The sequence below is a fragment of the Urocitellus parryii genome, chromosome 10 (genome assembly GCF_045843805.1).
Source record: "Urocitellus parryii isolate mUroPar1 chromosome 10, mUroPar1.hap1, whole genome shotgun sequence".
NCBI lineage: Eukaryota > Metazoa > Chordata > Mammalia > Rodentia > Sciuridae > Urocitellus > Urocitellus parryii.
Window position 1 is genome coordinate 84,257,296 of NC_135540.1, and position 288,358 is coordinate 84,545,653.

Here is a 288,358-nt window from a genome sequence, read left to right on the forward strand (position 1 = left end):
CCCTTTGTTTCGAGAGCGTCTGAGTTGCTTAGTGCCTTGGCATTGCCAATGCTGGGTTTGAACTTGCGATCCTACTGCCTTGCCTCCCCAGCAGCTGGGATTGTAGGCGTGTGCCACCATGCCCAGCTGAGAATATCCTCAAACCTGTCCCTTGAGTTTGGCTGTGACATCTCTGTACAACATTTCCATAGCAGTAGATGAAAGCTTCAATAGGTCAGTATGTGGTCTGAGTGTTTGCTCCTAGAGTTCCTGGTATGAGCCTGGCCATCAGTAGCTAACAGGGACAATAAAGGAGGATATGGCCTAGAACAGAGATACTTGTCTTTAATGTCAACCAGGCTTGAAATACATTACAATTCTGGATGAATTACCAATGGGAATTTGTGTAAGGAAAGGAAGATCCATGAAAGATCCTCAAAAAAATATCCCAGAAGGAAACATGAATAGGGCCAGAAGGGTTTGGAAGGGAAATAAAGTTTCAGAGGACAGAGACCTAAACGCATGTTAGGGAGGTCAAAGGTTAAGTCTAAGAACCATCATTTTAAACGCAAGTTAGTAAGACTTCCTACATGGAGACTCGATGAGACCGAGTATGAAGGTAGCTCAATCAGGTAAGAACAGTCAAAGGTAAGTCAGCATCATTTTTGTAACAGGTACAGTTCCTCCCCACCCAACCTCCAGGCATATCTGCCAATGTCGGGACATACCCGACTGCCAGCGTAGAAGAGGGGGCTGTGTGCGCTGTGGGCATTTATCAAGATGATACCTGGTGTGCAACTACTCAAAATACAAGAAAGCCCCCAAGGAGGGTTAGCCATCACAAAACATGCAACTCGAAATTCAAGTAGACAAACAGAAGTTGTTGTATGGGTCATCCAAATGGATATTTAAGTCAGATGATGGCAAAACCTATGGAAGATACATTTAGTTGTCTCACTCTTCACTTCGTTTACAGTTCCTTCAGTTCTCAGAAGCAGGGTTTCTAGAACTTCGAGCTCTGGAGTAACCAGATAAGCTGGGCAAGGGTTTTTGCAAGAAATCTGTCTGGTTATTTATTTCACTTGTATTCACCAGAATGAAAGCTTGGGCACTATTGGGTATGGGCTCTAGTCAACATTGACCTGGAGTTCTAAGTGATAGTCATGTGTTGATATGTAGAACTGTGGTTTAGGTAATTGGAGTTTTGATCAGTGTTTGCCCAAAAACTGGCCTACTGGGTCTGAGGACACTTCTAGGAGTTATTATCCTCGAGTATAAAGTTGATATTAACATGCTTGTCATTTGGAATGACCTACCTTCCTACCCAAACATCCTTGGCATGTCAAGTAGGTCATAACAGTAGGTATGGCCAGTTATAAGCCTCTGAAACTACCCTCAAGAGTAAATAAAATCCCCACAGTGAGAGATAGCCAAGTTTAGTATCATGCTAAAGCAAACTGGGTTGGTGGTCCTTTAAGTTGAATTCAACATTCCATGGAGCACACAGTGGAGGATGAGGTATTAGCTTCTATTCCCCGTGGGTCAGGTTCGAGTACTAAACCTTGTCATTTTATGAATGACAAAGGGCCTGAAGTGAGATTGTATATAGGCAGTGTTCAATAGCCTCATTGTCCAAGTCAGCAGCCTCAAAGTGGCAACAAGGGGATCCAGGTAGAGGAATGTGGATGGACACGTCAAGGGTCAATATTAAGTGGAATGTTTTCCATTATACTCGATACCCCTCTGAAAGGATCCAGAGATGAGGAATAACTCCCCCTTTATCCAGCTAAGCCTATAAAGCCATACTGCAGTCTGAGGCTTTTCTCCTCCTTTCTCCTTTCACAGGTATTAACCCTGAAAACTGATACAGAAGTTCCTCCAGTCACGCTAGGACTGCCTACCTTTGAGTGCATTGTCCTCACCTCACCATAGGCCAGGAAATGCAGAACGGAATCCACGAGTTCACATAACTTTCTGAAGCAAGTTTAAGATATTGTAAGCCTGTTCTGATAAGTCTACCACTTCAGTATACTGTGTCTCCCAGTAGTATCTTGCCATTTTAATCTCTCCTCCCTAGACTTGGGTTACTGCCTATGAAGTATTTCACTTCTGCCCTCAGTCTAACCCTTTAGTCCGACATTTCCTTTGAAGGGACCAAAGTCTTTAATACCTCAGATGGGGTCATCTCCTTTTGATGAACCCCCAATTTAGACTAATGTGATGAGCTTGCTTCTGGAAGATGAGTTTAGGATTAAACACAGCATGAGAAAGAGCTCTCTAGTTAGCTTTAGAATGTAACATGTAAAGGTGTCTGATGCCCCAGGATCTTATTTGAAGAAGAGATCCTAAAGATCAGAATTAGGGTCTTACAAAAGAAGGAAACTATCTTAGGTTGGCTTGGCACAGCACATGATGGCTGCCTTCCCATCTGGGAAGAGATGCATATTCCTAGTTTAGCAGATCCTGGAAGTCTAGTTTGTGAACAGTGAACTCAATTCCATGTGCAGTAGGACCTAGTTTAATTCCAGGTCTCTCCAGTCCCACTTGTATATTTGCCTGGAATTCTGGTCCCCCTGCCCTTTGTAACCTGCTAGTGTCACATTATCTGGGGGCATCTGGAACCTTGAAAAGCATTGGCCTGGTCTCCAACTCTCCTGCACACCAGCATAGAGCCTTGGATAGGGGAGCAGTGGCAGTGTGTAGCCAGAGTGCCATAGAAGATAGAGCGAGACCATAGCAAGTCAGAGCCCAAGCTGTGTTTGAAGTACCATTCACTTTACTACTCTCCCCAGCCCTGATTCAGAGCCAGTTTAGAACTAGACCTGAAGCAAGATTATACTGGATTTGCTGCACTAGGGTATAGAACCAAGCTTGGAAGAATCATTTCCCCTGAACTAGACCCAAGTGACTCTTCCCTCCATGAAGCGGAGAAACCCTGCTTAGTGACGCTTACACAAACTCATAGGGCAGATCACTCAGAAGTTGATCCACAGATGCCCTATGAGTTCTTTCCAGTTTTATTAACCTTAACTCCTCCTTTCCTCTTGTATAGGATTGAGGAGATGGGGAGGAAAAACAAAGATCTTAGTATTTCAAAAATATAAGTTCTACTTCGGAAACAATGAGACCACCCTATGACACCAGTTTTGTTTAGGATACAATGCTTTCCAACTCTAAATCCCATTCCAAGGGACCCTTTTGTTGTACTCGATGTACACGGTGGGTGTAAGTAAAATTGACATGTTATCTGTCTGACAAAGCCCTTCTTTCTAGTCTTAAGAAATCTATATGTTTTTCCTTAATTCCCTAACAAGTTTATCTGTCTTAAGCATGTCAAAAGCTGTAGACAACTCTGAAGGTATATACACCAAAAACATGATAGCTGAACAGAAGTCAAACTTCCGTTTGTCCTTGTGATGTTTTTCTTCGAATGTTGCCCATCAAGGCAAGCCAAGGTTGACTTGAAAACTTAGTTCCTTTCATGTTAACAGTTACCACAGGAGTATTCCAGTGCTGACCCTGCCAGTCACGCTACATAACCCACTGTAGTTCTTTAGTGTAACCCTAGTAGAAAAGACTGTCGAGGCCTTTGTATCGACAAGTCATCCTGTATCAGACTACAAGATTGTCGTCTGCCAACACTGCAAGCAGTAGATCTCCCAGTAGACAGTGTTCTCCCTGCCATTCCTGCCTACTTAGGAGTTAAGTATTCCAGCACCATTGAAACTGTGGCCTTGGCCTCAGTCTTTCCCAGCCATCTCTTATTGTTCCCTCTCCAGTAGGTTAGGAGCACCACACAAGGTGGAACTTGTTTAGGCAGTCCTCACCTTCTTTCAGGTGTACCAGCTAGAGTAGGACAGACCCCTTAAGGGCAGTTAGAATTCCACACCTTATGCTCAAGGATGGAGGTAGACAAGGATAGGACCCTGGGAGTTTGGGCCAACTTAGTCTTGACTAATCTTGCAGAATTTACCTTCAAAGTAAAGACCTTCATCCAAGTGATAATTTAGGAAAAAATATGGAAGACATCCAGCATAACTGGTCTTGTTGAGGCAGGCATCGGAAAGGCCTCAGAAGTACGCCGAAGAGGGCTCCCAGTTACAACTCATACCCAGTTTGATCTAAGACCTTTGAGCAAGATATAATTTAAAAAGCGATTCAGTACACCAATGGTGTATATTACTAGTCAAGACAGTTCTTATGTTCCATTTACCTTACCCCTTTTCAAATCCCACCTAAAGAAACTCCAAGTTCAGTCCAGTGAGCCCCAGGGATCAGGATTTAGATAAACCCCATAATTTTACTTTGACTTCCAAAATTCTCAGTATAAGTGTGATGGTTCATCTGGAGCTCAGTGGAAGAGCACTTGCCTAGCATGTGAGGCAATGGATTCAATCCTCACCACACATAAGGCATGCTGTCCACCTATAACAAGGCTTTTGGAAAGTGAGACAACTTGGTAGTAGTTACTAGTTTATGGTCAAAACCAGATTGGTCCTTTACCAGGTGATTTAAGCAGCAAGTGTTGCATATTCAGGGAGAGTCCATAAACAGAATACCATTAAGCAGAGCTTCCTACCCGCCAGCCACAGAACATTGTGTTAACTTGTGACAGATCTCATCCCTGAAGGGTACTGTGCCTCCAGCCATGAGCTGTTTCATCATTCCCAAATCCTTTTGTGTTGTGACAAGTGTTTTCCATGTGGGCCATGACCGAGCATTGTTCTAGAATATCTTGATGCTTAGGACTCAGTTATTCCCACTTCACTAGCAGCATGCTACAAGTATCCCCCTACATCGCAGACTAAATTTCAGTGACTTGAAACAGTCTCCTATTCATCTTCAACAACCATATTGACAAAGGTCTTGTGTCGGGCCAAGAAATAATTCTGGAGTGATAGGACTACTTTCTAGTCCTATGCAAGATATCCTCCATGTTTTGTTTAGTCCCCAAATTCTGTTATTTCTAGTGAAAAAAGGTTTTGTAAAGACTGTCGATAGGCTGTGCTGCCAAGCCTGAGGTTTCAAGTCTTCCATCTTCTAACTTATGTTGTAGTCACTAGATCGTGCAGCTTTCCTAACGAATTTCCTAGAAAAGCTCAGAAAAGACGGCATTTCCAGAATCCTTACATAAGATTTATAAAGCAGTGGCCAGGTTTGTAGTAAAGTGTATCCGTGCCTTGAAAACTGTATCAGAACATTGATCAGGAATCAGGTTGGAGTTCTGTGGAAGAGGCAGCAGGCAGAACCTGTCACTAATCCTTGACAGGGTCACTTGAAATTTGAGGGCATGACACTAGGTGTGGTTATATTTCTAGGATTCCATTACTCGAATACCCAGTGAACTATTAGCAACTTCAGTTCTCCAATTTTAGAGTCCATCATCTCAAATCAGTCCCCTCAAGTGTATAAAATCCTGAGTTCTCCAGTACTATTGATAATCAACTTTGAAAGAAATGAGGTTTTAGATGCACGATTAAGTGGATGATCATACGAATGGGGCCAAGCACATTCTCCCTACAATCCAGACTCCAAAAGCTGCTAGACAATCAACATTAAGATCTTCTAGTTACAGGACTGGGGCTAGAGCTCAGTGGTAGAGTGCTTGCCTAGCACGCGTCAGGCACTGGGTTCAATCCTCAGCACTATCAAGATGTTAACTTTTTGCCTATAACTGCATCTTGTTACATTATAGTCACTGAAAGTTTTAATTACAGGTCTAAGATGACTAGCTGTCTGTAAAGTAAGGATTCATGTTGATAAGACATGGAGTATGTTTTGTTCTAGTTCAGCCCCCAGTTTTTCCCCTTACTACCTCCCTTCCCCTTGTTCTCATCCCTCTGTTTTATAGTTAGTCCTGTGTGTATATGTAACATCAAGTCTTGCTTTCCATCGGAAGAATCATGTATAGAAGTTAGATCTGGAGTTTATCCATCCCAATTATAGGTTTACAAGATAAATAATGAATTGAAGACTTAAACAGAGTGAGGTATTTTGCATAGATGTGTCCCAAGTCTGATGGCTTTAAAGGCTTGCACTGACCAACCTGCCTGTTAAGTTTGAGATGGTTATTAAAACAAGATTTAGCAATGCTACTTACAAGGGATAACGTGGCAGTCTAGTTTCAGTTAAGCTCATTTGTCACATTAGAGTCTAGATAGTTTAAGCACCATGCGAATATTCATTTTGTAACAAGTTTACCTCACTTTAGGAAACTCATTGTATGATATAGTTGCAGGTATCTATGAGTTCAATTAACAGTTTCCTTTGGACTTAAATGTGGTTTCAAATAACGTTTGTAAAAAACATGAGTCTCATGTACTGGTTTATAACCAGTCAGAACCAAATTGGCCCTTCACCAGGTAGTCAGGTGTACTAGTCTGGGCCATGTTAATCTAAATCATTTGATTAAATGAGTCTTAGTTGTCTGATTTTATTCTTCCTGGCAGTAAGCCTGGGTTTTAACTCTTCCAAGAGAGATTTAGGCAAAAAATTTTCCTGACACCGATCAGCCAGAAGCTTCCAGTTCTGAATTTTCTCAATGTCTTCAGAAAAAAATACGGATACGGATGACCTATGAGAGGATTAGAAGAGCCCAAACAATGGGGTGGAGAGGCAAAAAGCAAGGGCCACAGGGAGATGACCTAATGCAGTCTAACCTCAGTCTTACGTTTGTGAGGTTTTGGCCTTTGTTCGGGGTAAGACAGGATCTTGCAGTTTAGAAACATTTGCAGGATATAGCCACCAGTTACAGCTTTAAACACTTCTACCAACAGGGGGCACTTGGTAACCACACAAAAAAACTGAACTGTTAGCTTATGCTAACTCACCTGAAGATTGGGCCGAGTTATTAGATGGACGTTTCAACAGTTAAAGGTGGAACCATTTCTAGTCCAAGTAGTCCGTTTCCTCACAATTTCATAGTCTTCAAGAGCACAGGTGAGGGCTGGTGTTGTAACTCAGTGGTAGAGCACTTGCCTAGCATGTGTGAGGCACCATGTAGGTTATAAGAAAGCACATGTGAGCCCTGACTGCTGAGCTGACTAGAAATTTGGTATCACCTATACCCTGCTTTTCAGGGTAAGTTTACTTATTAGGTCTCTAAAAGTTCTAACATCTTCCAAACTAGTTTAATTTTCTTTAGATGGACACAATACCTTTATGTGGTACTGAAGATGAAACCAAGTGCCTCACATGAGCTACAACTGCAGCCCCTTGAACCAGTTACGAGTTTCCTCACGTTGAGTCCCATTGCTTCAAGGACTATTCTGGAGTCCCTGTGGCTATGGACAGTTGTGAGTATCAGAAGCAGAAGGACTAATTCAGAAAGGGACAGGGGGGTCCAAGTGATTGAAACCCATCTTGGAATACAGCAGCTACTTAGTTGGTGAGGATATACAAAACCAGAATAACTTCCCTTCTACAGCAAGTTAAGGTAGTATAGTCTGCAGATTTTGTTACAAGAAAATGGTGAATGCAGGTGTGGTGGTGCATGCCTATAGCCTCAGCAACTCAGGAGGTCAAGGCAGGAGGATTGCAAGTTTGAGACCAACTTCAACTTAGCGAGACCTTGTGTTGAAAATTTTTGAAAAGGACATGGACATAGCGCAATGGTAAAGTGCCCCTAATTTCAATCCCAGACAGTTCATTTGCCGACTAGGAAAGTGAGTCTTAAGACTACCCCAGTAGTCTTATTTTCTCTCCCTTCAGAAGTTTGGCATCTGGGAGAATACATTGGAAGCTGGTGATGAGTTTAGAGTCCTACACTTACCATAGTTTGATTTGGTCACTCTACCTTTTTAGGACAGGTTTAAATCGTTCTCCCCCCACTTTTATTTGTGCATTAGTTGTGAGAATTTGTTACATGTTCATACACACAGGGTAATCTGTCCAATACTCTCCACAACTTCCCTCCACCTCCCAGTCCTTAGTCCCTTTCCTCCGATCTCCTTTTGGTTTTCATGAGATCCACCTCCCCACAAGCTTTTTAATCACTCTAGCTTCCATACATGGAAGAACCTAGTCCTTGACCCTCATTTTGACTTATTTTGCTTAACATAATGGTCTGATTTCATCCATTTTCCTAAAAAATGGAAGTTTCATTGTATGGCTGAGAATGCCACTATGCATGTATGACACATTGTATTCATCTGTCTGTGAACACCTAGGCTGGTTACATTATTTGGCTACTGTGAACCGCACTGTTATAAACATGTATTTATGTGTATCCTTGTAGTATGATAATCTTTATGATTAATTCCAAGTGTTAGTAGGGCTGGGTTATGTGGTTCCATGTCTAGCCCAAGGAACCTCCATTTGCGATTTCCAGTGGTATAATAAAGATTCTTCGATTCATGTGAGCTGAACTTTGTCAAAGAGTGAAAAAAAGAAGCCGCAAGCTTGTTACTTGGAAAAAGACAAGTTAACAGGGAAAGGTTAACTGCTGCTGCATCAAGATAAAGTGGTCAGAGTTGACATCTGCATGCAGATGAGCAGTCTTAACAGCTGAAATGGGAAGAGCTGAATAAGCAGGAGAGGAAGACGAGTTCCGTGAAAATCGAGTTATTTGGGAGGACAGCACAAGCTGTTAGCCATCTACTTATGATGAACTAGAGTGGAAACGGTTAACAAGGTGTGCCCAGGATGGAGGGGTGTTCCCACAATGATTGCCATCACTTCGATTTAGCTTTGGAAATAAAGCTGAGGTTCAAAACATTCAGCACCTTAAGGCAGATCTTTGACAGACTAGCTTCCATGCACAAACCATCCTCTCCAAAAGCACCTAGGACCAAGTAGTTGAGTGGGTCAGAAACAAAGAGACTTGCTTGAGAAAGCATTCTAGAAGATGGTAAATAACATTTCCAGTTGATCAGGTGACATAACAGAATGCCTCTCTAGAAGTGGCAAGAGCATCTAGAATTTTACCATTAGGGAGAGTTATGACAAGTGCTGTCATGTACCAAGCAGTAGTTTTTTTTAAAAAAAAATATTTTAGTAGGCCAGCTTTGAGAAATCCGTTAGGTGTACTTAAGCCACAGGCCAAAGATAAAGGATGGCGGGGACAGAAAAACATGCTCCAAGTTATGACAGGTCTACTCCACCCATTGTCTTTATTTGGTCACTTGATCTGATGCAAACATGACTAAGCTCGTGACATTTAGTTTGTCATTCTGCCACACCAAAAGTTTCCGTTCATAGAAGCTACATGCTACTCCAGCTGATGTTTGGGTGTGTACCCAGCCAGGCAAGCACATAGGACTGCTACAGGAAGTGATTATTCCCTTAAGATATCTAACTTCCTGCTAAGGTGGGAGTGACATCCATCTGACTAATTCCATTTCAGATGTTTAAGTGATCTCACCCTTGACAATGGAAAAGGCCAAATTGTGGTAACAGTTTGATAGACAAAGTTACTTTGAAACCTACTTTGAAACCAACTAAAATGAATGTTTTCTAGGTTGAGGAGTTAGGAAAGTGGATTCTGGGTTCATTTTTCCTTGTGAAATTAGAAAGTAAATTACTCCTTAACCTTAACTACTTTATGTGAAGCTCTCAGAACATTGATGTGAAGGCTCGGCAGTTACACATTGATAATCTTGTAAAGAATGAGTGTAGATTAGCCCTGACCCCGATTTGCTTTCCATGTAACTTTCACCATGGTCCTACATGAGTAGTGACGTGTATAAGCTAAGAAGTACCTAGGAACACTTGAAGTCAACTAGTATCCACTGGTGTTTAAAGAATGGATTTGAGGAAAAATGCTAACCCAAGATGGAATACACGTAGGGAACGTTGTATGAAGTCACTCAACAGGATGTCAACTAGCAACCAACCTTCCCTTCCATCTTTCCCAATTGGTTTTGCTTTCAACTCCATTTTTAGACTATAAAAATTAACATTTTCCTTCGGTTGGAAAAAATTGGTATGAAGGCAAGAAAGAATACAAGAGCAAGCCGTAACAGAAGAGGACCTATACCAGAGTTAGGTTATTAGAATATCTGCAGTGAATTGACCACAAAGGCAAGTATAGCTGGAAGTGATGGGATAGAGTTGCAAAGAAAGTAAAAACAATGTTTTAAAACAAGCTTTATGCAATGGGGAATTCATTATGAAGTACAATAGGAGAAAAGTACCTCCTTCAGTCTTGAAGGGTCTTTACATGCTGTTCAAAGTTTTAATATTGTATAGATTTGGGCTACTGCAGCAATGCCATAGGCACCCCCATTTAAGTTCACCTGGGAGCTAACTCAAGTTTCACTCCTGTAAGTCACAGGAGTGAGACACATTCTAGGATACCCAATTTCTACAGATAGAAGTGGGTAGAGGATAGCAAGTAACAGCACTTAAGGAAAACTTGGATTCCTCTTGAAGTTGGTTAATATCCTTTTTTTAAACAAGGACATGCCAAGTTAGTGAGTGTAGGCAACTGACCTAGTACCCGTTTTTGCTTATGAACTCTTACTAAAACATTCCATAATATGTGCTCAGTTTTGTAAACAAAGCCCTTTGATTCATGGTTGTAATTTTTTAAACCCCTATTGCAGAAAATGCCTGTCCTGAGACATGTCATTACCCAGTTACCCAAGTCATAGATCCTTGGATGAAGCAAAGTATCAACTGGACTGTTTGATGTAATACTCTGACAGCTTGGAGTCAATACATTTTTCACCTATTAAGTGCTGAAGTAAGTCAGATACCAGTTTCTCCTTGTCCTTTGTTCACTGCTAGGGTTAGGCATTTACATTGAGACTGGCTCCATTTGAACTGGCAGTTACACACAAGTACATATGGTGGGGGTTTGTTCTGAGACCCTTGTACCAAAAGCTCAGGCCTGCTGCAACACTTGGCAATACTGGAGGTTACCCGGGGGCACCGCCACTGAGCTACATCCCCAGCCCTTTAAGACGATTCCAGCTAAGTTGGTGGGAGCAGACTCAAACTTGCTATCATCCTGCCTTAGTCTTCCAGCATTGCTGAGATCACAGGCATTCAGTCCTGATACTCTTTCGAGCAGAGGGAATAGCATTGTGGAGTCGCTGGGCTGCGACCAGTTTGATGGGTGGGCGGGGCTACATTATCTTTGCTGCCCACAAACAGCAGTCACCTGGACTTCCAAATGAAAGATTATGGAGATTCCCGAAAGGTAAGCATCTGAAGTTTTATGGAAGGATTTGAGAATTTAAAAATGGAGACAGCATAACAAAACTCAGGAAAGGAATACTAGTGATTTTCCCCATGGATTAATATGGGACTGCATTTTCCTCTCATTTCCAAGCAAGTAACATTTTGGGTGTGGGGTGCCAGTGCTAAGTTGACCATACCACTGAGCTACATCTAGTCTTTTGGGAGGACAGGGTTTAAGATGCTGAGGGATTTAGATACGAGATATCCTGAAGGCCCAAGTTATTGCAGGACTTCAGGGGTGAAGATGAGTACCATAACTATTTAGCTAATCCTAGTTTGAACAGACTGGGTGGTAACTGCAGGAAGGTGAGGCAGTGCAAAGAAGTAGTGGGTTACTGGAGGCATGTACTGTGCCCCTTCATTTCCTGACCCTGTCCACAAGCCAAACAGCTTTTTCCTTGGTCTCATCTCAGGCCCAAAGCAATGGACTGAATCTCAAGTTGAGAATAACTTGTTTAAGTTTGTCAGATATTTTGGTCAAAGTTAACAGATGCCCAAACCGATCTCAGTTTTCCATCCTTCTGCCTCAGCCTCCAGAGTCACAGGGAATACAGTTGGATGCCACCCATACCCACCTGTAAGTATCATTACCAGTGCCACATTCCATTAGTTAAGATTGTTACTGCCTTGCATTCGTGTTGTCAGGTGGTTTGGTGGTTTATGATTACCAACAGGGACCAGAGCAACTATGCTTCCCCCCCCCGTAAATTGGCTTTTGGAACTTGAAATTCCCACCTCCCAAGCCAGGGCAACTATGTCTCCATCCACTAGGAGTCTTCAGGTGTTGGGCTTCTCCCTCATGAGCTTCTGCTTTCCCAGAAGTCCTTAAGTCCAAGGATGGAGTTTGTGGTTTCCTTCAGCTAGGAGCTCAAGAGACCCCCGTAGGGTGGAAGCAGTGAGCGAGCAGGGGAACTGATGAGGACAAGGGGATGCGAGCTGGTGGCAGGGTGGCAAGGCTGGAGCCCCTCGACCTGGGAGCCAGGCTTCCAGCCCATCACAGCCAGACTTCACTGGTATCCTGTGCCTGACCAGCAAGGCAGGAGGCCCTGGCCACTGCAGAAACAGTCTGAAGAGTTGGTGGGCCCCCAGCCAGAAAGTCCCCAGGAAGAAGAACCAAGTCTCCCAAGAAGCTGAAGTCCTCACCATTCTAAGTGGGGCAGGAACCAAAAGATCAGCACCAGTTGAGAAGTGTCAGAACAGGACCACAGGAGAGCTGGTAACAGTACCTGGGACAGATACCAAGGCCATTCTAGCTGCAGGAGATGACCATAGTCCTGGGAGCTGGCAGGGACAGGATCAAGCCAGCAATGTGTGAAGGCACAGGAAAAGTGAATTTAATGCTAGTCACCGAGAACATCAAGAATCAAGTCAGTGGCATGAGTAGTGAGGCTCAGGAGTTGGTTCAGCCTGGTGGCAGTAACAGATACCTGCCCACCCCCAGAAGCTTTGGGCTTTTGGTGTCAACCAGCAGTACCTCACACACTTGAGGTATAGTCCGTAAGTACAACAACCTCCCTGCTCTACAAGTCCCAAGAGCAACTATTTCTGCTCCTTTGTAGATACACATGACTGGAAGTAATTCTAGACAAAGTGCTTGCCTTTTGGGTGACACCACATTGACATCCCAGTTGATCATCCCCCTTTAAAGATGTATGCCGTCTTTTGGTAGCCTGTGGAATACAGCTGTGCTGATGGCAGTTGGCAGAAGTCCTACATCATTGGCCTTGGTTCAGACAATGGAACCTTAACGTATTGATCTACAGAGATACTACAAAGGCAAAGAAAAGGATGTAAATTTTGGTTCAGTAGCAAAGAGTGTCTTGCTTCAGTCGTTAGATACCTCAAACTAGATAGGAGTGTCCCAACAGCTGGAAAACAGAACTTTAACCATTAAGACACCTTCTTGGAAGTCTTTGGATTGTCTTAAGGAGCACGTTAGTATTCCGTAGCGTCTTATTGCCCCAAGTCTTTCCTCTATTGCTAACCAGCTTACGTTTAACAGACTTGTGACATTAAGTAAAGAAATGACCACGTGTGTAGCTAAAGTGTTAGTTTCACTTTCATTTGAAATGTGTTGTGGGTTTAGTTGCTTTCAGAACTGCCTAGGAAGCTAAAGCCAAGGGATGCTTGTTCTTTGTAAGCTTTGTAGACCAGGAGGCAAACCCCCGAGCAGATGGTTTTACTACACTTAATTGTCACCAAAACAGCCTCTAACATGCCAAGGCTTTGACCTGGTTGAGCTCCGGTGATTCGATTTAAACTTAGGCATTTGGGGGAGAAGGGGTGGTAATTTACCAGGTGACCCGAGTATTTCTCTTTATGCCACCTCTTTAAGCACATGACAGAAAAATCGTGTCTACTCCAATGGGTACAGGTTTAGCTAAAAACTGAAGTGGATTGTGGATCTGTTTACCTTCCAGAGAAATTGGGAATTCTTATTGATCACGTTCATTCTTCAAAATTTGACAGAACTGAAAGTTACAACTAATGGCAGGGCCATTTTAACAGATGGGATTATTTAAGTGTTCTTCTACACTTCATCTTTTAGTCAAGTTTATTTACCTTCCAAGGCTGGAAATTTAGGACCAGTTTTAAGTTTTCCAGAGTTGTGTAAGTCAAAGTTGTTAGGTAGGGTATGTGTATATAAGTTGTGTCAAAGAGCTGCATACCAATTTGCATATGCCAGTGTTGTGTGCTACTTGACAGGCAAAGCCCTCCTACATTTGAAGTTTGTTCTGTGGGCAAGTTTGTAAATTTAGCGCCCTTCAAAGAAATGGAGGATAGTCTTCGTTATTAGGTCACATGGTTAGCCGATCTTGGACCTTGTCTTTCTGAGAATGTTGCTAAAGAAGCCAGTTGGTATTTACAGACTGAGGTGTGTTACTGGTGTAGGGGGGCCAAAACCACTTGGGTTGAACACTTATTAGTAATTTTACTCCTTCAAGCCCTAAGCAAAGCAATATCGACCAGTTCTGCCTATAAAAGGCAACAACTTCAACTGATTTAGGTCCCCCCTCTCCACTAAGATTACAATGGTGTTGATATCCACGTGATTGGGCCAAGTCTACTGCCCGTGATAGTAAGGCCTTCACTTAAGGGTGCCCCCCACCTCAGTTTTATTTGGTCTTTAAGCAGTTTTATGAAAAAGTTGGTTTAGGTTCTGTTCCGATATTGTCTACTGCTGAGAGTTCCTGAGGAAGATACCTCAGCAGAAAACAATTTTGGTCTAAGGATATCCCAGCTCCTGGATGGGCCAGTTGGTATCTTCAAATGAGAGCCAAGCTCTCAAGCAGTCACCTTGCTTCTCTGTCACCTCAGCCCAGAAGGAGCCTGGTGCTTGGCCTTTCATGTTGTTCAGCTTCACAGCTTTGCAGTTCAGAAAAGCAGACACATTCTCTACCTGCAACTGCATGTGCTGGCTCCCAAAACCAGAACTTCCCTTGACAAGATGGCGGGGGAGGACACAGAGCACCTGTTTAACTCCTATTCAGACTGGGTTTTCGCCTTGAAGTACTGTGTAAGCAGTTGTGAAGAGACTTGTCTCCCTACTTTATAGAGACGTAGGAGATGTTTACGTTGTTCCTTGCACACGCATACCAATATCAAGTCCCACTAAGCATTATACGCTAATGGGAGTGCGTAGACTAACAGCACAGAACTGGACAGCACACTTAAACCCAAGTGCAGTAGTAAAAGGCATGCTTCTTAACATGAAGTTGACAGATGTTTAAGAGTGGTAAGGCTCTGGCAAGAGATGAAGATGCTTTCAAGTACTTTGTTGAATCAGTACTGGTGATTGATCTGAGGGCCTCATGCATGTTAGGCAAATACTTTCATCAGTGAGCTACATCCCAGCCCTATGAGATAGGATACAAGTCGCCCAGGCTGGCCTCAACCTTGAGATCCTCCTTCAGCCTCCCAAACAGCCAACATTACAGGTGTGTACCGCTTTACTTTTAAAAGTCCAGTAGCCCAGGTTGACAAATATTCAAAAGATTATTTCTCCGGCTTCCTGTACTGGAGATAACCAGGAATTATTCCAAACATCAAGACATGTGCTATTAAGGAACAGATGGCATAGAAGATTCTAGGTCAAGTTTGTCTGCAATAACCAAATAAGTGTTTGAGGAAGACGGTCACATTGCTGATGTAGACAAAGTGATTGCCTTTATGTCTAATGCTGATAAACTGCAAGTTACAAGTTATTTCAAGATTCTAGTTTCACAATTTTTCTGTATTTGCAGTCAACTGGTAATACTGAAGCTACAACTCTACATGTCACTTTAGACCAGCATCTCCAGAAGGCATATAAAAATTCAGCCCCAAATGTTCAGATGTTCTATCTAATGCTACCACTAGCCATTGAGATTTGTGGTGGGCTAGTCCAAGTTTAGGTGTTTTAACTTTAAAATAAAGTGTGCTGGGGGTTGGAGTTGTGGCTCAATGGTAGAGTGCTCACCTAGCATGCCATGAGGCAACTGGGTTCAATCCTCCGAACCACCTGAGTGGAAGTAAAGATATTGTGTCCACCTAAAGCGAAGTTTAAGTGTACTAGGTTTTAGGGACTTAGGAATCAGGCATTGCAGTTCAGAAGAGCAGACACATTCTCTACCAATTGTTCCATGATCAATTATTTCATCTGTTGGGCTAAAGATGAAATTCTACTTTTGAATGAAGCCACAGACATTGAGACATGTTGCTTGTAGCTCATGTGTTATAGCACTAGAGGGTCCTGTTGACTCCAAAGGGCATATGCAGAGAAACCTCTGACCTGGAAGCCTGTCAAGAGCACCATTTCTGGCAGAAATTGAGGGCTCTTTGGGATGAGAACTCAGTTTCATGGAATTAAGATCACAAGATAACTCAGTTTTTACTATATCCCACTTCCTACCTAGGAGTTCCCAAACCCCAGACCTGAAGTGGTACATCAGCTCCTTTTGGATAGTTCGTTGGGCATGCCCAATTTAGAGGTTATAGGGCATGACTTGCTGACCGCTTCCCGGTCTTGGGGCCGCACGTGTGGCTGGGTTGGGGCCTAGCGATCAGCCAGGAGGCGGTGCTGTGGGTGGTGACGGAAAGAGCCTCCAAAAAGGAGATTTCCCCCAGGGCCCCTCCGGGACCAGTTTGTCAAGATGCTGGTCTGGGAGGGGATGACCACAGACCACAAACTAGCCTGTGCAGGGATGAACGACAGATCTATGGGGAGGTGGATGGTGGCCATTTCCCCTAGATAAACTACAAAAGCTGAAGGAGATAATATCAGAACAATTGACCCCAGGGCATACTAGGCCCTCCCTGAGCCCTTGTAATAGCCCTGTATGTGTCATACAAAAGACCACAGGGAAATGGTGTTACAGGACACAAGAAAGGTTAATGAGCAGATTATTCCTGTTAGTACCCCCTTGCAAGCGCTACCCTAGACCCCCTCCATCCCTCAGGACTTGACTCATTGTCATGGATGTCAATGATTGCTTTTTTTACTATTCCCCTTGATCCACAGGACTGCAAGAAGTTTGCCTTCTCTGTTCCCTCTGTTAAGTTCCAGGGGCTAAAGATATGAGTGGGTGGTGTTACCCCAGGGCATGGCTAACAGTCCAGCTGTCAACATTATGTTTCACAACTCCCGCAACCCCTTCGGAGGCGATTGGACATAGTTCTATGAGTTTACATGGATGACATTATTGGGGCGGTAGATGCCAAAGCGTTAGGCTCCACCTACAAGGTACTCCAGACTCTTACAAAAGAGAGTTACATATGTCTAATGACAAGGTCCAGACCTTACCCCTTTTTAAGAATTCTAGGGTCCGAACTCGAGTTGGACTCTTACCCCTTGAGAGTTACTTTTCCAGTCCTATACCTTGGTGGGATTACAGAAACTGATGGGTGAACTGGTTAAGGCCCTGGCTTCACCTGCCTACAGAAGACCTGCTTCTGCTTTGACTCTAAGAGAAAGTCCCCACAGATGTCATTCACAATGACTCCATCGCATCAGTTGATATTCCAAAAGATTCAGTCAGCCTTAAACGCTACACAGTTGGCTTGCTACAGGCCCCAATGCCCCTGTCTTTGGATCCTCCCCACTTGGAGCTTTCTTTGGCCACCATTACCCAGTTAGGCGAGCCTCTTCAATGGATACACGCGTCTGTGGGAGGGGCCCCTAGGGTATATTCCCAACTTGACCAGTTGGCTGACCTGATAGTTAAGGGTAGGGATAGTTCCCCGACATTATGGGCGGGATCCTGATGTTAGTAGTCCCCTACCAGTTGTTGGACTTTGAGTAAGAAACCATGGTCAGGTATCCAATGCCTTGGAGGGTTTCATGGGAAAGGTGGATTGTCATTACGGTACTTTGAGATGGGTGACATTCTCCATGTTATAATGGACCCCCCAGTACTTTTGTCCCCACCAGACCCCTCACTAAAGTGGTAAATGTCTTTACTGATGGGGGAAAGCGGGATCTGCCACAGCGGTGTATTCTGCCTCTTCCCCTGCCAGTGAAGAAAAAAGTACCCACTATTTTGAGCCAGTTACGGGATCTGCACTATTTAAGGAACTATATGCAGTTGCCCTGACCTTGACCCATCTCCAAGGACCGATGAACTTGTTTTCTGACAGCCTATATGTAATCAACTTGTTAAACTCTAATATCAGCGTATATTAAGTTGGACAAAAACCCCAATTACTCCTGATTGTTCAAGTCCGATCCTTTTGAAAGGGTGGGCTGAGCTCATTTTTCTGCAGCATCTCGCAAGATACTAAGAATTACTCTGAATCTTGAGACAGGGGAACCAAATGACTGATAAACTTAAAGGGTCTGTTGAAACTGGCTACCAATGGGACTACAATAGCTACCGATAAGTCTTGACTCAGAATCTTCATGATCTTCCTTACTGAAACTGGAGAGGGTTACAAAGATTCCCCGATTCCCATAAAAGATTTGAAGAATATCATAAGGACATGTAAATCATGTATGCAGTTTTTACAGGTCCCACCTGCAATCTCCCGGGGTCAACCCCAGGGACCTCAGACCTAATGTCGTCTGGCAAACTGATGTGGCCCACTATACACCTTTTGGAAAGATTTATGTCTAGATACATATTCATCACATGCTTGTCGGGCAACTGCTCAGACAGGCAAAAAAGCTCAACACGCCAAAAGCCATTTCCTACAATGTTTGGGGTATGATTCTCTTTATAGGAAAAAGACCATTCTGGACACTTTGCCTGGTTGTGACTGCACTCTTGTCTCCCTCGTGGCATTCATCGTGGCCACGGGGATGGGAACTGGACTTGCTGGCCTCAGTGCACCCTGTCATCAGCACTACCTGCAATCTCAACTCAACTCCTTGGCTGCGGTGGTTCTCCAAACCTGCTTACCACCCGAGGAGGATGACTACCTCTGTTCCTACAGGAAAAGTGCTGTTTCTACTGGGCTCCTCCAGTTTCTCAAGGATCGAGCCAGAGCTGTTCAACTGATGGTGGTCCGGCAGCAATACGCTGTCTTACAAGATACTGCGAACCCTATGAGTTTGGCCACGGCCCCTACCAGGATGTGCATATGTAAGCTGGGAGCACAAATGTTTCCTTCCTAGGTGATAGCCATCTCCCTTCCTTGATGCTTCCCATTGGGCCTGCAGGCAGGATTGCCTGAAGAGCTATAGTGGTTCTCAAGATCCCCAGAGGGGGACAAACCTGTCATTAAGACAGGCACACTCTCGAGTAAGGCAAACACCTGCTAGTAGAACGAAAAAGGGGGAGATGTAGGGCATTACTTGCTGCCCACTTCCCAGGCTTGGGGCTGCACCTGTGGCTGGGATAGCGCCTGGCGATCAGCCAGGAGACAGTGCTGTGGGTGGTGACGGAAAAGAGACCTCCAGGATAGGTTCAGGACTCTTCCGCCCTCTTGGACAGCTTTTGCCTTCCCTTAGACCATGGGATGGGTGTACACGTGAACTCGCTCCACCCCTGACCTTTATCCCGATTGGCTCCTGTGCAGTATATTAGCCGTGTGTACTTCCTCAGTAAACTAGATCCTGCTTTGACTCCTCTCTGGTGCAACTGATTGTCCTCCAGCGAGGGAGGGCTGGGTGCGGGCACTCGACCTTTGCCTTTCTTGGTTCGTCCTGGTCGGGGTGTGCTTTCCCCGTTTCTCCCATTGGTCAGGAAGGGAGTGGCTAAAAACCCCGACAAGAGGTATCTAGAAAGTCTCTGGACTTCAGAACCTCACAAGTATCAGAAATTGTCCTGATCACTTCCAGACTTCCTCTTTCCCATCCTGAAGTTTGGCCCTGCTTCTACCAGACATTAGGGAAGTGAGACCATGTTCTCACCAGCTAGAGGTCCACTAAAGACTTCTCTCCCTTTACTAGGGTATTCGAGTCTTACCTAGTTACTGTGATCATGTGGCCAGATTAGACAACTTAGATACAGAAGTATGGTAATAGGCCAAAACCTACCCAAACATTGATAATTACTTGGAAGGTTTTAATTCTTAAGCATCTTGAACTAAAGCTGGGCCTTCATTTGCCTTCAAGCTATGACAGGCTTCTAGAGGACAGGGACTACCTTCAGAGTATGCTCAGCACAAGGGTATTAAATAGACATCACTATACCCAGACTAGTCTCAACAAGATCTTTGATAATTTGCTGCCAATCACTTATTCCAGTCAGCCTCATGCCCATGACTTGGTATGTTTTTCTAGGTTGGAAATGGGGGAGAAGGATAATCTGGTCATCCTGGATAGCCTCTAGCCACCACAGCTCTCAAATTTCATAAAGGGATTGAAATATCTGGAGAAAAAAATGCCATCCATTCAAGTTAATCAGGAGTCAGATGCCAGGAAGGGCCATTTTTAATCAAATCATATCTAGTGAGGGATCAGAAGTAATGAAAGCCCAAGGTTTAGTGACCTCGAAGTACTGAATGGAAAGACGTCAAGTCAAAACCTAGGGTGTAGTCAGTCCTACTTAAGCTTTGTTATTAGCCCTAGATATGGTGCTTTCCCATGGGAAGATTTGGAGAAGTGAATACTGTGATCACAGCTGCAGCTTGATGCGTTTCCCTCATTGGGGACCAATTCTCAGAAGCTTTTTTTAAAAAAGGCTAACATTCAGACACCAAGTTCCCCACAATGACCGATTCTTGCGATAGGAGGGTTCTGCATGCAATCTTCCCCAGCAGATCTTAAGGATGACTTAACTTCATCTCAGGAAATCCACTAAGTTCAAAACTCCCGAGTTTTAACATGTAGTAGTGGCTCCTTCCATATAGGAAGATGGAGAAAAAGGTAACTTGATGTGATTATCAGACCCCTAACAACTCTCTCCAGAGTCAATAGCCTCGAGATTCCAGCTGGTTCTAGTGTCACTTAGTTCACTTTTGATCATTTAAATTCCCCTTATCATTTAGGGCTTATCTGTCATCATCCTGACTGTAGTGAACCAATGTTTCCAACTAAATTTTAGGTTTATTATCCCCACACACTACTTGGCACCAAACCCATTTCCTGGCGAAGTAGCCACTGGTCTCTGGCCGAGTTGAGCCCAAAATGGCCTGGGGGACTTACTGGCCACCTGAGGCCTAGTCAGGTTTTGAACTAAGTTGGGTCTAAAAGAAATGGGTTCAGGCTATACCAAGTGTAGTGACAAGATTCATACCAAACTTAAGAGGTAGTCACACAAATGACGCGTCCTCAAGCATGGCCAGATCTCTATTGTTTGAGCAAAACAGCGCAGACTTCCCTGCCTAGAAAGTCTGACTTGAGAAGCTTGCCATTTTGAACCCCTTCTCCCCACCTTACAGTTGTGTTTAGTTGAACCACATGGATTGTGTCCAAAGCCATAGAGCTGGTTCTCCAAGAAGCTATGCAGTAACACAACTACATGGTATTATGGTTTGGAATATGTCCTTCAAAAGCTACGTCAGTGCAGGTGTATTTGGCAAAATTCAATTGTAGGCTGTAACAGTCCAACCTAGTATATAGGAACTGATTGGGACTTAACTGTAGGCAGATGGGGCATGAATGGAGGTGGTCAGTTACTGTAAAAATGCCCTACACAAGGTTCATCTTCCCCATGGCCCCCTTCCTCTCTACTTTCTAGATGCCATGAACAGAGTAGTGCTCCACCACATCCTTCTCCCATGATGTTCTGCCTCACACCTTGGGCAGAGAGCAATTAATTCAGCCTACCATTAACACTCAAGTAGTCAAATACAAACCATCCTGTTCTTGAATAATTTTGGTGACAAAAGCTGACTAGAGCAGGAATTTATTCCAAGAAATGGTGTTGCTATGTCTAACCCAACTAGGTGGTCAGATACTTTAGACCGGGGTTGCAGATGTTTCAAGGTGCCTTACCATAAGCAATGCTAAATGGACAGTTCTGGTGGGAGCTCAGAAGATCAGGATAGGAATGCCAGGAGTAAAAACTGTACAGGAAGTTTGAGAGGAATGAGCATTCAGTTGGAAATTGGGACTACAGGTCACTGTTACATTCTGGCAGATATGCCCTTTACATTTTGCCCGTGTCCCGAGATAGGCTGAATTTAAAGGCTGACTAAATCCAGAGAAAGCGTTTAAGACAAACATTTAGATAGTGGCATGGATATTTCTGGCTGCTTTGCCAGTTTTACTCAATTGGTCTGGAGCAGTTCAAGCTGAAGTTTTAAAAACTAAAGTGCTTAAACCTGGGGCCAAGAAGGTGTGATTACGGATACTGGAGATGTTAAGTACTTGCAGATAAGGTAAAGATGGCTTGAGGGCATCCAGAATTTACGAAGACCACACTCATTGCAGAGGCTCAAAGACGTAGAAGGGAAAATTCCTTTAAGATCACGTGAGCACCAGCTTGTAGAGGGCCCTAGAAGTTTTTCCCCCAACCTGCACAGACATAAAAGCACTCAAAAGATATTGCAGCCATGATTCCAGGGAGCCCAGGTACGAAGCAAGCTGGCAACAGGCCTTGTCCACATGGCACCGAGTTCCAGGATGCTTGAGTTAAGGGAGACTTCCACCCAGACTTACAAGGCAATGGGTAGCCATATAAGAATCTGTGCAGGCTGCCCAGATGGTGAAGCATGATTCGGTTAAAGGTAAAGCTGGAGTGGAGACCAAGAATTCAGATGCCAATCCTGTGGGCTGTGATAAAAGCTATTGCCTACGGAGAGCCAGGCTAAGAGCCCATGTACACTGTAACCAGCAGTGTACAAGGAGCAGAGCTTCCTGAGCCCTTTAGAGATCACACTCCGCCACATATCCGGTGCAAGTGTATGTAATTACAGAACCCAACTGAGTTTATGGTCTTGGTTCGTTCCCATCCTTTTTTCCTGTGGGTCTATTCCTCCCTTGCAGAATGGATGTGTTTAGTCTGGGCCAGTGTGCATTCGCCATTTGTAACTTGCTTATTTTTACAGGGGCTCATCAAGAGTTTGGCCTTGAGTTTCAAGAGACTTGGACTTTGGGCAACAATGAAACTAAAGACTAAGTCCAAACTTCCGACTATTATGGACTAAATGCCCTTTTATATTTCGAGACAGACAAACCTTCAGGGCCAGAGAATATTTCATTTCTGATACGAAGTGGTCTCCAAGAGCTCCTGCATTAGTATAGGAATGTCTGGGGGTGGGATCATTTGTTATGATGTCTGACAGTCATTTAAGGAACTAATGGAAAATGCAGGTGGGTTGGGCATAGCCAGAGATGGTGATCACGGGATGATATGCCCTGAAGTGATTCATCTTAGTACCCACTTTTCTCCCTGCCTCCTTATTCCCAGCTGCTTTAAGTAGAGCAGCACTCCACCACACCCTTCCACCATTATGTTCTGCCTTATCTTGGGCAGAAACAATGGGCTCAGAAGATCGTGGACCTGATCTTGGAACCATGAGCCAAGACAAGCTTTCTATCCTTTAAGTGGTTCTTGAGTGTTTTGGTCAGTGATGAAAAGCTAACACCTGGATAAGGTCATTGACTCGCCTGTAGTTGAGCCCATAATTGGTTAATTGGGTTAGATCGCTCTTCGTTAGTGGATAATAAACTAGCTACATCTGTTGTCTCCACTGTTCTTTGCCCAATAGTCTGCTGGCATATTTGTAGGTAGGCTGGGCATACAGATCCCATTTTGTTTTTGTAGTTTGATAAAACTTACAGAAGTGAGGGACTGGCAAGTCAGCATTATCTACATCTTATACTTAGTCTTAAGTGTGACTCAACTCTTGGAAAAGTAAGAGTAGTGGCTTCTGGAATTCCTAGAAGTGGAAAATTGCTGTCAGAAAAGGTGAGATCTCTATAGGATTTCTCATGAAAACATTAAGAGGCCCGAGAAACATCCCTGCCTCAGAGCTGCATCCTACAGGATCTTCTGCCCCAACACCCCAGTTGCCCTTGTAACCATCAGTTAGCATCCATTTCCAAGTGCTGTAGCTTCAAGCTCTCAGGTGTAGTTTGTCAAGTTGTATAGCGAGTATTTCTAGTCCAGCACTACAAGTCTCCCAATCAGGTTGTCTACATGACAATAGAATCTTTGCTGTTAAGCCTTCTGCTTCCTCCCAGAGAGGGACTCCCCAGTGATGGAAAACGCTGTGTTCCTACCCTTAGAATTTGAAGAATTGTAAGCTTAAGTAAAATGTGTCCAGGCAGTGAGATATCCCTGTTGATAGATGAAAGCAACACTAACTGTAGTAGGCTGCCTAACCTATGATGTTACCATGGTCAGGACATTGACGTCCATCACAATGTTCCTGACAAGCCTCTATCACTTCTTTTGACATGTGAAGTATCTCTCCCTATAAACCCAAGGGATGCTCAAAACTCCTCTCATACTGACTTGAGTAGCCATCAGGTAGGCGTTTTCCTCACTGTCCCACCACACCAAAGAGAAAACCCTGTTCACCTGTCAGGAAAGGTTTTTCAGGTGAATCTGGTAATGACTAGAGAACCTAAAGTGAATACTCTACCTCTATAGCCAGGTTTAAGGTGAGCATCAGTCCACAGGCTTAGTATCAAGTCAGACAACAGCTAGGATTAAAACTAGCTCCGTGGTGAGAGGGTTTAAGAGCCTTGATGACAAAGACCTGAAGTGAGTGTCCACTGTCTTAGTGACATTCCCTTTCCTTGGGGAAGCTTAACCCAGAGAGCTTTGTTTCTTCTGTAGCACTCCACTAAGGAGATCCTGGCTTCCATCTTAGGAAACATGGTATCAGCTGGCTTTCACTCTCCACCATTGCCCACAACAGGCATTTCTTCAACAGATATCAGGATTCTAGCTTAGAAAACCGTTCCTGGATAGCGAAAAGTGTTTACTGACCTTACAAGTTCTAAGCGTGATTCTTTTGAAGTTTAAGTTGTCAGGAGTAGGTTTAGTTTTTTTTTTTTTTTGCTGGAAGTAGAGAAAAGTACTCGGGAAAGCTTTGTAAGAAACACCCAGCTTAAGATTTAGTGTTAAACTTCCCACAAGGCTCAACTTGCTTCACGAACCCTAGTAAAGTTTCTCCACTATTTCATAGAGTCCTACACCTAGTAAGATGACCTCAGGAATTAGCCGTGGCATTTTCTACACCGTGACTGGTTCCTTTCTTTCCAGTTCCTTAGTACATCTGCTCCGTTTCCCTCCCCTCTAGTCTTTGTTCTTCTTTCGCTTCTGAAAGACTAGCCAAAATTCCCCTTAGGACCTACTAGAAGCTCCATTCTTACTACCCCCCACTCCCAGCCATCAAAAAACTTTTTAGTACGTAGGACATCTAATAAAGCTTTAGTCCACATTCTCGCAGAACAACCTACAACCCACACCCACCAGCACAGCAGTGAAGAATACCCCTTCCGTTGGCCTCTCTTTTATACTCAAAGCCCTGCCTTCTTTTTGGGTGTGGACCAATGAGAACGCCTAAGAGTTAATTAGCTCTGCAAATGGTTCCTAACCTACAGCAGGTGAAACCCAGCTTTCAAAGGCCTACTGCCTTTCTCTCTGGGCTTACTGATTTAAGAAGGCATTCCTCCCTCTCCCACTTCTTTTTTGCTACAAGGTGAAAGCTGATGAATTGTTAAGATTATTTTAAAGGAATAACTCAGTCACCTTCAAACAGTGGCTGGCTGAATCAAGCTCCCCTCTACTGTTTAGTCTTAATGTAGAAGATATTTAATGTGCCCCAAGGCATTTCAGAAGGAGAAATATGAATAGCTATTTGCTCAGACACTGGTGTAAGAGCTAAACATCCTGACCCTTGGAAAACACTGATGAACTTTATCGCTCACCTGTGTGTCATGTATTTGTTCTTTCACTTGCCCGTGTTATTGAGGCTAAGGGTTCAGTGCAAGCAAGGAAGGAACCTAGTAAGGTGTGGGGTTTTGTCTGCTTTGCAGACTGCATGCTAGAGATTATAAGAATTCTCAGCATAGACATGATTCTGGAAAGTTAGTTACATCTGTACATTTTGGGGTGAAAAGCATTATTTTACATTAAGACAACAGCAATCTAAACCAACGTAAACAGATGACTTAATGAACAAAGAGAAGAGACCAAACTTCCTTATAAAAGATTTCAAATAATATATGTGCACACTCCCCACTCCTGGGGGTGAAGTTTAATTCTTGATTGTAAGCAAGTCTTAGTGATCTTCCTGCAGGTGAGGTGGGGGAGTAAAGGGAAAATAATTACAGTGAAAAAACCTGGAAACCTACCTTAATCAAGTGATCCAGACTAACAATGCCAGTGGCAAATCATGTTATGTACTCCCTGATATGAAGTGGGGAAAATAGCCCTTCAGTCTTGTAGTATGCGTCCTTAAAATACACAACTCCAATCTAATCATGAGGAAACTGCAGACATAACAAAATTGAGGGACATTTTATAAGATCCTAACTGGTATTCTTCAAAATAGATAACCAAGGTCATGAAAAATAAAAAAAAAAAAAGTGAGAAAATATCCCATAACAGGAGAGACTAAGGAGCCATGAGAACTAAACTTGGTGTATTACCTGAATGTGATCCTGAAACAGGAAAACATATGAATGCAAGAGTGGAAAACTGAAATAAAGTTTGGAGTTCAATTCTACTAAAATGTACAAATGTCTTAGTCTTGACAAATGACCACAGTTATATAAAATGTTAACATTAGGGGAAACTGGATGAAGGGAATATTGATCTCTGCTCTCCTTGCAACTTTTCTGGAAAGCTAAAATTATTCCTAGATGAAGCACTTATTTAAAATAAAAATAAAAATACATTTTAAAATTTGCTCGAAATTAAGATAAAACATGAACCTTCAAAGAAATCTTATGCTTATAGCAGACTGTTTTCAACACTGCCTCCTCTTGTCTTCCTAGAAGCAATTTTCCATTGTTTGGGTAATTTGGAGTAAAAGTTTGAAAAGCTGAAAGTTTAGCTAGATGAATCCCTTGGCTGTTCAGAGGACAGCTGTGAGGGGAAAGGAGCAGAGCCCGAGGACAACTGTAATCAGGCTGGGAGAGGACCATGTCTAAGGCAATAGTTTAATAGATAACTAGGTACAAATTGGCCTGCTTTATTCCTGTGACTGATACCAGGGCTTTCTGGGAATTTTCTGATTCCAGTTGTTCATTTTCTTCTTGAGTTTTCGTATATCTATAGTTTTTCATATATCTTGTCTTCATGTATCTATGGTCCCTCTTCTAGGGAAGTCAGGTGGCATTCACAAAATTGGCAAACGTGCTTGAGAAGAATGTGTTCTAAAAAAAACTTAAAATGAAAAACACCTACAAGAGACTGCTTAAGTAATGGTTACAATCTTGGGCTTTAGAAAAATCTGGGCTTGATTCCCAGTTCTACTACCTACTGGCTGTGTGATCTCCCGCTGGTTGACCTCTCTGGGCTTCATTTTCCTCATCTGTGAAATGGAGACAAAATAAGACTTACTTGTAAGATCACTGTGAGGGTTGATCAAAATTGTTTGAAACGTATCTAGAACATTTCATGGCATTAACACATATGGCACTTACTGTTAACCTAGGTCTGTTCTATGTGCTATACACACTGACTCAATATGACACAACAATCCTATAGTCTCCCTGTTCCTTAGAAGGATGAATAAATGGCCTAAGGCAACACAGCCTAAGTAATGGACCTGGATTCATTCCCAAGCTTACTGGGTCTAGAATCCTTACCTTTAGCAGACTACGTGACATTGCCTCTCCTTCAGAAGGAAAACATCATTTCTTCTGTTACCAGAAAGGGGAAGGAAAAAAAATACAAAATAAAGGAAACCAAAACTAAGGTCCCTTTATAAAAGGGAGAAGGCTAGCCCTATTGTGGAGCTGCAAATGAATAAATAATGCAGGAATGAATTTGAACAATACTAAATATGTGTCCAAGAACCGGCAGTGGTAGCCCTTGCTTCTGTTGGCCCAAAAGTCAGTGAGAACTTTCATCGAAAATCATATAAACATTGTAAAAATATAATTTACCAAGAGCCCCTCCCCTTAGGCTCATCCTCATATTTTCTCAGTTGATCTCCTGAACAGAAAGCTCAAAGACCAGACAATCCAGTTCAAAAGTAGACACAGGACAATCCTCACTGTAGAGGAGCAGGCCAACATTCCACAGTTAGTCAACATTCTTCTAGGCCAAAGAATGGGACACTGGACGAAGCATGAGGCAATGATCTTGGAGGTTCCCACTGCTCCCCAGCCCAAGTAGATGGCACTCACAAAAGTGGGCTCCCAAATTAACCACCCCATCTCTAACCTATTGCTCAGATATTAAAAGTTAGCACAATTTACTACATAGTCTGACCCAGGGATTCTACAAACTTTGGCTCACTTAATTCCCCTTTCAACTCTGAGATATTGATATCCTCATACTGTAAGTGAGAAAAGTTTGGTTCAAAGTGATTAAGCAAAATTCCCCCAAATATACAGCTGGCAAAAGACAGAGTCAAAAGCAAGATTGTCCTGAGTTCCAAGACCCTGCTCTGAAGCAGAAATGGCTGTAGTTGGGATTGTCCTGAAAGTGAGTTTAGAGGTATATAGTGGGCTGGAAGAGCCAGTAATATCTTGTTGTAGCCCTATCATGCTTTTTTTTTTTTTCCACCCAGAGATCCCTGAAACCCATGAAAAGAAAGACAAAATGTTCTTTCAGCCATAGGAGCTATCTTTAGGGACGGAGGCACAGAGAGAAGAGATGTGGGGAAAGCACTCCAATTTTTATTTCAACAACCTTATTTCAATTCTGTTACTTTTTAGCTAAGGCAAACTGCTTCAGATTCTTCATCCATCCATTCGTTTTCTTTCTCTTAGTTTTCCCCAATCAAAACCTGAGTCAGTGGAGAGAGAAATTAGGAGGGAAATAGTCCTTGTGCAAGAAAAAATTCTAGTTCCAGTTTCATAACTCATTCTGAGCTGGACTAATCCCAGAGGTTATTCACTGCATTCTGATGGCTGCCTAGATCCTGCCAGCAAAGAACAAGGCAGCCAAGGGAACAGGTGGTGGAAGGTGGCCTGCCCACCCCAGCACAGCAGGAGGGACTCTCTGTGTTGGTGATCTGCCCTTTGGAAGCTTGGATTTGTTATTGTCTAACTCATTATTTGGATGAGGCTGGTGGTATTACATGTGCATATAATAGAATTTAGTCAATCCTATAATAATATAATATTGAACTCCAGAATGTAGAAGCCTAATTTAGAGAAGATACAGAGCTAGAACTTTCCAGTTCCCTGTCATGGAAATATTTCTATATCCCCGGTTTAAAATGAAAAAGCAGTGGCAGGTTCTGCATTTTAAATGATACCTACAGAGACATTGTCATGGTCCTTCCCCTCTCAGCATCCACTCTGCTCCTGCCCTAGTTTGAGACCTTATTCCTCACCTCTGCCCTCCCATTTGTTTTTGCTACCTTTTAAGGTTATTTTCCACACTGCAGCCAGAGAGATCTTTCTAAAACACAAAATCCTTCCTTGGCTCCCCATTATATAAAAATTAAAGACAAAAGAGGTAACTTCCTGCTGGACTCAGTCTTCCCGCCTTCATTCAAATACCATCTAGGCTCTGGCCCCCTCTGATTGTGCTTCCTTCTAGCATTTTTCCAATGCTATCCCCTCTTCCATTATATCCTCATCTCCTTTTCACCCTCCCTACCCACATGGCTAATTCCCACTTACCAAGGGTCAAAACAAGTTTTGTTTTTGGTTTTGTTTTTGTTTTTTCCAGAAAGCACTTCTCCCTGGGTGCAGTAGTGCACACCTGTAATCCCAACAGCTCAAGAGGCTGAGGCAGGAGAATCAATGAGTCCAAAGCCAGCCTCCACAACTTAGCAAGGCCCTAAGCAACTAAGAGAGACCTGTCTATAAATAAAGGGATGGTGATGTGGCTCAGTGGTTAAGCACCCCTGGGTTTAATCCCCAGGACCAAATTAAAAAAAAAAAAAAAAAGAAAGCACTTCTCTGCCCAGCCCCAGTCTTTGTCCATTTGAGCTGACAAATATTAAAATGACATAATTTTTTTAAAGCACAAAATGCATCTTATAAACAGCAGAACTTTATTTGTGACTGTTACAGTTTGGATAGGAGGAATCTCCTAAAACCTCTTGTAATCATTTCAGAGGTGAAATGATTAGATCATGAGAGCTATGACGTAATCAGTCCATTCTAATTTGAAAGGACTGAATGTATAATAACGTTGGCAGATGGGCCATGGCTAAAGGAGGTGGGTCACTGGTGGCATGCCCTGAAATGGTTCATCTTTCTTGTGGCCCCTACCCTCTTTCTCTCTCTGCTTTCTGGCTGCCATGAATGGAGTGGCACTCCTCCACCATGTTCTCTTACCATGATGTTCTGCCTCACTTTGGGCCCAAAGCAAAGGACTGCACTGAACATGAATTAAACTTCTGGAACTATAAGCCAAAACGAAATTTGTTTCTTGTTGGGTATTTTGGTCAAAGCCATTCAATATTGACTAAAACATTGACAGTTCTGAATGCTAGGAAACCCAAGATCAAGGTGCCATTGGATTTGGTGACTGATAAGGGTCTACTCTCTAGTTCATAGATGTTACCTTCTTGCTGTGTCCTCCTCTGGTGGATGGGACAAGTAAAATCTCTGGGGTCTCTTTTATAAATCACTAATCCCCAAGTAACAATAAATATTGGCAAGGACCTGGGGAAAAGGGTACACTCATACATTGCTGGTGGGACTGCAAATTGGGGCAACTACTCTGGAAAGCAGTATGGAGATTCCTCAGAAAACTTGAAATGGAACCACCATTTGACCCAGTTATCCCACTCCTTGGTATATACCCAGAGGACTTAAAAAAAAAACATATATTACAGTGACACAGCCACATCAGTGTTTATAGCAGCTATATTCACAGTAGCTAAGCTATGGAACCAACCTAAGTACCCTTCAACAAATGAATGTATAAAGAAAATGGTATATATACATAATGAACTATTAGTCAGCCATAAAAAAGAATGGATTTATGACATTTGCCGGAAAATGGATGGATCTGGAGACTATTTTGCAAATCAAAATAAGCCGATTTCAAAAAACCAAAGATCAAATGTTTTCTTTGTGTGGATGCTAACACACAACAAGTGGGGTGGGGGAGAATAGAAGTTTAGTAGATTAGGCAAAGGGGAATGAAGGAAAGGAATGGGATACAGGAATAGGAATGATTGTGGAATGAATCTGACTTAACTTTTCCATGTACATGTAAATAAACCACAGCAAATCTCCACATCATGTATAATCACAAGACTGGGATCCTAATTAGAATAAGATATACTCCATATTTGTTTAAATATTAAAATATACTGTCATGTAAAACTAAAAAGAACAAATAAAAATGTAAGTCACTAAACCCATTCATGAGAGCTCTGCCCTCACCTACCTAATCACCTTCCAGAGGCCCTACCTCCTAATAACATCACCATAGGGGGGTGATGGGACACACACACATTCAGATCATAGGGAGGCCCCAAAGAGTTAGGAATTGCTCTTGTATCCTCTTATTTAGCAAAAATGCACAACACTCCTGTTGTCACCATCTGTTCACTTATCTGTTTCCTGCATCAGCATTGGACTCATGGAAAAGAAAATATTTCATTCATCCTTGTATCCCAGTCCCTGCAACAGTTCCTATCCAAGAAATAGATATCAGTCATGATTTTTGAAGGAATGAAGGAATGAAGGGATGCATGTCTAGGATGCTGTATCTAGAAATAGATGGTAAACTCTGTGTAATTGAAGAGCATTTAATAAAAGGACTATTGATAAAGTTGTGGGCAGGAGGTTAAATCATAAGAAATAACAGTGCTTCTATAGAGCCTGCTATAGCAGGAGCTGTGACCACCCTAGGCCTGTAGGTGTACAGAGAAACAATAGCTCCCAGAATCCAGAGAAGGCCACCGCAGGGGAGGACTAACCAACAGGTGGTATGGCCACTAACAGAGGATATATTCAGCATGTAGTGCTCTGTAGTGCTCTGATCAGAGCTGAAAGAATAAGTATCCTGAACTCACTGTCCTCCCATCTTCCAGTCTCCTGTTACTGCCACACACAGGCCAAACCAAGGAGAAAACAGAGAGGGCAAGAGCATCAATGATACATTCAGTTCCCTGGGGGCACAGAGCAAGGTGGGGAGGAGCAGAGGAGGGGATCTAGAAGAGTAAATGGAAATAATCCAACACAATTTCTAAGAAAAGAATCATTGCATTCTACAGGTGAAGAAGTTCAAGAATATGATCAGAGGGGAAAAAATTTTCTTATCAGCTGGTAAGAGACTTAGTTGTAGGAAGAAAGACTTTGATCAGCCAGTTGTGATAAAAGAGCTTAGGCTGGCATTTAGGTCTTTGCAAAAGAAACATATTTCTCAGGATGATAAAGGTGGAGAGGGCAAGAACAGGTTGGATACATCCTCAGGGCAAGTTGAAGAGTAGGAGGAAGGCTATGGTTGAGAAACGAGAAGAAAGACTTTGGAGAAGAACTCAATCTAGTGGAGATTTTTATATGAGTTTCTAAGCATTCTGTCTATCTCCCAATGACTCTATGACCCCACAGTGAAGATGAAAAAGTGGTGTGGGTGGGTGGAATATACTCGTATGAAGGTACTTCTCATAAAACCTAATGAAGGGATTGAGTTTACCAATATTGGTAAAGGGTTGCCAGAGAAAAGGATCGAAGAAGAAAGACATATTTCTTCATTAAATAAAGTAGAAACTTGGGGTCAGAGGTAAAGCGCCTGACTAAAGGACATATACTAGGAGTGAAAGCAGGACTCCAATCTGTCTATCAGACTCCAACGTTGGGCATTTTCATCTGTCAAACTGCTTCCTTCCATTGTATCTCCAACCCAAAGAGGTGAATGTGTGCATGCTGATTGCCTCCCTGAACATAGAAACGCATATAAATGCAAATTTAATATACTGGCAAGGATTTGTGGAGTACATACTGTGTGCCAAGGGCACGTGCCCCATTTTGTCTCTTCAGAGAAACTCAAGAAAGCTTCTAGTACAATTCCATCTTACGGAAGAGGAAATAGACTAAAGAGATCAAGCCAACTTTCTCACAATTGCATAGTAAATTTGCATTCAGAATTCAAATTTAGGTATCTGTATCTCTAGATAATCTCAAAAGTCATCCTGAATACATTTATTTTTTTAAGCATTTAGAAAGGGAGGATTTGTATCTTTTAAATTGAAGACCTATAATTCAAGGTGTTTTTTTTTTCCAGTTCCAAAACACTATTGATTTTTTTAGTCCCAATTCTTGCCATCTTACATACCACAATAGCTGCTATAGTTGTATTTTTCACATTTTTCTCTTTGAAATGAGACTATCCGTGGCAGCTATGGAATCCCACAGAGCCCCTTCAGGACTGCATATGTTAGAAAAGGTCCCCTTCGATGATCTCAGCAGTCCCTCATCTCTACACTTGATCCTCTCTGCAGGCTAGCTCTAAACCCAGGTGCTCAGGAGAAGAAGAATGGCTTTTTAATAAAGAAATATGAAGCATTATTCTTCTTATTATTTGTGGTTCATGTTCCTCACAGGGATTTCTCAAGCACTTAGATTTTGGTAGCACTTAATTCCACTGTAACTACCTCAAATACGAATTGTGTTCTGTCATTACCTAGAACGTTCTTGATGAGCACTGTGGTCTAAAATGCTGACTTAACATTTTAGACTTTTCCTTAAAGTTCATGGATATCAAAGCATTTGCTAGCATGTTATTACATTTAAGATCATCTGAATCTTGAAAAGGTATTATTATTCCATTTTATAGACACCAACAAATTGTCACCCAGCACAGGAGGTGACTTATTTAAGTCACAAATCAGCGGCAAATCTGGGGCCAATAGCCTGTGTCCCTGCCTCTAGGTGAAATGATTCATATCCTAAAAATACCCTCTCTTCTTTCTCCATATGTCGAAAACCACCCTTACCTACAGGATAATCTATTAGGCTTTTAATGCTATGTGTTGAAGCAAGGAGCCAGCACCAATAGGACCTTATACTTTAGTGGGTGGGGGGAGGCACTTTGCCACTAAGCTATTGAGCTACATTCCCAGGCCTTTTTATTTATTTTGAGATAGTCTCACAAGTTGCCCAAGCTAGCCTCAAACCTGAGATCCTCCTGCCTCCACTTCCTGAGACACTGGGTGTTGAGAGCCACAGCTGAAGGGGCCCCAGCAGACTTTCAGACTGCCAGCTGATGATTGGCTCACAGTGGCCCCAGCAACTTCTAGCTGATTGGCTCCTCTGCGGTGATGCTCATTGGGCTGTTTCCCTGCCTTTCAGACCACGGAGCTGCTCATTGGGGGACTTTTTTGGCTCCGCCCACATGACCCAGCCAATCGGCCTCAAGAGCAGGAGGATTGTGGGAGGTTGAGAGGCTTGTGGGAAGCCAGTGGTGGCAGTTGGGCTCTGAGGGTTTTTCCTGAGGAGCTGTTTTGTTTGGTGGGTGTGGTTCTAAAAATAAAGTTAGTTTCTTTTGTCAAGTGGCTCCTGAATTGTGCCCAGCCAGACTGCGGCAACTGGGGTTACAGAGGTTCAACACCACGTCTGCCAGCAATGACTCTATAACCCTATGGACAAAAAGCCTTGGCTTTGGAGTAAAAAATAGCCAAGTTTAAATTCTATCTCTATCACTAGCTGTGAATAGAGTAAATCCTTTCACATCTGAGAGAGTTTTCTGTAGGATAGTAGACATGCTAGTTGCCTGCCCAGTATTAACTTTCCTTTCTGTCTCCTACCAGAATACTGATTTGGTACAGGATATCAACATGCCCAGCTAGAAATGCCAACTTTCCAGACTCTCTCAGCTGGGTGATGTGGGTGCCCACCTCCCACACCACAGTGTTCTGGGTAATGAGTCATAGCCTCCACAAGTGTATATCCAACCTCCTCCTCTTCCTGCTAGATCCCACTTTTCTTTATTTTTTTTCCCCCAAGACTCAAACACCGATTTTCTTATTTCCATTATGTTATTTCTTGGATGAAATAACTAGCCAACTATTTGTAATAAGAGCTCTTCTTCCTTCATTACCAGCCAAAGACATGTTTCCAAACATGCCCCTCCCTTCAGCACTCCCCAAAGAGCCTATCATATCCAAGTCTAATTTGTAAGCTTGCAGTTTTCATAATATCTGCTTTTCTTAGGAGTAAGTTACACCATCTTCTCTTCCTTCTCTTAGTTCTAGAGATACTCAGCATCATCCCCCATAAAAGGATAAACAAAAAGAAAACCAGGGTAACTTTTCAGATCCACTCTCGTCTCATTTCTCTTGGGTTTCCCAACCAGGAAACTGAATTGATAGACTCCACTGATAAGGCTGTTCTGCTCTCTGCTTCTCATTGGGTCAATGAGGAACCCTGGCAGGAAATAGAGTGAGGGAGGAGTATGAGGTCAGGTTGTGTATTTCCCCCCCCCTCCCTCAGGCAAGCTGTGTTCTCTCAACTGAGGTCACAGATCTTCTCAAGTCTGTCTCTCTCTCTCTCTCTCTCTCTCTCTCTCTCTCTCTCTCTCTAATTTGGAGGTACTGTACCCTACCACTGAGCTACATTCCTAACCTTTCATATTTTTTAAAATTTTGAAACAGGTTCTTACTAAGTTGTAGAGTCTAGCCTTGAACTTGCAATCTTCCTGCCTCAACCTCCCAAATCAGTGGGATCACAACCTGTCTCAAGTCATCTTCTCCACACAACTCTTCTTTTCATCTCGGGGCCTAATTTGGTTAAGCTTTGCGGTTTCTACATCTGGCTTTTACTATCCCTCGAGATTTCCCTACACCCCACCCTGAGCTTTGGAAATAGTCTTTTTATTAAGCCTCTTTGAATTATCCTAATTTGAGTGTGTCACCTGTTTCTCTGAGAACACTGACTGATACAGATTAGAAAACCAAAATTGTCCATTTGTGCGTCTAAGTAGTACTTCTCGAATTTCTCAGAGTCCCCACAATTAAAGGACAGTTACCCAGAATTCCCTCTACTACAGACCAACAATGAATATTCCTCACTCTCTCTCTTGTCTACCCCATACTTTCTTCAACTACATTTAAAACTTACCTATTCTATATCCTTTTCCCATGACTCTGTCTTCTATGTGACAATGAGTGAATATGCCTGCGGGTGCTGATAATTCATGAAAGAAGGCAGACACAATGCTCAATAGTCCCCTGTAAACAAGTCATACCCACTGGTCACCCTTCCAGACAATACTCATTGCCCTCATAGTTGGAATATTCCTTGCTTTTCAACTATAATTAATCAAATGGGACAGGTTCACCTAATACAGGCTCTACTTCATTATTTCACTGCAAGAAAAAAAAAAGAGATGACAGGTTTCAGGCTTTTGATATTTAAAAATTGTTGCTGATGGGACCTATAATCTTATTTTGCCCTGGAGCTTGAAACACTGCAAAACCTCTTTGCTAAGACTAAAAAGTACAAGTTCAGGGAGGACCCAGGTGAATACATGTGGTCACCCTTTTCCAGGTTTTGTCTTTAGCTTTCAGGCCTTAAAACTGCTTTCTCAGTACCCTCAGTGAATATTGATTTCACAAAGACTGATCCATTCTAACCAAAGCATTAAGAAAAGGATATGTAAAGCAGCATGCCAACTTAACTAATTTATAATAAAGCTTATATGAGAATTTATATGTAAGTTATGAGAACCAAGCAATGAACATTGTATTAGTTTATCTGCAAGTAAAAGACAAAAAGAAAAACAATGGATTAAACCATATGAACATTATTTACTGCTTAACGAGATGAGGTAATAGCCTCATCAATGTATCAAGGAATAACATCTTTTGGCATGTTTGCTTGGGACCTCATAGCTGCAAGGTGGCTGCCACTTGAGACAAGGTACTACATTCAAAATCAGAAAACAAATAGCTAAGATATTAGCTATAAGGCTTTGTCTTTTCATCCAGTTAGCTGATCAGAAACCCAATTAACCAGAACTGGGTCATATGAACATTTCAATTGTCCCAGTGATTGGGAAAGTAAATAACTCTCTAGTCACTTTTTTATGGAATAAGATTTGGGAATGGCTCTAGATAGTGTGGCAGCTATGCGTGCATGCTGCACAGATCGCCCTTCAAGAAGGAAGCGCTGCTGAGCAGTGAAGAGTGTGGCTGGTAGTCTTATCTGCCGGGTCTTTGAGATATACTGTGTTCTTCCTGGGTGTCCCCGAGTCAATACTCTACCAGCTGGAAGTTAAGGTCTGGCCATGTCCGGCCAATGTGGGCTCCTCTGTAGGGCATTCTTCCTCCCAGAGCTCCCTGCTGGGTTGACAGAAACTTGTGCAGATCCACACCAGAGTCTGAAGCTCTCCCTGCCCAATTCTGCTTTCTCCTCCTTCTCCTTTCACAGTTGTCTGATCTGCATTATGGTGTGAGGACTTCCCTGTCTGGTTCCGGTTCCTCTCCCTTTGTTGTTCATGGCCATTACATCCCCATAAACCGCTTGTCCTCCTAACTCCATCTCAGCATGTGCTTCCCGGAAGAGCTGAACTGACAGCAAAGGGCAGCATGAACTAATTTGTTCCCTATAAGGAAATCTCCATGGAAATCAAATACCTTATGTGCTAAGAAAACAGAACATCAGAACAAGCTAAGAGAATGAGATCTGACTACTCCAATCCCTTTCCCCTGTAAGAATGTCCCCAATCTGGTGCTCTTTTTTCTTATTTCAGAAAGGCCATCCATGTCTCAGCTTCTGCTGGTGAGCACAGGCAAAGTGGGTCTCAGGCTGACTCATGTTTCCGTTTTCATTCCTGTCCTCCCTGCGGGTGACCTACGCTTTCTTAGCCAGGCTAATTCAGTGGAATATGCTGTAGCCAAGCTCAGTTTTTCCCACCTTGGGGCCTAGAAGACTGTGTTCTTTCTTTGTTCAGGCATTTGCTTATTTTGTATTGCTTTAGGGAAATTTCTCCAAATATCTGGTCCTTTCCACTATGTGTTGTTGACTTGATAATTTCATCTCTCAGGGTTAAGACTTTGAAAATATCATCAGTTCTGGAACATAATGTTCTCTGAGTAAAACTGCATTTGTTTTATTTGTTCATTTAACCTTCATTATTTAAACATCTGTTCTGTGATAGGCCTTCCAGAAGGTGCCGGACATCCAAAAAGGAACGGGACCGAAGTAGTCCCCGAAGAAGCTCACAGAGCTGTTTTTAAATTGAATAAAATAAATCCGAAGAAGTGAGATTGAAGCTAAAAGAGCAGCGAATCACTCGTCAGATCCTTCTTATAACCTGTATGTTTTAAGTTTTCCTTTCTTCGTGAAGCGCAACTTCAGAGATTCTCAAACCAGCATAGCCTCTCTACATGGACCAATATTAAATATGGATGTAGCTTTTGTCTGCCAATGTGTGCTGCTTGTCCCTGCCTGGTGCCACCCTCAGATCTCCTCTCCTGATAGCCGCCTGCCTAAGATGACTTCTCTCCATCAATGCCTGACATATAATGGAGCTGCCTGAATGGTGATTATTTCTGCACAGACACACATTCCCAAGTATGTCTGTATGGAGGTCTGTCCTTGTCATGGTTTCAGAATGTGTATTGCTGAATGCACTCATTCTCATTTATTAATGACTGTCATCCAGTTTCCCACCATAATCATTTAGTTCTCGCCTTCCAAAGTAAAAATTAACAAAGCTCCAAACAGACTTGACTGGATCACAGACTGGATGTAATCTTAAGAAAGATTACAAGTGGAAATAATGACAGTCCTCCAGTCTGACACTTAAGAAACTCTTTCTCAGCAGACCAGAGTCTCAGGTGCTTTAGAAGTTTTTTTTCCTAAGTCTTGAAATGAGAATGGCACAGCTACAATGGACCTTAGACCATCACCGAGCCCAAACTTCTCATTATTTTTCAAAGAGATTAACTTTCTTACAAAGTTAGATAACTACTGCCAGATCTGGGACTAAATCCCAAGATTCCTCCTCCCAGCCCTGGCTCTTTCCAACAGCTGCCACACCCTGGATCTGCCCAGTCTCACTGTCTTCCACAGCAAATTCTGCTCTTTCCATACTTTAATCCCCACCATGTCCCCTTTCTTTCATCCTGTCACCCACAGATTCCTCCCCTTCCCTCCTCCTTCTGAGGGATTTCTTACATTCCAGGCTGTGCTCTGTTTTTCCCCATTTGGGCATCCTTTTTTTTTTTCTCTTTGCCATTTTTAAGGGAAAAAAAGAGATAACTTGTACACATATCTGTCTTTGTATCTTCTACATTCAGTACTTAAAAAAACTTGAGGCATATGAAAATTCTGAACTATCTTTAAAATTGCAATTCTACAAATATACCATAGGTTGAATATCCTTTATCTGAAATGCTTGGGATAGTGCTTGGATTATTTTTATATACATAGTGAGATATCGGATGGGACCCAAATCTAAGCACAAAATTCAACTGTGTTTAATATACATGTTATATACATAGGCTGTTAGTAATTTTCTACAGCATTTTAAATTTGCACATGAAACAGTTTGGTGTGAAATTTTCCACTTTTAGTGTCATGTCAGTACTCAAAAAGTTTTTAGTTTGTGGAACATTTTGGATTCCAGATTTTCCAATTAGGGATGCTCCACCTGTATAAAGCCTACTACAAAGTTCCTAAGACTTAATACTAAAGCACTTCTGGGATGGCAGAAGAGGCTTGAGAATAATTGCATAGGGACCTTGAGGACTTGAAGAGAAGATGTAAAACTTCAGTGTCCTCTCTAGTTTCTATGAATTGATAAAATATAACAAATATCTATTGAGCATAATTGCACGCTCTTGAATATGGTAGGCTATTTGCCCTCTAAGAGGAGACTATCTCCCTGGTTTCAATAATCCAGAAGTAGTGAGAATAAATGACTGAAGGAAATGGATAACTGGGTCTGCTTCCCTATCTGCCATCTCTTTCATGTTTTTCTAATAGCATCGAGAAAATAAAGGAAAGCAGTCTTGAGAGCCTGCCGGGACTGACCCAAGGTGAGAAAATACCCAGTTCTCTTTGTTCTCTTGTCAGCCCATTTCACTTTTTGCTTGAACAACCTTGTCTGTTCCTGGAACTCGGAGACCTGTAAAATGCATATAGAGCCATGTCATTGAACCCCAGTCAGGGCTCTTGCCCTAAGTCCAGGCAGCAGCTGTTAAGCAGCTGCACCATTGTGCTGTAAAACTGCTCAGTGTAGGGTGCAGAGGAAAGAGGAATAAGTGCTCTGAAGCTATGTAAAAAAATACAACCCCCTGTGACAACAGCTGGCAGGTAACATATTTCATGAAGATATTTGTGCATTAGAATAGATGCATCGCGGACGAGGTTTAGAACAGTATTTTAAGGATTTTTCCCCCATAAAAGGTATGCAGTTAGATGTTTATAATAAAAAAATTAATTTATAAAAAGGGAAAAGAAAAAATTAAGGCAACTGGTACAAGACAGGCATGGAGCCCAGTAAATGGACTATCATCCTCACCTCCTTCCCCTGCCTCAGTGCCCCACCCCAAAATGGCATGGAATGTTTCCCTGGAACAACCAAGATGAATGTCTGCTCTTGGGGCCCCAAGTTCAGGCACAGCACCACTTCCTAGAGTTGGCAACTTGACTAGCCTTTGATCTCTTTTCCTTCCTGGGACGTGTCAATCTTGTTCCTCTAATGTGCAAGTCGGTGCAAGAATTCAGGCTAGGTAAGTATAGCTGCAGGCAGGACTTCTTCCAGTGCTACACAGAAAGCTCTTGCCTGCCCCAGCCAGAGGCAGTTGCTGCAATTGCTTACCTGCTGCATCCTATGGGAAGGAGTCTGGGTGTTCTGGTGGCTTAGCCTATGTGTTGCCCAATAATGGGCAAGCTGGAACCTGGTACTTAATGGAAAGCAGGGGACAGATTACTTTCTGAGTCTGGCTTTTTTGGGTATCTATCCTTTTTCTCCCATTCTTTCTAGGGACATTTTCTTCTGAGCCCTTTAGAAATCTAATGACCCCATTGGCTTTACTGAGCCCTCCTCCTCCCCCAGCCCCATTAAAATTCTCTTGCATGAAAGTAAGGAAACTGAAATACATTATTAATGGAGGCATAATTCTATATTCCCCTTTCAGGAGAGCAGATCAACAATATATAAATTTTAGATATGTCTTGGTTAGGCCCAAGAATTTTGCTTCTGGAAATATATCCTAAAGAAGTGATTCATGGGTAAGCAGAAATGTATGTATAAGAATGTTTACTGTTGCTGTGATTAAAAACACTAAAAAAAAAAAAGCATCCATTAGAAGGGGATCAGTTAAACAAATTATCACATAATATATAGTGAAACACTCTGGAGCCATTAAAAATAAGGAAGTCATTCCATATTTACTCACACTGATATGTCCTCCTGATAAATTGTTAAACAAAAAACATAGAAAACATAGGTCATAGAAATTATATAGAATAGGATCCCAGACTTGGATAAAGAAAAATTGATGTGTTTATACTTTCATTAAAAAGATTAAAAATAAATATTCTATTGACAGTAATATCTAAGGAGTAGCACTTTAGGCATTATCAACTTTATATTTTTATAAAGGAGTTATACTGACAGAAAAATATTCTGATGTATTTTGAAAACCTTCCCTTAGGAAAATATACAGGATGTCTTCACACAGACAACTTGCTTTTGTACAGAACTTTGCAGTTTTATTTTCTCCATTAACCTGCTCTGTCTTCACAATCCTGTGGAGTAGGAAAGGTAGATTTTGGTTTTGTCAAAAAAACAAAACAAAACAAAGCCATGCAGTCATGAAAGTGGTGAAGACAGATGTTGTTCAGCAACTACTGACAGTAGTATGAGGCTCTTCCGATTTGTGCAGAGGGGATGGGACCATTTAAAGGGGGAAATGAGGGAATAAGGAGGGAGAGTGAGCAAGGTCTCAAGTGAACGACTACAAAGCACTGCTCAGTGGAAATGTGATTAGGCCAGCTATGTGCTAGCTGGCAATTACCAGAGGTAGGATTTTGTTCTTCCACAGAGACTAGGAGAAAGACAGAAGCCTGCGTTCTTAATGATTACATTTCAAAGGAACGGCTCTAAGGTCCTAGAGAAAGATACTCAGTTGTCTCAAAGGGACAGAAATAATTCACAACTTAAAGCCATTTCTAGTAAATGTTCTAGGAAAGAGGGCTGTAGGCCCTGTAGTCAGGTATGGGCCAAAACAAACAGCAAATTCTTTTCACAGCACTGAGTTTTCCCAGACAGGAACTCGAAAGGGGACTAGATTCTCTCATGGATGCCACCTGAGGCTGCCGAAAGTTATGTTAGATGGGTCCAGTGTGTCAGTGTAGTGGTTTGACTGGAGTGTTTGTGCTGAGAGCTTTTGCCCGTCTCAAGATCACTTTTTCAGATTTAAAAAAACAAAACTAGTTCTCAGAGAAATTGTGTGGTGTAGCACGTTGGAAGTGCACCACATGGCTCTCTCTTCCAGAAAGAGATTTGCCTTGCTACAAGGAGGACAGTAGCTGACAGCCTCCAGCTACAGCACCATCCGACTCCACCTCAGTATTTGAGCCAAAGCCAACCTCTTCCTGGGTAGTCCTCATCCAATGACTGAGTGCTTGGGAGCAGCAGGCTGGCATTTCTGCTCAAAATGGGTATATCTAATGGACAACTTCTGCTCCCAAGCTATCTGACTCTGTTACATCTCTGCATCATAGAGGTTCTCCTGTACTTCTGACTTCGTCTCTGTGTCTGTTTCATGGGAAACCTGAACTAATAAATAAGCCTTGTCCAAAACTACATTCCAGTTAAGAGCTGGTCAAACCTTGCCTCAAACCAAAGTTTCTGAATCTCATGAAAGTGTAAACCCTGTTGGACATATCAGTATTTAACCACACTGCAAGTGTTTAGCTAAAGGAAAAATATGCTACAAGTAGAAAACAGAATGAGCTGGAGGGAAACAAGAATGTGAGGCCATCATCAGGGCCTTCCTTGAATGACTGAGATCACACCATATGGAACTAAAAGTTTCCACCTGGAAGGTTAGAAATAGATGAGAAGCAAAGCCAGGTCACTAACACAGCACCTCATAGATGTTTCTTACATTCCATCTGCCTCCCCTGTTAGATTGTGGGTTTCTCAAGGCTAAGAACTGTGGTTGAATTCCTTTTTGAATTCTCAGGGCTTGGGACAACACTCTACATCATAATAGCTCAATAGTAATTAGACAAATAAGGGAGTCCTATTTTAGCAGGAAGGTAAAGGTAGGGACAAAATTGGGATAATAATCATTATAGCCAATATTTACTGAGTGTCTTATTGGGCATTGTTCCCAAACCATGTATCATCATATTTAATATGCATAAACACTGCCCAGGAAGGCAGTGCTGCCAGTGGTGATGTCCATGAAGTGGACTCTGAGACAAAATTTAGGATGCACAGTGTATATTAGGGAGCACCTTTGAGATTAGCAGCTATGAAAGGAAGGGGAAGGAAGAAAGGCTGGTTAGAGGGAGTAAAGCTACAATGCAGACCTCACAATAGCTGCAGTCACTGGAAGCTCTGAGGCCAAAATGATCTATTTGAATTGTCCTAATTTGGATCCAAGTGACCAGGCCTTATACATCCTCCAGCCTCAACTGGCCATTAGGAGTAGGCATTCCTGGGAGAATATGGTCCAGGGCTGAGATGCTCTCTGCAGCTAAGGCAATCCCCACTCTGCACAGCTGGGGCAGCTTGGCAATGTACTTCAGTTAGCCACTGTTATTAGCCCTTTACACAGACAAAGAAACTGAGACACAAGACACTTTAGTTAACACCCTGCCTGGTTATAGAGTTAGTGGCCAAACCCAGTCTCAAACCCTGACAGTTTGGTGCAGAGCCTATGTTCTCCCTCAGTACACCACCTTCTTGAATAAGGTACACCTAATCCTACCAGTGGGCCAGGGCCTCCCACATGCCCTGTTAATGATTTAAACTCCTGGCTTTGGAGAGGGTGAATCTGTCCCTACATGCATAGAAGTTTAGCTTCACCAAACAAAGAATGGAAAAGACAGTTCAGGCATTATCATCAATGCATAGGAAAGTGTTGACACATGTTCTTTGCCTAGCATTATGCTAGGCACCTTGAAGGATATAAAGGAAGCAGAATATGTAGTCTCTTTTCAGAAGCTTACAGTTTAGGCAAGAGGATGAACCACAGACATGTGAAGTACTTATTGGAAATATCCCAGAGCCTAAATGAGTAAGTGAAAAGTGATTGCTATGTTGGATAATAGTAAAACAGACAAAGGGCAAGCAAACTTTTAACAGTTCTCTATTATTACAAAGTTACACCCCAATTAACACTGACTTTGGGTCTTGGAATCCAGAATAATAATAAACTATAACCCAAGTATAAAAGGAACTAGATGTTAAAGGTTTTAGAAAGGCCCACAGGCCTGAGTACAAAGAGGTTTCCAGGGCAAATTAAAATTCCCAGCCATTGGGGGGTTGGGGTGCAGCTCAGTGGTAGAGCATGCATCTAAGTATGCACAAAACCTTGGATTCTGTCCTGTGTGTATGCCTTGAATTTTTACATTAGTGTTCTAATCTAACTCCTGAGTATGAGACATTTTAACTCTAAATCTTGGCCACTTTTCCTTTACATGGGTGGGAATGCTTAAAAACAGGAGAATAATATGATTTACTTTACGAGTTTTTTTTTAGTAGGATTTTCTTCATACAAATTTCATTATTCATTCAATAACTGAGTACCATCAACTTTTGGGTAGTTAACATTGTGGTTAAGAGCATCGTGTTTGACAGACAGATTTGGATTAAGTTACAACCCTGCCACTTACTCCATCTGTGAGAAGGAACTTAACTTCTGTAATCATTATTTTCTTCATATGTAAAATGGGACTAATAGCAGAAGTTGTCAAACAGCATTGTGGTAAAGATTAAATAATTCATGTAAGGTGCCTGGGTCATAGTAAGTGCTCAGTAACGCTGCTTGTTACCTAAATAAAGCAGCAGGAGTGTGGGCCAGAAATCCTGCTGGGTGTTGAGCATTCAACTAAGGACAAGGGAGACAAACAGCCCCCATATTCAAGTCAGGTGAACAAACAAGGGGGGCGGACAAACAAGGTATTAAAAAAATATAGGGTTTCATGGAAATATGTAGCACTAACAGGTAAAGCCAAGGAGTTACAGAAAGATTATAAGAAAATATCATCACACCTTTTAAAAATTATATTAATTGCTGTGAATCATTGTTTCTACCATTAGACTGTAAATTCCCAGAGGGCAGCAATATTGTGAGTTGTGCTTTGTGCCATACAGCAAGCATAATGTGGTGCCTGGCCCATAAGAAACATTCAGATATCCAACAAATTAAATGAACAAGTGAATAAGGGGGTAGAGAGACTATGTAAGGTAATTTAGTAGGAGTCCACTAGATGAGGGTGACAGGAGTGACCAATAGGAGTGGGCCTTCTTGGGGAGTTCCAGCCAGAGGAAATAGTGTGCATGAACTCACTGAAGTGAATGAAATCAGCCATAAGTGGAAGGAGCTAAAATATAGTGAGGCTGAGAAGGAAACAGAGCCAGCTAGAGGGTCTTTTCATAGTAAGGAGTTTGAACTAGATGCTAAGGAATAGCAAGACATCATTAAAAATTTTCATGAAAGGAAAGCTATCATGTGTTTTTTAAAGTTCATTCTTTATTCTTTTAATATGCCAGTAATTCAAATCCATTTAAAAAAATAGGAAACTACAGATAAGCATAATTTAAAAAACACCTATAATCTCTCCAGAGATAATCACCAATTGACCATAAATAACAAACTCTTGCTGTGTAACAAACCACCCCAAAATCTAGTGACTTTAAAAAAAAAAAAGACTTATTATTTTTGTCTGTAGGCTGATTGGGATCAGCGGGTGATTCCTCTACGATGTATACCACAGGGAGTAGACATTGGTATTCACCTGGGAGCTCAGATCATCCCAGATGGTCTCTCATCCTCAAGACCCACTCTCCATGTCTTCCCAAGAGCCAGAGCTCTTTTGCAACATGGTAGCTGGCTTCCAAGAGGGATTAAAAAGGTAACTGCCATACTCTTAAAACCTAGGTGTAGATATACACTGAATGTCTTCCACCGCACTTTAGTAGGCAAAGCCAATCATAAGGCCAAACTTCAAGGGAAATAGACTCCCCTAATTTGATAAAAAGAGCAGCTTGTATTCCAGCAGCTTGTATTCCAGCAGCTTGTACTGAAGACTCACTTGCTGCCAACTTGGGAAACTACCTATGATATAATATGACTGGCTAAACACAAATGAATATAAATTTTTTATAATTCTGGTACTAAATAATTAGGAAAACTGAGTTCAAAAATTGCAATTGCAACGTACATTGTTTTATCACATATAAAAATCTAAGTGGATTACCTAACTAAATTAATAATTTGCATTTGTGGTGGGGGGATGAGAGGTAAGCAAGACATGCCATATTGGAACATAATGTTAAAATGCTCAAAGAATTGAAGACAAAGGCAGATCTTAGATCGCAAATGGTTAAAATCACCATAAGAAGTGTGCAAACAATGCCTTTGTAATAGTATCAACTCTGAGTGTGACAGGTAATTAAAGCAAATTGTTTGTCTAATCTCAACTTCCTACAGGGAAGAGCAGAAGCAGTGTCAGATGGGTAGAGACCAAGGGCCCTGGCATAATACTTCACCATGCACAACAGAAACGGCAAAGCACACACACCTACTCCAGTCCGTCTTCCACATAGCTGTCAGTTTTCTTAACACAAATTTTTAAGCTATAGGAAATGGTATGGAGAAACAAGCCAAAAACAAGTGTACATTAGAAAGAGACTTATATGTCATAAGATAGGGCCCAATCAGAAAACCTATTAAACAACTTTTCAGGTCAATTTTACATATTTAACAGTATGTACAGGTAGCAATGAAGAGATATGCAATAAGCCTCAAATGAAAAATCACTAACATATTGCAATAACTCTTAGTAAGAAGGCAGGTCTGAACCAGGGACAGAAAAAGAGACCAAGTAAAGAGAGAGAAACAGCATTAAGAAAATCACATAAATGATAAGAGGCTGGTGACCCTTCAGTAAACAGGCAGAAGAGATGAAGATATCACCTTAGTTTCTGACTTGAATAGATAGAACTCTTATTCACTGAGATAGACATACAGGAAGAGCAGGTTTAGGAGTGATCAGAAATTTCCAAGTAGAATGGCAGTTGTAAATAAACAGGTTTGGGAGCTCAGTAAAGAAGTTTAAACATAATATACTTAAAATCAGAAAAGGATACAAATGAAATCATATCCAACTTACTCAGAAGGAACATCTACAAGAAGCAATACAACCCTAGAGGAACTGAAGAGGGTCCTAAGATTTGGAAAGTCACAAATAACTTTTACATCTCAAAGAACCAAAATCTGAATGCAGAATATTTTGTTCATTATGTGCCAAAATTACTCAGAAAATCATCCTCAAGAAGATTCTCCACTGAAGGGTAGGAAAATACAGCTTTATCTCCAAGGAAGAAGTGGTCTTACATGAAAACCATATTCAGCATACTCTGATTTTTAACCAACACAGAAAATGATGTCTACAAAATCAAACTAGATGGGGGAACTTCTACAAAAAAAAAATCACCACTTGTGAAACAACCTGAGACGTAAAGATCCAAACAGCCAGTAGCCAGCAGGACTCCATCCATGCTTATTCACTAAGCAACATTGTAATTAGAATTTGATTTGTCAGAGATTGTACTGACCTGCCAACCTGGGCATTCCGGTTGCCCTTCACCGTAATTTAATAGGCATTCAGGTTAATTCCCAGTCTCTGAGAGCTTACTTTACTATGAATCCACCCCAGAGAGAAGTCAATCCTCAAGTGACAGATTCACTTTGGGTACATTCAAGGCAGAACAAAACTGTGGTAAGGAGCTATTACCCAAAGGACTTTTGGTAGCCAGTTAGAAGGCTGACAGTAGAGGCACTTCAAGCCTCCTCATTGAAATTCAGCAAGTACTTTTACCAAAAGATTAAAAATTAGGATATGATTGCAAACAAAAATTCAATGATATTTTTATTGAATTATAATCTATTATCACTTCAAAAAGATCCACTTCAGAAAACATCCAATGGATGTTGACTTACCAGTAAAAAAGTAAGTCATCCATGTCTGATTATAACACCAAAACATAATAAATTATATTTACATGCAATGACTAGACTATCACACACACAAGGTAAAAAAATACAGTATTTTATGTACAATATTAAAGATTTACATTTTCATATACAGTTTTATAAAGTTAAAAATTCTCTGTACAAAATCTTAGGTGTACAGAGTTTTTATATATCCCCATCCTTACAGCTGGATCACAGCAGATTTGCTTAAAACTATAATACTACAAACACTGGAGTTCTTTTTACTTCATATTAAAATCTTGGCACCCATATACTAACACATTATTTTTGAAATGTGAATTACAAATGAAATAAAATGTGATCATGCAGACTTTTTAATATAAGAAAATGAGATAAAATGTGCTTCTAAATCAACATTTATCAATTCCATAGTTAACCTAGTTCTGTTTAACTTCCTGTACTGCTTTCATACAGGTACATGCAAAACTAGCAGATTATGGATTTTTTAATAACATTAAAATAATACTATAGTCTGACAATACTTAGGCATTAAGGATTCAACTATCTAACAACTCTAGCTTAACAATTATTTCTGCTTTAGCAGAAACCTCAATTAAAGACATTATATACTAAAATTCACAGAAATGTTAACAATTCCTAAGTTTATAGGATCTGCATCAAATAGTACAATGGTCACTTAAAAAGCAACAGAAAATGTTTGACATTTAAGAATACTGTGTAGTCTCTGTTCTGAGAATGAGAGAAGAAAATCTAAGATAAACCATGAAAAGATTAACCATTGTCCCTGCTAAGGAAGCACTTGCACACTCCCAATCTGTTAAATAAAGACACCTGAAGGCTTTATAAAAAAGCTTAAGCAACACTAGTCAACTTTAAAAATCTTCTTGAAAAGTACCAAATTAAAGGTATCAGCACCTTCCTTCCTGTCCCAAATAGCTAAAGACCAACAACAAAAATAAAGTGCCAATGTCTAAAGTATTGTTAATTATTTAAGAGGCACTAACCCATTTGATGGCTTAGGATTTAAATATGAAAATAGGCCAGATCTGATCTGAATAATAAATAGAAGGTAGGTATTCTAGTCCATGTAATTCCTGCCTACATGGGGGCTGGACCAGAAAACCACCTACTCCCCCATTTATTGCTTTAAAACTGGTAGACATATTTTAAACTCTGACACAGAACAATCAGTTAAGATGGAAAACACAGTGTCTGTGCCACTTTGAAATCGAAAAAGAAGGTGCACTCTTGGTCACTGGGTGGAGAACTGCTGAGACTCTCTTCTCCACAACTCATATCTTCACAAGAGTCCTCACTAAAGGGAAAAAGAGACAAAAAGAGTGGATCGTTACTTAAAATACACAGATGCTTTACAGGAAAAAGAACTAAACTGTAGTCTGTCTATATGCTGTAGTCTATATGAATATCTCTAGTCTTAGGACTTTGTATACAAACGTTATTCTTTATAATACAGAGCCGAATTTGACTTGTAAGGATCTCCTAGGGTGAAGTTTATTGTAATCTCATTAGAAAATTTTTAAGAGATTTACACAAATTACTACTTGCCAAACTAATATTCTTATTCCAAATAACAACTCTTGCATTAACTATTTAAAGAATTCTAAGTGTTTTAAATCCAAGAAATGCAAACTAAAGACAACATATGTTCTATTCCATAGTCTATTTAAATGTCCTTCTAGTATCAATAATCATCACTAATCATCTCCAAGTATCAAAGCAAGAAACCAACAAGCTACAAAAATGAAAATTCCAGTCTTTTTATCTCTGTAGCATAAAACAATCAAGTTTATTAAATATTCACTTTACAAAAATGATTAATTCTAAAAAAGAAAATGACATTTGGCAAAACTGAAAAAATATCTGTAGAACTTGGCCCCTTTATTTTCCAGTCACCTACCCCTCAGTCTCTTCCTCATAGCATCATATTAGAAATTCATTTGAACATTAAAAAGCCTAGAATACTGTTATTTGTTTTAACTGATCTATATTTCAAAGAGCAGGAGACAGAGACAAAAACAACCTTTTTTTTTAAGGGGAGGCTTATAAATTATTATTATTTTAATGAAACTGCTGGTTAATTTTTTTCTTCTGAAGAAATTATGCAATAAGAGTAGGACCTTTTTCTGATGCCTTATGTTGCAGTAATCCACAGCTCTTTTTCAATAAAAATTAGTTATAGTGTGTGGAAGTCTAATTAGCCAAGATACCTGCTTACCTTTCACTTTCATCAAAACAACCCCTCTCTGGGATTGTTGGCAACTCGGGAACACTGTAGTAGCTATTGTGGAGGTTCTGAGCTGTGCGCCTTGAAACAATCCAAACTAACTTCTTAAGATCTGGTTTGCAACATTCAGGAGAAGAATATTCAGCTAAACATTTAGATACTAGCTCCCTCCAATAGAAGAACTCGGTGTCATTAATCTGGGAGGAAAAAAAATATATATATATTTTAATGAAGAGGTCATAGCACTGGTTCCCAAACCCTGCGCTTGGAATTATCAGGTAATCAGTTTAAAAAAAAAAAAAAGTGATGGCAGGTTCCATCCCCAAATATTATAATTTGATATAGAGTATAACCTGGGTGTCAAGAGATTTTTAAGTCCCCTAGATAATTTAAATGCGATCAAAATTTGGGAACCAATTTTACAGGAAGAGCACTATAATTTACATAGCATTCAATACATAGAAAGGTTTGCCTACTCTAACACACTGACTTAAAAATACTGTCTTTTAATAAATCAACTATCAAATATATTATACTTTTCTTTCCCCCACAAGTATATTCTTTACTAGTCCCATGCAAAAAAAATTAACATTCCTTTTGTTACATAAACATTGCTATAGAAATCAATGTTGTTTCTATAACAAGACACTGTATAGGTTGCTAATAATATACATTTATATTGTGACACCAGATATAAACTAAAGGAGAAGTTACCAATATGAAAGAAGACCCCCCCCCCAAAAAAAAAAAAAAAAAAACAAAGTTCCTTCACCACTGGGTAATGCCCAGTTTATTTCATGGAATCAATTTTCACTGATGATGCCTCCATATATCACCATTAATAAGTTCAGATGAAAACTGTAAAATTATGATTAAAAAGCCTAGAAGTTACCAACAAAATGTTTCACACCACATGCCCTTCCACCACAAGCAGAAGGTTTTTGTATCATCTTGGCCTCCATTTCCACTAGATTCAGTCACATGTTAAGCCTCCTATAATCTGGCTTCAACCAATCCTTTCTCACTACTCTATTAACATCACCTCTAAGACATCAATGACTTCCTTCAATTTTCATTATACTAAACTTCTCATCAAAATTCAATACTTTTGGCCACCTCCTTCTTAAAAACCTCTTTCCAACCTGACCATGCTCTTACTTGTCTGGATGTACCTCTCTATCTTGCTTGGGTCCTAAGGGGAAAAAAGGGCAATATTGAAAACCCTAGAGCTTCAAAGAAGCTCCCTAAGTTTCTTTAGGTTTCAACTATCACTTCTTCATGGAAAATTCCCAAAGTAAATCTTTTAACCACAATTTATCTTCTGAGTTTTTATTCCAGGCTGCCAAACACATGCATGCCTGGGTATGCAAGCATCAGAAATCATACTTCTTTCATCACAAATTAACTTCTTCCAAGTTTCTTTGAATTATGCCAATATTCTCTCCATTCTAGGTCCAAATCTTGGTCATTCACAATTCCTTGCCTCATTTCCATGCTTGGCTCTGAAAACTATTGCTTGTGTTTGATTTTCTTATTCCTGCAGTGGCTATCACTCAGTCTACCTGCAAGCCTACCCTAAAATGACTTTCCAAACCCATCTTCTAACAGTCTACTAATTTCTTAAATATAAGCTTTTATTGTGCAAACCTTCACTCTTCAAGAATTTCTTAGCACTCACCAGGCTCCTCTCCTGGTCTGCCATATATCTTGGCTAACAACCCCCAAACATTCCTATATTCACTATTATCTGCATTGAAACATGATAATAAACAACAGAATACACTATCTCATGATTTGTTTCCTCAACTAGACTATTAATTTATAAAAACAAACTGTGCTTATTTTTGCCTTACCCCTCTTTTTGACTGCAAAAACACTGGGATGGCCTGCCTAAGAGGCTTAAAAAGAGAATGCTGATGTTAATTTGGTAATGCTACTAATGAAATGATTCAGCCCTACAGATGAGAAGGAATGCCATCCTATTCTATTAATGCACATATTAAGTCTACTTCCTAGTATACATTTTAAAACAATGTGCATGTGGCAATATATACAGCTTTATTAGCCTCTGACATGATACTACAGAAAGGACACCTGCAAGCAAACACAGTGCTAGACTAACTGATCAAACTCCCATCTAGCTTTAATATCCAAAGCTGTATTTATACTTGATATATAAGAAAAAAATGAATATAAAAATTAAGAACCCCATACTATATTACTTAATATTTAAGATACCACAGGGGGAAAAATGAAATATCAGGAAAAAAAAAAACCTTGGACTTAAGATATTTACCTTGGAATGCTTTTTAACAAGCAGGAGAATTTCCAGTAATTCAACGGATTTCAAAGTTTCTACTTCCAAATTGAGAAGGCACAAAGCTAATATAGATGGCTATCAAAAGATAAAAAGAGAAAGAAAAAAGAAAAAAATTAAATTTATTTTTTAAAATTAAAAATAGAAACTATGAGACATGTAAGAAATACTTACTTTTGCTTTGGAAAAGACAAGTCGGCAGTTGCAAGCTTTCAGCTGAGCTTCTAGTTTGTCAAGGCTCAGTATTTCTTTCCTATAAAATACAAATGTCAAAGTCTTAAATTATTTTAAGAACTTCCTATTAAAAGTGCAAGTTGATCTGGGTGTGGTGCTGCATGCCTGTAATCCCAGAGAACTGGAAGGTTGAAGCAGGAGCATCCCAAGTTCAAGGACAGCTTCAGCAATTTAATGAGGCCCTAAGCAACTTAATAAGTCCCCAAAACTCAACAGCACTTAACCACTGAGCCACATCCTCAGAATCAAAAACCAAAAAGAGAACAAGTTGAAAACTGGCACACTAATATTTTACTGTTACAGCAATGCTCAAAGAACAAAACTTTCATTATTAATCCCACTAACCTTTCTGATATATGACAGAGTATAATAGTATGATATAAGTGCAAAAAGTTTAAGGCAGTAGTAGCTTCCAATTCATAGTGCAATTTTTCTGAAATTATTTTTTCCATCCGTTTTATGTCAGAAGCAGTACATTTACACTGACTAATCCGGATTACATCATGAATGGACGGAATATTGCATTCTTCTTCAACTATTCTAGCAGCCAGCAGAAAACAACAGACTCCAATGCAAGATAAATGTTTAGGTTTCACCTGGAAAACAAAAACAAAAGAATTCTTTTAACTGTCACTTTAAGTATAGCAGATACTTAAAAATATATAGTAATCATGCCCCTACTCTTAAAAGAGAACACAATCCAGCTGCTTCTCATATACACTTGCCTTTACCCACAATTATAATCATTTTTACATTTTAGAACTTCTTAGCATTTGTTTTTAGGCCTGGCATGGTGGCACATGCCTGTAATCCCAGTGACTCAGGAGGGAAAGGCAGGAGGATGGCAAGTTCAATGCCAGTCTCAGCAACTTAGCGAGACCCTGTCTGAAAATAACAAAGGGCTGGGATGTAGCTCAGTGGCAGAGTGCCCTGGTTTCAATCTCCATCCCTAGCACCAGTAAAATCAAAATCCAGTTTAAAAAAGTAAATAAATAAGGTTTTTTTGAACACTTAAAATATTTAAATGCAAGGGGAAAAAACACAATGCAGCGAAAAGTTAGATTTCTAGCACTGAGTAATACTCTGTAATCTTTTAAATTTTGTAAATCTAAAATAAAATCTCCCTCAAAAAAATTGAGCTTTTCAACGTTAAAAAAAGAAAACCTGCTATTTCTTCAGATATAAAAACAATACTTTCTACAACTTTTTATGCAAAAAAATCTTTAAGAACTATTCCATACTTCTACATTATTTTACCCAAGAGAAATATTACATCAGTTTGTGCAGCATGTGGGACATGTATAAAAGATGCAATGGACAGATGGCTGTCCTTTTCTTTCCAGTGCCCTGAAAACTGACCTAGCAGCTGAGAGCAATCCTACTGGCAGGAGAATTACCACATTTTTCTAACAGTTGCTAGTGATTGTTAATGACTGTGGCTCACTTTCAAAAGTATCACAGGGAAGGGTGTCTACTTCATTTGTTGTGTTTTGGAATTATAAGCATCTAGGCTCTAATAGAACTGTGGTGAAAATGAAAACTTCTTTTGAGAACTGTATACATATTTATATTGAGTACTGAAAAAAGCCTTCTTTTTGTCACATTTTCCAAGAAAAAGTATTTAAGAGGTACAGCAAAACCTAGTATAAGAAACAATATACACTTAAAGTCTCTTGATCTGGCATTGGCACTAACAATCACAATTCTTATTATAAATGTATATGTATAATAGACTTCTGTTACGTTCACTTAATAAATATTTACTGAACCCTTTGTGCTAGGCTCTGGACATAGAAAAGGTATTAATAGGATGTAATTACAGAAATGATTAAATACCTTCATAAGAGCTAAGAATCTGTCCAAAATATTGACAGCTAGAACAAACGTTTCAGTGCAAGATCCAAAAAAGTTAGTTAAACTCCTTAAATCTTCTACTTTGGCATTTCTCAATCTTGAACACAGAGTATTATCATTCTACAATAAAAAAACAAGAGCCAAAGTTAATTATATTCTTAAAACTATATAAATGATGCACAGATTCAAAGAATAAGGTATCCTTTCCCTTTAACTTTCAACAACACAGAGGGAAAGAGTGGTTAATAAAGCTTCATCAGATGTAAGATGTAAAACACTAATTTAAAAAAACACATCATAAAAGAACTTCAGCAATTCAACATAACCTGAACTTTTGCCACACTCCTGAGGGCAACAGCAAATACAGTATAATTCAGTTCCCTTAGAATAAATGTTTCCTTGCTTGTTTTTGTTTTTCTAAAATCAGCTAAGATTCTATAAATATTTCATAGGCAGAGGGTAGAAAATGAACTGCTCAATTCTCTAAGTCTCACACTCAGAAGAAGCAGGCTGGGGAAACTAACATCTGAACTTCTCTATACTTGGTATTACTTCCTTTCTTGCTAAGAAACAAAAACACGATCCTGTACAGTATTAAGGTTTTTCTTAGTACTCCAGGAAGACCAATTTTGGTCTTTTGCTGGCCTAAGTCTTCATTCAATTGGAGGCGGGATCACCTTCTCCAATCCCCATTAGCTACTTGAGCAAGTCCTCCCTTCTGCAAACTTACCTCTGGGGTAGCCTCAATCAAGCTCAGCCCTTTCTCTCGAGGTTGGAATCTCTGCTCTTGTTCCAGATAGAAACTCAACAATCCAAGGAGCTGAACTCCTTCACGATCTGCCAAGTACTCTGCCCCCAAATCCTTCATCTGTAGCAAAGACACCACATAAGGTTAAATATGTAACTTGGGGGTGCGGGGACCGTGAAGTAAGGCAGAAAAAAAATGATGGCAATACCTCCAACGAGGGGCGCCCCAGCACACCCCTGGAAGGAAATGGTGGTGAGGGGACCAATCTGCCAGAACCTCCCTGACCGCCAAGGAGGTGTGGCAGGGGAAGGGCTTGTGGTCACGTCCGCTGGCCAGCGCTGGGCCAAACCAGCCAGCCCCAGCTGAGGCGCTTCACAAACAGGAAACTGTCTGCGGGTTGGCAGTGTCCCTAGGGTCTGCCTATCTACCCCACCTAAAGCTGTGCATAGAGGATTTCTGTCCAGGGGACTGCACGGGGACTGTAGGGACCAAGCAGGGAGCCGGGGAAGCTCCAGGGTTCTGGAGGTGGGGTATTGCACAATAGGAAGGAGGGGAGAAAAAGTCTCGCGACTGAACAAAGAACCGGAGGGAGGAGACTCTCCAGCCCCGCCCAGCCTGGGGATCCCAGCACCAAAGACCCCCCTCCTTAAAGCCCAGCCTCCAAGATTTCCCTATCCGCTTCCGCAGCGCCAATTACTTAAGTACCCCAAGTGCCGGACACCCCAATCCGAGAGGGGGCGTGGCCCGCTGGGCTGGGGTCGAGATACAGAGCTTCAGTCTGCCCACACCGGAACATCACCAGTGAATCCACTCACCCTCGGGTTCCGCAACTGTGCGGAGCTCTGGGGCTGTCAATCCTGGAAGCACCACCCAAGCAAGTCCCCGTGACAAAAGGAGGTGGGGATGCCGAAGCAGAGAACTGCTTTTAGCCTTGCTGCCCCCTTCATCCACCCCACCAACACTGACTGCCGCAACTCCCAGGGGCTGGAGCAAAGGGCAGGACCCGGGCTGTTCCCGGGGGGATGAAGGGTGGGCAGCAACCAGAAGTCTCTAATCACCCTCCCCCATCCCCACTGCAATCTCTTAGGAACAAAGAAACCCAGAGCAATCCCAGGAGGCCCACTCACCGTGCCAAAGGTGCGCCTCCACGGCCCCTGGCTTTGCACTTCAGAGTGTACCGGGTGCGGTGGGGGCGCCGGACCGTCTCCGTCTCCGAGGTCTGGGACCTGCCGCCTCAGCGGTGCCCCGGGGCCGACATCCCAGCCTTCCCTCCTGCCACGGCAGCCTCGGCCTTACAGCCCTGTCTTCATCCTGCTCCCTCCAGCGCCCACCCAGCTCTGGGCACAACGCTGACCCCTCACTGCCGGTGCCTCTACCTGCACCACCTTAGCCTCAGCGAGGCCCCAGCAAAGCCCTTGTTTTTGTTTTGAGTTTTCGACGCCCCCAAGGGGGCGGGGCACGTGACTCTCCGCGGAGGAATCCTTCACTTCCTCCACAGACTTTGAAAAAGAGTCCCGCCTCTAAGCCACAGTGTCCAGTGTCTCTCTGGGCCTCCACAGCTCTCCTAGGCTGTACCTAGCCAGCCCCCGCCCAGTTACAAAGGCCGTGGGTGGAATCTCGGCATCCGTCTCATTTCACAATTGAAAGGAGGAAAGGGCAGTGAGCTGGATGAGAGGCGGAAGGAGATCATTTCTGGTCGCATCACACCTTTTAAAGGTCCCCGATTTGTTTTGTTTCCCCTGTTTTGAAAAGTCCGCCCAAAGTAGCCGCGTCTCTGATTGGATACGGGTGGGGTGAGCAGAATGCGGAGGACCTGATTCACTTTTGAATCTGGATTGGCTAACTGATTAGTTTTTGTGCCCTCTGATTGGCTCTCGCTGTATCCTGCACCTCTATCTTCCTCCTGGCCTTAGCAACTCTGAGGTATGGGTGCGCATGCTCAGATTAGGTGTCTTCGATGGCATTCAGTTACCTGCCTCGAGGTCTGTGTCTTTTCTCCAGGGCACCTCCACCTGTCCAGGGAGATACACCATGCTAGACAGTCTTTGTGACAACCACTTCTGCCAGGGGGAAGTCTTGTGGGTTTTTTTTCTTTTTTTTAAAGTTTCTTATTTTGTCCAGAGCTATTTTGCAATAACCAATCAAGTTACTGTAACATTTTTAGGGTCTTTAAAATGCCATCATGTTTTGGTATTTATTTAAAATTTTTCTGACCCAGGAGGGGGGAAAAAAAACGGAGATAGATGAACAAGATGGACAAAAAATGGAAAGCTGTTGAAGCTCGGCGATACAGATTGCATTCTTATTCTTTCTACCTTCTGTACCTTGAAGTTTTTCTATAATTAAAAAAAAAAAAGTTCAAAGGAAGTTTTTTTCAATAAAAACTGCACATGATGAGGGCACCTAAACATCTAATCACTATAATAGTATTCCTCCAGAGATTGTGGTTGTGCTGTTGTTTTAATGAAGGCTTCTAGAGCTGCTTGGTCCTCAGTAGCCTATAAAGTACCATTTATTGTCCATTATAATTAGTATAGTTATTAAGGTGGACACCTCTCCCGAGGCGGGGCAAAAAGCAAACCAACTAGGTGCCTTAGGCTGGAGAAACTTTCACACGGAATATGTTCAGGAGATGTAAGAGACAACCCTGGAACATTTATAGTTCCTTTCTGCCTCCTCAATCCTTGTCTCCTGCCAAACTTGAAAACCCGTAAATAGCACATTCATGAGTTCTAATCTAAATAATCAACCCCTGAAAAACAGTTTCTCCTTTCTGCTCCTCTGTATGTTTTCTGTGAATTATTATGTTACTTGTGAAAAATGGGAAGGCACATAACATAGCTTTAACATCAGCTTTCTTCTTTCCAAAGCAGCTAAGGAAATAGGTCCCTTTTTATGTTAACTGCAACTAAAACACTGGAGGAAGGGAGCCCAAAGAATTATCCTTTTATTTGTGGAGGTGTACCCTTGTTGCAATTTTTAGAAAATGATGTAAAACTAGCACACTACTACATAATTTTATTCAATGCTTCTCTAATTATTTAAACCTTATTTAAATTCTTATTTGACATAGTTTTTTTGGCCAGAAATCCATGCTAATAAACTTAAACAGAGACATGAACTAATTTGGAGAATAGATCCAAGATTAGACTATCGATTACATCTCTCATACAGAGAACACAGAGGCTCAGGAAACGGTCCAGAGATAGAAGCAGCTGTACAAAAACATATACCGTGGGAGAAGAGAGAGAGTTTGTGGCCAAAATGTGAAGGACACTGAGGACTTTTTATTTTTTTTGAGTAAGAAGACAAAGGTAGACAAGGAACACAAGATATAAACTGAATGATATGAAATAGGAAATGTAAAATTATGTGATAGACAATTTTTAAAATAACAATTATAAGAAGGAAGGAATCTAGAAATTTCTAGATCCTTTGTTTAGACCATTAAATGGTATAAGTTATGCAAAACATATATTATATTTTATAAATGGTATTTTATGTACCTTTTTTTCCAGGCGGCCTCTTGAATGATGTGAACAGTTCTCTAAGAGTAAAACAAGAAGTTTGTAAATGGTTTTAAATTTCCTGCTCTTTGTATAGCTGGCTTAGCTCAGCACAAGAAAAAGATAATCAAGTTGTCCAACACGGAGCCCTTTATCCTATTAGTCCACTTTTCTCTTTAAAAGTGAAGGAAAACATCATTTTTTAAAAATCGTCCATGAGTTGCATCATCTTTATTTTTTTCCGTCCTTCAACACGCCTCCTATTATTTAACAATGTTAATAATCTGGAGGGAGGGGGAAATTGTATAGGTTTTCTCTAATGATTTTGTTGTTGTTTATATATATTTTTAACTTAGTACATTGAATCGTTTTTTACAAATTAATATCTCTAATGAGGAGGAAAGTTGGGACAGCCTTTCTCCAGACTTTTTTTGTCCTTATCACCTTAGCTTACTTAGTGTTTTAGGCTGTCAGTACTACTTATTAAAAAAACATTCCTCTACTCTAATCAGACTTTACATATTAGCTATTTTTTATCCTTTTCTGAGCAGTTATTAAGAGTGGCTTTCCTGCAGTGTGCAGCAAAATTCCCACAACTTCCTGCAGTGTGCGTCTTTACAAAAATCAGGAAATCAGAAATCTGGCTGCCCCCAAGAAGGATTTTGAAGGAATTTATTTTAAGATACTTGGTCTGATATAGAATAGTGATAGGGATACGGTAGGTTTGGGTGATACTTTGCCCCCCAGTAACCCCATGAAGGCTTGACACAGAGCTGATTGTCCTCAATGACATCTGAAACTGAAACTAGAAGGTGGGAACAAAACAGGAAATAAGCATGGGGCACCCACAGAGAAACAATACCTGCATTCAGCAAATTTGACTTGTGAGGTGTGTCCTTCAAACCAACTCACTCTTAACAGTCTGCCTTGAAAAGAAAATAGGGCGTGCCCAAGGGGCTGCTGCACCCTTCCCTAAATGATTTATATTCAGACATCTCTGAACTGTGCAAGGAATCAAAATTCCCGCAATTTCCTAGATAACATCTTCCTCTTCAGAAATGATGGTCTATGACAGCAGAACCTAGCTTTTAATGCAACAGACATATAACGAATACACAGTAAGTGCTAGGCATGATACTAGGCCTCAGGGATTCAAAAAATAAATAATGAAACAAGGTCCCTAAATGTACCCTTGTTTATAAACACAGTAGGGCAAAAGTGTTCATGGTTGGATCAGAATGACTTTTAAGTTTGAGCTTCCTACTTACCAGAGATAGCACCTTGAATAATTTGCATTGTTCTGAACCTCAGCCTTCTAAGGGAAAGGGAAAAATGGGTAATTATGTCTACTTCATTTGTAACAATTAAGTACAAACCTATGTGAAAGCTTTTTGCTTGTTACCCATCTAAGCTGTTAGGATTTTTCACAACTCTGTGACTTCTGGAAGGGGAGAAAAGAAAGGATTAGCCCTAACTTCAGCAAAGAAATCTGGTGGAAAGCAACCCTAAAAGGAAAGAATCTCAGGATCAGGATTTGTAAAGCTGACATGAGGTTACCCCACCCCCTCTCCACTTTCCTCACTATTTCTGGCTCCCTGTCTAGGCTGTTTTGGGGCTACAAACCAGTTTCTATGACAGAAATTTCCTACTTAGATTTACCCTGCTAGCAAAACCTGCAAGAGACAGGGATGCCTGTGCCAAGGAGAGGAATGGGGAAGGTATTACCCAACCCAGAATGCCCTTTAAAAGTGATTCTAATTTTTCAACCAATAGCCCATGGTTTAATCTGATCCTGGAAAAATGAGACAATTTATACATTAGACAATCAATCCCTTTCCTCAAGTAATCAACTAAATAAATCAGCAAGGCTTCTCATATAGTCTCTTTCCTGACTTTCTGAACATCAATAAATTCTTCTCAAATCTGAAATCCAAAAGCCCAACATTTTTCCACTTAGGTATCTTGTTAATGATAGAAGCACATGGTATCTTTCTGGGAAATTGAATATATGTCTACAGAAATGTTGGTGATAATCACAACACAGTCAAAGTGTGCAGTGGGAATTATCCACACTGTAGAAACCATCTGAATGACCACACCAAGAGGACCAGTTTTTCTTGCCAGCCAGTTTAGCCTCTCCCAGTTCTACCAGCTTGAAGTGAGTTAGCCTTGTGTAAACTCTCTGAAATCCCAGAGCTCTATGCTCATTTGACTCTGTGGCCCCTGCATCGCTTCATTATCCAGAGCTCTTTCTTTTAGACTGAAAGTCAATTGAAAAAATGAAGTAGCTTTGAGGATGTGGAAAGGCCGTAAAGTACAACTGAGAGTACAGATATTCCTGAAATCAGAGCTGTTTATCTCAAAGTATTGGTTCTCTCCTAAAGTATATGTATGTTTTTCTTTTTTCTCTTGTTTTTCTTTTTTTTCTTACAACCTGGCACAAATTTAATTAAACTGTGTGACAATGGCTAAAATCTTTTGTTTTGAAGAGACAGGTTCTCACTATGTTGCCCATGTTAGTCCTGAATTCCCGGGCTCAAGTGATCCTCCTGCCTCAGCCTCCCAAGTAGCTGGAATTACAGGCAGGCCAACTGCACCTGCTTCCAAAGTAAATATAAGTGCCCCAACTACATTCTGGGACATTATATGTTATTTACAAAGTACTTTCTTCTTCTACAACTTGTCCCAAGAATCATAACATAAATCAGATTTATTCTGTCTTTTCTTGACATCACACTGCTGTGTAAAGTTGTCACTTTCAGCAAAGACATCACTTAGGAGATGTCTGTTGAATATATCATCTATTTCCCAGAAGAAGTTTTACATCCGTGAAAGTAAGGATCTCTTATTTTGATCTCAAATGAAAAGGCAGTTGACATTCACAGTGATATGAATAAGGAGTATAAGCTTAAAATTTGCTTTTGTTAACATTTTAAAGTGGTTTCAAAATGAAGGTTCTTTTCAACTTCTAAAGAAATATTGCTTTATAGCAAAAATTCACGTCTGTTTAACTCTATATATTATGTTTTTAACCACATTCTAAAGAAGAAATTGTAGCTACATACAGGAGCAAAACCAGATTTGGGGCAGGGGAAGGGGAGATGAAACTTGACAATTTGAAGGGGTTCTCTCTAGGAAAAAGAGGAGAATTTACAAATACAAAATTAGATATGAAAGCGAATATTTACAATGAGACAAATCAAGACATTATACATTTATAAAAGTATAAAAGCTACAACATTCTGTTGTAGCTCTCTATTGCTGTGCAAAGAATCACAACCTAACTTAGGAGCTTTAAACAACAATAATTCTATCATTATGTCCCATTGTTCTGGGTGTTGGCTGAGCTTAGCCAGGCAGTCCTGGCTCAGGGTCTCCAGTGGCAGGGACCGCAGTCATTTTGTGACTCACTTGCTTATTATCTGGAGTTCATGCTGACTGTGTACTGGGGCCTCGGCTGAGGTTAGTGACGAGAACACTTTCGTACATGGCCTCACCATGTAGTCTTTTCACTTCCTCATGGCATGGTGATGGGGCTTGAAGAAAATCAGGTGAACGCCATTGTCTCCTTTTATAAACTAGTGTCTGTATTAGTTTCCCAATCTTCTATAACAAATTGACCACAAATTTAGTGGCTTAAAGCATCACACATTTACTCTAATAGTTCTAAAAGCCAGATGTTCAAAATGGGCCTCACTGGGTTAAAATCAAGATTCGGGCAGAGCTGCATTTCTTCTGCAGACTCAAAGTGAGAATGCATTTCCTTGCTTTTTCCAGTGTCTGGAGGCCACTTGTACTCCTGGGCTCACAGCCCTCTCCATCTTCAAAGCCAGCATCACAGCTGTTTCCTTTCACTTATGAGGACCTCGGGGGTTACACTGAGCCCATCCAGATAATGCAGAATAATCTGTCTTGGAATCAGTCAATTGATAGTCTTAAGTCTCCCTTGCCACCTAAAATAATGTGTTCACAGGTTGTGGAGTAGGATGTGGATAGTTGGGGGATGTTTTTATTTTGCCTACTACAGTGTCTCTTCATCCACAAAGTCTGCTCAAGGATGGGAGATATTGTGGTGTCCCCCTCTGAAAAATAAAATCTGACACATTCACCAACATCAAAAAGCTGGGAAATGTCATATTTTTATTAATAAATGTTCTGACATGTGACTGTAAAACTTTTTGCCAATGTTTTGCTGCATACTCTCTATTCACCTCTTTATGCATATAACACATTTTAGGGTTGATGTCTGATTTGGGAAAACCTGTGTAAGTTTTTATATATGAGCTACAAAAATTCAGGGCATCAGTAAAAAATGACTATACTCACTTGTTTAGCCTTATCACGTTTTTCCTTATTGCAGAAGCATATTTTGAGTTTTATGTCATCTTTGACTATCAGCATTTTGTATCAAATCATCAAGAAATTTCTATTTTTAATGATCTTATGATTTCTTCATTAAATTAGAGTACTAAACAATCCAGGAGTCTATCCAACATTTCTAAAGTTCTGTCCTTTTAAGGAAGTACTGCTTTCAGAGGGATCTGAAAAAATTTCTTTCTACAATTTGTTTCTTGTCATTTGAGCACATTCTACTGGTTTCATCATGCATTTTTATGACTTTTCTTTCATACACCACTAGTTTATTTAAATTTTCTCTTAGTTATTTGACAAAAAATATTTATGAATGACAAAAGAGAGTACATTTTATTTTACTAACATTTTGCAGTACTGAGGATTGAATCTAGGGTACCCTACCAGTCAGCCACATCCCCAGTCCCTTTTTGTTTATTGAGATAGGGTCTTGTTAAGTTACCCAGGCTGGTCTCTTTTCCTGCCTCAGCCTTCCCTTTTTTTTTTTTTTTTTTTTTTTTTGTGGGTAGCAGGGATTGAACTCGGGGGCACTCGACCACTGAGCCACATCCCCAGCCCTATTTTTTTGTATCTTATTTAGAGACAGGGTCTCACTGAGCTGCTTAGCATCTCGATTTTGTTGAATCTGGCTTTGAACTCACAATCCTCCTGCCTCAGCCTCCCAGGCTGTGCACTACTGCGCCTGACACGTGCCTCAGCCTTCTGAGTCACTGGGATTACAGGCATTTGCCTTGGCACCCAGCGGCACCTTTCCTTTTTATCCAAATTAGGAGTCGGTCATTTCCCAATTGTTTTATTAAAACATCCCAAATTGTGTTTCTAATTCTCAGTTAAAATGGCATGTCCCAAATTCAACTTTCCCTTAGACAGATTCCAAAAATGCTGGTGTACACTCAAATACCTCCAAACACAAGTGAGAACCATTAGAGTAAAATTTGACATGGAGAGAGATAGTAACCTTAACTGACTGCAGATAAAAAAAAACATTTACTTTTTTAAAAACTCACAAAAGAAAGAAAAAGTGAATTCTATTAGGGTTCTCTGAGAATTAGAACCAATAGCACATATTCAAATATCAATATATAGAAAGAGATTTATTATGAGGAATTGGCTCATGCAATTCTGGAGATTAAGATGTCCTTCAGTCTGCTGTCGGCAAGCCAGAGGCCCAAGAAACAACTTTAATTTGAATTAAAATATCCCACAAAGATCCATGTGTTAAAAAGCTTCATCTCTAGCCTGTGGCACTACTGGAAGATAATGGAACCTTTAAGAGGTGGAGCTCAGTAGGAGGAAGTTATGTCAGTGGATGTGTGTCCTTAAAGGGGATATTGGGACCCCAGTCTCTTCCTCTTCTGTTTTCATATGAAATCATGAGGCAAATTGGCTTCCTCAAACCCATGCTCCTGTCATGATGTACTGTGCATCTCTGGCCCAAAGCAACAGGAACAATCAGTCATGCGGACTAAAAACCTCCTAAACTGTGCCAAAATAAACCTCTCCTCTTTTAAAGCTGATTATCTCTGGTGTTTTATTATAGCAACAGAAAGCTATTGTATACTTACAGACCAAGTCTAAAGGCCCAAAAACCAGAAGTGTCAATGTTCATGGAATGAGAAGATGGATGTTATAGCTCAAGCAAAGAATGACTTTTCCCTTCCTCCCCCGTTTTGTTCTATTCAGGCCTTCGGTGAATTGAATGATGCCTCACTACATTGGAGAGGACATACCTTCTTTACTCAGTCTATTGATTCAAATTCTAATTTATTCTGGAAATACCCTCATAGACACACCTATAAATAATGTTTTAACCAGATATCTGGGCATCTCTTAGCTTAGTCAAGTTGACACAAAGTTAACCATCACATAAACCCTCTACCAGGGCCCCTCCTGAGACCTTGGAGAGAGCTTGTATAAGTAAAGGCCCCTAATGTTAAATTTCATTAGCTTCCTAATAAACCCATATGTAGTAATCAATAATTAAGTGTCAAACATTGTGCTAGGTGATTTACATGTATTGACCAATTTTAATGCCCATAACACTCCAAGGGGTAAATACTATAGCACAGATGCAGAGACCCAGAGACCCACAGTTAGAGGTGGAATTAATGCTCATACCCAGACAATCGAACTCTAGCACCCACACTGTTAACCACTATTTTACACAGTGATTCCAGCATCAGGGGGAAGGAAAATAAAACTGATCGGGGCATAAACTTGATACGTTTGGCTATATCAAGTCACTCAAAAAGCTTGTATCAGTAGTTTAGGTTAACCTGTGTCAAGGCAGCTTGGATTGGATGTTTGATTAGAAAATTTAATCAACCAACTATGTACCTACATACTTGTATGTGGTTTTCCTTTATCCTCCCTCACTTCAATATGTAATGAATACAATTTTGAGAAATTTCAGATTAATTTCTACCAAACTAATCTGAAAAGAAACTGTCCCCAGAGATCAGGCCTATAAGGATCGACTGCCCTTGGCCTAGAGTTTTGGCTTAATTTATTTCTAACAAAGGAAGGCTAATTGTTTCAGCACAGACCCACCACTCAACTGGTCAAATGGGTCATATTTTGCACGTGTTTAGGTATTCTCATTGGTCCTGATAAGGACTATTTTGCAGACATTTGGGTTGTTTGCTATCTTGTGACATAGAAGCATTTTCAAATTCTTTATAACAGAAGGTTATAATCAGCAAATAATCTGATTTCCCTGCATTTCTGCTTCTCCTATCATATCCTCATTCAAAGTAGAAGTCAAGGCCCTCTGATAACTCACTGCTGAAAAGACAAAATTTGAGTTTTACAGCCTGCACTGAATCACAGGAGGGTAGATATGGCGAAGGTGGCACAAATAGAGTATATAAAGGCCAGAAGTCACCAATTTATTGTGCTTATTATGTAATGTTCATAAGTTTTTATGATAGACAATAATGTATTATCTCAAGATCTTCTATTTAAATATAACAGATGTGTATTGGCATGAAGGTTAGTACACTTTTTACAATATTCAGGTTTCTATAGCCATGTGTCTTACAAATGCAGCCCCCACTATGTTTAAGTTTTTTTCCTTCTTTTGTTCAGTTTAATTAAACATTAAGTGGGCAGCTACCCTACTCCAGGGACAATGGTGGAAACAGGGATACACAGGGACTGTGCTTAGACTCTGCCTTTAGAGAGATCAGAGCCTAGGGGCTACAAATTGAGTGAACAAATAACAATGCTACTTGGGATCTGTGCAAAGATAGGAGTATTTACAGAGTGTAGCAGCAAAAGAGGAAGATGATAATTTAATCTCTAGAAGGAGAGGGAGATTAGATAAATCTTTAGAAAGGAGATTGTTGGCTGCTTCAAAAAAAAAATGTTTTTACTGTGTGATTTGATCTTCTCCCTTCAATTCAGAATGTTCATGTTTAGGAGTGAGAAGCTTCCTCCCTAAGAACAGACTAATAGCATCTGAGCTACCCAAGAGTATGTGTTACTACAACTTCTACCTTGGGAAGTTCTTTCTTAACATTGGTGCTTCCCAGGTTGTTTGTGAAATCCATGGTCCTAAATAAAGTTACTTCAAGTTATATTTTGTGACCTATTTAGGATAAGTCAATGCATTTTTAGAGAAATGACAGTATGTTGACTTATATTGTGATTTCTCTAAAAATGCATTATTTTTGTTTTAACTATGAAAGTAATACAAGCACATTATGGAAAATGTGGGTGGTGGGAGGAAGTCTTCTGGTCTCTTTTCTGATAAATTTTTCAAAAATTATATTTTGAAAATACATACAAGACAGCATACAGGATGTACACACAATTAAAGGACTACTGATAAAACAAGTAATTGTGTATCCACCAGCCAAGATAATAAATAGAATATAATCTGGAATCTCTAGTGCCATACTTGGATCACATCCCCCACTGTCTCTCCTAAGAGTAGCCTTAGTATCAACCATTCCCTTTCTTCTTAAAATAAATTATTGCTTAGATCCATAACAATTACTTGTCTAATTTTTTAACTTTATGTAAGTGGACTCACACTAAACATACTGTTTTTTTTAAATATATATTTCTGAGCTTCATCTATGTTTCCCCATAGCCATGGCAATTTTTATAGGCATATAATTCCAATATATAAAAATACTCTTCTTTGTTTATCCATTCTACTATGAATAGGCTTTGGGAATCTTTCTAGTTTATTGCCATTTCAAAAAAAAAAAAATGTTGCAATTCATGGTTGTTGTTTTTCCATTTCTTTTTGTACACATCCAAGAGATTTTCTCTGTAGTAAATGCCTAGACCTGGAATTTCTGGGTCTCCAGTTGTGTGCATCTTCAACTTGACTGAATGGCAACAATTGGTTTCCAGAGCAAGTGAATTAGTTTCCACTCTCATCAGCACTCTGTGAGTATCTGCTATACCACATTCTTACCACCAGGGTTTTTTGTTTGTTTGTTTGTTTTGTTTGTTTTTGGTACTGAGGATTGAACCCAGGAGTGCTTCACCACTGAGCTGTATCCCATTCTTTTTATTCTGTATTCAAGTCAAGGTCTTGCTGAATTGCTGAAGCTGGCCTGGAGCTTGCAATCTTCATGTCTCAGCTTCCGTAGTTACAAGATTACAGGTGTGCACCACAGCACCCAGACACACATTACCTATTTTTATAATACTTAAAAACAAGGGCCAGAATGGCTTATGCTTCTGTATCTTCCTCCTTGAATAAAGTTAAGCACAGAGCAGATTCTCAATAAGAATCTTCTGGTTGCTTGATTTTGGGGAAAATGTTCTATAAAGTCAAAGATAACTGTACTTAAACATAAAATAATTATTTACATACATAACTAGGCTAAAGCTTTGCTTTTATTTTTAAATTAATAAACATGTACATAAACATATGTTCAAACACATACATATAAACAGAAACACATGAATGTGTAATGTTTATTAACACAAAAAGTGGGAGAAAGCTGGGTGCGGTGGCACCACTGGGCGCGGTAATCCCAGTGACTTGGGAGGCTGAAGCTGGAGGTTCGAGAGTTCAAAACCAGCCTCAGTGGAAGAGAGGCACTTAGCAACTCAGTGAGATCCTGTCTCTAAATAAAAGACAAAGTAGGGCTGGGGATGTGGCTCAGTGGTCGAGTGCCCCTGAGTTCAATCTCTCGTATCCCCCAGCCAAAAAAATAGGTGGGAGCAAGTAAATAGCACTTTTTTAGTTAAAAGGTATTCTGAAATTTTTTTGCCCCCAGAGACATGTACATTGTGTGTGTGCAGCTGTGCATGTGTGAACAAATATGTGTACCTCCTTAAATATTTGGTTCTGTTAACAAAATCAGTTTTCAGATACGGTGATTTAAACACAGTAATCCACTTCACGGGCTCATTTGGAACCACTGACTAAAGGTTCTGATTGATCAATTTGTGTAGAAATCAAGTTAAACATACATAGTTTAAAATGAGCTTAAATACACACCCAGCTAAGCAGGAATAGAGCTTCAGAGTATTACTTGAAACTTTAAATCCATTTTCTATCTATAACAGATGGTTATCCTCCTACTACCCACCAATTTAAAACCAGCTTTGTTTTAAAATATAAAACTTTTATTCATCTGTCAATACAATTTCAAGGCAAACTTTTGAGACTTTCAAAGCTAAAAAAAATACTATATTCAATTTCAATAACCAGCAAAAGATAAAATTTTAAATTATAGTTCTAAAAATCTGAACATTACACCTTACTAGTAAAATACATAATTTTTTACTAAAATAAAAATTGTTACTAAATACAATGCATTAAAATAATATAAGTACATATTTTATCTTGTAATTTTGAGGGACCCCAGTTAAAAAACATAACGGAATAAGTAGCTGAGAAATAATTATATATCAGTTACGTTCTTCATTTCATTCAGCAAAAATAAAAGTGGTTGGACTCTATGCAGGCCCAAATAATCTGAATAATTGTGAAACCCCATTTTGTTTTGGACTGTACAGTCTTTAGCTTTACAATAAATATACATATGCCTGACCATGGTTGTCTGATAATTAAAAGATACTGAAGCCTTACTTTCCATACTGACCCTGACACCTATTGGCCAAGTGCCCTCTCCAAATCTTCATTCCCACATTTGTAAAAATAGAATAACTCCTGACTACTCATGAGACTGAGAAGATAAAGTGGAAGAATGTCTGTAAATGCAATTCTAAACCATAAAATGCTAAATAGACATAAATTATTATCTTGTGTTTAAATTTCAACTTTATTGTTTAATATAACTTATATGGAAAGCTTGTTAACTTTTTAAAGCCTATTTTCTAACCTAAAAATGGTAGCTTTGTGAAGATTAAATAAGACAATACACAGAGAAAGCTTAAGCATAGTGTAAATGGTATTAAGCATTTGGTAAAGGCAACAAGATTTTCTTAATGTTATTCATTACATTTATCAAGAGAGAAATTGCTATGAGTTGTCCTTTTCAATAATTATAATCAATTCTACCAAACTATCCACATGATCAATGACCTGTGCTTGTGAGAGACCCAGATTGAATAGCATAAGAGCTACAGCAAAGGAACAAAACTTTTCTCTATATAGAGCTAACTGGCCAACATGAAAATGAACCTTGTCCTTATTAGGTAACTGAGTGAACCAATCTGGACACAAATTATATAAACAAATTTCACATATCAAGAATACTGTTGCCAAGTCCAAGGATTGGCATCAGTATAATTTGATGAACAATGCACTCATAAAATGTTTGGATAAGAATTAACATTGCTTGTTTATTTCTTACAAGGACACTGGTGATGACCTATTTCCTTCTCTTTGCTTTTGTTTTTATATTGCCCTGTCCTTGAAAATCTGTGTACTTCCTTATCACCCATTTCTACCACCAAATGGCTTCGGCCATCACTACCCAGCTGTCCTTTTTCCATATTGCTCAAGAGGTGGACAAAGTAGGTCACCATGAAGAAAAAACCATGTGCTTCCTCTCACAGGCTTAATTCACTTTTCCCTACAGCCCTTGAGGTCAAATATCTCCAAGCTGTTTATGACCCAAATTCAGATCTGCCATGTGCCAGGGAAACTAGACAGCTGTGTATAGGACAACTCTGCTTTAAATGATGCTAACTTGGGGCTGGGGTGGTGGCTCAGTGGTAGAGCGCTCGCCTAGCATGTGTGAGGCACCGGGTTCGATTCTCAGCACCACATATAAACAAACAAATAAACAAAGGTCCATCAATAATGAATACAAATATATCTTTAAAAAATAAATATAAGTAAATAAATGATGCTAACTCTTTTTTGTGATTTTATTAAAGAAATAAAAGATGACATTCAATGGAAAAGTATAGAATTTTTATTGTAATATATGACATATATAGAACAATAGTAATGTAATGTAAGTAGTTATTGCTTTTTTTCTCCATTTCCGAGATCACTCTGTGTTCTCAGAAGCCACTGATTCATGGTAACTTCTGATCTTATCCCAACCAGTTGCACAAGAACTAAGAATCAAACACCTGTTTATTTGTTAATACAATTGAGGGAACTCAATCACTGGGTTTTAATGACTCTAAAATATACACATATATTCTGTTTCAGACCAAACAATGTATTTCCTTTCATATACAGGTTTGTTATGATAATCAGTTTAATCTTTGAAAAACCCATGTGATTAATATACTTTGCCTCACTGTTGATGATTTATTGTTCTTGTTCTTGGGAAACAATGTAAACTCTAATAATTTTAAGTTTTAGGGGTTGTAGGTGATGTCAATAAATGACTTAGCATTCCTCTGGGATGCAAGACAATCAATTAAATGCATCTATGTCACATCATATCTTAATATAAGAAGATGATATTAGCATACACTCTATGAATTAATTATAGACTCTAACCACTTTGATATTCCCTGAGTGTTTTGTTCACTGCCCAAAGATATCTTGATGGGGATTTTCTAGGCACAGGACCAGTGTTCAAAATGCAGGTAGTACTCTTGGTTATGTATCAGCTGTCACTCTAACACTTCTGGGAGGGTTTTCTGACACTTTGCAGGAACACTGATTAAGAGAAAACATTCGTTTCAGCTCAATGAATGCTTTTTGAGCGATTACTGTGTGGCAGGTTCCAAGGGCTTTGGGGGTAAAAAAAAAAAAAAAAAAAAGACATGGACCTTCATAGTCTGGTCTAAAAGCAAGCATATAAATAGGTCACTTAAATAAAACATAATAAGTGCTATGCTAGAGTTATGCACAGAGCCATGGGAGTTTGGAGGAGGAGCTAGAATCTTCTTTCCTGAATTTCAGACTCACAATGCAGCAGCCTCTGGGTATCATTAACTTCTCAACGTATTCACGACAACATTCAGAAACCTGTCATATCTAAACAACTGTAGCAGGTGTTTTCTTTGGACTCTAGTTTGTTCTGCCATGTGTGAGAACAGTCCTCAAAGGATAACTAACTGGGTGGACACATAACCCAGCTCTGCCCTCATAAAAGTAGGATAACTCAGAGGTAGGATAATTCTGTTATATGTTCTATACTTATCCTATTGAAATTCTGCCCATTGGGAATCGGGATGGTAAAAATGAGTCAGGCAAAGCCCCTAGAAATTCCTGTCTTTACAGGATTGTAAAGCATAAGCAATACCATATCCCTGATGGAATTTGGAGATTAACTCCACCATCAGATTAACTCCACTTTTCCTGTTTGGCCTAAACAGAAGTCAGATGGATCTTGGATATTAATAGTATATTATTGTAAACTTAAACCAATGACTCCAATTGCAGCTGCTGTTTAGATATAATCTCATTTCTGAAACATAGAAAGAGCCCCTAGCACCTAGTTTGCTACTATTTATCTTTAAATGCTTCTTTTTCCACTACAGTTTGCAAGGACCACCAGAAAGAGTTTGTTATTACCTAATGTAGCCTCAAGACTATGGCGTCTCTCCTGTTTTCTACCTTATAATATGGTCTGCAGAGATTATGAGAACCTTGATAGTCTACATAAAACTCACTGGTCCATTGCATTTGGTAATATTATTTTTGTTACAGTTGATCAGGACCTGGACAAGAAGTAGCAAGTACTTCTAGATCACTTATTAATACATATGAGAAGCAGTAAATAGGAGCTAAACCCGACAAAAATTCAAAGACCCATTACCTAGCTGAAATTCCTGAGAGTCACATGATATGGGACATCTCAAGATCTCTCTTCTATACCTTACAGAATCTACCACTAAAGAAGAGACACTAGGCTGGGTTTGTGGCTCAGTGGTAGAGAGCTTGCCTGACATGTGTGAGGCACTGGATTCAATCCTCAGCACCACATAAATAAGTGGACACAATACCTTTATCTATTTATTTATCTATCTATAACTAAAAATATTTTTAAAGAAGATGAAGAGGCACTAGATGAGCCTTTTAGGAGTATCTGTGTGTGTTGCTTAAATCCAGGGCCTTACACATGCTAATCATGGGACTTAACCTGATTCATGGATAGTTGCTAATAGTTTATCTGGATGTTCAGGGACTTGGTAAAAACAGTTCTGGGAATACTGATAAGAAGAGACCTAGGGAAGAAGTATGTAAATGGTTTTCTCTAAATGGGCCAACAGTGTGAAAACACTTGTATTTCATGTGAATACCCTAGTAATGAGCACCCACTGCATAGGTTTTCAATAATCAAGTAGGAAAATGTCATATTCTGTATATTTCAATCATTTTCTTTCACCAGCCACTGTGGGGCTTATTTGTGGGCCCATGTATTAAGTGTTCAGAGTGGCAAGAATGGAGGTTATTCATATTTAACAAGGTGAACTGACCTTGCTACTATTCCTAATGTGTGCCTGAAGGGCTGGCAGCAGAGACTAACACTAGTTCCATTCCCAGGAGACCAGTCAGCTACCTGGTACAGACTGATTACAGTGGATCCTTGTATTATGGAAAAGGTGGAAATTTGTCCTCACTAAAATGGATATGTATTTTGGATATGGATTTTTTTTCCTGTTTGTGATACTTTTGAGAGTCCATTTGTGAACTTTCAGAATGATTTATTTACCATCATGGCATTCTGTAAACATTGCTCCTAATCAACTAATTTTGTAGCCAGAGCAGTTCCACAGTAGGATCCTTCCCATGGAATTTTACGGTCTTCCCACATCTCCATCACCCAGAAGCAAGGGCTTAATAGAATAGTGGAATAACCTCCTGAACTAGTTTCCAATGCCAGTTAAGGAATGGAGTTCTAGCAGATAAGATGAAATACTCTTTGAATCAGCAACCAATAGATGCTGCCTCTTCTATAACCAAAACATATGGGACTATGAATCAAGGGGGACATGGGAAAGGGTCCCTTCAATATTACACACCTAATGACCACTCACAGAAGTTTTTCTTCCCATATGTCAAAGTTTTAGTTCTGTTGATTGAACTGTCTTGGTTTCCAAGGGCAGAATGTTTTTGCCAAGAGACATAACAATGGCTCCATTGAGTTGAAAGTTGAGATTGACATATGATCCTTTTTTGGCTCTTTATGCTACTGGCTGGAATGATTCCTCCAAATTACAGAAGAAAAATCAAGTTTGTGCTCCACTATGGCAACAGAGAGGGCTATGCCAGGAACGCAGGGGATTCTCTGAAGAGCCTTTTAGTATTTCTATGTACAATAGTGAAATTTAGTGGAAAATTTCAGCAATTAAAAAAAAAAAAAAAAACAAGGAGCTGGGGATGTAGCTCAAGCGGAAGCACGCTCGCCTGGCATGCGTGCGGCCGGGGTTCAATCCTCAGCACCACATACAAAGATGTTGTATCCACCGAGAACTAAAAAATAAATATTAAAAAAAAATTCTCTCTCTCTCTCTCTCTCTTAAAAAAAAAAAAAGTTAATATGCCGATGTTCTAGCATAGAAAGCCTAGATCCCACTGCCAGGCCAAACACACACACACACACACACACACACACACAGAAATCACTTGAGGTCCTACCTGAGGACAAATAAAATATAGAAAGGAAGAAATAAGTTAAAAATATCAATGATGGTCTTGTGGCTGGTTACAAAAATAAAGACTATAGCAGCTTTGTATATTTTCTACCCAGCTTACTATGTACATATTTATATATAGAGAGAAATAGACACGCAAATAAATTATTTTCTTATTATTTGACACAAATTTTGGATATTAACTTTATAATTTAGTCTTATGCAGAAAATTCAGATAAGACTATGGTTGAATTTGAGGGGTAACTGACATGGTCCAGAGAGGGGTAGTATGACTGTCTCCCAAACATTGGATTCAATAATTATTAGCATTTAGTGTCTCCTCACTTTGGGAGAAGGTAAAAATATCTTCATTCATATAAAGGATAATTGAATCTCATTGGGAGAAAAACAGAGTTCTTTTCGTCGGTGGTTAGAAGATTGAATTAGTAGGTAAATGTGGATGCTGAGCAGCCAAGAGGTAGACTGTGTCCATTATTAAGCTATTATCTTTCAGCTGCAAATGTACCCTTCATATTCTGCCTAATGAGTCTGGTTCAGGAACTCTCCAAACCACATTTCTGCTTTGCCAGCTGGCTTCCTGTTAAGCCCTGCTGATAGGGTGTTCTAGAAGGACACTGAAAGTGGGGAGGAGGAGGAAGGGTCTTGTCATATGTTTTCTTTCTGACTGCTTTTTGTGCTTTTGAGCCTGAGCATCATTTCTTCACATTCACAGCACTATTTTTTCCCCTCTTCCATAGCAGCAGTTTAACTCAGTTTGCAATTTTTCTTAAACTTGCAGAACCATCCTCATTTTGTTCTGCTCAGAGGCAACAGCACCAGGATGAGCCTCATCCTCTATCTGAATTTCGGCTTCACAGACCTCTACTGAAGCACCTAAATTTTAATCATTCCAATCTCTTTTCTTTATTGCATCAGTCTCAAAGTGGCAGCTGCTTCCTGCAATGGCTCTTTCCATAGTAACTTGGTATTTTCCCTTTGCCCCTTTGGTTACCTAGTAATAACTTTGTGCCTTGTTAACAGTGCCTCATGTTGAATTCTCAGTGTGATTTCTGTCTCCTGACTGGATGCTAACTGATAGGCCAGGGCCTGACAGAATCCTAGGAAGGTGTCTCTATGTCAGAATTTCTTTCCCACTTACCATTAACAACCCCTGGCATAACAATTATCAGTATCCCCACTAAATAAAGAACTCTATAATAACAGATATAGTTGGAAAATATTCATCTTGTCATTACCTAGAAAATGAATGTTCAAGGAATACTTGTTGAAAAAAATAAAAGAATGATTCAGGATGATTTCCTAGGGGAAGGTAACAGAGGAGAGAGGTAGAAGTGCCCACTGACTAGCCCAATGCCTTACCAACATTTTGATCTCAGGATTCCTTTACAGAGTAAATACATTGGTATGTTTAGTAAATATTTTTTTAAAAGCTCTGATTTGCAGCCTTTCCTGATGTATGCTTTGTAAATACTTCCTCTCTGGACAATTTCAAGCCACCAAATGATGTCATTGAGTGAAGAGCTGAAAAGAGAGATACACCATTGGCTTTCATGAGTCAATAACAGCTCTAGGACTTTGGCTTTTTTTTTTTTTTCAGTACTGGGGATAGAAGCCAGAGCTTTGTACATGCAAGGCAAGCACTCTACCAACTGAGCTAGTTCCCCAACCCCATCACTTCATGCATTTTTGAGATAGTATCTGTCAAATACCCAAATCCAAATAGCCATAGTTTTTTTTTTGTCAACTATTCTGTCAAGAAAAAATGATATTCCATGAAAAAAGAAGCAGCAATTAGTTCAGCTTATATTTCAAATAATTGTATAAGAGTTTTTTTTTAAGACAACCATTGTACTTCTATATATAGCAGAAGTGCTTTATGTATATGTTCTGGAAAAACATGGCTTCAGTGTATGAGAACTGGCCCCAAGGTGCCATGAGAATGAAGAAAGGAAACACAGATCTAGAATTACGTGCAGTGCAATTATTGGAGGACTTATTGACAGAAGCATGGCCCTGGACAACAGCATGATCGGTTGGATCCCTGCAATTTGGGTCACAAGAAGGACAGGTTAGGATAAAAATGATTTCATTCTGGCTGGAATATACCTGGTTTACCTTAAACAGGCATCAAAGAGTCAGGCACATTTCTGGAGCCCAGGTCTGGTTTTAAAGCTCTTCAAACCACTCTAATGATTTTGTCTATTTATAGTTTGTTGGGAAATTATGCAGGAAAAAACCAACCAGGGTTACTCTAGGGCAATCGCAGTGACTACAATTCAAGATGGTTAGAGTTACCTCAAGCTGAACCAATATGGCATACTTCCTTTTTAGGTACAGTATTTAAAAGTGTGTGACCAAGGTCTAGATTTAACAAAGGCAATAATTTAACTTACAAGTGCACTAGTAAGAAAATACAATGGCTCCAATTATGGTGTGGTGCTACTACCTGAGTCATACCCAGATGCCAGCAATTTAAATCACCATTTCTTTACACCACTACTGAAAATGTCCTCACAGTTTAATAGTATTATAAGATTATACCATCTTAGTTCTATCATAATTTTGACCTCATTAACTCCATAAGGGATCTCTACAAACTGCTGCACAAGACAAGTGAAAAAATATCTAGCCATGAGTGGTCTTCTGTGAAGTTTTCATGTATATAAGGACCACCATAGATGTGAAAGATTAGAATTTTTTTTTCCCTTTGAAAGATGTTTCTCCAGGTCACTAGGCTAGATGCAAAAGAAAAAAAAGGGGGGCGGGAAAGGTCTTATTTATTGAGTTATATTAAACCAGTTAATCACATCCACTCACGAGGAGGCAGCTCTAGGCAGCTAATATCTACCATTAGATCATAGGGGATCCTTCATAACATTCGCCATCCCCATGATCACCAAGTCATGACTTTGAGCTGAAGGCATTCAATAAAATACCTCAGAAACCAGGATGTTATGATGAACTTAATGCAAAAGCTTTACTGACACAGATATTAATGAGAGAAATCAAACTCCTTCTCTCCAACATTTTATAGGGGATATACAAAAAGGAATCTGCCAGGTGTAGGTGGTACAGATGCTGGAGGAGAAAAAAAAAACACCCAAAGAAGAAATGGGGTAGTCAGGACTATGATGGTTTATGAGCATAACGATCATTAGAAGCTGCAATTACAAGAAAGGAGAAACAGTAAGGAAAAACAATGAGACACAGAAGACAGGCTAAAGAGGGAATGAGCAGTAGAGGCAGAAGCAGTAAAAGCACAAAGAGGAACCAAATCATCATAATGGGGGAAGGTCAGCAAACTTCTGTTGAATAGTTAACTAGAAAAGCTAAGTCTTAGAGTTGCCATGCCAGCCTCTAGATCTTAGCTGAAATTCCTTTTGTCTATTTATATTCTTCTAAAAATCCCACCTTTTTTTTAAATAACTTGAATGAACCTCATTCCTTGCATCCAGTGGAGCTTAATTAACTCATATTTACTGGGGAAGGCATCCCACTAGGTGCTTCTATATCATTCCAATTTCAAGTTAATATATCTCAATTTAGGTATGCGTACCAATAATGCTTCCAAACATAAGATGCAACAAGAGAAAATAAAGTTGTCATGATTTTTATGTCCCATAAGCCATGTAGAGGCCACAAGCCCAAGGAAACTATGTAGTTGAAAAATTGTTGCTATTGTACTCCTGATTCAAAAAGAGAAAAACAATTGCACTACATACCATTAGAATGATAAGGGGAAAAAATGGTCTGATTGGAAGGAAGTCTTTTAATTGTAGGAAAAACAAATCCAAATGAATCATGTTAATCAAACAAGGAGAAATCAATACAACTACAGGAGAAGCTGATGGAGGCATAAAGATGTGATTTGGCCTCCAAAAGACCGACTCTGTTTTCTTTTATGTTCCTGTTTTTCCTCTCACTGTAACAGCATCTTCTGTCTGTGCACCCCGGCTTACTGTTTCCCTCCCTGTCTGCCTGGCAGAGAAGGACACCCACAGCTCCCCCTTATTGGTCACTGGTATACCTCACAGATTGATTCAATCCTCCTCCTTCCTTTCCTTCTTCCTTCTCTGGTCTTCATCTGCCTCTATTCTAAATCCATGGGGAAAGTGCTCTGATTGGGTCAAATAAGGGACAGGATTAAGAAACCACCTTATTATATAAAATGAAAATGACAGTGGAGTGGTGTGGGGTTGGGTAGTGGTTGAACTTGTCACTTTGGATCACCAGGTGGAAGTAGTTATGCAGGGCATCATCAGTTAGCTGATTCCAAAAGATATCCACTGTAAAGCAGGAACTCTTAATCTCCGTATCTTAGACAAAACAACTCTTAAATGATACCAAATAGATGAGTTACAACTTACAATCGAAAAATAGGACAGTCCATATCCATCTCCTCAATAAAAAGTTTACTGACCCCAGGCAATAATGTCAAAATGTGTTTTGAGAAATCTCTTGCTTTTTAGATCTGTTTACCATTCACTTGATGCTTCTCAGAGCCCACTTCTGTGACCCGGCTTGGGCCTGCCACCCCCACACAATAATCTCCAGTTTTCCAGAACTGTTCCATTCCTTTCCTTTCATTCAAACAAAATCTGTCTTGTTCTCCATGACAACAACTGGAAAAGGAATTTGTGTTGGAGTTTTAATTCTCTGATACTATTAGGAATTCTAAGTAAGATAAATGTTTGCTAGATATCATTTATCATTTTATTTATTTTTGTTTATTTTTGAGTCAGGTCTCACTGTGTTACCCCAGATGGTTTCTCCTGGGCTCAACTGATCTTCTTGTCTCAGCCTCCAGAGCTAGGACTACAGGCACATACCATGGGGCCCAGCATATAATCTTACTTTGGAGGAGGGTTCTGATGATAGCAACAATTTGAGCCAATTAATAAAACAACTACATTAAGTCAGAACATACAGTGACAGACAATCTATCCACAACACAAACCATTTCTCCCAACATGTAACACTGGCCTTCTGTTTTCATTCCAAACTGGCAATCTTGTTTTCTACACCTACTTTGTAACTATTGTTTCTGTGTTTTATTGTAGCCATTATACTGTGTTCTTGGCATAATGAACAATATTATAAACCAGAAGAAAGATATGCAAAATCCTAAGGAGTCTGCATTTGTGCAATGCTTTCCAACAAGAATGAACAAATCCTGAAGAATGAAAAAATTCAAGTTTTAATGAGCTGTAAGGGAATTTTCAAAGATGAAAGTTTTCTAAAATTTGCAGTTTCTATCCTCTTAAAATGCAAATATGTAAACATTCAGTAAGAACATTTTTTTAAAAAAGGAAACATTGCTGTTTACATGAATTTTAATAAGTATTACCCACATGTTCAATTCCCTTTTCATTTAAGGGACTGTAGATTATCCTAGAAACTGACCTACTTAATCAAAAATTCTGTCTGTAACTATGATACAGTAACCAAGATGAGATTATAAATTTTTCTGTGAGACCATCCAGCTCACTGTTCACTGTAAAATCTATACCCAGAAGATCATAAGCTTTGAGTCTCCTTATTTCCCCCACAAAAAAGCAATGTGTCTTAGTGCTTGGACAATGGATTCTGTAACCAGACTTCCTAGTATTAAATCCTTTAGTTAGGAGTTGGAAGGCTTTAGAAAAGTTACGTAAGAGCTCTGTGTCTCAGTTTCCTTGAGGATGATAGTCTATTCATATGGTTATTGGGAACACTGAACAATATTGCAAAACTCTTAGTACAGCAACTGGCCATGCCAAGGATTAGTTATCATTATAACTTTATAACCTCCATTGATTGTTGGTTAATGACCTATCTTCATTGTTAAATGTTCAATCGTCTGGAGGTTTGGGAGGTGAGGTACATTTAGGAGATGACTCTAAGGTTTAATCTTGTCTAATAATTTATTCTATTATATCAATACTCAAGATGGAATATTTGTGATATATCTACATAGGATGAAGAAGAGACTATGGTTGCTTAGAAATGGACCAGCCTGTGATAATAAGAGTGGACAAAAGGAATCACCTCTGCCAATAAGAAAATTTGCTTTGACATTGCTTTTTATCATGCAGTCATAAACTTATTTTTTTTTTTGGAAAGCACAAATAGGAAGCAAAATAGCCAAATCTTGTTAAAGATTTACTAGGTATGATTGATTCTACTATAAGGCTCCCAGTTTCCCTTAAATAGTTTTTATTCTATAATTCTATAAAGAGCAGGGGGAGACTTTTTCTTTTTTTTTTAACTAAAATGGCTTTTGATGACCACACAATTGTGGGAAAGTATTATTACATATACCATTCGTGTGGGCACACACATTTTTACTGTTAAATTATTGTTCCCCAAAGGATATTTCTGAAATATAAAAGAATATTAACTGAAAGATCATTTTGAAAAGCAAAATCCTTCAGTCTTTTTTTTTTTTTAAACTGGGGATTGAACCACCCAGGGGCATTTAACCACTGAGCTACATCCCCAGTCCTTTTTTATTTAGAGTCAGTCTTGTTAAGTTGTATAGGCTGGCTTTGAACTCATAGATCCTCCTGCCTCAGTCTCCCAAGCCTCAATCATTCAGTCTTAAGAAGAAAAAAATAGCCTGTGGGAAAGTTCATTCATGTCAAATGTTTTCCAAAAATGTTGGTCTATTAAAACTCTTATAGAGGATATATTACAAATCCTTCCCCTGGACATTGTCTAAGAGACTGCTCTGTGACCTACAGCAAAACGTGTCTTAGCTGAGTTTTGTAGAAGCATAGCCTGCGGAAGAGGTTCTGTATATGTGCTTAATTAGGAAAAATCAGAGAGGAAAGGAGCACAATAGGAAAGCAAAAATTTGAGCAAGGATATGGTTCCCAGTAAAGGTTGAGCTGAAAGGAAAGTAGTGGAAATGAGTCAGTCCTTGGTCACCCTTGAAGAGGGTCTCAAGAGCCTCCAGAGAGGTGGTTCCACTTAGCTAAGGCCAAGTCTCTGGAGAAAGTCACTGCAATAAGCTGTTTGCCAAGGCACTTAGCAGCAAAAGGATGGCCTCTCTGGCCTACAAAAGGGATCAGAGTTGAGCAACAACAACGTCTACTGCCCTCCTCCTCATTGTTGTTCAGAAGTGATTCTTTAACTTGTTGTAGGGACCTTTATTCTGTGCATTCTTTGTATCCCACTTATCACAGTACCTAGCACTTAAATTATCTATTGAGAGCTGCCTATGGAATTTACAAGGCAATTTCTGAACAGTCATCTAAACTTCAGATTTTACTTTGTACGCTTGCTAGATAGCATTGTAGTTTTCCGTATACCCTGTGTCACCACCCTGCCTGCTAAGTACATTTTATACTCTGCATATTAATCGTAGGAGAGGAAGAAAGTAAGGTCTTGTGGTTGGAGGAGTAGCTTGAAAACCCAGAGATCCTAGTTTTACCTCTCTTACTGGGTGCCCAAGGGAGTCACTGGACCTCTCAAAGCCTGCAGTGTTGGAAAGGAAGGAAATAAATCTCTGGAAGAAGTCCATTTTGCCTCAGATTAACTATACATTTCATACTCTTCTTTTTATATTAAGCATTGTGTGTGAGAGTTAATCTAAAGCATCTTCTTGCTGGAGATAAGAGTCCAGAAGTTCTGATGTTAAAAGAACACATTTCTGGGATCTTAGAATCTTTAATGCTCAGTTAGCTTCATCAAACCTTTTCCTGGGCATAGAGAAACTGGTTGGTGACCACTTTCTTCCTGTCTACAATCATTAAACCGTGCATGTCCCCAGAGTAATGGAGGTTGGGGAAGACTGCTTTAGGTATTAGAAGCCCTATTTTTTTTTTTTTTAGAGGAGTGGAGATTGATTGCCCAAAATATATGATATTAAAACTATAACTGAGGATATTAAATCATGGGGAAGTACAAAGATCTTTTTTTCATAGGATATATAAACCCAAAACTCTAATGGAATTAATAGCCTAACTAAAATTTAGCTCATACATTTTTATCTAAATTATAAATTAATAATGCTTTTAATACCACAAATTATACCACATATTTACCTTATGAATAATCATCTGGCTCCATCAGAGCTGAGGAAAGTTGTACTTGGTGAGAAAAGAGGAGGAGTTTTGTGTGAAGTTGACATTACATGTGTGTGGATTTGCACTCTGGGTACAAACAACTAAATCTGTGAATTGGGAGGAGAACTGGGGCAGGGAGGCAGGGATAAAGAAGCATAGAATACTATGGAAACAAGTAAACAGAAAGTTTGTAGACCTCTAAGGGTAAATCTTATCTAAATTCCCTACATTATTGTCTATTTTTCTCTTAGGAACCAGATAGAAATGAGATTCCCCTCTTTAGAAATTGAGGCTCAAAGATAATATGTTGGCAAGAATATGGAGAAAAGAGAACTCTTGCACACTGTTAGTGGGAATGTCAATTAGTACCAACGTTGTAGAAAATAGTATGGTGGTTCCTCAGAAAATTTTTAAAAAATTCATCACATGATCCAGCAATTCTACTACTAGGTATTAAGCCAAAAGGAATGAGACATCTGTACTCCCCTGTTCATGCAGCATTAGTCACAATCTCTGAAATAATGGAAACAGCCTAAGTGTCCACTGACAAATGAATGGATTAAAAAAATCACACACATATACATAGTGGAATATTGTTCATATTTTTTTTTTAAAAAAAGGAAAATCCTGCCATTTCCAACAAAATGGATGAACTCCTTCCTGTATGATATCATTTACAAATGGGATCTAAAAGGTCTAACTCAGAAACATAGTAGACAGTTGTACAGTATAGGGGAAACATGAAGGGGTTGGTCAAAGGTACAAAGTTTCAGTTATGCAGGATGAATAAGTTCTGAAGATCTAATGTACAGTTTGGTAACTAGAATTAATAGTAATGTGTTATATACTTGAAATGTGCCAAGAGAATAGATCTTAAGGATTTTTACCATACAGCACAATGGATAGACATGCTAATCAGGTTGATTGGGGTAATCATAACATATACCTACATAAATTCATCACATTATATATATAAATTATATACAAATCAATTATATATAACTATATAAATCAATTATATAAAATCATATTTATGTATAATCAATTATATAAATATATATAATTTTTATTTTCAATCACATCTCAATAAAGGGGAAAAAAAGAAATTCATATTTATGGATGAGAACCACACCAGCATTCTCAGTGCAGACATGGGGCCAGATAGAGAATTCTACCATGCCATCTGCCTTACCACAGCAGGGCCTGATGATAAATAGGTTTAAATAGGGGAAAGGAAAGTTGATTTTTGCTGGCTTCCCCCTTCTGAAGCATGGGATTCTTACCTAGTAAGAGTTCTAGTTCCTTTCCATATATCATCCCCACTATCCAAAACCTCTCCTTTCTTAGTCTTTTTTTTTAATGATAGCTTTTTAAGAAATCTTTATTTTATTTATTTTTATGTGGGGCTGAGGATCGAATCCAGGGCCTTTCACATGCTAGGCAAGCGCTCTACCACTGAACCACAACCCCAGCCCCTCCTTTCTTAGTCTCTAACTTGCCTCAGAGCTTATTGCTGGAATAATCCTTAGGAATGGTTATAGAGACACTCAAAAACAACAGGCTGAAGACATTTAGAGGTCATCACTGCTGAACGAATGGGTGCTGGGGAGGAAGGGACCTTGGCAAGAGAAGGAATATGGTAGATACTTAGTAGCATTCATCATGATAGGATTTCCTTTCCTTCCTAAGGAGACAAAGACTCCCTGGAACCTCCCTTAAAGTTAGGTTGGGGCCATGTGATGAGTTCTCTCCAGCGAACTGAGACGAGAAGTGATGTGTGACATTTTCATTCTATGATAGTTAGGGGCACATGTGAATTCTCTCTCTCATCCCTCGCTGCCTCATCCCTGGAAGTCTTGGGTTCCACATAGAGTAGCTGTTAAGATGAAAGCAACCTGGATTCCTACATTACCACTGGGAAGGGAGCTGCCCTGAAAAGTTGCAGCAGGACCAACAGTGGGCTTGCATATGTGAGTTTAATAAGGTTGTAAGGTTTGTTCATCACTGACACAGCAGAGCCTCTCCTGACTGATTCAAGAAAGGATGCAGAGATACAAGGCAGGGCTCCAGGAAATGTCTGATCTCATTGACATTTTTCAGAATCACAAAGAAAGGGACTCCATTCTAGAAAAGGAAAAATAATTTTAAAAAATCTTTCTTGAAAGTAGACTTAAATATCTGTATGCTTTCATATTGTCTTTTACAATAAGAATATATTTATCATGTAATTTTTAAAATTTATAAGTTAGGAAGAAATTCTTTGTAACTTAGAGACTTTGTATAACTTCATAATGATAATTTAAAAACTTCTCCAAATGTTTCCTACATTTTTTAAAAGATTTACTTGGGTTACCAAGTACCCCTTTTAAAAAAATGATTTGCCGAAACAGAGAAAATGGAATGAATTTCTAGACAGGTATGATTTTATTTATTCAAATGCTGGTGGTTAGAACTCTGTCTGCTTCATTTGGCAGGGTGATGTAAAACATCAGCCTGACCTAGCTGGTCAGTTACAGCTTTCTGGATGAGCAATAAGTCCCAAAACTCCTTCAGGAAACCAGGATGGTATATGTTAGTAAGGTGTATTTCCTACAAGCAACCTAAAATGCTTTGTGGCAGGAGGTAGAATACAAAAGAAAGTAAGAGTACTTAATAAGTAAGTTTTACTGACTTGTAAAGCATGTGGGGTGACCACTCTGGTAGGTAAACCACAAGAAATTAGAGAAGTTAGTTTGCATGCATTCGGTGAGACGTTGATTCACTGTACTCTGTGGAAACGATCCTTATCAGAGCTGTTGGTGGCACTAGCAGCTGAAGAAGACAACAAGGATCAGCTCCATAAATTCTACTTCATAACCTTAGCAACACCCTGGAATCAGGGCAATATTCCAGCCAAATCTCCCACATAGAAGTACCTCCAAAGACATTTGTATCTGTCACCAAACACTGAAAATAAGAGACCCAGAAAGACAAGAGAACCTTGAGCTTTTCTCTTCCACTTTCCCCATTCTTCTACCCACCCCCCTTCTGCTGATACTGGGCTGCCTCTTCTTGAAACTATGAAAGCCTCTCTTATCAGCTATTTATTCTCTGTCATTTGATTAACCGCACACCGGGGTAGAAATGAGTTTCTCCCAGTGAATTACTAGACCCAAGAATTTCCCAAGAGTGTGTTTTATGGGCTGGGGATGTGGCTCAAGTGGTAGCGCACTCGCCTACCTACCTAGCATGCACTCGGCCTGCACAAACAAAGATGTTGTGTCTGCCGAAAAACTAAAAAATAAATATTAAAATTCATTCTCTCTCTCTCTCTCAAAAAAAAAAAGTGTTTTATAATTGTGGGGATGGGGATTGCTTGACCCAGTAAAGAGATTTCACACTTTGGTATTTTGGGAGACAGAAGATTCATGAAAAAACACAATCCTTATTAGCAGGTTGGCCCAGAAACTGAATCCGATCAGTTGATCTTGAATCATCAAGAGCATTTTATGCTACTGAGGATAAAGTTCAAAAATCTTAGCTCTTCCATTTTCTCCTCTGACATATAGAAATGATCTGGAAGCTGATGGACTTCTGGAAGGCCATCCTGTGTATTAGCCTATTTTTTTCCTCAGCTTGGACATTGCTTGAATTTCTAGAATACTCTTCTTCTAGCTCCTGGTCCTCCCCAGTCTCCACTCTCTGAGCAGGAGTTTAGGCTCCCCTCCCTATCACCAAATTTTAACACTTCCCCTTCCTCTGGTCTCAAGAAATTGTGTGTGTGTGTGTGTGTGTGTGTGTGTGTGTGTGTGTGTATTACTGTTTTTAGGAAGCATGGTTTTCATTACATAAACTACTCCTTTTGTGAAAATTTGGATGGCTCTAATTTAATAAGAAAAATGCCCTATCTTACTCTAAATATTAGAAAATGAGATTGTTCTTTAAAAATGGTGGGTGTCTTATTTTAGCATCCTTTCATTATTAGAGGTCCTCAGAATTCCCAGAGTCCCCAACAAATGTGTACAAGTGTCATCATACCTTTTTCACATGTGAGAATTCTTTCATTAAGCCTGAGTAATTTTAATAATGTTAAATTAATCTGAAAAAAACAGAAAATGTGACTCACTCAGTACTTAAGCCCAAATCGACACACTTTGATAAAACTAGTATGTTTTCAATTCTCCATCTGTTTCTGTTACATCTTATTACCTCCAAAAATAAATTGAAATTTTTAGAAGTCTTCATAAGATTTCCATTGAGAAAATAAATATCATTGCTTATGTTGCAAGTTTTGAACTAATTTAAGTAACAAACAATTATTTTTTCAAATCTTCTAAGCATTTACTGTTTGGAACTAAAATTCCAAAAATGAGGTAGACTGATTTTTTTTAATTTAAAATATCTTAATATCTACAGGATATAAACACCCTATGATCTATGATCTGTGTTGTCATTTATGTAACCAATACAACAAAAGGCTGTATTATTTTAGTCATATGGAATAATAGATGGAATTTTCAAAAAATCGATTTGGCTTAAATTTATTCCCCTCCAGCATCATACTAATACCCCCAAATATTAACTAGAATGGAGAACAGAAGAAATTTGGTCTTACTGCCTTTATTTTTCTCTTTCAAGTTGTTTGAGTGCCAAAGAACAAAGAAATAGTCAAAAGAAAGATAGCAGTAGGGAAATCAGAAACATAAAAGTTGTAATATATATATGCACAAATTGAATATCCAGTACCTTAATAAATTGGCAAGAACGGTACTCTAGACTATTGTGTAACCAAAGAAATTAATGAGGGGGTGATGCATACGGTTGAAAAAACAAAGTACTTCAGACTATAGCAGACTATATAGCTTAAAAAATAGAAATTTATTTCTCACAGTTCTGGAGGCTGTTGAAAGGGCTGGCTTCTTTTACTTCTTTTTTTTTTAAAATTTTGTTTTAGTTGTAGATGAACACAATACCTTTTTTATTTTTATGTGGTGCTGAGGATCAAACCCGGTGCCTCATGTGTGCAAAGTAAGCACTGTACCACTGAGCCACAACCCCAGCCCCAGGGCTGGCTTCTTTTGAGGCCTCTTACCTAGGCTTGCAGATGGCTGTCTTCTCCATTTTGTTCACATGCTCTTCTCCCTGTTCATCATGTCTCATGTCCTAATTTTTTCTTATCTTATAAAGATACTAGTCATACTGGATTAGGGTGCACCCTAAAAACTTCATTTTACCTTCATTACCTCTTTAAAGAACCTATCTCCAATGCATTTACATTTTTAAAAATTAATTTTTATGTAGTGCTGAGGATTGAACTCAGTGCCTCACACTTGGGAGACAAGTGCTCTACCCTTGAGCTACAGCCCCAGCCCTGCATTTACATTTTGAGGGATACAGCTCAGCCAACAACAGAACCTGTTTCCAACAAGATGGTGAAGTAGATACCCTGCCCAAGCCACCTGCTGAAAACCACCAAAAATTTTTTATAATATGCAAAGCATCTTTTAAAATGCATCAAAGAGCCTCAAAAAAAAAAAAAAGATACATGTATAGGCCAAAAACTAAGTTAAAATGGGAACAAAGGTAAGTAAAGCAAAGCAGTGAAACTGGTTTCATATGAGAGCACTTGTCAAACCCCAGTGAACTTGAGCATCAGATTTTTATTTGTTTGCTTTTTTAATTTTCAGGAAGTAGAAGTAGAGAGCAGGAGGTAAAGCCCAAACCAAACCCAAAGCCTTCCCAAACTAAACGGATAAATATTCAGTAAATATAATATTGCCAAACCATGAGACCAAAGGAAAATTGCCACTTGTGAACCATGGCATTAGGTAGAAGGAAAAAAAAATCTAAGAATTCAGTTACATCACTTTTATTGCTCCCAAACCCTCAAATCTGGAACTTAAAGTACTTTTAGGGTGACTTCATCCACAAATATCTGTCAGAAGTATTCTGATTATTGGTTGCTCAGTAAAAACCTGGGCTCCTTAAACTCTGTATAGCAAAACAATGGCCATAATAATATACTCATAGATTCCGTGAGCCAAGATTTTGGGCAGTGTAAAATAGGGACAGTTAGTCTGTATGCCATGATGTCTTGTGCCCCATCTGATAAGATTTGAAGAGTTGTGAGTTGGTGGAAATGGGATCATCTGAAGGCTGATTCACCCACATGTCTGGGGGTTGATGCTGGCTGTTGGCTAGGATGTCATCCGAGGCCACTGACTCAGATTACCATGGAGCTACATGGTTTCTCACGGCATGGTGGTTGGTTCCAAGTGCAAGGCAACCCAAGAAAAACAAGAAGAAACAATATTGTCATTTTACCTCCCAGCAGTGGAAGTCACACAGAATTACTACCCTGATCATAAGCCCTCCCAGATTCAAAGAACTGGGGCATAGATCCCACTTCTCAATGGGAGAAGTGTCAAAGAAACATCATAAGAAGAGTGTGTGGGATGAGACATATTGTTGTTGCTATGTTTAGAACATACACTATGCTATCCAGAAACCTACAAATTCTTTCTGGAAGAACCCATTTTCAACTCAGGCTTCAAAGCTTTTTCCCCCAGATAAGTTCAAAAGAATGGTATCTCAAGAATCACAAAATACATAAAATTCATAATGGAGAGATAACAAAAACAATCAAGAGAAAAATTAGGTCTCCAAGTTTCAAATGGTATAATTATTAAACCCAGAAAATACAGTAAGGTTAATATGCCTGTATTACATGGTCATCTTCTGTTATGGACCTTCCTCTGGGTTGCAGACTGAGGACTTCCCATATCCTCACATATTGAAAAGAAAGTGAAAGAGCTCTCTGGTGCCCAAGAGGTCTCAACTCTTTTACCTAATCACTTCCCAAGGCCCTATCTTCTAATGCCCATTACCTAGGGGTTAAGGGATTAACACGTAAATTTGAAAGGAAACAAATATTCAGTTCACAATGTAAAGGAATAAAAGAAAGGTTTAAAAACAAGAATTTGTCACTGGGTGTGGAGCTTAATGCCCTGGTTCAATCCACAAAAAAAAAAAAAAAAAAAAAAGGAAAGACTCTAAAAATGACTAGATTGAAAAATAACCTGCTAGAATTTCTAAAAATGAAAAAAAAATATGGATTGAAATTTTAAACTCTGTGGACAAGGTAAATAGCAGAATAGCCAGAACTAAAGAAAAAAACCATAAACTAGAAGATAGATCTGAGTAAATTATATAGAATGCAGCATACAGAGTGAATGTGATAGAAGATATGAAAGGGAGGTTAAAAACATGAAGGATGGGGGCTAGGATTGTGGCTCAGTGGTAGATCGTTTGCTTGGCATATGCAGGGCACTGGGTTCAATCCTCAGCACCACATAAAAATTAAAATAAATAAAATAAAGGTATTGTGTCCAACTACAACTAATATATATATTAAACATGAAGAATAGAGGGAAATTTTATTCAGTGTTCCAAAAAGGAGAGGAAAGGGAACAAATGAAGGAGAGGTAATATTTGAAGGAATATGATAATTCTTATGAACCAATGAAAGATTGCAGTCAACAAGTCCTAGAATTATCCATAAATCCCAAGAAGGATACATATTTAAAGAAATTGACATCTAGACATATCATAGTGAAACTGCAACACCAAAAATGTGGAAAATATATATAAATCTATCCTTCAAAGGAGTGACAATGAGGTTGACAGCAGACATCTCAACAAATATATGAACGCCCTGAGGCTATGAAATAATATATGTGAAGATGTCAACCTAAAATTATACACCTGGAAAAAATATTATTCAATGTCGAGGGTGAGATAAAGACAGTTTCAAAAATAAGAAATTGTATGAAGAGTTTATCACCAATAGATCTCCATGGCGGACATTCCAAAAGATTGAAAGAAAGAGAATGATTTGAGATGGAAAGTCTAAGATGCAAGAATGAATGTTAGTCAAGGAAAGCAGGTGAATCTAAATAAATATTGGCTATACAGAACAATAAATAATATCTTATTGGGTTAAAAATACCCAACAATGATTTTTACATATAAGAGAGGAATAATAAAAGTGCTCCAAAGATTCTTCCATTGTTTGGTGGGGAGTTAAAGACAGTACATGATAAATTTCTAAAATAACAGCAATAGAAAAAATAGAATGGGAAAAATGGCTCAAATAAGCAAAAAGCAGTCATGATAGGAGAAGAAATCCAGCCCAAGCTGCTGCCATGTTGGCTCCTCTCCCCACTTCTCTGTCTGGCTCTGTGTTCTCACTTAGTTCTCTGAATACCTCAGTTTCCTTATTCTTTAACTGCTAGTAGGGTGTGGCCAATAGTAGATGGTGGCAGGAGATCATAGGATGGGAGAGAGAAAGGTAGGTATGTTAGTTCCCCCAGTTTCCCTCCCAGCTGTGCCAGAGTATTTCAGCTATCTCTGGTTAGGACAACAGCTCCTGACAGGCACTACTTTCCCAAGAAACAGCTTTTGCTGGATTCCAGGAATAATGTTCTCCTCTTTGACCTTTTAGAGCTAGGGGCATAAATACCTTTCTTGGTGACCAGTGGCTAGAGCATTTCATCATCTTTCTTTGGTTCCCTAATACTGTCCACTCCACACCTTTCTAAAGAATTCCTTCATTAAACTCTCTTCCATTAACATTTTGAATTGCATTCCCTGTTTATACCCTGGGATCCTGAATCTTTTTTTTTTTTTGAGATATTTATTTTTTTATTATTTTTTTAAATATTTATTTATTTCTTTAGTTATCGGCAGACACAACATCTTTGTTGGTATGTGGTGCTGAGGATCGAACCTGGGGCCGCACGCATGCCAGACGAGCGCGCTACCGCCTGAGCCACATCCCCAGCCCGGGGATCCTGAATCTTATGCATAAACATAAAGATACTAAAAGGTTGAAAATAAAAGATTGAAGAATGTTATATACTGACTGCTATATATTTTGGGAGGTGAGGAGTACCAGGGGTTGAATTCAGGGGCATTCAATCACTGAGCCACATCCCCAGCCCTATTTGGTATTTTATTTAGAGACAGGGTTTCCCTGAGTTGCTTAACAATTCACTGTTGCTGGTCCGGCTTTGAACTAATGATCTCCCTGCCTCAGCTTCTGAGCTATTGGGATTACAGGCATGCACCATGGCAAATGGCAAGTGACTGCTATATTAAAGTAGACTATAAGACGAGGAAAATATATTAGAGATAAAAGAGAGTAAATAATGATGACAAATTCACTTCACTAGTATTCTAAATTACTACCATGGCCTCAAATTCTTTTAACTGTAAAAAAAAAAAAATGAGACAATTACACAAATCTATCAAGCTAATGGAAAGGAAAAAAGATAATAATGATCTACAAATAACTAATTTGTGTGTTTTTTTAAAGTGCACCATATATATGGATAGCTTTATAACAGACCATTTATTTTCCTAATTTTATATTTTCTTAGAGGAATTTCACCCTTAGTTTGCATTTATCTGAGAGGATATTGTCAACAGAAAAAGGCAAGTAGAAATGTAAATGATGGAAAGAGGAAACTAGTAATGGTAAAAAAATTTAATCTTTCTTATATAGTATATTAAGTATTACTGGGGCCAGGCACAGCAGCGCACACCTGTAATCCCAGTGACCTGAGAGGCTGAGGCAAGAGGATAACAAGTTTGAGGCTGGCCTCAGAAGTCTAGCAAGACCATGTCTCAAAAAAAAAAAAAAAAAAAAAAGTAAAAGGTCTGTGGATGTAGCTTAGTAGTAAAGCACCCCTGGGTTCAAACCCCAGTACCAAATAAATAAATAATTATGACTATTAGTATTTTCCTTAGGTTGATATGTTAATGGTACTAGCATTCAAAAATGTAAATGGGCAAAGAAATAGATAAGTTATAATGTAGAAACTAAAAATGACTTGACAAATAGAAAAATGTTCAACATTACTATCAATCAAGAGAGTAGAAAATAATATAGTATTTTCATCTATAAAATTAATAAAAATTCTAGGGTAAAATAAACACTGTATTCTACTGCTGGAAGGAGTAAAAATTAAGATAAGTCACTTAACATTAGATCCAGTAATTCCATTTCTGGGAATCTACCACAGGAAAAATATGAATTAGAGATATAAGACTCAAGTACAAAAAGGGAAAATGGTTGATAATGCATTTCTTTAGAGAAATAAAAATGTTCTTTTCCTTCTCTTCCCTCTTTCCTCCCCTTGCTTACTTCTGCTCAATTCTTCACTTCCCCAGCAATTGAAACCAAAATCTACTAGATTGGGACTCAGCAAGATGGGCAGCCCTGGGTGAAGGATACCTGTCCTCCCCGCCCTAAAGATTCCATCCACCAAAACTCCTTCCATGACCTGGCCTTCCCCTGCCCACCAAAAGGGCCAGCCAAAAGTATCTAATTCTTCCCATGGCCTGATTCTGCTAAGGCTGCATATGAAGCCCAGAACCTCTTGGTGGCCAGCAGCCATTTTAACCCTGAAAACGAGCCACATCAGATATTTGACCAATTGACACCCCCACTACCACCAGCTCTCCCCCCCCCCCCCAGCTGAAGAGCTTGCGGATCTTGCCTCCATCATTTGTGTGCCATGTACTTTCATCCGGAGACAGGTAGTGTAATGATGGCCTTAGGCCTGAGCCTAAGCAACTCCATTTTAAAACTCCAGTTTGAAACCTGCAGTCTCACCAGGCATGCCCAAGGAACCCTCCAATATGGCCCTCAGGCACAAACAAGTCATTTCCCCCAACTCAGAGTGAAGTCTCTGGCATGTTTCCTTGCCCTATTAGGGGAAAAGGCAAGAAAATCTGGGTGGGGACCACCAGACTAGATGCTTTAATCCTAGGGCAAATGATGTCACTGAGAAACCCCACGGCAGCTGATAGGAAATGAAAGGGTGGTCAGACGCCCCAAAACTTAGTATAAATGATGGAGCAAATGAACAGACATTCAGCCTGAAATGCCAGATTCGCTGGAGCCGAATAGATGCAATAGACCTCCAGGAGCCGAATCAGATGCAATCACACAAGAGTCTTTATTGCAAGCTCGAGCCTGGACTCGCAACCCTTTCCGAAGCAGAGGTCCCTGAGGAGTGAGTCCCAACCCTTAGTTCAGTGAGGATTTATAGTTTGAGGAGGGATACTCTATGCATCACACATCACAACATCACACAGCAAATCATTTCATACCACAGGAAAATCAAACAACAACTCTTAACATTGATTAGACATTCACTGGTGGGAACAAGTTGGGTAAGGGTGATTGGTTAGTTCAAGTGGTGGATACATTGGTTTAGGCCTGAGGGGTTGCAAGAGTGTATATGCTAAAGTGCAGGGTTGCCTAATCATGTTAGCAATCACCAAAACTACTGGGAGGGTCACCTGGCATTTCAGACATTTTCCCTATCTCACTCTGAGTAGTTGTTGCTATGGTCTGAATTAGGCCTCAAGCATTTTTTTTTTTTTTTTTTGTCTTTTCAAGAACTTGCATTTGCTGAGTCAAGGATGTCTGGTACAGACAAATGACTCAGCAGAATAGCTTAGTGCCTAGGAACTTGTTTTCCAAGGACAAGGGTCATTCCCCCTCCCTTTGGACTGGCCCTGCTCTGAGGTAGAGGCTGGTTTCTCAAAAATGGAGTCACATCAGTTTCTCAAGCCAGCCGACACTGATGCCCTCATGCTGATGCCCTCATGCTGATGAGGACCTGGACTGACATCCCAATTTTTCTCATTGTTTGCCTCACCCTCTGCATCTTTCTCACTCTCTTGAACTCTACAGCCACATCTTGACCCTGGTGAAACCCACGACCTTTCTCTATGACCCTTCCTCCACCTGCCATCAGCTCCACCCCAGGAGAAACCTGCCTTGGTTCCTGATCTGATCACCACAGTCTGAGTAAAAGTGCATCTGCTGGACTTAGAGCCTAAGGCTTAAGACTTTTGATCTGACACTTGAGCTTAGCACGCAGAGGAAATGTCTATCATGAGCCTGTCATGATTAAGTGTGTTTGCAGTGCTTAGAATTAATCTAGAATTGTTTGCTGTGGATCGATTATGTCTATTGCAGTATCTGGCATTAAGGATTGTCATTTTCTTGATTAAGAAAATGAGATTGATTAAGAAAATGAAATAGAGTGATTAAGAAAAATGTATTGAGTAATTTGAGTGAATAAAGCATTGAAAAGGGCAGAAGTGTGGACATTATTTCTCCCCCTCAACTGCAAAAGTTGTACCTTTTGCCCATCACAACAGGTAGAGGAGAACCATGGCAACCCACACAGGGTGGCAGAGCCTGAGTGGAGTGAAAAGGGCGATCCTGTGGGGAATCCATTCAGCACAGATGTAAGAACCTCCAACAGAAGGAGGAGAGAATTTGTGTGTATATTCAGGGAGTGGGTTGCCCAGAGCAGGAGAGGAAGGCATCTGCAGGGTGAGGAGGTGGTAGCAGTTAGGAGAGCTGGTTACATACAAGGACATTGTTCAAATAAGCACATACATTGAATATAGAGGAAACCAGGTTTCTTACTGCCAGAGAAACAAATTACAATTATAGAAAGGAAGAAAACATAATGAGATATTGACTGAGCATTGGAGATATTAGCATGAACTCAACAACTTTCAATAAATATACAGATAATAACTACAAACAAACATATGTATCTGTGTCCCTTCAGTGGGTATGAAATCAATATCACCCCAGTAGCAATGAGGCCACTAGGGTCCAAATGTGGGTTTCTAAACATTACTACTATTCTCCACTAAAAGGAACAAGGCTCTTTGGAGAAATGGCTGATTCCTAGGCAGGGGCAGGAAGTATACAACGAAGCTGGAATATCTTGTGCCAGAAAGTGACATCAATCATTGACTAAAATCATCTAATTTTATTAAGAATCTTAATAGACACTATTAGTATCTTCATTTTGCAAGTGAGGGAACAGAGGCTTAGAGAGTTCTGAGATTATTAGTTATTAAGGAGCTGGAAAATGTACTTAGACCTGGGCTACTCCAAAACTCATGTGCTAAACCACCATGCAATACAACCTTGCAATATTGACAATTGTCAGAGTATTTTGTAGTAGATTAGTTTACATACTTGTTTTCCCTTTGAATTAAATTCTAAGTTCAAAGACCAAATCTTACCTATTTTTGTATTCTCGGCTTTACACAATGTCTGACTACTTTTCAGTATTTTATTCTGGGATGAATACATAGCAATTGTACGCATAACAATTAAATAAAAATTCAAAGTACTACTGGACTCAGTGGCACACACCTATAATCTGAAATTGTCTGGAGACTGAGGCAAGTTTGAGGCCAACCAGGGCAATGTAGCAAGATCTTCCTTGTCTCAAGATAAGAAGGTCCAAGGATGAGGCTAAGTGGTAGAGTATTTGCCTGGCCTACACAAGACCCTGTACTGAAAAAAAAAAAAAAATCAAAATACTTTGTGATAGAATGTGAAAGTGAATGACAGAGACAGTAAATGGTCTTAAAGACCTTGAGAAATAAAAGATCCACACATACTGTGTGGATTTTAAAGAATTTAAAGACAAATTGTGGTCTGGAACTAGACCTTAACTTAAGAAGAGAATTTGATCTGATGATGGAAGAAAAAAATTAAAAGTATAAAAAAAATGAACATGGTGTGTTTATGGTGCATTAGGAAACCGATTCATAATAATTATCATGAGCGAGAAAAGAAAGCTGAGATTGGATCAGAAGGATGGAAGCAGTTTGTGGAGCACTTTGGAATTCATGTTGAGGAATTTATGTAGCAGAGATAAAAGAGTAAGATCATAACTTCTGTACTGAAGTGAAGCTTGCATCCCATCCCAACACCACCAGTACTGGGTGATCCTATGAAGTTTCTAAATATTCTAAAATTGTTCCAACTGTAGAATTGTTTATTAGTAAGGTTCTTCTGCTTGACATAATTAATCCATGTAAGAGAACTTACTATGGTAGGCAGCACATAGCAAGTATTCATAGAATATTAGTTTTTGATATAGCTCCAATTAATAACAATTACAATATCTTAAAACTGAATGATAACAATATTCTAGAAATATTAATTCTTGCATAGGACTGGGAGTGGGGTTTGAAATTTAAAGACAAATTAAGTGAGCATTGACATAATCTTAGCCTAAAATAGTTTTTAAAAGGAGACACTGATTACATTGATTAGAGAGTGCTTTTTCCATCCTTGCTGTTCTAAAGAGTTTACAACAAAAACTATGGAATTCAGTAAGTGACTGGACATGTGCGATCAGAAAATACATGCATTAAAAAAATATCTTCAACATTTTAAACTTCTAAAGACCAAGTCACTGGAAAAAAACATAGTCAATGGGAATAAATCTTGCTGGAGATGAAGGGAAAGATGAGAAGATGTTGGATTTGAGAAGATAACTAGAAATCTGCAACTGATGGGCTAAATAAAGGTTTGGAGTTTAAACTATTAGAACAGCTAGCATATATTTGAAATTACCTGACTAAAAGTAATAAATAAAGGTAATAAATTGATAAGGCTTCTTTTAAAAAATGTATCAAGAGAGTCAAACTAAGGTTTGGGATTTTGGGAACATGAGAGTTAGGGAATGAAAAAAGGGAGAAGAGCCAACAAGGGAAAGACCTTCTTAAAGGTAAAAGGAGAGTAGGGTAGAGCCCTGCCATGGACAAGCTGTGTCATGTGCTCTGTGAGGTCAAGATCAGAGATGATAGCAGGCCACTATCTAGACTACTGCTATACAGTGATGAATGGCTGTTTGAATAAAAACCATGAAAGCTAATACAAGGCTGCAACCTTGCAACCTTCTCAGTAAAAAGATAATGAGGCAAAGTCATTTTCCTAAGAATAAATGGAAGAAGATGGAGTCAAATGCTGTCCTTGTTTGTATTGTGGCAAAACAGATATTGTACACTGGAATTTGAACAGAGTTTGTATGAAATTGTGAGCAAGCATAAAAAAAGAGGAAGAGATTGTATGTTACCTCAGGGTTAGCAATACTAGGTAATTACTCTTGTTCCTAGGCCTGAAGGAGCAAGAGGAGTGGGCAATTACTGGGACCTAGAGAAAGCTGTTTGGAGAAGCCAGGAGCTGTGACCTTTAGAAATAGAAACAGCCATAGAAAGGAGAGAAGGAGCAAGGGGAATAAATAATCTGACCTCACTCTCCTCTTGCCCTCTAGATTTCAGCTTCAGTCATTAGCTGAACACATGCAGAAACTAGGAGGTAAGGGAGTCAGGTTGTTGCAATTTGAATAGGTCAGATTCCTAAGACAGAGCAAAGTACACAGGGCTACAGGATGCATCCCACGCAAGTGCTCAAGAAGAATGGAAGGCATTCCATTGAGAAAAGGGATAAGAAGCCAAGAAATGAGAGAGAATTGTCAAACTAAATTAGATCTGGTTGACACTAGTCAGTCCCTTTAAATAAAGGTATATATTTTTATGTGATTATAAGAATCCTATATAGTTATTATAGCAAATTTCAGAAGCATTATAAGAAAATTTAAATCACCCATAATCATTTCTAACATTTTTAAAGTTACTTCAGCCTTTTTTATATGTACAAATAATTACAAACAAAATGAGATTACACCATAAAAACCCGAATCATCTTATGTTCTTTAGGTAATGATTTGATTGAAATTTTTTATCTTAAGAATTAATTTTTATCGAATGCCTAAAATGTGCAAGGAACTTTATAAAACAAAAAAAAGGTAGATAAATGGATGGAGATGGGAGGATGATGCAATTAACCAGGTACTGAAACAGGTAGTAACTGATAGTTATACTCTGGATCTATTTCAAGGTAGAGCCAACAGATTTGCTAAGGAGGATGCACTGGGAGTTCTCTGATTGTCCCTTCAAATATATTTGAAAATAATTTTTTTTCTGTGACCTGCAAGTCTGACTCCACAGAGTACAATTCTCCTGTTCTCCTTTGGTTGGGTTCAGACAACAAACAAAACTAGGAGATATGATGGCAGGAGATCAAAAATGGGGTATTTTTTCCTCCTAATTATTCATTGAAGTTTTCTCAGATACCCCCTATAGTGTGCTATCTATACATCACCAAGATGCTGAATGACACAGGATGTAAGAAAAAGGAGTCAAAGTTGATGCCAATGGGCTGAGGCTGTGGCTCAGGAGCAGAGCTCTTGCCTAGCATGTGTGAGGCACTGGGTTTGATCCTTAGCACCACATAAAAATAAACAAATAAAATAAAGGCATGCTGTCCATCTACAACTGCCTCCCCCCCAAAACAAACAAACAAAACAAAAAGGTGATGCGAAGTTTCCTGATCTGAGCAACTGGAAGAATGAAATTAATTGTCATTTACTGAATTGGGAAGAGACATCAGAGAGGAAACAAATAACACAAAATAAATTCATTAGGATATAGGGTACTTACAGAGTAGAATAGAAAGTAGAAATGTTATGAGGTGAGTGGGTTGAAGCTCCAGGCTTGCTCAGAGCTCCAGATTCAGAAGTTGGAAATTATTAGAGTTCAAAAGGGAAAATGGGATGGGGCCAGTCCATTTGAGGAACTGGGGCAGCGATCAGCTCACCTGTTGAGGGAGGAAACAATAAAATGGTTGCTGACCACTGCCCAGGCAACTGCAATATAGTAAGCTTGAGGCCTAGAAAAGACTCTTCAATGCACAAGACAACCTCTTCAGCAAGGAATTATTCAGCCTCAAGCAGGAGTGCCGAGGCCAAGAAACCCTGCTCTGTATGAAAGCTGCCTCATGCTTCATTTTCTATACCTCAGAAGACAAGTCGGATTATTCTAGATTCAGGGCCTCAAACTCCACTGGAAACCATATTTTAAAGCAGTAGTGGCAAATGTATAGGTACTTTTCAAAAGATTCTCTGCAAGAATTGCCACCACATTTGAAATTATTTTGAAAGCCTAGAATTTAACTTTACAATACTATGGTAAAATGTAACTGCACAAATGAATACAACCCCACCTGGTATAGCATAAATTTATTAGGAGTTTAAATAGACCATCTGTATGTGCTCAAGTCTGCAACTGAAATTAATAAGGTTGTAAATCATGTTACAGCTTTGAAATTTTTGCAGGAACCTTTCCAGGAAGCAGAATGCTATGGTTTTGTCTAATGACAGATCCTCAGGCAGTCCTGTAACAGGGCTGCATTCACAGCACACAATATGCTTTTTGTGTCCCAAGGGTTCCCTTGGGACAAACTGACTTACCTGGAGCAGGTAGACAGATTCACTAGAGAATTCAGCCAGTGCTGTAGATGGGCTTTTTCCCTTACGCTCAATACCAGAACTGAGAACCTGGGCTTGGCATGGAGCCAGGCAGGCATCTATAGCAGTTAAAGAAGGGAAACTTTGCAAACATGCCTCAGAGCCTTAGGGTTTGTATGACTGGGTTGTTTTCTAACATTCTGGCAAAGACTGATATACTTTATAAGTAAGAAATATTTTCTTTTTTCACTTGGAGCTAGAAAGTTTTATGTCTAAAATAAACATGATTTATGTCCCAAGAAATCTCAGTTCCAGAGCACTCTGTACCCTTGGCTAACTTACACCTCTCCTACCACTTAGAATCTAATTTCTTATTCACAACCCTAAAGTGAAAACTCTGCCCTTAAATTTCAAGGTACAGGGAAACCTGGACACTCAGAAGGAAACAGTCCATGGAATAGAAATTGTGCAGCCTACGAACAAGATTTTGGGCTCCAATTATCAGAAAAATGTTAAGTCTTTGGTTTTCCCCACTTCACTTTGCTATCTCTGGAAGTCCCCTAAATTTACTTAGCATTTTCCTGAAGCTATAAAAACCCCTACTCAGGAGAGTTTTAATATGTAAAAAAGAATTTCACAGAGGTTCTGCTTGACTGCTATAACTTTGGCTATCAAATTAGCTCAACAACTTAATAAACTCCATCAACTGTTTTTTTTTCCTATTATAAATGAATAAGTAGATCATTTCTTCATATTTGTATGTTTTAAACTTTGTGCATTTTAATAATATTAATGTGATAATTAATTCCCTCAAGAAAAACATTCTTAACTCACAAATTAGCCAAAGTTTATACTTTTACAAAATGTATGTGTGCATAATTATTAAATAAAACTTATGAGTTCACTGTTTTGTATTGAGCTCCTACAGTTGGCCCCAATTGACAAGACCAAACCAGAATGAAGTCATTTACTTTAGGAGCCCACCTAATCAAACTGAAATTTCAAATGTTTAAAAAAAAACATGGGTTCACAGTAACCAATCAAAAGGGGTCAAATTTACCTGAGCCAGCATAATAAGGAAGTCCCCTCTGTTTTAACCCTATTAGGAAAGAGATGGTAATAACCAATCTGCTTTCTGTTCCCTTTTCTGCTTTCTTAAGCCTTTTTCTACCCAGGAAAACCACCTCATCTGCTCAGCTTGGGGGAGCACCTTTCTTTTCTCATGAGATGCTGTGCCGGTCATGAATCATTAATGAAAGCTAGATGTTAAATGATAAAATTTGTCTAAATTTCATTTTTAGAATATATATGTATGCACACACACTATGCAATTCAAACCACTTTAGGAAACAGATATAAAGACCTAGAAGGTGAGATACACTAGACCTCAACAGGATCTTAGAATAAAGGAAAGTGCTTAAGAAGTCTTTGGAAAGTGGGAACTTGTGAGAAGAGGTACCATTTTAAGTAGATTCAATGAAAGGGGAAATAAGGATAAGCACACAAAATAGTTGCCAAGACAGAGTTTCTTGGTAATGATGGTGTTTTGATGTTTCCCTTAGGGAAGAAATCATTTGAGTCTCTAGAAATGCTAAGCCTAAAGTGAATTAATGACCTTAACACACTGATTGCTAATATGCAAATAATAAAACATAAAGGCTGAAATCCTAGTTAATAGTACTAAGTTCAGACTGCTGTAACAAAATTACCATAGACTGGGTAGCTTGAACAACAAACATTCATTTCTCACAATGTAGGAGGCTGGGAAATCTAAGACCAAGGACATACAAAATCACATGTCTGCTCAAGTTTCTTCTTGGCTTATAGTTAGCAGTCTTCTTGCTATATTCTCACATGACCAAGAGATCATCTCCTTCTAGTCACTAATATCATTCATGAGGGGTCTTCCCTCTTGTCATAATTACTCCCTGAGATCCCACTTCCAAATATTATTGCCTTAGGGATTAGGCTTCAACGTGAATTTGAGAGACGTGCACATTCAGTCAATAGCAAAGCTACTAGAAAAGCAGTAGGAAGTATTTGATTCTACTTGTATCAGGAATGTTTCATAGCAGATCATTGGATAATGGTAGATTGGCCCTGGAGCATTTGCTTCCTTTCCATCTGGACTGGTTGAATTCTGGAGAATATTAAGCACAAATCCAAGCCAACATTGGAAGACAAAAAAAAAATGTCCTCTGAGTTAAGAATGACTTCATGTGTGATTTCCTTCTAGATGAATATAGAAATTTCTAATGTTGTTGCACAATATATGTTGTGTTCACAATTTTCCCTTAAATGTGTGATCATATATATTTACCAACAGGCATATTAGTGTTTACAGCATTATCTCCTGGTTTCACAGACAGCTTGATACTTTAAATCAGCCCAAGACTTTGTACACAGCTGATGCTCAACAAATATTTGAATATTTCTTTAATGAATCAGTTAGGTTCAAACAAGTTCAGCTTTCACCAGCAAATGTGGCTTGTAGAATTGACTGATATTAGCATGAGTCTGAACCACACACTGTCCCATGCTGTGTTTAAATGAAGAAATGCCCTAGAGAATTTTTGCACTTTGGATCTTAAAAAAAAGTAGTTGAAAGCTACCTAAATTTCACTTTTAAAAAGTTGATAAGAGCCTCATCTTGGAAGTCAAAGACATGAGGATTCTACTGAAAAGGCAAAATTTCATCAACTTATTGGCAAGTAGAACACGAAATGATGTTGCTCCCACCAGGATACTTTATCTCAGGAAATATCTCCTCCCCGCAGTTTCTCAGTAGTTCCTGCTCAGAAGACAGGCTTGAGGGGGGAAAATAAGCACATAGCAGATCATAAAAATCTAATTTACTCTAAAAAGTAAAAGTTTCTGATAAGTAAAATTAGAAAATAAAATGATACTGATTTCAAGCATAATCTTTGCATACAATGCTTTGTCCTTACCTTTTTCTTAACTAGTCACATTAAATGATAAAATGTTTTATTTGCTTGATGGAATTTTGTGTTTCTAATTTGTTTACATAAAGTGAATTTACCTCTTAAAAAATAAAAGCTATACCAGGTGCAGTGGCACATGTCTGTAATCCGAGTGGCTTGGGAGGCTGAGGCAGGAAGATCATGAGTTCAAAGCCAGTGCCTCAGCAAAAGTGAGGCACTAAGCAACTCAGTGAGACACTGTATCTAAATAACATACAAAATAGGGCTGGGGATATGGCCCAGTAGTGGAGTACCCTTGAGTTCAATCTCCAGCACCCCAAAAATAAAAAAATAAAAGCTACATCTACATGGGACATGTTTACCTACATAATCTAGAAAGTACAGCAAACTGTAGCAGGCTAGGAGAGGCTCTAGCAGGCAGAGACAGAGAAAGAGAATATGCTTTGGAATTCATAGTAGTCTCTGTTAAGAGGGTACAGGGGAGGGACAGGGCTGCCCCCTGATTTCTTTGGGGTAACCTGAAGTGGGTAAGGAACCCACTTTGAGTTAATTGTCCAGACATTTACAGGGGTTAATTAGTACCACTGAAGTCAATGATAGCCTAAGAGCTAAGAAACATAAGGAAAAATATTAACAAAGGATTTAATACTGAGCTCTATAAATATAGAAACAAAGGCAACTGTGTTTAGAAGTTCATTGAAAGGATTGTAACACTGGCAGAGGGGATACCAGTTCATTACTCTTCCCCTTTACATAGCACAACACACAGATGTTGCCCTCAAGGTCAATAGGAACCCTGATTAGTGATAGGTACAAACTAAGAGGTAGTGACCTCCAAGGTCATGCCAAAATCAGGACAAATCTAAAGAGAGGATAAAAAACCCACAGTTGGTCTGTTTTCAAGCATACAGCAATGAGCTGGAATTCTTCTAATGGCTATCAAAAAGATAGAGTCAACTCTTCTAAGATCTGCCACAGAAAGTGGGACATTTAGTGCTGGGAGGACTAAAGGTTGAGTGCTAGCATCTATGCAAGTAGGACTCAGTGCCAGAAACTCCTATGTTGTGAAAACTTCCTGAGATGCATTCCCTCAAGTTACTGTGGACAAAGGGGATATTAACTGATTGCCCTGACTGGATGATATTTTCTGCAATCATCAAGAATACCAGTAACAATAAATGTTGGTGAGGATATGGGGGAAAAGGTTCAATCATTCATTGCTGGTGGTACTGCAAATCGGAGCAACCAATCTGGAAAGCAGTATGACAATTCCTTAGAAAACTTGCAATGGAACCACCATTTCACCCAACTATCCCACTCCCCAGTATATACCCAAAGGACAAAGCCACATCAGTGCTTATAGCAGCTCAATTCACAATAGCTAAGCTATGAAACCAACCTAGGTGCCCTTCAACAGATGAATGGATAAAGAAAATGTAGTATATATACACAATGGAATATTACTCAGCCATAAAGAAGAATGAAATTATGCATTTGCCAGTAAATGGATGGAATTGGAGACGATTGTGCTAAGTGAAATAAGCCAATCCCAAAAAACCAAAGGCCGAATGTTCTCTCCAATATGCGGATACTAACACACAGTGGTGGGGGAGGGAAGACTAGAAGGTCACTGGATTAGACAAAGGGGAATCAAAGGAAGGGAGGAGGAATGGGAATAGGAAAAATAGTAGAATGAATCAGATATAACTTTCCTATGTTCATATGAATATGTGACCAATGTAACTCTACATCATATACAACCACAAGAATATTCCATGTATGTATAATATGTCAAAATACACTCTACGGTCATGTAGATCTAAAAAGAACAACAACAAAACAATACAGGGGCTGAGGTTGTGGCTCAGTGGTAGAGTGCTTGCCTAGCACATGTGAGGCACTGGTTTGATCCTCAGCACCACATAAAAATAAAGGTATTGTGTTCGACTACAACTAAAAAATATTTTTTTTGACTCACAGAAGATTAGTTGAGTCACAAATTATTTGAAAAATCTTTTCTAATGTTGGCCTTTACTCTAATTAAACTCCTAACATTAGGGATAATTTTAATATTATGATAAAGGATATTGGATTTGTCAGCTTAGGAAATTACATTTTATCTTGTTCTTTTGTTTAATGTTCAGCAAAAAGTCAACATGTGCTATGTGACATTATCATTTTTATAAATTCAATTTTAATTCAGTGAGTGACTAATGAGAACTCGGAATAAATTCCTGCCTTTGCTCACTTTTAGGCACCAAGACAGTAATTGAGTTTAAAGGCTAATATACTATGCAGAAATATAAAAACAATACTATTACTAACATAGTCTTTTTTGCACTAAGACAGTCAAGATCCAGTTTCTTTGACCTTAACTAAAACCATCCATAGCAAGAGATGTGGTGCACATATCATAATGTACGTGGGTGTAGCTGTCAAAGGAAGTCTGTTCCAAGTTCTATTCAATGATTCTCTTAGTGAAAAAAAAAGTGACTTGGCATTCAAATCAGTTTTTAAATATTCATCACCTACTTATATGTACATTGTATATTTCTGGTAGCAGTCAGGAGGCCAAGTTTCAGTGGACCTATAAAAATGGATCAGTGCCCCTTCTCTAAAGGGCACATAGAGAATATCTGGCATTTGGGGAAGAGTAGAAGATCCCATAGAATATTAGAGTCACTGCCCCATAAAAATTGATTACTCTCACCATATTTCTTTCCTTACCCAAACTTATCCTCAGGTGTTCAGAAGGCATTTTAGATTCTGGAATGAAAATTATCTTTTACAGTAGTAAATTCTGGAATATATCTATTTTTCCCCTTAAAATGCAAGTGGTTATTAATATAAATAAGATTTAAGTAAAAATTAGCCGTTAACATTGATTATTCCAAATAGTTATTTGGTATGGTTATACCTTTGATTCTTAAATTCTGTTATCATACAGTTTAGATGAATAACAGGTTAGGAATATCTTTCTTAACACAATTAAAAGGAAAATATTCCTTTGGAATGAATTACTTACAGAATTTATAAAATACCTCACATATTCTGACAGAGTAAAATAATAGGAAAGACTTTTTTCCAAGATGGTTGAAGAATAATCTTATTAGAGAAAGATAAAGTATCAAAATCTCCTCTATATCAATGACATAATATTTGTGTTATTATGTCTGGAAATTTTAAAAAATGGTTTTGATAAAACTTTTATTTTTCCCTTTATGCTCGTTATGAAGCCTTTTCCAACTGTGCTAAAGATGGAAATCACACTTGAATTTGTAGGATTATCAATATGGCAATGGGGGTGGGGGGTGGGGACAGACAGTAGCACTGAGGAATTAAATTGTCCTTTTTTAGAAAACTTGTGTCTCCCTTGAATGGCTTTGATGTCTTCACCTACCCACAAAATCCCCTCATGTAATAGACTCCCCAAATCATCTAGTAGTTTGAAATTCACAAACTGTACACTGCTCTCTAGAGGGAAAGTTGAATATGGTTTATAATATCCACAGAACCAGCTCCCAACCCTCGTTTTATGCTTTACCAGATGGTCTCAGGTCCCATTTTTCTGCAATCCAGTATTTTTCCTTTCCAGTTTGTTATACTGGTTCCCAGCATATGGTACCATTTGCTATACTGGTTTTCTAGATTTTATTTTCAGCTCTTTCCTATCAGGGTCTACCCACTGGCTTAAACTCCAGATCACTTTTGGGTAGCCTAACAATACTCTCTAGCTTCCCCAATTATCTGGGGACCCAGACTGGAATGGCCCAAAACAAATTCTGAGTCTCCAAGAAAAATACTAAGGTTTCTTGCTCTGTTACGCACAAAGCAACACAGTTCAACAGCTTTTATTTAATGCATATTCTGAAAAAAATCATAGCTTGAACAACATTTATACCTTCTGAATCATCAACCCAGTTGTTTATAAACTGGGCTCTTTAAGTTTCTACCTACTTTCTCTCTTCCTTCCTAATTTCACATTTCCCTCTGGTAGAAGCATGGCTAAAAGGAAGCCTTGAAATAAGATATCAAAGAGAAATAAATGCTTAAGAGAAAAAGGTCTAAACAGGAGAGAATAAATAATAGTGAAAAATATTTTGAAATGAAATTGTTAAATATTCATATATTTTGAAATAAATAAATTTATGAAAAAAGCTAATCACTTTTCCTTTATGGTCCACATGTTTTTAGTATTGAAAAGACAAAAATATATTAATAGAAAATCCTGTTTTCTAATGACAAATCTCTTTAACAGATAAAGCACACCAGAGAAATATTCTAAGATATGTTCCCTAAAAGAATTAAGAATATTCTATGGGACTCTCCTATTTCCCACCAATATTAAGTGTTCTAGATCATGTCTCTTAGCAAGAGTGACTGGTTAATTTTGTATAAATCCAACAAAAATAGGGGCTGGATTGTAGCTCAGTGGTAGACCACTTGCCCAACATGCACAAGGCACTGGGTTCAATCCCCAGCACTGCATTAAAACAAAAAGAAAAACAAAACTTAAATTCAACAAACAGCTTAGCATTCAAGGCCCTCTATAATCTGAACTCCAAATCATCACTGTTATATAGGGTAGTATGATAGTTAATAGTATGTATTGACTTGACTGGGTCATAATGCCAGATATTTGGTCAACTATTATCTGGATGTTTCTGTGAAGGCTTGTCTTTAAATAGGATCAACATTAAAATTAGTGTACTTTGAGTAAAGCAGATTACCCTTCAAGATTACCCTTCATATGGATGTACCATTTAATCAGTTAAAGACTAACAGAACAGACTGACTTTCCCTGAGCAAAAAAGAATTCTTCTGGCAAGACTGTCAGTGGGTTCAAACTGCAATTCTTCCTGGGTCACCAGTTTGCAGCCTACACTATAGATTTTGGACTTACCAAGACTCTACAATCATGTAAACCAATTCCTTAAAAATCCACAACAACTCCCCACTTCCTTATACATACACACAGACAGACACAGACACACACAGACACACATTGGTTCAATTTTGGGGGAGAATCCTAGTATAGTTAGTGATAAGATCAGCAATTCTATAATCAGAAATATAGGTTCAGGACCTAACTTTTCCAACGTATACAGTAAATGGGAAATCTACTTTATCTCTCTAAGTCTCCATTTCCTCTTTAAAATGTGAATAATAATAATACCCTTGATTCTCTATCTATGCTCAATTACATGCTAAGAAATCTTAAATCTCTATTTTTTATCTTATGGCCACCCTCTATAATTAGACATAGACCTCATTTTCCTTCCATACCCACTGTGGTTTTTAAAATATATCCATAAATTCTTTAATATTCTTCCCCTCAAGTTTAATTCCTTTCCCCTTCAATATAGACTGGGTTGCTTCAGATGAATAGAATATGTCAGTGATAATTCATAACTTCCCAGGTAGAGTTATAAAATGACTATAGCTTCTAATTCTGTCTCTGTGTCCCTACAGCTATGTTCACCCTCGGTTACAGCTATGTAACAGAGGAATCAGTTGTCTGGTCTTGGGCATCCTAGGGAAAGGCCCAGTGGTGAGGAACTGAAGTCTCCAGCCAATAGCCAATAAATTTTGAAGCAGATTTTCCAGCTGCCTCATGACTTTGGCCCAGCCAACAATTTCATTATAACCTCATGAAAGACTCTGAGCCAGAACCACCCAACTACGATACTCACCAACCAGTTCTTGAGCTTCAAAAACTGAGATAATAAATATTTGTTCATTTATACAACTAAGTTTTTTTGTTTGTTTGGTACTGCGGATTGGACTCAGGGCACTTGACCACTGTGCCACATCCCCAGCCCTATTTTATATTTTATTTAGAGACAAGGTCTTATTCAGTTGCTTAGCACCTCACCTTTGCTGAGGCTGGCTTTGAACTGGCAATTCTCCTGTCTCAGCCTCCAGAGCCACTGGGATTACAGGCGTGCACCACTGCGTCTGGCTACAACTAAGTTTTGAGGAATTGATTACACAGTAAATAACTAATATTGCAGTCAACCCAAATTTATGAGAGTCTTTACTAACACATAGACTTTCTCTTTTCTGTTGCTCCATAGCATTTCATACTATCACTACTACAATACTTAAGTCATATTAACAACGCTCATGTATTTGTCTCCCTTCCAAGGCTGTGAGTTGCTTAAGAGTGAGCCATGTTAACTGTACTAAGTGGAAAAAAAAAATCAGACTCAAACCTGGCAAACAAAGACCTCTTATAACAGTTAAGCTAAAAATTAACGTTTCCCATGTGTCATACATTGTTCTAAGCCTTTTGAAAATATTATCCCGGTTAGTCCACATAAAACTTTAGGGCATACATTATTACTACTACCATTTTACAGGTGAGGAAAATGAGGTCAAGTTATAGAGAAGCTGAGTAGCTAGTAAATGTTGCTGAATTAAAGGATGATTGTTTCTTACAAGCAAAGCCATATTTTGGTCACCTTAGAATCCCTTACAGTACCTGACCTAGTATGCAATTTGGATATAAATATTTGCTAAATAAAAGTAGCTTAGGTGTGTGTTTTGTTTTTTTAGAATGAGCCTTGGAAACCTTGCTTATGGATAATTTGATTCTCAATTTAAATAAAAGGAGGGGTACAGTAAACTATGTTGTTATGAGACCAAAATTAAACTTTGGAAGATTTAAACCCTTCTCCACACCTCTCCCCCATAAATGCATAATGGGAAAGAAAAGGTCTTGGTAGTTTGCTTTTATAAAATATACAAAAATAATTTTTACTGAATTTATTAAATGTAGTGGTTCAAAATTCCATAAAGTCTTTAAAAGAGTAAAATACATTATTTTAGTGATGTATTTTTCTCCCAACCAAAATACATAAATAAAATATTTCTACTGAAGACTTTTGAGATACCAATACAAATAGGTGGTTGTTATTTGATTTCCTGGCTCCTCTTGATAAAGCAGGAAATCAATCGTCCCTTCTGGTGAAGTCTTTTAAAGTAAGTACCTAAATATGAGAAACTGAAAGTCATTTTACATCCAAAGTTATCTGAAATATAAAAAGCAGGTTGATTTTTGACATGCTTTTGAGTCCTTCTTCATGTTGATTAGGAGGTCTTACATTATTTGGTGAATGGGGATTCCCTGCTCTCTTGATGACATAATCAAGAGAGGTTTGGGAAGTTGGGAAATTGGTTTGGGAAGTTTCCATCTCTGTAGAAATGAACGAAAACAAATATTTTGGAAGCTATTAACAGAATCTTTAAATGTAGGCAGATGCTAAAGATAAGTGATTATAAAGATAGTAAACCATTTCCCTTGTTCTGTAGGCTTTGATATTTTTCCTACAAGATAGTACTTCATAAATTGTCTGGTGGAAATATTACCCAAAAGGTTCATTCAGGAAAACAAACTGGAAATTTCTGCCTAAATATTAAATAGGCAAAAATTAAATAGTCTTGCCTTCTTTACTCATAAAATTGTAAGTAGTACACTTCTAATTGTATTTCTTGAAAAATTAAGGATTACAAACCACTTTGTGTCGAACCATTTGGTTCTCTTCCCCAGTTCTAGACTTCTGAAACCTGTAGACTTTTCACTATTTTGCATTCCAGGACAGACCCTTTATTAAAAGAGCACAATTTCTCAGGTGCTTCTTTACTTTACTACTCTGCATTTGAAGCAAGGCATGCTTTTATTTTAAGATTTGCTATTTCAGTCATGAAATAAAGCAAGTCTAAGAATTTTAATAACTCCTCCAAAAAAAAAAAAATCAGCTCTTTAGTAACACAAATAACAACTGCTCACTGAATTGTTTTTTTTTTTAAAATTTGTTCTAGGATTAAAGACAAGCCAAAAATAACCATAGGTTGAGTATCTTCATTCTAAAATTTAATGCTAGCCAAAAATATCTACAGGCCAAGCCAGAAAAGAGTAGTGGTTAATAGCATACCATGCCCGGGAGTCAGTCAAACAGGGTTTGAATCCTGGCTATGCCTTTCTAAGCTGTGTGGCCAACCTTGGGGATTTACTTTACCTCTTGATCTTCTCAAACACGGGGACAATAAAAATACTATTATAGAAAAGTACTGTGGGGATTAAAAAAAATGAGAGCTTATGATAAAAGTGCTTGGTATGATGCCTGGTAGATTGTCATCTGCATGTGTTAGGTTATTATGATTCTCAAATGCCATGTAGAATGGAAATCTAATCTTAGAATTTAGGATAAAAGGTAAACATCCCTAAAAATATAAATTCCTTATCAATATATATATTAATGTCTTCTTATATGCTTTATTTTCTCAGGGGATATCATAACTTTGCATTTTTACAACTATAATTCATTATAAGAAAATTACAGTTATTTATAAAATTTTAACCCAATAGTTTTTATAAATGAGTAGTGAAGAAAAAGAATGTCCATTTGTTTTTTAGACAATTAGAACTAGCTCCTTACCTATCTATTAACTACTTGTAATTATATTTATAGTATCGTGAATTAAATTGTCATTGGCAATCTTACAGACAGCAAGATGGTTTTAATTAACCTGAACTACAAAAAGAATAAATATATAATGAAGTGGTTGCTCTAAAATAATCCTGGTTACATTTTAATTGGTTCAATTCTTATGACAAACAATTTTGTAAATTCATATTCATTAAAAGCCATAGAAGTGCAGATACCATAGGACCCAGGAATAACCCAGAAGAGATTATGAGAAAAAGATGTTAAGGGAAATTTTTTTCTTCATTTTTTCAGTAATAGCTTTACTGATATATATTTTACATAATTTACAAAATATATTTATATATATTTACATAATTTTACAAATATATTTTACATAATTCATAATTCATCAATTTAAAGTGTACAATTCAATGGTTTTTAATACATTTAGAGCAAACATCACCACAATCAATTTCAACACATTTTCTTCACCTCAAAAACCAACCCAATATCCATTAGCTATCATCCCCTAAACCCTTGTCTGTCGCCAGCCTAAGCAACCACTTTCTGTCCTTACAGGTTTGCGTATTCTGGAAATTCATACAAAGAGAAGCATATAATATGTGACCTTTTGTGATTGGCTTCTTTCCTGTAGCTGGTTTCAAAGATCATCCATAGCACATAGGAGAACTTTCTTTTTAAGGCTAAGTAATATTCTATTGTACAAATTTACTACATTTGACTTGTAGGTTCATCAGTTGATAGCTGTCTTAGTTTTCTGTTATAGTAAAATAACTGAGACTGGGTGGTTTATGGATGAGAGAGAGAGAGAGAGAGTGATTGGTTTCTTTGGGCTCGAAGTTCTGGGAGTCCAAGAGTAAGGTGCTGGCATTTGCTTGGCTTCTAAAGAGGGCTTCCTGGTGGTGGAAGGGGAAGTGGGTACATGTGGAAGGGTAGAAGAGATCACATGGCAAGAAAGGCATCAAGCAAGGGAACCAAGGAAAATGAACTCATCTTTCAACAACTTATTCTTTCAAGAATTAATCCATTCTCATGAGATCTGACCTGTCCAGTGATTAAAGACATGAATCCCTCTTTAAGACTTCACATCTCACAACACACATAGGGGACATAGCATCAGCATAAGGACAAACCATATTCAAACTATGAAGACAGACATTTGAGTGTTTTGCTTTTTGCCGACTATGAGTAATGCTCTGTGAACATTTGAGTATTTCTTGAGTGGATAGATATTTTCATTTTTTTTTTTTTGAGTGTACATACACCTAGGAATAGATCCCCCCACCCCCAGGGGATTGAATCCAAACCCTTGCACATACTAGGAAAGCACACTATCATTGAGATACACTTCTAGCACCTATTATTCTTACAAAAGTGAAAATAAGCAATATTTTTTGGCCCAACAATGGAATTATACTACTTTTATGCTTAAACGTTGGCTATGTAAAATGAAGAACACTTAATACAGAAAAAGGCTACATGAAGGGAAAAAACAAGACAGAAGATAACCTAGGTGAAATCCTTCCAAGGATTCCCATGGGGTTTCTCAATCCATACTATCTTATGGATCTGTCCCCTGCCTTCCTATATGGCCTGGGCTCTGCCCCTCAATTCTCTGAGGGCCTGCCACACTAGTTTCCCGGGACTTTTCATAGTGTCAGCTTTAGAACCTTGGCACATGTTACTTCCTCCACCCATCTCATTCTTTGCCCACTTTTTTGCCCGGCGGTGGTTTCAAATCTCATTTTAAATGTCCCTTCACCAGAGAAACCTCTGATACTCCAAACTAGGCTAGTGGTAACTGTTTCCATAGCAGCCTGCAGTTTTCCACTTTAATACTTTTTGATACTGGTTAACTGTTTATTCACTCAGTAATCAAATATTGAGTCTTTTACATGTACCTGATAGCAGGAATCTTGTATGGTTTCTTTTATCTGTGATCTTATATTCTAGGGAGGGGAAGGCACAAATAAACAAATGAATGCATTGGGTAATTTTAGGTATTGATAATTAGCTCAACGGCTACCTCTGCTTGGACTGTAAACTCCTTGAAGACAGAAGCTATTTCTTTCTTGGTTACTTCAACATTGCTCATCTGCTGAATAAACTCAATGCTGTATGACCTTTTTTTTTTTTATTGTTATAACAGGCATATGGAAGACAAAGATGGAAAACCCCAATGAGGTTATATTTATAAATGGTTGAGTTTAAGGTTTTCTTCTCTCTTCCAAAGAATTCTGTTAAGACTATACAGTCTTTTAATAATTAAAACAATTAAAAGATAGGCAAAAATTATCATTTGGAGTAAGACGCATTTACGTCATCCACCCCTTAAGAACCTACTAATAACGCTGAAAAACTCAGACATGTTGGTTAAATGGATAGAATTCTCTTGGCACACTACCAAGCAGGCTCCTAGCCATTAGCAGTACAATTTAATGCTTTAAATGAAGCCTTAAGCACCGATGATGTACCCCCCCACAACCCCATTTTCTGATTTCTAAAGCTCTTCATAAACCCCCTTCACTGACAGGATGTGGCAGCAGGGGAGGAAAACAAACTACAAATTCTTTTACACGCCAACGATAAAGAAGACGTTTTTTGCGAAGTCAACAAGAATTCAAGATTTTTACTCAACAGATCCCCAGCCCCTTATGTATAAATCCTTCTGTGTTGGAGATAAGCTAGGTTGGAAAAAACCAGGTGGCTATAGGTTGGCAGAAGAGCAGACCAGACAACCCTGCCCCCAGGCGAGCGCTCAGCTGCTTCTTTCTTCCCAGGAGCGCATGCGCAGCGTACTCTCCGGCCACCACACGCCTCTTCAGCTAGCCAAGAGGGCACTTACGTCATCGTGAGGTTCAGGAGAGACCCTTCCGCACCTTCAAAGAAAACGAGTCCGCGGGCTTTCAGCTCATCTTAACCCACGGAAAATGTCCTCCCTTCTTCCACCCAAGTGTCAACGACTTCTTCAGTCCTTCTATAATAGTCTAACTTTTGGGCAAACTTCTCTTCGTGTTGGTTGGACAGAAAAAGCGGTGGAAAGGAAACAGGGGGAGGGTGAGCAACTAATCCAGTGTTGTTTACAAGGAGCGGGCAGGCAAGGAATCAGTCCGCGTAGGCGGAGCTGAGGCAGCCGGCACTTCTTCCTGTCTTCCCCTCCCTCCCCAGCCTTCCCCGCGAGCGGACGCGGCAGCGCCTCTGTCTCGCTTTTTCTTATTTTTTCCCCCTTTCCCCTTTCTTTTCTTTTCTTTTCTTTTTCCCCTTCCCCCCCTTTCACCATTTCCCCTCGGAGGCGCTTCCCCCGGGCAGGGGCAGAGCCGGTCTCACCCCCCGCCTCTCCCCGGCCCCCGCCGCCCTATGGCGAGAGGGAGCCCCCTCCTCACCCAGGCACCAGCGGCGGCGGTTGGAGGAGCGGGACCGGCGGTGGCGGCCTCAGGTCCGGGGTGGTCATGGAACTAATTCGCTGACCGACCTCCTGGCCGCAGCCGTGCGTCCCGCTCGAGCGCCAGCTACCGCGCCCCCCCAACCCCGCCGGGTTCCTTCTCTTCTCCCTCCTCTGTCGGCCCGGTCCTAGTCCTGCGCGCCCCCGCCGCTGCGCGAGAGGAAAATGAGGTGGTAACGGGCCTGCGGATGACCCCGCGTCACCACTTTGAGGCCTACAGCTCTGCCGGGGAGGAGGAGGAGGAGGAAGAGGAGGAGAAGGTGAGGGGCGGGGGCGGGGGGCTCGACGCGTGTCGGTGACCGCCGCCCGCGCGCTACGCCCCTGCTGCCCGAGTGGAGGCGCCCGGCGGCACGCTACTCGTCCGAGCTGCCAAGCACGGTCCCCCTCTGGAGGAACCTAGGGACGACCCCTCGCTCTCTCCCCGAAGTATCCCGGTACCTCCTGGGTTTTGAAACAATGAGCGGGGTTCCCTTTCGGGCCTATTTTTCAGTTAGCAAGTAACTTTTTAGTATGAGTTCCAGGCTCCGCACATCTGTATCATTACACAAAGGGGACACACCCCCACCTCCACACTCGACGGATCTTTTCTCAACTGCCCCTAGATAACATGGGTTTCAGAGCCGAGTCAGTGGGGAGGACTGCCAGGACGCAAATTTGCGAGAGGGAAGCGTTACCCAGGTTTGGGCCGGTGGGGGAACCCGTAGAGGTGAGAATTGAGTTGCACCCTGAACTAGAGGTTAAAAGTACCAAATTTGGAGAAGAGGGCCAAAGGCCCTCTACCGAGGAAGGGAGTCCCATTGCAGACCATTTCGGCAAAAATTGAGAATTAGGAAGCAAAATAGTGAAAGCATAACCTGTCAAGTAGGATGGATTCAGACTGAAGGTCTTTCTTTGTCAGGTTAAACGATTTCAATTGTCTTCTGCCACTCAGTGTTACACCAGCATTTGTAGATGAGAGTTATCCAACAGGCACTGTTTGTTGTTCATTCTCACAAAGACTCCACCCAGGTGATAGGAGACTCATTTTACAGATGAGAAAAACTGAGACTCCACAAGATTTGCTTCCCTTTAGATAACAGCGAGAAACCGTTAGCCAGAGTTTAGTCTGAATCTTAGGCTCTAACGACTCCATCCCGAAAATGAATTTGTTGAAAAGATTAGTAGGAGTCTTATCTGCTTCTAGTTTTTCCAGGTCATTTGTGGTAGAAAGGAACAGACTAACTAAGAAAGAATGGACAGGGTTTAAATTAGTTAAACTAGGACTAGAATAATGAGAAAATAATGCCAGTCCCTGGACCAGGAAAAGTTAAATACTGAATGTAAGGATAGACTATTAGAATCAACATAGGTTGGGAAGGTATAATAGACGTGAACTGTAGTTAACAGGTAAATATTGTATGTGGTAGTGTGACGTTCTAGTAGGTTTCTGTGGAACTCTTTAATATCTTGGTCAAGATTGGAAGCAAGATTGTATGTATTTTATTTTGATTGCATTTTCTTTCCTTTATTTTTTGGTACTGGGGATTGAAACCTGGGGTGCTTACCAACTGAGCCACATCACGGCCTTTTTTTTTTGGCGGGGGGTGGGGGTGGGGGTGGGGGGTGTCTAGAAACAGGATCTTGCTGAATTGCTTAGGTCTCCTTAAGTTTTGTTTTGGTACCAGGCATTGAACTCGGGGGTACTCCACCACTGAGCTACATCTCCAGCCCTATTTTGTATTTTATTTAGAGGCAGGGTCTCACTGAGTTGTTTAACACCTCACCTTTGCTGAGGCTTCACCCAGTTTTTTTTTTCTTATTTTAGTTGAACATGGACAATAGTACCTTTGTTTTACTTATTTATTTATTTTATGTGGTGCTGAGGATCGAACCCAGTGCTCCACATGTGCAAGGCAAGTGCTCTACCACTGAGCCACAACCTCACCTAGTTTTTGAGGCTGGCTTTGAACTTGTGATTCTGCATCAGACCCTACCATCTGCAGGGTCGGGGGATCACCTGGCCAGGCAGGCCGCTTTGGGATTACAGGCTTGTGCCCTGATTGTGTAATACTTTTCAAATGAACTGTATTTACCATTCTGTGCATGCTTGTCCAACTTTAAAATGGATTTAATAATTCCAACTTCATAAAGTATGAGGATTACATGAGTTAATATGGCATATACTTTGAACAGTAGCTAGCCAAATAGTGAACACCTCAATGCTTTTACTTGGTAAGCACCTAACAAATATAAGCTTATTATTTATTATGGTACTAAACTTCAGAGTTTTGTTATCAAGGAACTAAGGGTTGGTAGGAGACAGCCTACCAACCAATGAATAAAATGCAGAAGTAGAATTGTGCCCAAGTGCCCATGTAGGAAAGCAGGGTGCGACTGGCTGGGCCATTCCAGAGGGTACCATTCACAGACTGATAGTAATTTATGAAGGAGTGTAAGCCTGAGAAGATGATTTTTAGTTGAAAGAATAGTGTATGGAAAGAGCAGATTTTGGAATTAACCTGTGGTTTGTTTCTGCTGTTGTATAAAGTCAAGGAGGGAGTATTAGAATGTGAAATTCTGTGGGGTCAAGTCTGTCACACTTCAGAGGAGGAACTAAGATTCAGGAGTCAGCATCAGTACAGGATTAGAGTTGGTATTGTGATCATAAACACAATAATTATACATTAATGAAGTTGTTTATATTATATACCCAGTACTGTGTAGCACTTTTCCTCAGAAGAGTAGGTGGTCCTGAGTGTAATATTGTTCCTGCTGTTCAATAAGCATTTTATGAATTAGTAGCTCAGAAATTAGGCTGTTTGTAAGTGTGGAGAACAGTATAGTAGAAGTAGTTGAGAATGGGAGGAGGAGGAATGTGAAATTCAAAATTAATTTTGTGTGGAATATATCTACTCAAATTCGGATTGAACAGCCCTGGTTTGAAAAAGCAAAATGCTTCAAAGTCCAAAAATTTTTTGTTGCATGCTGACCTGAGACCACAAATGGAAAATTCCATACCTTGAAACTTTGTTTCATGTGTGAAATTACTGAAAAATATATAAGATTACCTTCAGACTATATTTAAAATTAATTTCCTGTTTTGACTAGGACCCCATCCAAATTCATTACGTATATCCAAATATCCAGAATCGAAAAATAAAACAAAACACTTTTGGCCCCAAGCATTTTGTGTAAGGGGTACACAATTTATATGTAACTTATGTGTACATATGTGTATATATAAATTTATATTTGTTTTTAGAGACTATTATGCATGGCACTAAGAATAGGCATATATAAACAAGATATAACTATAAAGCTCTTATTAAAAAAACTAAAATTGTATTTTAAGTGTATTTTATTCCTTAGCAGAATTCATTATTCATGTGACTTAAATAATCTGTTTTGCACATTTTAAAATAGGCTGGTACATTGTCAGTAAAAATGAAAAATGAAGCCCATGGTATCTCCATATCATGATTTCTGTCTTATAGTATTATAAAAGGAAATACTAATTTAAGTATTTTCATAAGTTATGTGCTTTTTTCTTTTTTCTACAGTATTTGTAAATAACTTAAAACTTACATCTTTTGCTCAGATTTCACCTGTTACCCTTTCATTTTATTGTTTTTATCTCCCCCCATGTATAAATTGCATACATTATGACTTTTTACTTCTAAAATGATCAGTGTGTATTTTCTAGGAATAGAGATATTCTCTTGACAAACCATAGTACAGTTTTTAATTTCAGTAGATTTCAAATTGATAAGACAGTTTTGTATAATCTACTGCCCATATTCCACTTAGTGTCATTTGACACATTAATGAGCCTTATAGCATTTGTCTCCCTCCAGTACAAAATTCAGTTCAGAATCCAGTCCAGGCTAGGTATTGCACTTTTATTTTTCTGTAGCTTCATTTAATCTGGAACATTTCTACAGTTAGCCTTTTTTTAAAAAAAAACTTACATTTTTTTATGTACCATTTTTAAAAATTTTAAGAAAAAATTTAAACTTTTTTCCCTTTGTTACATTTCCCTAGTGTGAGGAAAGAAATATTATTTTTCCCCTATTAATGTGGTGTATTATGTTAATTGATTTCTCATCATTGAGCCAATCTTGGGTTGTGGGACAAATCCCTCTTGGTTATGGTTTATAATAATCCTTTTTATGTTACAGAATTCAGTTTGCTGGTATTTGGTTGAGGAATTATGCATCTTATTCAGGTGGAGTTTTCTAGTTATGCTTATCTTGTTTTGGTAGCAGGGCTTCATAGAATTGAGTTGGGAAAATTTCTTCTATTTTGGGGGGAAGAGTTCATTAAAAAAAAATTGGCATTTTTTTTCTGTAAATGTTTGGTAGAATTAGCCAGCGAAGCCATCTGAGCATGGATTTTTTTTTTCTTAGTAGCTTTTCTATCTTCTAATGGCTATTCAACTCTTAAGTCAGAGTTTGTTTCTTAGAATTTGTCCATTTCTTCTAAGTTGTCCTAATGTATTTGTATATAGTTGTTGATGAAATTCTTCTATGATTTTTATTTCTGTAAGGTAGGGTACATAGTAATATCCTGTTTTTATTTCTGATTTATCTTTTCTGGGTTTTTTTTTTTTTTTGGTTGTTGTTGGTAAGACTAGCTAAATGTTTGCCATTTTGATTTTACCAAAGGACCAACTTTCATTAATTTCTCTATATTTAATATTCTCTACTTCATTCATTTCTTCTAATGTAATTTCTTTGCTTCTGGATTGCTTTAGCTATGGTTTTATTTCTCCATTATCTAAAGGTGGGAGGTTAGGCTATATTGATTTGAGATCTTTTTTTTTTTTTTGTATAAATTTTCAGATATTTCCCTCTGAGCACTCCTTTCATTGCATCCTATAAGATTTCATATGTTATGTTTTCATTTTCACTTATCTCAAAAGTGTTTTTTGATTGGGACTTTTTTCTTTGATCAGATTCCATTGTTTTTAAAAAGTCGTTAGAGGGCTGGGGATGTGGCTCAAGCGGTAGCGAGCTGGCCTGGCATGCGTGCGGCCCGAGTTCGATCCTCAGCACCACATACCAACAAAGATGTTGTGTCCGCCGAGAACTAAAAAATAAATATTAAAAATTCTCTCTCTCTCTCTCTCTCTCTCTCTCTCCCCCCCCTCTCTCCCCTCTCTCACTCTCTCTTTAAAAAAAAAAAAAAAAGTCGTTAGAACATCTACCTTTTAAAAGTCTTAGGCCTTCACTATAGGAGATCGGAGTCTAGGAATTCCTTGAGCCCAGTTTTATTCTGTACATGTTTCTGTCCCTCTCTGTCCTCATCTACACCTCCTGAAAATAATTTTCAAATCAAGCATTGTAAGGGAAAAGTCCTTAGTGGCAGCTAGTTGTTGGGGTATGTTTAAAAGGCAGATCCTGGTGAGCCATCCTGTTGGGTATAGCTAATGGCATGAAAAAATTACTTAAATTTGAGGTTTGACAAGAGTTTATGAACTACGGACTAAAATTGGGTTTGGAAGAGATCTTACAGCTTATGAAGTCCAATCTCTATCCAATATTAGTGTCTCTTTTAAAAATATCTTGACAGATGGTTATCTAGCTTATACTACAGTTCCAAGGCTAATACTTCTATCTGCTTTAGATGAAATTATAGTGAGCTTGCTCATCAAATTGTGGAAGATTTGAGGAAAGCACCAAAGCAATAAAATTAGAATCTTAAACATCTTGGCAAAATGCAACAATGGGTTGAATCTAACAAGATGACTTAAAACTAAAAAATCCTTTTTAAGTCTTGAACAAGCATGTATTCCCTTCCACCCAACCCCCAAATTACCAAAAAGCCATACAGAGATGGAGCAGGGAGAGGTGGAATTGTCCTAACAGTATACCTGCATAAGTCTTAAAAGTTTTAGTTGATCATAAATTTTATCTGAATTGGTAGTGTAAAAGTGGTGCTAATTTAGAAGAGCCAAAATGTCATGTGAGGAATCATTAAACAGTTTTTCAGCTATGAAAAAGATGAGCCAGTGAGCATGATAGCAGTCTTCCAACATCTGAAGGATTGACTTATGAAAGAGAAATTAGATTTGGGTATGTTTGTTTTGGTTTTGTTGTATGCTTTTGTTTTTGCCTCCAGTGGTTGAAACTAGAACCATTTGTCAAGTCCTTCTTTCTTCAAAAGTACTCTGCTGTGGGTATAATATTTATATCATAGTATAAAAGATGATAATTGGTAGATGTGGCTTCAAAAGAACTTATAATTTTGTTGGGAGATAGTGGAAAGCTGCTTTCAAAGGAGAAAGAAATCACATCTGATTAGAGAATCAAGAATAGAATTCTTGGAAGAAATTAACCTTTGAATTGAGCCTTTTAGGATAGGTATAATTTCTTTTCCTTTTTTCTTAGTATGAAAATACTTCATCCTCATCATAGAAAATTTCCCAAAACTTGAGAGTTTAAAGAAGCAAAAAAGAAAAAATCCAGTTAAATGGAGGTAGTCTGTAATAAGTTTAGTGGCAAGGAAATGGAGTGTGTGAAATGACTAATATAAAAGATGACAGATAGTAGCTAGAGTTGGGTATGTAGAATGTGGAAGTAAGAGGTTTGCTTTTTGTTTGAACTTTTTAATTTTATAAAAAATTGGAACTTGTCTCATGTTAAAGATTTCTAAAATATGAATCTGAAGCACGTGATACAGGTACATAGTTTTTAAAAAGTCAAATAATTACAAGACTTGTATAATGAAAAGTATCCCTGCAGAAAGTCTTCTTGACCTTTCCTCATTCTCTGGAGGTTAACTCCTTTCAACCTTTACCTGTTTCTCCTGTTATTTAATATCATGTTTTCTGATAACTTGCCCTGCTACTGTTTTTTGATATGCCAGTTTAAATATTGTTGTTTTTGTGGTTTTGGCACTGGGAATTGAATCCAGGGGCACTTTACCACTTAGCTCTATCTCCAGCCCTTTTCATTTTCTGACAGGGTGTAAGTTGCTCAGAGCTTTGCTAAATTGCTGAGGCTGGCCTTGAACTTGTGGTCTTCCTGCCTCAGCCTCTTGAGTTGCTGGGATCACAGGGGTGTGCCACCATAGCTGGCATCCAGTTTCAGATAAAGTTAATAGATTTCCTACTATGAAATGTATAAGACTCTCATTCTAATATCTCCCAAAATCCACACTTATTACCTATACCATACTACAAAACATTTTATCAAGTTTTGTTAATTTGTATTCAATATTTTCATTATTACTGCTATGTAAATATTATGGCATTAATTATACTTTATTATATAATTTTTTCCAATTTAGATGATTTTTTTTCACATTCTTCAACTTCTCAATCCAGTTTTATGTCACAAAACTTTGATCTGTAGTTCTCTTTAAAAAAAAAAAACTAGATCATCACTTTTGGGCTCTCAATTACATGGCCATGTTTTTGCTCTCTATAACTGACTTTCAGATTGAAATTGAGAACATTTCAGATAACTGATTATTAGTGTAACATTTTAATATTTAAAAGAGCTGTAAAATCTATATGACCTCATAACATTCTTAATTTGTTTTATGAGTTACTTAATAAGTATCAACATATATATTCATTTTACACTTATTCTGTAATTAAATAATAAACAATATTTATATTTGATTTTATAGGTAGCTACATCAAGCTGGGTGGCAGGCAGATCCAAAGGATATCATGAAGTTTCCAGGATCTTTGGAAAACCAGAGATTGTCTTTCCTATTGGAAAAGGCAATCTCTAGGGAAGCCCAGATGTGGAAGGTGAATGTGCCGAAAATATCTACAAATCAGGTAATGACTTCTCTGCTTAGATGAGTTTTATTAGAGATAAGTACGCTAGTGCATATATATAATAATTTCTTGACACTGCATTGGATAAGTATGTACTTGTTTCTTCCTGAAACAAGAATTAAACTGTTGTTTTCTGAGTTACAGCTATAAGAAGATAGTTATGTCATTCATTTTCTTCATGGTTTAATTAACAGTAAGATATCTTTACTTCTAAGCATACAGTTAGACTTACAGGTAGAACAAAATTTATTACATTATATTTAGTGAACCAAAAAATCTATCAGTAAAGGGCTAAAAGCATGAAATGGAGGAAGGATAGCATCTTCAACAAATGGTGCTGGGAAAACTGGAAATCCATATGCAACAAAATGAAACTGAATCCCTTTCTCTCGCCATGCACAAAAGTTAACTCAAAATGGATCAAGGAGCTTGATATCAAATCGGAGACATGGCGTCTGATGCAAGAAAAAGTTGGCTACGATCTACATAGTGTGGGGTCGGGCTCCAAATTCCTCAATAGGACACCCATAGCACAAGAATTAATAACTAGAATCAATAAATGGGACTTACTCAAACTAAAAAGTTTTTTCTCAGCAAAAGAAACAATAAGAGAGGTAAATAGGGAGCCTACATCCTGGGAACAAATCTTTACTCCTCACACTTCAAATAGAGCCCTAATATCCAGAGTATACAAAGAACTCAAAAAATTAAACGATAAGAAAACAAATAACGCAATCAACAAATGGGCCAAGGACCTGAACAGACCCTTCTCAGAGGAGGACATACAATCAATCAATAAGTACATGAAGAAATGCTCACCATCTCTAGCAGTCAGAGAAATGCAAATCAAAACCACCCTAAAATACCATCTCACTCCAGTAAGATTGGCAGCCATTATGAAGTCAAACAACAACAAATGCTGGCGAGATTGTGGGGAAAAGGGTACACTTGTACAATCCTGGTGGGACTGCAAATTGGTGCAGCCAATTTGGAAAGCAGTATGGAGATTTCTTGGAAAGCTGGGAATGGAACCACCATTTGACCCAGCTATTCCCCCTTTCGGTCTATTCCCTAAAGACCTAAAAAGAGCATGCTACAGGGACACTGCTACATCGATGTTCATAGCAGCACAATTCACGACAGCAAGACTGTGGAACCAACCTAGATGCCCTTCAATAAACGAATGGATAAAAAAAATGTGGCATTTATACACAATGGAGTACTACTCTGCATTAAAAAAATGACAAAATCATAGAATTTGCAGGGAAATGGATGGCATTAGAACAGGTTATGCTAAGTGAAGCTAGCCAATCCCTAAAAAACAAATGCCAAATGTTTTCTTTGATATAAAGAGAGTAACTAAGAACAGAGTTGGGAGGAAGAGCATGAGAAGATGATTAACATTAAACAGGGGTGAGAGGTGGGAGGGAAAAGGAAAGAGAAGGGAAATTGCATGGAAATGGAAGGAGACCCTCATGGTTATACAAAATTACATACAAGAGGAAGTGAGGGGAAAGGGGAAAGAAAAAAAAAACAAGGGGGAGAAATGAATTATTGTAGATGGGGTAGAGAGAGAAGATGGGAGGGGAGGGGATGGGGAATAGTAGAGGATAGGATAGGCAGCAGAATACAACAGACACTAGTATAGCAATATGTAAAACTGGATGTGTAACTGATGCGATGCTGCAATCTGTATACGGGGTAAAAATGGGAGTTCATAACCCACTTGAATCAAGGTGTGAAATATGATATGTCAAGAACTATGTAATGTTTTGAACAACCAACAATAAAAATTAAAGGAAAAAAAATCTATCAATATTTATAAGGAGTTCAAGTGAGGAACTCAGGTAACCCAATATTGGAAGCCTCTTGGGAAATAGCCACCTAAATTCATAATTACTATTGGCTGTATGTCTTTGAGAGATTTTTATACTTATATCATAAAATTATTATATCAGTTATTTTTAAGCAAATAACTATTAAGAGTATTCATTTCAAAAGTTGATTATATAAGATGTGTTATACATCTTTTTAATCCTAGTATCTAGCATGGTGCTTGGGATATAGAATAGCAAGAAATTTGTAATATGCATGGGTGAATGAATAAATGACAAATATCTAAGACCCTTTTGTGTTATTGTTCACTCAAAAGGTTAATGAAATTGTAATCTTTTTCTTTTATTTCCTACAAGCTGAAGAAATATGTTCTGCATTTACTATTTCTTATTTGTCATTTTGCAAATTGAAGATTAATTGACTTGAATGAGTCTCTTCTGTGGTAGGAATATTTACATATGGTATCATTTTCTTTTTTTTCGTGATACTGAGGATTGAAGCAAGGGGTGCTTAACCACTGAGCCACATCCCCAGCCCTCTTTTATATTTTATTTAGAGATGGGGTCTCCTGAGTTGCTAAGTGCCTCACTAAGTTGTTAAGGCTGGCTTTGAACTCAAGATCTTCCTGCTTCAGGCTCCCAAACCCCTAGAATTACAGGCTTGAGCCTCCGCAGCTGGTTTATATATGCTGTGATTTAACATAGTGATTAATCCTCTGAAATAAGCAATACTATTTAATTTGCTTAAGACTTTAGCTAATAAGTTACAATTCAAACCTTTACCTTTATACTTTTTAAAAAATTTTTTGTCTATATGTGTGAGTTTTAGATTTCTTTAAATGTTTATTGAATGTTTGCTATATTCTGGACACTATTCTATAAACTGGGCCTGTAACAATGGAAAAAAATTCCTGCTTGTATTTTATGACATGCTAGTGAGCCTCATAGTCTTTTAACCATTGCTTTTAGAACTTTACCTTTCTTCCTTCTCCTGCTATATCCTAGAGTCTGTATGTAACCAACAATAATAAAAAAGATAAACTTTTTTTGGGGGGGTACTGGGAATTGAACTTCTGAGCTACACCAGCAGCCCCCCCCCTTTTTTTAAATGGTACTGGGGATTGAACCCAGGACCTTGTGCATACAAGGCAAGCCCTCTACCAACTGAGCTATATCTCCAGCCCAGCCCTTTTGATTTTTTTATTTTTAGTTGAAGGTGGACACAATAGCTTTATTTTATTTATTTATATGTGGTGCTGAGGATCAAACCCAGGGCCTCACACATGCTAGGCAAGCACTCTACCACTGAGCCACAACCCCAGCCCTTTTTATTTTTTTATTTGAAACAAGGTCTTGGTAAATTTCCTAGACTGGCCTTAAATTTGCAGTCTTCCTATCTCAGTCTCCTAAGTAGCTGGGATTGGGATTGTAAGCGCAGGCTACCACTCCTTACTTCAGTAATCATAAACTTTAACACATAGTCTTTGAAGGCAGTTGTTGCTGTATTACTAATTAATCTGGCCTATTTCTATAGGTGATTTAACAAATTTTAGCAAGGTAACATTAGAACAGTACAGTGTTAAAACTTCTAGGAGGAACCCACTTCTTAAGGAATTGCCTTAAATAATGCCAAGTAGAAGTTATTAGTAAAATTTGGGTGAACTTGGTCTGGTGGGGATAGGGAAGAAGGGGCTGGGGATATAAAGAGCTAAGGGTGCTTGACTTACTTGCCAGAATAACCCCCCAGGAACACTATTTTAGTCCTAATTCCTTTGTTCTGCTACTGTCAGGGATTGCCTTTGGCTTTTCTACTGTTTCAACTTTTTTTTCTTTTCTTTCTTTCTTTTTTTTTTTAAGTGCTGGTAATAAAAATGGAAAAATTGAATATTTCAGAGCTTTCTTTTATGCTTATTTACTCTAGTTTCCTTCTCCTTTTTTCCTTTTCCCCGCCTAAACTCTACTTTGAGGTTATTCTCTCTCAATTCTCTTTTAATTTCACTTACTCTCAGTAAGTGATACACATACTTACTGACACTGTGATCAGGCAAGACTATATACACCTATCAACTTCTCTATGTGCTTTTACAGCTTTCTGTACTTATGATAGAATATATTATAGTAATTTCTTAGTGATTTGACTTTGAATTTCCTTGCATGTGGTAGTGAAACACTGAGTTACATTGCCCAGCCCTTTTTAAAAATTATTTTTGTACTGGGAAAAAATTCCCTGGGGATTGAACCACATCCCCAGCTGCTTTTATTTTTTATTTTGAGACAGAGTCTCACTAAGTTTCTTAGGGCCTTGCTATGTTGCTGAGACTTGCCTCAAACTTGGATTGTCTTGCCTCAGCCTCTAGAGTTTCTGGGATTCCAGGTGTGCACTACCACATCTGGCTTTTAAAACGCAGGCGCTTGGATCACTGGGTTATATGTAGTGCTAAATGTATCAGAATTGCCCAAAAGGGTTCTTAAAAATAGAGATTCTGGGCCTGACATCTATTCATTTATTCTTTCAATTTAAGTAAATTATGTTTTTCAGGAAATTTATTCACTTTATCTACATTTTTCAAATTTATGTGAATTTGTCCATAATTTTAACATCTGAAGACCTCATAATGGTGCTGCTTTTAAAATTTTTGAATTAACAATTTATGCTTTTCTTATTTGTTCAGTCTTGCTAAAGATCTGCCAATTAGACTTTCAGTTCTATTGATTTTTCCTTATTGTACACTTATTTTCTTAAAATTATTTATTTTCTCTTTCTACTTTGTGTAAATTCATCTATTCTCCTTTTACTTTAATTTCTTATATTAAATACTTTTCTGATAAAAATATAGATCTTTTTGCCTATTTTTAAAATTTGTTTCTTTTTTTGGTCATGCCTAATAATTATTATTTAATGTTGAACATTGTGTTATATAAATTGTTGAAACTTCAGTTGAAAATCCAATCCCTTCTTTTAGAGAGCCAACACTTTACTCTGAGGAGGGACTGAACTGATGGGAGCCTGGGTTGCAGTCGGATACGGTTTTATCTATCTCTGGTTTGCCCCAATTCCTAGAGTGAATCTGTAGGTTCCAGCTAAGAGCTTAGTTTGTTCCAGGACCCCCTTCCTCCTGAAGGGTGTTAAATTGTCCTCTAAACTCATGATTGCTTTTCAGGGTTTTTTTGCTTAGCATTTAAGTTCCCTGTGTCTACCTTCAGTATTTCATTCAGAAAACTGTCTTAAAGGGGGAAAATCAGCTGAGAATGGCATATAGATCTTTGACCACTCCCCACTAGGTTCTTGGCTCATCGAATCTTCAAATTTTGACTCTAGCTCTGTAAACTCTGAAAGCTCTGTTAGTTTATTTTTAGTCTTTTGCCCTCCTTGGGAAAGGAAAACATCCTAAAGAAAACTACAGAATGTCGACTCATCTCTTTTTGTTTACTCCCTCTCCAGAATCTTGGCTCCTCGTGGCTTAGTTGTTCCAGTAGTTCTGGTATCTTTTAAAAATAGGTTGTTGTAGCAGCTTTTCTAGTTATTCTCAGTTGGGGTGTAGGTTTGCTGCCACTTACTTAATCATAACTAAAAGCAGAAATATAATCTTTTAAAAATATTGAACACAACTATTAAAAAAATATTGAACACAATAGGTGTAATGAGATGCTGTGAAAACACAGGAAGGTACTTTGCTCTTGAGTTATCAGGAAAAGTGGTAGAGAATGACCACTGAAATAGCATAGAAAGATATAAAGCAGGTGAAGTGAAGATGGGTGTGTGTTCCAACTAGAAGGAACAATGTTATTAGCACAGGAGCACTGGTAAGAACAAGGAAGAATCAAATAGAAGTACTATTAGAGCATGAAATTTAAGGCAGAAAATGATGGAAAGTATATGAGACTGGAAAGATTGGTGATGGAGGGATTTGTATGCACTTTAATCTTAAGAGATAATGGCCAACCTTTTAGAGTTCAAAGTTGAGCAGGATGTATATTTAATGAAAAAGACCTGAAGCATGTAGAATTATGTACAGATTTTCTTTAGAATTTTTTTTACTCAATTATTCGCTTTCTACTTTTCTTTGTGGAATTTACTATTCTTCAAATATAGATTTATTGAAATATAGCAGTCTGTTTTACCATGTTGATGACAATATAAATTCTCCTTGAGATTGGCTATTCAACCACCTTACTGAATTCTCTTAACCTTGTTTGAGCAATCCATATGGAAAGAAGAAAATATAAAAGTTCCATTGATAAAATCAATAAATATTATCTAGTTTGCTCATTTCCTCCTTTCTTTCATCCTTTCTTCATTTAGATGAATGGAAATAGAATTACCTAATGGAATTAATTTTTTTGTAATATTACTGGTTTTAGTACATTTGAATTGGATTTGATAAAGTGATCTTAAGGTTAGTATTCAGTAAGAGTGTCTTATTAAACTGTGGGTTTTTGTTGTTGCTGCTACTAATTTTGGCTAATGATGACATGCTTTCTTGGTCCTATTGTGATCTTTTTTCATGATTATCATGTTTAAAAGGTAAATTCTTATATGATATTTCATAAATTCTTTATTGTCCTCCGAGAATCAGGTAGCTTAAAGGTAGAAAAGGAAAAAATTAGTATTCATTCTGTGTGCTTTATGTGGTAAATCACTTAGTTAACTTTGGTATGGTAATTTCCATATAACTGTTCTGTTGTATTATGTCATCTTTTGTGATACTACTTAAACTTTTTGTTGTTTAATATCAAATATCAAATGATATTATTTAATTTAGTCTGTTATTCAGAATTATTTTTTCCTCCTTTAAACATAATAAAAGCCTCCTCAGGTTGATCAGATTATATAACCACCTACCTCTGCTTTTGTGAATTTATTTTTATTGATTTGTTTGCTGGCTCACTTGATATTGCTTTTCCTTCTCTTAAATGGTTAATTTCCTTTGGAAGTTTTGTGACTGCTTTCACTTCCCAGCAATCTTTAGGAGTAGAACTAGATCTTAGAAAAGCATCTTGGGGCTCTATAGAAATATGGTTTATTATAGAACTAAGGACCATGTTAACAGATACTTGATCCGGGTCCTAACTGCAAGACTGTATATCTTTCTCTTACCTAGAGAAACCATAGCTCCAAGACAGTGGTGTTTTGCTGCCCTTTTCAGACTCTTTTTGTGATAGGGATAGCCTTTCTCAGAATATTAATAATGGCCTTATTCCATTTTCTACTTTCATATCAAACAATAGTCGTTAGGGCATAAATTCCCCTGCTACTCTGATACAGCAAGAACCCATCAAGCCTATAACTTTAGTCTCATGAACTACCTTAAGTTCTTGTTCCCCTTCTTGATTCATAGAATGATATGACTATTCTTAAGAATGATTTGTAGGAATCTCTTCTGTCATCCTTGATGTGATTTGCAAGTCTGAGGAGTTTAACTAAAATTTTATTGCCTTCAGGTTGATATCATTTCTATCCTTCAGAGTAAAGTTCACAGGCTTCCACACCATGACTCCTTTTCTTGCAGCTACAATGATCACCTTGTCCCCTCACTTTTAAGTTACAAATTATGTTCTATCTCAAGAAGCTCTTGTTTTACTACTACACTGGGCCAGGTCCCCTTTCCTGCAACCTCATCATACCTCTTTCCATATTTTGTTGACATTTTTTATGGCCTACCTCTCCACATTTCTTAACGCGTTATTGCAGGGTCATTCCAAAGGTAAGTGAACAAAAAGTGTTATGTGGTAGTTAACCTCAAAATATTGTTATAATTGAGTTTAGAATTAGGTGTAAAAATTATGTGTGATAAATTGGTTTGGCTGACACAAAGGAACACTTTACTTTGTTGTGCCAAAGCTAAAAAGTGAAGTGACAGGAAGTCAAGGAGGAGGAGTTGGAATAAAATTAGAACAGAAACTAGCAGATGCATTGGCAGAAATTATAATGAGCAGCAAGCCATATGTTCCCTCATAACACTAGAGAAAGCCAAGAAAAATCAGAAATCACAGCTAAAATTCCTTTTTGAGGAGATACATTGTTAGATATATAGTGTTCAATGGCTATTAATGCATCTTTGTATTATAAAGGAATAAATTTCATAAAGTTGACAACTAAAGGATCAAGGAATGAGAAATAATGTTTTTTAAAAGATTTTGATGAAATGAAACAGTGATAAAGACTGCAATGCTTGTATTATCTCTACTTGTCTGGAACTTTCTCTTACTGAAAATAGTCTTTTCCACATACTCTGTTGTGTTTAACTTTTGTAGGAGTGGTACTCATAAGGACTTTTCATTTAGCTTTAGATTATTACTAGTTGTTGTTTAGTAATGACTGAAACTCAAAAGAGTAAGTATCTAAATCACTGATGCTTTAGAATGTGTTACCCTCTAAAAATTAAGCCTCAGGAGTTAAAAACAAACAAACAAACATGTAGGGATGTTAAAACAAAAGCAAAATGTTTGTATTTATGGCAGTCTTTCCCAGTAATAATTCAGTTCAGGTCAACTTCTATTTCAGTGTTTTCCCATCATCTTTAACTGGAATTTATTTGTTGTCCTAACATTTATTACTACTGATTTATTTTATAATGTGCTATCATTCTGTTATCTGAGTCCATTTATGTTTCCTAACATAAGTTAATAGCTATTTACTGCCTTAGAAATTCATTCTTACTCTCAAGAATTGGGAAAATTTAATTATAAAATTGATATTAATTTGTTTAAATTAATTAATTGATATTAATTTGTTTAAATTTTAAAATCATATATTCCCTGAACATTAATTAAAGTAGATACCTGTTGAAGTGATGTAGTAAAGATTTTAATAAAGAGTAAAAGTATATTGGTATTGATATTAAATGCAATAACCAGTACACAAAGTTTTATCTTCACTTATCTCAAGTTTGATTTTGAGTAATCTTAAAAGACATTTTTAATGTACAAATGTATTTTCTGTAATAAAAACATAAGTTTTTATGAGAAATAATTCTAAATTATATTCATATGGTAACTAACACTTTGTTGTCTTTTAATTTTATTTTTTAATTATTCCCGTATAGAATGTTTCCCCATCCCAGAGAGATGAAGTAATTCAATGGCTGGCCAAACTCAAGTACCAATTCAACCTTTACCCAGAAACATTTGCTCTTGCTAGCAGTCTTTTGGACAGATTTTTAGCTACTGTAAAGGTAAATATTTTAATATTTAATAATATTTAATATTTACACATAACTTTTCCTTGAGAGTTTAGATATTAAACCACAGGTTATTGGTATACATGGTATAAAGTATAAATGAAGAACTTTCTTGGATAATGGTGTTATATACTCATGTCAAGATATAATGTCTTCTATTTTCAAAATTTTGTGTGTCTAATTGTACTCTTTTTGCTACAAATACTCATAACTCATATTTACCCTATGAAATTTTGTTGTTTTTGGGGATTGATCTCAGGGGTCTTCGCTAATGAGCTATATATATCCTCAACCCTTTTTATTTTGAGACAGAGTCGCACCAAATTGCTTAAGGCCTTGCTAAATTTCTGAGACTGGCTTTGAACTTGGGATCCTCCTGTCTCAGCTTCCCAAGTTGCTGAAATTTTGATCTCTTTATTTAGTACAAACCATATAGCATTGGCAGAGTGTCTAGCCATCTTCTAACATGTTGGTGTACTAGAGGTGGACAGTTTAATCAGACTTAAAAAAATGTAACAAGTTTTTTGCACATTTTTCTCTGTCATTCTTATTTATTAAATATGCATAGTGTGTGATTTTTCTGGACAATATGTAAATACTTTCCAGAAACATACTTGGGGATATAAAGAGGTCATAAAACGACTTTGTTGTATGTATATGTGAGTGTGGGTTTTATTTATTTTTTGGTACCAGGGATTGAACTTAGGGGCACTCAACCACTGAGCCACATCCCAACCCTATTTTGCATTTTATTTAGAGACAGGTTTCACTGAGTTGCTTAGCGCCTCACCTTTGCTGAGGCTGGCTTTGAACTCAATGATTCTCCTGTCTCAGCCTTCCAAGTTGCTGGGATTACAGGTGTGTGCCACCGCACCCAGCTAGAATGCTGTTATTTATCTCTGTCTTCTGTCTTTACCCTCTTCCCTTTCCTATAGCTAACCTTTCTTTCACAGGTAATTCCATAGAAAGTTGAGTTTTCAAAGTTAGCATTCTTTCTTGGGTTGCATATTTTTCAAAATTGGTAATGAACTTGCTCCTTCTACCATAAAAAATTCTTAGGTTTACTGAAGATTTTAAACACATTTTTGGAAATTCTAGAAATAATTTTGCCAAATATAATCCTGTTTTTAAATATTTCTTATTAGGTTTAATCATGTTAACATCAAATAACCTTATTTACAGATGGTTATGTATGGTTAATCTATATTGAAATAGTCTAAAATGTAGCTTAAATTAAAGACACTTAGACAAAAACCATAAAAGGGCTGCAGTAGTGAAGGGAGCCTCAATCCTAGCAGCAGAAATCACTGTGAAACCCTTAAAAATAAGGAGAGGCTAGGGATTTAATTCAGTGGTAGAGCGCTTGCCTGTTAGCACATATGAAGCCCTGGGTTTAATCCCCAGCACTGCAGATAATAAAAAACTACTGTCAGCATATCTAAAAAGAACAACAACAAAAAAGTCTAGATTGGGGATGGGGCTCAGTAGTGGTGTATTTGTCTAGTGTACTCAAGGCCCTGGGCTCAAAATAAACTGTATAGATGGATTGTAATATATATAATCAGACTGAGAACTAATGTTTTTTAAAAAACTTTTTTGGGGGCTTGGGACCCTTAGTGGTAGAGCCCTTGCCTAGCATGCGTGAGGCACTGAGTTCGATCCTCAGCACCACATAAAAATAAAATGAAAATGTTTCCTTAAAAAATTGGGATTCTTTTTATTAATAAATTTTTTACTGGTACCCTTGTTTTAGAAGTAGTAGTGTTTGCCTAGAGTTGTTAGGTTCTTTTCTTTGTAAAGAATTCAGTTTATTTCAGAGATGAGGATTTTATGTATTATATACTTGGAGAAATAATAACCCATAGAAAACTGTCCTAGTAACAAAATTAAATTTACTTTCTAGATTACCAGTGTCATGTCCCTTAACCTCTGAGACTAGTTTCTCAACTTTAAAAGGAAAACCTGATAGACATGATATTATTTTTGGACATGACTTTTTAACTCTAAAGCTCTGATTAATAATTATTTTCAAATGTTTATAGTATTGAACCATGTTTTATTTCTCTTGTGAACAAAGGATTGAAAGATCTGTAGGCTGTGCACCACTTATGCGGAAGCATAATATAAACATTGGTATGTTTATATTAGTTTATAATAAGTGTTTAAACAGGTCATACTGTTTGTTATTTAACTTGTACATCTTTGAATTTAATATGGCTAAATTGTTTGAATTAATAAAAATAGCATTTTGGTGCTGCATTGGCAGACACCTTGAACATGAGCCTATTTTATTATACATAGGAAAACAGGCAAATTCAAGTCATTTTGTGTTAAACCCAAGAAAGATTTTTTTTACCACTAACCTTGTATGTCTTTTTAGGGCCTTTTCTTTCTTACGAAGTAGGTGTGTGTGATGTGTTTGTGTGTGTGTGTGTGCGATGCATATGTGCACGGAATTAGAAAATTTCTACTTATCTAGCATCATAGTTTTTTAAAGCATTTGGAATGTGCTAGTTACTATGGTCTTTTATATTTTTTCTTTCTTTAATTTCCATAATACCTTGTATATTATCTTATGAATACTTTGTTAGTTTTATTCTCTTTGGCTATCTAACTTTAAAAGTATGTATGCATACACAAATATATTTTTAAATTTGGGAAACATTATTAAATACTTGTAAAATGAAGCATTTTGCTGGGTAGAGATTGACTTTATAAGCTAACTGACTATGGTTAGTTAAACTTTTCAATAGTGGAATAATTTTATTTCCATAGACTAGCTCATGCCTAAGGTTGTGATGTTAAGTTAGCTCTGAGCTAGACAGGAATTGGTAGAAATTGAATTCTATAGAATTGTGTGTACTTGTCTCAGCATATTTAGTCAGCATATTTAGTTTTCAAACTTTAAACTATTTAAAAAATGACTAAAGGTGCTTTTTTTCCCCCTTTTTCAAAATTTTAGGCCCACCCAAAATACTTGAGTTGTATTGCAATCAGCTGTTTTTTCCTAGCTGCCAAGACTGTTGAAGAGGATGAGGTAATAAATCCTTTCAAGATTAGTTGTTTCTCTTTTTTCTCTTATTAACTTGCCTTTTGTTTGCCAAGACAAAAATTTAACGTGAATTTATTTCTGTCTTCTTCCTGTTCCCCTTTTCTTTGGATAGAAAATTCCAGTACTAAAGGTATTGGCAAGAGACAGTTTCTGTGGGTGTTCCTCATCTGAAATTTTGAGAATGGAGAGAATTATTCTGGATAAATTGAATTGGGATCTTCACACAGCCACACCATTGGATTTTCTTCACATTGTAACTATACCTAGTCTTTCAGTTTCATATTTGAATATGTATGTAATATATAAATTATACCCAAAATTTTTCTGTAATTTGAAAGAGATTACCCACTCTTTTTTTTTTTTGTACTGATTTTTAGGAAAACTATTTAAAATTAGCTAAGGAAAAGTTAGAAAGTATGATATATGTCAAATCTCTGAAGCTAAAGTTGCAAATTTAGAACTTGAGTAATACCTGAGGAGATTACATCAATTTTTATACATAATTTTCTGCACATTTAAATAAAATTAAAATAATAATATTCTTTTTATTTTCAGTTCCATGCCATTGCCGTGTCAACTAGGCCTCAGTTACTTTTCAGTTTGCCCAAATTGAGCCCATCTCAACATTTGGCGGTCCTTACCAAACAACTACTTCACTGTATGGCCTGTAACCAATTTCTGCAATTCAAAGGATCCATGCTTGCTCTGGCCATGGTTAGTTTGGAAATGGAGAAACTGATTCCTGATTGGCTTCCTCTTACAATTGAACTGCTTCAGAAAGCACAGGTAGGTGCCAGTCTGATTAAATAGAATTCATTTTGTTTTTATTTTATTGGGGTACATAAGACATTTCTAATCTGTAAAGGTAAACTATTTAGAGTAGAAAAGAAGAAAGGGTTATACACTTTAAACTTGTGGGGTAGATGTTTTTTTCTTTTACAAAATTTGCATTTTTTAGTTATTTTCAACCCTTCTAGGTTACTTAATATCTAAGAATTTTGAAAACTGAAGATTCTCAATATATTCTCCTTTAATTTTATATAAAGTAACTTTGGTTGTATTTAGTTTGTTAGTAGGTTGATAAATCAGCAACCATCTAAGCAAAATTTCAAGATTTAGTGGAGAAAGTTCTCATTCAAATGTCAAGTTAGTAATAGTGCTATATGTTATCAGTTACTTGGAGGGAATCCTTACTGGTTCCATTATATCACTAAGTAGAATTCATCAAGTTTAGATCTGTTGCAAACCATACTCCTACCCTTAAAATAAAAGACTGAAGAACTCCCTTTCACTTTTTATGTCTATTTATTCTCATTTAGCAGTACATTTTCTTACTTGTTATATTGATTTTATTTAGAAGACAAATTCTGAGCTTAAAAACATAGAAGAAAAATAATACTTGAATTTGCTGTTCGGTAGGATATTATTGATGATCTTTAATGATGAGCACTCTGAAATTAGGAGACACTTAAGAAGTATCTCAGTGCTAAAACCTTACCTTCTGAGAATTTTGGATCGTAGGTTGTGAGCAGAGAAGAACTGAGTCTTTTCATAAAAAGGATGATCAGACCAATATATTAGCCTGTTGTACTACTTATGTAGTATAACAGGCTGTTTTCCTTTTATAAAGGAGATACGTTGTTCTAATAAATACCATATCTTAGATTGAAATAACTTGAGTGTTTCTTTCCATTGAATTAAATGGGTAATGAAAGTAAATCCTAAGAGGTAGTTGCTATTTAGTGAGGAGTTTTAGAAACTGTCATAAACTACCATACAAATGAATAGCATGAACCAGAACATTGACTTTGCCTGCATCAGGTGTTGGAAAGTAAAGTTGAATATTAATCATCAACATTGGACTGTGAAGTTGGGGAATAGGCATTAATAGAAAACCTCCTATATTATCTTATTTTTTTATTGGAACGTGACCTATCTTTAAATGCTTCCTGAATTGGCCTATGAGTCTATTCCCAAGGTAGTACAGAAAAAAATTGCTATGTAAAGTGTTATTGTCATAAAGAAAGAGCAGATTTTGAAGCATAAATAAGAATGTTGTAAATAGCAAAGTAAATTCTGTAGCTTTGTGAACTTATTCTCTATTGAAGAACCCTGGGGAATCCACTGATTCCCTTTTGTATATTTTGGGAGGGGCTAAAAGAAGAAAGTGTTTACTGAAATTTATTTTCTTCTTAACTGAATGAATATTATAAACTTGACGTTTGACAGGATCTTCTTAGATCAACTCCTTTATTTTACAACTCTAGGGAACTTTGGATTTTGTTAGAGTCACATAGAACTTAACTAGTGAAGAAGACTAAAAACCAGTGTTTTTTTTCCATACCACACCACTCTTAAATAATTTAGTCCAGTGGTTTTCAGAGTTTCTTTTAGAAGTGGAACCTTTTCTTTGCCTTTCTCCTTATAACAAAATTTATACATACAATCCCAGAATAGAGTAGAAAAGTGGCTTTTGTAATAAGCATTCAGGGCAGAGACCTGTTGGGGGCAGAGTCCTTACTGATCAGAATGTTTTCCTTTCTATAATCTGTTTGGACATACTTTGAACACTACTGTTCCATTCTTTCTCATATACATTATATGAGTATATTAGCAATTATATTCTACAAACATTTATTGAGAAATCTGTGATCTACACATTGGGAAAACAATGATTTTAAAAGAAATAAAGGTTTCTGCTACATGCAGAATTCAAGTTGCAATGGGGAAGATAATAAACCAATACAAGTAAGCTCACAAAACTTGGTAGAGACTTTGGAATTTTGTGTAGCAGTTCTATCTTGGCTAAGTTCACCTTTGTTCAGGTTGGAACACCAGGTATAATATCTTCGTAATTGACCTGTGACAAGGCCTGGTCTCATATAGCATATTTTTGCATCAAACTGAGATCATGCCTGTAATAATAATAATAATATTGTTTATTTATTTTGGCAGTGCTAGGGATCAAACTCAGGATCTTGCACATAGTAGACAAGCCCCCAGCCCAGTGCCAGTATTACTTCTGACATGATTCCCAGCATCTTGGTTTGAGGGGGAGGGTCCATTTGTAGACATTTTTGTGCTTTGAAGAGGCCACAATCACTAGGTTTGCCCTCTCTGCATTTGGGACAAGGTATGGTGAGTGTTCTCTGGTTTGAAAGGCAAAACTTCTCCCTCCTGGCCTTTCCCCCTCCCAAGCCAAAATTTTGTACTGCCTCTTGGTCTCTACTCTGGGACAGCTCAACCTTTTTTTACCCTTCTCTTCTTGATCTGTTTAATGGCTGTGCTCACGTTCTCCCTGTGACTAATGTGGCCCACTCTTATATCTCAGGGTGTTAACTCTACCTAGATTAGTGTGGTGATCTCCCTAATTTCTAGTGAAGAAGTTCGTCAGTTTTCTAGTTTAAAACTAAAGTAGAGAATTGAAAAGGCAGACCCTCCCCACCAGGGTCTCTCGTTATTCCTAAAGGTACCTAAGGTCACACTTCCAGCACGTATTTTCAGTGCTACTTTCTGCTCACCAAACCCAAATCTATTTGGACCTATCCCTTTGTCATACTGTTGTACTTCTGCTTCTCATCAGTAACGTATCTGAAATCTGTTTTAGTGCTTCTTAACCTATCTCCTTGTTAAACTAAATTAGTTTTGTTTTTCTGGCAGAGGATACATCATATTAAGATTTGGGGAGACAGTCATAAAAATTAATAATGGTTCTACTGGCACCATGTAATTAGAAAATGTTCATTTTAAATGTTTTAACAGATCCATTAGAGGACTTCTCTAGTATCTAGAGTTGTGGAAATTTCAGTATTATGTACATTTGGTTTTGCCACTGGATCTCAATAAGGATTTTTTTCTTTAGAACAGGGTCAGATTGTTACTAGATGAGAGGTTTAATTTGATGTGTTGTTTTGGAAGAGGACTGCCTTGAGACTTGGGTGGAAGATAGAGCTCATACAGATAGTATTAGTTTGATTTGGAGGGGGGTCCTGCTGGGAATTGAACCCTTGTGCATGCAAGGCAAGTACTCTACCAACTGAGCTATGTCTCCTTTTACTGACATTCTAGCTATTATTTTCTTCCAGTCTTCACTTCAAAAACAATTCCATATTTCTTTTTTTTTCCCCTACACAGAAAGATTATGGTGACTTAGTCTTTGTACATATATGTATCATTTTTCAGGATTCTTCCATAGTATTATGCCCAGTGATCAGAGCTTTAATATTTTTATAATTTTGCTTTTCTGAGTTGCAACACATCATTTAGTTGCTAAAAAACAAGTTTGTTAAACTTGGAACATTTTAGAAATAATTTCTACACCATAGTCTTTTTTTCCACTGTCCAATTTCTTTTATCTCTAGTACTTCTCTTTTATAAGCTGCTCAAAATATTGGCAGAAGCCCCTGTGCTTTTTTTCCAGTATTTCACCATAGGCTAGCTTATTCTACATTTCTGGGTTCTACATATGACCCAGCCTACAATAGTAAGCTTGATGTTGGGGGACTATCTTAAGTATTATTTAAGGAAATAAATTCCTAATACTAGCTAATATCTTACCAGTAGTGTGTTATCAAGTGCTCTTCAAAGTAGGGACAAAATATCAGTGAACAAAACAGTAGATCTTCAAATGCCATTTTCATGTTTTATTTCTGACAGTTTGAGGAAATTTTACGTCTGTATTACATGACGACTAACACGAGACTGTCATCCTTTCCTGGTTAACATATAATGAATATATTTAGAGATAAAATTAATTTTTGAGACCAAATATGTTCTTGTAGAATGTGTTATTTTCCTTTGTTTTCACTATAAAGAATTGAAGACACTCATATACTAAATGCTGCAGGTTATATAGGAATGAATAACACTTATTAAGAAAGGTCCAAAATACCTATAGAGAGCACAACACTAGAAAAAAGTGGTCCCTGATAAATGTTCAAAAGAAGCTTCCTGAAGGTAATAGGGTTTAGTTAGGCTAGAGGCAATGGGTAATGCAGTTTCACAGGTAGAAACAGGATAAGCCAGGATAAAGAAAGAAAGGGAGAAAATTATATGTAAATAGACCAGGCCTTTTGGTAGGAATGTAGAGCATAAATTTGGGATATGTTAGGAAATAGGGCTGGAAAATGAGGTTTGGGCTGATTATAGATAATAAGCTAAATTCCTTTTCCTTATTTGATATTTCTGGTAGGCATTGGGGTACTACTAGAGAAATTTGAATAAGCTAAATATATATGATGTTGGATGTTATTTAGACAGTGCTATAATTACAGGTTAAGTAAGACTTTTTTACCACAGTTAAGATTTTGGAGGCCTTACTTGTACAGGCATTCTACTAGAAACTTAGTGATGTGATACAGTGCTTATTATTTGAGATCTTTTAGTCTATAATGGAAAAGCTAAGTGATCAAACAGATTATTCTAATACAGTATGGAAAGTATGATGATACTTTGATATAGAAGCAGATGACCATAAATTGGGGGATTCAGAGGGTTGGAATCAAGTGTGACTTCAAAAAAGGACTGATACTTGAACTATCCTGAAGGATAAAAAGGAATAAGCAAAATTCCCGAATCAAATAGAAAGATTAACAAAGATATTGCCTAGTATTTTTAAGTTTTACTGTCTTCTATAAAAATGTGTCTAAAGTTTTAAAGCAAGGTACTGAAATTGTTTTAATTCTTAGATAAGCTTTCCCACCCAATTTGTTTCCCCTTGCCTCTGGCTTCTTCCTTAAATTCTTAATGACTTTTGTATTTATCTTCTACTTTGATCTTCATGGAAAAACATTAGAAAAGGCCAAAAAGGGTAAGGTGAAGGGTAGACAAAAATAATAGACTGGGGGGGGGGGGCAGGGATGTGATAAGTAAACAAACAGACAAAAAGACATTGCTTTTTGTTCACATAGCAGTGAACAAAAGAGAATAGATTTTTGAACCCAGGTAAATGTTCAGCATATAATTGCAGATATAGAATTCAAGTTCCAGTAGCCAGGTGTGGTGGATCACACTTGTTATCCCAGTGGCTCAGGAGGCCGAGACAGGAGAATCACGAGTTCAAAGCCAGCTTCAGCAATGGCGAGGTGCTTAAGCAACTTGGAACCTGTCTCTAATAAAATACAAAATAGGGCTGGGGATGTGGTTCATTGGTCGAGTGCCCCCGAGTTCAATCCCCGGTACCCCCCCCCAAAAAAACAGAGAATTTAAATTCCCGAGATATTTACATTAGATATGGACACAATTTAAGATGGGGTGGGTAGGCCATAGGCATTGATAAGTTTGAAGTAGATGTGGGAAAAGAAGAGAAAGCTGAAGGAACAAGAGGATGCAGCAAGGAAAAGTGGCCAGCAAAGATTACAATAGCCTATTTTAATTAATGATCAATGTTGTTTTTCCCCCTCCTTGGTCCAGATGGATAGCTCCCACTTGATCCACTGTCGGGAGCTTGTGGCACATCACCTCTCTACTCTGCAGTCTTCCCTGCCTCTAAATTCCGTTTATGTCTACCGTCCCCTCAAGCACACCCTGGTGACCTGTGACAAAGGAGCATTCAGATTACATCCCTCCTCTGTCTCAGACCCAGATTTCTCCAAGGACAACAGCAAGCCAGAAGTGCCAGTCAGAGGTACAGCAGCCTTCTACCATCTCCCAGCTGTCAGTGGGTGCAAGCATACCTCTGCTAAGCGCAAAGTAGAGGAAATGGAAGTGGATGATTTCTATGATGGAATCAAACGGCTCTATAATGAAGATAGTGCTTCTGAAAATGTGGGTTCTGTGTGTGGCACTGATTTATCAAGGCAAGAGGGACATGCTTCCCCTTGTCCACCTTTGCAACCTGTTTCTGTCATGTAGTTAGCTTTCAGTGCAAACTAAGGTTGACTATTCTGGGAATCAGAATATGCAAAACCAGGAAAGTCTGTAGAGGGCTGTGTATCTTATCCAGCTGGTTTGAAGTGAGCCAGGAAAAAGTTTTTTTTCTTTAATTTCATTTACTTGTGCAACTTATTAAAATTCATTTTTAAAGGCCTATAAACACAAGGATCCAAAATATTTTTTAAAAGTTAAAAAAAAAAACTTCTTTGTAGTATACCAGTTTCACTCTTTTCTCTGCTAAAATGTAGTTTGCCCCATGTCAAAAATTACACTCTTAATGCTCCAAAAAAGTTCTAAAACTCTAGCAACTGTGTTCCTGTCATCCTGATTTAAATTGTATTGCTTTTGCTTGCTTCTCCACTGAATACTTAACAAATTTTATTTTCATCCCTATCTTCTGACTTCACTGAATAGGTAACCCTGAATTTTTTTTAACCAGTTTAATTTAGTATGGCAGCCATGTACAATTCATGATTCAACTCCAGTTAATCTGAAAAGGGTACTTTGGAATTGTCCCATATGAATCAGAGGTGGTAGAAAGAAAAAGTTCTCATGTTACCACATGATTTTTGATCTTATTTCAATTTTTAGAGCTTAAAAACAAAGTAACTTCATTTTTGTTTAAAGTGAAGCTTGAAATGGCATGTAATTGAGACAGATTTGTTGAAAGCATTTTTGACAGATGTATAAAAGAATTTGTGATAAAGTTAATATATCCCGGTGCTTACCAAAGAAACATGTATGTAACCTATAATTAGATTTTTTTGTAATTGATTTGTTTTCACTCATTGATAATCAGTAGGAGAGACTGTCTAGATATTGGGGCAGCTCTAATGATCTGAGTCTTGTAATATGTAATAACTGAATTTAGTACCCTACTTTTATGTTAAGCTATTAGGATTTTCTTGATAAAAAGTTATTCTCCTCTCCCCCACCCCAATATACCTATGTTTTTCTTAACTTCTGGATCCTGAGCTCCCTTCACAGTCTGAAGAAGGCATTACAGCCAGAACCATGTACTGATGATAAAAAACCTCTGGAAGCAATAAAAAGTTGTCCTTAATCTTTGTGTCTGAAGTCCCCCCCCCTTATGAAGGGACGGTTTCCTGGGTACTTAGGCACTGCTGTTTGAACAAAGGAAAACGATAGAAAAGATTAAGATATGTTTACTGAAAATAAAACATGAATAAAAAGGGATTTGAATGTGACAAGGATGCAGGTTTTAGACATGAGAGTTTTCCCTTTATGGTGTTTGGAAGATCCACAGCCCATCAGTGACCAAACAGTAAAGTTTTATACTAATGGGACTGTGTGGGGAAGGCCCAGACCTGCATCTAGGAAACATTTTTAGCCCACTGATTTTGTTTAGGTATAGCAGAGCAAGGTTGAAAGGTTGACTGCCTACCTTCCAATTTTATAACCTTGAAGGGGAATAATTTGCTCTTGTCTAAGTTCAGGGAATGAGGGAAGATGATAAAGCAATTGTTAGTGAAGATAGCAGGAATTGGCCTCAGATACATATTTTTTAAAATTCCATAACTGTATATTCACAGTATCTACAAAACAAATGGGCACTTAGTTCCCCCCACCCCCATAACAGATGACATAGTTTTGTTATGTAGAAAGCCGGGAGTAACATTAAGTCCAGATTTAGAATAATTTGTAGTCCTAGAGCTTCAAGTTGAGCAAAATTAGAGGGCAACAGGATTTTGATCACTTGATCTTAAGTATTTCTAGTATTAAAAGTGGATAGTAGTTGGGTGCGGTGTAAATCCAGCTACTCTGGAGATGAGAATACAAAGTTTGAGGCCAGCCTCAGCAACTTAAGAGACCCTGTCTTAAAAGTGGTGCTGGGGATGTAGCCCAGTGGTACAGTGCCCCTGGATTTAATCTCCAGTACTCCACCCCACCAAAAATAAATAAATAAAGCACAGTGCTACATACCAGTAACTCCTGCTACTTGGGAGACTGAGGTAAGAGGCTTACTCATGCCCAGGAATTTGGGACCCAGCCTGGGCAAATGTAGCAAGACCCCCATCTCTCCCCCAACCTCCCAAAAATATGGTAAATCAGTTTGGAACAGTATTATTTCTATGGGACACTGAATCAAGTGGGTGGTTGGACTTCTAGTTTTCATGCCTCAAAGTACATTTAACCCGTAGTTCAAGTTATAATACTTGAGACCTGACCCGTGTACCCTTTCAATGTGTGTTCCCTGGTAAGTCTAGAGAACTCAGCCCACTTTCTGTGGTCTCTTTGAAAACTCTGGCTTGAGAAATAGCAGTGAACTAACTTTTCATTAAGAATATTCTAACTATTCCTGTTTTATCCAAAACTTAATCTGTCCCAAGTTGGTATCTTGGCATGACAGCCAAGATTTGGGAACTTAAAACTATGTATCATAATTGTTTGGTGCCTCCTGGTGGTTATAAGACCATTCCATGAAGCCTCTGGAAAGGCTAGGAAACTTGATGGGCATAAAGTAGTTCTCTAATACTCCCACAGAAGAGGGAAAGAACATGCTGTAGTTCTTGAAGATGAAACTGTGAGAGACTATTCTTTACCTGTGGAGAAGTGAATGTTTCCCCTATAGATGGACGATTGTCTTAGTGTGGAGGGGGAAGGAGAGCTGGGAATGAGTGCTTCCAAACACCAAAGAAAGCAAATGTTATACACTTGTGAGAAATATTCCTGACATTGCCTTTGTCTCTGAAGAAAGCTAGAGGGTAGCTCTTGATTCAGCTGCCTTGGCTTCCCACTGTTGAGGGAATTGAGAGATCAGTGTCTGCCCACCCAAGAAGTACTATTTCTTTTCTATGTTAGAGCCAACCACTTTTGTGTTGTCTATACTCCTCACATACCTGGATGGTCAAGCTTCCCAGTTAACTCTTCCTTAAGCAAGAAGGCAAGTTGTGCTTGAACATTACTGCCCAAATCAGCATGGTGGCTTCTTCCCTTGAGCAGAAAATGTTATTAAGCTAATGATGCTCAGCCAACATGATGGGTAGCTTATCTTCTTTCTAAGGTAGTTTGTACATTCTTTAGCTGAAAAGGGAAGACACTGTGCCAAACTTTCTCACAATCATCCTGAGAGAAGCATCTCTGGTTTACATTATCAAATTGAGGGTTAAGAGAGTTGTACAGTACCACAAAGCCAAGAATTTTGAAAGAGGTTCAACTTCTAACTCGTCTTAACCCTTTACCCTTCTATTTGACATCAGGATGTTTTGACTAACATGTAAATGTCACTTCTAAAGCCTCTCAAATTCTTGAAATTAGCGTTTAAACTATGTTAACAACAGTTTCCTATACTTATTAAATAATGCTTTGAGCTTTGACCACTAGATGGTGCTTCCAGAAAAAGAATCATTCATTGTTTTAAATTTCTGAAAGAAATTGAGTTTTGGGGGGCTTCATCTAAGGTAATGAGCAGTTGAACACTGCCCTGGTTACTAAGTGCCACTGCATCAACAATTTTTGCAGTTACTAGTACAGATCACTTAAGGTACAGGATGCATGTAAAACGGAACGTCAGCAAATTCAGAGAAGGGTAAAAAAATGGGTACCCAGTCTCAAACCAAAAACAAAACAAAACCCAGACCAATTTTACAAATTAAGCATCCTAATTAGTGAGTTTTGTGAGTCCTACAAAGTAGCCTAGAAATAAAATTGAGATGGTGTGAAAATAGGTTCTAAAAGCTTGATGCTTGAGTTGGATTCCACCAGTCATTAGGACAGTAAAAAAATGTTCACAGCCAGCATGCATCAAGGAATTTAAAACCTTTTCTCCTCATAGTGATGAATTGAGTGAGTTTTACAAAATACTGATGTGTAGGACATCTCCACTTCTGCCATCTGTTGATTACTCTTCTTCAATGCACAACCAACAATGGCTTATACAGAAATATGAATTCACAATTCTAGTTTTGTAGCTCCCCGCTTCTGAGTTAAGGATGAGGGAGAACTCTCCTTTTAGACTCAACATATAATCTTCATATCAGATCAAATGTCAGAACTGTTGGTCTTATTATGTTACACAATAGCTAAGGCAATAAAGAAGGAAAAAATTTTTTCTCAAATAGCTCTAGACACAGTGAACTGGTGTCTTATTTCCTGGGAACAGCTTATTTTATTAGGCAGCAGATATCCCCGAATGAAGGGCAAACTCCAGCAAAGAACCACAGAAATGCAACTGGTAATGGGACTCTCTTGCTATTCAGAATATAATCTATCTTCAGATAAGTTAGCAATGGAAAGGGCTTACTTTTTCCTTCACTCCAAAAATTTACTATGCTTAGGAGGTGTAGAGGGAGAAGTGCACCTAATGTACATTTGGTGCATTATGTAGAATAAAGTTTACGGAAAGTGAGTAGTAGGGGTGGATGTAAAAAGCAAGGAGAGCTAGATCTGCAACTGATCCGAGTTCTAAAAGCATGTACAAAGAATGCCTGGGTTATGCCCACCTCCTGATGGAATGTTATTCTACTCTTTACACATGTGCACATTCATTCTATTGTGGGACAGGCCTCATTAAAATAGCCTCTGCCTCTCCGGAGGCATAATTTTGAAAGACAATTTCCACAAAGGAAGGGAAGGCCATTCAACTCATGGTACTTCAAATGATTTGAGGCAGATGTGGACTCTTGCACTCCATATGATGTTCCACTGACAACCAGCAGATTGTATTTCTATAGAGTTACTAGTCAGGAATGGCAATGTTGAAAAGGCTTACATGAGTCTTCACAAATGAATATATTCAGTTCCTTCACCAGCCCTGGGAATGACAGTTGCTCTCTGGAGATTGATCTGAAAGCCAGATGGCATCAGTCACAAGGACTAGATACCACAGTCATAACAATTCAAGCACAAGGGACTTCCAAGTGGGCCCCCGTGCCCTCACTGTCAATCTCCACAGTAGAAAGATGGTAAATCATCTGTCAAACAAAAGGTTTTGTGTAGAAAGTTCACCTAAATACAGCAAAAAATTATGTACTTAAGCTTCTTGACAACCAGAACTATTTACCCATAATCTCTGCTAATGGTAGACAAAAATATAAATAAGGAATTTTCATACAAGTACTGTTGATGGGGAAGAAGGTTTAGCCCAACACTGGGATAATGCCTTATTTTCATTTGCTGTGGCTCAGTGTATACAGATTCAGATCAGATGTCTCCTTTATTCTTGTGTTGTACTAATCTTAAGGGGACCATCTAGACTATGCCTGTATTAGGCAGAGTCTGTATCTAGTATCAAGTAATATTTTTAAAAGATTGAATGAAAAATTAAAAGGCTGTCACCCATGGAAATATGTTCTGACGGCTAAGTTCTCCTTGCTTTTCTTTTCCACTATCTAGTTTGAGATAACCTAGTAATTTTTATTATTGCTGATCATTATCCCCAGGGTGGTTTCACATCCCTTTCACAGTCAGGAGAACTTGAGAACCTACCAGTTTTGCCAACACTTGAAAAAAGGAGCCACCGAAGGTAAAATGCCAAATCAGTGGCAGTCTTAGAGAGATGGCAAGGCACTTGACAATGGTGTCCATGATTGGCTCCCCTAAGTTTACTGAATGGAGGCTAACCTACTAAGAACAGCCTCTGTTCCTATCAAGGTTACTCTTAGACTGCCTCTAACCTGGGGGTTAAGATTGAAAAAGAATAGCAACTTCAGACCACACATTTCTCTACTTAGAAAAATAATACTACCTAGACTTTTAAACATTGCTCAAAAAAATCTTTACAGCTGATGCAGAATGTTCTTAAAACAATAGTATAAAATTGATGCAATATTAAAAATAAGGGGCTTAAGAATAAAGCCAATTATACTTTCAGTGAGACCTACATGTTTAATTCTATGATAATGTGTTATATTCTGGTATCAAAGAGTTGCAACCCTTACACTGCCACTGATCCCATCACCAGATTTCTGTCTTTACAAATTGTGGTGTAGTATGAGGGAGACAGCTCTTGACTCATGGTTTCATTATCTAATGGCACAGATGAATCTGACTTTACTTACATTTAGTTTCTTTCGAATGCTCATCTCATGGCTTTAAGTAACCTCTTTCCAGGAATCAAAGCACCAGCCACTTTGCTTCATCATTTATCTCACTGCCCAACAAAAGCATAGATTACCTTCTCATACAGAGGGGACCACTCCTAGGGTCCTGACCAATTCATGCTACCAATAGTACTTTTATGATCTACCTACTAGAGCTGGAAAAGATGCAAATAAGTAAAACTATAGGTAAGCAATGAACTTGGAAGGTAACTTCAAAGGCATGACTATGATCTACTATCTACTGTTGAATTTGAAAATTGTACAACAGGTAGAGCTTATTTAAGTTATGGAGCCCTGAATCTGACTCGTCACAACCAAGTCAGCACTGGAAATCAGACTCATGCAAATGGCAAAAGTGTGCGTTTGGATGTGGGTGTATCTGAAGTGATCCAGTGCTTTCATGACCAGCAATATTTTGCAAACAGTGTGGCAAAAACCTCTGGGTCACTCTGAGAAGACAATGTCAATCAGCCCATGTTAAGGATGCTGTCATGTGGGAGGGAGCTGGAATGTGCTTGTGTGGGGTTCATTTCTCATGGTGCAGGACACACGGGTCCTGGTGAAAAACCATGGACACAAGGTAAAGCAGAGCTTCACAACAAATAAAAAGGCAGGGATGGATCAGAAAAATCACTTTAAGGTATCTTTAAATATAAATTGAGCCCCAGAGGCAGAAAAGTCATCTACTCATTTTAAATATGATTAAGACCCATAGATCAAAAACCCTAGTAACAAAGAAGGGGAGTTTTTTTTTTTAGTTTTGTCTAAGATGAAGAGAACATATTAAAACAGAATTTTGAGACTTAAACTTCACTCATATTTCCCCTTGAAGTGAGCTTAAAACTGGCATAATTTTGATACCAAAAGTAAGTTTGAACAACCAATACAAAAAACAAAACTATAGAATTTTTTCCCCCAAAAAAACTCCCAAAGCAGAATCCCAATCCCAAACAACTTGTATAAGAGATGCAGGTAACAGAAAAAGGGTCAAATAAAACAATGGTTCCTGAATTTAAAGGAAGGATGCCCACTTCTCCTTCTCAAGAGGCAGATGGTCAGCTGAAAAATAAAAACATTGTATCAATAGGACACTCCAAAGGAAAAAAATTGCAGCCATCTCTGTTCATGCAATATCAAATGTTTAAAAAAAACCCAAACACCAAAACAACCCACAAGCCCACAAAACTAACAGAAGGAAGGAACACGTTGCCCGGCTCTTATGACCTGATGGTAGTGAGGATCCTGATGGGGCTGTTCAGAATGTTGCTCATGGGACAGAGAGGTCGGGAGTTACCATGAGATCAAGTTTGCCCTGGAGGTGGGTCCACCTCAGGTTAGGGTCCATGAGTTCTTGGATCAGCAGCATCAAGAACATGACAGCTAAGCAAGCGGATTCCGGCACAAGACCTTGGGTCTGGGCCCAAGTTTTCTGTTTCACTCTATTTCCTTTTTTTCTTTTAATTAATATTATTAAACTATTTTTGGTAGTGAAGTCACTTCGGTAGCCACTGTGGGCAGTGGTTTGTAAACAAACATTGACAAATACAAACAGCAGTGCAATATTTGACCCAGACTTTAAAAGAACGGGAGGCGATGGTGGAAATGAGGTAACTCTTCCCCAACACGTGTGAACAGACAGCTCCTGCTCTTCTAATGCTCTATGTCCATTAGGAGAGAGTAGGGCTTGTCAACAGGATGGTTACATAAAGAAGAAGCTACAGAAGAGAAAAAAGAAAGGTTCAGATTCAAATTTGGTTCTCAAAACCTTAAAAAAAAAAGTGCTTCTCTATAACAAGCTGTGAAAGAACAGCGATGTGTCAGTTAGAGGGATGATGTCACTGAGCACAGCTGGAGGCACAGTGGCAGCGTGGGCACCGCAGGCGCAGGTCAGAGAAGAGAATACTTCTGCTGGGCACCCAGACATGTGAATCCACAGGGCAGGCAGGGACAGGAATGGAGGGAAGGGGGCGGGGACTATACGTGAGCTGCAGGACACAACATGGCAAGTGTCTTGGAGAAGCTGGAGCTGCCCGTTGAGCAGCACCTGAAGTCCACCACGAAAGGCAAGAGAGCGTGAGACACTGCCATCCCTAGTTATTTTATCCAATATAATAAGCACGTGTATGTCCATATGGATATCAATCAATGACTAAAAAGAACTCACAAAAGGGCACACAAAACAATGTTTGGGTAAAAATATATTTTCCCCTGCTTAATGTCTTGGCACTAGTGATATATGCATAGATAACCTGTTCACCACTCTCCTACCTTAACAGACACCAAATTATGCAGCACGCTGCTGATTAATTTCATACTTGAAAAAAATGAGACTTCACAATAATACAATTATTTTAGTTCTTAAAAAAAGACAAGTGTCTAACATGCATCTTACATATATGACAATTCCGCATTAACACTGATGAAAGTAGATTACACAACAGTTTTAGAAAACACATCGGTTATTTTCAAACAGCAAAATGACAAGAATCTACAGCTACAGTTTAAGGCATATCAGCATATTTTAAAAATTAAGAAATAGACAAAGTTCTAATGCTGTTCACAGCTTAATTTTCAATTTATTTTTAAAAATTCCCTTCATACCTACATACAAACTAGACTTTGTAGGTCATAATTCCCGCTAAAGAATCATCGCACATGTCCTGCCAACAGAACCAGGACTTTGGAAGCTGAGACTTGACAATTCCAGACACTTGTAAGGGGCAAAGCCAAGGAATCTGAATGGACAGTTCAGGTTGGACCACACAGAGACAGCATGACGTGGGCCAGGAACAGCTGAAAAACCCGACTCAACAAACCATGTGTGAAACATTTATGGATACATCAAGAAAGTCAGGAAAACGTGCGTTCATCGGAAGTGCCCAAGATATGGAAAATAAGCATATTGCTGGTGAGTTACAAAGCAGGGAAGGAAGATTACAAGACACCTTGCCCAGCGTTGTTATCAGACAGTTCCCTGGTTGAGAGATGATGCCTTTTTAGACAAAACCTTGACCATTAATGCAGAGCCTATGCTGGGAAAACCCAGTCTCTGACCTGCAATAAATTCCCATACGTGCTCTTTCATCACATCCTACAACACATACAACTGTTGGGGGTATGTACAGTCCAGAAGAAGGAAAAAGACGGTTATTATATTTGAACAGAAGATGGGGAGAGGAACTGGAACTAACTGGCCAAAAAAGAAAAAGAAACAAAACAATGATCACTGTTACTGTTAGCACCAAGGAGAGCCCATTTATCAAGATCCAAAATTTAAGTGATCATGAAGTCGGCCCAGCATAAAAGGTTTCTTTCTTTTTGATTTGCTCCAGTGGAAGGTGGCAGTTTCTCATTCTAGTTTACAACGTCAGAGTCAAGGACTCTGTGTAACATCCAATGATGCCCATGATACTGTGCAGAACACAGGCTGGGATCAGGATTTCCGATTTCCACATTGAAATCAAGGAGTTGAAAAACATGTACATTGTTGGGGGGGAAAACATGGCCACTTTAGATATTTTTAATTTGTTTAGAAGAAAAGTTACTCAGACCATTCTCTCCCTACCCCCTCAAAAAAAAAAAAAAGGAAAAAAAGAAAATCCATCCATCCCATTTGTTTTCTCTAATTTTAAAGTGTTAGAAAGATCTGGAAGGTTTCTCACTACTATACTTACATGCAAAGGCGAAAGCACATCCAATTAGATTTGAGGATATCATTTATTCCGTGCAGAGCCAAGGACTACTGTGAAAAAAGGCATAGATACAGAAAGAAAAAGAGCAGCAATAACAAACTAAACAGGGCTGGGGAGCAGTGGTAGAAAAAAAGTTCAGAAGCAACACATTTTTTTGAAAAAAGCTTCTATATGTTTCTTTTGACTTTTTATTCCCTGACTCTCCATCTGATTCATTTTGCTTTGTAAATTTTAATGCAAAAAAAAGAATCAATCCAATCAATCAATCATCTTGGAATCAAAAAGTCAGCAGGATGCTTTTCGTCGTGCTAGGCTCATATTTAAAAGCTTTCAGGGATGCGAGAAACAGAATTGAAAAGTATGTTTTCTGGTTACAAGGCACAAAAATGCTCACACAAGCAGTGGTTGGAACAAGCATATGACACAAAGATTCAAGCTTTTGTGTAGTGCTCAGCATAGGAGCAAACGCAGCCCATGGTTAGAGTCGGCATGCCGTCTAGTGCTGGACAGCCAGCTTCAGAACTGCTATACAAACAAAAGCTAAGACAAAAATGATGGTCTAGTGGCTTCTCAACCTGTGAAGACCATAACTGCTGCTGGTCTAGTTGGCAAGGTCTTTCCCAGCTTACTTTGCATTCCAGTGAAACTCAATTCCTTACTTTGCCTAATTAAGCCTACATCAGGTTCATGGGAGAGTGTCCCTTCTTTCCCCTCAGTATGACTGGGGACAAAGAGAAGGTTGGGGGGGATCTTTGTTGGAATCAAATATTTATTACTTTAAAAACAAAGTGTGTGTCAGGGGAAGGGAGGTGTAGCATATTCTATCTTATTTAACTTAATATGCAACTAGCGATGGTCAGAGAGGAAACCTAGAGGTAAAGTGTTGGGTTCATGAGAAATGTTATCCTTTTAAGTAAGAAGTAGGAGAGGACAGGGTTAGAAAGCTGGGAGGATCTTGTTGGGATCAGGGGAACAAGCATATACAAAGATAAGCATGCGAAAGGACTGGCACAGAAAAGAGATCAGATATGCCCTTCTCCATACAAATCAGGAAGGTAGTATATGTCCTGGCATATGAGTTAGTCCCAGACCTGGATGAGACAGTGGGCCTGAGACACAAAGGGCAGGTAGAGTCAGTCATGGTAAGGGGACAAGTGTGGAAATTTCATTCAAGACAATTGGATCTGAAACATCAGCAAGGAAACTGGCAGTGAAGTTGAACACTTCTTTTCTTTCCTTTTTATTTTTTGGACTCATGGGTTTTGTTGCCTGCCTTCTCAGTTTTACCTTAAATTGATGATGTCCTTTCAACTTTGTGCTACAGATGACACACACAATTTATAGCAAATTTCTTATGTGAAGTATTTGTGAAACTTTCTCTCGTGGATAGTGAATAGTTTTATTACAAGTACCAATGTCCAGTGCCTCAGCCTGCTGAGAGCAAATGTAGGAAAGGGTCCTCACTGTAAATAGATTGTGGGAAGCCCATCCTCCTCAGTGGAAGATTCTTTTACAATCAGTGATATAGGACCTGACCTTTGAGATCTTGATCGGAGGGAGGATGAAAAACACACTGGCCAACATGAACATGATTATCATTTCCTTACACCAGTCGGTGCCAACTCGGCCAGGCTTTGAGTGGGTGTTCAGATGCAGTCTCAACCCCTGAGGGGAGACAGTTGGAACAGACCACAAGCTCAAGCCAATAATGTTAGCCATTAAGACAAACAAAAATTCATGCAAATGTAAAAGTCATCTATGATGCTCACCCACCTTTCTGCCTACGTTCAAATCTATCTTAGTTTGGGGCTGGTGTGGAAAAAAAAAAACCCAGGGAGTTCGGGATTGTGCAATCATGGAGATGAACAATCAAGAAAATGCAAGTTGTTGTCATGGCTATTCAGGGTTTTAGTTCAGCTGCTGAGGCGGTGAGAAGTTTTCACATCAGACGTACAGGCAGCATTTTACCCACTTTCCTCGATCCAAAGCGACATACAAGTAACAGGCATGCTTCCCGCTGCCATTCGGAACAGGCATAAAGGGCAAATCATTTAATTTCCGGAAACGAAAGTCCAGCTGCACAGAGCCTTTGCTGTTATTCCCTTGTTCTATGGTTTTCCACCACCCGACAACATTCAGCAAAATGAGTTAAGAGTTATTGGTGTTTGGGGAAGGGCAAAACAAAATAAAACAAAAGGACACAGATGGCAGAGATACACTATTACTGCAAAAGCAGGTGAATGCGGGAACATCCTTGGCTTGCCAGGCTTTATGTGAAGCTTGCACTGCAAGTTAAAAACAAAACAAAAAAGTTAGAAATAATAATAAATTAAAAAAAGAAAGGAAAAATTAGGAGCGCCAGCACCAGCATTCAGTGATGGTGAATGCTCATGCAATGATTATGGAACTGACAGAAATTAAAAACCAAAAATCGGAATAGGCTATTCTACATGACAAGCAAAAGCAAAATTTTAATATTGAATCAAAGAACACGTGGTTAGTTTCCATTTGCATGTAATTTAGAATTCACAAGTGACTTCTTGAAACCACTGCATGTTCCGGTGGAAGGATTTACTGTTTGGTTTTTTGTTTTCTCAAATAACACACAACCATGATCTACTGGATGCTGTTATCACATTAGCACTGAATAGGAACTTCATCTTCCACTTTTTGAGCTGCTAAAGGAGTCAGAGAATAAATACACAATAAATGCCTTTGTACAAATGACTTGGAAACATCTACAGTAGCTTGGGGATTAGAATATAGTGGATGAAGACATGCTACTAATCTAGTTGGGAAGGACAAAAAAAGATCATTATATGGTTACAGCTACTGCAATGCCGAGAGCTTTCCCCCTCTTTTAGGAACAAAGCAATGCCAAACCCAAGATCCATGTCTAATTTTAGGCAAGTCAAAAACATGCAACTTTAATTCCTTAGCAAAAATCAAAATGTATGTGTGCTTAAAAACAAAGGTGAGTAGATGGTTGGGTAAACTGTTATTCCATGCCAGTTTTTAAATGATGAATCTGAAAGCTTTCTTTTGGATTAGATGCATTTTAACCAGCTAATGCCTACTGGCAATTGTGCAAACTGTTTTCAGAAGAGATGAATGCTGTCCACTGAACAACTTACCCTCGGGCAGTCCCACCACTGTGGTGTAGCCGCAAACAAGGAAAGTGACTTGGTGGCCAGAGATGGCAGAAGGTGGGGTCCAGCTAATGGCAGTGCCAGGGTTAGTTCTACTTTGTAATCTTAGGTAATGTTATATACTCTCATGCCACTACAGGTCAAGGAGAAGTATAAAGCCTTACCTATGTTAAAAAAGGAGCGTGTCATTAGAATAGAAAAAGAAAATTTTAAACTATTAGAAAAACTCAGGTAAGCTTGAAGGGGGGAAGCATAGCAGATTCAAAAAAGAAAAATGTCTTAGTAAATTTTCTACCCCAAACAAAGCCAGCTCCTAAGAGGTGACTATGGCAGCTCTGGCACCTGATCCAGCTACACTAAGAGGAAGAGGCTGTTTCTGTGCGAGGTGCTCCTCTGGTTGCAGTGCTTACTATCTTTCTGTGGGCCTCTCTAGCCAAACCCTTCCACTGCCACAGGCAATAAGAGGGGTGGGTTTTTGTTTTTCCACTATGACACTTCAGGCCTCCAACTAGCTTTCACTATACAAAAGAGATATGAAAAAATATGTGCCATTGTGGAGCGCAGAACCTGGTAACTATTATGAACCAAGTCTAATGCCATTAGTAACAAAGGAGAATATATACATAAAGCTAAAACAGAATTCACACAGATGTCATGTAAACTTTAAAAGCTTAATTGGTAAGGCCCAAGATGGGAAGAAAATAAGCTAAAATATCAAAGGGACAAGGAAAAAACCTCCCTGTGCTGGGAAGTTGGTTACTAAGTAGATTTTTTTAATGGAGGCACAATATTGATCAGCTCTTGGGATTTCCATTACTTAAAGGCACATCCAGTATACATGAAATATTCTTTAACATTGCTGGTCTTCTATAAACATTTTTAGTCTGAAGACTTGTACCTTGACGCACTTTAGTGTTTGGGGGAAGGAAACCTAGACTTTGGGTTCTCTAAGCTGAATCAGCAGCTTTTTCTCTCATTCACACCTACAGACATACATGTACACACACACCATACACACGTGCACCCTATTTTTGTCTCGGGTTAGTCTGGATGGAGGGTACAAAGCCAAATGGCTTTCATGTGTCTTCACTGGAAGAGTCATGTAGCCTCTGAATCTGTGTGTGGACCACATCACCCTAGTGTCAGATCCTCTTCCAACACACAGAGCTAAGAAGCATTCTCTTGAATTGGATTATGATCTGAGCAACTGATTCTCTCAGAATTAATCCAGGATAACCAATCTGGGGCCCTTGGACTCCTCTTTGTTCACTTACATCTGTATCCACCCCAGTTAAAATCACACCTCATCCTCACCAACTATTTCTGTTATTGCTTAGAAAAGATGCCTGCCCCTTTACCCTTGACACATTTCCTGCTACTTGGCAAGTCAGTGTACAAAGTGTAGCTTAATATTCTCTCCATGTGTCACAGTAGCAGCACATTTTGATCTTTACTATAAGGGGACAATGGCTGTGCTCACTTTTCCCTTTCAATTAGGATTGCACAGATACTCAATCCTATGTGCTATATTTTTAAAGAATGTAATCTTTGCCTTTTTGAGTATCATATTTTTGTTGTTTGCTTAGTTGCCTGCTCTTTCCCTAGAACCCTATGGCATCTAAGGATGAAGAGCAAGAATCCTCAAACAAGCTCCGAGTTGCTTCATAGCTGCCCTAAGAGTATGGCAGGTTAAATAGACAAAAGAGGGTGGCATCTGTGGGCTTGCCGTTGGGCCACCACATAGGTTTCCTTCAAAGGCCTTCTTATCTCCATATTTACTATAACCAGCAGCTATTGTCATAAAACTCACTCTGAATTCTTTAACGAGATTCAAAGGAGAGTTTCAAGTGACAGAATTTCAAGGAAGCTCAAATCTCCCCTGGGTTCAGGCAGCTGCTACTGGAGCGTCCTAAGAAGTGACCAACTCAAGAGCATAATCTGAACCTTTGGCACATTGACTCAATACAATATTAAAAACTGTTTTGTGAGACTTGAGGGTTGGCAGGGTATGTTAACGGGAAGGGCATTTTGACTGCATTTCACAATAAGATCATTCACCACCTTGTTGAATTTAGGGGAAAATCAGTGGCTACAAGCAGCTCTTCCTGCTGTTTTTGTTTGGGAACATGATTCTCAATGACTGGCTTGCCAGGCCTTACAACACAGAGTGGGAAAACAATTTGAACAATCAAGATTTTAAGATGCTCTTTATCAAGAGAATCATGAGAACTGTCTTCAGAGGTACTGAAGAGAAATAAACCTGTCTTCTCTGAGAATCCTAGCGTTGGTGCAGACGATGCTATGGGAGATGACAGGTTAGTCCATCCTGATTGCTTGATCAACGTGGTCAAGTTTTATAAATTAATCCTTGTGTACCCTTTAAAAATACTTTTAAAAACATTTATCATCTTCCCTGCACTGTAGAGAAAATACTTGCTTTTTATTTTTCTGGTAATAGACCAGATTCCAGTCTGTCAATGGGTAAAGCAGACATGCAAGAGGAATAAATTGTTAGAGGTCCCCAGTAGATGGGGTGGCACCTGCTTACTTTTTCTTATCCTTGTCTTTCTTGGTTTGCTGGGCCCCAGACTGCTGGGCCTGGGACTGTAGTAGCTGTGCTGCTGCTTTCTTCTTCTGGAAATTGTTCACCTCGTCCTCGAGCTCCTTCTTCTTGTCTTCCACTTTCTTCTTCTCTTCTTGGTGTGTCCGCTTTAGAAGGTCAAACTTCTCGTGGAGCTGGAGAGAAAAAGAGGCAGACATGCTTGGAGAAGGGAAGGAAACTCTTACTAATGTAGACCATGTGAATCTGCTCAAAAACAAAAGTTGCATCATGTGGCTGCCGGTGCTTTCACTGCAGGAGTGAAGTACTGCCTGGTGGCTTATCGGAGGAGCCAGGCTAAGATGCTCAGAGCATCCCTGAGACCTAAGCTCCTTTGTTACTTGAGCTCCTTAGGGCTAAAAATTCCTTGAAAACCCTGATAAAAAGAAGATAACAAAAAAAATCCATCCTGGTAGTAAAAGCGCTTCTTTATTTCTGATTCCTTTTCACTATGTATGAAACACGTTAACTTAAGAGACGTACACAATGACTACAGAGATATAAACACATATCCATATTTTTTAAAAAAACACAATCACAGGATGGGGGTGTAGCTCAGTGGTAGAGTGCCTCCCAGCATGCATGAGGCTCTGGATTCATTTTCCAGCAGACACACAGACACATTCAGAAACAAATACAGAGAGGGAGGGATGCAGAAAGGGAAGAAGAGAGGGAAGGAATGCTTACTAGGTAATTTTAAATTTTTACCCATTATCCATTTGGTTCTTAAAGCCATAGCAAATAAAGCTCAATATTCCTTTCTCAGCAGCAAAACCATCTTGAGTGCTTAGTTATTCAAATGACCTCTAAGTTTTATTAGTCTTTTAAAGATAAATTAAAATAAGATAAAGTTACTTAGATGATTTCATTTAGAGAAGCATTGAGTTATAGGTCAAGCACTTGAGATACTCATTTACCAACCAGCAAAAGCAGACATCTCTCTCTCTCTCTCTCTCTCTCTCTCTCTCTCTCTCTCTCTCTCTCTCTCTCTCTCTCTAACAGAATGGGATGAGTGTTATGCTCAAAATTCATGTGAACTTTTAGGGCACAGTTAGTTTGGCCTGGGGGTGGGTACCAAGGTTGGAGGGATGCTGAGATTAGGAAGCGCAAGCTGGTAAGGGAGAAACCTGGGCACAGACGTGGAGTATGGGTTTTGCTTCAAACTGCAACCCACCAGAGAATGCCCTCCACTGTTTAGCCGAATTATCTGATAGACTAAGATAATAATAACAGTTCCAGAATCCAGACTTTCATAGGTCAAGAACTGTAAATTGAAGAAACACAGAGCTGCAAAGACCCTATGATCAGGACTAGAAACCTAAGATCTAAATCATGCTTCCTATATGGTTCCCAGTTTTTTATCTGCAAAATGAGGATAAGATTATCTAGCTGGGTGTGGTGGCGCACATCTCTAACGCCAGCAGCTGAGGAGGCTGAGGCAGGAGGATTGCAAGTTCAAAGCCAGCCTCAGCAATTCAGCAAGACCCTGTTTCAAAATATTAAAGAAAAATAAGCGGGGGAGGGACTGGGGATGTAGCTCAGTGGTTAAGCATCCCTCAGTTCTATCTCACTGTCAAAACCAAACCAAAACAAAAAAGATATCTGGCTCACTCTTCTTGCCAGGTTAGTATGCTACTGTGATAAAATATGTGCGGCAAGTACTTGAACTGGCATGAAATCCTATAAAATGCAAAAAATATATATATATTATTAAAATAATTCTAGATTTTTGTTTGTTGCGGGAAGACAGACAGCTTACCTCTTTCTCTGCCTCTTTAAGTTCAGCCTCTTTCTCCTTCACTCTCATAACAAACATCTGTCTCATCTCTTCTTCTTTCTTCTGCAATTCTCCCAGGAATTCATTCCTTTTTGCTTCATAGGTCTCCTGAAGACTATTCAAAATCCACAAACCAAGGGCAGGGTTATGAAATTGCATTGTTATGAAATTTCAGTGTACATCATTTCTATCCATCTACTTCCCAAAAAACAGATAAAGCTGCTGCCTACCATATTAAAGCTCAAATAGAATGAAAGGGTTTTTTTTTTTTTTAAGTTATTTACACTGGGATTGAAAAGACAAGGGCATCGAAAACCAGAAATGAGTCAATAAACACAATGCTGCACTAAGGGAAATCACTAACTAGCCAAGTTTTATCTCACACACATTCACACAGAGATAGCCTGGGCTGAGGATGTGATTTTGAGTTTTAGAAGATGAAGGTGGCCTAATAGGGGTGAAATGAACAGGGAATGAAGTCAGAAAGAGCAAAATTTGAATTTTGGCCCCACCAACTGACTGACCTTGGGAAAGGACCAGCCTCTCTAACTCTGCAACTGTGAGACGTGGATACAATAGCACTTACCTTCTGGGATGCGATTATTAGAATTAGATGCAGGACAAGTGAGTAAAGCATTTGACAATAAATCAGTGCTTAATAAATGTTCCCCTTCCTCCACTCATCTCCCTCCAGCCCTCAATCTGAAAAACAGACTCAGTGAAAATACTAGAGAGACAAGAGTACTTCTAAGGGTAGAAGAGAAAACTGCTACTTTTCAAGTTATATCACCAAATGTAAATCGTGCAGGAAGGATTTTATTTTCATTTTAAGCCCCATCTTCTTCCTGTCTGCAGAACTGACAGCCTAATATTTTATACTGAGTGCCATAATGCAGCTTTATCTCTAAGTCAGAACATTTACAGAGAAAACTACATTTACAGAGAAACTACCTTTGGTAACACAATCAAGAAAACACACCCCACCCCACAGGTGCAATATAAATAGCTGCTGATTTTACAAGGTGTTCATCCCCGCCCCTATCCCATCAGTTTCCCTAGAACAATGGTTGTATGGAGTCTGCAATACAATGTTTGTATTATATCTACCTTTACCCATAGACCTATTCACCCCAGGGATAAATTACAAACTGAATACAAACTGTGGAGGACCCAGGGTCCCTGTAAAGCCCCCACAATAGCCACAGAAACATTAGATGGAAAGAAGGGGGGGGCAGGGCATGAACTGAACAATTAGGTTAGGATTAGAATCTATTAGTCAGGATGGTACACTTCTATAATTATCACCCTTATTAGTTTATGAGAAATAAATTCTCCAGTCCCCAACACTGCCAGCCCTATCTACTTGTGAACAACCACGAGTCTTGAGTTTCCATAAATATATTTAGCTTTCATATTACGAGACAAACACAAGTTGGACAGTGTTAATGTTAGGTAATACTAATAGCACTATTTGGTCTATAGTCACTGAGAGATTGAATTCTGTTGGCAAGAAAACTATAAATAATTCATGAATTTGGTTTTGTCAGCTTGTAATAAACTCTTCATCACTGTTATGTGGGTCAGAACTACCAAAGGAAGCTAGGCATGGGGGTGCACGCCTGTAATCCCAGTGGCTCGGAGACTGAGGCATGAGGATCACGAGTTCAAAGCTAGCAACTTAGTGAAGTCCTAAGCAACTTGGCAAGAACCTACCTCTAAAAAAATATCTAAAAGGGCTGGGGTTGTGTATATATAAAAATTGGCTTGGTGGTTAAGCACCTGGGTTCAATTCTTGGTACGAAAAAAAAACTGCCAAAGGAAGAGAATGACTTGTCCTTATTATGAAATGTTACAGAAAACTCAATTTCTGTTGATTTTAATATAATGAACACATCTCTCTTCTAACAAACAATGGAATACCTTTTCATAGAAATAATACCCAACATGTGGTGTTTTAGAGATCACCACCTAGTTTCAAGAGAGGATCTCTGAATGAGGTTTCCAAAACTGAGAGTTAGGTGCTGTGTGTGCTTCTCTTTAAAAGGATTCACAATGCACAGGGCATCCCCCCTGGCAGCACAGCAGCACACCGGGCACACCTGAGTATACTTTTTCTAAATTCATATTTCCAAGCCCACTCCTAGAGATGCGGATTCAGAACATCTGGCTAAGGTAACATCTGTTTTGAAATGCTTCCTGGGAGATCACAGGTAACCAGCTGGCTAACCACTGCTTATTTGAGAAGCCCATCAGTGAAAGAAACAGGTGGACTTGTTTTAATGTTTTATCACAGGAACTTTCTGAAGGAACTCACAGATAGAAGTGGTTTGAGTAATGCTACCCCAAATACTGAGAACTCCCACGATGACTCTGTTGTATCTAGTCCCAACCACAACCTAACCCATGCCCCAGTTTCTGGAAATACATTTTCAAACTATGTATCACAGTCCAATCATAGATTTTTTTTTTCAATCATAGATCTCAATCATGATAAAAAAAGATCGAGACTAGGACAGAAAGCAACAGAGTGCAAACAGAAGAGTTGGTGTGTCGACACCCGATCACAATGGAAAATGTTTTGTATACTCCAAATTCCTGTCTAGAATGCCCTGTCCTTGAGAAAGCCTAAGAGCACCTTTGCTCTCAGCAAGACTAGTCTCAGCCACAGGCTGGTAGTTCCCTGGGCCAGCACAGGGGAAAAGGGCTCAACAAATGCTACTACTTAATTATTCTGTACCCTACGATGTGAACCAGCTTTGACATGGGAAACGATAATCATAGCAACATACGAGAAAGAATCCTAAAACCTTAGCCCAAGGAACCAAACAAAATTAAGTTACTTAAAAATAATTTAGAAAACCTATAATATCCACAGAGTCCTATCCCCTAGGCACCTCCACCAGTTGAGCTGTTATTACCCAGAGACTGTAGAAACCCTAATATTTCCAGGTATCAAACTCCAGTTCAGAAGCTGGGATTGTAGCTCAGTGGTAGAGCGCTTACCTAGCATGTGTGAGGCACTGGGTTCGATCCTCAGCACCACATAAAAATAAAGTTATTGTGGTCCATCTACAACTAAAATATATATATTTCAAGTATAAAAAATAGAAACAAAACTCTCACAGGGGCAAGAGGGACCCCAGAATGTCTTAATCTCTGACATAGTGGTGGTAATGAGCACTTTCTGTGGCCTGACTAGTGGTGAGTCAAGAAGGGGCTTTTTGTGAGGAGGAAGAAGCAGTTTGAGCAGGGACTTTTGTACAAAGGGCAATGGTATCTCAGGAAAAAAAAAAGAAGTGGGGAACAGCCAAAGGAGACACAATCAGGTCCAGTGGCGGCTTAAAGTCCTCTCTCCTCATTTACCCTAAAATGCCACTCAGAAAGAGAGCTGGAATAAGAGGGCCCTGGGTCCAGGGAAGAGATGGCTGCTCTCGTTAGGTGGAAGTGAGTTCCAAGGCTACAGGGCAGCAGTGAGCATACACCGGGGTGAGTAGGCACAGGAAGGGTAGGCTGAAGCCTGGATATCTATGCTCTCTGCCAGGAGACAACAGAGACAGCACTCTAAACACAAGCAGGTTCAAGGACAACCCCAGGGCCAGACTCCATGAGCTCTACTGCCTCTGGTGTGCTTCTGAGGCCTGAATTCTCCCGTCACTGGCAGCCCAGCTCCTCATTCTCACACTATGTAACACACACAGGTGACAGCTGTCACTACTAGAACTGATCTTAAAGCTCACTCTCTATTACAGACACGATATACACTACTGCTTAAAGGAAAGGATAAATTTCAGCAAACACCCACATAGGAATCTACTTTGAGGATATTAAAAAACATTAAGGTTTTTAGATTCCTCCAAAGTCATCCTAAATTCATATGGGGAAAAAAAAATCTCCTACGAATATCCAGGAGTGATGATTTTGAAGTTGAAATTCTGGGAAGTTCCTGAAATCAACTGTCGTTTCTGCTTTTCCTAAATTCTGCCGTCCTTCACATGAGGTCACCTAACTCCACTCCTCCCTCAATGGTCCCAGGTGCTCAGGAAATGCTAGGTAGGATAATGATTCCTTAGGGGAAAGGCTCAGTGCTTTTAAAGTAGTGGTTTCCAAGAAAAGGAAATCAAACTCATCTCACATTGCTCTTTACCTTCATGTATAAACCAATGCCAACTTTTTTGTTCTAAATGATTTTTCTAGTAGTGAGAGGGACCTGCTTTGAGTGAGCAGCTTTCCAATTTAAATGGAAAATAGGGTCCTGTTTATTGAGAGGATACAAAGTATTCATTTTTAGAGGGTCTGTTTTTTTCCTACTTTTATTTTTTTCTTATATAGGGTAAAGAGTAAAGATCTTGGTAATAAATTTGTAAGTATGATTTATTTTCCCTTTTCATCATCAAAAAGGAAACTTTAGGCCAGTAGAAAAGGGACCAAATGGAAATGGGGAGACAAGTTCTCTATGAGTCAGGTAAGCTCAATGACTACTCTCACCAATCCTAAAGGCCCTGTCTATAGAGTGGTCAGAGGAATGGGTTGGCCCAGCAACTCCCCAGCCTTGCAGAAACTCTGCTGGAACCACCCAGCTCCACTTACCCTGGTGGGCACTTACTCTGGGCTTGCAGGAGATGCCTTAATTTAAACGCCAGCGACAGAGACAGCAGAGCAGGTGGCAAGCTAGCACCTGGGGGGAATGCCCAGCATCCCCAGGTTCCCAGAAACCTGAGAGCCCTGGGTCACCTGGCCCCTTCTGGTGGTGGTAGAGAGCTAACGGTAGTATCACAGACTCTTCATATTCCACAGATTTCAGAATTAAAAAGAACATAGCTGTGCTGAATAGTTCCAAACACTGTGGGAGGCAAATTACCTCTAACAAACTCAGTCACACATTCTAATTTTTACAGCAATTCACAGGCTCCAGGTTATGACCTAGTCTAGGTTTCCGCAAATTATAGCCCAAGGACCAAATGTGAGTCCCTCCCACCTGTTTTTATAAATAAAGCTTTACTGAAACACAGCCATCCCCATTTATACTATGGCTTGTGGTCACTTTCAATTGACAAGAGTAGAATTGCTTACTTATGATGAGACCACGTGGCCCGCAGAAGTGGTCCATTATAAGGAGTCCTGGTGCTAGATCTAATCTGTCCTGATCTGGCTCAAGTGAAGAAACTCAGGCCTGGATGGGTTAAGGATGTGAGTAGTAACAGGGCCAAGACTTAAACCCAAACCCCAGAAACTTTTCCCAGTGTTCTTTAGCACTAGCCGGATCTGAACAAGTGGGGGATGTAGCCCAGTAGCAGAGCACTTGCCTAGTATGCGTGGAGCCCTGGGTTCAATTCCTAGTACCAGGGGTGGGGCGGCTTGGATTTGAATGAATCCAGTGAATGAAATCCAATTTTATGGCAGAAAATTGAATGAATCCAATTTTATGGCAGTTCCTTTGTTTTATTTCGGGAACACAAATGCTCTATGAAATACTAAAGATAGCCTTTTCTATACAAAAACTGTTTTTATCAGGTTTAATAACCATTGAATGAACCTAATTTTGTGGGACTATTCTTTGGTAAATGCATTTCAAGGTACCTAAACCTGTGTAGACAAAAAGGCCTCCTACCCCTAGACTAAGAAAGTAACATTTCATACGGCTGGAGAGAGTCAGTTTTATAAGGCCCCAGGGCGGAATACATGATGCAAATTCAGCTAGAAGTTAACTTCTTGGTGAACAGCCCTTTGTTTGGGTCTTCATTCTCACCAAATACACACATGCCCATGGGCCTGCCCAGTAGCACTGTAGCAGGGGACCAGCGGAGGCATTACTGAATTACCTCCAAAGGAATTGCAGGAAAAAAAAAAAAAATGAACCTCTTCTCTTTCCCCAAAGTAGCTCAGACCCAGGGGACAGCACAGGTTGCCTCCGGTTCTGTGGATATCAAAATATTTCTGGGCTAGCCACAAAAGAGAAAGAAAACAGTTTTTTTTTTTCCAAGGCATTGCAGCCTTCAATCAGAAGAGGCAGCCAGCACAGACAAACCTCACATCATTTCAATTCAAATTCCCACTAAGAAATAGGTTGGGTACAATTCTCTCCTCTACCAGAAGGTGGCGACCTGGCTTGGCAGCCTCACCTTCCAGGGTGACCCAGAGCTGTGCCTCTATCATCAAGCCTGGTGGGCACCAGTACTCCAACCCTGTCAATCCTTTCCCTGCCACTGGGCTCTAGCAAGAACTGCACATTTGTTAGGGCAATAATTCTACATTCATTACTCCTTTTCAAACTTTACATCTCCACCCATCAATGATGTGGGAAAATATATATACATTTTCTAAAAGTTATTCCCTTTCCTACTCTCCTCTGTTGGTAGAACTGTACTGGACCATTGAAAGCTAGTAAGAGCGCTCAAAAACACCAAGAGCTTTGAGAAGTTAAACCTATTTGGCAAAAATGTGTGGCTCAATAGCTGGGACAGTGGCGCACGCCGTAATCCTGCAAATTGGGAGGCCAAGTCAGGAGGATCACAAGTTTCAGGCCAGCAGCAGCAACTTAGTAAGACCATAAGCAATTTAGTGAGATCTTATCTCAAAATTAAAAAATTAAAAAGGGTTGAGGATATAAAATTAAAAAGGGTATGTTAGTGATAACACTCCCCTGGATTCAATCCCCAGTACTAAAGGGTGGGGGGACTGTATGGACCAGGATCTGTACTCTGCAAACCTAACAGTTAAGAGCCTGGGCTCAGGAGTAACATAGTGAAGCTCAAATCCCACCCACCTCACTTACTTGTAGGGTATTAGCTAGGTTGCTTACACTCTTTCAGTGCTGTGAGTTTCATCATCTACAACTCTAGTTAGTTACAATAATTCAAATACAGTGGTACAGTGGTTATCACAGTGCCTGGCTTTATGTTCCTTGAATCTCCTTCCCCAGGCCACTCCATCACCAACACCCCAATCCAACATGCATTTTCTATGATGCACCAATGTGCTACGCACTGCCAGATAGACACTTAACAGCTGGGTACCCTCATACCTGAAGGGTTTGCTGTCAGGGTCAGTGTCCTTGAATCCCATCTCCTCAAGCTTACAGCGCCGGTACAACTCATAATGGCGGGTGTGTGTCTGTTCTCTCAAGTCTTCCATGTTCACGCGAATCAGCATCTCCCGCAGCTTCACAAAATCACAATGGTTTTCATTCTCAACTGCAAATGATGGGGGAAAGTAGGAGAAAGGGCTATTAGCAACATCACAGAAAATCTTAGATGCTTCCAAGATGTTGCTACCATCACTCTGAACTCTCTGAAATCTCAAAACCAACTAAAGGGGTTTTACAGCCATCAGAAAGGATTTCAGATAGCACTGAAACTAACACTAATGGTGGTAAGGCTAACTGCCGGGTGACTATTCTGTGCAAAAACTCAGAGAGGAGCTTTACAGATTTTGACTTTATCCTTCACAATCATTCGACCAATAAACTTTGTGATTTTTGCTTTGCAGATAAAGAAGCCTGGCTTTGATAAGCAAGCTGACCTCCCAAAAAGAGGTAGCAGAGTCTAGACTCAAACACCATATCATCTGGTCCAAAGCCAGGCCTGTTTCTATCATTCCATGCCATCAGGAACTGTACCAGGCAGTTTTTAAATACCACCATTATTCCCAATTACCAAATATTTATTGAAATAACACTTAATTGGAAGACAACTTTCCCAGAGATGACTGAGCAAGTCATCCTCTTGTTTGCATGAAATTGTTTTTTCGTACTTTCTGATACTTTGCTGATGCAACTGGTTCAGGCTCCTGGGGAAATTTTTATTTTCTAGGAATTTATGCTGAATTTCCTACACAACCAGTGAAAGCTAGTAAGAGGAGTCACCTTATTGCCACTAGGGCTTGGCAGCTGCTTCTCTCTACTGTCTGTCTACCTGCATGGGTCTTTCTCACCTTGATAACAGCCAGGAATGACACCACACCACGTACTCCCACCTGCCCCTGTTTTACACTTTCCAACACAGGGAGGGAAGAATTGTGGTCATTCACCCTAGACACTGACTTCAGAGTCCCCTTCCCGTGATGGACATACCCTGCACCACGCCCCAGGGGTACTGCCTGGCCTTTGCCATCTTGTTGCCAATCTTCACCTCTTCGGTGCTGCCAACCACTGCGAACGGGAGGTGGACCTGCCAAGCAACAGAAGAGGAGTGTGGTTATCTTCCACAGCTCCAACAGAGTCTGTTTCTCCACCCACCTCTGCAAGCTCCTCCTTCTGCAGAATCTCTATTTCATGGCAAGACACAAGGTGGGCCAGAAGAACACATAGAAGATTCTCTAGCTCATGTATCCTACACCCTATAGCCAAATACTTGTTAGGAGCTAGATTGCAGGGAAAACTGCAGAAGCAGTAGCATCCATACAGTAAGCTCTAGATGTGCCCCATCCAACACAGCCGTCACTCACGACCTGTGACCACAGAGCAGGTGAAGTATAGTTTGTGGAACTCAAAACTTCACTTTTTAATTTTATTTGCTTTTAATTAATATACATGTAAATTCCAAATGAAAGCAGTATAGAATGTTTTCCTGTTCAACATAACTTTGTTGTTTGTAAGGACAGCATTTTACTACGCTTCAAAAAAAAAAAAAGACCAGTTTTGGCAAGGTAAGTACAAATTTAAAGGGAAAGGGCTTTTTGTTTGTTCATTTGTCTGGGAGGCGGGATTGATACTTATTTCACATAGAAGTATGTTAGGAGTAATCTAAGCATGTGAATCTGCTTTTTAACTATAAATTTTCTTTCTTTTTTTTTTTTTAACACTAGTTATTGAACCCAGAAGTGCTTTATCTCTGAGCTACATCCTAGTACTTTTTATTTTTTTTATTTTGAGACAGGGTCTCATTAAGTTGCCCCAGGCTAGCACTGAACATGTGATCCTCCTGCCTCAGCCTCCTGAATTGCTTGGATTACAAGCATGTACCACCAGGCCCATCTTACCTATAAATTTAATGAATTGTAAATACAGATTAAGCATTGTTAATAAAAAATGAAAATACAAATTGAGATGTACTAACATTATAAAACTTCAAAGACTTGCTATTAAAGGATCATGTTAATAACTTTTTAATTCATTACATAAAGAAACAATAATATTCTGGATATACTGGATTAGGATTAAGTAAATTTTTTAAATTAATTCATGCTTCATTTTTTTAATGTAACTACTAGAAAAATTTAAATTACTTGTGTAGCTCACATTGTATTTCTATTGAACAGAACTATTTAGATAGCTGATCACTGCACAAATTTCAAGTCAGAAACACACGTTAGCCCAAAATACTGAATCAAGCCTACACGTTAGCCCAAAATACTGAATCAAGCCTTCCACTCAGATTTATCTCAAGCATAGGTGGTGTCCAAGACAACCGACTCTTTTCTAATGGTTTATTTGGTAGTTATGGCTACACTCTGGGGGTAGGGAGAAAACTAATTCTGTTTTTCTATTAGCATACAAGAATAAAGAGATTTGATAGAGTTGCTCTTAGAATTACAACCCAATATCCTTCTCCTACAAATCCATTGAGAAGGAGAATGTTTTCAAGTCAAATCCTTTTCCATGGAGAGCTTGGCAGAATCCTCACCTCAAGTTTCTCAAGTGGGACTTTGTGGAAGATACAAGATTATTTAAATTTCCTAGTTAATCTCACCACTCTGAAGGGAGGAAGGAAAGCACATTTTCCTTCTCACACTCAAAGTCTGAAACTGAACCATGGTCCCTGAAGCTGAGGAACTCAAAGGTCTTTCTAGCTAACAATTCTGGTCCGATGACCAAGGAAACATTTCCATTCAATGCATCAAAAGCAACCACCAGGGGAATCTGTGTTACTCAGCTACATACACATCATATGGAATCATATGATTCTGTTTCATATGAACTGTTTGCATGAAAAGCCTAAAAGAAAATTTTTTGATAAACAGCAGGATTAATTTGGAATGTCAAAGATCTTCAGTCTTACTAATTAGACAAAGAGAGAAAGAGAGTAAAAGTTTGTGGATATTTTCTTTCTAGGAAGTTCAATGCAAACTTAATTTTATAACCATAAAACATTATTTAAAAGGATTGAGGTGGGGGGATGGAGAGGTGGCTCAGTATTAAGAGTGCTTGCCTAACTTCTCAGAAAAAGACAATTGATCAACAAATGTATGAAAAAAATGTTCAACATCTCTAGCAATTAGAGAAATGCAAATCAAAACTACTCTAAAGTTTCATCCCACTCCAGTCAGAATGGCAGTTATCAAGAATACAAGTAATAATAAGTGTTGGCAAGGATGTGGGGGAAAAGGCACACACATATATTGCTGGTAGGACTGCAAATTGGTGCAACCAATCTGGAAAGCAGTATGGAGATTCCTTAGAAAACTTGGAATGGAATCACTATTTGACCCCGCTATCCCACTCCTTGGTCTATACTCAAAGGACTTAAAAACAGCATACTACAATGATGCAGCCACATCAATGTACAGTATAATTCACAATAGCTAAACTGTGAAACCAACCTAGACGCCCTTCAAAAGATGAATGGATAAACAAAATGTGATATGTATGTGTGCGCACGCGCGCGCACACACACACACACACACACACACACAATGGAATATTACTCAGCATTAAAAGAGAATAAAATTATGGCATTTGCAGGTAAATGGATGGAGTTGGAGAATATCATGCTAAGTAATCCAATCCCCCAAACCAAAGGCCAAATGTTTTCTCTGATAAGTGAATGCTGATCCATAAGGGGAGGAAGGGCATGGGATGAATGGGCACAGGGGACAGAGGGAAGGGGACAGGGCATGGGGGTAGGAAAGATAGAGGAATGAGACAAACATCATTACTTTAAGTATATGTATGATTACACTAATGGTATGATCTACTTCATGTACAACCACAGAAATGAAAAATTGTGCTCCGTTTGTGTACAGTGAATCGAAGTGTATTCTGCTGTCATGTATAACTGATTAGAGCAAATTAAAAAAAAAAAGGCTTGGTGGCATGAATGAGAACCTGGGTTCAATTACCATTAAGGCTTTAAAAAAAATGATAGAGAGAGATATAAAGAGAAAGTAGATGATTTTATTCATGCTTACTGAACCCTACACTGAACCCTACACTAAGATCCCATATTGCGGTTCTATAGAAGAATGCACACATGGCATCTCCACCTGAGCTGAGATTTGTCTTGGAAATCAGTAACCATTCGAGTAAGAAGGAAATCTGAGATCATCCTGCTTAACTCTCCCACTTAATAGGTGGGGAAACTAAGGCTCAGGCTGGTTAAAAGACTTGCAGTGGTAGATCTGGACTCCAAATGGAGTCTCAGGTTCCCAGTGCAGGTTCTAGCCACTCTGCAATGCTTCTACAAAGAAAATCTTCCAGGAGAGTCATTTGTACCCATTTTATTTGAGGTCTTACACTCATCGTTGCATTAATCTCTGCCACCGTTTCTTCATCTGTAGGGAACTGATATATCTGGACGCCATTGCTGACTAGTTCACTCATGATCTTACTTTTAAATTTGTGCAGTTCATTCTTGGCAATCGTGTCTGCTTTTGCAATTATTGGAATAATGTTCACCTGTAAAACAAACATGTCCATTTTTACACAACTTCAACATAAGAGAAATAGACATGGGTGTAAAACAAATAAATAAATATTGTAAAACCTCACTGTAAAAAACATATATGACGCTGAAAATTGGACTATTTACCTAGATGCAAAATTAAGAAGACCTGGGATAATCTTTTAGTTCCATCTCAGAACACTTAGACTTCCTTCCATCCTACACAGAAATCATACTTGTAATTTCCTCTCCTGTGCTACCTCATCCTTTTTTTTTTTTTTTTTTTTTTAAACAGAGGGAGAGGAAATGTTATTACTCCATGACAAACAGCGGTAACAAAGGAGCTATTCTTTGAATAACCAACCACTCCTACTGGACCCCTCCCACTTTCTTTAGGTGCTTGACTTCTGCATGCTCTGACAGTGTGATCACAAAGTTTCTGTTAGAGCAGCAGAATGTCAGCCCCATGCAGGCTAAAATCCTTTCTTTGTTCTGATACCCTGAAAATTGCTAGGTGAGGGGAACCTAAGTATTAGAGCAAGAATATTTTTACTTACTTTAAAATTTTTCAAACTCACACTAGCTGATTCTTTTGAAAATCAGCTTCTATCATATTTCTCCTTCATGCCAGAAGTAGACCCAGTGCCAAAAACATGGCTCAATTTCTGAGTCTCCTCAGTTATGAATAACAGGGGAGAACTTGGAGTTTGACATTAATGGCAGACAGCCCAGAACGAGGGCCAAGGACACCCTAGAGTATAAGCTTTAAACCCAAGGTGGGCCATTTTTTTCCTACCATCCCCCAGCCCTGTCCACAGGACACATTTTTTAAATCCACATTTTAAGATTAACTTTCTTCTTCCTGTATGGAGGTTTCAATAAGATGCTACTGACATCTGATATTTAGAGCTCTGCTCTTCACCCAGCCCAAGAACACTGAAGGAGAGGTTTCAGGTCACATCTGCACTTTTGCTTCTCCTTTTATCTCCCACAGGCCAAATCAGAAGACGTGCTTGGTAGAAAGTCCTTTTCTTCAACCTATTCTACAACACACTCCTAAGTCCCTAGCACTTGGGATTCCTTCAAGCGAAGTATAGACTGGAAATCATCACTCATGGCAGGGGATGTGTCTGGATCACAACCAGGGAACCAAAACCTTCCCTCCTGTGTTCACTGGCTATCTTGCATCCACACTTGGTACTCCATTAATACCAAAGTGGACAAGATGACAGAGGTTTGTGTTTCCTTGACCAAACTGATCAAGTAGATAGAGACACCAAGCAATTTAGTTTTAAGATCTCTTTTCTCTCATTGGCAGGAGTTTGAGAATCTTTTCTGAAATGATCATGTTTTCTTAATTCTTCCCTTCACTTGTGTAAACAAAACGTGGATAATATCATTTTCAGATGCTACACAGCTCTCCAACTCTAATAACAATTCAATCCTTGAAAGTTTGACTTGCACGGTGATTGAGGTGTTTGGTTGCCTTGTGCTGGATCAGCTTGTTTTGCGTGCCACACCCCCTTTTCATATGAAAATCACCTCTGCTAAACACAATTTCATTTTGTGGGCTATTAACCTGGCTTGGTCTACATGCATGGCCCTCAGGTAAGAGGCCACCTCACTCTGCTTCCTTTGGACTGTCCGTGGAGCATGGGGGGCTCCTGATGATGGGGGACCTGCCTCACTTTCAAAGATCTGACAGCAGAGAGAGCAGCCTGGCCTGTGCAGAGTCCCATCCGGGTAACGGCACAGCTCCCAGACACTCAGCTCAAGTGCAGCAAACCCAATGGGCTGAAGAAGGGTTTCTATTTATTCTCCCAAGAGTGCTCTCACTGCAGTAATCCCTTAAGGCCATCGGAATATTTTTCTGTAAAACACTGTGTCTGTGTGTGCTGGAAGCCCAAGGAGCCTGGCTCGGCTTCAGCCTCTCCAGCCAAGCCCTTTGTGGGCTGTTCCAGAAGAAACCTTGTGGACAGGCTGATCTCTAGTTTGGCCTCTAACTATTTTATCCCCCTAGAGAATAAGCATCTTTTAAAGAGTGTTGTTTGGACCAAAAAAAAAAAAAAAAAAAAAAAAAAAACACACCAACCAAGCCCTCTATGGTCCTTATCACCTGATAAGAATTTCCATCTGAGGGCTGGGGTGGTGGCTCAGTGGTACAGCGCTTGCCTAGCATGTGTGAGGCACTGCGATTGGTCCTCAGCACCACATATAAATACATAAACTAAAGGTCCACTGACAACTAAAAAATATTAAAAAAAAAAAAAAAAAGAATTTCCATCAAATGCAAGAAAGTATTTTTCTAGGAGAAAATACCATGACTTAGATTTACGGTTGTTCTGGTTGCCATTTGCTTTTCTTTGTTTCAAAATGTGTTCTCTTCTATATATTTCAAAACAGAAAATCAAATTAATTGTAAAGCAGGAAACCAAATTTTATCAAATTTAATAGTCACCTCCTTTGAAGGCTCTGAAAAAGAGGATACAAAGGCATCAAGCTCAGGGGACAAGCTGAATGGAGACTCCACTTCTTCTGAACACCCATGTTCAAAAATCTAAAAAGCCAGGCTGGCCTCAAATAGGCAAAAAGTTAACATTTATTTCATTTTAAACTTTGAATTAAAGTTTTAAAAATCATTTAACATTAAAGAAATGGCCATTTTAGAAGTTAATTTAACCTTTAAAAATCTTTTAAAAAGAGATTTAGAGAAAGGTTTTAAAGAAAATAAATGAATCTTGAATTTATACTTCAATCCCTACTTAAGAACTAAATGTATTTTCTAACAAGCCACGTTTTGTTGCTGTTGTTGTTGTTGTTGTTTTTGTTTTGTGGGCTATTCACTTGGAGATTAAACCCAGAGCCTCGTGCATGTGAGGCATGCACTCTACCAATGAGCTCTATTCCTAACCCACAAGCCACGTTTTGTGAGTTTTGTTTTGTTTTGGCCTAACATCCAGAAAACAAAACAAAACAAAAAACCAAATTGTAGTGAAAGCAGAGAATAAATTGAGGCCTTAGAATAAAGGTACTCTAAAAGGAGAATTAATATAATCAGAGTGACAGACAGTACCTTACTGTCCAGCTTCTTCATGGTGACCAGGTCCAGAGACTTCAGTGAATGTCCCGTGGGGGCGATAAAGTAGAGGCAGGCGTGAATCCTCGTGTCGTGGTAGTTGAAGAGAGAACGTTTAATCTTCAGTTCCTCTTGCAAATAGGCCTCAAATTGGGCGTCGATGTATTCCACTATTGGCTTATAGCTACAAAACAGAATATTTTGAAAATACTTTTAAATCTGCATGTTTCCAGTCTCAAACCTCTTTCACAGAAACATCATCAGTGGCTTCCTCCTAAAAGCTGGAGTCCAAGTTCCTTACCTTGGTATCCAAGGTCTTCTGTCACTTGGCCCCTGAAAAACTCTCCAGAATCATCCATCTCTCCCCCACTCCTTCCCTGGCAATACACAGCGACGACCTGTAGTGGCCCTTGTACAGTACATCTTCATTTGCCTCTGGCCCTCTGTCATGCTGGCCCCTGTAGCTCTAACAGTCTTCTTTCTAATATTCTCTGGGCTAACACTCATTCTTTAAAACAGAGACTATACATACATGGAACATGCTACCTGTTCCCTGCCCTTTGCCCACCCCCCAGGTGCCCAGAGAAGATATTAATAAGAGGATTTAGCATTCTTTCCTGCTGGGCCAAAACTAGCTTTGAAATCCATCTCAAAAAAGTGTTTCTGAAAGACTTTAACAAGTGATTGGCCCTGGTGCACAAAATGAAACTGGTTTATGACTTTGGGATATGGCATCATCACCCATGGGGGCCTTTCCTCCAGCCATTCCTCCAGAGACAAGATGAGGTGCCTGTCTGTGCTCCCTTAAACCCTATACACACTCCCCAACTCCATCTAGAAATTGAAGAGCTTATGTTACCAACATCTTCAAGATTTATTGGTAAACTTTGTAACTCTCTCTTCTCTTCACCAAAACATAGTTCAACTCTGTTTTGGATAATTGTGTATGACTCTATTAACTGACCATCAACACACTGTTAAAAGCATTTTGGGTCTACATCATCAATAAATCCCATCTTCTGCAGGGAGTAAGTCTTATGTTAGGTCACCATGGGAAACCCATGAACTCTTTCAGTCTCCAAAGGGGAGCAGCTCAGAAGTTCATTTTAGCAGCAGAGACAGATCTATTAGGAAGACAAAGGGTTAATCCACCCCAAACTTAGTGCCTTTCTGGGTAATGATTTAAATAAAAACCTTTCAACACACAGATCCCAGATCCATAAATTAAACTGAAACCTTGAATAGGCACTACAAATATTTCATAATAAACATGACAGCAGACATTCTAAAGGAAAAAAAAAAATCCCCTGAAGTAAATAATAATGCATTTATGATCAAGACTAAAAGCAGTCAATAAATACCTTGTGGTGATATTTTTCTTTGGTGATTTTATCATAATACAGTGGTTCAATTTAAGCACTTAGAGTCTTTAGATATTTAAAAAAAAAAAGGTAAAATATGTAACTGTAACTTAAAAGCCCTGAGTCATAAAAAGTGAAATTCTAATAGAAAGGATAAGTGAGTAATTAGATTATTCCCTATTTTTCAATTTTAAAATGCAGGCTCGTACTACATAGCAATAATCATAATTATTATTATGGGATAGTTATATAGGATGGTGGCTAGAAAGATGGATTCAAGTCAGACTCCCTAAGCCCAAAATCTGTCTTCATAGTCCCTAGCTGTGTGGCCATTAGCAGGCCACTAAACCTCCCCTTGCCTCACTCTCCTCAGAGATAAATCAGGGACAAAACAGTACCTTTACCAGAGAGCTATTCTGAAAAATAAATGAGCTAATATAAAGGACCAGCACATAAAAGTACAATAAATTAAAATGTCCTGAATTAAAACAAAAAAACCAAACCAGGAAATTTGTACCCACCCAGTTCCCTGGTGACTGTTCTGCTACTGAGCTCATACCTCTGGGGAAGTGGACCAGGCCATTCAAAGGAGGTCCACCCATGTCTGCAGGCTGGTGCTTTCGTTTCCTGACACTGGAGCAGTGTTTAGAGATAGATGAGGGTTCTCCCCAGCACCCTCTTAGCCCAAAGGGAGAAAAAAAACAGCTCACCACATTTATTCTTCTTGCCTCCCTAGTTTCTGAATTTAAACTGTCCTTGTCTCCTCTCAATACTAGCCTAAGTGCATTTCCGCTTTCTTACTTCTGGTTTTGATTTTTATCCTCAAAAGACCCTGGAAGGCATAATAACACTGAATTTTTTTTAAATTTTATTTTATTCTTTTGTGGCGGGGGTGCTTTAAAAAAACAGTCTCCTTTATTTGGTGTATCTTTGTTTATTGTTATAAAATGATTATATCTTCCTCAGTGAAGGATGCTTTCTGACCTGGATTCAAGTCATCTTTTGATCTCTCACATCTTAGGTTTCCCTTGCCTGCCCCCATTAACCACTCCTGCTAGTCTTTCAATCTCCCTCCCTCCACTCTCTGTGATCTTCCTGAAAAATCATGCTTTTTCCTGTGTCTCACTTTGCATTTATCTAATGACAAGTCACAAATGTCTACCTCAGTGAGCTTCAGATCACTTACCCAATTGTTTATCAGATACTTCCAACAGCTCTTCAAACCAAACTGTTCAATCCTGCACCCCCAACCCTCAAGGTGGTGAATGACAAGAGCATCCACACCACTGTCCCATCAGAGACCTGGGATTCAACCTGGAGACCTCTCTTATCTCACGTGCCTAGTCAAGCATGAAATCCCTTCTGTTTTACCTTCTGTATCATAAACAAATAACCACTATTTACCAAAACCACTATTCCCTACGTCAACTATTTAATTATGTTTACAAAAGTTTCCTCTTGACAAGAAATAAGCCCGCCAAGTGATTTGTACTCCTTGTCATAATACAAATTTTCTGCCCCTTCCTTCAATCACTTCCTTTCTTTTTTCTATCTGCATTCATGGTCAGAAAGACCAAGAAGCTTAATCCCAGCTGGCCTTTTTCTATCTTCCATTCACACAGAAAGGACACCTACTTATATTCTGTGTGGCCAATTCAAACTTCTTGATTCTAACCATACCGAGCTGAGGAGACGGAGGAGATCAAATCAAACTAGTGTGCATTTTTACATAATCCCCTTTTACGACATGAGTGTACTCCTTGTAACCCACTACTCATTTTCTTCATATGCTTCCAGACATTAAGGGGAAAAAAAAAGCAATAAAATCACAAAGGGTGACCCTAAAAGTAATGGAAGAAGTTATTTAATATACTTTTCTATCCATCCAACCTACCCACTGATCATTCTAACACAATGGCAAACTTACCAAGTTTTTCTCTTATCTTGCTGTTAGCCCAAAACAACTTTTCTTACCCCTGCACTACCTCTACCAGAAAACATTAAAAACTTAGAATTTAACAGCTAAGCAGCCCATATCACTTCTATTTTATAACTCTAATAAACATCTCAACGGGTTTTGGTTATTCAGGCTTTTCAGGACTATTATCACAATTTGTGATACCCTATGGAAAGTCCACCTCCCATCTCTCAAATGTGGGACAAACTAACTATTCTATTTCCAGTTGGACAGCAAAATATAGTTTTCTTTCGTCTCCAGACCCCTTCCTTTTTCACCGAAGAATACAGACAGTCAAAGCAAGGAAACCCTTAAACAACAAGGAGTTAAACATAACAGGAAACCTTACCAGATCTCTCTTCCTGCCTCCTTCTAGCTAGCCTGGTCAAAGGAGATAATGATGCAGGAATGCTACATGTCCCAAGCCTATGTAAACAAACTGGGACATTCTTAAAGTCTTGCATCTATGGCAAAAAAAATAAACCTTGCCTAATCCCTGAAGTAGGTAAAAATAATCATGGGTTACAGAAGGTACACATCCTTTCCCATGTGGTTACATACAGATGCAAAAATGCATATTCTACTTCCAATTTTCTTCCAAGCAGAGCTTGTCCGAATAACTATTTTTAAACAAGTGATTTGGGTTTATAGTCAACAGTGTCAACAATGCCTTCTGAGGCACAAGGGAATGGGGAATTTCAAATGCCATTCAAAGAAGTTATGCAACAGCTGTCAAGAAATTTCAGAGGGAAAAAAAATATTTGGTATCTAGGTTAGGTTAATATCACACTTCCTCTCTTCTAAATCTCCTTGGTAACTATTATTTGACCCAAATGAGTCAGATCAGTTCTTAAAGAGGACTCCAGCTGCAAATATGAGGCTCCATGTTGCACTAACTTCAACTATTTGCTGTTCAGGACTGGTGAGTGATAACCACCAGCCAGAGGGGAGGTCCTCATTCGGGGGAGGCACTGAGGCAGTGACTCTTAAGCTGAAAAAGCACATGGAATCTTGGTAGCAAGATGCTGGGTGGAGAATGATTCTTACTCAAGTGGGAATCCTGAAAAAGTCCAATATAAAAGCATGATGTTCCCTAACCCCAGGGAGAATCTGTCCAGCCTGAGAGCTAAGGAACAGGCCTGGCTCTGGTGTGCTCTGTGACCATACAATGACCAGAAGCCCCTGGCATTCTCCCCAGCTCCCACAAAGCACTGTGCACTGTGTTCGTTTTCTCTCTCTCTCTCTCTCTCTCTCTCTCTCTTTCTTCCTTGATGCCAGGGTTTTCTCTTCATTTATTTCACTGGGCATTAAAACCAGCCTTCAGGCAGGAACCTCTTCTTCATGACTTGGCATTGAGGTCTCAAGCGAGGAGCAACTGCTCAGCTGCAGAGTCAGAGCTTAGCTGTCCCTGCCCCAACACAATGTACGGAGAGTCCATTCTGACCAGATGCAAAATAAAATCTTCCTATCTAACAATAGACACAGGACAAGGTCTATTGGAGAGCATTTCAAGTGCTCTATAGATAAAGAGCTCGGTGCTCCAAGAATGAATTAAATGTTTCTCTCTGATTATTGAGATGCTCTGCTTCTACTTAAATCAGGAATTGTTAAAATATATCTAGACAATACACATTTTTACACAAAAATAATTCAAGTTCCTCTTTACAAAACACATGTTTATTGTGTTTTGAGGAAACACAATTTTGAGGAAAAGTTAAAAAGACGAAAACTCTGATATTAATGAAGCCTTAAACAAATATACAACTTACTTTTACACACTGGTGTCTTTAAGGGGTGAGACATTCTCATAATGTCACTGCCCAAAAATGTCTCTGGAAGTCTCATTCTAGAAATATCTTTGGGCTGGATAGTTTCTTAAATCTCTTTTGAGAATGAATTTACATTTTCAAACAGTCAAGCTATCTGAAGTTGAGACTAAAGAACAGGACTGGTGTTGGGAAGGACAGTGAGCTAGATCTGAATTAACATGTGGGTTGTGCATTGGAAGGTTAAGAAGTAACAGCTTCCCTTAAGCAAGCGCAAACAGCAGCTCACAGTGAAAACCCAAACTTATATGTCCTTGTAAATGGGCTATATGTATTTTATAAAATAAAAACTCACTATATATTATTTTCTAATTATATCTTCAAGCTTATGTGAAGAACCATACCAGTTTTAATGACTGATACATAAAGCTTGACTGGCAGCTAGGAGCCTCCATCTATACACAAACTACTGAACCAAAATGCTTTAAAAATAATTTTCTTTCTTTCTTTCTTTTTTATTTATTTTTTTAAAAAATATCTCTAGTTGTAGATGGACACAATACCTTTATTTTATTTATTTATATGTGGTGCTGAGGATCAAACCCAATGACTCACACATGCTAGGCAAGCACTCTACAACTGAGCTACAGCTTCAGCCCCTAAAATATTTTTATTTCTTAACCAGGCATAATAGCATATGCTTATAATCTCAGAGACTTGGGAGGATGAGGCAGAAGGTTCACAAGTTCAAAGTCAGCCTTAGCAACTTAGCATAGCCCTAAGAAACTTAGGGAGACCCTGTTCCCAAGTAAAAAAGGGTTGGGGATGTGATTCAGTGATTAAGGGCTCCTAGGTTTAATCCCTGGTACCAAAAATAAAAAATATGTATGTATTAAATATATATCTAATTTCTTAAGTAGGTTCAACAAGTGTTTTTTCCACAGATGCACAGAATTCTGTAGCATCAATTACTCAATTATCTCTGCTTAGGAGGGGAAATTTTATTCAATTGACTGGAATCCTCATTAGTCTTCACCAAAACCCCAACTGCTCTTCAGACTCCATTTGGCAATTCTGACTGCAAAGCTCTGCCTAACAGAGCGGCTTCCCTCTCCAGAAGAGCCTCAAGCCATACCACTATCATCAACATTAAGATCCTATACCAATCAGAAATTCACTAATACATTTCAACAGATCATGCATAACAGTGCTTTCTTCACTATGGAGTTTTAGGAGTAATATCACTTTTAGAGGTAATATCACAAAAGCCATCAAAGTACAGAATTACAACCTTAATATAACAATATTCCTCATCAAGACCTAACCTTTCACAATGTCCTTCCTCAGGCCTCCATGTGAGAAGAGGACTGTATGAAGTGTCAGAGTGGCAAACACCTAGGGTAATCCCTCAAAGCTAGATACATTCCTAAGGTCCATGGCTTGTCACCAGTCAAAAACCCACCACGATACAGTCTCCTAAATCCTGGGCTGTGGTTTCTTATGCAGAATCACAATGACTCTCAGTTTTCATCCAAATCAGTAAAAATTTGCAGATTAAGTCAAATATCTCATTCTGCCTCAGGGACTAGAAGAGCATAGCAGATATTTATTTCAAACCTCCTACTTTTTAATATTTTCTTATTTTGCATATCTAAAAAAACCCTGAAAACCTCATTTTCTAGACTCTCTTGCAGCTAGTATTCTGGATGTGGCTTCGTCTCTGCCAAATGGATGCAGCCACCCAAGATCTGGAAGCAGAAAGTGAGCAACACAGCTGAAGGCGTCACTAGGGGAGAAGCAGGGGTGAAGGCCCTTAGTTATCTGGGACAGATGTAGTAGAGGTTCTAGGATCCTCCCCTCCAGTGCCATGGGTCCCAGCTAGTTTAAGGTGACTGATGGTAGGCTTTCTGCAAACACTCTCTATGCAGTGCCTGGGATATAGATTGCTTTTCTGCATGAGGAAAACCCAAAACCTGGCAAAAACTTTTCTGGAAAAATGACATAAGCCACCTTACTCCTCTAACAGGCTTCTCTTTCTGCTTAGACCACCTAGAATCAATTTGTTGTCTGGTTCTGACCTCAAGGAAGAATATTCTCAGAAAATTTCTCTGAGGACAAGAATGTCCTATCTTTCAGGTGTCAGAGGATGGAGCCCCACAACTAAGAGAACACCCAAAATAATTCACCTTTGAAGTTACCTGGAATGGAATCTACTATCTTCCACATCCAGTTACATCCCCCACAAAATCCCAAGACGCACCTGTCATCTTTATTTATCTGGTCTCCAAATCCCACGGTGTCAACAATGGTTAGCTTCAGCCGTACATTGCTTTCCTGAAGCTCATAACTTCTGGCTTTTAACCGGACACCTGGTTCGTTGTGTGTAGCTGGGTCACTTTCAAATTTGGTGTTGAATAAAGTATCCATTAATGTGGATTTGCCAATGCCTGTCTCACCTATAACCACAAAGAAAAACATCAGAGAATACGTCTATCAGTTCGATTAATCATGCTGGCAAAGTTAAAAAAGAGTCATGTTACCAGAAATCCTGCTGTGAAGAGAGTTTTTTCTATGTATGTCCTGAGGAATGTCCTACCTAGAAATGCCTCACTGAATTTCAGACTATTCAGCAGAAAAGAGCTTGGACTTAAAGACATTCTTCTTCTCAGGGTAGAAAAATAGTACCTGTGAGTTTGAGTGTGGTCAGTTTGCATATTACAAGGATACAAACTATATCTTTATCTTTCCTAAATGTTGGTATACAAAACTGAATTACTTAAGGGGGAAAAACTATGTTGTTGAATTTGTTACTAAACAACAACAAAAATTCCATGTTGTAGAAAAGAATTATTTCAAAAGACTCTCCTGACCATAATAATTACTTTATGCCAAAAATCTATGTCAAGAGGTTCCTACTATTCCCCTATGAAATAGGTACCATGGTTTCCTTTCCTCCAGATGAAGCACTAAGGCTTAGAGAAGTATCTTGCCTGAAGTTATATTGCACAGTGTCAGAGCTGGGGTTCTAACCCAGGTGTGTGCAGTTCAGACGTTGACCTTCAATCAGCACAGCATCCTGACTTTACTGTTACACAGAAAACTGCCTGCCTGGTATTTTCCAGATATATTTCTTTTACTTTTCTTTCTCTGTTCAGCTGGAGATAAGATGGCCAACATTTGTTAGTCTTCCCTGTTTCCTGGTCACCTTTAATGATAATGAAATTAAATTGTGCTAAGCCATACCACTACCATCAACATTAAGATCCTATACCAATTAGAAATTCACTAATACATTTCAACAGATCATGCATAAAAGTGATCCGCTTTTAGGGGTAATATTAACCTTATTATTTTACACTGACAATTCCAATTCATAAATGTTTATCAAGACCCTCATATGTACAAAGCAGGGGGGCAGACACCTGGAACAACTCTACCAATCCAATGGTGGGACCCAAATGTGGAGCCATGACGAAGTTCAGCTCAATCTTCAAAATGGGACCAAGCAATGGTCTCTCTTAATTCTAATTCTGCTGTTAAATCAAAGATAAGGTGGTTGAGTATGTGGAGACAGAGAGGTAGAAACTAAGAAACACTAACCAGAAAGATGCCTTTTTTGGTGTTTCTTTTTTTATTTTTATTTTTTCTTATCTAAAAAATTTCTCCAATTTCTAGGTCAATTGAAACATGCCAATGGTTAGAAGCCCTTTCAACAAATCTTTATGCTGATGACATTCCTGGAAACATTCCCTCATCTGAAGGATTGCAGTAATGACTTTTAGGACGCTGACATCCCATGGGAAAAAGAAAAGCTCCAGAATCTGTAGCCTTAGGGCTACTCCCACAATAAGGACAAAACCTGTTAATTAGAAGTTCTGTATTATACTCACTGCTTTCCAACATAATCCAAAATTAAAGTAAAATGGAGTCTTCCTAGATGCATGCTTTCTTTGATTAGAGTCCCTCTGTGGCTTGCCACTTACTGTGATTGGTTTATATGATAAGAGTTGTTCAAGTGCATTTCCCTTACTCTTTAACCTTTCCTACTATGTCCCTGATCTATCTAAGATCACAGAATTTCCTCCTTCATCAGCTTCTGTTTAGCCAATATTTTTCCAGTGCCAAGATTTGTGCTAAGTTCTGGGAATACAACAATGAACAGGGCTAATGTCTTAGAATCTGGTCTAGAACACAGCTGAATAACAGACTCTATTTTATTGTTATGAGAATAACATTCCACATGTCTACCATGACCACATTCTTCTCATGAGCAAGACCAGACTTTATACCCTGTGACCTTGTGAGTTGACCACAGATAAGTGGGCCAGGGCTCGGCTCCTGACCTGAAGACAATCACGCAAGCCTGACTGTTAGGCATACTGCACCCATCCAATCGAAACGTCTCTATTTGAAGGGGAGACATACAATCTGCACACAGCGTAGAGGCATGAGAAAGGAAAGAGGTAGAGAGAGAAGGAAATAAGCAGAAGCCATGAGACAGCAAAGGCTTTTATTAAACAGAAGCCGCACTGTAGATACACCACTAGCTGGGAATCTAGGAGAAGGAGAACAGATCAATACAGTAGAATAAAGTATCAGAAACCCATTTATTAAATTAATACTTGAATACTTGCTATGTAACAAGTGTAGGTGTGGGGATAAAGGTTTGAACAAAAACAAATAATGACACTGCCCGAAGTTCTGTAATATCCTAATGTCGTTCCAGATTGTTCTGAGGTCTGGTTATGTTCTGTCTTCCTTACTTCCCTGAATACTCTTACAAAAACCCTCATTAATACAAGTAATAAACCAGCCTCTGCTCCCTAATGTGATGGAGCTTAACGAGCTTATAATCACAATTCATGGTTTAACAAATCAACTTTAAGCAAATCAAAGTTACTGTGTAATGGATAAGAAATAAAACACAGTTCCCACTCTTAAAACGCTTAGAATCTGGCAGGTAACTCAATACGAATAGTACTTGAGTCAGTGTAAGCACACGTTGTGCATGTAACACTCTCCAGGACAGCCAACTTCTTTATAGGATTTACCTATTTTCAGGTCATGGACATAGGACACCATCAGAACACCTTTATAAAAATCTCTCCAAAATGTCAAAGGTTCTGTCAGTAGAAAGTGACCTACTTAACTTTCATCTGTTTCCCTAAGGACAGCAATAAAGACTTCAATTTACATGGCAAGAATTCTAGACTCCTTAGATAGGAATGAAATTACCATCTCCTTTACTAGGTTGAGAATTACTTAGCACACATGAATCCACAGCACCATAACTTTTTTTTTTTTTAAGGCATGGTAATCTTAATGATCATTTACATTAAGGTGGAAATCATGAACAATTAGCATTCCAGGCCTTACTTAGAGCACAGGGTTAATCAACGGGTTGAAAAAAACCACTGTTCCTCTAAATTTCAGAGTGTTTTGCTTTCCATTTCTATGCTCTGTGCTTTTGAGAGCCATAATTAGGCACAGCAATGCTAGCAGCGGTGTGATTCACCAAGGCAGCTCAGTAGGAAATGACAGTTCTGGAATAAAAGGAATTAGCGGAGTCTTCAATGCTTTGGCTTTTGAGACTCCTCTCTGAACTTTGAAGGAAGGGCCTTGTCTATACTTTTGAGGACCCACAAGAGCAACAAAAAAGTGTCTTTCTAATTGAGTAACTCAGAGCCTATGAGGTAGAGGTTCCAGTCCAAACCAAACAACCATAACAATATGTTCAGAAAATCAATGACTCACATAGACTTTGCAGAAGACTCCCTAGAAGAGTACCAGTCACACCCAAGGCATTTATTAAAATTAACTGAAGATAAAAATGAAATCATGGTGATAATTTATTCTGAGATTTGCCACTTTGGTAGATTTTTTTGGTTTGTTGTTTATTCTGTTGTCAATTCATCTGCCTAAACACTTGGTCACGGGAGTAATTAGAGAGTCACTCGTGAAGTGTTATCTGTGGTTTCTGTTTTCGCTGCCGCCCTAGTGCTGGCGGACATGCCGCCCACATCCCAGGGGAAAGCATCCCCCCTCCTCCACTCTACTCTCGGGCCTATCTCACCTATCAGCTCCAAGGTGGATATGAAAAAAAAAACATCGGAAAGATCGTATTATTGATTTAATTAAAAGGTAACTGCCAATTGATCAAAGAGTTGATGTATGATTTAGCCTCCTTCGCTCTAACTGCCAAGCCTGGCTACTCAGGAAAGTAATCAGGCTTGCAAGTCTGCCTGCCTTCTGTATAAGACTCAGTCTAGATTTTATTCTTGGATGGAGCTGGGTTACCAGAGAGCTGTAAGCCTATAAGCTGTGTTGTTACTCCTCACGCCTTCATCTTCAATGAAACCTGCCCGAGCACAACACCACCAGCCTGCATGGGGAACTTGCAGGAACAGCCTATGACGTGTCACATCATCAATCAATTGCACTGATTTAGAGGATACCCCCAAATCTAAACAGCATATTTACCCCATCTCATTTCTGAAAATCCATGAGAGAAATTTCCAAACTATATCTTTGTTCGTTTGTTTGTTTTGTTGGTGCTAGGGATTGAACCCAGGGCCTCATACATGCTAGGCAAGTACTCTACCTCTGAGCCACATTCCCAGCCCCTCTAGGTATATTTTTCCAGAGAAATTATCTCTGTTTTTATATTGTGGACACTATAAATCTGTCATGTGTTAAACTATTAACTGCTATTTGGCATTTAATATGTGCTCAATAAATAAAGGATTTATTAAACTAAAGTGTAGTGTAGTAGGGAGTAGTTTAACATGTTGTAACCAAAATAGGGAGTGGGGAACCATTAACTCCAGGGTATTTTGTTATCTGATTAGCATCAGAATTCTCTTCTGAATAAATGAATGAATGAATTCTCTCTGTGCTATGACCACTAAGTTGAGAGACAAATGTATTCCCTCACAAATTAATTGCTATCAGGAAATTTGAGCTCTGACTCTGTCTTTGGCTTCACCTTACTTTCTGGAGTCAATTTCATCTTCATTCATTTTACCTTATAAGCAATGCATAACTTTTCCTGGAAAAAGATGGAATCGCAATTTTTAAGATTTGATTATTAAGCCTCACCGTTCATGTTGACACTTTTGGCCTTAATTAAAACAACCTTAAACGTGTCTGTTTTCTATTCCTCTTCTCTCATCTCCTCAAAACAATTAAGCTTGAATTTAGAAAAACTAATCTAGTTTCTAAATGTACTACTAATTTTCTTTAACTCTTCTATTGAATTTGTTCCTCTTCAAAAGCAGAAATATCACAATATCTTATTCATCTTTCTGTGTTCACCAAGAACTGACACACAGCTGGATCAATGCAGATGAGTCTTCTCAGAGCATTATCATTTTGGAAAATGAATGAGAAAGACACATACATTAAAATGTTGAAGAGAGGCTGAATACTAGAATTTAATTTAGATTCTTTGGAGAAATATAGCCCGGATAAAACATAAAGGCTTTATTTAAACTAAAGTGTAGTTTAGGGAGTAGTTTAACATGTTATAAGCAAAATAGGGAGTGGGGGAACCATTAACTCCAGGGTATTTTGTTATCTGATTAGCATCAGAATTCTCTTCCTAGGTAAGTGAAAACTTTTCTCGCTCTATTGCATTTATTCCCAAGAGTCAACAGAGATGGGTTCTAACAGTGGAAACTTAATTCAGGATTTCTAAAACTAGAGTAAATTCATACCAGGATCAGTTTCTGTCCTGGTTTTTTCCTCTGCTTTCTACCTATAAGCTCTTGTTACAAAATGAAATTATGACTCTACAGCCTTTTTGATAAAAAAATTTCTTTAATAGAACTTTTGTATCCTCAATCCCCTTCCATATTTATCACATGAAAGTAAATATCACATGGTTATAATGTATAGAAAAAAATAGTAGGAGGACAAGTTGGAAAGAAATGACTATGGATAGTCTTAAGTTAAATATGACACCTAATCCTGTTTGTGGCTGTCCAAATGTTTTGATTGTCTAGAACATTTCTTTATAGATTCTAACTATAAAAATCATTGACTGACAATGGGAATTATTTCTTATGTAGGCATTTTTCTTTAAAATATTTGTGGTAAAGGGTTTTGAGGCATTCTATCCTGAGAATACATTGATAATTTAATGCTGACACCATATCCCCCAAAGACCTAATGGCAGCTTTAACCAAAGGGTTCTGTATTGATCTATTTTCTGTTACTATAATGAAATGCCTGAGGCTAGAGAACTTTACTAGAAAAGAGGTTTATTTAGTCCACAGTTCTGTAGGTTGCGGGGCCTGGTGCCAGCAACAACTCAACTCTGGTGAGGACCTCATTGCTGATAGCACAACAATGGTGGGGACACGCACATGACAGAAGAGATCACATGGCCAGACAGGAAACCAAAGAGGCTCGGGAACGGCCAGACTTGTTCTTTTGTAATAACCTTCTTGAAAGAACTGATTCAAAGGGCCCATGAGAACTCAGAGCAGTTCCCCCAATGATCTAAGGACCTCCTACTACCCCTCAACTCTTATAGGTCTCACAACCCTCAATATCATCATGCTGAGAACAAAGTTCCTAACACATCAACTCTTGAGGACTACATTCAAACCAAATCCAAAACACAGCCGACTCCAAAGGGCTTTGGAAATAGGAGAGTTAAATATACTGACATGGAAAGATATCCAGGACTTATTGTGGAGTGGAAAAAAGAATATAAACAGCATGATCTCATTTGTGTAAAAGCAAAACAAAACACACCTAGGTAATTGTGAGGGAGCTGTTTTTATCTGCTTAGTAGGTGTCTATCCATGCCCAATCTCCTTTCTCACAATGTCTTGAGTCCCTTGTTTTGAAGTGGACTGACCCCACCTCCCAGTCAGCCTAGGTATGTGACCCAGTCCTGGTTAGTCAGAGAAATCCTGTGGCATTCAGCAAGACCTGTCAAGAATGGCTTGTTCTTTTGCTTGGGGTTGCGAAGCTGGTAACTGCTGGAGGCCAGACTGTTGCTGGAGGAAAAGGCCCAAACGTGAGGCCCAGCAGAAGCAAGCATGATCTCAAACCAGAAATACAGCCCTGAGGACACACTCTGACCCTGAAGCCAGCTGTACTTAGTTCCAAGATTCAACATATTACCTTTTTAGTGTATGTTGGGGACTAGGGGGAGTCTCAACTGCATTTAAATTGGATCTCTGTGATTCTCTATGGAAAATACAAGAACGTTAGAGAGATGCCACACTGCTGACGTTAGAGAAAGAGTAAAGCGTCCAAGAGCCAAGGACTGCAGGCAGCACGCGTCCTGCCCTGGAGGGTTCCCTAAAAAGACACTGCCCTGCAGACCCATATAGACTTCCACCTACACAAGTGGAAGATAATACTGTGGTGGTGTTAACTGCCACCAGAAATGATTTCTTACCACAGAAAGATGTAGAAAGCTCCTGGAGGATCCCACATGCTATCACTATGGAATGGAAATGGGAGTGGGAAGTCAAAGGGGGAAAGTTTATAACTTTCAAACTTTAAATATATATCAAATCATTAAGTTTGGAAAAAAAACTAATCTTAACCATATTTAAGGGTGGAAACATAATACAATCTAAGAATCCCAGATATTCTCACCCACCCAGGGAAGTCAGGATAGCAGGTGCTTACAAGTCTAACAGGGCAGCACTGGTGTGGCCTGTGAGGAATTCCAACCTGCATCAGAACTGTGCTGTTTAACACAAGAGGCTGGCCACTGCACCACTCACACCACACAGCTGGTTAGACCTGACCCTTCCAACTAGTCCAGTTCCACTGGCAGGATTTCCACTACTATGCAGGAGTCAGGACACAGCTTTCAGATATGTTCTTGAAGTGGATTTTAGAGACAGGGCCGGGGAGGTTTGAAAGCCAGAACAGTAATTGCCCCAAGATGACAATTTAGCATAATTTTCTACAGAAAACCAACAAATTGCCAACAAATTGCTATGCTAATGAAGAATTGCCCTGCTCTGCAGTGAGCATGTACCAAAAGACAACTTATTTATGCCACTCTGTAGAACTAGCTGCTGTGCAGGAGATCCCCTGCTGAATTTTAAAAGGCTTTCATGCAGGGAAAGGAGCAAAGCATGAGAGTTGGCTGCTTCGGCCATTTCTCTCCAGTCATTTCCTTATCCAGTGCTTAAGACATAATGCCAGACAGCAAGCTGGCCCAGCGCACCGGGCAACTACGGCTTTCTATGTTACGGGCTTTCATAATGCCCAATGCAGAGGCCACAGGCTATGAATTCCTCAAGAAGCTTTTGAAAAAGAAAAACATCTGCTCCCCCAAATGCCACTACTAACAAGTCAGTCAGTGGTGCTTCTCACATTGAATGCACACCTTTTCTAAATGCACTTCATTTTACTTGGACAACAGAAGTAAGTCAAATTGAAAGGAAGAATGCTCCACTTGGCCACATACAGAAGGGCTTTGATCTGTCTCAAGTGCTATCTAGATGCAAAGAGAAATAAGGCAAGAAAACAATGCAGCCCAAGCCTCCCCCTGCTATTTAGCCTGGTCACAGGACGGTGACCAGTAGAAGATTTATATTTATATTTTAGAAGATTTATATTTATATTTTAGAAGATTTATATTTATATTTTGGTTTTCTTCTTTTTTCTCCTTGTTTTCTACCTTCCTTTTCTTAATTTAAAAGCTGGTTGCAAGTTCAAAGCCACCCTGGGTAACTTAGTGAGACCCTGCCTCAAAATTAAAAATAATAGTAGAGTGGAGATGTAGCTCAGTGGCAAAGCACTTGCCTCACATGGGTGAAGTCCTGGGTTCAATCCCCAGAACTTCAGTCACTCCATCGAGTTTATGGCTAGAAGAGAAAGAAAATACACTAAGGCTGGAGGCCTGGGCTAACATGTAACATTTAAGGGATCTGAATAAAATATACTGCAGATGCATGTCATCCGTTGGACTTTTCCATCTGTCTACCAAGAACAAACTAAGTCATTTTTAGATCCCAACTAAAGACAGAAGGCTAATTCAATAATTAAGGTAAAACATTTATTTTTTTATATAAAACATTTATATAAACAATTATATTAACATTTATATAAAACATTTTTATTTTTATATCTGAAAAAAATTCAGATATAAAATAGAATTTTTAGACTGTCTTCTGTCCTAGAAGCAAAAGTTTTAAACAGCATAAGGATAGTTAAGTAGTTAGAGTGCTTTAGATTTCACTTTCTGCAGGTAGTATATCTTAAAAAGACTTCAGTGGAGATTATTATTTCACTATAATCAGAAAAACCTAGAAACAGATTCTAGTCACAAATATATATATATAACATAACATAATCTTGAAGAGGGTCCTAGGCATCACACCTTGTTCCTGCTAGGCAAGTGCTATGCCACTGAGCCTCAGCCCATCTTTTAGAAGCAGATTCTTATAAAGCTTTTGAATATTTTTATTGCAGGCATCTCAGTTCTTTCTTTCAACTTTCTATAGTCTAGTTAGGGTCCATGTCCCACTCCCTACCAAAAAATTAAAATAAGTATTTTAATAACCATATTAAACTGATATTGTTTGGCCATGTGACAAAAATAATAACTGGAGTAACACCTCAACACCTACAAAGCATTTGCCCAAAAGCAACTCTGTCTTTACAATAGTGTTACCTATGTAAAGCAAGTATTATTTCCGTGCTTTCCCTAAGGAAAAAGAGTAAAAGCATCATTTTCCTTATTTCCCTGAAACATGCCCCTCTGACACTCACCTGCCAACATCCAAGGGTCAGATGCCCTGCTGGGCAGCAGGTGACCAATCACTTACCAACACACAGGATGTTGAAACAGAATCCTTGAGAAGTAGACTTGTTGACCAATTGGTCCGGGAGACTGTCAAATCCAACATGGCCAGAAAGGGACAAGTTTCGAAGCTCTTCATTCTGAAATTCCAAAGAAGAAACATTTGAGAGGCCATGAACTATACCACCAAACGTAACATATTACAGTTATTACCTCTTCCCTTCTCTCCTTGACATGTGTGGACATAAAGAGACTGCCCAGTGTCTACACCCTCCTTGGCTTCTTCCAACAGAGGGCACTAACAACTCCAAAGCCATGCTCTTTCCACAATGTCACAAAATCTCCTTTCTAAAGCAGACTGTATCCCAGCGTGCTCCATGTGTTACTGTTTTTATTAGGTATACTGATCCTAAAAAATATAAGCTTCTAGAAGTGCAATTTCAGATATTCATTAAGTAACATTTAAAAAAAAAAGACTCTAACCATCTTGGTAGTGTCCATCACTCAAGGAAAACTTTCAATTTATTTTCAATGCATAGTTAAACAAACCAACACTCTTCCAGATATATAAAGGAGCTTTCAGAAGCTCACAGTGGAGGATATATACTCATTACAATTAAGGCAATGTTATAACCACCATAATGCAATATATTAAAAACTAAGTGCACAGACTGGTTCCATCTCCTCCATTTACTGTGCAAGTTTAGTGAGGGCTTCTCTGCTCTCTGCACAGTTGCTAGCACAGGCTTTGTACTCCCAAGAGCTTCTCAGAATGTACTGATGGACACTGGGGTAAAGTAGTTATCACACATTTTAAAAGTCAGTGACTTTTACTGCTTTATAAGATAACACTGACTGCTTCTACAACTTTATGTGTGTCTCATGAGTGTTATGGATAATGTAGGAAACCTTGCTTTCCTGGGGAACAGAACTCACCGATGGTCCTTCAATCGTAATACCATGATTATGTTTTACAATTCCAGAATCTGGATACTGAGAGTCTTCCCCTTGAAAGCAAGATTCCTGGTAGTCTGGCTGTGTCACCAATGAAATTTACATTCAAAATACTGAAGTCCAGGTGAGGAAATGAGCCTCACTGATACTATTAAAAAAAAAAAAAAAAAAAGAAAGAAAGAAAGAAAAAAAGAAAAGAAAAGAAAAAGAAAAAGAAAAGGAAGCCAGGCATGGTAACACAAGCCTGTAAACCTAGCAACTCAGGAGGCTGAGGCATGAGGAGGACTGCAGGTTTTAGGCCAGCCTTAGCAACTTAGCAAGACCCCATCTCAAAATTAAAACTAAATTGGGCTGGAGATGTGGCTCTCCGGTAAAGTATCTCTGGGTTCAATTCCCAGTACCACAAAAGGGGAAAAAAAAGAAAAGTTTTGCATGGAATTACTTACTCAATGATTTTTAAAGACTGGTTTTCACGATCCTATTCTATATTATATTATTATGAGAGTGATTTCTTTTAATAATCAAAGACTGAGACTCCAATTTCAAATTACTATGGTTACTATATAAAGACAATAATGTGACTTCATAAATGTAGCAATTTAATGGGTTTTAATGGTTTTACTAACAACAATGTCTAAAATCCATACCAGCTCTAAAATTCTGATTCTGTGAACTAAAACTAAAACCCAACACACTGTATGAATACCACGCTGGCAGCTGCAGGTCTGAGGTCAATAGGACACAACAGATGTCTAGTCTATGAATAGTTTCCTTGAAACCTGCCAACAGCAGCGAATATCAGACTCAAGAGCAGCCACTTATGCTTTAACAGGATGGCATGGTCCACAGCCCACCAAACAGCTTCCGGAGCAGGCCCAGTGGGCAGCAGTCCTGGTAGCCGGACAAGCCTCCTACCAACAGTGGACTTCTTCCAACCCCAATTCTAGTACCTGCCCCTTCCTCTTCAGATACCTCAAAAGTTCAGACAGCAGGTATTTTTAGGGTGTTTACCACATCCGCCAAGACCTGGGGGAGGAGGATTTGAAATAAGTCCTGGGTTATATTTAAAACTGTTTCCATCACAGCTGCTGCTGTGCACCAGGCTGGGAGTCGCCATTGCAACAGCTTCACTCTCACCATGCAGACCTGAGCAGCTGGGGAATGAATGGCCTGCACATAGAAGAGGCAAGGAAGGACCCCATCCTGCATTCCCTCCACTCGCCATCACAATCATTCCTTTAATTTGGGGGGGGGAGGGGGTTACTGCTGTGGACTCTAGCTTGTTGGGTTTCTAGAGACCAGATATCCACCCATGAGCCAATCCTAGGGCAGAATCAGAGTTAGTAATTATAGCTCTCATCCCAGAACCCAAAGCTCAGCATCTCATATTCTCACCGTTTTCCAAAACATGAGAAACCACCCACACACCCACAGAGTATTTTTATACCCATTGAAAACCACATACAAAATGAAGGGTTATAAAACATTTTGGTCTTGGAATTTTTGAAATTTAAAAGTTTCGTCTTTAGAGTCTCTGTCTTCTTTGTGAAATAAAATACGTAAATTTTATAATGCTGTTTTTTAAATTTCAAAATTTGAATCGAATTCTCTCCCCAGTATTAAAGGAGAGTCCCTGCCCTATCAGCATGTGGTGGTCAAAAAGGAAATAGAAGTTCCTCCTCTGGTGCATGAGCGATCTTAAAAACCGGAAAACACTGGAGGAAATGCAAGGAGTGGCTCAGAGCAATTTACCTGGTGACTCACACACAGCAGCTGAACTGAATTCCTACACCCAGCATTTCAGGGCACTTTCCTTAACTGTCACTCACTATCCGAGGAATGCAGGATCTCATTTGAGTCTATAGTCCCAGTTTTAAGAAACAGTATATATTCCTACATTCCTAATACTATCACAGATCTATAAGTGACTCCCCCAATTTTACCTCCAATACTGAACTCTTCACCCAGTTCTTGATTTTTATCATAGCAGGGCTGTTTTCTTGGGGTTTCCTATCTACACTGCAAGCTGATGTTCACAAAACTGAAATCATTTCCTTCTAACCCCAGCGGTCCCTATTTCTGTTAATACTACTGACTTATGCTGGAAACCATCTCCCCTACCACCATCAACTCCAAAGGCTTAGCAATGCTACATCCTCCCCCACTCAACTCCTACTAACTCCACAGCCTCCCTGTCTCCATTCCATCCTTCTCTAATTCTTCTTCCCTCTATATCTTGTGGCCAAAGGCATCTCAGTACTCACAGGCTGCCAATACAAACTCCTTGGCTTGCCACCTCAAGTTCCCCAGGAGCTGAAGCCACTTCACCCAGGGAGCACCTGGTGCTGCGGTTAGACTGTGCCTGGGACAACAAACCCAGGGATCTGCCCCTCAGAAAACAGGGACTCACACTATTTCGTCTTATCAGAAGGACCTCATACCCAATATTAACGCATACAAACCTTCCAGATTCTACTGAAATTCTACCTGCCAAATCAGTTCTATTATGAAATCTCAGGAGGAGTTTCAGTGAACACTTTTCTTGCCAATAAAAGGAAAATCCTGATTGAATAAGGGTGGCTCAAGCTATTTGACATTCTGTGATCATCATCATAACGGCTAACATTTATTGACCATCCCAATGTTCCAGAAAAGCCCCAAACACAAATGAACTGATGAAAATAGAGGAACACTAGTTATCTGCCCAAGGTCACACAGCTAGTAAAGCTGAGGAGCTAAAAACTAAATGCAGGAAGTCAACATCAGGCCAGAATCCTTGCACTTGGTCAGAGCTATCTCGTGGTTATCTAAGTTTCCAAGTAGCCCCCAACATCACAGTGCCTTCTGCTGCTGTAAAAACCCAGTGTTAAGATAGGAGGAAAAAAAAAAAAGTCTCTAAAACCTTAATTCTTTGGCAACCAGAGAGGTTGGAAATTGAGAATTAGAATTGGCAAAGTAGCTCCAGGTCTAGTTTCATTGGTCCTGGCAATGCTGAGACCCACACTTTGATTTTTGCAGCTATGGCACGTGAAGCCCATAATATAAGGCTTAGGTTTAACCGTTTTCAAAACAAAAGTGCCAATATGAAGCCACTAAGTAAGTAACTATAAGACCTTAATTGAGTTAGCCCTTCATTAGCTAATCTGTCTAGTGAGGATTTGTTATTAGATGATTTCTATAGCCCACTACATCTTGAAAAGGGCCATGACTAAGAATGATGCAAAACAAAATAGCTGGTCTTTAACTGGATTATTTCATTTTTCTCTTTTTAGACCATCTCCTCTTGAATATAATTATTTATTAATCCTTTTAAAAATAGTACCCAAAGCACTAAGGGAGCTAAAATGCTTTATTTTTGTTTTTCACTAATAACACTCTTCTTGACTCCAAAAAGTTTTACAATGTAGCAGTAAAGACAGAACATACTAAATTTACTACTACTAGGAATAAAAAGTGGCAGATACCATGACCTCAACTCTATGCAGCCAGGGAGAAATAGCAGCTTTTGGCTGCAGAAATGCTGGGGACAGTTCTTAGGAAGGCTAAACTCCCCCATTCTACCAGTGAAACAAGAATGTGGCTTGCAGAAGCCTTCTACATAAATGCTATCTCTGCCTAAAGGGTCACTTTACTAGGAATGTATACTCTGAAGTTTATAATTGAAAAGTTTTTTCAAGATGTCCAGCTGACTTAATTATTGAGACAATTATAAAACAAATTATATAAGAATGTGTGCCAACACCTACTTTCTGAGTATTGCTATAAAATATGTTCCACAGCTCCAAATCTTGGTTAACCAGAGCAGGACAGCAAAAAGCCTGGAGTCTGACGGATCTGAATCCCAGTTTTGCTTTTTCTCTTTGTTCTGCCACCAGTAAAAATGGAGCACTTGGTAGGGTTGCATTTAATAGGTGTTGAAGAAACTTGTGTTTCCCTTCCCTAAATTTCATGAAAGATACAACTATAATTTTAAAATCTGAAATGAATTAGGAGTTCTGTTACTGCTGCAAAGCATTCCAGGAGAAGCTGCTGATCAGCAAAGTGCTTGGAGTAAATAAGAAATTAAAATCCAAAGGGATCAACACACTGAACAAAAGAAATCAAGAGACAGAGGATTCTAGCATGAAGAAAATCCACCTTCAAATAGGAGACTCTTAAAAAGGGGGAGGCAAAAATAAGAAATACATTCCTGTTTGCAAAACCAAAGGTTGAACAGCACCAACATCTTCTAAGGCTGGAAACCATTCTGGATTCCCCATCTTCACTTTTGTTTCTATTTTAATCCAGCCTAGACTTTTGAGATTAACAAACTGGATGTGCCCAGATGGATTCCATTCACCATACTCAAACTGGTATCCTTTGACTTTAATTTTAAAACTTCAGTGCTTCAGGGTTGAATGTGGTTGGGAGCTTACAGCCTTTGATCCTTATCAGCAGGCGGAAGCAAGAGAGCAGGTTACTAAGGTGACATTTTAACTGTTTAATTAAAACAAATTAAAATTATGTTTTCATTTGAAAGCAAGGCAATTTTTTCTTTAAAATCTGAAATTACAAAGCAAGGTAATTTTTACCTTTAAAATCAGAAATTACAATTTAAGTTTAGAAAGACTTCCCCATTTTTAAATTTAAATTATATAAATTTTGAATTTAAGAGACAACTTCTTTTATGCATTTAGTTAAGAGAGTCAGAGATTTTTGTTTATAAGAAGTGGTGATTAGGGTTGGGGCCGTAGCTCAGTGGTAAAGCGCTTGCCTGGCATGTGTGAGGCACATGGTTCAATCCTCAACACCACATAAAAATAGATATTATGTGTCCATCTACAACTAAAAAATATTTTTATAAAAAAAGAAGCGGTGATTACATTTTTCTCAAAGCATTGGTTTATAGATGATAAATTATTATATTGATCTAAAACACTTAATCCCAAGGTTTATGTTTCCTCATCTGTAAAGTGAAGAGATTTCATCAAATAACCCTCTAAACAAAGCCTCTGAACCTAATGCCAGTTCTAAGGTTTCTTGAACTTGGAAACCAGAGATGCATAAATCCAAATCTGTCATTTTGCCTAAGAAAGCCAACACAAAGTGAAAACTTCCTGGTAGTATATTTCTTCTCACCAGATCAAGAGGGCTCAATTTTTAAATGATCCATGAAAGAGACTTTCTATCAATTATCCCAGGAAAACTTTAAGCCTAATTGAAATTTGCGTGCATATTTCCACGTTTTTCCACCTAAACTTTCCATTCTGCTTATTTTACTACAATAATTGTGAATGTTTTTTTTAAGTTACATTGTTTATGACTATTCTGCTCAAAAGCAAGTTTTCAGATATATATGCAGGTTTTTTTGTTTGTTTTGTTTTTTTGGTGTTGGGGCTTGAACCCAGAGCCTTGGGCATGTGAGGCAAGCATTCTACCAACTGAGCTATATCCCCAGCCCTATATACAGTCTTTCACATAATTTTTGAAAAGCTGATTGATATCCTCAAAACAAAACCTAAGAAATAATTCTTAGGTGTAAGTCACCTGTTTTCAATAAGAAAAGTAAAGCTTTATTCATGATTTCATTCATTCGACAAGTACCTTCTTCGTACCTACCTACAATAGATACTGTGCAAGACTAAGGACAAGGTGAAGATGAAGAAGTCCTAACTCATGGAAGTTGGTGGGGCACCTAGATGTTAATCAAATAATTAAAAATTAAATATAATAATACTAATTTATGCAAAGTACAGGAAGCAATGCAGCCTTGTAACTCATGTGAGACTTAGAGCTCAAGTGAATTCATGAGTCTATAGCATGTAAGAACATGTGTTAATCCAAGCACCATTGGATATTAATTCAGATAACTGTTTATTAATTAATTGTAGGCAACACCTATGTACAATTGATGTGTAGGTTTTTTGAATTCAGATGAAAAGAGTCCTTCTGAGCAGTACTGCCTGATGGGCAGAGGTAAAAATAATGAAGACTCAAGTCCTAAGGGGTTGGATTTAAATAAAGCTGAGATGGAACCATGGGGGCAGCAGAAAGAAATAGGAGAAGGGAAAGGCTTGTCCCCATAAAAATGATGGCCACATAGGGAAGAGAAAAGGTGCACATTCCTTCCTCACCTTGGCAGTGTCTTTTTTTTTTTTTTTTTTGAGGTCCTGTTTCAGTAGTACAGGTATCACCTGGCCACAGAGGAGCAAAGAGAACAAACTGATTCTCATAATAAGACCTCTGACTAACCACAAGTCCAGTAACTGAACAAATGCTGGCCCCACAAACTGAGAAATAAGTTTTATCCAAGGGCCCTGATAGATCATTTTGGTAAATATGTCTTTTTATGTGACTATAATCTATAGAATATTGAATTAGTCTCATGTTTTCTTTCAAAGAAAAGAAGGTTAGCAGAAAGATGAGAAACACCCTTAGTTCCCATGCAAAATGGAAAATGCTGGAATGCAAAGTATCGACCCAAACCACAGCTATGAAGCTTATTCTGGGATATTTTCAAGGCTAGGCATAGCTAGAGTAACTTTCATAATATAAAACGTCTGAAGCATCTCATTACCAATGAGGGTTACATTCTTTAAGGATGATTCAGATAACATTTGCTACTCTGCTTGTCATCTATACCATGAAATCCTAAGGCTAGAGCCAAGAAAAACCCCAAGGAAATTGTCTTAAACAAGCAGCAGAACAAAGAGAGCCAGGGAGAAGAGTAGAACAGTTAGCGGGGAAACCATATGTTAATAAGGAAAAAGCAACTTCTCAGTGTAGCCCATCTGGAAGCTGAGACTGGGACAAGGGACAGTCTGGAGTCAGCCCCCAGGTCATAAAGTCAGGTAGATGAGCTCAGAATGCCAAACCCTCAGAGCCACCCCGGAAAACAGCACTGAATTACAAGAAAAGAACTTGATGAATACCGAGTAAATGCCCCAATTCCAAGTGTTATCTCTTAAGTAACTTTCTCCAAAAAGCTTCCAGTGAAGAACAAAATTTGCTTTTCCTGATCCTGGCAAAAAAAATAATGCAGTATAGAGGTTTTCTTAGATGATGGTAGAATTTACTGTAGGGAAATTTTACTTTCTCATTAGGTTTCTATAAATTTGCATTGTTGCAAAAGGAAAAAAAATCCCTTCCACTTTTATAATAGAAGAGAAATAAAGGATTTTAAATTCGGGAATGATAATAAAAATATACTTAACATCTATTTTAAGGAGGTAAGCCTACAATTTTTATTGCATCCCCTGGGTGGGTGATAGGATAAAAATGTGAGCACTTCATTTTTCTAAAAGCAGAACCAAAGACTCAGCAGAAAAGCAGAACAGTCCAGTGGAAGGTAAGCTTGACAAATGATGTCCTCACAAGGGCACCTCAGCCATCCTTTAGCTTTGTGACATAGAGTAAGTCACTAAACTTAGCCATGGTTTTGTCAACTTTCAAATAACTACCTTAGAGTGCTGTTGCAAGAATTAATATAATTATCTATCCTCTGCCTGTTTTATACAATTTTCTTGGGTTACCTCCTCCTTGCCAATCACAGGCTAACAGCCCCCGCTTCATGTGGGCTCCCAACCTGTTCACCTACAGTTCAGGCATCTCTAAGCTTCCTCCTATTTTCTCATGCCAAGTGGCAACATGTACTTCAAGGTATCAGAGACGTTCCTGGAATAACAATTCCTAATACACCACTGACTAAATCTGCAGAAAGTTAGACGTTCCACCCTCTTGTAGAAGAAATCATCTTAGACGTGCCCCTATGCTATGATTTGGACAGTGAAGATTTCAAGTTGTTGATACCAAAGTAACTCTTCTCTGCACCCAGATGTTAATACCAGCATTCACTGCCCACCAAGCACACTGTTTGGATAAACTTTTCCTAGCCTGCTCTCTTGTTGACATAACTGCAACTGCTCTACCAGATGGTTGCTATCTCTATACCCTAAAAACCAGTGACTTGGGCCTTCCCTTTCCCTAACCTTATCCACACTGAACTTCACCAATGTCTGTGTTTAATGTGGTGGACATATTCTCCAACTTTCTTGTTTTCAGATGATATAGGTACAGTGGCTCTCCTTGTGCACAGGGGAAGGAGGACGGAACCTCAGGGTATGGCCCACTCCCTCCACTACACAGGGGAGATAATTAAAGTTAGCTGCTGCTGGAGAAGCTGAATTGGAAAGGTCTAAAAACACCATGCTGCCTCATTCCTTCACCTGTGCCCAGTCCTTTCTGTCTTCTCTACAGCCAACCAACCTTCAGATTAAATGACAATTGTCCACATTTTCTCTGAGATCTGACTGGTCTGTCTGGGACTAGAGTTTTACCTTCCCTCCATCAGAAATTAGATTTCTCACATACCAATTAGGAAAAATACTGTTGAAAAATTAGACCCCAAAATAGGTATATGCAGTAAACACAGTCCCAGGTTCTGCTTACAATTCTGGATGAGGGACAGGATCATTAAACAGTCCATGGGCAAATAACTGCTGAGTGTGACATCCAAACAAAATAATCCCAACCAGCACACAGTGAGAGCATTTTTTTTTCCCTTACAGACAGAATATTTTTCAAAAAGTCTGTTTAAACTCAAGAGATTCAACTTAACTGGATGCCAAGAATTAACAACAACAAAAAGACATTTTCTTAAAGTTTCCAAAGACTTACAGTCTTTCTGTTGGAGACCAAGTGACTAAGGCCTGTAAGAGTCTCACAAATCTACAAAGTGCTGACCAGCAGAAAGTCTCATGTTCGGGAATGACAAGGTCCACGTGTGCATTCCAGGGACGCTTACAAATTTTACAGTATTCAGAGGGAGACAGAGTGGGAGGGAAACAATGTGACAAATAGTCAAGAAGTATTTATAAAGGCATGATATGATGAGAGACAGATGTTGCAGCGGTTCTCACCTCCCCTCACAGAGATGAAGAGAAGCCCGTGGATGCAGCCACCTAGGAAAGCTAATGAGCAAATCAAATCATGGAGGTCACTAATCATTTCAAAACCTCCAGCTCTCCAGGTTATTTTCCAAATCACCTGACTCCATTTAAGACACATTGCATCTCTTGTAGAGCAGAAAATCACCTAGTTGTCTCATGGTTCTTCCTTTGGGTCATATTTGTCCTTTCTGCCCTGCCTTTACCATAGACTATATCTTTCAGGTGAGCATTTCCAAAACAAGGATGAGTAGGTCAAAGAAAATTAAGAGGCTCAAGTCAGCTGGAAGACTCTTCCTCAACTTTTCGTGTACTCCATATTCACGTATCCTTTCCTTGGTGTTTCCTGTTTGAGAAACACCGTGGCTTACTTCATATATTTCTATTCAACCAAATGTATTAATCAGCAAATAATGATCTATGGATCATTGGATCAAATTGGCTACTTCCTGTTTGAAAGATACCATTTATTTCTGTTCCTTTCTGGAAAGGTGGGGATTCTCAGGTATACAAATGGTCACATAATGGTAGCCTCTGAGAGAGAAGAAAAAATAACCCCAACCAGCACTAAGGCCGTCGTGAACAAAGCACCAGGTCTGTGTCCCTCAGTCACAACTTGGCCACTTTCTTCCCTTAAGAGATGTTTGGTTCCTAAGCCAGACCAACCTAGCACAGCAAAGCATTTCTATACCCTAAACCTGAGACAACACCTGAACATACAAATTAACATCTGGCCTTGTTCTACAAATATTACTAAACAATACGGCCCAAATCCTCAAGCCTTTCTAAGAGTTTCACTGTGTCTTAATCTTAGCCCTGGATGAAACACTATCAGAGTAAAATAGAGGTCACTTGCATAAATTTGGAATGTGTATTAGTTTTGCATTGCCGTGATAATAAATTATCACAAACCTAATGCCTTGACACAGCACTCATGGTTAGCTCTCAGTTTCACAGGTCACAAGGCTGAATATGGCAGGTCTGGATTCTTGGGACACCAAAAGGCTAGAGATCAATGGCTGCCAGAGGTTCTGGAGGAAAGTCCACAGGCAAGTTCATTCAGCTTGCTGGCATATTCAATTCCTTGCAGCTGCAGGACGAAGGGCCTCCTCTGCTTGTAGCTGAGGCAGTGCTCAGCTCCACAAAGGTACTAGCTCCTAACCTTAGGTCCACTCCATATTCAAGAACAGCACTGGAAAGTCTCCCTGTATTCCTTTCCCATTTGGGATCTCCTTTCCCAGGAAGAGCCCTGTCCCTTTTAAGGAACCACTTGATTAGGTCCAAGTCCACCAGGATAATCTCCATTTTTAAAAGTGAACAATGATATGACTGGCTCCTAGGAGTGGCTATCCCATGATATCCACAAGCTCTGGTATATACAGATTATATACACCACAGACAGCTGGGACCAGGGCCATATTAGGATTCTGCCTACAGAGTGTGCATGATTATAATCTTCAGGTTCTTTAGGATAGGTTCTAATAGTGAATATTAGCATTTCCCCATCTCAAAACAGAACACAACTCAGTTTCCTGTGGGGAAAAAAGATAGAAATTAGTAACAGCACACCATAAACTAGATTTCTCTCAGGTTCCCAGGGCGTCTTTTACACTGAACTTGATAAGGGCAGATAACCACTGACTGGCCAGAGTCTCTTTGTCTTTAGAGGAAGTCTTCCAATAATGAAAGCAAACTGCGAACAGCTAGGTGCCTAGTGTGTGACAAGGATTCTAGGAAATGTAAAGATTCTTCGGAACTTGAGTTTTATTAGGAAGATACGTAACTGAGACAAAACAAACTCTAAAGTGTTTCACGATGAAATACAGTACCAAAGTTAAGGGGTTGGACAATGGATGTCAGTGCCAGCCAGGACAAAGAAGAATGCTTCCTTAGCAGAGGGTAGATTTGGTCTGGGTCTGGGTGAGCTGAAATAAATTTGGATAGTTTGCAGAAAAGGAATGGAGATGACAGGAAAGGAAGAAGTGGAACTTGTCAAAGAAGGCAGCAGGAAAAGAAAGCGCTCCAAAGGGCAGGAAATCAGTGAACTAAAAAACTGAGGATATATCAGATTTTAAAACTGGTTCATATTTCTGTTTACTGGAAATATTTCTTAAAGTAAACCATTACAAAGACACATATGAGCAATAATATGTAAATATTTATATGCCCAGGATCTGACACTGTGTTGAAGTTTTCTATCACCCAGCGTAGTTATGAACATATTTCCCACCAGACCCAGATCTTGAGTACAGAACTTGCTTTCTAGCCAAGGTTTTAACTCAGATTACTAGGAGGGCAACCATCCAAATGGTAAGCTGCTTGATGCAAACTTCCATCAGAGCATTAAAAAAAAAATGCATATTTAGCAGAGAATCTAAGAGATTAACTCCATTGGTGATGGCTACAAGTCCTGCCATTCTAAACAAGCTAAAGCTTTCTTCTTTATTCCTTATTCTGTTCTTCTTCTCAAAAAAATTAGGTCCAATTAACCCCAACAAAATAAATACTCCCACTACCAGAGGAGACAGCTTTCTGCCTTACTGAGGTTAACTGCACATCATAGAAGCATCCATCTAGCTGCAGAGAAAGTCGGCTGAGGGGTTTTCTCATACATATTGGTGTTCCTTGGAAAGCAGACCCAGGAGGTTATGTTACAGTTTTTCTCTTCACTCAAAGTGTCCTATTGATGGATGATTTTAGCTGCTGGCTCTTTTGCCTTGATCAGCTAATGCAAAACAAACCTCTTTTCACATGCTGCCTGCTCCCAAGAATGTTCCCACAGTCCTCTCCACCCCCTCTATTGTCCACTAAGAATGCCTCTTAAAAAGGCATTTTCATTATCATTATTATCAGGTTGATATGTCTGAATAATCAAATAGGGCCCATGTAGAACACTGGGAAAACTCTACTGCATAGGAAAATCTGTTATAAAATTCCACTGGCTCTTAAAAAAGACAAAAATAAAGAACTGGGAATAGAGCTCAGTAGTAAAGTGTACCTGGGTCCAATCCCTAGTATCAAAAACTAAATTAAAAAAATTTAAATCCCATCAGCTCTTAAAAACCGATGCTCAAATATGTGCAACAGCAGAGACTCCATTGTAATGCACGCTGTCACCACAGAGAACTAAGCATTTGGTTCAGCAGACCAGACACCTCAAAGAGATGGAATCCTACTCCACCTCAATGTCCTCGATTAATAGATTAAGAGTTATGGGATATGGGGATACATTTCTGACAGTCTCTTATAGCACGAATACAAGGAACCATTAACCTAAAATTACAGGTTGGCAAGAAGAAGAGCCTTGCTGTGATTCATATATTCTGTAGGAAGGAGAAACTGAGAAAGTTAAATGAGACCTAGGGCAAATGAAAGACCAGATTAGCAAAAGTCTTAGGCACTGATCCAAGTAGCTGCCATTAAATTCTTCCAAAACCAGAATGGTTCATTAGAATAATTAGTATTCAAGTAGTGAAAATGAAAGCAGGCAATGGAAATAAGTGAAAATTATACTGGCAAAAATAAGAATTACTCCAGCCATCTGAGTTTGAGAATAATCCAAGCCTCAAATCCCAGCCCGCAGAGAGAGGGTCAAACCATGTATCTTACTGTAATCATGGCTACACAGAGTTAAACCCCTTCTGCCACAATTGCCCCAAATGTACACACTTGGGTTAGTTATTACCAGGAGTGGGTTCAGCGCAATGTGGCAGCTCTGACCACCAGTGCAGGGAAACCAGGCTTCACTGCCATCTCTCAGATTCCTTCCCAGCCCAACTTCCTACCCACTCCTCAGCCAGATGTTCCTCACTCAGAGAGGGTGTGACAGCCATGATTCACATGCACCTAAGGATCACTGTAAAACCAGATGTATTTGGACAGAGAAACCGATGAAGCTTCAGTCCCCAAGGAGAGTAGAGTACTAGTAAATGCACCTCGTATTCTGCCTCCTATTCTGGCAATCTAGGTGGAAAAGTAGACGGCAGTCTTTAAAAAGTGTTAATTCAAAGTTGCCTAATGAACCTGTATCATGAACACTGAAATACTCAAGAAGGAAAAAGAAGAAATGGGTTCTACTGCTTTTTTAACTAGGAAACTAAAAAGAAAGGAATCTAATATTACCCTTCGTCAACCAACAAAAAGGCAACACTGGACATTTATATAAAACACGACAATGTTATGCATAGGCTAACAAAAAGAACAAGGTATTCCAAAGGCTGCCACGTTTGGCCTGCCCTTCCAGCGCCCCAATATATCCCTCCTTCCACCACAGTCATCAGGAAGGTTACTAGTGCCTGGCCCTTTAAAAAAAACTTCCCATTTAATCCTCATAACACTGGGAAGTAGGTATTATTGTCCCCATTTTACAGATGAGGAAACTAAAGGCAGAACCTGTATTCAAACCAGTTTTGCCAAATTCCAAGGCCTTCACCACTCATGCCTTAAACTAGACTACCAAATCTTTTCAAAGCATACTCACATTTGCACAAAGAATGCCTCCACTCTCACCCCAACTGTAAAATCCTTCACATCCTCAAAATTGCTAGCAAAAATGCCACCCCCTTCAATGAGCCGTCCCTGATTCCCGAATTAGACACCACTGTTCTATTTTACAAATGTCCACTGTATTTGGGTCATTCATCACATCTTGCATGTGGTAGGACACTTGGTTTATTTTACTTGTCAGGTTCCCAGAAGAATGTAAAGCCTGAGGACAGAAACTCTTACTCATCTTACTTTTTATTTTTTCCATAGCTTTATTGAGGTAAAATTGAAGTACAATAAAATGCACATATTTGAAGTATGCAATCTGATCAACAGACATGTTTTGATATATATGTAACCAATACATACTTAATATAAAAAGCTTTCCCATTACTTTTTTTAAATTTGAAATCACGCTGAGTTGTGTTTTCTGCATGATTTATTATATTAGAAATCAATCACATTAAGATATATAGAACCCCACCACCACAACTCAGCTACTTCAAAACTAAATGGCACACTTATAAATATCTCATGGGTCAGAGAAGAAAGCATGAGAAAAAATAAAGTGCTTTGAAATAAGTGATAATAAAAGCTTAAAATATCAGAATCTGGGATGAAACAGTGCTCAGATGTATAATTAAAGTACTTGTATCAGAAAGAAGCTAGATTAACAATCAAATTATTTTCAACTTGGGTAGGTGGAAGGAAAAAAATAACAGTAAGAGCAGAAGTATATGAAGTAGAAAAGAAATAGTAAAGTTGATAAAAATAAAACAAGCCAAATCAAAAAAAAAAAGCAAGAACACAAAAATTAATATCAATGAAAAGGGAGCTATCAAAACAGCCCTACAGATACTAAAAATATATTAAGGTAATATTACAGTTGTATGCCAACATATGTGATACCCCACATAACATAGTCTACATTAGAGAAGGATTGTGTGCTGCTGAGAAGAAAGTATATTCACTCACTGATGTATGAAATATTCTATATATGTCTGTTGTCTGAATTATCAATTGCATTTTTTAGTTCTACAGCTTCTTTATTTAGTTTTTGTTTGGAGGATCTACCCAGTGGTGACAGAGGCATGTTAAAGTTACCCAGTATTATTGTGTTGTGGTCTATTTGATTCTTGAAATTGAGAAGGGTTTGTTTGATGTACATAGATGCTCCATTGTTTGGGGCATAAATATTTATGACTGTTATGTCTTGTTGATGTGAGTTCCCTTAAGCAGTATGAAATGGTCTTCTTTGTCCCTTCTGATTAACTTTGTCTCAAAGTCCACTTTGTCTGATATGAGGATAGAAACCCCTGCTTGTTTACGAGTTCCATGTGAATGATATGTTTTTTGCCCATCCTGTTACCTTCAGACTGGACCTCTTTGCCTATGAGGTGAGTCTCTTGAAGACAGCATATTGTTGAGTCTTGTTTTTTAATCCAGTCTTCCAGGCTATGTCTTTTGATTGATGTTACTCATCTTACTTTGAACTTCATTTATGACAATGTCACATGTAGCCAGGGATGCCCATTGAGGATGGATCAATGCAGAGACTAAGTTGCCAACATGTCTACGACCTACCTTCCCCAAGCAAAAACAAACGTCATCAAGCAACAGCACAGTGACAGAGAACTCACAGAAACATTCAGTGTGGCCGAAAGGCCTAGTATATGTTTAATGAGGGGGGAAATTTAAGAGGACCTTAGAAAATGGATAACATAGAGGTCAATGTGCCAGTCATATGCTTAGGTATGGACCTTCCCCAACACTTGGACCAACCAGCCTGTGGGGAAGACATGGGGGAGAGGCCACATGCTGTAGGGTACATGTTTTCAGGAAAATTATCATTCTGCTAAAGTTAACATTTATAAAGCTCTTATTTTATACACATGATAGGTACCATCCCTGTACTTTACATGGATCTCATTTATTTCTCACAATCACCTCTGAGATATGAACCATTATCATTCTTATCCTAAAGTTGAGGAAATTGAAGCTCAAAGACATTAATCTCCTCAGAGCCACAGCAAATAGTACTAGGCCAAGATTCAAAGCCAAGCAGGCTGTTGTCAAAAGTTCTTAGCACTCCATTAATGAGGCCTGGGAGCCTAGAAAAGCTACTTGTGCTCAATCTTTCATTAATCAATTAATACGTATGTGTTGATCTCTGTGGGATAGCCACAGCCACACACCCAAGCATATCTGCTGAGATCAGAATTAGGACGCACTCTGTCATGGTACACAGGCCCTGGACCACCTTGTGGGAGGTTTTAGGAAAGGGAAGTAGAAACTGAGGGGACAGGAAGAAAGTGGGTTCACCTGAGCTGAGACTTCCATCAAACTGCTGGAATGGATTTTTTAAACTTCTCACATAGAAGGAGCCGAACAAGTCTAACCTAAAGGATACAGATGAAGGCTGAACAGCCCGTAGCAATCACTCTTCCTCTCTCTCTCATCTACCAGCAAACACAATCAAGTATCCTTTCTTTTCTCTAGCAAAGGTGTAAGACCCCGTGGCAGAGCAGGGCACAGTGGGATATGCCTGTAATCCCAGTGACTCCTCGGGAGGCTGAGGCAGAAGTTCAAAGCCAGCCTCAGCAACCTAGTGAGACCCTGTCTCAAAATAAAAAGGGTTGTGGATGTGGCACAGTGGTTAAGCACCCTGGGTTCAATCCCTGGTACCAAAACTAAGAAGGGCCAGTTGCAAAGAAAAGCCAACCAATTCAGAAGCAGCAAAGAGACTAGAAGACAGACAAGATGCAACCTGCAGTCCCGACTCATTAAAACCAAGAGCCTAACATACAGAAAATTCCCATCACCTCCTCCTTAGTTTCTTACAGACCACCGAGGAGCAAACATACATATGATTTTATTGCCAAAATCCCTCTTGGTAATAAGGGCTGGAGTAGAGGAAGTATTTTCCATACCCCTACCTATTATGTGCAAAGGAACTGGTGAGCCGTTTTATAAACTTAATTATTCTTTTAAAGAAAATGCAAATTTTGAGCTAAGAAGCATCTTCAGATTCAATCCCGCATCCTGTCTGGAGAAGAAGGCCAAAAATGTATTCAGGTGTTTAAGATAAAACTAAAGGAAAAAACTCTGTTGACTTACTGATGGAACATCATTATCCATTTCTGAGCTTATATTTAAAAAAAATAAGACTTTAACAACAATCAAAAGTTTAAGGCCAGCCTGGGCAACTTAACAAGACCTTGTCTCAAAATCCAAAAATAAAAAATGCTGGAGATGGAGCCCAATGGTAGAGCATTTATCGGGCATGTGTGAAGCCCTAGGTTCCATCCCCAGTACCACCAAGAAAAATAAAATTTTTTAAAGACTAGTAATATTTTTAACCTCAGTAAATGAAATTATGATTCTAAAGCCTACCCTGAGTTCAGCATTAGTTGGCAATTTCACTACATTGTTTCTCTTAATAAATATAATATTTACTTAGACTCCCATCTCTGAAGGCATTTTAATTACATTCATATTCCTTTATATTCACTTCTCTGCCACTTGCAATTTGGAACAAATGTTCTAACCACCAGCCACTATGGCACCAACACAAAATGCCTATTGTGTTGATTTTCTAACAATCTATGAGGTAATTACAAATAGTTTACTCAGGTCCTTGGAATCTATATTCAGATGTTATCTACTTAGGCAATAATAATATTTCTATATGCACAACAAATAGCAAAAGCATTCCAAATCCAACTCTAATAAATTTAAAATCACATATTATTTAATACCATATTCTCTTTCCTATACAAATTGGTAGTAGCTTCCTCTTAAGACTTTCCCTATGGTCTACAATTCTCTCCCACAAAATAGGCTTCCTTTAGGATACTGCACTCTCCTCTAGCCACTTTGTTCCACAAAATGTTGTATAGTTGGATTTACCCACCTTAAAACAGCTAAGTACAGTCATACAAAGCTACAGTAGTCCTTAAACTCCACAGCTAAAAATCCTCCAAGGCTTCCAATCCTACTTCAGCTAGGGTCTGCATTTATAGTTACACATGTGTGCACACGCATGTGCATGCACACACACTGCTGGAGAGCAAACCCAGACCTCATACAAGTGCTACTAAGTTACATCCTAGGTAGGGATGTGCTTTAAATGATGTGGCTCACCACCTCTCTGGCTTCAGTTCCACCATCTGTAATATGGATGGGAGGAGAAGGATTGCTGAGAAATGGTACACAATCTAAGTTCTCAAATTATAAGATTCTATCATTCAGTAAAGGAGAAGAAAAAAAGGTTGTCAGAGCCTACATTAGAGTGGACACTTGGTTTCAAAAAAAAAAAAAAAAAAAAGGTCATCATGACACTAAAGCCAAATGAGAAAATAAGACGAGTAACATAGATCCAAATGAAAGTGATAGTGAGTGACAGTTAGTAGCAAATGTAGTACAGTTTCAGGACCTGTACTAAAATTAAAATTATCCTATTATCTAGCAGAAAACAAAAACAACCAGCTCTTAAGGGCCAATGAGAAGGGTCAGAGCAGTGTGAAGCCATTGCCACCTAAAGTTCCCACCAAGAGATCTCCTGAAGCTAGCCCGACATTTGAGTTGGAGTCTCCATTCTGTTTGGTCTTACAATAAGGGAACCACAAGCTCCAGACTTTATGATAACACAATTGCCAGAAGTGGGGAATAACTGTAATAGGTAATTTATCTATCAAAATAGGTACTTTTTAAAATTAGGTCTAGAAAGATTCAAGAGATTCCAGCTGAAAAGGCAAAGGAGACTGAATGAGTAAAAGAACATACTCGTTGTTTCCAAGTACTCACATCCAGGGCTCTCTTTAAATATGAGTAGACACTCGTATTTATAACCTTTTTATAACATCTTTACTGTGTAAAGAAAACAGAACAAACACCCACATATCCAACAGCCAGCCCAAGAAACCCGTCTCTAAATGCTCTGAAGCCCCAGAGTACCCTACATTTGCAAAAAATGAAAGATGATGCATTCCACCCCACTAAGTTTTTAGTTTGAAAAATCGAGTTATTTGGGCTGGGGATGTGGCTCAAGCGGTAGCGCACTCGCTTGGCATGCGTTCGGCCCGGGTTCGATCCTCAGCACCACATACAAACAAATATGTTGTGTCCGCCGAAAACTAAAAAATAAATATTAAAAAAATTCTCTCTTAAAAAAAAATCGAGTTATTTATCATAAAACAATGCTATGTATGTTAACATTTAATAAGTTTATTATCGTTACTTTAAATATATTAATTAGCAAATGTACTGGATTTACCTTCAAATGTAATTAGCATCCTTCTCTCTCCATGGCCCCCACTAGAGATAAACCCTACCCTGAATTTGCATTAACCCGTGTTTCTGCATTTCTTCATAGTGTTAGGTTACACATCGCTATCAGCATGCGGTCACTACAAGTCCTAACTTGGAAATAACAAGAGTGTCCACTTCCTTCTCTATCAGGAAATGCAGGGCTCCTCCCTTGAGGACACAGAGTGAGAACACAGAAAAGAGTTACTTTGAAAGAGTGGTTCTCAAAATGTGGTTAGAAGATCCCTGGAGAACTTGTCAGAGGCGTACAAGTTCCTCCTTTTCCAACCACATACCCATATGAGGCTGAATCTTTTTCACGTACTTCAGCCAGAACAATATATCACATCAGAGTGAACGAGAAGCAGAGCTGAGGACACAGCTGTCTTCCATTAAGTCAAGCAGTGAAGAGATTTGCAAAAAAATGAAAGATGATACATTCCATCCCACTAATTTTTGGTTTGAAAAACCTAGTTATTTATTATAAAACGATGCTGTTTATGTTAACATTTAATAAGTTTATTATTGTTACTTTAAATGAATTAATTTGCGAATGTTTTTAAAACTTAGCAATAATAGAAGATGGTTAAAGTTGCAACACAAACCCCCTGGGAATGCCTAGGGGAAGTACTCTGTTTTGTTATAAAGTATACCAACTAACCAAAAGTGTCCCAAACTGACACTGGTATTGTAAATATTTTGGACAGTAGAGTTTCAAACAGTTTCCTGTGTTCTCTGTGAGGCATTCATTATTTGTTAGTCCACTGGCTGAGGGTACACACACAAGCAGCACCAACAGTAACCTGAGTTGTGTTACATAAGCCTTTTACAAAGGATCACATTTTTTACAAAGGCTGGCTCACCATAAATATTCAACCGCATTGAGGATATAAGTTAAATATGATTCGTTCCATCTGCAGCTGGCTCCCAAACTGTAAGATTCTCTTCATCATAAATTAGCCAATGGCCAGGATCCTATTTAGTATCTGTGACTAAAAGGGGGGTTTGGGGTTTTCCCCACTGAGCACTGGAAACCACTGAAGAATCTGCCTCTGAACCACCCATCTAGAATGCCTTAGTTCTATTGTCCTTGGATGTGTAGTAGAAGCAAAAGAGATTTTGGCTCCAATTCTGGGTCTGTGGGCCTTAAGCAGGTCATTTACCCTCCTGGGTCTTGGCTTCCTTCTCTGTAAAATGAAAGAGCTGGATGAGATGATTTCTTTAAAAGTCCTTTCCATGCTAACGCTCTATGAAGCCCCAAGCAAGAAAAACCTGCAAGGGCACTCACTTTGCTTCTCATACAGGGACTGGCAAGGGGTCGATGCTCAACATGAGTTCCTGACCTTCAAACAGACAATGTGGTCCACAATACCACAGCTGAGGGGTACGAAGGGAGAAGCAACAGGAAGAGGAAGCAGGGAGAGTCAACACAGGATATCCAGGATGTTTTCATCCAGATTCCAGCTGTGAGGGGTAGAATTTAGGTATACCAAGAAAAGAGGGAAGGACCTAATCCTTTAGGCTTCAATGAGGATCGCATTTCAGTGACCAAAAGATTGATGAAAAAGAACAGGACCAAAGCCAAAAGAATTATCTGGGGCTCAAATGAACCTTACTTCTCTAGAGACCACAAAGATGCTTTCTTTGATCTACCAGGGGAAGTAAAAGTGCTATCAATTCACCAAAAGTTTCAGAGATAAAACTATAAATATGTCCATCAAGCGTACTAAAATAGTACCAGAATCACCACTTTAGACACTAGGACTTATTGCTTTCAATCTATAAAACAAGCTAACATTCATAAGGTGCTAGGTACATGCCAGGTACTGGTCTAAGTGCTTATACACATTAAAGTTTATATTTTCCCAAGCCTGTAAGACAGATATTGCCACCCTCATTTTATAGATGTGGAAACTAAATCACAGAGGTACAAAGAACTTGCCTAAGGTCTCAGAGCAGGTTAAGTAACAAAGCCTGGATTTTAATCCACACCAACACTGTGAAATGATACCAGCAATTCACCTCAAAATTTTTTCCATATAAACAAATTTTAGTTTTTGTTTTGCTTGTTTGGTATGTGTCTCACAAAAAGCAATAGACAAAAGTGGAAGGGTATGTATGAGATGGTATGATGAAATGCATACTGAGTTGTTTGGAGAACCAAATGATTGATGGAGGAGAACTGGGCGGAGGGGATGGTGATTCTCTAAGCATCAGTCACTGAGCTACTTCACTTGTGCATTTTCTGAGCGACTGCTCCGTCCATGTGGAAGTATCATGTACACACATGCTGGCAAGCTACATCCAGTCCCCTGGCACCACAGTGACAGGTGGGTCCACCTGTACCTGACCAAGTGACAAATGCTAGAGAGCAATGCCAGGGCTCAGAGGGAGAGACTGGTCCATTTGTCAGCCTGGAAAGCAAAGCCAAAGTAGAACTGGGCTCTCCAGGAAATTAGGGGTTTGCTTTCTTTCTTTCCTTCTTTCCTTCCTTCCTTCCTTCCTTCCTTCCTTCTTTCTTTTTTTCCTCTCCTTTATTTTTTTAAAGGTCCAAGTAGTAAAATCCCGCAAGAACTTTTCACATCCACTAACTCTCTCAGAGCATGCCAGCAGACAGGAGCCTGACTTAAAGCAGAACAGGCACAGCCACTGACTTTAGGGACCCATCAGCATCTTCACATACAATCAGCCTTTTATATCCATAGGTTTCACATCCTTGAACTTGACCAACTGTGGGTCAAAAATATTTTGGGAAAAAAATGTGTTTATGGTGAAATGAAGCCTTTTTTTCTGTCATTCTCCAAACAATACAGTATAACAACTATTTACATAGCACATATATTGTATTAGGTACTATAAGTAAATAGACATGATTTAAAGTATATGAGGATGTGCATAGGTTGTATGCAAATACTAAAGCATTTTAAAAAGAGACTCAAGCATCTGCAGGTTTTGGTGTCTCCTCCACAGATTCCAAGGGATGACTGTTCTTTTTATTTTTAAAAAAACATGTACTGACCACATTTTGGCAACTCTGAGATCAGGAAAAAATGAGTCTAAATTCTGGTGATTGAGTAGTTGCTCAGTCTGGTAGCAGCTCTGAACTCTGGGCAAGTTATTTAATGTTTCTGAGCCTTTTCTCATCTGGAAAATGGCCTGTTAATGACACCCACTCAGAAGACTATTGGCTAAATGAGACAGTGCAACAAAGGATTAGACACAGTGTGTACTGGAGTCTGGAGTCAGTCCTGAGTATTATTACTTATTAATGTTATTGATAAGAAAATTTTGATCTATAAACCAGGGATTAAACCAACTGAAAGGAGTGTTAAAATGGAGTCTCCATCCCAAAACAGCAAATTTCAACAATCTTACAGATCTTCTCACTACCCTAAGGGATTCCTTGCTTACCTTCTAGTTAGCTCAGTTTGTACTCAACTGCTAATTACAAGTTAGGTGTTAATTATCTCATAAAAGTTTCTTCAAATCACAGAGCACTAAATGCCTGCCCCCATTTAGGAAGACTAGATTCTGGAGCCTCTCTTCTTTTTCATGTCCTGGGTTCCAAGCTCTTGCCTTTCTGTGGCCTCTCTGAGTTGTTTCTAATTTATTAATGCAGGACATCTCCCAGACAAATGAATTATTGTTTCTTAACAGTTGCTACCTTCTTGTCTCCTCTAAACCACTGAGCAAAGGTTAAAACATAAGTTAAATATAACTACATGAACGTAAGTGAAAAGTGAACTAGATTTCTTTTTTTTTTTAAATTTATTTTATTATTAATTTTACACTCGTTAATGTTTTTTTTTTTTTTTTAAAGAGAGAGTGAGAGAGGGGGGGGACAGAGAGAGAGAATTTTAACATTTATTTATTTATTTATTTTCTTAGTTCTTGGCGGTCACAACATCTTTGTTGGTATGTGGTGCTGCTGAGGATCGAACCCGGGCCGCACGCATGCTAGGCGAGCGCGCTACCGCTTGAGCCACATCCCCAGCCCCAGTGAACTAGATTTCTAAACAACACAGAAGAACAAACCAAAGAGAAAAGATGGCACACTTAAGGCTTTTTATAATAAGACTCCAAAAACAAAAGATGCATGACTGACTAGGAGAAGATAGCTGCACCCTTCATCAAGGAGGGATGTCAGCAAGGTAAAGAAGTAGGCCAATAGGAAGGGGGAAAAAAGATGATGATGATGATGATGATGATGATAAAGATAAGAAGGCAAAACAGGTTATTCATAGAGAAATAAATATAAATGGCCAATAGCCATATCAAAAGATGACATATGTGCTGGGCATGGTGGCACACGTCTGTATTCCCAGCAGCTCAGGAGGCTGAGGCAGGAGGATTGCGAGTTCAAAGCTAGTCTCAGCAACTTAGTGAGGCCTGAGAAGCAGCTTGGTATGAGCCTGTCTCTAAATAAAATATAAAAAGGGGTGGGGATGTGGTTCAGTGGTGAATCACTCCTGGGTTCAATCCCAGAGTATTAAAAAGAAAAAAAAGTCCAACCTCATTAAATCATGGTCGTTAGGGATCATAACCACCTAGACCTTGTTCTATCTTATGGGGCCATTGACCATCTTTACTTTAGAAAAATAAGTTATAACTCCTGCAGGACATGGTGACATATACCTGTAATCCCAATGGCTAGGGAAGCTGAGGCAGGAGGATCACAAGTTCAAAGCCAGACTCAGCAACTTGGCAAGGTCCTAAGCAACTTGGCAAAACCCTGTATCTAAATAAAATACAAAAAAGGGCTGGGGATGTGGCTCAGTGATTAAGCGCCCCTGGATTCAATCCCCAATATCAAAAAGAAAAATAAATTACATCTCCTGTGTTTATGTATGTGGGGCCAAGGGGTTGCTGGAAATTGAACCCAGGGATGCTTTACTTCTGAGCTATATCCCCAGCCCTTTTTATTTTTTATTTTGAGATAAGGTCTTGCTAAATTGCTAAGGTTGGCCTTGAATTTGGCCATCTTCCTGCCTTAGCCTCCCACATAGCTGGAGTCCAGGCACGTACCACCAGGCCTGACTACCTCTCCATGTTTTGAAAGGCCTATTTTTAAAAAGATCATGCAGTGCTGGGCAGAGCCCAGGCACTATGAAAACCATACATGGTCCTGGACTTACCAGGTTCCTCTTAAGATTTTTCAACTTTATAATAATGCAAAAGCAATACATATTCAGTAGAAACTTGCTAAGAGCCATAGCCAAGTAGTAATGATGCATGGCATTTTTGGTTGAAAGGTGACGCCAGCAAGCCAATGAGATGATATAATTATGTTAAGATCTGCATTCAAATGGATATTAGACCCTTGCTGTCCACCTGGGCCTCCTGGAGAGTTCCCATTGGTTGGGGAAGTGCAGTAGGAGGGAATTCCAGAGGAGGGATTTCCTGTTGGTGTGTGTGTCCTGGAGAACGCCGTGTGTGTGGGTCGGCATATTTCCCTGGAGCATACAGGTCATTGGCGGGAGTTTCAAAAATAAAGTTTGTTCCTGTTTGAGTGGCTTGTGATTTTGTGCCCAGCCAGACTGTGGCAGAAACTGTACTTCAAATTTTGAATATTTATCTTTTCCCAGGCTAGTGATACACAGTTCATTACTCTCTTGGGATGCTGAGCAGGGGCAGCAAGCCACAGCTCTCAGTCAAACGCTCCACAGTGTACCATACTGCCAAGCTACAATGTCCAGTATGTTAAGCGTATTAAATACATTTAGGTTGTTTTTAACTTACCAATGGGTTTATCGGTACATAACCTCATTGTAAGGCAAGAAGCACCTGTAGTTGGCATTTCACACCTGGACTTTCATTGGCCTATTCTGGTCTTCTTTCAAAATAATCAGTATATTGCTAAAGAATACCCAGGTTTTGGTTATTTCAAAATGTTTTTCCCCCCACTTTCCCAAGTGAATACTACCCTTTAAAAAAGTTATGTCTTTGCATATTCTTAAGTGTTGTGCTGTAACCACACAAGATTCAAAGGTTCTAATTAAGAAGTACTTAGCTACCCAGTGACTTGGGAGGCTCAGGCAAGAGGATCACAAGTTCAAAGCCAGCCTCAGCAACTTAGTGAGGTTCTAAGCAACTCAGTAAGAGCCTATCTCTAAATAAAATATAAAAAAGGGCTGGAGATGTAGCTCAGTGGTTAAGTGCCCTTGAGTTCAATCCTTGGTACAAAAAAAAAAAATAAATAAAAACCCACAAAGGACTGGGGATGTAATTCAATGGTAAAGCACTCTCTGGTTCAAGCCCCAATATTAAGGGGTTGGGACCCTGGCTCAGTGGTAGAGCATTTGCCTCGAATGCGTGGGGACCTGGGTTTGACCCTGAGCACAACATAAAAATAAATAAATAAAAATAAAGATACTGTGTCCATCTACGACTAAACAAATATTTTTTTTTAAAAAAATCTCCAATATTAAAAAAAAGAAAAAAAACCTCAACATTCTGTTCCAGAACAATACATAAAATAATTTATATTTCAAAAATAATTGTTTTCTTTTACCAATATAAATCTAGGCAAGCCTGCTTGAAACCCATATGTTTTCCTTAAATTTAGTATTCAAATCTCCATATCTTAATTGATAGACTTGAAAAACTATCTCTGTAATTAATGTAAAAAATAAAGAACTATGATGGGGGGAGGGGGAATAGGTACAGAGGAAAGGAGAAGTCTCCTGGGGAATCAAACTGACCAAATTATGTTGTGTGCATGTACAAGTGTGTAACAATGGATCTCACTGTTGTTTATAATTATAATATACCAATTTAAAAAAAAACAGCACGGAATGGTGGGAATCAGATGTAAAAACTACAGCTCAGCTACTTTTTAGCTAAATGCCATTGAGGCAAGTTAATTTTAAGCATCTTTATCTTCATTTGTAAAACAGGGATTTTTACATGTGTCATAGGTTTGCTGTGGTTTCAACTGAGATGATATAGTGCATCTGGAAGTCTCACCCACATTAGGCAATTCCATAGTAGACAATATTTAAAGTGTTCCTCTCTATGAATTCAATGTCAATTCTGCTAGACATTTAAGTATATTCATATAAGATACACATACAGATATTTATCATACATAAACTTTTAAAATGTGAATACTCATTCAACTTATAGACCCTGCTAACCCTCTTTCAGAGGACAGAGACACCTATGAATAACCACCTCTCACACTATTATTTCTAAAACTTTCACCAAGCATGTTGGAAGTTCTCTGGAAGTAATGAAAATAAAAATACTGAAAGAAACCCTTTAATTTTCACACAAAATTGCTTCAGGGCTCATTGCTATACATATAATTTCAATTATTAGGAAACACAAGCCCCAGGGAAGACCTTAAATATGGCATCAAAGAGAATACCTATATCATTTGCCAAGACTACCCTACCCACTCACTGCAATATGTTCTGATTAATAGGAATAAATTATATTCCACTGTCAACTCCAAGTGGTATGGTTGGAGTAACCCAGGACAGAGAAAAATTAGACTTGAGACTAGAAACAGGCAAAATGAAAACTGAAATCTTAAGCCCACTGCACTTGGCCAGTCCTCCACAGTCCCTTGCTCTCAGAGGCTCAACCACTATATACTGATTAACTGAGAATTCCTGGAGAAAATTTAGCAGATAATAAAATTCTTTGTCCTGTCTTCTCCATCTAGGATGTTATGTCATAGTAATTCTTACTGACTAAGTTCCTCTGCCTAGGAAGAGACCCAAGCCTGTATTGCACAGTTACTTTTGGAGCATTTATTGAATAACTCCTTTGTGCCAGCCACTTGATGCTGTGTTTAAAAGGCAAAAATAAATAATGCATGAAAATATTATAATACAATAAAGTGTCTGCTTATTATAGGAGCCTAAGATAAATGGGAATTCAGAAAACTAATCCTCCTAACTCTTCCTGGGTGAGAGAGTCAGCAGAGAAGCCTAGAGACTTCCCCCCAACACACACACAGCTTTACTGTATTTATTTATTTACTTGTTTGTTTCTTTGTTTGTTTGTTTTTATGTGGTGCTGAAGGTCAAACCCAGCGGCTCACATGTGCTAGGCAAGTGCTATCTACTACTAAGCTACAATCCCAGCCTGCCTGGAGAGTCTTGAAGGAAGAAGAGGTATAAGAAGGTGGGAAGAGGCCCCAAGAAAGGCACCCAGGAGCTGTGCAAAGAGAGGTGTGAGAGAAGGGGACACAAACAGGGCCCTGCACTTAGCTTCTTTGGAAATAACAAAAATAAGGCATGAAGTCAGGAAAGAGCACGAGTGTCACCTGGGGAACTGAGCCTTTATGCCTGCTGAAGTGCACATGGTATGGAAATACATTTAGCAGCAATAAATTAAGAGGGGAGCCAGGCACAGAGGCACACACCTATAATCCCAGTCATTTAGGAGGCTGAGGTGGGAGGATTAAGGGTTTCAAGGCAGCTGAACAACTTAGCAAGACCCTGTCACAATAAAATACAAAAAGGGCTGCAGACCTAACTCAGCGGTAGATTGCTTGCCCAACATGTGTGAGGCCTTTGGTTAAACCCCTAATATCACCAATTATTATTATTATTATTATTATTATTATTATTTGAGGGAAGGGAAAATGTTTCATACCAACAAAAGGAACAAAAGGGTTGTTTAGGTATAGTTTGAATAAAAGTATCATGAAATGTTTTTTAAGAACTAGAGTAAATAACCTGAATTTTTAATTAATAATCAGAAAGAGTCTAAAAATGTCAGAAGTAAATTTCTAACTAACCCTCTGATTTAAAGTCTGGTTTAAGTGGAGCAAAATCCCATTTCCAAGCTGATATTTGTGAGGGTTCTTCGGTTGTGTTTATTCAGCTGTGGAACACTCTTGATCTTATTGGAACCATGAAATTGGTAGGTTGGCTTACTCTTATTGATTGGATTTTGGGTAGATTTCTCTTTTCAAATTTCTTTAGAAAAATAAGCATGCATACATTTATTAATTATTAATGACTTGATACCTAAAGTCAAAGATTCATTTTATTTGTTTAGGGGCCATGATTCAGAGGTGGCAACATTTCAAAATTTTCCATAACTTACAAAGTTAAGCTCAAATGTCTCTTATTTTATTATACTTATTTTTATAATTACCAAAATGCTAAAATACCATTCCTTTTTACAAAAATCGATTAAATCAAGCAAATGTTCTATGGACTTGATTTGGAGAATCAAGCAAAAGAGTCTAAAGCTTATGACACTGCCTTCTGTGGGCTCATTCACTCCTCTGCAAATCAGAATTGAAAGGATACAGTTACAATAACAAGGCAATGTTTTCAAGAACCTGAGTCCTCAGCCCAACCTGTAATGCTAGTAACTGCGTATCAAACCGTGGTGCTCTTGACCCAGACTAAGCATGAGAAGCACTTCTTTTTCCAACTTGCTTCTGTTGGCCTGAAAAATTAGAAACAAATCCAGCATCTGACTTTGGCTGGGGAGTCTTTTCTTCAAGGCAAGGGAGGTGTTTCAAGCCAAACATAACATGGGAGAGGAAAACTATTCCACAAGTGCACTCAAAACCATTAACTTTCAATCCCACATCTCTCAATAAAAATGCTCCAGTGTAACAGTGTTTGAGCAGGATAAACAGAGAGCTGAGTGGTCAATGACCCCATACAACACCAAAATTATCTTTATAAATAGGAAGATGCCCCAATACCCAATACTCCTTATTTGCCCTGTTGCTTAGGCTACTATTTTGATTCATATGAAACTACCATTTTTGAAGTTGAGAAATGCCTAAATCAACTATTTCATGTTATTCAACCCATTATTAGGAAATTCTGCAGATTTAAGAGCAATTTTGTCCCCTCTTCCTTTTTTTTTATTCTTCTGTTAACAGCCTGGGTTTTGTTGTTGTTTTGTTTTGTTAATATTTATTTTTTATTTGTAGTTGGACACAATACTTTTTTACTTATTTATTTTTATGTGGTGCTGAGGACTGAACCCAGGGCCTCACACATGCTAGGCAAGCGCTCTACTGCTGAGCCACAACCCCAGCCCTTTGTGGTTGTTTTGTTTTTGTCTTTCCACAACCCTCAGGAACATTATGAAAGAGTAGTCTTTTGGAAAGAAAGTATCAAAACTCATACAAAAACAACAACAGAATTTTTATCAATAAAAATGTCATAATAATTAGAAAGACAGGATAAATAAAAATCTTAGGAAGGTGTTTTATCAATAGTCTACTTACTAAACACCTCTCTTTTTGGTTTTTGTAATACTCTCTAATTGTTTTCAATAGTTCCTAGAAGATACTTATTGCCCTGCCCCCGACTCAGAGAGATGAAATAGTGATTTTTCTGTAGGCAAAAGAAAACAGGAAAAGAAAGAAGAGTGCTGGGTTCCTGCTGGACAGGGAAGAGTTAATAATGAGAAATTTCTCAACTCCCAGGCCTCAGATTCCTTATCTTAAAGGAAAGCCCTGGATTAGGTGACCTCTAAAGTCCCTCCTGGCTCTAGCACCAACAATTTGTTGGAATTTGGTAACAGACCTTATTCTACCTGTATCTACTTGCATTTTATAGATCATGTTGCCAAATTCATAAATAATTTACAGCCTGTAGGCACAGCCTAATGGACCTGTCATTGGACCTCAACCAAAAATTAAAAATCAAACCCCTTGACTATATATAGCACATGTTTTTGCAGAGGCACATTTGCTTGCCCATCACCCACTCCATAACCCTTCCCTCATTTCTCTCTGTGCAGGTCCCACTCACCAGCATGTCAACCTAGGTTCTACTTATCCCAATTTGATCTTCTATGGCCCTAACCTGTTTGGTGAGATCCTATTAAGGAGACAATATAAAGGATTCTATGCTGCCCCTAAACAATCTATAATACACTTTGAAATCAGAGCTCAAGTACTTGGTTTACTTCTGTTTTAAAAACAAGCATATTTTTCTCGCACACACACAAATGCTTTAATTGTTCAAATTTTAAAGCATTCTAAAAGGCATACCAAAAATTTTTAATGGTTTCTTCGTTGAACTACAAGAAAAATAAAAATGATTTTTTTCCAATGGAAATCAGATTGCAAATTGGCAGACTTAGCTCACAAACATGTTTATATGACCCACACAGTATTTTTCAAATATTTGATTTAGTGTTGCCAAAATTTTCAGATGGGGAAATTTCACTTCAAATTCTAAACGTCCATCTTTCCTAGAAAAATTGAAAAAACCATAGTACCAATAGGCCCGGATTGTTCTAGCCAGGGCCAAGAGGTGGTGAATGCTTGCAGTTACAGCAGTCTCCCTAAAGAATATGAGTGTTGTCCTTTTGGTACTTTTTCTCCCTCAAATAAAGCGGCTAAATAGTATAACCATAAGAATGGGACTCTAACTAGAATAAGATCATTCCATGCATGTATAATTGTATCAAAAATTAGACTTTCAAAACAAAACAAGAAAAAGCAGCTAAATAATGAAGCTCACCTTGGTCAAAGATGATTTATGACTTTTACTTATTAACTATTGGTAATTTAATTCAAAACCAAATTGATGTCCACCAAAATCTGAGGAGCAATTGTCATTACATTACATGTACTACGTCATTAACTATTTTATTTATTTATTTATTTTAATATTTATTTTTTATTTGGCGGACACAACATCTTTGTTTGTATGTGGTGCTGAGGATCGAACCGGGGCCGCACGCATGCCAGGCAAGCGCGCTACCGCTTGAGCAACAACCCCAGCCCCTCATTAACTATTTTAAAAGAAAATACATGAGGTAAATTTCTATTATTAATGTTATGGCAACATCAAATTAAACATATTTCTAACTTTATTAAAGTATAAGTGTTAAATGAGATCTAGATTACATAAATTTATTTTCTTTTTCAAGATGTATTATTACTGGATTTAAATTTGGTCTATTATAGAAGCATTTCAAAATATATAAACTTAATGCATTAAAAAAATTGCTGCTAATACTGATCTTGTGCCCTCTTTGCTGAAAATAGTTGCTATATTTGTCTAATCAGGTCAGAGTCATTTTAAAAGCCTTAATAGTTTCTTGTCTCTACCCTGCTTGAAAAGAACAGCATGACTGATTTGATAAAACATCTTCCTAAATTTCATTCTTAGCCTTCCCATGGATTCAAGCGTTCTTGTCAAGTGGAGATAAGAAGATTCATTTCTCCGGGTATGGTGATACATGCCTGTAATCCTGGTGATTCAGAAGGTTAAGGCAGGAGGATCACAAATTTGAGGCCAGGGAAACCCTGTCTCAAAATAAAATAAAAAAGGACTAAGGATGTAACTCAGTGATAGAGTGCTTGGGGTTCAATCCCCTTGGTGCCAAAAAAAGAAAAAGGTTAAAAAAAAAAAAAAACTCAATTCATGGAATTAATACTTGCAAAAATGGCATAGATCCTTGTGTGTGTGGGGGGGGGGGTGTGCGGGTGATACTGGGGATTGAAAACAGGACCACTCTACCACTGAGCTACACCCCCAGCCCTTACTATTTTTTGAGACAGCTTTGCACTAAGTTACCCAGACTGGCCTGGCCTCAAACTTACGATCTCCTGAGTTCCTGGGATTATGGGCATGCACCAAAAAATCCCCAACAAAAAAAAATGGCATAGATCTTGATTAATGTGGCAGCATTAATATATAAGATATGCTATGTTCCCAGCCTGGAACTATTGGGATGGAAAGTTTTACTATGGAAACTTTTTAAGGTGGAGCCTAATAGAAGGGTACTACGTCATTTGGGGCTTGAGCAGAATATGGGACCTTAGTTTTCCTCTTTCACACCCCTGCTTCAAAGTGAATAGCTTTGCTCCACTCCGCATTCCCCACTATGATATACTGCCTCATCACAGGCCCCAAAACAACAGGGGCCAATCAATCATATATGGAACCTCCAAAACTGTGAGCTAAAATAAACTTTTTTCTTTTTATAAATTGATTTGCTACAGTAACAGAAAGCTAACAACACAGGGTGCTATCCAAATGTTCACTAACTCCACTAACAATGGAATGAAGTAAATTAGACTTAACTGCAACATAGATGATGAGATTAGACAGATCTGCCCTGACTTCCAGAAACAACAAAAGGCTAAGAGAACCCAAAAGGTAGAATCTGCTGGAGAGTGACCATGTTAAAAACAAATAAACACAAAAAGCAGCATTTTATTGCAGCTGAAGGCTTACAGTGGTCCAAACGTTGCTAAATTTTTCAACTTAGCTCTTATTCTAAAGCATATTATCTTTTTCCATCAATAGGACAGCTTAGCCAAGACCTAGGAGCATTTCTGATGATATAAGATCCTTTTACCATCACATATTCATTCTCCTTCAATTCAGAGATCTCAAGTATAGGGTTCCAAATTTAGAATCTACGTATTCTGCACTCTATCATAAGGAAGAAAATCATTATTAGCTTCTAAATTCAATGACTAAAGCACAGTGATGATTTTTGCTTTATGTTGTGGGGAGAAATGCACTTTTAAATATCATTGGTGCAAGCATTATTTCCTTCAGTGTGTCCACATGACTAAAATGTCCTTGCTAAAAGAGCTTTTTTTTTTAATAAACAGAGACAGAAAATAAGCAGACATTTCCTGTAATAACTTCTATCCGTAGTAGGCATAACCTCTCAGCCCAAAAGACAAAATTTCATAAATGACTCCTTTGTACTGTCAATGACAAAAATATTTCTCTCCAACTAAAGTGTCTATAATACCACGAGTAGACCCAGACATAACATCTCTGTTCTCAAGAGGTCAGAAAAATCTACCTCTTTAAAAACTAAGTGGGGGGGGGGAGGCTGGGGATGTGGCTCAAGCAGTAGCGCGCTCGCCTGGCATGCGTGCGGCCCGGGTTGGATCCTCAGCACCACATACCAACAAAACTAAAAAATAAATATTAAAAAAAAAACTAAAAATAAATATTAAAAAGTTCTCTCTTTCTCTCTCTCTCTAAAAAAAAAAAAAAAAAAAAAAAAAACTAAGTAGGGGGAACTTACTGCTCCAAGTTTTAACCCAGCAAATCAGCTGGCCTAGCAAGTGTGCCCATCAGAAAGCACTCAATCACTCTAAAGAGGTCAAACCAAGTTGCTTCTCTCTGGCTAAAATATGATCCTCAACTTTTTTTCTATCTTTTAAAGTTTCCATGATGCTATAGCATTGCTGGTATTCAATAAAGCTTGATGATAAATATTGCATACGGATGATGTTTAAGTGTTTTAAATTATGCATAAGACCCAAGTTCAATATAAGCACAGGTAAATGAGTAACTATTTCATCTGAGCCAAACTTGGCTTTTTATTATTATAATATGGTAATGAAATAGTTTAAGCATACAGACCATCACACGTCTATCTTTGCCAATCACAACTTTTACTACTATACTTCCATTTTTTTTTAATCATAGGTACATTTGATGATCCCTGAGTACCTCTTCCTAAAGCTATTCGTTCTCCTCTTTCCTTCAGGTCATCATCTTGGCTTTTAAAAAGAGATCAGATTGTGTCTGGGATTTATTCCAAACAATATGAAAAGAAGAGAAGGAAGGAGGTTAGAAGCAATGGGAAATAGACAACATAAGATTGACCAAGAATTGATAATTAGCCTGGGTGATGGGATGAAAGTCTTCATTATACCCTTCTCTCTTGTATATGTTAGGAATTTTCATTAATAAAAAAGTTTTTCTATAGAAAGAGTGAGAGCCTGGCATGGGGGCAGATTCGTGTAATCCCAGTAACTCAGACTGAGGCAAGAGGATTGCAAGTTTGAGGCCAGTCTCAGCAATTGAGTGAGGCCCTAAAGCAACTTAGTAAGACCCTGTCTCAAAATAAAAATCTTTTCTAAAAGGAGCTGGGAATTTTGCTCTGTAGTTAAGCAGCACTGGGTTAAATAAAAAAAAAAAAAAAAAAAAAAAAAAGCAAAAACTTAGGCTATAAATTAAATACTTCTGGATTGTACTCTTAAAGCTATGCTATGCAATACAATACGGTAGCCACTAGCCCATACAATTGTTTAAATACAAATTAAAATTAAACAAAATAAAAATTTAATCCACAAGCTGCACCAGCCACATTTTAGGGGCTCAATAGTCATACATGGTCAATGTCTACCAGACTAGACAATGCAGTAGAAGAATACTTCCATCATCACCGAAAGTTCTATCTGACAGTGCTGTTCTGCACCCTAGATTGGTACCTCCATTCGGTAAGAAGAGGGTATAACGAGCAGTCAGAAGTGTTGGCCTTGAGATCATCATTGTTTACTTGGAGCAAGTCTTAAATTCTGATCTATGGAATAGGGGTTGAAAGTATCAAGAATAATATCTAATCGACCCAATCACAAAGCTGTCATGAAGATAAACTTTCACCCTCTGAAATCTAATCACAAAAAAAAAATATATGGAGTTGCACAATTTCAATTAGAAAATCACTACAGAGTGTACAATGAGTTTAGTGGCAAAACCAATATGCAAGTTAGCAATAACTTTCCAGAAGTAGATTTAAAAAAGAAAGACAATGAAAAAAAAAACCTGAAATGACTCCAGTTTTAGTTGAGAAATGAAGAAATCACACATTTCATCTTCCAATTTAAGTTTTCTCCTCCCACTCCCTTCATTTTGGAATAGAAAAATAACCTTCTACTTGTTTTTTAGCAATTTTCTCATGGCTGAGATTAAAAATTAAATGATGGAAAACTGACCAAGGTTAATAGCTGAAATGTACCATTTGAGCCCAACAGCGCAGGCACTTGAATGAATGCAAAATCTCAGAAGAGCTAACAACCAAGACTATAGTCCTGCTTTTCATCTTCAGATAAGGAGATTATATTCACTTTGCAAAGGAGAAACTAAGAATTTCAAAGTATTCTTAAAGACCACTAAACCAAAATGAGATTACTTTGCAACCAGAATTTCCTTTATTGTGGACTAATCTAAAAGAAACTGATAAAACAAGTAATATCTCTAGCATCCTTTTGTTTCTAAACTTGGTATCAGAAAACAAACACAAGACCCTGACAATCGTCTGTATCCAGATGTAAAGAAAAGTTTAATAAAGCAAGAGAGATATTTGCAGCTGAACCCAGGACAAAACAAGTAATTCTCAACCATTTTTCCCCATTTACCCATGTGGGGATAGTTCCATACACACAGTGATCCTCCATCTGAGGCACGTGCTAGCAGAGATTGAGAGATGGTTGTGTCCTTAACTACAAGTCCCTTTATCCAACAGCCTGGAGTTGGACAATTTATCTTGAAAGGTATTTCAAGATGGGGATTTTAAAAAACAGTCATAATCTAAGCATTTGATTTCACCTTAAAGGTGCATCCATTCACCAATTTTTTGACAAAGGACCAAGGTGTTTTCATCATCATGGGTTAGAGGAATTCCAACAAGAATGTCTTTCCAGTGCAAACCCATAGGCATCATCTATGATTTTAAATGTGTTGCTTTAAAATGAAGAATTTAAAAATCTTTTCATCAAAGCCATCTGAGCACAGACTCTTCTAGATCTTTATATTTTTTTTCTCCAATGTTTCATAGTTATCTTACCTATACTAAGTGCACAACAGTTTTATTTCAGCAAAATTCTCACCTCTACCAAATCTTTCCAAAGCATCTATATTTAATGGCAACTTGATATTTGCACTTATTTCATAGTTACAGAACATGAAATTAAATTATGCAATTATGATAATTTCCACAACTGGCACAAGCAGGTTTGAAAACAGACAACTGATGCAGTAAGTATGCAGTTCTGTTGGTGGGTACAGAAATGGTCATGTGCCTTAGAATAAAATGCTAGTCTACTAGTCAAAAGCACTTGGCATGCTGTGGGCAGTCAGAGTGTTTTGTAGAGGGAATGAAGAGTGCAAATTAATCTGGCAGAGTTTGAAAACATTCCCTTCAGATTCCGATACAACTTTCCAATTCCCTTTGGTGTGCCCTTTTTATCCCTGCTTTAAACCAAAAGAATAAATTTCTAATGGTAGCCTGGGAGGAAAGCAAGCCGGAGATTTCCTTTCAAGTACTCCTCAAATTACATTATAAAAGGGAAGAGGATGGGAAAGGAAAATAAAATGGGGACCCACTCTTTGTGAATGCTAAACAAGTTCTGGACACTTACTGTCTAAGAAAAAGGCAAGGACTGAACACCAGTTCAGAGAGCCTGGCAAGAGTTGCCTATTCAAGGAAGCTCAACATCATTCAAGTCTCAGGTTTTGATCACGTACTAAACTGGAAGCTTTCTAACAGCATGGGGAACAGGGCTAAAAACTCTGAAGGTCAATAAACTGAGTGTGGTGTTGCCCATCGGTAATCCCAGGTACTTGGGAGGCTAGGGCAGAAGGATGGCAAGTTCAAGGACAGCTGGGCAATCTAACAAGACACTGTCTCAAAAAATAAAAAGGCAGGGGAGAGGGACTATTTGGCAGAATAGAAGTTCAGAGGATTAGACAAGGGGAATGAAGGGAAGGGAGGAGGGATGGGAAAAGGAAAGACATTAGAATGATTCTGACATAACTCTCCTGTGTACACATATGAATACACCACAGTGAATCCCCATATCGTGTACAACCACAAGACTGGGATCCTAATTAAAATAAGATATATTCCACGGGCTGGGGTTACGGCACAGTGGTAGAGTGCTTGCCTCACATGTGTGAAGCACTGGGTTTGATTCTCAGCACCACATATAAATTAATAAATAAATAAAGGTCCATCAATAACTAAAAAAAAAAAAAATTTAGAAAGATATATTCCATGCTTATATAAATATATCAAAATGAATTCTACTGTCATGTATAACTAAAAAGAACCAAAAAACAAATAAATAAATAGGCTAAAGATATGACTCAGTGGTAGAGCACTTGCCTAGCATGTGCAAGGCGGTGGGTTTAATCCCTAGTACTCAGGGTTGATGGGAAGAAGATCCTCAAATATCAGACTTGTTGATGAAGCACAATCATGAATGAGGCAAGATATGAAGTAGGAAAGACAAGTTTAAAAACTCACCTCTGAACTGAAGCTCTACTCTAATGTTTCAAATCTCAGTGATAGGGAGACCCTTTTGCCAAAGACAGATTTTGGTTCTGGTTTGGTGTGGTGGGAGAATGAGAAGAAAAATAAATTTTGACATCTCCACTCCTTCAAGGTGCTACAAACATTGGCTGGGGCTCAATGTTTATTGACTTAATGAATAGGAAATAGTAAAGTCACTAAGGAATAACAACACCAATGCTTCAAGGAAAAGATCTGGCAATATTTGGCAGCATCTGAGGTCCCCAATGTGCCTACCTAAATCTCCACTATATAAAGACAACAAGACTCCTACATCTCCCAGCTTTGACTGGGATATAAAACCCAACTTAGAAGCAGCTCCTCATTCACGCAGCACAGCTGTAAAGTCAGCTTTGGAGCTACAGCTAGGGGCAGCCAATTAGTTACTTGTGATTTAAATGGTTAAGTCATTGATCTTAATTTCCTGCTTTAAGTCCATAAAATACCTAGGAATTTTGGTTTCAGAATGGGGCAGATTCAACTATGCAAAACTCAAAAACCTTTATGGAATGCTCATAAATAAAACTGCTTCAAATGTGGACCATCCAACATTCCCTTGGGGAGAAATGATCAAGATGTTGACTTAAGGATGGGGCAAGACTTTGAAAATAAAGAGGTATGTGATAGATAAACAATCAAATTGTTGCAACAGTACAAAGGACTAGTCTTAGATTGCCTGCCCACACAAGAAAATTCAAACCAAGCAACTCAAAGATTGACAGCACAGGTGATAAATTTGGGAAGATTTTGAGAATGAGTCATCCTGGTTTATGTCATTTCTGAGGATCTACATTCTCAGAAACTGCCTCTGGAGTAGGTGCCTACAAAGAAAAGAGATCACTAGCCTTGGTAGCACATACCTGTAGTCTCAGCTAACCTGTGATCCCAGCCACTTGGAAGGCTGAGGCAGAAGGATCACAAGTTTGAGGCCAGCCCCAGCAATCTAGGGAGACTCAGTCTCAAAAACTAAAAGGGTCTGGAGACATAGATTAGTGGCAAAGAGACCCTTGCTTCAATTCCTAGTACCAAAAAAAAAAAAAAAAAAAAAAAAAAAAAAAAGGAGAGAGAGAGAGAGAAGACAAAAGGGAACAGATAATTTGAAAAATCATCCTAAAAACTTGGACAGACACTTACATGAATCCTGATTCTTAAAAGTTTTCAATATTACTTAAGATTGTCTCAAGAATTATCTCATTTTTCCAATCTATATATGTAGTATCATCCCGAAAATTTTTCTGATTTGTTTTAAGACAGTTCTAAGCTTTGGTCCAAATCCACAGCTTATGTATCAAAACCACATTTCCCCTATTAACTCTGTATCTAATTCCTGGAATGTAAAAATGTAATTGAATTGAAATGGATAAATTAAACAAGTTACAAAGTATGCATCCTAGCCTCAAAGCCAGCACTTCCATCCAGACAGTGTTAATAACTAGAAATGAAAATCATAGAAAAGTTTAGATGATGCCTCCAACATTTTTCTTTTCTGAGTCCAACTTGTACAAAGTTTGAAGTCTGCCCTCAATACATAGAAGTGAAAAACTAGTAAAAGATCATTTTGTTTGGGGCATTTTTTGAAACACGCTGAGTAGCTTGTATGTTATAAAACATTCATACTCCCTTATTTGTATAAAGTAAAAGAAGAGCCCAAGAGAGGTTTTCTTCTAGATTTCTCCAAAATGGAAGGACAGGGACAAGGGCTTATACTCATGCAGTTATTTATGGAGAACCAACTCAGAAGAACAGAAAAGGGGACTGAAGAGTCAAACAGCCAAGAAGGGAAAGCCATTCTAAGGGGATCTTGGAGGCTCAGGGCCTGCAGGCTGGTTGAGGCTGAGACCCACACAAAGTCTCAGAAGCCACTTGCCCCACACCTCAGAATTGTCCAACTTAGTGACAGAAGTGAAGAAATATTTACCCACCAGCTTGGGTTCCTACTGAGGTGGGCGGGTTGCAGTTTGGGTTGAGCACAGTCTTCAGAATAAAGCAGTTATTATTTCAGCATTTGTTTCCCCTGGATAACTAACTTTCATGGCAGGCCAATGTCCCAGGTATCAGTGTAAGCACTTCAGGTATACTAACCCATTTAATCTCTACCTCTTTTAAGAAGGTAGAAGGTACTGCTATTATTTTACAGATGAGATAAGTAACGTGCCTAAGGTCACAGAGCTTGGCCAATACCCTGGAACTCAAGCAGCCTGGATCCAGAGCCCCACATTCTTGACCAAAGGGCTATATACTACTGCCTCCAAGCAGAGAGAAAAGAGAGCAAGAGAAGGAAGGGAGTCATCTGAGGCATCTGCATTTAGGAACAGACAGGCTGGGAAAGGTCTGATTTGGAAGCATCCCAAGGGAAATAATTCTGTCAAGCAGCTGGAAGTTCTAATGGCCTTGCAACCATTTCCCAGAGAGTACAGTCCCAAGCTGGAGCCACCAGGGAGTGGGAGCAGCACAGAAGGTCTTTCAGAAGGTCACCCCATCACTTACTTGGTGATGATGCCACTGGAAGCTATCATCAGTGAACAATAGGAGCAATCACTCTCAGACTTCAGTTCATTCTGGATGCTCATCTCTCTTTAACTGCTTCTTAGTCTGTTTCTCTCTCTCTCTCTCTCTCTCTCTCTCTCTCTCTCTCTCTCTCTCACACACACACACACACACACACACACACACACACACACATCATTCTACAATGTCTACCTGGAACCAAAATAAGACAAAAAGAGCGAGAAAAATAATTACAGACAAAAAAAAAAATTAAAACAGTGCTGAGGAGGTAGCTCAGTGGTAGAGTGCTTACCTAGCATGCTCAAGGCCTTGGGTTCAATCCAAGCAACAATCAATCAATCAATCAATCATCCTTGGCTTCACAGTAGGTTCCTTGATTAGGATGCCATAGTCTACAGAGTATCATTCAAAATGCTTCTCCCTAGAAGAGGATTTACTTCCTCATCCCATAGCTCTTCTCAAGCTTGTCACTCCTTGCAGGGAGTTTACCCATCCTGGCTCTGTGGAATTCAGAAGTGACCATTTACTTTAGCCAATGAAATTCATGTGGAAGTAACCCACTGAAGTCAGTTCAGGGTCCAGCCTGTCTCTATTTCCTCTGTCACCAGAGTAGCTATATGCAGACAGAGGATATTCTCTGAGACTAGGCCCTGGAGTCAGTGTAGCATGGAATAGACTTCAGAGGATGGAACAAACAAGAACTTAAATGACAAACCTTTATTACTGTGTAAAACAGCAAGCCTCAAGGCCAACTTGTTACCTTAACATAATTTAGCCCAACTGACTGATACAGATGGTAGATCTATATGCATGTTGAAAAGAGGAATTGTTTTCAAAACCAAACTTTCTTAACAGGCTGAACCCGATTAGATAAGTGACAGGTTATTCTTGCCTTATTTTTCTTGTCTATATTACTTTTCAGGTATTTTGAGTAGATACTGAGACATGACTGTCTTGGCAGCAATTTGAACAAACTAAAAATATCAAAATGTTAAATAGGCTTCCTGTACACAAAGGTTTTGGTCAAACCCTCCCTACATTTTTAAATTTCAAAAACTGATTTGAAGCCAGCATGGTGGCACATACAGCTCGGGAGGCTGAGGCAGAAGGATCACAAGTTCAAAACCAGCCTCAGTAACTTACTGAGGCCCTAAGTAACTTAGCAAGACTCTGTCTCAAAATAAAAAAATAAATGAGCTAGGGATATAGCTCAGTAGTTACCCCTGGGTTCAATTCCTCATACAAAAAAAAAAAAAAAACAAGGCCAGATCTGAGTGAATTTAATAGGCATCTTTAAAGAGAGTCACTAATTTCATGCTGGTATGAAATGAGTACACACTGCACCGTGAAATGAGATGAATGAAAAGGTTTCCTTAAGTCTTAAGGGAACTCTGGCTTTCAAAAAGTTTTCTCAGAGGGTCCAATGTTTTTCTGTTTGTTTTTTGCAGTGCTAGGGGTGGGGTCCAGGGCCTCATAAATGCTAGGTAAGTATTCATCTTTTATTCTTTTTTTTTGGCAGAGATGGGGGTGTGCAGCAGGATGGGGGGAGGATTTGAACCCACAGATCCCCCATCCTTTTTATGTTTTGAGACAGGGTCTCACTGAATTGCTTGGGGCCATTGCTAAGCTGCTGAGTCTGGCTTTGAACTTGTGATCCTCCTGCCTCAGCCTCCTGAGCCACTGGGATTATGGGCATGAGCCACTGCACCCAGCCAGGTAAGTGTTCTTCTCATGAGCTATATCCAGCCCCAGTTCCTTTTTGAACTGCCACTTGAAATTCAACGCGCTACCAAGGAGAGTCCTGCCATCTCCCCCAGCTCCATGCTTCAGGCTGTTTTCTTTAGAGTCTGGAAAGAATTTCTGGTTCTATATCTTGAGGAAGGGATTGATACATTTAGACTAGACAGGGAGATATACTGTCATTTGCTGTCACTAGACACCTCTTTCTTCTCTGTGTCCTTCCTCAGACTTTGTTTTCTCTGTGCCTTGGGGCTCAGTTCAGGCAGGAAAGCCATCAATTCTCAATTCCCCTGATCCTTTCTCATTCCCCCTCTAGAGCAGTGAATCCTGGAAAATAAGGACTCTGCAGATTTTTAATGTCTTCCATCAACCACTTCCAATAATCAGTTTTGTTTTGTTTTCAGGAGTAGAGGGTGGGGGATAAATAGGATATAGAGAGTAATATAGTGAATACACATCTATAAAGAGTGCACGTGATCTAGTCTCTTGCACATCCCCAGCATCATGTCTGTCTACCTTCTCTACCTGGCCTGGAATACTGACGTCCCAGCTATTTCTTTACGAGGTTCTCTCTCACTTCCAGAGCTTTTTGCACATGGTGTTCCCTTAGCTTGGAACACTCTTCCACAGCCACCTCTCTACCTGGCTTTCCTTGTTCAGTCCAATTGCTTACTCGCCCTTCAGGGAGATTTCATAAGAGCAGAAGGGATATAACCTCAGAAACTGCACATGAAATGTTAGCAAGCAATATCTGATAAAACAGAGTCTTCAGAAGTCCAAGAATGATTTTGAGTGTATTTTTTCCAATTTCTAACCGATTTCCAATTTATAACCTTTATTATTTTGACTCTACTTCTATAAGAAAAAAAATATCATAAATTCTTCCCAAAGAAATGTTACTTATAAAAATAAGAAGGTAAATCTTATATATATATATATATATATACACACATACATATATATACATATACACATATGTGTATGTATGTATATATATATATATATATATATATATATTTAAATTTCCTTTTGCATAATTAGAAAAGGTTTAAAAAAAAAAAAAAGGCCAGAATAAGAACAAAGTCCCACTTGTTGGGTGCCAGTTATTTTTGTTTGTTTTTTTCTCCCTTACTGATATTGAGCAGTTCACAGAGTGACATCCCAGATCTCTTTATTTTTTATTTTTAAGAAAAAGGATCTCTTGGGCTGGGGATGTGGATCAAGTAGTAGCATACTTGCCTGGCATGCGCGGGGCGCTGGGTTCCATCCTCAGCACCACATAAAAATAAAATAAAGATGTTATATCCATCGAAAACTAAAAAATAAATATTAAAAAAAAAAAGAAAGGGTCTCACTAAATTTCAGAAGCAGGTCTCGAACTTGTAATCCTCCCGCCTCAAACTCTGGAGTACCTGTGATTACAGGCCTGTGCCATGTGGCCTGGCACCAAGGTTGGGGTTTTTGTTTGTTTGTTTTTTGGGGGGGAGTATGACATTTTCCCCACCTCTCCATCTCAGCCTGCACCCCCTCTCAACATACCACACTCCATCACACAGGGTCACAGTTCAGCAGATGGACAACATGTGTCTGCTAAACTTCCTGTATTATGTGACTTAAGCAATGTGCTCACACTTACTGGCACTGATCCAAAAAAAAAAAAAAAGGGTGGCTACGGTGCCTTGGCTTTAGTCATATCAAGGAACAGATTCCTGATTTCTAACTCAGGCCAGGACTGAGACAATGAGACAATGCAATTTTTCTTTTAGATCACCAGCAAATTCTTTTTTAGAAGTCTGCCTATATCACACCTTAGCCCAAGTATTGTTTTTCTGTTCAATAGCAGCTGCACTGATGGGTTGCCAGCAAGGCCTGACTAGGTTGGGAGGTATTGTTCAGTTGGAAGGGAGTTTTCTGTCAATCTAGATTTTTAAAAAGAGGGGGAGGGGAAGCATCAATTATATTGTAAAGTAGTTTCCTTGGAAAAAAGAATAGAAGCTTTAGATAGGCTGAGTCTTTGTTTAAATACTGGATCAGGCTTTGGAGATCCCAGCTGAGACAGATCTAGCCAAGATTATGAAAGATAGATCTCAATAAAAAGATAAAATCCAAAAGTGGTCTCTACTTCAACTAAGCTTTGGGTCCTATAAAGACAAAAAAGAGGCACAGAAAACCCTGTAGACTACTCCAGACTCCAAATCCCATGATCACTATCAGTGTGGCATCAGGTGGCCTCTTGGCAATCAATTAAAGTAGGCCATCCAAATCATGGAAATAGCAGAGTTCCACAATCATTCATTCGTTTGTCTGGACAGACACAGGGTGGCCCAGGTCCAACACTAAGCATCTATTTCCTCCACTATGAGAGTGTTCAAATGGTCAGACAGGCCCCATCCAGCACACAGCTTGGTTTCTAATGAGCAGTTCATACAAGATGGGTTATTTTCATTGAAGTAAATGTTGATGTTGATGAAAATATATCAGCAATCTAAAGGTTGTTATATCAGGATGAAAGGATGTGAATAGTTTTGTTCTTTTAACCAATTCCTTAGGTATTTCTTTTTTTAAATTTTATTTTAGGGTAGACATATCATTTTAAAAAGATTATTTAAAAGATAAAAAAAATTAATCTAAAGCTGGGCATGGTGGCACACTTGTAATCCCAACTGCTCAGGAGGCTAAGGCAGGAGGATCGTGGGTTCAAAGCCAGCCTCAGCAAAATCGAGGAACTAAGCAACTCAGTGAGACCCTGTCTCTGAATAAAATACAAAAAAGGGATGGGGATATGGCGCAGTGGTGCAGTGCCCCTGAGTTCAGTCTCTAGTAACCCCCCCACCACCACCAATCTACAGATTTCAAAATATTTTAAAAGGATTATTGCTCTTGAAATACTCTTTATGTTCTTTAATAATTATCTATAGCACCTCCACATGTATAATTTATATCACAGACTATATATAGAATTTTAATTCTTAAAAGCCCCTCCCCTTACAGGACAGCCCCTTTATTGTATAGACAGCCCTTCCTTAAACATTTTTCAGCTTTATTAATCTTTCCCAGATGGAGGGCTCTGGCTAGCCCTCCATCTGGGGCCACATCCTCAAGTCATAGAAATGTCAATTTTGTAACAAAGAAAAATAACATTTTTTCTAGTACTTCCTCACACATAGTCTCACCACCGCCCCAACTTTGTTCAAGATAGACCCTATCTTTAGGTACTATCTCTAATGATTCCCAGACAGATGAAAGTCTTTACCTGAACTGTAACTGTTGACTCAGCAATATGTGCATAATTCCCTCTCTCCTTAGTTTATAAACACCATTGAAGTTTGTCACTGTAATATACAGGGACACTAAATATCAGAAAATAAAAGCTCCTGGTAAGAAGGAAATATCTTTCTTCTCCACTGCTGTATCCCCAACACCTAAAACAGTATCTGATGCATAGTAGATGCTCAATAAATGAAACTAGTGAGCAAATGGTAAACTTTGCTTTCCATTTCTTTGGCTCAACAGATAAATGAGCAATTAAAACAAATTTCCTGAAGGATATTATAGAGGAATTTCTGCCACTGGAAAAGTTTAAGCATATCTCTGGTTAAGAATCAAGTAAGAAATATTTATGCATGGAAAAAACTGAACCAAATGAACTCTAAAGTTCAACTCTTAACATCTATAACTTGATGAATAGCAAACCTTAAGAGGGAGTGGTTCGGTTACATAAACCCTGATTCCCAGGTAAAGTAATTGCCATGTGCTGTTTAAAATCAAGATAATTGCTGCCCTGGGATGCAGATGCAAAAATGCTAATTCATCCAAAATGTAGACACATCCCTAGGAGGGAAATGTCCTTGCTAATTATCAGTTACAATCTGGAAACAGCACATGTGTTTCAGGATTTTCTCAGGACCAAGCCCTAAAACCATCAGTGGTTAAACGAAGAAGTTGGGGATGGAGATTTCAAATGGAACAAACAATATCACATTAAATTGAAGCTTTCGTTTTTTGCAGTCAACAACAAATTCACTTAAGAAACATCTGAATTTAAACCTTGAGGTTTTAATGGTTGTAACCGAATATAGCTACTTCATAAAACAGAAAATACTACATTTGACATATAAACATTTCTCCCCATGAAAATGTATTTACCTTGATATCACACTAACACGTCTAAAACTGAAGACCAATTATTCCAATTGAAATTTTCTTTAATCTGGATGGGAGATGCAGTTTGTAGGAAAAGGAGATAACTTGTGATTTTGCAAACAACTTTTTAAAAAACATAATTAATTCTAAAGGAGTAACTATGCAAATCCATTCCCATATAAATCAACTTTGAAATGATCCTTTTCCCTCAAAAATGTTTCCTTTCTTTGATTCAAAACATAGAATAAATAAGGGGATTGGAAAGGCAGAAAATTCTAGCATTAAAGATGCAGCGCAGTTCACTTGGAACTGGGTTTAGAGAATCTTCTGCATTCACTGAGTTGTTCTTAGACACAACTATAGAGACCCCACTTAAATAACTCAATGAAAAAAGTCAATCAGTTCAACAATTCCTTGGAAATGAAATCACACATTTTCTGTAATGTATTAAGAGACTTTCCAAACTTATAGTCAATTCCTGATTACTCATACAAGTCAGGGGAAAAAAAGTCTTCCATTTTTAAATTTTAAGTAATTTAATCTTAATTCCAGTGACAACAGGAAATGTGCAGAAAGCAGTAATTTCCTCTGTACACGTATATCTTTTTAAAATCTCCTCTATTATCTGAATGAGAGTTCTTACACAAGAATCCATGGGGCTCCAGCTCACATATGGTGGGCAGACCTGGTGTTGGATATGATTAAGGCCACACAACTAAATCTTAAATCCACATATTGTTCCTATTTAACTGACATATATGAACTAACTAATTTATAGAAAAATGTGCAGCAAATTATTTCTTCTACTTCCCCCAGCCCTCAAGAATGCACCAGCAATAGGTGTTACTGAAAAAGACACCCCCTACACAGAATATTTGCATTCCAAGACGCTTGCCAAAGCAGATATTGTTATTTTAATTCTCTGAATCTGTGCCCTGATAATAAGAGTGTGGGGGGGTTACCCAGATAAACCTATAAACTTCAATTTCCTCACTAGAAAAATACAGAGAAATACAGAGAAAAATACAGAGAAACTATGCAAACTCCCTCAGTGACAACTATGACCACTAATTAGCAAGGCCACAGTTTGTGTGCAAGAGGAAGCCAGAATTCTTAAGAATGTATCATTAAATAGTAGAGTTTAAAAGCCCTAAAAGACCCACAGTTGCGCTTTGGTGTGACCACTGCAAATTCTCTGACCGTGAGAAAAAAATCTTTGAAAAAACCCTGGGCATTTTGATACACCTAGGTAGAACTCACAGAGGGGAAACTCCTTGAACTTCCTCCTGGGCCCAGGCTCGGGGTGCAAAAGGCAAGCGTTGCCTCAGGGAGGAGGAATACAGGGGAAAAGCCTTGAGTTTGAAGGCATGGCCTTGCATTTCTAGGTTTCTGACCTCCCAATATCTCCCTGAGATTTTGTCTATACCTATGAAATCTCTCAAGTCACCACCTGCAGCTGCACAGTTGTGAGACGGGAAAGAGGAGAAAAGAAAGAGGAGGTAGGGAGGTCAGGAAGGACCTCGCCCGAGGCACCCTCAAAACCCAGGAGGCAAAAGTGGTCTTTGAAAAAAGAAAAAGAGAAAGAAAGAGGACTCCGCCTTTTCCATCCGGCTCGGCTCCTTTCAATAAAAAGGAAAGGCCGCTACCGCCTCTCCCTCCCGCTTTCACGCGGGGGGATGTAAAGCAGCCACTGATTGCATCCTCCAAGTCCCACACCCCTCGGGCTGGGTCCCGAGTTACAAAGCGAGTTACAAACCGCCTCTTGCACTCTAAGAGGCGCAGCCCGGGTCTGGACCTCTGACCCACAAACTCGGGGCAGGAGCATCCCCTCTCCCTCCCTCCGGCCAGTGGGGCACTCGATTCTCCGCGCACCCGCCTTCCCTTCCTCTTCCAAGGGTCTCCTCTTCCCAGGGTCTCCACCTCCGGCCCACCGCCCCCGGCCTTCCAGCCGCAGAGCCTTTAAGTACTTCCACCCACACCAACAAGGGAGCCTTTTGAAAACTTTGTGTGTACATCTAGGGCTTTGTCCACATCCTGGGCAGGGCCGGGTCACCAGGGTGGGTGCCTGAGGGTGTCCGGGATCTCACAATGCTTGGGAGAAGCCACCACGGAAATCCCACCCCTTTGACCCGCTTCTACCACCGTGTGACACAGCGCTTTGGTTCACAATTCCCATGCCCCGATCGCCCCTGGGCGCGGGGGAGCCGAGAGGAAACCCCCGGCGCCTTTCTCGACTGTCACGAGGGACTCGGTGTGCGCGGGGAGAGGGAGAGAGCTCAGAAACGCCGCGGCCGAAAGAACCCTTTTAAAGGGAACGCCGAGAGGGTCCTTTTTCTCCCATATCTCTGGAATAGTGGCGCGACGAGGAGATACACTGTTGCATCAGGTAGGAGCTGAGCCTCTCGGCTCCGCCACCTCCCCACAACCCCAGACGCGCGCCCAAATTCATGCACACACCCACAGCCAGAGCCGCCACGGTCCACAGCCCCGGCCCGGCTCCCCGGTAGTCCCCACCCGCATCCGCCCCAAATCCGAGACCACCCTGCGCTGGAGGAGCAGCGCGCGAAGAAAACGAGGCCCCAGCACTCACAGACTGTCTCCCCACCGCCACGGCCATCGCGGCTGCGGCTGCGGCTCCGGCTCCGGTTGGGTGCTCTGGACCGACACTCAATGCTGCTGCTAGCGCCTGGGCTCCGGCTCGCCTCCCCCGCGCCTCCCTCGCGGCTGCGCTCTGCTTGCACTCGGCTCCCGCTCGCAGCCAGCGGCATCTGCTCCCCCCACGCCGCCGCCCCTCCCGCTTTATTAGAGCAACATGGCCACCCGCCTGGAAGGGACCATTTGCTTCCCCAGGAAGGGGTGTGATCCTGCCTGCCCCAGCCGAGGCGGTGGGAGGAAGGGTGATGGGCGGGCTCCGAGTCCGGGTCTATGGGCTTTGGCCGCAAGGCTGGCCTTGCCTGAATTTAGTGGTGTGCCAGTGCGCGACCCTCTCGCTTGTCACTAAGCCACCCCTAGCCTGTGTCCTGAATGCCACCCCCCCCGCTCCATTACGTGCTGGAATCCAAGTAAAAGCCTGGGCACAGAGGTCTCAGCCCCAGTCCCGCCACGCGCTTTTAAGAAACCGGCAGCTAGGGCGGCTGCAGAGAGGGGGAAGGGAGACCAGGGGAAGACAGGTCACAGGGACAGCGTCTGGTGGAAAGTTAACCCTGGACGAGCACGCCCTACCTGGAGTAACAGGTTTGGAATGGGTTGTGGCAACCAAGGAGAACGGTGGGCGACCAAGTTGGGGTTGGGAGGGCCCCTACCGGGGAAAAATTTGAAGTCTTCCCTTTAAAAGGGAGAGACTAAAGGACAACTGGGAGTTGTCACTACAGCGTGCCAGATAGGGGACCCCACTAGAGAGGAAGCGGCTATAGTAGTTGTTGCTGCAGACGACCCAACCACCGCCTGCAAGAAGAGAAAAACGCCCCCGCTGGAGAATTGAGGCATCTGTCGGCTGCTCCAGAGCACAGGGACCGAGGCCTCCCACGGGTGTAACTGGAGGCCGCACGTGGGGGCTCCGCTGACTTTATTAGGTCGGTGGAGACACACCCGACCACTTGGAGGCGTGCGCCCCGGGGCTGCAGCTCCAGATCTCGGTGTAGGCACTAGGCGGGTGACCCAGAGGATGCGACTCCCGGTGCGTGAGACTGAGAAACTCCCCCGCTGTGGGGAAGGATTTTTCCAGCAGATGTTGGAACGGTACTGGGCGTCTATGAGGCAGGCGGAATGGGGCGTTGGAGGGTCCTGGGGCTTGCAGGGTTGTGTGGCACCAGCACAGGCTGGGCAGTGAGATGTGTCAAATGCAGCAGATTCTCGCAGTCCAGAGAAGGAGACCCACAAGATAACTGAAGACAGCTACTGGACAGGGGCGGGAACCAGTTGGATTAAAGCATTGGGGAAGTGTGGTGAGGCTTTGAAGAAAGGTGATCATCCCAGGGGATTGTGCCCTCAGGGAAAACCAGGCCTATTGAATTAGGTAATAGGCAACCCGCCTGTTTGGACCGGGGCGCCTCTGTGTCTGATCTGAGACTTGAAAGCACCTAACTTTCTGGGGACCTTGAGTTTGCTCCTCCATCAGAGTTCAAATGATTTCCACAGCTTTGGGTTAAAGAGGAGTGGTCTTCCTGCACCAGTTCAGCTTTGATGGAGCAGACACTTGAGTTTCTCTGATAGGCGAGGAGCAACAGAATTCCACTGGCAGGACAGCGGTGGAACAGCCAGGGAAGAGAGAACAGTGGTGAAAGAAAAGTGGAGGGCACTGACATGGAACCTGATATCTGGACCCATGCTCAAAAGAATTCCAACCTTTGATCAATGTCTATGCCAGAGACTTCAAATCTTTTGAAGATGGGTACCACTATTTTATGCCAAACAAACATTAGGCACTCAATAAGTGTTGAATTAAGATTATATGTGGATGGCTGCAGTGCAGAGGGAGAGGGGAAAATACTTTCTTCTGCAGCTCTGATATATGGACATTTTGTTCTTTCTCTCATAGAAAGACTCAGACCGTGCACTGCCAGTGGTACAAGGAGGCTCAGGTGTGCCCTGTGAAAGAGAACTCCACATAGTACCAATGGATATAAGGGCAATTACAAAGAAATTCTCCACTTTGTATTATACTAACCAGACCAGACTGCAGATTTTCTTTATTTTGCATTTAGTTTGTGAATACTTACTTGTAAACTGATTAGATTATAAGAACCTGAACTCCCTACCTTGGTGGGTAGATAAGTTCATTCTAATTAAAAAAGCTAAAAGTCACATATTCTAACATCTCAATTGATATTTAAGGAAACCCATTTAGGACACAATCACTGATAGTTCATCCATCATTGGATCCTTTCACTGACTAGGAACAATGCCTTATTGCTTCTCTCCTCCATTTTTTTTTTGGGGGGGGGGTGTGGAGGGAGGATACAGCTGTAAGCATAAATATATTTAATAAAAGTACAATATGGGGAGTGCTGGGGTTGTGGCTCAGTAGTGGAGCGCTTGCCTCAAACATGTGAGGTGCTGGACTTAATCCTCAGCAACATATAAAAATAAACAAAATAAAGATATTGTGTCCATCTATAACTTAAAATATATTTTAAATACAATATGTCAATCCCCATCACTGCAAATAATAATAATAACACTTTCAACCTATGGACACGATTTCAATATGTCAGCTCTCATTTTGAAATTATTTTAATATTATTCTACAGCCAAGACTACCTAGATTCAAAATCCTGATTTTACTGCTTCATAGCTGAGTGACCTTGGGTAGGTTCATTAATCTTTTAGTGCATCAGTGTTCTCATATTTAAAATCTGTTTAAAAATAGTTTTCCCTAATAGAGTTGCTAGAGATTAGTTTATCTTTTCAACTATATGCCTAGCAACTATGCTAAAGACTAAGAATTTTTAAAATGAGGATGCCTCTCTCTTAAGCAGCACACAGTGTGCCAGGAGATAGATGTTTAAATAACTCAGATAAATATGCCAAATCCTAATAAAGATATATGAATAATGAGTAGGGATGTAATTCAGTTGGTAGAACACTTGCCTAGTTTTTGCAAGGCTCTGGATTTGCTCCCCAGCATTATTAAAAAAAAAAAAATGAGTAACGGAATTTTAAAGTACAGTAAAGGAGCTACTAACTCAACCCTGCTTGTCAGAATAGAAAAGACTTAACCAGGAGAGAAAGCAAAGAGGAAATTCCAGGCATGGGAATAGAAGGACGCTATAGGAAGGGTAAAACTTCTGGCATTGCTAGAGTTTAGGAACCTTAGAGGAACAAGAGTAATAGCATGAACGTGGCACTTCAAATACATTAGTAACTCTTAGCTTTGTAACATCAGTCTAGTTGGCCTTGCTTCATCCCCCACCCCCGTTTTTTTCCATTGTAAATTAGGGTAGTGAGTTCTGATGGAGGATGTCACCATTCTCTGTCCTGCTCTCTGCCTCTAGGAGCCTGAACTCAAAGGGCTTTCATTCCTTGTACCTTCCAGTTGAGTTCAGGCAATGGGGAGCAACAGCAGAACAAGAGAGGAAGGTTTGAGTATTTATTCCTGCAGGCTCTCTTACCATGGCATCTCTGCAGGCTGGCTCCACTTGTTAACTAAAAGTCACTTACTTCCCCTCAATGACCTGGAGTCTGGTTTCATTACATTTTACCACCTTTGCAAATAGTCTTTTTGTTGAACTCTGCCCAAATTTTCCAGTAGGAATGTGCCGTCCCATTTCTCCAGGGACCTTACCAGATATAGTCCTTCATTAACTTCACAGAGTTTGCTGAGAAAACATGGTGATGGTATTATTAAAATGATGTATAACTTATTGTCCAAACTTAAAAACTTTTGAGATTTAAAATGGGATTTGGTCTTATTAGTAACTACACTAGGACAGTAGACAAAAACAGGTCTCATGGTCACCCCTAATTTTGACATGTGGTAGAATTTCTCAAGGCAAGAGTGCTAATTTGTCTTTTGACTTTTAGCACATGGCCAATATTCAGTAAATGTTGAAATTCAACAAATATTCACATATTCAATAAAGGTTGACTTACATTTGAATGGAGATGACTGGGAAGTAAGGCTATGGAAAACCTTTATTGCCATGATAAGGATTTTTGTACTTGTGTTTGGCATGGTGGCCCACGCCTATAATCCAGTGGCTTGGGAGGCTAAGGCAGAAGGATCAAAGTTCAGAAGGTTAGCTGTTACCATTACCAGAACAATCACCTTCCATCTCTCCTGCCTGGTGTTCTTTCCTCTAGCTCTTGCAACATCACTTTGAGTTTCCTTTGGAGAAATTTCTGATTTTTAATTTGAATGAATGAGACATGGGTCCAAAATGAATGGCACTGATTCTTCTTAAGTGACTATTGTCTCTGGCTCTCAGATCCAGAGATGTACCATTTTTTTTGCCATTTGTTCAATTTAGAAGGTTGTACTGTATTTGTATGCTTTTTTTCCCCCTCTTCAATTAAATCAAGAACTTAAATAGTAAAAAAAGAAAGAAAGAAAGAAAAAGAAGAAGGATCACAGTTCAAAGCTAGCCTCAGCAATTTAGTGAGGACCTAAGAAACTTAATGAGACCCTGTCTCTAAATAAAATATTTTTTAAAGGGCTGGGAATGTGGCACAGTAGTTAAGTACCCCTGGGTTTAATCCCTGGTACCAAAAAAATAGTATTTGATCCCATGAACAGTGAAGATAGAGAGTCTTTAAGCATACAAATAACATCAAATTTTCATTTTATGAAATATATATAGTGCATATTTGATATTGTTAGTAATGTAGGATTGATTTCCCTTTTTATTAGAGCCCCAATTTCTTTGGAGAGATTTTTCAATAATTTTTCCATAATGTTTTTTTCCCATAATTTTTTTCTTTTTTTTTTTTTGTGGATCCTTTTGTTGGGGGTGGGGGGTACTAGGGATTGAACCCAGGCACTTAAATACTGAGCCATATCCCTAGCCATTTTTTAATTCTTTAATTCTGAGACAGGCTCTTACTAAGTTGCTTAGGGCTTCACTAAGTTTCTGAGGCTGACCTTGAAATTGTGGTGCTCCTGAATCAGCCTCCCAAACCACTGAGATTATAGGTTGTGCCACTACACCTGGCTCCATAGTGTACTTTTTATGATTATTTTTTTAAGTTATCTAAGGGTTGTTTCTGTGGGTTTACAATAAAAAATAAAAAACCATGTAGCTCAGTGATAGAGTGTTTTCCTATCATGCATCAGGCTCTGGGTTCAATCCCCAGTACTGCAAAAATAAAAACCTTATCTAATACAAGATTACTGTGACTACAGTGAAAATGATGAACTGGAAAGGGATACAATAAGAAACAGGGAACAAGTTAGAAGGTATTGCCACTTTCAGTTTGGTTGAATATAACTAACTATATTTCTTCTGCTAAATAATATGTAAAAATATTTTTAAAAACATCTAAACTGTTGGGAGAAGAAAAACTGAAACTATCTCTATTTGAAGATAATGTGAATTTATATCTGGAAATCCTGAGGAATACACACACACAACACTAAAAATAGCTGGGCATGGCAGTACATGCCTGAAATCCCAGAGGCTCATCTTGGGAGACTAAGGCAGGAGGATGCAAGTTCAAGGCCAGCCTGGGCAACTTAAGGAGACCTTTGTCTCAAATTTTAAAAATAAAAAGGGTTGGGATTATGACTCAGTGATAGAGCACTTGCCTAGCATGTGTGAGGCGCTGGGTTCGATTCTCAGCACTGCATATAAATAAATGAATAAAATAAAGGTCCGTCAACATCTAAAAAAAAAAAAAAAAGTTACATTGTAAAAAAAATTTCATTGTTGGGCTGGGGTTGTGGCTCAGCTATAGAGTGCTCGTCTAGCATGTGTGAAGCCCTGGGTTAAATCCTCAGCACCACAGAAAAATAAATAACTAAAATAAAAAGGTATTGTGTCCAACTACAATTTAAAAATAAATATTAAAAAAAATCATTGTAGAAATTTGCTAGACATTGTTAAATTTGCCAATAATTCTCACACTCCACTCCTACCACTTTTTATTCTCTTTGAAAATTCGGGCAGTAGTTGCCCTCTTCAATCCTTTGACTGACTTTGACATTTATTATTTTTCTCTTCCCAAAGCTGACTAATGATATTGATTCTACAATCACTTATGCAGTCTTTCATGGATAATTAATTTAGGCCTAGAAAGTTTAACTCATTTAAAACAATTGGTTGCTTGTTTACCATCTTGGACTTCAGCAGTCTTTCAGTCACGTTTGACTGTTTTTCATGAAAACATCCTTCTCTTGACAGAGGAAAACGAAAGGTGAGGAAATTTTCACTTTCCCTTGTCATCTGATAGCATTACATCAACAGCACCAGGCCTTTCCTCCTCTCTTGTTCACCTAGTTCATGTCTGTGGCAAGTAATATTGGAAAACCAAAAAGCATATTTTACAAACTTCTTTTTAAGGGCAAAAAGTATCTAAGCCTCTCAGGAAGTATCAGTTCTTATAGGGTCGTGTAACTCTTTTATTCATGCTCTTTTAAAATCAAGTCTCAAACAGGAATGTCCTGTGCACAGCACACTCCCTGGAGTATGAAGACTTGGTCTGATGGCCACCTCTTGGGCAGTCAGCCCTGGACCTGGGTCCGTTGCCCTTAGCTCTGGCTTCGCTCATTCTCAATTCCTTTTTCACCGTGGCCAGTCATTGTGGGGCCATTAGGATTCCTTTTTATGAGCCTAGAAAATTTATGTAGTTGAAATCCCTCCGAATATTAGCTATTGCCACAAAATTAGAAGAGAAGACTACATGCCCGTATATCTTAACAGCAGTATCATCTACCTTATCACCTGTTGTCTCACCCTGCTCGTTATTCGCCAGGCTGCTGTCATCATTTCTACCAGCTGAATAACTCCAGTGCAGGGGGTTATCTTGCATCTCCTCTTTTTTATTGTAGACTTGTTCCTTTTGAGTGAGGCAGAACTAACTTATTTCAATCATAAATTCCTTGCTACCTCATCAACCAGTATCTGCTGGATTATGTTCCTATTTCATTGATTGTTCCAAGTTTCATTTTATTTTGCCACTGTCTTTCCAACCTCAGATTTTAAAGGTCATCAGCACTATATTTCAGGTTTCTTCTGATTGTTTTATGTAGTCCTTCCTAGATCAGCAGAAGTGGATATTACTTGGTTGGTACAGTGAATTTTGGTGGATTGTGCTGTGTTCCTTGACATTATACCCTTTAGGAAGACAACAGAATCAGCGATTGCAAGGCTGCCTCCTTACTCATCTTCAGTGAAAACCATGGGCTTGGGAGTCAAGACACTTGGGTTCATGTTCCTGCACTATTGAGTATTATGAGCTATGCAAAATTTAAATTGATATATCTGCTTGGGTGTAGATTAAGTTACTATATTAGAGACACTTCCCTTAAATAGACACACCCAAAAATTCACTGGCCCAAAAAAGATGGATGTTTATTTTTCTCTCATGAAACAGTCCAGGGTTTGGTGAGCAGTCCAGGGAACCCTGGCAGGTATGATCTTGTGCTCATCCAGGATCCCATGTTCCTGTTGCTGCCTTTGTTGCTCCATTAACTTCTGGTTGTTACCTTGTCTACTCTGATCAAAGCACCATGTTCACAGTATAGCCCATGGGAAGGGTGAAGAAGAGGAGGTAGAAGGAAAGCAGTTTCCTTTAAAGGACATGGACATATCATATCATGTGTTCACATACTAATGGCAAAATCTCCATCATGTGAGGGTACTTAGCTGCAAGGAAGACTAGGATACATAATCTCTTATGTGGCATCAATAAAATAAAAGATGGTTGATGGGTTTTGGAATCAGTGGATTCAGATATATATATTTACATGATTAAAAAAATAATATAAAATGGTATAGAATGAAGTCGCTTATCTTATTTACCATCTGTCCAGTCCCCACAACTTTTCTCAAAAGAGATAAATACTTTAGGGTCTTGTATATCATTCCAGAGTTTTCTTAGGCAACTTCAAGCAAAGATAAATAGAGATTCTTGTTTCCCACCCTGTGTTTTATGTAAAAGAAAAACATACTATGTATATCCTCTGTAACTTTTTTACAACATATTTTATAGATCTTTTATATCAGTACATAGTCATTTTCTTCATTCTTTTATATAACTGCCTATTATTTCTAAGGAAATATCAATAAATTTTCATTAAAGACCTATTGGTAAGTTCAAGGTTGTGTATAATCTTATACTTGCAATAATAACCTTGTCCCTATCATTTTAAACATGAGAAAACCTAGCTACAAAATATATTTCCAGAGTTCAGATTAATCAGTCATATGATATTGAGCCAATGTTTTTATCTCTTTGGTTTTTTTTTTTTCTTTTGCAGTGTGGGAATTAAAATTAGTGCCTTGTATATGCTAAGTAAGTGTTCTACCAATGAGCTACAGCCCCAGCCCTCCATTTTCTTTACTAAGGAAATGAAGTTCATATTTGCATCATAAAAAGGGTCATTGTAATAGGGAAATAACCATATATAAAATTATGGCACATTAAAAATGTAAAATAATTAGGAATAAATTTCTCAAAATGTGTGCAAGATCTGTACTCTAATACCTACCAAACTCTGCTGAGAGAAATTAAAGTTAAGTTAATGGAGAAATATACCATATTCATAAATTGGAAACCCAATATTGTTAAGATGGCCTATAGATTCAATATAATTTCAGTTGAAATCCTACCAAGATATTTTTTATAGAAATTGACAACTTGATTCTGAAACTTGTGTAAAAACACAAAAGACCTAGGATAGCCAAAATAATTTGGGGAAAAAAAAAAAAGAACAAGGTTGGAGAACTTACGCTACCTGATTTCAAAAACTTTGCAGAATCAGCCAAAGTACAATCAAATAGTATAATGGAAGAACAAAGACTCTAGATATAGACACACATGATAAATTGATGTTTCTTTGTTTAGCACTAGGGATTGAACCCTGGAATTTAGGCAGAGTAAGTATGTGTTCTACCACTGAGTTACATCCCCAGGTCCCTTGTCAATTGATTTTTTGAAAAGAGTACCAAGGTAGCCCCACTGAAAACGATAGTCTTTCCAACAAATCATGCTATAACTCTAGGACATTCATACAGAAGAAAGAACCTCAACCCTTATTTCACCTATTCACAAAATTGAATCCGTGTGGATCAGAACTAATGTAAACAATTAAACTTCTAGAAGAAAACAGGAAAATTTTTCATGACTTTGGGTTCTCTCTCTCTCTCTCTCTCTCTCTCTCTCTCTCTCTCTCTCTCTCTCTTTAAAAAAATAAAATAAATTATAGCATATGTACACAATCAGATACTAACTACTTAGTGATGCAGTAAGCTATGGATACAAAAAGTGGATAGATTCCCAAAACATCTTGCTGAGTGAAAGAAGCTGGATAGAAACATAGATACAGGATGGTTCTGTGCATAAGGAATTCTGAACACCCTACTCCATAGTTACAGAAAGCAAACCAGCATGGCCTTGGGTCTTGGGTAGGAAGATTGTGTGAGCTCTCAGAGGGACTTGTGGAATGATGACTATGCTCTGTATCATGATTGTGGTAGTGATTCTATGAATGAATTGATTTGTCAAACTCACTTATCTGTTCACTTAAAATGAGTGTGTACCCTTGTATACAAATTATACATCAATAAATTTATTTTAAAATCGGTTTTATACATTTATTCCCCCCGACACACACTCCAATACTGGGGATTGAACCCAGGGGCACTCTATCACTGAGCTACATCCCCTTGCTTTTTATTTTTTATTTTGAGACAGGGTCTTGCTAAGTTCCCCAGGCTGGCCTCAAACTTGCAATGCTCTTGCGTCAGCCTCCCGAGTATCCTGGGTTATAGGCAAGTATCACTATGCCTCGCTTGTCTTTGTTATGTCAAAAACTCTTGAGAGTAGATCTTTTTCTTCAAAATTATCAGATACCATCAGACTTGCTTAGATTTTTCGAATGTTTATTCTGTGTTAGGCACAAATGCAAGATACTTTTACACTCATATCATATTTATTTGTTACAACAATCCTCTGATATCTCCCCTGTTTTACACTGAGGATACTGAAGCACAGAGACATTAAGAAAATTGCCCAATGTGGCTGGGCCCGTACATGCCTGTAACCCCAGTGACTCCACAGACTGAGGCAAGAGGATTGCAAGATCGAGGCCAGCCTGGGCAAGTTAGCAAGACCTTGTCTCAAAATAAAAAAATTTAAAAGGCTGGGGATGTAGCTCAGTGGTAGAATATCCATTTAGTTTTGTGATGCTAAGTGACAGAACCAGGATTCAAGCCCAGGTTTGCTAGACTCCATCATCCGCATACCTTTTCATCACTCTATATTGCTGCCTTAGCACTCCCATCTTAATATAGCTCCTTGGAGTCTCACTCATTCAAGTCTGAAGAGAAGTAAAACCTAGCTGCGCATGGTGGTGCACACCTGTAATCCCAGTGATTTAGGAGGCTAAAGCAGGAGGATCTCAAGTTCGAGGCCAGCCTCAGTAACATGGTGAGGACTTAAGCAACTTAACGAGACCCTATCTCAAAATTAAAAAAAGGGCTGGGGATGCGGCTCAGTGGAAAAGTGCCCCTGTGTTTAATTGTCAATACCAAAAAAAGAAAACCAAAACACTAAGAAACATAAGGTTTAGCATTTGAAGGAGAATCTTTAGTTCTGAAGAGAAAGCTGACCGAGGAAATCTAACTTGGTTCTTAATGAATAAATGTTTAGCACAGCTATTATTATTGTTATATTATTTTACTTTCCCCTTGAGATTCTCTTTCATCCTGCTGCCATCACCATATTGGCAGTGAGGGTCTGCTGATCCACTCTAATGCTCTTGTTCCATTCCAGACCAAAAGCTGTCCCTATATCCCCCTTCGTCCAACTAACATTACTGAAACTAAAAGAACAAAAAGAAAGGAAAGACCAAAAATAATGATCATAAAAAAGACTTTAATGCTAGTGGAGCACTAAAAACAAGATAAGTAAAATGTATATCTTTGGAAGGACACACAGGAAACTGGGAATCGTGTGCACTGTGAAAGGCACACAGGTAGGTGTAGATCAAAACAGACACTGTGTGACTCCTCCATCTGCCTTTTACCCAAATGTATTCGGAAAATTGACCTTTTGCTCCAGGGATGGTTCTGATGAGTACAAGTATGATTTCATCCCCTTCAGAGTGCCCTGTTAAAGAATAGGCGCTCTGGTTTGGATTAAAGGCATCCCCCCAAAGCTCCTGGGTTAATGAAGGAATATTTAGAAGTGAAATGATTGGGCTGTGAGAGCCGTTATTCATTTTCCCTGTGGTCCTTTCCCCACCTCTCTGCTTCCCTCTCTGTCCTGAGTAGCTTCCCTCTACCACACCCTTCTGTCATGATGTGCTGGCTCACCTCGGGCCCACAACAATGGAGTTGGTGTCTATGGACTGAGAACTCTGAAAACAGTGAGCCCCAAATAAACTTTTCCTCCTTTAAGTTGTTCTGGTAAAGTATTTTGGTCACAGCAGTGGAAATTGGACTAACAATGGGTATGTAACTCAGTTCTTTAAAATGAGAGGTTTGCTAAAAGCTTCTAGGATACTTTTTTTATTCTTAAGAGAAATTCACAGGAAATCACCTTTTCTGCCGTGGGACACAAAGAAGAAAGCATGAAGCCCGACTTTTTCCATGAAAAAAGAAAATAAACAGAACAGCACTAAGAAGCAGAGTAAAAAAATGGATCTAGGTTTCAATATTACTGTTAAAACTCTAAACTATTAACTTGGAACCTATCTCCCTTCTCTTTGATAAGTGAATGAATACATTTCCCTAACAGTTTTAGTTAGGTGTCAAGTTTCTGTTATTTACAGCTAAAATTTCTGGAACTACAAAAAGAAAAAGAAAAACAACTACAATTGCAGATTTTAAGAAGTTTACTTTGTTCCAGGCACAGGGAAAATAGAGAGCATTCAAAAGAAATCCCCTTTCACCCTAAGGATTTTTTTTCATTTTTTTTTTCCTCACAATGTATTTTTTTGATAGACCTGCTTCTTCCCATCCATGATCTCAGCCATCCCAACCTCCACAAGGAAGATGTGGATTTACCCTTACAGAATTAACTTCAGTTGAACTGTATGAAACTGACTTTTTTTGGTAGGTCAAAGTGGTCAAATATTGGCAATTTCATAATATAAATCACTAGCCAGTGTTCACATAGAAGAAATTGTACATGTGTTGCTACCAGGAACATCAATCCTCCCTGCCAGTGCCCTGCCCATTGGTGAACTTTTCCTCAAGTGCTGGCTGGTTTCATCATTTCTGTCCCTAGGCCACAGAGAATTGATAAAGACAAGAGCCCTAAAGGTCAGATCACTATATATCACCATACATTCATTCTGTCCTGGGGTTTGGTTTTTGCATTGCCTATCAATCACTCTAGCAGCTATTCCATGCTTCCTACTCACCAAAAAAATAATAATTAATTAAAAATAAATAAATAGCTGGGTGTGGTGGCATACACCCGTAATCCCTGCAGCTGGGGAGGCTGAGACAGGAGGATCACCAGTTCAAAGCCAGCCTCAGCAAAAGCAAGGTGCTAAGCAACTCAGTGAGATTCTGCCTCTAAATAACATAGGGCTGGGGATGTGGCTCAGTGGTTGAGTACCCCTGAGTTCAATCCCCCGTACCCCCAAATCCATCCATCCATGCATGCATCCATCAATCGGTCTTACCACGGGGAACACCATTAAGCCATTCATGTACAAATTGATGACTCTGTCTATAGCCCTCAGCATCCCTCTTCCTTCCCAATGACACTGCCCCTAGACCCTGCCTTCTCAATCATCTGATGGTGGAGGAGCAGACAAAGAAAGCAAAAGGACAATAACATATCAGGATAGAGTATTATTCAGCTATTGCTGCATAATAAGTTACCCTAAAATATAGTGGCTTAATATAAAAAATAACTATCTCATAGTTTCTGGGGGTCAGGAAATCAGAACCGGCTTACCCAGGTGGTTCTGGCTCAGAGTCTCTTATGATGTGGCAGTCATGACATCATCTGGGGCTGCAGTCATTTGAAGACTTGGCAGAGGCTGAAGATCTACTTCCAAGGTGGCTAATTCCATGCCTGGCACATTGGCATTGGTTGTTACTGGGAGGATCCAGTTCTGAGCCATGTTGATTTCACCATGAGGCTAAGCAAGGGTCCTTATGGCTTGGCAGGTGACTCTCCCAAAACAAGTGATCCAAGACAGCCAAGAGCAAGGTAGAAACCCCAGGGTCTTTAATGGCCTAACCTTAGAAAATTACACCAAACCATTTCTACGATATCACACTAGCTCTATGCAGTCCAGAGGGTGACTACATGGAGGTGTGAATACTGAGAGGCAAGAATCATTAATGATAATCTTGGAGACTGATCACCACAGATGGCTATTTTCTCCATGGTACAGATGAGAGGTTCATAGGGTCTATGAGATATGTCAAAAATCAGACCATTAATAGGAAAGTGGTAGAGGCTGATAGGAAGCCAGTGTAGTCGACTCTTAAGCCTAAGCACTTGGTATTCTGTCAAGGGTATGGTGTGGTGGTATACTATTAGGAATGACTTTGAATTGTTAGGTCACTGTTATTATTTAATTTTTTTTGACTAGCTATATTTTATAGATTTTCATTGTTCTCACAAGGTTGCTAGATATCACCAAAGTTCCATGTATTGAAGGCTTGGTTCCTTTCTTGGTGCTATTGAAAGGTGGTGGCAACTTTAAAAGGCGAGGCCTCGTGGACATCTTCTGATCATTGGGGGTGTGCCCTCAGAGGTGACTATGGAAACCCAGCCCCTTTCTTTTCCTCTGTCTTTTGCTTTCCAGCCATAAGGTGAACAGCTTTGCCCCACTAGTCTCCCTACCATGAGCTGCTACCTCACCACAGGCTCAGAGGCAAGGGGACCAATCAACGGAGGACTGAAACCTCCACGGCTATAAATCAAAATAAAACTTCTATTTAAAGTCAATTATCTCATATATTTGTTACAGTAACAGAAGTGTGACAAACACCTAAACTGTGCATGTGTTAGACATTCAGTAAATAAGTATTCCATCTAATAAATCAACTTAGAAAAACGGAAGAGCCAACATAACATGTTTCTGCATGTTCAAAAATATGAGGCATGTTCTATGGTGTTCTAGTTCCAGTGGGAGCAAATTATATTAATAATAATAATTAAGGGAGCTGGAAGAATGATATGATCTGAATATGAATCAAACTGTTCCTAGCAGAAAGGATTAGGGAAAAAAAACCAGGCCATCAATTTTTCTTAGGATTAATCCCAAACTGGATCACTTTCTTTCTCTCTCTCTGATTTTTTTTCTCAACATCCTTTCTCATCAGATGAAATCCCCAAGTCAGAAAGTAGTTGAATTCAATTCTTTCTGAGGTCCTATGCAATAACAGGGTTTAATGGTATCCAAATTTAAATTTTATATATATATTTTTTGTGTACAAATTTATTTACATCTTAGAATCTTTTTTTCTTTTTTCTTTTGGTACTAGTGATTGAACCCACAGATATTTTACCACTGATCTGCATCGCAAGCCCTTTTAATTTTCTTTTTTTTTTTTTTTTTTTTTTTTTTTTTTTTTTTTTTTTTTTTTTTACCTCTTTTTTTTTTATTGTTGGTCATTCAAAACATTACATAGTTCCTCATACATCATATTTCACAGTTTGATTCAAATGAGTTATGAACTCCCAATTTTATCCCGTATACAGATTGCTGTATCACATCAGTTACCCTTCCATTGATTGACATATTGCCTTTCTAGTGTCTGATGTATTCTGCTGTCTGTATTATTCTCTACTATCCCCCCTCCCCTCCCCTCCCCTCCCCTTTTCTCTCTCTACCCCTTCTACTGTAAATCACTTCTTCCATTTGAATTATCTTGTCTTACCCCTCCTTTCCTCTTATATGTCATTTTGTATAACCCTGAGGATCGCCTTCCATTTCCATGCGATTCCCCTTCTCGTTTCCTTTCCCTCCCACCTCTCAACCCTGTTAATGAAAATCTTCGTCTCAAGCTCTTCGTCCCTACCCTGTCCTTGTTTCCTCCCCTTATATCAGAGGAGTCATTTGGTATTTGTTTTTTAAAGATTGACTAGCTTCACTTAGCATAATCTGCTCTAATGCCATCCATTTCCCTCCAAATTCTATGATTTTATCATTTTTAAATGCAGAGTAATACTCCATTGTGTATAAATGCCACATTTTTTTAATCCATTCATCTATTGAAGGGCATCTAGGCTGATTCCACAATCTTGCTATCGTGAATTGTGCTGCTATGAACATCGATGTAGCAGTGTCCCTGTAGCATGCTCTTATTAGGTCTTTAGGGAATAGACCGAGAAGGGGAATAGCTGGATCAAATGGTGGTTCCATTCCCAACTTTCCAAGAAATCTCCATACTGCTTTCCAAATTGGCTGCACCAATTTGCAGTCCCACCAGCAATGAACAAGAGTGCCCTTTTCCCCACATCCTCTCCAGCACTTATTGTTGTTTGACTTCCTAATGGCTGCCAATCTTACTGGAGTGAGATGGTATCTTAGGGTAGTTTTGATTTGCATTTCTCTGACTGCTAGCGATGGTGAGCATTTTTTCATGTACTTATTGATTGATTGTATGTCCTCTTCTGAGAAGTGTCTGTTCAGGTCCTTTGCCCATTTATTGATTGGGTTACTTGTTGTCTTATTGTCTAATTTTTTGAGTTCTTTGTATATTCTGGTTATTAGGGCTCTATCTGAAGTGTGTGGAGTAAAGATTTGTTCCCAGGATGTAGGCTCCCTGTTTATCTCTCTTATTGTTTCTTTTGCTGAGAAAAAACTTTTTAGTTTGAGTAAGTCCCATTTGTTGATTCTAGTTGTTAACTCTTGCGCTATGGGTGTCCTATTGAGGAATTTGGAGCCTGCTCCCACAGTATGTAGATCATAACCAACTTTTTCTTCTATCAGATGCCGTGTCTCTGATTTAATATCAAGCTCCTTGATCCATTTTGAGTTAACTTTTGTGCAAGGCGAGAGATAGGGATTCAGATTCATTTTGATGCAAATGGATTTCCAGTTTTCCCAGCACCATTTGTTGAAGATGCTATCCTTCCTCCATTGCATGCTTTTAGCCCCTTTATCAAATATAAGATAGTTGTAGTTTTGTGGATTGGTTACTGTGTCCTCTATTCTATACCATTGGTCCACCCGCCTGTTTTGGTACCAGTACCATGCTGTTTTCGTTACTATTGCTCTGTAGTATAGTTTGAAGTCTGGTATCGCTATACCGCCTGATTCACACTTCCTGCTTAGTATTGTTTTTGCTATTCTGGGTCTTTTATTATTCCATATGAATTTCATGATTCTTTTATCTATTTCTACAAGAAATGCAGCTGGGATTTTGATTGGCATTGCATTGAACTTATAGAGAACTTTTGGTAATATCGCCATTTTGATGATGTTGGATCTGCCTATCCATGAGCAGGGTATATTTTTCCATCTTCTAAGGTCTTCTTCTATGTCTTTCTTTAGGGTTTTGTAATTTTCATTGTATAAATCTTTCACCTCTTTTGTTAGGTTGATTCCCAAGTATTTTATTTTTTGGGGGGATATTGTGAATGGAGTAGTTGTCCTCATTTCCGTTTCAGAGGATTTGTCGCTGATATACAGGAATGCCTTTGATTTATGCGTGTTGATTTTATATCCTGCCACTTTGCTGAATTCATTTATTAGCTCTAATAGCTTCTCTGTAGACCCTTTTGGGTCTGCTAGGTATAGAATCATATCATCTGCAAATAGTGATAATTTAAGTTCTTCTTTTCCAATTTTTATCCCTTTAATTTCTTTCGTCTGTCTAATTGCTCTTGCCAGTGTTTCGAGGACTATGTTGAACAGAAGTGGTGAGAGAGGGCATCCCTGTCTTGTACCAGATCTTAGAGGGAATGCCTTCAATTTTTCTCCATTCAGAATGATGCTGGCCTGTGGCTTATCATATATTGCTTTTACAATGTTGAGGTATGATCCTGTTATCCCTAATTTTTCTAGAGTTTTGAACATAAAGGGATGCTGTACTTTGTCGAATGCTTTTTCTGCGTCTATCGAGACTATCATATGGTTCTTATTTTTTAGTCTATTGATGTGGTGGATAACATTTATTGATTTCCGTATATTGAACCAGCCTTGCATCCCATGGATGAATCCTACTTGATCATGGTGTATAATTTTTTTGATATGTATTTGAATCCGGTTCGCCAGAATTTTATTGAGAATTTTTGCATCAAGGTTCATTAGAGATATTGGTCTGTAGTTTTCTTTCTTTGAAGTGTCTTTGTCTGGTTTCGGAATCAGGGTGATGTTGGCCTCGTAGAATGAATTTGGAAGTTCTCCCTCTTTTTCTATTTCCTGAAATAGCTTGAAAAGTATTGGTGTTAGTTCCTCTTTAAAGGTTTTGTAAAACTCTGCTGTATACCCATCCGGTCCTGGGCTTTTCTTAGTTGGTAGTCTTTTGATGGTTTCTTCTATTTCTTCTATTGTTATTGGTCTGTTTAGGTTGTCTATATCCTCCTGGTTCAATCTGGGCAGATCGTAAGACTTAAGGAATTTATCTATGCCTTCACTATCTTCTATTTTATTGGAGTATAAGGCTTCAAAATAGTCTCTGATTATCTTCTGTATTTCTGAAGTGTCTGTTGTGATATTGCCTTTTTCATCCCGTATGCTAGTAATCTGGGTTCTCTCTCTTCTTCTCTTCGTTAGCATGGCTAAGGGTCTGTCAATTTTATTTATTTTTTCAAAGAACCAGCTTTTAGTTTTGTCAATTTTTTCAATTGTTTCTTTTGTTTCAATTTCATTAATTTCAGCTCTGATTTTGATTATTTCTTGCCTTCTACTTCTTTTGCTGTTGTTTTGCTCCTCTTTTTCTAGGATTTTGAGATGAAGTATGAGATCATTTATTTGTTGGTTTTTTCTTTTTTTGAGGAATGAACTCCAAGCAATGAATTTTCCTCTTAGGACTGCTTTCAATGTGTCCCATAGATTCCGATATGTTGTGTCCGTGTTTTCATTTAACTCTAGGAATTTTTTAATTTCCTCCTTGATGTCTTCAATAACCCATATGTCACTCAGCAACCTGTTGTTCATTCTCCAAGTGATGCTTGATTTTTCCTTTCTTCTTTTATCATTGATTTTCAGTTTCATTCCATTATGATCAGATAAGATGCATGGTATTATCTCTACCCCTTTGTATTGTCTAAGAGTTGCCCTGTGACATAATATATGGTCTATTTTTGAGAAGGTTCCATGTGCTGCTGAAAAAAAAGTGTAACTACTTGATGTTGGGTGGTAAAGTCTATATATGTCAATTAAGTCTAGGTTATTAATTGTGTTGTTGAGTTCTATAGTTTCCTTGTTTAACTTTTGTTTGGAAGATCTGTCCAGTGGTGAGAGAGGTGTGTTGAAGTCTCCCATGATGATTGTATGGTGGTCTATCAGACTCTTGAACTTGAGAAGAGTTTGCTGGATGAACACCGCTGCACCATTATTTGGGGCATATATATTTATGATTGTTATGTCTTGTTGGTTTATGGTTCCCTTGAGCAGTATGAAGTGTCCTTCTTTATCCCTTTTGATTAGCTTTGGCTTGAAATCTATTTTATTAGATATGAGTATGGACACGCCTGCTTGTTTCCGTTGTCCATATGAGTGGTATGATTTTTCCCAACCTTTCACCTTCAGTCTATGGATATCTTTTTCTATCAGATGCGTCTCCTGTAGACAGCATATTGTTGGGTCTTGTTTTGTGATCCATTCTACTAGCCTGTGTCTCTTAATTGGTGAGTTTAAGCCATTGACGTTTAGGGTTATTATTGAGATATGGTTTGTACTTCTATCCATATTTGTTTGTTAATGTTACTAAACCTGATTTGTTATCCTCTTTGACTACTTTCCCCCCTTTACTGTCCTACCTCCCATTGTTGGTTTTCAATGTTATTTTCCATTTCCTCTTCCTGCAATGTTTTGCCAAGGATTTTTTGAAGAGATGGTTTTCTAGCTGCGAATTCTTTTAACTTTTGTTTATCATGGAAGGTTTTAATTTCATCTTCTAACCTGAAGCTTAATTTTGCCGGATACACGATTCTTGGTTGGAACCCATTTTCTTTCAGTGTTTGAAATATGTTATTCCAGGATCTTCTAGCTTTCAGAGTCTGTGTTGAGAGATCAGCTGTTATCCTGATTGGTTTACCCCTAAATGTAATCTGCTTCCTTTCCCTTGTAGCTTTTAAAATTCTTTCCTTATTCTGTATGTTGGACATCTTCACTATAATGTGTCTAGGTGTGGATCTCTTATGGTTTTGTACATTCGGCGTCCTGTAGGCTTCTAGGATTTGGGATTCTGTCTCATTCTTCAAGTCTGGGAAGTTTTCTCGTATTATTTCATTGAATAGGCTGTGTATTCCTCTGGTTTGGAGCTCTGTGCCTTCCTGTATCCCAATGACTCTTAAATTTGGTCTTTTGATATTGTCCCATATTTCTTGGATGTTCTGTTCATGGTTTCTTAGCAGACTTGCTGAGCTGTCTATGTTCTTTTCCAGTTGAAATACTTTGTCTTCATTGTCTGATGTTCTCTCTTCTAAGTGATCTACTCTGCTGGTAGTATTCTCAATTGAGTTTTTAAGTTGGTTTATTTTTTCCTGCAATTCTAGTATTTCTATTTGTTTGTTTTTTATTTCCTCTATCTCCCTGTGAAATTGATCTTTTACTTCCTGGATTTGTTTGTCAATGTGATCTTTCATTATCTGATTTTGCTGTCTCATGTCTTCCTTGAGACTCCAGATCATCTGAAGCATGTATATCCTGATCTCTCTATCTGACATTCCATCTGTTGCACCTATTACCTCTTCTAAAGTTGAGTTGACCTGCATTGCCTGTGGTCCTTTCTTTCCTTGTCTTTTCATACTGCTGGCGTTTCTTTCTGCTTGGTGAAACTGTTGTGTTTTGAAATTTTCCCTCTATTTATTTATATTGCTCTTGTATAGTTGAATAATCACCCTTGCAGGGCATGTAGTGGCTGTGATCCTCCTCCAATTGGTGTGATCCGTCTACCACGCTGGGAGGCCCTAGGTCTGCTCTGCTGGTCGGTCAAAGGTCCGCCTACCCAGCAGGTACGAGGGGCACCTCTATCACTCCGCAGGTTGCTGGGCCTAACCTCCCGATGGGTCAAAGGTTCCCCTAGCTTGCAGGGGGCTGCTCCCGGAGCGAGAGCTAGGCCTCCCGGGGGAGCCCGGATGGTGGAGGCCGACTGCCGGTTCAGGCGGGGTGGGCCAAGCCGCACTGGGTGCCGGCGGCTTGCAAACGCGGCTGGTATCAGCAGGACTTAACTCCTGCACCCGCTGCGGGGGCACCTTTATCGCCGAGTAGCTGCGGTCGCGTGGTTGGGACCCGGGCGGGTGGGGCCGCTTCTCCCAGGGCGAGAGCTGGGCCTCCCAGGGGAGCCCGGATGGCGGAGGACTGCCGGTTCAGGCGGGGCGGGCCAAGCCCCTCCGGGATCCCGCGGGTTGCAAAGGTGGCTGGCGTCTGCAGGACTTAACTTCTGCACCCGCCGCCGGTTCGGGCGGGGCGGGCCAAGCCGCTCAGGGTTCCCGCGAGTTGCAAAGGTGGCTGGCGTCTGCAGGACTTAACTTCTGCACCCACCACGAGGGCACCTTTATTGCCGAGTAGCTGTGGCTGCCTGGTTAGGAACCGGGCGGGTGGGGCCGCTTTTCCCTGGGCGACAGCTAGGCCTCCCGGGGGAGCCCGTATGGTGGAGGACTGCCGGTTCGGGCGGGGCTGGCCAAGCCGCTCAGGGATCCCGCGGGTTGCAAAGGCGGTTGGCGTCTGCAGGATTTAACTTCTGCACCCGCCGCCGCTTGGGCAGGGCGGGCCAAGCCGCTCAGGGTTCCCGCGGGTTGCAAAGGCGGCTGGCGTCTGCAGGATTTAACTTCTGCACCCGCCACGTGGGCACCTTTATTGCCGAGTAGCTGTGGCTGCCTGGTTAGGAACCGGGCGGGTGGGGCCGCTTTTCCCAGGGCGAGAGTTAGGCCTCCCGGGGGAGCCTGTATGTCGGAGGACTGCCGGTTCCGGCGGGGCGGGCCAAGCCACTCAGGGATCCCGCGGGTTGCAAAGGTGGCTGGCGTCTGCAGGGCTTAACTTCTGCACCCACCAGGAGGGCACCTTTATCTCCAAGTAGCTGAGGCCACCTGGTTAGAAACTGGGCGGGTGGGGCCGCTTCTCACGGGGCGAAAGCTAGGCCTCCCGGGGGAGCCCGTATGGCGGAGGACTGCCGGTTCGGGCGGGGCGGGCCAAGCCGCCCAGGGATCCCGCGGGTTGCAAAGGTGGCTGGCGTCTGCAGGACTTAACTTCTGCACCCGCCACGTGGGCACCTTTATTGCCGAGTAGCTGTGGCTGCCTGGTTAGGAACCGGGCGGGTGGGGCCGCTTTTCCCAGGGCGAGAGCTAGGCCTCCTGGGGGAGCCTGTATGTCGGAGGACTGCCGGTTCCGGCGGGGCGGGCCAAGCCACTCAGGGATCCCGCGGGTTGCAAAGGTGGCTGGCGTCTGCAGGACTTAACTTCTGCACCCACCAGGAGGGCACCTTTATCTCCAAGTAGCTGAGGCCACCTGGTTAGAAACCGGGCGGGTGGGGCCGCTTCTCCCGGGGCGAGAGCTAGGCCTCCCGGGGGAGCCCGTATGGCGGAGGACTGCCGGTTCGGGCGGGGCGGGCCAAGCCGCCCAGGGATCCCGCGGGTTGCAAAGGCGGTTGGCGTCCGCAGGACTTAACTTCTGCACCCGCCGGTTCGGGCGGGGCGGGCTAAGCCGCTCAGGGTTCCCGCGGGTTGCAAAGGCGGCTGGCGTCTACAGGACTTAACTTCTGCACCCGCCACGTGGGCACCTTTATCGCTGAGTAGCTGTGGCTGCCAGGTTAGGAAGCGGGCGGGTGGGGCCGCTTCTCCCAGGGCGAGAGCTAGGCCTCCAGGGGGAGCCGCCTGCCGGAGCGGCTGATGGTTGGGGGACTAGACCTCTGTGCCCGCGTGGCCTTCCAAGATCCACTTCTCTGGGGCAACCTGTCACTTCGAGTAAACCTACCAGTTCACGGCAGCTCTCCTCTTAAGGAAGTTATGGTAGAAGTTCCTCCGTAGCTAGGCTGCAGCTGTTTCGATGAGTCTTTCATATCCCGTTAAAGTGGAGACGTTGGAGACGCTGCTTCCTCGCCGGCCGCCATGTTGGATTCCCCCTTAATTTTCTATTTTGAGACAGAGTCTTGCTAAGTTGCTTAGGGCCTCGCTAAATTGCTGAGGCTGGCCTTGACTCACGAACCCCCTGTGATCCACATGTCATCCTTTAGAGTCGCTAGGATTATAGGCATGCATTACTGTACCCTGCAAATCTTAGAATAATATAAGCTTTCAGAGAAAAACCCACAGTCAGCTTCCTATATAGTAAACACCTTAAATTAGTATTGTACATTTGTTTGAACCGATGAACCAAGAGCTGTGGGTATAGCTCAGTGGCAAAGCACCCGCATAGCACAAGGTTCTGGGTTCAATACACAAATTGATGAACCAGTATTGATTTGTTATTATTAACTAAAATTTATACTTTATTCAGTCTCCTTGGTTTTTAAACTAGTGGATTTTTTTGTTTGTTTTGTTTTGTTTTATTTTGTTTTTGCATTCGAAGATCCCATACAGGATAGACCCTAATATTCTTAGATGTTCTTAGGATTTCTTGACTGTGACAGTTTTTCAGATCTTCTTTGCTTTTGATAACCTTGACAGTTTGAAGAAAACTGATTGTTTTGTATTATGTCCCTCAATTTGGATTTGTCTGATATTTTCCTCATGATTAGACTGAAGTTGTGAGTTGTAGGTTCATGGTAGGAAAAGCATAGGGGTAATGTGCCATTTTCATCAAATCATGCCAAGGGCACACACCATCAACATGACTCATCACTGTTGATGTTAACTTTCAAGATCTGGCTTAGATCGTATTTGTTGTGTTTCTTCACTATATCATCTAATTTCCATACTATTCTCCTTGGAAGGAAGTCACTATGTGTAGCTCACCCTAAATGGATGGGGAATTATGCTCCTGGAGAGTAGAGTATCTACAAAAAATATTTGATATTTTTCTGTATCATGATAGATTTGTCATTCTTCCCCTTTATTTAAGTATTCAACCATTTATATCACTATAGATTCATAGATATTTATTTTATTCTTTGGGTTATAATCCAATATTGCATTATTTATATTTTGTTGCTCAAATTTGTTTCAGCTTTGGCCACTGGGAGCTCTTTCATTTGGCTTCTGTGTCCCTTTGACAAACCCCCATCACTGTGTTTTGGTTGCAAATTTGCAGTCCTCCTGCCTCAGCCTCCTGAGTCATAGGCATATCCTGTATATGACCCTCTCTGGCATTTCTCTTTGGTTCCTTGAATTGGAAAATGATGTTAGAACAAAATCTGGGCACTAAGTATACTCATTGCTACTGGGGTGTGGTACCTTCCTGGCCCTCTCAGCTGTCAAAGCAAGGAAATGAGTGTGTATAATAACTGTGGTTCAGTGCCCCTGGGTTCAATCCCCAGTACTGTGAAAAAAAAAAAAGATTAGGAAGATCTGGGCATATACACCTGTAATCACAACTACTTAGGAGGCAAAGACAGAAGGATTTTAAGTTCCAAGACCCTATCTCAAAACAAAAAAAACATGGGTTGGGGATGTAACTCAGTGGTAAAGTGCTTGCTTAACATGTGTGAGGCCCTAGGTTCCATCCCCAGCACCACAAAAATAAATGAATAAATAAATAAATTTCAATAAACAATAGAAAGGGCTGGGGTTGTAGCTCAGTGGTACAGTGTCCCTAGGTTCAATTTCCATTACAGGAGGTAAGGGGAAGGAGATAAGGAAGATTTCTCTCGCTGGTAGATGAGTTCACCTGGAGGCATTAATTTCTGGATAGTTCTGGGCTCTATAAATTCCTGTTGCACCAAAAAAATTAAAGGACAAGATAGGCCCAGAGGTGGCAGGTAATAAGCTATGGTAACTGTCCCCTGCTAAATGCAGTGGGCTGAGGAGCTATGAAGCAGAGCATCAATAGTGTCTGCTAATTAACTCTACTTTAGTTAAATAACCTAGAATTCAGAAATGTGACATGTCCAAGGTTATACTGCAAGTAAGCAGAAAAACTGGGTAGCCATTGTGTGTGACCACAATCCCAGGCTCATTACTCCTACTAAAACCTGTCAATGTTACAGACAAACCCTGAAGATTATGGAATTAATCACAGAAATTTGGAGCTGGGAAGAATATTAGAGATTCTTGAGCCGATCCCTAGGATAGGAAACTGAAATCCAAAAATGCTACCCTAAATTGCAAGATTCAGATCACAGAGCTAATTAGTTTCAGAGCAAAACATAGAACCAGCAATCCAGACTTCCATACTTACTGCTCTTATCATTACATTGCAAGGCTCTTCGAGTAAATACCTGTAACCACTAAAATAAATAAATAAATAAAAGGCACGTATTAATTTTTATTACCAATTTAACACACATTGCATTGGAAAGTTAGTTACAGAAGGGCCTTATTCCTTCTATAGTATCATAAGCTCTGTGCCTGATGGCATCTTAAGGATTATTACATGGTTATTATTTTTCTTCTTGCGGCCTAATGCCTTCTCCTATGAAGTCATTTCCTAAATATAAGCATTATAGCTGAAATTAAATTAGCAATTAAAAATAAATGAACTACTTGTTATAGTCTCTAATAACCACTTTGGATGAACTAAAGTGTTATTCAATTAGCAAACTAAAAATTATCTGCTTAATTTTATTCATGTTCACAATTTACTAAAGGTGTTATGAATGGGCTCATATAGTTTTAAAATATTAGAAAGGTAATATAAGACATTTACTCTAATGTGAAAGGAAGTGTATAAAGACCCATCATAAGACTATAATTGCTATCTTTTAAAATGAGGGAAAAAAGTCATTATACCTTTCCAATTGTGATTTGATGAACTAATTCAGTGAAGTACAGTTAAATAGTCTCATTTGAAATAACACTAAAACTACTGCTTGAATCTAGGGGAGAAACAAATCTTTTATTAAAATTTTAATTTGCAAATTAATGTTGTATGTGGGGACTTTTATTTAGTAAGAGAAATTCACAATATGATAATGATATTATTCCTCAAAAGAAAGACTCTGTATCCATACAAACTGACCAACCCTATTCTTCATTATTTTTTATGTGCTTCTTTAAAATCCATCATTTTTACATTCATTTTGCAAATATTTAATTTATATTATGCCATATGAACTGCTTTGAAGTTTTGTCCTTGTCTATATCTAAAAGCATGTTTATTCTTTTGCCTACTCACTGCACTGAGAATCCAAAAGGAATATTTTTGCTGGATGCAGTGATGCATGCCTGTAATCCCAGTGGCTCCTGAGGCTGAGGCAGGAGGATTGTGAGTTCAAAGTTGGCCTCAGCAAAAGCGAGGTGCTAAGCAACTCGGTGAGACTCTGTCTCGAAAGAAAATACAAAATAGGGCTAAAGATATGTCTCAGTGGTTGAGTGCCTCTGACTTCAATCCCAGTATCTTCCCACCCCCCAAAAAGTGATATCCTTTATTACCATCTTATTGGAGTGATATAATTTTTTCATAATGAACTATTTCTTGTCCCTTTAAAATATCAATTTCTGTCAGTGTATTTGTCAATTTTTTAAAATGTCCTTCTTCATATGGAGGGGACTATTGGGTGTGTCGAAAGACAAAATTATAACAGCTTATCTTAATTGGCTTTATTTGTCATTCTAGAATCCAACAATACATCATTCTACAAAATGCACCAAGTGTTCCAAGGAGGTGAGTAGAGGAGTTTGGTTTCATAGACAGAAAACTGTTGAGGAAGCAGAAACAGAGCAAAAGGTGGACTGGTCATTTTGTTGTTGTTGTTATTGGTGCATTATATTTGTACATAATGTGGGATTTGTTGTTACATATATTGTATACATGCATACAATATAACAGTGTAATTTGACCAATGTCATTCCCCCCACTACTCCATTTCTACTTTGCCACCCTGCCACCCTGCCACCCTGCCACCCTGTCCCTTTCTTCTATTCTACTGATCTCCCTTTGCTTTTCATGCAATCACCCCCCACACACACATTTTTTTTCCTTTTTCCTCAACAACCTGCACCTATAAGAGAAAACATAACCCTTAACCTTCTGAGTTTTGGCTTATTTCACTTAACATAATGGTCTCAAGTTCCATCCATTTTCCTGCAAATGATATAATTTTTTTTCATGACTGAATAAAACTCCATTGTGTATATAGATAGAGCTCATTTTCTTTATCCATTCATCTGTTGATGGGTACGTGGGCTGTTTGCATAACTTGGCCATTGTAAATTGTGCTGCACATACATGGGTATGCATATATCGCTATTGTATGATGACTTTAATTTTTAATACCAAGGAGTGGTTAGGGTCACATGATGGTTCCATGCTTAATCTTTTGAGAAACCCCCATACTGATTTCCATAGTGGTTATACTAATTTACAACCCCACCAACAATATGAAACTATTTCTTTTTCTCCACATCTTCTCCAGCATTTATTATTGTTGATATTCTTGATGACTGCCATTTTGACTAGTGTGAGATGAAATCTCAGTATAGTTTTGACTTGTATTTTGCTAATTGCTAATGATGTTAGCAATTAATCCCATTAATCCATTCCATGGATTTTTTTGGCCATCTGCATTTCTTCTTTTGAGAAATATCTGTTTAATTCATTTGACCATTTATTAATTGGGCTATTTGTGTGTGTGTGTGTGTGTATGTATTAAGTTTTATGAGTTCTTTATATATTCTAGATATTAATCCCCTGTCAAAAGAGTAGCTAACAAAGATTTTATCCCACTCTGTAGGTTTGCTCTTCACTTTCTTGCTTCCTTTGAGGTGCAGAAACTTTTTAATTTGATACCATCCCATTTATTAATTCTTGATATCTTCCTTTAAGAGGTCTATTGAAAAAGCCATTGCCTGTGCCTATATGCTGGAGCATTGACCCTATGTTTTCTTCTAGGAATTGCATAGTTTCTGGTCTAATTCTTAGGTCTTCAATCCATTTTGAGTTGGTTTTTGTGCAGAGTGAGAGATGAGGGTCTAGTCTCATTCTTCTACATATGGATAAACTGTTTTCTTCGCATCATTTGTTTAAAAAGCGGGTTTTTTTTTTCCCAATGTTATGGTTTTTTTTTTTTTTGGCACAATTGTCAAGGATCAGATGACTGTATCTGTGTGGGTTTGTCTCTGTGTCTTTTATTTTATACTATTGGTCTATGTATCTGTTTTTATGCCAGTTCCATACAGTTTTAGTTACCTGTGTAGTATAATTTTTAGTCAGGTGTTGTGATACCTCCTGCATTCCTTTTTTGGCTTAAAATTGTTTTGATTAATCTGAGTCTTTTACTTTTCCAAATGAATTTTAGGAGTGTGCATGTGTTTTGTTTTGTTTTTCCGTAGTAGTTCTGTGCAGAATGTCATTGGTATTTTGAAGGGGATTGCATTGAATCTTGTATATTGAATCCTTATAATCTGTATATCTTTTGGTGGTATGACCATTTTAACAATATTAATTCTGCTTATCCATGAACATGGGAGATCTTTCCATCTTTTTATGTCTTCTTCCATTTCTTTCTTCAATGGAGTTTTCATTGTACAGGTCTTTCACCTCCAGGGTTAGATTTATTCCTAGGTATTTTATTTTTTGAAGCCATGATAAGTGGGACTATTTTCCTGATTTTTTTTTCTCAGCAAATTAATTATTGATATTAGGGAAGCTATTGATTTTTGTATGTTGATTTTGTAACCTGCTACTTTGCTGAGTTTATTTATTAGTTCTAGCAGTCTTTTGGTGGGGCTTTTTGAATCTTCAAGTAGAGGATCATGATAATCTACAAATGGTGATATTTTGACATTTTTCTTTCTTATTTCATCCCTTTTATTTCTTTATTTTGCCTAATTTCTCTGGCTAGAATTTCTAGTAATATATTAAATAGGAGTGGTAAGAGTAGACATCCTTGTCTTGTCCCAGATATTAAAGATAATGCTTTCAGTTTTTCCCCATTTACTCTGAGATTTGCTTTGGGTTTTTCATATATAACCTTTATGATGTTGAGGCAGATTTCTTCTATCCCTAGTTTCTTCAGTGTTTTTATCATGAATGGGTACTGAATTTTGTCAAAGGCTTTCTCTGTGTCTATTGAGATGATAAAGTAATTTTTGTTCTTAAGTCCATTTATGTGATGAATTACATGTGTTGATTTTGGTATATTAAACCATCCTTGTATCTCTGGTATAAAACAAACTTGGTCATGATGTATAATCTTCCTAATATGTTGTTGAATACAATTAGCTAATATTTTATTAAGGATTTTTGCATGTAAGTTTATTAGGGATATTGGTCTGTAGTTTTCTTTCCTTGATGTTGGACTGGTCATTTTAAAGGCACTTTCCTTGTAAGAGGAACAGAGACAGAATGATAGAAAAATAATTAACCAGTTAACATCAGATCATTTCAGATTTCTTTCATAAGAATTAAAGAAAAGGGAACTTTATTATCATGCCAACTAACACTGGTCTGTTAGGTAAATTTGGTTATTATCTCTGTCTCTCCTGATGTCTCAGGTTAGATTGATGATATAAACATTATTATGAGTGACTTCATTTTTTTTAAGAGAGAGTGAGAGGAGAGAGAGAGAGAGAGAGAGAGAATTTTTTTAATATTTATTTTTTAGTTCTCGGCGGACACAACATCTTTGTTGGTATGTGGTGCTGAGGATCGAACCCGGGCGGCACTCATGCCAGACGAGCATGCTACCGCCTGAGCCACATTCCCAGCCCAAGTGACTTCATTTTTAATTTGAGTCCAGGCTTTCAGAGCCTTAACTCAGGAACCTCATCCAAAATGATTACCACCTAATTTTTTTTTTATTTAACAGGTAAAAAAGGGGGAGTCCTAAGAGGAATGGAAAGGGCAGAGCAAAGTATGGAGATAACTGGGCTCTTCTAAAAGAATCAATGTAATTTAAAGAAATCTATTGAAGAAATATATTTTGTTACCACTATTCATACTTATTTGGAGAGCAACAATTATTTTGTTTCAAGATCCACAGAAACGTTGCCCTGATGAAAACACGTAATAATCCTATGGTTAACAAAGAGAATTGAGACAGATTTATTCCTAAATAATTTTGGGTCAACAGGACTCTTTTTCTTTGAGAAGGTCTATGAGAGGAGAAAGTAGATTTGGGTGATAGTGTGTTGTTTGTTTTGCTTTTTTGAAAAGTATGCCTAGTAAACATTTGTATGGTCAAGAATCACTCTAGGGCTGGGGTTGTGACTCAGTGGTAGTGTGCTCGCCTACCATGTGTGAGGCCCTGGGTTTGATCTTCAGCACCACATAAAAATAAATTTAAAAAATAAAGGTATTGTGTCCAACTACAAATAAAAAATAAATAAATAATCACTCTATACTCTTTTTCTCCCCTACTGGGGACTGAACCCCAGGATACTCTACCACTGATCTACATCCCTAGCCCTTTATAATTTTTCCCTTTGAGACAAGTTCTCACTAAATTGTGGAGGCTGACCTTGAACTTGTGATCCATCTACCTCAGTCTCTTAAGTAGCTGGTATTACAGGCATGTGCCTCTGTGCTTGGCTAAGAACAACTCAACTCTAAAAATCACACTTTCATCTTACTTGAAGAAGTATCTCAAAGTAGCATAGTGCTTCTTTCTTATACTTAAGGTCTAATGCTTTCGTCCTAAGAACTTTTCTGAAGTGTTCTCAAACTTTTTAGATAATGTCCACTTAGCAAATGCTACCTTCGTAGTACACTCCAACGATTCTCTAACTGTTGGGAGTCCAACAGTTCCATTCAATTCTGAGACCACCCATAGTTTGTACGCACCCATAGTTAGGAGCTAAATTTCACAAGACTTCCCCCACCTCAGATGCTAAATGCAAGGTGTCACCCAGGCTTCTTACTATCCAAGGTGGCTACAAATTCAAAAGTTTCCAAAACTCCCCTTCAAATTTGATAACTTGTTACAAAGATTCACAGAACTCAGGAAAGTGCTGTACTTGCAAGTACCATTTTATTATAAAGGATACAATTAGAAATAGTCACATGGGGCCAAGTTCAGTGGTGCATATCTGTGATCCCAGAGATTCAAGAGGCTGAGGCAGGAGGATCTCAAGTTTGAGGCCAACCTCAGCAACTCAGCAAGGACCTAAGCAATTTAGTGAGACCCTATCTGAAAATTAAATTAAAAGGGTTGGGAATGTAGCTCAGTGTAAAGTGCCCCTAGGTTTAATACCTGCTACCAAAAGAAAAAAGAAGCAGTCACATGGAAAAGATGTATTAGGATGAGGTCTGAGAGGAGAGGTGGCAGCTTCTGCCCCTATGGAGTCCGGGTGTACCATGCCTGCCCTTTATATTGTATGCTCACCAATCAGGAATTCCACTAAATTTCTTAAGAGTTTTTAATCAAGGTTTCTTTAATAGGCAGGATTGATTAAATCATTTAACATGTTACAGTGAGGTAGGACAGAAGAAATAAGAGATAGGTAATAGGAGACAAAAGGAAGGACAAGGAGACTAGAACTTTAGTTGGAAAGCTTTGTGCTAAAGTTCTTCATACCTTTCCTCCCAAGCCAGTGCTCTCTCACAAGCCTGCCACTCCCAATTACCTGGGAAATCCACAAATCTTCATTCATAATTTTAAAGGTACTAGAAATTTACCCACTTATGAAAACTGACCTTGCACTGTTAATTTGCCCACATATTTCTAGAATAGATTACACAGAGAAATATGAAACCTTTAACGTAGTGTACATTTCCCAACATTATCTGTTGATCAGATAATGGAGAAGATGTCAACCTAAGGAACCTGAAAATTGCCAGACCAACATGAAGCGTCTTATGATCACCAGACTGAGGTCATCCTTACCTACATTCTCATGGCCTCCCTTCACCCACTTCCCTTTCAAAGAAGAGCCTGAGAGCCAGGTGTGGTGGTGCACACTTGTAATCCCAACAGCTTGGGAGGCTGAGGCAGAAGGATTGCAAGTTCAAAGTCAGCCTCAGCAACTTAAAGAGACCCTAAGCAACTCAGATCTTGTCTCAAATAAAATACAAAAGGGGCGGGGGGGGGGGGGGTGGCTGGGAATGTGGCTCAATGGTTAAGTGCCCCTGGTACCAAAAAAAAAAAAAAAAATTAAAAGAAGAGCCTAAGAATCCAAGTATCTCTCCTCTTGAGATGGCCGGCATTGTCTCTTGAATGTACATTCCTTGCTTTCCTAAATAAATCTCTGTGCCTCCCTATCTGACACATCTTGAAATTATTTTTCCTACAAGGACTCTGCCATCCTGAACGGAAGACTTCCCTCTCAAAGAAAAGGAGTCCTGTTGACCCAAAATTATTTAGGAATAAATCTGTCTCAATTCTCTTTATTAACCATAGGATTATTACGTGTTTTCGTGTTTTCATCAGGGCAACGTTTCTGTGGATCTTGAAACAAAGGCTTAGCATGAATCTCTTCATTAGCATAAATTCAGGCTTGGTGAAAAGGGGCTCCTTGCGAATGACAAAGACATTCCTATACTAGAAATTTGCAAAGGTGTGAGGAAGAACCAGGGATACAGACCAAATATATATGAACATTCTGACTTCTCTTGGGGGTGGAGAAGACACCCCAGTGATAACAATGAAGACCCTCTGTAGATGCAGGATCAGTGATGAATGGAGTGAAGGAACAGGTTCATACATATCTGCTTTACCATTAAATTTGTTTGTCAAATCATGTACAAAATGGCATATCTCCACACAGTGGTGCATGCCTCTAATTCCAGCAACTTGGGAGGCCAAGTCAAGAGGACTGTAAGTTCAAGGCCAGTTTTGGCCACTTAGCAAGACCCTGTCTCAAGATAAATTAAAAAGGGGCCAGGGGTGTAGATCAGGGGTAAAGCACTTGTCTAGCATGCATGAGGCCCTGGGTTTAATCACCTGTATTGCGGGGGAAGGGAGCAGATGTGATACTTTTCTCATTTCTAAAATTGTAATTATAATCCATGAAGACTTTGTGTGTGGGTGTGTGTTCCCTGTTTAGTTTTCAGTAAAAACATGGGAATTTATTAAGATTAAGTAAGAGCAGATCAGGAAATATGAAGCTTCAGACTATGGAAGAGAATATCCATATACATTGTCAAGCTCTCCTCATTCCTCCCTCTCCCCGGCCAACAGTAATTTTCTTCATTCTTTCTTTTTTATTGTTGTTGTGTTTGCAGTACTGGGGTTGAACCCAGGGGCATTCTACCACTGAGCTACATTCCCAACCTTTATTTATTTTTTGAGACAGGGTCTTGCTAAGTTGTGAGGTTGGCTTTGATATGATCCTCCTGCTTCAGTGTCCCCAGTCGCTGGGATTACAGGTGTGTGTCACTAAGCCTGGGGATAATTTACTTTTAGTCTCTATGAACTTACCTATTCTGTACATTTCATACAAGTGGAATCATACAATATGGTCATTTGTGATTGGCTTCCGTCACCTACCATGTTTTCTTTTAAGTTTCATTCACACAGTAGCATCATGTGTTAGTAGTTTATACCACATTTTGTTTTCTCATTCACCTGTCAATGGATTAATGGGATCTTTCCACTTTTTGGGCTGTAATGAATAATGCTGTTATGAACATTCATAAACGGGGTTTTGTGTGAACATATGTGTGTCAGTCGGCTTTTTGTCACTGTGATCAAAATGCCTGACAGGAACAATGCAGAAGAGGAAAGATTTATTTTGGCTCATGGTTTCAGAGGCTCCAGTTCATAGTCAGCCAGCTCCACTGATCCATTGCTCTGGACCTGAGATGAGGCAGAACATCATGGCAGACAGGCATGACAGAGGGCTCACCTTGTGGAAGTAGACCAAAAGAGGAAGGGGCCAGAGATAAGATAAACCCCTCCAGGGCACACACCAGTGACCTACTTCCTCCAGTTAGTTCCCTCTTCCTGGTAATCCATTCAGCCTTCAGTGGTAATCCACTGCTGAGGTCAAAGCCCTTATGATCTGATCACTTCCCCAAAGTCCCCCCTCTGAGCACATGAGATTTTGGAGGACATTTCAGATCCAAACCATAACAATATGTTTTCATTTTTCTCAGAGATATAATACTATAGTTAGTTTGGATTTGAATGACCCCCAAAGGCCCAGGTGTTAAAGGCTTGGTTCCTTGGTTGGCACTATTGGGAGATGGTGGATGCATAACCTTTAAGAGATGGTGCCTAATGGGAAGTTTTAGGCCATTGGAGCTGTGTCCTCAAAGGGGATAGTGGGAATCCAGCCCTCCCATCTCTCCTTGCTTTTTAGTCACCATGAGGTGAGCAGCTTGTTCCATCACATGTTCCCCACTATGATGTGTGACCTTGCCACAGGCCCAAAGGCAACAGGGGCAACTGACCATGGACTAAAACCTCTGAAACTGTAAGCCTCCATCAACCTTTTCTCCTCAGAAGTTGACTATCTCAGGTATTTGTCACAGCGATGAGAAGCTGATTAACACATATTCCTAGGAGTAGATGACCTCATACAAACAATTTAAAGTAGGATAGATGTATTGTGACTCATGATTTCAGAGATTTTAATCCATGGTCAGCCATTGCTTGGGTCCTGAGAGAGATAGAACAAACACATGGCAGAAGAGTGTGGTAGAGGAAAGTTAATCCCCAGTTAGTCGACTTTTTTTTTTTCTTTTTTGGTACTGGGGATTGAACTAGGGGGCACTCAGACACATCCCCAGTCCTATTTTTTTTGTATTTAGAGACAGGATCTCACTGAGTTGCTTAGCACCTCACTTTTGCTGAGGCTGGCTTTGAACTCCTGATTCCTGCCTCAGCCTCCCGAGCCACTGGGATTACAGGCATGCTCACTGCACCCAGCTAGTCCACTTTTCATTGCTGTGACTAATAGGCCTGACAAGAACAACCTCGAAGAGGAAACATTTATTTTAGGATCTTGGCTTCAGAGGTTCAGTCTATGGTCATCTGATTCCCCCTCTCTGGGCCCAAGTGAGGTAGACTATCACCGTGGAAGGGTGTGGTAGAGGAAAGCTGCTCAGCTCTGAGAAACCGGAAACAGAGAAAGACAGTTCCAGGAGCCCAGGAGCCCAGGAAGATATATATATATATATATAATCCTCAAAGACATGACCCCAGGGACCTACTTCCTCCATCCACACCCATCCACCCAGTACAGTGGTCCTTTCAAATTATTAATCCACCATATGGGTTATCCCACTGATTAGATCACATTCTCATAATCTAATCATTTTAGCTCTGAACATTCCTGCATTATCTCACATGAGATTTATGGGGACAGTCCTTATCCAAACCATAACACATAATATCTCTATGCTTAATATTTTGAAGAGTTGTCATGGTATTTTCCAAAAGAGTAGACAACTTTACATTTCTTACATTTCCACAAGTAGTATATCGAAAGCCTAGATCTCACATCTCCACTCATAAAGGAACTAAACCATACCCCCTGGGTCTGTTTTTAAAAATCTGGGAAAAGATTTTATTTGGCCGGCATGGGTCAGATACTGACCTGCTTTCTCATCTCTGCAGCTAGAAAAGAAGAGCCACCCAACAAGAAGGTATCCAACACTTGGCTAGGCCAAGGAGTGTTTCCCTGAAAGGGATACACTAGGCATACAGTAATAGGCATACAATAAGTGGTACTACCCTTATATTTTAGTTTTCTTAAATATAAGGGTAGTACCCCCCCTTAAGAGTAATAGTAAGTGTACAGGAACATTTGGGTTGATACAGTGACTGGGAGGGTGCTAATTGGCATTTAGGTAGTATCTGGGGCCTAGACAGTAAATGTCCTAAAACATTCAAGATGATCCTATTCCCTAAAGATTTTTCCTGCCCAAAGGAAAAAGAACTAGTTGAGGCCTAGTTCTGTGACAATAAAGTCCCTCTTTTTGGGAGGAGCAGCAGTACTAGGGATTGAACCTAGGAGCACTCTGTCACTGAGCTATATCTCCAGTCTTTTTTAAAATTTTATTTTGAGACAGGATCTCAGTAAGTAGCTCAAGCTGGCCTAGAATTGGCTATCCTCCTGCCTCAGCCTTCTAAGTAGCTGGGATCATCAGCACATGCCTCCACATCAAACAAAGTCCTCTTTTTTAGTTGAGAATATGCTTACCCAAAATAAAGATTTTATTTCCCAGCCCCATGCAGCTTGAGGTGTCTGTGGGATTGCCCTCTGGCCAGTGAAAGGTGAGCAGCAGTGTTGTGTGCAGCTTCTAACACGTGTTCTTCAAGAGAGGAGTTCTGTCTTTTTCTTTGCCTTTCTTCTCTTTGGCTAACTGGGGTGCAGACATGATGGCTGCTGCTGCTACAGTCCTCTCAACTATGGAATGGAAATCTCACTTTGAGAAATAGTGGAGCAAGATGGGAGGAATCCGAGTAAATGATGATTTCAACTCTGGGCTGTGCCTGATTTTGTTTATTATGCAGATAAATTTGTTTTGGATGGGGGTACTGGGAGTTGAAGCCAGGGGCACTTTACCACTGAGCTATACATCCCTAGCACTTTTTTTTTTTTTTTTGAGACAAAGTCCTAATAAGTTGCTGAACTTGTAATCCTCTTACCTCAGCCTCCCAGAGTCACTGGGATCCTGTCACCATGGCTGGCAGAAATAAACTTGTATTTTAATGTCACTGTTATTTTGGTTCTGTCACTCTTTTAAGTTGAGTCAGAATCTAACAAATATATGTACCATGTGCCACCACCTCCTCAAGGCCTTGCTTGTATTTTTATTTACTACTTTTACTTTCCATCTGACTCCAATATGAAGCAAATACACATTATACAGATACCATGTACTGAGCTTTTCCTATATGCCAGGGACCATTTTGTGAATGCATTTTATATGCATTAATCCAGTGATTCCCTACACCAAACCAATGAGACAAGTATTCTTACTTATGTGCCTGTGTGTGTGTGTGTGTGTGTGTGTGTGTGTGTGTGTTGCTAGGGATCAAACTCAGGGACCTGTGCATGTTAGGCAAGTGCTCTACCACTGAACTGTAGCAACAGCCCTCCCACTTAATTTTGAGATGGGAAAACTGAGACTTAGAGCTCATGAAGTAGCTCAGTAGTAGAGCACATGCCTAGCATGTGGGAGGCCCTGAGTTCAATCTCCAGTACCACGCATACATACACAGAATCCTGAGGCTCAGAAAAATTAAATAATTTGCCCAACTTCACACATATTGTACATGGGAGACACTCTGATTCCAGAACCCCTCTCTGTAATCATTGTGCCAAGATACCAACAAATTAATGAAACCCAGAACAAATTGATAATGATAAATCTAAACTTCAGTCATTTATAATTAATAAGCAAGAAGAAAGAATCATAATGTCAACTCAATATAATAGTGAGGATGCATGATAAGAAATTAGCCTTTTGAAATTTGGGGGAAATCCAACTATCTGCATATGTGCATTTGCCAAGGATTTCTCTGACTACCAGACTTTTCTGAAGAGTGCTAAATTAGAATCCTTAACACTCTTTAGATATGTGCCAATTACAGTACATAAATATCCAATTTTAATAACACATTTAATACATTACAACTAATAGCTCATAACTACAAGTAAAATGGAAAGTCTGGAATTGGATCTACTTCACATGTAATCAGTGAAGATGGGCATTCATCAAATTAATTTACCATCTGTCAGGAGAACCCAGAGACCCTACCTTCAGACTTGTTCTTGTAAAATGCTGCATGTGAAATGAAGGCTCTTGCTTTAAAGTCATAGCTGTCTGCTTCCTCTATTTATATATGACATGAAAAAAACATCATATTGGTCTGGGGTTTAGGACATTGAATACTCTGAGATGATTATATTCAGTGAACACTGATTGGACACACACTACTTGCTACTGCATGGTGTTAAGAACAAGGGAGTGATAGAAGGACCGTTGCCCTCCAGAAACTCGTAATCCACTGGGGGAGACACAAGATTCCAAGGGAGATGTGCCACAATAGAGGTATATTCTAAAAGAAGAAGGAGGAGAGAATGATTATTGGAGCCTCTGAATGTTGGGGAAGATCTGAACAATCAGTAGGACTGTGCCATATGGAGAAGAAAGAAAAAGAGTAACAAATACAGAAAGCTGTAGAAAATAGCTATATATAATAGGGTCATGGAGTAAGTGACAAACCAGGGCAACTTATTTATTTGAAATGATATGCATGCAGTTCTGTGCTAATGTTATGTATATTATAAAAAGCAAACTTAAATAGAAACCATGTAAGGAAATAAGGAAAAATAAACAATTATAAGGATATTGCTACTCATGATGACCTCTTACACTACCATCAGTTAAAATCAAAAGCTCCAGTATACATTTAAGGAGGAGCTCATCATTAAAGTGGAGAATACAAATTTCTACTTGTCATAATTTTAAGTTTGTGGGCCAATTCTTGGCAGAGGTGGTTAGATGGTCATTGTTTCAAGCCTAATATAACTGAAGGCCCCTACTAAATCCCTTGCACTTGCAGTATTGTTCCCTAGGGCTTGAAGTTCATTATTTCTTTAGACCATGGTCTCTTTTTGAGAATTATTTTATTTGAGGGCTGGGATGTAGCTAAGTGGCAAAGTGTTTGTCTTGCATTCACAAAGCCCTGGGTTCTATCCTCAGTTCCAAAAAAAATTATTTTATTTGAAACCTTCTTGGTGAAGATTAATTTAGTTAAAATTAGATAATGTAATTTTTTTTTTTTTTTTTGGTGCTAGGGCTCTAATCCAAGGGTGCTTAACCACTGAGTAACAACATCCCCATCTGTTTTTAATTTTTTAAAAATTTATTTTGAAACAGGATTTTGGTAAGTTGTTTAGGGCCTTGCTAAATTTCTGAGACTGGCTGTAACTAGTGATCCTCATGCCTCAGCCTACTGAGTTGCAGGGATTACAGGCTGAGAAATGGTGCCCAGCTAGGTGATATAATCTTTAAATCTTCTCAACAGACATACAAATAACAATGCAATTACAGTATATACTGAAGGTAAATGTTCCACAGAGCATTTTCCGGTAGAAGACTTTTATTGACTAAGGAGAAGATACGTTTGAAAGATGGAGGTCCAGGCTATCATTTCTCAGTGCTAAAATTATGTTGGCTCCTGTGATCTAAAAATCCAAATGTCTTTTTTTTTTTTTTTTTTGGTTAGCATTTAATAAACCTCCAGTGCTCTTGGTGGCTTTAAGCCACCAGAACACAGGCACCCCCACCACCCTTAATCTTCTCCTCAGCTCTTCTCCTGAAGAATTTTACCTTCACGATGACAGGCTGCTGTGGGAGCTTTCCCTTTCCCAAAACTTTGTAGTAACCTGATCGGGCTACATCAATTATGGGAGCAGCTCCCGTCTTGTTTTTGGCAGCATTTACTTGTATCTGTTCACTGACCAATGTGCACAGTTTATCAAGGTTGACAGTTGGGCAGAAACTCTGGTTCCTCTTTAAGTGGTAATGCCTCATACCAACTTTCCCAAAGGTGATATTTGTCGAAGTTAATCCTGTGGTGATGCATGCCACCAGCATTACCCCGGCCTCCTGGGTGCTTCCGGTGCTTGCCGATGCGGCCATGGCCCTGGCTCACATGTCCCCACAGTTTCTGGGTCTTCCTCAGTCTGGATGGCATGGAGGCAGCTGAGATGAAAAAACTCCAAATGTCTTAATTGGATGCTCAAAAACTTCCACGGTCTGTGTCCCTATCTCTTGTTCAATCATTGATTGAGTCCTCCAGCCTTTATAGAGAGCTTGGAGGTGCCACAGTGTGTGGGTAGGGTAGGGAGATGAAGAAGTCTTGGTTGCTGCCATGGGAGAGGTCAGGTGGAGAAAACATGAGGATTCAGTAAAATAAGGATAGTAATAGGAGCTATCTCACAGGGTTGTAGCAAGAGGTGAGTTCATACACAGGAAGCCCTTAAAACAGTGTTGAGTATGTGATAACTACTGATTTACATGTACTGGGGCAGAGGATGTGGGTCAAGGATGATTTCCTTGATTCAGTGATAGCTGAATTGAATTCTGAAAGAAATTTTAAGTTAGCTTGAATAAAGGGAGAAGGTGAGAGGTTGGAGAAAGACCTTCCTGAGCTTCGGCCTATTCCCTTACTTAGTCAATTAAATGATGCCCCCCCCCCAAAAGCTATGTCAATGTCCAAAATTCCTGGGACCCATCAATGTTTCCTTATTTGTGAAGAGATAAAGGTTTACAGATATAACTAGACCATCCTGGGTTATCTGACTGGGCCATAAATCCAATGATAAGTGTCTTCGTAAGAGGCAGGAGAAGTTGGACACACAGAAGAGAAGGTTTGAAAAAGTTTAGAGGGAGCTGAGATTGGAGTGCCTTGGCCACAAATTAAGGAAGCTAAAGAATGCAGAAACTATGGGCTGGGGATGTGGCTCAAGCGGTAGCGCGCTCCCCTGGCATGCCCAGGGTGTTGGGTTTGATCCTCAGCATCACATAAAAATAAAATAAAGATGTTGTATCCACCGAAAACTAAAAAATAAATATTAAAAAATTCTCTCTCTCTCTCTCTCTCTCTCTCTCTCTCTCTCTCTCTCTCTCTCTTAAAAAAAATGCAGAAGCTAGAAGAGAAAAAGAAGGGTTCCCTCCTAGATTCTCCCAAGGGAGAGAGGCCTTCATTTTCAATGTCTGGCCTTCCGTCCTGTGATAGAATTAATCCCTGTTATTTTAAGGCACACAGGCTGTGGAAATGCATTACAGCAGTACAGGATACTAATATACCTTGTTACTCCAAGTCAATCTCCACAACCAATTCTTTTCTAATGGACAATAGGACATGGTCCTGGTCTCAGGGAGCCCATGTTCTGGATGAGGAATGGCACAGATTGCCCACTTGCCTGCGGTTTTAGTCGGCTTTGCATCAATGTAACCAATATATTTATTAAGAGCCACTTAGAGAAGGAAACGTTTGTTTTAGCTCCTGATTTCAGAGGTTCAGTTCATGGTCAGCTGATTGCATAGGTCTGGGCCTGAGGTGAGGCAGAATATCATGGCCCAGCTGAGGAACGATGCTCAGCTCATGGCAGGGTCAGGAAGCAGAGAAAGAAAGTGGGGAAAGGGCCTCAGGAAGAATGCCCCCTAAGACTGACCTCCTCCAGCCACGCCCCACCTGCCCACAGTTACCATCGAGTCAGTCCACTCAAACTAGGATGGACTGGTCAGGTTACAAATTTCATCATCTAATCACTTCACCTCTGAATATTCCTGCATTGATAGGAGCTTTGAGAGGACACCTGAAATCCAAGCCATAATGCCATCTCTTTTTAATGCCTAATAAACAACCCAAATTTAACTTTTCCTGAATGGAAGTACCTGGAGGTAAGAAGCTGATTTGTCCAAGGTAGCCAGGAAAGGCCTCTGGGAGGAGGACACCTAAGGACATGAGCACAGAGTGATGAGGGAGAGCTGAGGCACTGACCAAGCAGGGGCACGTCAAAGCAAGGTGCTTTTTTGTTTTGTGTTAAGAAGGAAAACATTCAGTACGTATAGGAAGAGAAGAAGATGCAGATACAAGGGAGATATGTAACAGAAGGTGTCAGGACCCAGAGGAGGCAGAAGGGAAATGGGCTGAGGTGAGAAGGGAGAACACAGATCAGGGGCTTTGAAGGCAAATAGTAAGAACTACGCAGGGAATAACTGATGTGGCCTCCGGACTAGAACTGTCAGGGTTGAATCCTGGCTCCCCACCAATTGGTTATCCAATAGTAGGGAATTCCATTTTCTGGATATTGGTTTCCTCAACTATAAAATGAAGATAATAACAACTCCTACCTCATAGGATATTGTTAGGAGAATTAATTTTATTAATATGGTTAAAGCCCTTGATTCAATGCCTGTTCATAGAATGTGCAATAAATTTCATTATTATTAATATGAGAAGTAATAAGAAGTTTAGAATCAGAATGTGAGCACTGGAAGGAACAGCAGAATCATCTAGTCTAATTCCCTGATTGTACAAATGGAGAAATTGAGGCCCAAAGGTTTTATTATTTATTTGTTTATTTATTTTGCATTCCTGGGAATTGAACCCAGGGCCTGACACATACTTGGCAAGCGTTTTACCACCGAGCTGCAAGCCCATCTCTTTTCAAAACTTTATTTCGACTTAGGATCTCACTAAGTTGCCCAGGCTGGCCTTGAACTTGCAATGCTCCTGCCTCAACCTCCCAAATAGCTGGAATTACAGGCATATGCCAATATACTCAACTCCAGAAAGATTTCAGATTTAAAGAGACAGGGAAAGAGCTAACATGAGACTAATTACTTAAAAGTCAGTACTCTGTAGGTGTGCTACACAAATAGATTTGGGAATCATAAGAATACAGGTGGTGATGGGCTTAGGCTTAGCTCACTGGTAGAGCACTTGCCTAGCATGTGTGAAGCCCTGGGTTTTATCCTCAGAGCGCTCCCCCCCGATCCACCCCCCCACACACACCAAAACAGAATATAGGTGATAATTGAATCTGGGGAAATAAAAAAGTTATTTAGGTAGAACCTAGGGAATGAGTAGAGAGAATGTAGAAAGAAGAAATGGAAAAAAAAAAAGAGTTAGCAAGGGAGACTCAGAGCTAAGCCAGGGAGGTAGGAGAAGAACCAGAAAAGAGTTATGGCGTAGAAGCCAAGACAAGGATTTTGAAGGGTGAAAATGATCAACTGAGTCAAATACTAGAGAGATGAGGAAAGATGATTCTAATGCAAAATGCTAAACCTGAATTCTACTCAAATATAAGTGAAATTTCTACAAGACATTTGCTATGCTGAATGTTTATAACCTCCTTCCAAAATTCATATGTTGCAACTTCACCCCAAAGTGATGGTATTAGGAGGTGTGGCCTTTGAAAGGGGTGATTAGGTCATGAGGGTGGAGCCCTCATGAAAGGGCTTAGTGCACTTATAAGAGGCTGAAGAGACCAGAGTTTCCACTTCCACCAAATGAAGACACAACTAGAATGCGCCATCTATGTACCAGACAGCAGACCCTCACCAGACACTGAATCTGCTGGGGGCTTGGTTTTAGAATTCACAGTCTCCAAAATTGTAAAAAATAAACTCTCTCATTAAAAAGCTGCCCCATTTATGGTATTTTGTAATAGCAGCCTGAACAGATTAAGACAACACTAAATTCTGAAACTTGGCTTTCCCATGTGTAAATATACATAGAGAACATACTGCCATGTTAAAAAAAAAAAATTAAGCTCACACCTTCTAGATTTGGCAATGGAACGAGGTTTTCCACAAGGAGAGAAGTACACAAACTGTATTTCAGACCCTGAAATTAACCTTATTCCTAGAGTCTTTCATGTTAATGTCTGCTGTAACCACAAACAGTACTGGCCTTAGAGAGACATAACATGAATTTTATAATTCTGCTTCTTATAAGGGTCATAGAATGGTTAAGAAAGATAGTACTAAAGGTTGGACTCCTAGCATTGGGGCAAGCCATGGGACTTTTTTCTTCTCTTTCTTGATTCCTTCCATGGATAAATTCGTCTAATTCCATAGCTTTAAAACACCATCTCAATGCTTGAGAGTTACAAAGTTCTATCTCTAATTTGACCTTACCTATAAGCTCCAGTCTTATATGTCTAATTGCTTTCTGTCTTAGTCTATTTTTGTGTTGCTATAACAAAATGCATGGGGATAGATACTTTATAAAAAAAATAGGTTTATTTGGCTTAGAATTCTTGTGGCTCTAAGGTCCAAGCAGCAGGTCCCTGGCATCCTGTCAAGTGTCCCTGGATATATCCTAACATATTGGAGAAGCAGAAAGGAAAACAGCTGTGTTCAGAAAGGGCATGCATGGCAGGTGGCCTTGCCCTCTATCAACCCATTCTCATAAGAACTTAAGTACTCTTAGGAGACCTTCCCACTCCTGCAAAACAACATCAGTACATTCATGAGGGTGGAACCTCCACGACCTAATTTTTCCACTAGGCCCTATCTTTTAAAGGCTCTACTACCTTAACACTGCCTTGCTGGGGACCAAACTTCCAGCACATGAATCTTGTGGGGACAAACCAATCCAAACCACAGCACCTACTCCAGATCATTACTCAGAGATCTAAGGGTCATCCCAAGCATAATCTTTGCTAAATAGAACGTCTGACTTTCTGCTTCTAAACCAGTTCTCAACTCAACACTCTCAATTTTGATAAATTTACATCCATTTCACCAGCAAATTCTCTCAGTTCTGCCTCTAGCACATTTTTCAATGCTCAATCCTCTACCAGATTCCCTGATGTTCCAAGTCACCATCATCTCTCCTTCATCTCACATGCTGCAGGAGTTTCCCAATTGGATGTTCAGCATCCCCTCCAATCTGGTCCCCACACTGCAGTCTGATGAGCTGCTTAATACACAAATTATATGTTAACTGTTTTCTTATAAGTCCCCAAATAGCTTCCCTTTATACTTAGACTAAAACCCAAACTTCATTACAACAACAACACCCAAAATCCCTCTCACTCTCTTGACTTCTCACTCCACCCTTCCCTTGCTCACTGTGCACCAGCTTTGACCCTGGTTTCTTTCTGTTCCTCAGCTCGTTTCTGACATGATACTAGCCATTTCCTCTATGGGAATGCTCATCCCATCCTGCTCCCTTCTCCTCCACTCATCTCACTGTGGCCCCTGTCTGTTACTGTCATCTTTGAGAAGCCTTCCTGTTCGTCCTGGCTAGAATCACTCTATCACCTCACCTGGCTTTTGTACCTGAGCACTTATTGATAGTGACATTTTCTTATTTATTTTTATGTATATTGGCCGTCTATTTTCCATTGGAATCTAAGTTTTCTGAGAGCAAACATTTTTATCTGTCTGGTTTGCTACTGGGTTCCCAGTCTCTCAATAGTGTGTACACCCAGTATGCTCTGAATAAATAAATAAAGGTTCAGGAAAGGAGAAGGAAAATAAATGCAGGGAGCCCTATGACATGAAGCTATCTGGTATGTAAGTTAGACTGCTCAACTACAGCTCTTAGCCCAAGGGAAAATGCTCTTCCCTTGCTTGGCCAGAATGCCCTAGGAAGTGCCCTCTGCTTAGGTTTTTCTCTCCAGACTTCCCACATTTCACTTTACCTGGGGATTGGTTTCACCTGGGGATAAACCCACCTATCTAGATGATTAACACTTCATTTACCTTCTTGGGTGGAGAAACCATCCACAGAAGAGGTTTGGACATTTTACAAGCTGGGGGCCAATGAGTTTGACTAGCCTGGACAATAGTGAGACCCTATCTCAAAAAAAAAAATCAAAAATAAAGAACACATTTTGCAAGAAATATATACATATAAACAGCAAGGAGAGCTATTTTTCACAAGGTAATTGACTTAATCCACTCAGGGTGCTTTAATATCATAGACTCAGCGGCTTAGACAACAATTTATTTTTCACAGTTCTAGAGGCTGGGAATTCCAAGATGAAGATGTTGGCAGATTTAGTGTCTGGCAAAGGCTCACTTGCAGGTTCCAGATGGCTGTCTTCTGGCTGTGTCCTCACATGGCAGAAAGGAAATTCTCCGGGTTCTCTTTTATAAGGGCATTAGTCCCATTAAGGAGGACTTCACCTCACGACCTAATCATTGTGTTAGTCAGCTTTCTGTCACTGTGACAAAATACCTGAGAAGAATGGCTTAAAGAAGAATGAACTGTTTTTGGCTCATGGTTTCAGAGGTTTTAGGTCACAGTTTCATTGCTTGTGAACCTGTGATGAGGCTGAAATGTCATTGTATGGAAAAGAAAAGCTGCTTACCTAATGGGTAAGCAGGAAGCAGGAGGTGAGGGTGGGGTCTTAACATCCCTTTCAAGGGCATGCTCATGAATTAGTAAACTCCCTTCCATTAGGCCCAACCTGTTACAAGTTCCACCACCTTCCAATAGTACCACATGCTGGTGACCAAGTCTTCAACTATGGCCTCTGAGGGACATTAAAGATCCAAACCATAACCACCACCCAAAGACTTCACCTCCTGAAATCATCACTTTGGGGGTTAGGATTTCAACATAGCAATTTTAGGAGGAACACAAACAGGCTATAACAGTAATGATAATCTGTTGCACACAGTGCCCATACTTACTATGAAGATCCAGTCAAGAGGAGTGGTCTGGGGGCCTGGGGTTGTAGCTCAGTGGTAGAACACTCGCCTAGCATGTGTGAGGCACTGGGTTTGATCCTCAGCACCACATAAAAATAAATAAATAAAATAAAGATATTAAACAAAAAGAAGTGGTCTGGGGTGTGACACATGTGCCTAAGCGGCTGCAGTATGACATTATTTGCTGAGTTTATCGTGGATGAGAGCAAGAACTCCTGGCAGAATGCCATCTGTATCGCTCAGGCCACAATACCAAGAACTTACATGGAGGACTCCAGGCATCCTCTCCATCATCGAGGACTTTAGTATCCCTACCAAGACTCATCATTCAACACCCCTCTCTGTTCCACGATTCTGTCATCTCCAGTGTCTACCATGTTTCATTCACATTGTCACACTCTGAACCTTATCATCACCCCTAACTCTTCTACTCCTGAAGCATTAAGCCCTATGACTTAAGGATACTTGATGTTCTGCTCACAACATCCCAACCTTCTAGTTTTCATATTCACTTATTCCCATTGCACTTGCTTTTCATCTCCACCAGGACACCCTCAAACCTTGACTTCCGACATCTTAGGCCCCTTCTGAGACTTCCTTCACTAGTCATCCATACCCTTGCTTTCCTCCACGTATCTTTTCAAGACCCCACCCTCAACCCTAGTACAGTCCAGTGCCTTCCTTCCCATTTCTAACTACCTACCCCCAGAGTACTGTGCCCTAATGGAGAAAATTGCATAGTGATTTAGTCTGGTGGCACTATGAACTTCTAAGGTAAATGGGCTCCCTTGACCAAATGGCAATCCTATATGCCTCTCCCCAAACCCACAAATGACAGACAAACCTTATTGAGGCTTCTTTATCTCTCCTGAGTACTCATACTCAGCAAATAGCTGCCTCTTCTCTATCAGAGGGGAATCGGAGGTTTTTATGTATAAAATCTTTCCGATTTCTTCCCTCCATGTGTAAATGCAAAGATGTGCATCCACAGCTGTGAGGAGACTCGTGGTTGTCACCAGAATCTATTCTTCCTTCTTTCTGGACATGCGGCTCCATCATGTTTCTCAATCTCCCTTGTAGTTCAGTGTTCTCATGTGACTACATTTTTTACCAATAGAATTTGAGCATTCATGTTATATACCACTCCTATGCCTGGCCAATGCAAATGTCCCACAGGCATATACACAGGATCTCTTTTTCTGGCAAACTGTTCAATGATATGGAAATCAGGTGTTGAAGATAATGGAACTGCTATCAGCCTTAGTGTTTAAATAACTGCATGGAAAAACTGACTACCTGACTGTAAAAACTGCCTTTACTATGATGTGAGATACAAAGTTTGTGTTTGCATCAATACAAGGTAGGTTTTATTGGTTATAGTAGTTTAACCTGCCATAATTAATTCAATATCTACTTTTCTTCTATCGGTTCTTAGTGAAGGAAAGTGACTCTCTCCTGTTCTGCCCCAGGGAATCCCTCTCCATGAACTCTGGACTCCAGCCCCATCTCCAGTCCTTATTTCATCACTTATTTACTCTGTCTCCTAGGCCTTCACCTTATCCTTTCCTGGCTCTTTCCCCTTAGCACACAGACACGATGGCAACTGTTTTAAAAGGAAAAAAATCTTATATGATTTGATACTCTTCTTATCTAGATTTGTCTTTTCTCCTTTCATTGATGGTTCAGTACCCCCACTCTACTCCTCCTAGCCCTTGCCCCTCTTCGATCTGGGCTCATCCCCACCAGTGTTCTGAAACTGTTCCAGATCAGCCCAGTGACCTGACGGGCTCTGGTCCTGTTTCACTTCTTATCTCCCCTGGCAGCATCTCCAGAAAGCTGTTCCTCCTTCTGCTCCTGTGCTTCTGTGATATGGTGCTTCTCTCTCCCTCTAGCTGCGCCTTCCAAGTCTCCTTGACAGGTCTCAGTTCCTCTTTCTCTTTGGCAAATGTGGATGCAGTGTCTACCTTCCCTGCCCACTGTGTGTGTGTGTGTGTATATATATATATATATATATATATATATATATATATATATATATATATGTGTGTGTGTGTGTGTGTGTACATATACATAGATATTTACATATATAAATGTACATATATAAATACATATATACAAACATATAAATATGAAAATATATACACATATATACATGTATTGTTATAAGTAATTTTATCCTCACCTGTGGTTTAAATAATCATTTATACATGATAAAGTCATACATCCTTGGTGCCCAGAACTTACATTGCCAACTGACTTTTAGATGTTTCTATTTTTATAGCCTCAAACCTAATATAAACCCTAACTGAAATTATCATCCTATTTCCAAGAACTCCTCCTCCTACATTTTCTATCCAGGTAGATAGATGCTAATAGGCATCCACTCAGCTACTCAGCCTGGGTGCATAGGAATAAGCCAAGCAGGATCCTCATCCTATAGGTAGGATCCTCTGGCTTCAAATGCTACTGAATTCACCTAGTAAATCTCTCTCAAATCCATCTGTTCATTTCCTTTTCTCGGCCACTGCTGAACTCAACCCTGTTTATCCCTTTCCTGGGTATTCTCAGTAACTTCTAGATTATTCTCCCTGCTGGCAGCTTCACCTCCCTCCCCTCCCTCCTCCAGCCTAAAGATCTGATTTTCTTGTTCATTCATGTCATTTTTGCTTGAATGTCAGGGTTTCGTTGTTGTTGTTGTTGTCTTTTGTGGTACTAGGAGTTGAGCCAAGGGGTGCTCTCTTACTAAGCTATCTCTCCAACCCTTTTTATTTTATTTTGAGAAAGGATCTAAGTTACAGAGGCTGGACTTAAACCTGCAAATTTCTTGCCTCCACCTCCCAAGTACCTGGGATTACAAGTGTGTGTTTGGTTCTTGAGTGCCTTTTCAAATGAAAAAATAATATATTCTCATTGTAAAATACTCAAATCATTTATAAGGCTATTTTTAAAAAGTTAAAGTCACCCCTCAGGCAATCCTCAAATCTAATCCCCAAATACACATTTCTTTTTCTAAAACAGTCTTGGCAGCATGATGACACATGCCTCAAATCATAGTAACTCAGGAGGCTGAGACAGGATTGCAAATTTGAGGCCATCCTGGGCAATTTAGGGAGATCTTGTATCAAAATTAAGAAAATAAATAAATTAATTAAAAGGGCTGGGGATGTAGCTCAGTGGTAGAGTACCCCTAGGTTCAATCCCCATTACAATAAAAAGTAAAAATAATAAAAATAGAATCTTATTAAACATGCTGTAATTTTATTTTAAGAAGTACTTTTTCATTTAAATATCTCTAAAATCAAAATGTGTCATGCAATCAGTACTGTCTTAGGTTTGGTTAAATACAGCAATGCTCTGCAATGTGTTCTTTTTACTCATTAATATTGTTCATGATTTCAAACCAATATTTACCTCCAGGAGGCCATTCTAAAAACCAAATCTGGTCAGCTTGCTAACCTCTGGAAAATTCTTCAAAGGCTCTGTTTTCCTTCCCCTAAAACTTTCATTCTGACTGCCGCCTTACTTTTACAGTTTCCTGAACATCATACATTCTCTTCCTTAAGGCTAAGCAGGCCAAGCAGGTCTCTTTTCAGTTAGTTCCCCAAAACAGCTAAGCTAAGCCAAGTCAGATCTCTTTGCCTTTGCACCAATGTGTCTTCTACTTTAAAGGTTTTTCTCACCTTTACTCAAAGATGCCTCTTATTGAAAAATTGTCCTGATCTGCCAAGCTGAGCCTCAGTTCTTTAACACTTCCCTTCAACTTCCAAACATGGTGTATGCCTTTGTTAAATCACTTGCCAAGAGAAAGTATTAGTGGTCAGGTTCATGACATTTATCTTGTCTGTTGCTCCCAATGTAAAAGAGAGTTCTCAAGCTCACTTTCTTCTTTATAGCCATTTCCAGCAGTGTGGGCACAAAATAATTGTTCCATAAATATTTTTGGAAATCATGAACTAGATATGAGGGAAGCAGGAAAATACTTCCTGCTATAAGGTACAGAACATTCTTAATTAGAATCCCCTTATCCTGGAACAAGAGAGACAAAGAGGAGGAGAGGTCTGGATGCTTAACCACCAGGGTGCCCAGAAATCTGAAGCAATTGGACAATTTAATTTTTGTTCCCTATTTTCTACTTCTGCAGACCTTCTATCTGCAAGTAACTCCATCCTGATTTCAACAATCACATCTTTGATGACCCCCCACTTCCTCTAATTTTTTTTAAGTGCTTCAAATCCAAGCCTCATTCTCTCTATGACTTTGCAGCAAGTCTTTTATTTTGATGTTTTGAAGAGTACCTACGAAGAAGCTGGGTGCTATGGCATATGCCTGTAATCCCAGAGAGTTCAAAGCCAGCTCCAGCAAAATCGAGGTGTTAAGCAACTCAATGAGACCCTATCTAAAATACAAAATAGGGCTGGGGATGTGGCTCAGTGGTTGAGTGCCCCTGAGTTCAATCCTGGATACAAAAAAAAAAAAAAAAAAAGGAAAGAAAGAAAGAAAAGAAAACCTGGCCACTCTAAAATACCTACCTGTGTTTTCCATTTGGACTCCCTCCTGCCCTACATGTGGTTATACCTCAGTTAATTCCACCAAGACTCAACACTAGGAAATAAATACAAAAGAAAGCTGAAGTTTAATACAAAACATTTATTTTAATAA

The 288,358-nt window shown here is 39.3% G+C and overlaps 3 protein-coding genes and 1 pseudogene across 14 annotated transcripts; 1 reads left to right on the forward strand and 3 right to left on the reverse strand.

Annotated features, from left to right (window-relative positions):
• Positions 1 to 47,731: 47,731 nt before the first annotated feature.
• On the reverse strand, positions 47,732 to 113,810 carry Ccng2 (cyclin G2). 2 transcript variants are annotated; one of them, XM_026403165.2, is made up of 8 exons: positions 113,541 to 113,810; positions 55,165 to 55,302; positions 54,417 to 54,554; positions 52,926 to 53,176; positions 52,521 to 52,599; positions 52,326 to 52,424; positions 50,021 to 50,226; positions 47,732 to 49,099 (listed from the first exon to the last, which is right to left on the reverse strand). In XM_026403165.2, the coding sequence occupies exons 2-8, from the start codon at positions 55,300 to 55,302 to the stop codon at positions 48,976 to 48,978; spliced, it is 1,035 nt and encodes a 344-aa protein (XP_026258950.1). In that variant the 5' UTR covers positions 113,541 to 113,810; the 3' UTR covers positions 47,732 to 48,975. The 2 variants fall into 2 exon arrangements, with proteins under 2 accessions (XP_026258950.1, XP_026258949.1); XM_026403164.2 differs by lacking the exon at positions 113,541 to 113,810 and adding an exon at positions 56,310 to 56,613.
• A 39-nt stretch (positions 113,811 to 113,849) lies between these two features.
• On the forward strand, positions 113,850 to 141,912 carry Ccni (cyclin I). Of its 2 annotated transcripts, XM_026403162.2 has the most exons (7): positions 114,310 to 114,397; positions 121,752 to 121,908; positions 130,790 to 130,918; positions 133,887 to 133,961; positions 134,089 to 134,229; positions 134,532 to 134,762; positions 140,388 to 141,912. In XM_026403162.2, exons 2-7 carry the CDS (start codon positions 121,795 to 121,797, stop codon positions 140,826 to 140,828), a joined length of 1,131 nt encoding a protein of 376 aa, XP_026258947.1. In that variant the 5' UTR covers positions 114,310 to 114,397; positions 121,752 to 121,794; the 3' UTR covers positions 140,829 to 141,912. The 2 variants fall into 2 exon arrangements, with proteins under 2 accessions (XP_026258948.1, XP_026258947.1); XM_026403163.2 differs by lacking the exon at positions 121,752 to 121,908 and having other exon boundaries at positions 113,850 to 114,397.
• Positions 141,093 to 238,538, reverse strand: Septin11 (septin 11). 10 transcript variants are annotated; one of them, XM_026403152.2, is made up of 12 exons: positions 238,373 to 238,538; positions 189,693 to 189,807; positions 180,146 to 180,341; positions 172,799 to 172,985; positions 169,557 to 169,739; positions 166,197 to 166,293; positions 165,150 to 165,318; positions 158,111 to 158,243; positions 156,301 to 156,488; positions 153,738 to 153,820; positions 150,586 to 150,653; positions 141,093 to 148,626 (listed from the first exon to the last, which is right to left on the reverse strand). In XM_026403152.2, the coding sequence occupies exons 1-11, from the start codon at positions 238,397 to 238,399 to the stop codon at positions 150,625 to 150,627; spliced, it is 1,407 nt and encodes a 468-aa protein (XP_026258937.1). In that variant the 5' UTR covers positions 238,400 to 238,538; the 3' UTR covers positions 141,093 to 148,626; positions 150,586 to 150,624. The 10 variants fall into 10 exon arrangements, with proteins under 10 accessions (XP_026258937.1, XP_026258938.1, XP_026258942.1 ...); XM_026403153.2 differs by lacking the exon at positions 153,738 to 153,820; XM_026403157.2 differs by lacking the exons at positions 150,586 to 150,653; positions 153,738 to 153,820.
• A 38,237-nt stretch (positions 238,539 to 276,775) lies between these two features.
• LOC113192904 (large ribosomal subunit protein uL15 pseudogene) lies at positions 276,776 to 277,214 on the reverse strand (annotated as a pseudogene).
• Positions 277,215 to 288,358: the final 11,144 nt, after the last annotated feature.

What these genes read in the sequence shown, in the direction of transcription:
- Ccng2 (XM_026403165.2), bottom strand. Translation starts at nt 55,302, where the DNA reads ATGAAGGATTTGGGGGCAGAGTACTTGGCAGATCGTGAAGGAGTTCAG. An exon ending in TGATTGAGGCTACCCCAGAG is followed by an intron (nt 54,555 to 55,164) that starts GTAAGTTTGCAG and finishes TTTTTATTGTAG; the next exon opens with AATGATAATACTCTGTGTTC. An exon ending in TGTTTTGATGAAAGTGAAAG is followed by an intron (nt 49,100 to 50,020) that starts GTAAGCAGGTAT and finishes TTTTCCCTTTAG; the next exon opens with TGAGGACTCTTGTGAAGATA.
- Septin11 (XM_026403150.2), bottom strand. Translation starts at nt 238,399, where the DNA reads ATGGCCGTGGCGGTGGGGAGACAGTCT. An exon ending in TGGCGGTGGGGAGACAGTCT is followed by an intron (nt 189,808 to 238,372) that starts GTGAGTGCTGGG and finishes TTGGAATTTCAG; the next exon opens with AATGAAGAGCTTCGAAACTT. An exon ending in TGAAGAAGCTGGACAGTAAG is followed by an intron (nt 169,740 to 172,798) that starts GTACTGTCTGTC and finishes TTTGTTTTACAG; the next exon opens with GTGAACATTATTCCAATAAT.
- Ccni (XM_026403162.2), top strand. Translation starts at nt 121,795, where the DNA reads ATGAAGTTTCCAGGATCTTTGGAAAACCAGAGATTGTCTTTCCTATTG. An exon ending in CGAAAATATCTACAAATCAG is followed by an intron (nt 121,909 to 130,789) that starts GTAATGACTTCT and finishes ATTCCCGTATAG; the next exon opens with AATGTTTCCCCATCCCAGAG. An exon ending in CATTGGATTTTCTTCACATT is followed by an intron (nt 134,230 to 134,531) that starts GTAACTATACCT and finishes TTTTATTTTCAG; the next exon opens with TTCCATGCCATTGCCGTGTC.